A 281,774-nucleotide genomic window follows, 5' to 3' on the forward strand; every position below is an offset into this window, starting at 1 on the left:
CACCAGCAATGGAGCTGGGAGTAGAACTCAGCTGTCCTGAGTCCTAATCTGTGCTCTGTTCACTAGGCCACATTGCCTCAATTAAAAAACCTAGGGACAAATCCTATGGTCTTTACTCAGACAGAACTCCCTTTGACTTCAGTGGGAGCGTGGGCCATCCCTCTGAACAAACCCCCAGCAATCCCTTTGGGTTTGGGGTTTATTCCCAGGATAACCACACTAAAATAGACTAGCAAAGGCTGTGGCCACATTTTCTTCTCAGACCAAACAAGGTAAACAGCATCAGCAATACGTTACCAACAGGGAAGCGTCATTTCTGCACTGCTCCCTGGCCTGCCCTCCATTCCCACTGCTGCTCCCCTCCCAGCCCCTCCCTGAGGCTTTGGGCCACAGTCACTAGTATGCTTCAGCTGGTTTGCCATGGGGTTTAGGGTGCCTTTGTGTTAGGGGGGCAATGTAAAGCAGCCAGAATCTGGGTTTATGAGACCAACTACATTTAGGTATAGAGAAGCCTGTGTTTCCACATACATGCCCCACAACTACCCTCAGATCCCCCATGGACTCTGTGCCTGGGGTTTAATTCTGAGATGTACCCCTAGGAGCCCAGGCAAAGGGAAGTGAAGGTGGCTGTAAGCCATCGTTGCGATGCCTGGATTCGAGGTGGACTAGAGGTTGCAAATTAGAGCAGCCCCGGTGGTTACCTATCGGGTGTGTGTCAGCCCAGAACCTCCATAGATGCATGTGCTTTGGAGAATCCCCCTCCATCTCCTGCCTCCATCTGGGGGCACGAGTAAGGTGGGCTATGTCATGGCTGCAAGGGAGTTGTGCTAGAAAATGGATTGAAGGTTTCAAGATGTGGGGTGGAATCCTGCCATGCCCTGTTCACATTAGGGCCTGGGATGAGGCAGGGTGTGGCTCTTGTCCATAAAAATTGTTTTGCTGAGAGGTACTGTTGCTGCAGGAACCTCCATCGTCTCTGGGATTGAATGTGAGTGCCCCTTTCCATTAACATACCTGGCAGTGTGAGTGAATCACAAAACCAAAGACAAAAGGGGGTTGTGAACCCTCCCAGGTGTTTGGACTGAACGGGTGCTTTTGCTGAGTTGTGTGTGTGAGAGAGAGAGAGAGAGAGAGAAAAAAGATGACAGAAAATGGGGAAAGACTCAGACCCTGGAAGAAATCATGGGAGAGGTTTTTGGGTCGGTGGTGCAAGCTGAAAAGTGTGTTCTTCCCCTGAGAAGTGTTTCCTGCCATTTGGTTCTTTCTGTGTTCACAGACACCAGACTTTGCGCATTCTTTGTAAATAAACACAATTTCAACAAAGAAATACTTATCACCCATTTCTACTCCTAGCTGGAACAACCCCAGGGCCCCAGAATTTGCCTAGCCACCTGGGTCAAAAAGTGGCAACACTATTTAATAAAACTTAAAACAAAACAAACCCTCTCTACATTTGAGGACTTACGTTCCCTGTAATTAGAGGAGGGCAAATAACTCAAATACTTCCATAGCTCTTCTCTCAAATCACAACCAGAATTTGCTTCCCCCGTGATTGTGCCTGCTTGTGTTCATATTCTAGCACACGGATTTCCTGGCAGGAAGGGACATACAAACCATGAATAGGGGAGAATATTTGAAAATGCTGAACTCGGGAATATTTGATTCTAAAAGCAATGCGGATCCAACTAGGGAAGCGATACAGTGCCATGTGATCAAAACATCTACTCCAAACTAACCAGCGCAGTTTGCATATGGAATGATTACAGTGGACCAGTTGATAAGTCCTACAAACAATTCTTGGCCTATCTGCTGAACAATTTTGAACAACAAAAGGAATTGGGGAGAACTGTGAGCTCCCCTCAGACAATTCACAAAGGGAAGATGAGGTAAAAATCAAGGTGTTCTCATGACAGTCAATTAATCATGACAATCCTGGGTTCTCAACCAGAGGTCATGATCAGGTGTTGAGGGCTTATGTCCACCATGCCCATCTTATATTACTAAAGGGGAGTGCATTCCCTGCTAGCAGGGAGGGGGGCTATTGGGTCCCAGTCTAGAAAAGGGAGTCCCAATTTGGAAAAGGCTGAGAAGCAAACTGATCTATTACAAATAGTTTGCCCTGCACAGCTGGAGCGATGGAATCCAAAATGATCACATGAAAAAATAAACAAAGCATGTACAAAAATTCTCTCCAGGGTCTCAGGTGGATGGCTTGTTGGCGGTAAATGTTGCTTTATGGGCCTTGACTCTCTGTTCAGGGTTGAGTGTATGTACAGAGCACTGCCAAGCCAAATCACACCTCTGTGGCCATCAAACCCCAGGAGTTAAATGGATTCCAGTCTGTTGGAAAATAATTACCTTTCTAGAGTTTTTCAACTAGTCCCTCTTGAAAATCATGCTCCAATTAGAGGGTGTTGAATATAAATGCTTTGGATGTCCTTCTGGCCTGCAGATTAGCCCCAGATGTGCACCAGCAACAGGTGTTATTACATTAAACATCACAGCAATCAGTCCTGAGTCATGGTTTTTAAGATGTCAAAACTTTTTCTTCAGCAAAAAAGCTGATAGTGATTTGTGCTAAATTAACTACAGGGGTTCAATTCATTTTAACAGCATGAGAGCTCAGACTTGCACTTGGGGGTTGCAAAAACAGAGGGTTAGGCCCTATAGTTACCTGGTTTAACTAATCCCAAATTGTTACCGGAGTGTGGATGCTGCTATATGGGTATAAAAGTGCTTATACTATTATAGATTATTCCTGTATGGGAAGGGGAATAAGGTGTCCCAGTGTAAGGCATATTTTTACCAATAAAACTGCGTCCAGACTAGGGGTTGTGTTGGTATAACTATTTCAGTTACCCCCCCCCAAACTGAAACAGTTATATTGGTACAAAGGCCTTAGTTTTTTTGGCAATGACGATTGTCATATCGAGCTGCAATCATCCAGGGAATTGATGTACTTACTAGCTGATAAATGCAGAATTCAGACAATCGAAGTGCCAATGTTTGGAAGGTGGGCCACATGCAGAATAGCTTCCAAATCCCACTTGCTCCCACCTCTCACCCATTAATCTAATCAGCCAAGGTACCTGGAGCAGGGGGGCTTCCCACCCCTAAACCCACTGTCTGTGTGCATAAATGCATGCTTGCACTCTCTCTCTATTTGGTAGAATGTGTGAGCCTGCACATGAGCTCCTCCTCTGTTGGTTAGTAGAGCTGCATCTCTGGCTTATAGGGTGAATACAGTATCTGGGTTTTTAAAAGGAGAGGGTTCTGAGCTGTGGCCCCGATAGTAATGAGCTAACAGCACATGCACTGTCTGGGATTTACTCCTACAGATTATTAGGCCCGTGATTCTCATTAAACCTGCCCCCAAAGGTCCTTTCTGCAGCTCAGTAAAAATACTGAGCCAAATTCATCACTGAGGATGTTCTATTGAGTTCACTGCAGTAAGAGCAGGGATGGATTTATCCCTGCGTGGGGGATCCTTTCTCCAAGCACTTGTGATGACAGAAGGTTTCCACCATTATTCATAAGCCTGAATCCTAGAGATCTGCAATCAGGAGCATTTTCCTCTTCTCCAAAATTTGGTGTAACATTTGGTGCTTTCAGAGGCAGAGAAGGTCCAAAGGCGCCCAGCCCTTCCAGGAGTCATGAGATCCCCACTAGCTCTTCCAGTGCCCCCCAAAACCTCCCTCCATCACAGCCTTGAGCCACCACATCCTGACAACCTCCATCATACCCCAGCACCTCTCAAAGCCACCATCTCAATACACAGCCAACCCCACTCACCCCCAATAACCTCAAAGCTGCCCCACTATTTGCCCCAATGCACCTCCACAGAGAATAGACCACGTTCTTTCTACTCTTATGATTGTATTGTCAGTCTCGTGATTTTTTTCTTAAAGCCCCAGCTCCTGGACTCAAGTGACTATATAAGAACTTTTATTTTTAAAAATGGAAGTTTCTAGTTGTAGGGGTTTGTGAAGAAAAGTGAGACCTAAAGGTTCAAAATCCAGAAGGTAATTAAAAGGGACCCCAAATGTGTGGCTTTTTGAAAGTCTTGATTTTAAATGTATGGGGGTTGGCAACATTGTTAACCCCCACTGATTGCACCCCAAACCCTCCCCATACAGAGCCTCTGCACCAATTGCACCCCAAACCCATCCAATACAGAGTCACACCATCCCCAACCATTGCACCCCAAACCCACCATATTCAGAGTCACCCCACCACACCTCAGACTCATCCCAGAGCCACCCAACCCCCACCCATTGCACCCCAAACCCAACCCATACAGAGCCACCCCACCACCCATTGCACCCCAACCCAACCCATACAGAACCACCCCACCCATTGCATCCAAAACATACCCCATACAGAGTCACCCCACCCAAACTCCACCCCAAACGCACCCCCACCCACTGCACCTCAAACCTACCCCATACAGAGCTGCCTAGCCAACCCACTGCACATCAAACCCACCCCATGCAGAGCCACCCACCCCCACACCTTGCGTCCCAAACCCACCCCATAGTCACCCCCATCCCCCCACGCTAAAACCCACCCCATACAGAGCCAGTCAACCCCTGCATCCCAAACCCACCCCATACAGAGCCACCCCACGCCCACCCATTGCATCCCAAACCCACCCCATTCACAGCCACCCCACCCCCACACATTGAACACCTAGCCCACCCCATACAGCGCCACCCCAAACCCACCCCACACAGAGCCACCCCATCCCCGCCCATGGCACTACCCCATACAGAGCCACCCACCCCCACCCATTGCATCCCAAACCCAACCCATATAGATTCACTGCACCCCACCCACTGCAACCCATACCCTCCCTACCCAGAGTCACCCCACACCCAACCATTGCACCTGAAACCCAACCCCAGACAGCCACCCACCCCACCGATTACATCCAAAACCCACCCCACCCACTGCACCCCAAAACCACCCTATTCAGAGCCACCCCATCCCCACCCATTACACCCCAAGCCCACCCGATACAGAGCCACCCAACCTCCACTGCACCACAAACCCACCCCGTTCAGTGCCACCCCACCCACTACCCCCGAACCCACCACATACAGAGCTAATTAACCCCACCCATTGCACCCCAAACCCACTCTCTACAGAGCCACTCCACCCTACCAATTACATCCCAAACACACCCCATACGCAGCCTCCCAATCCGCACCCATTTCATTCCAAACCCACCCCATACAGAGCCAGATGACCCCCACCCCCTGCAACCGAAACACACCACATACAGAGCCACCACACCCCACCTACTGCATACAAAACCCACCCCATAAAAAGTCACCCACCCCTACCCATTGCCCCCCAAACCCACCCCATACAGAGCCACCCCATCCCCCCACTGCACCCTAACCCCCCCATACAGAGCACCCAACCTCTGCATCCCAAACCCACCCAATAGAGCCACCCCACCCATTCCACTCCAAACCCACACCATACAGAGCCATCCCACCCCTACCCACTGCACCCCACCCATTCCACCCCAAACCCACCCCATTTAGAGCTACCCCACCCCCACCCATTGAACCCCAAACCCATCCCACACAGAGCCACCCCACCCATGGCAATACCCCATAAAAAGCCACCCACACTCACCCATTGCATCCAAAACCCAACCCATATAGAGCCACTGCACCCCACCCACTGCACCCCAAATTCATCCCCACCCATTTTACCCCAAACCCATCCCATACAGTCTCCCTATACCTACTACACCCCAAACCCACCCCATACAGAACTACCCAATTCCCACCCACTGCACCCCAAACCCACCTCATACAGAGCCACACCATCCCAGCTTGTGCCACACGCTCTCAAAGAAACTGCGGAATCACCTGATCAACATCCTCTATAGCAAACAGGGAAAGATTAAGAATGAGCTCTCAAAAATGGATACTTTCATAAAAAACCAACCTTCCACACAAACTTCCTCGTGGCTGGACTTTACTAAAACTAGACAAGCCATTTACAACACACACTTTGCTTCTCTACAAAAGAAAAAGGACACTAAACTTTCTAAACTACTACATGCCACAAGGGGCCACAGCAATGGTTCCCTCAACCCACCCAGCAATATTGTTAACCTATCCAACTATACTCTCAGCCCAGCAGAAGCAGCTGTCCTATCTCGGGGCCTCTCCTTCTGCCCCTCCACCCCCACGAACATGATACAGTTCTGTGGTGACCTGGAATCCTATTTTCGACGTCTCCGACGCAAGGAATATTTCCAACACACCTCTGAACAACATACTAATCCACAGAGACCTCCCTACCAACACTACAAAAAGAAGGATTCTAGGTGGACTCCTCCTGAAGGTCGAAACAGCAGACTGGACTTCTACATAGAGCGCTTCCGCCGACGTGCACGGGCTGAAATTGCGGAAAAGCAGCATCACTTGCCCCATAACCTCAGCCGTGCGGAACACAATGCCATCCACAGCCTCAGAAACAACTCTGACATCATAATCACAAAGGCTGACAAAGGAGGTGCTGTTGTCATCATGAATAGGTTGGAATATGAACAAGAGGCTGCTTGGCAGCTCTCCAACACCACTTTCTACAAGCCATTACCCTCTGATCCCACTGAGAGTTACCAAAAGCAACTACAGCATTTGCTCAAGAAACTCCCTGAAAAAGCACAAGATCAAATCCGCACAGACACACCCCTGGAACCCCGACCTGGGATATTCTATCTACTACCCAAGATCCATAAACTTGGAAATCCTGGGCACCCCATCATCTCAGGCATTGGCACCCTGACAGCAGGATTGTCTGGCTATGTAGACTCCCTCCTCAGGCCCTACGCTACCAGCACTCCCAGCTACCTTCGAGACACCACTGACTTCCTGAGGAAACTACAATCCATTGGTGATCTTCCTCATAACACCATCCTGGCCACTATGAATGCAGAAGCCCTCTACACCAACATTCCACACAAAGATGGACTACAAGCCGTAAAGAACACTATACCCGATAATGTCACGGCTAACCTGGTGGCTGAACTTTGTGACTTTGTCCTTACCCATAACTATTTTACATTTGGGGACAATGTATACCTTCAGATCAGCGGCACTGCTATGGGTACCCGCATGGCCCCACAGTATGCCAACATTTTTATGGCTGATTTAGAACAACGCTTCCTCAGCTCTCGTCCCCTAACGCCCCTACTCTACTTGCGCTATATTGATGACATCTTCATCATCTGGACCAATGGAAAAGAAGCCCTTGAGGAATTCCACCATGATTTCAACAATTTCCATCCCACCATCAACCTCAGCCTGGTCCAGTCCACACAAGAGATCCACTTCCTGGACACTACAGTGCTAATAAACGATGGTCACATAAACACCACCCTATACCGGAAACCTACTGACCGCTATTCCTACCTACATGCCTCCAGCTTTCACCCTCACCACACCACACGATCCATCGTCTACAGCCAAGCTCTGCGATACAACCGCATTTGCTCCAACCCCTCAGAAGGAGACAAACACCTACAAGATCTCTATCAAGCATTCTTACAACTACAATACCCACCTGTGGAAGTGAAGAAACAGACTGATAGAGCCAGAAGAGTTCCCAGAAGTCACCTACTACAGGACAGGCCTAACAAAGAAAATAACAGAACGCCACTAGCCGTCACCTTCAGCCCCCAACTAAAACCCCTCCAACGCATTATTAAGGATCTACAACCTATCCTGAAGGATGACCCAACACTCTCACAAATCTTGGGAGACAGGCCAGTCCTTGCCTACAGACAGCCCCCCAACCTGAAGCAAATACTCACCAGCAACCACATACCACACAACAGAACCACTAACCCAGGAACCTATCCTTGCAACAAAGCCCGTTGCCAACTGTGCCCACATATCTATTCAGGGGACACCATCACAGGGCCTAATAACATCAGCCACACTATCAGAGGCTCGTTCACCTGCACATCCACCAACGTGATATATGCCATCATGTGCCAGCAATGCCCCTCTGCCATGTACATTGGTCAAACTGGACAGTCTCTACATAAAAGAGTAAATGGACACAAATCAGATGTCAAGAATTATAACATTCATAAACCAGTCAGAGAACACTTCAATCTCTCTGGTCACGCGATTACAGACATGAAAGTCGCTATTTTACAACAAAAAAACTTCAAATCCAGACTCCAGCGAGAAACTGCTGAATTGGAATTCATTTGCAAATTGGATACAATTAACTTAGGCTTGAATAGAGACTGGGAGTGGCGTAGTCATTATGCAAGGTAGCCTATTTCCCCTTGTTTTTTCCTACCCCCCTCCCCCTCAGACGTTCTTGTTAAACCCTGGATTTGTGCTGGAAATGGCCCACCTTGATTATCATACACAATGTAAGGAGAGTGGTCACTTTGGATAAGCTATTACCAGCAGGAGAGTGAGTTTGTGTGTGTGTGTGTGGGGGGGGGGGTGAGAAAACCTGGATTTGTGCTGGAAATGGCCCAACTTGATTATCATACACATTGTAAGGAGAGTGATCACTTTAGATAAGCTATTACCAGCAGGAGAGTGGGGTGGGAGGAGGTATTTTTTCATGCTTTTTGTGTGTATATAATAAGATCTTCTATACTTTCCACAGTATGCATCCGATGAAGTGAGCTGTAGCTCACGAAAGCTTATGCTCAAATAAATTGGTTAGTCTCTAAGGTGCCACAGGTCCTCCTTTTCTTTTTGCGAATACAGACTAACACGACTGTTACTCTGAAACTAGTCAGGAAGACTCGATTTAATCCTGGATTTCTCCATAAAAGTGCATTCTTGTTGGTTGTTATAATACGTATTCTTCACAACTCAGAGATAGATGAGACCCAAACTGGGTCTCTTTTATGGCCTGCTGCCATTATAGGTTTTCTGTTCTCGTGAGAGAATGATATGGTAGATCTCAAATCAATGAAGGCTACACTCAGAAAGACCTCAAGACTTCTGGAATATGCTGCTCAAACAGTTTCACTTTTGTTTCTACTGCCTGTCCCTCCCTTCTCACATTTATCTCCTGACTTCTCCTTGTCCAGATCTATTCCAACCCCAACAATCTTCTATTCATTGAACTTTTTGAAACTTTGCACTTTTAGAGAGAGGTAAGGGACTGACTCTGTGCACACAAATTTGCAGAGAGACAATAGGGTTGAGGTCTGTTATTTCTCACCTCTGTATATTTTCAAGTTTGCAGATGACACTAAACTGGGAGGAGAGGTAGATACGGTGGAAGGTAAGGCTAGGATACAAAGGGACCTAGACAAATTAGAGGACTGGGCCAAAAGAAATCTGATGAGATTCAACAAGGACAAGTGCAGAGTTCTGCACTTAGCACGGAAGAATCTCATGCACTGCTACAGACCAGGGCATGAGTGGCTAGGCACCAGTTCTGCAGAAAAGGACCTAGGGGTTATAGTGGACAAGAAGCTGGATATGAGTCAACAGTGTGTCGTTGTTGCCAAGAAGGGCAATGACATTTTGGGATGTATAAGTAGGGGCATTGCCAGTAGATCGAGGGACATGATTGTTCCCCTCCATTCGAGATTGGTGAGGCCTCATCTGGAGTACTGTGTCCAGTTTTGGGCCCCACACTACAAGAAGGATGTGGAAAAATTGGAAAGAGCCCAGTGAAGGGCAACAACAATGATTAGGGGGCTGGAGCACAGGATTTATGAGGAGAGGCTGAGGGAGCCGGGATTATTTAGTCTGCAGAAGAGAAGAATGAGGGGGGATTTGATAGCTGCTTTCAACTACCTGAAAGGGGGTTCCAAAGAGGATGGATCTAGACTGTTCTCAGTGGTAGCAGATGAGAGAACAAGGAGTAATGGTCTCAAGTTGCAGTGGGGGAGGTTTAGGTTGGATATTAGGAAAATCTTTTTCATTAGGAGGGTGGTGAAGCACTGGAATGCATTATCTAGGGAGGTGGTGGAATCTCCTTCCTTAGAGGTTTTTAAGGTCAGGCTTGACACAGCCCTGGCTGGGATCATTTAGTTGGGGATCGGTCCTGCTTTGAGCAGGGGGTTGGACTAGATGACTTCCTGAGGTCCCTTCCAACCCTGATATTCTATATTATGTATTTAAAAACATTTTTGCTGTTAACAAGCATGTTATCTCTGGAGAGACAAATCCACAGTTTGAGAACTGCAAAACTAAGTATCTCTGATGTCTTCTAGACTGAGCACTGAGTCCCGTTGAGAGGATAGAAAGATTAACCTAAATAATTTACGCAGAAGCCCCTGGAACCCCATAAGATTGGGTCCCTAATCCATGAACTATTGGAACTCACTTACAAAACTTTTCTTAAACATTACATGAATCTATTGTCTCATACTATTGAATTAGAATTTATAGTCACTATTTCATGATGAGATATCTTTGAGCTATAATGTATCTTAATTAAAATGATCTCTAGATCAGATTTTTTTGGTAAAATGCTTTTTTAGGAAAAACCTATTTAAATAAAAAAAACCCCAATTTTTAATTATTTTAAAAATCATTGGATTTTTATCCACCCTGCCCCAAACAGAGCCACCCACCCCACCCATTGCACCCCGAACAGAGACACCCAACCCCCACCAACTGCACCACAAACCCACCCCATACTGAGCCACCCCACCCTCAGTACACCCCAAAGTTACCCTATACAGACCCACTCCACCCCCACCCATTGCACCCTAAACCCACTCTATACACAGCCACCCAATGTACTCCAAGCCCATCCCATACAGTCACCTTACACACACTGCACCCCAACCCCACCCCATAAAGAGCCACTGCACCCTAAACCCACCTCCTACAGAACCACCCACCCGACCCATTGCACCCGAAACCCACTCCCTACAGAGCCACCCCTTATACCCCAAATCCACCCCAGGCAGAGCCACCCCACCCCCACTCCACGGCCCCGCCCCGCTACCGGAGGCCCCGCCCCGCCGCGCCCCGCCCCCGCGCCGGGCGGCCCCGGGCTCAGAGCGGCGGCGGCAGGCTGAGGGGACGCATCGGAGCGCGGCGCGCGACTAGCCCGACTCGGCCGGGATCCGCCTCAGCCCGGCCCCGCAATGGGCTGCACTGTGAGCGCCGAGGACAAGGCGGCGGCCGAGCGCTCTAAGATGATCGACAAGAACCTGCGCGAGGACGGCGAGAAGGCGGCGCGGGAGGTCAAGCTGCTGCTGCTGGGTGAGCCCCGGCCCGCCCGGTCCCGTCCAGTGCCCCGGTCCCCCCGCCAGCCCCCCTCCCCGGCCCGCCTCACCCCCGCCGGTACCGCCCGCCCCGCGCTGCGGCTCCCCGGTCCGCCCTGTACCACCTCGGCAGCCCCCGCCCCTCCTGGTCCCGCCGGCCGGCCCTGCCCAGCGACACCCTCGCCCTCCGCTACCACCCCGCCAGCGCCCTTCTCCGCCCGTCTGGCTCCCGCGGTGCCACTGCCCCGCTTTCCGGTACCACCCTGTCAGCCGCCTGCCTCGCTCCGGCGGTACCGCCCTGCCCTTTATCCCCCCCCCCCCCCCCCAGTACCTGGATCCCTCCTGGTGACACCCCCACCCCCTGGTACCATCCCGCCAGGCTCCTGTCCACCTTGCCCCTGCGGTATTGCCCTGTCCTTGACCCCCGGTACTGCCTGGTACCACCCTGCCCTGTGACACCCCCCTCCCCCCCCCCCGTGCCCAGTACCACCCGCCAGCCCCTTGTCCGGCCTGCCCTGCAACCCCCCGGTCCCGTGGTGCTGCTCTATATCCCCCCAGTCCCTCCTGGTACCACCCTGCCCAACGACACCCTGCCTTTGTACTGTCTGCCCCACTGCCTGGGCCCACCCCCCTGGTCCCGCCCAGCGACACCCTTGCCATCTTCCCCCTGCCCAGCTTGCCTCTGTGATACCACCCAGCCCTGCGTCCGCCCAGTACCCTGGTACCGCCTGGCCCAGCGACCCTCCTCTGGCCCTGCCCTGCGACACTCTCCTGTCCTGGTACCACCTGGCCCAGCCTCCTGGGCCCACCGAGAACCCTCGGTTACACTCCTGGGATTCTCCAGCATCTGAGAGCCTCCCCAGCCTGCTACCTCCCACAGAACACCCCCCTCTGTGGTTCTCAAGGGCCTTTTGAGACCCTGCATACTTTTAGCCTGTCCTATCCAGTGACCTGCTTAGCAGACCCCAAGGTACAGCCCAGTCCATTCTACCAAAGAGCCCCCTACTGGCTTCCTGCACTCCCCTATGTTGCACCTCAGAGACACTCCAAGCCCTCCAGACTGCATTCCCAGGCTGCCTACGTACACCCCAGCAACCCTATGATATACTCCCCTAGGTACAGCCTACACCCCATACATCTCCCCTAATATACACCCTCAGTAAATCCCACCCACCCAGACTCTCTCAATACACCATTGCACAGACCATTGAGCCCACGACCCCCTTACATACACTGACACCCCTTATGTCACAGTCCACACATCTTTTATATCACAGACTCCCTAGTAACATCCCCATATAACTCCAGCCTCCACCCCCATACATGACAGTCCTCCCAGATACCTCTACTTTCTTCTAGATACCATAAGCCCCACCGTAGATGAAAACCCTCTGTTTCAATCCTCAGATACCACAGGCCCCCACCTCTTTCTCAGCCCCATATACCATGGGCGCCTATGTATGGCATATGGAGGCATGTACCTCAGCCCTACATGTACCCCAACTGCCAAGTTTCTCTCACAGCTTTCTTCACTATCCCTCAATTAAGCTCCCCACCCTCATTAAATACAAACTCCTATCCTTCCCTACAAATTCCTGTACAACCCTCTGTGAACACCCTCTCCCCATCTTCCCCCAGAGATCCCCCGAATGAAACCCTTCCATTCCTCCCCCAACTGCCTATTACCCCACTCCCTCCCTTCAGCTACCCTTTTCCTCTGGAAAGGCCAACCCCTCATCTCCACATCCCCAGCTGTCCATGTATCCGCAAAGAATCCCCATTCCTCTGTCAGCCCAACATTTCCACATTGTGAAATACCCCATCCCGTCCAAACCCACCACCCTCCCTGAAGCCTTGTCCACACTCCAGCTACCACATCCCCTCCAAACATGTTCTTCAGCTGCACCCATTCGCATGCACCTCCCCAAATACCCCCTGCCAGTTACAGAACTCCACCCTTGTACAGCTATACACCCTGCCTTGTGTTTTCCAGCCACTCTGCAGAGTAAATGTGTGGAGGGGAGAGCTTTGAGGGTGCCCATGCCCCCCTCCCACATCCATGCAGATGATGATGGAGAAGAGTTAGGATCCCTGTCAACTGTGGCTGGGGATGGATTGCTTGGGAGGAGAGTTGGAGACAGCTGCTGCTCAGAGTGATGGAACTTGGGGGGGGGGGGAATTGAAAACACTTTCATCCTGCTTGATTTGGGGGGCACTGTGGTCTGTGAAGTGAACCCCCCTTGCACTGAGCAGTGCTGCTCAGGGGGCGGAACTGCTTTTTGTTGATTCTTAGTCTCCCCTTTTTGAAACCCTTTGCAATCTGACTGAGACCAGATGGTGTGCTCATCCCCTTCCACGAGATGCCCAGAGTGAGCTGGGTGGGTAGCTTTGTGTCTGCAGTCCCAGGTTACTGGTCAAAGGGCTCTGTCAGCTGCTTTATGCCTTTAGCATTCAGCAGTGTTCCGCACTATTTCTCTCTTCCCTCCTTTCTCTGAGCTCATCATGGGGCCCCGTAAGCTAGGAAAGTAAACATCTATTTCAAATCCTCAGATTTTCTTGCTTTTCTTTTTCCCAAATACCCCCACTTTTTTTTTGAGGGGGGAGAGGAAGTAAATTGATCTTCAGTGCCAAGGTAGCAGGGTATTGAAAGAAAGTGTTTTCTGCAGCCCTTAGTATGACTTGAATGGTGGAAAGCATACCCTGACAAGAAGCAGCAATGTGGATTCAGTATGTGTGGATACTGGATGCTCTTATTTGCTTAGTTCAGTAGCAAACTTTGCACCAGTCCAGCCTGTGTTTACTGCTCCTCAAATATTTTTCCACTTGTTCTGCCCGTCTTTTAATGAAGCTCTAATCCAAATTGAAGATTTGTGCCTTATGGGCATCTGATGATGATGAGAATGATAATGTGTTTGCATACCACTTGCTGTGTTCAAAGTACTTTACAGACATAAAACTCGGACATCTCTGCTCTCTGTCCTTTGGCTTTGGGGAAGAAAGCAGACTTTTAAAAAATTTTTAAATGACCTCCTAACTGGATTTTATTCTGCTTCCTGAAATTCCCAGGAAGAGCAATTCCTCATTTAGCCTTTTAAATGCCATATTATGTGATACTCCCACACAGTGTGGGGAAGCCCAGATGGGGTGGTAAACTGGAAGATGTGGGGTGGGTTGGGACAAGAGGTAATTAGGAGACATAGGATGGAAGGAGAGAAGCATGTGATGGCACAGCAGTTGAGAAAATGTCTGTCTTGTGGATTTTTTAAATAGAGGAAACAGTGGCAGGAAACAATGATGAAATCAGGCAGGCTCATTTCTTTAAACACAACCTTGCATTAGTAACTACATAGTTAACATCTGAGCAGCTCTAGTCAATACAGCATTGTGTTGATAAAATAACAACAGTGACTTCTTGACTTATTTAATATTGGTTAAGTGCCAACAACGTATGTACTCTTGCTAGGAAAGTCCGTGGGCTTATTTGAAGACAGTGCAGATACACTGATGCTTTTTAGAAGGATTTCAGTAAACAAATTAGATCAGATTCCTGTGTTGGTGTGATGTGCTGATGATATCAGGACTGACCAACTGGAATGCAAGATTTCTTAATACCATTAATATTTTAGGCCCTGATCCTGCAATCAGGATCTATGTGGGTGGACACCAGAGTAGCTCCATTGACTTAAATGGGGCTCTGTGCAGGTATGGGGATCTGTTTACAGGATTGGGGACTTAGGTGGGGAGAAGTCCTACACGTATTGATGTAACCTTATTTTTGGGTGTGAAGGATCCAGGCCTAGTCTTGCATCTTTTTTTCCCCTTTAGAAATAAATGGGTCAAGTAAAGCAGCAGCACTAAAACATTGTTTCTTGTAGCCTCTTCAAACCCCCTGCTCCCCATAACTCCTAAATATTTAATAATAAAGCTGCAGAATGAGGTGCCTGTAGTACTTTTATTAGCAAAACAAAAACCCATGCTTGACTCTCCCCCCCCCCCCCCCATGAATTTTCTTTTGTATGAGTCTAGCATCTGTTGGCCTGCATAATTTGTAACATAAACATGCTTGTGATAGCCTGTGGATTTACAGCTGGCTAGGTGAATTCACTGGATAAATAAGGCAGAGGGCAGCAGCTTCACCCATAAACTAAAAATAACTTACAAGGTCGCAGACACCTTTTGGATTTGGATTTCCACCTGTGTTAGAGTAAAGACAACAGGAAACCTGTTTGTAGATCGCTACTGTAGCATTTTTGCTAGCTTTGGTAAAATTCTCTAGCTGAAATGGATACTCGCAGCAAATGGTTTTTTTGGATAATCACTTTTGCACTGAATATTAAATGTGAAACAAGGGCATGAGATTTTCAAAATGCAAATGATGCACATGGTTAATTTACAGGTAATAATATTCCGTATGCTTCACTACTGTATGTTTTCTCAGTTTAGGTGGGGCTGTAGCCATGTCCTTTGCTGTGGCTGTTTAAAGTAACTCATTTAGTAAAAAAGGCCTCCATCCTGCAAGCACTTATTCATGTGCTTCACTTTATTCACACAATGACTGCTGTTGGAGTTAGTAGAACTACTGATATGTAAAGTTAAGCATCGGGGCACGCATTGGTGTAAGGGCTAGTCCAGTATGTGTGTTACAGGTCGTGTCCCATGCCCCCCTTACCCCCTCCATGCCTGTCACTGAGGATCTGAGCTGTTGCAGCCCCCAGCTAGGTAGCCTTGGCTCTGTAGCTCAAGCTGTAAAATCTCCTGTTTTTATCCCTGGAGGTACCCAGTTCAGTCCCTGGTGTGTTGGCCAAGATGTTGGCTGTCACATTTGCAGGATTGCTGCCAAAATGACCATATGTTTTTGAGTGCTACCTGTTGGCTACAAAATTAAAGGGAAGAAAATGTCTTGGCAGCTTTGAGTGGAGGATGAATGTGTGTATTCTGCCCTCTGTCATGCTGTATGTACAGTGCTTGGTTTTGGATGTCCAGTGTGGAATGAATTTTTATTCCCAAATTGTATCTTTATGTTGGAAAGGATGGGAGGTGGGAGGAAGGGAAGCATCCAAATGATACTCTCCACTTCAGAAGTCAAGGATTTACAAAATACAATTCTGATCTTGGTGTGGGGCTCTAAATTCAAAAGTAGAGCAAGACAATTTTTCTTTCTAGCAGCTGTTCAAGTGTAAATAGTGCTGAAGACTTGAGTCATTATTGCCCTATATTTAAGCTGAGACATGTCTGCAAAATACTTTCAAATTAACTTGAAGGCATTGCACAAACAGATTGCTCTTTACTGAGAACAGCAGTAAGACGCCTTACTTCGTAGATTGTGACTAATTGTAATGTTAACTTCGTAATTTCTGAGCACAGTTGTCAATTTTGGGTCAGTTACAACAGGGTGAATCTCATCAGTAAATTCTTATAACAAGCACAAATTTTAATAGACTTTTGAAGAGTGACTGTATAACTGAGGAGTCCCTGGGACTTAGCAAGCACTTTCAGGATGAAAACTGGCTTGACCTTGATGAAATGAGTGGTGAAGAGAATCTGATGTTTGGTCTGTTAGTTGTACGCTAGAAGATGTTCCTCATTGCAAGGCTGAAAGTATGCATGTCTAAGTGATGCTTGCAGATGGACTGTCCCAGGCAGGCTGGTAATGGCAGATGTATTGTATGTACATTAAAGATAAGTCAAGGAAAACTCCTGTGGTATGAGATTATTGTTGTTTGTTTGAGGGGAAAATGGATGTAAGCCTTCTAATCCCAATAGCTCTGAAGTCTGGATTTGTTTTTTCACCAGGTCTGCTGTCTTTACAAAGTGATACCGGTATGCTTCTAATACTCAATTTACATACTTACTCCTTAACGTTCCACTGTAGATGGATTCCCTCCCCCCGCCCCCCCCCAAAAAAAACCAAAAAAACCCCCGCAACAACAAGCTGTGCTCTGATGAAAGTTCTTACTCTATCAAGCTGCTGTGAGCTATTGCTTTGTGAGCCTCTGGAGCAGAGGGTAGTACCACGTTTTATCAGGACATTTGTCTGCTTTGGGGAGAGCAGCTGCAGTCTTCAGAGAACCAACTTCTTGTACAAGCTCAAATTAGTACTTTTCAGCAAACACGGTGGCTTTTGTCTGTTGTGGCTAAAGACTGGACTGAGGTCTCAACAAATCCTCTGTCAAATCAGAACTCTGTCTCTTCCTGCTCTTTATGTGCATTCAAACAGGCTTAAAAGGCTTCTCTTGTCTCGAATCTTTTGCACCAGAGCGTTGGCAAACTAGAATAGTCGTGTAGCTAAGGGCTCGTCTACACTGGCAATTTACAGCGCTGCAACTTTCTTGCTTAGGGTGAAAAAACCCCCCCTGAGCGCAGCAAGTTTCACCACTGTAAAGCGTCAGTGTGAACACTGCACCAGCGCTGGGAGCCGCATCCCCCTTGTGCTCTCCCAGAGCTCTGCCGTGACCACACAAGCCACGTTAAAGCGCTGCCAGTGTAGACTAGCCCTAAATCTCAGTGTGCACCACTTGCCTGGAAAATTTAATCTGCCATTTCAGCTCCAACAAACATGTTAGGGAGGCAGTAGGTAATGTTTTCTGTTGGCTTGATTTTAAATGGTGCCCTGTGATCTCCGTCCTTCTTTCCTCTCTGAATCATGGATGTTTGCTTAGATTTTTCACACAAACATTCATTAGAAGTAGGGCTGTTGGTTGATCGCAGTTTAACTCATGGGATTAACTCAAAATTAATTATGATTAAAAAAATTAATCACGATTAATAGCAGTTTAAATCACTGTTAAACAATAGAATACCAATTGAAATTTATTAAATATTTTGATGTTTTTGTACATATTCAAATATATTGATTTCAGTTACAACACAGTATACAAAGTGTACAGTGCTCACTTTATATTTTTGATTACAAATATTTTCACTGTAAAAATGATAAAATAGTATTTTTCAGTTCACTTCATACAAGTACTGCAGTGCAGTCTCTTTATTGTGAAAGTGTAAGTTACAACCGTAGATTGTTTTGTTTTTAAGTGCAGTTATGTAACAAAAACAATGTAAAATTTTAGAGCCTACAAATCCATTCAGTCCTACTTCTTGTTCAGCCACTTGCTAAGACAGACAAGTTTGTTTACATTTATGGGAGATAATGCTGCCCACTTCTTATTCGGTATGTTTCCTGAAAGTGAGAACAGGTATTTACATGACACTTTTGTAGCTAGCATTTTAAGGTATTTACATGCCAGATATGCTAAACATTTGTATGCTGCTTCAGCCACCCATTCCAGAGGATATGCTTCCATGCTGATGACACGCATTAAAAATAATGCGTTAATTACATTTGTGACTGAAGTCCTTGGGCGAAGAATTGTATGCTCTGTTCTATCCACATTCTGCCGTATATTTCATGTTATAGCAGTCTCGGATAATGACTCAGCAATGGTGTTTGTTTTAAGAACACTTTCACTGTAGATTTGACAAAACACAAAGAAGGTACCAATGTGAGATTTCTAAAGATAGCTTAGCACTCGACCCAAGATTTAAGAATCTGAAGTTCTATCCAAAATCTGATGGGGACAGGGTGTGGAGCATGCTTTCAGAAGTCTTAAAAGAGCAACACTCTGATGTGGAACCTACAGAACCCGAACCACCAAAAAAGAAAATCAACCTTCTGCTGGTGGCATCTGACTTGGGTGATGAAAATGAACATGTGCTGGTCTGCACTGCTTTGGATCGTTATCGAGCAGAACCCATCATCAGCATGGATGCGTGTCCTCTGGAGTGGTGGTTGAAGCATGAAGGGACATCTGAATTTTTAGCGCATCTGGCGCATAAATATTGTGCGACACCAGCTACAATGGTGCCATGAGAATGCCTGTTCTCACTTTTAGGTGACATTGTAAACAAGAATCAGGCAGCATTATCTTCTGCAAATGTAAACAAACTTGTTTGTCTGAGCGATTTGCTGACCAAGAAGTAGGACTGAGTGGACTTGTAGACTCTAAAGTTTACATTGTTTTGTTTTTGAATGCAGTTATTTTTTGTACATAATTCTACATTTGTAAGTTCAACTTTCATGATAAAAAGAAAAGGAGTACTTGTGGCACCTTAGAGACCAACAAATTTATTTGAGCATAAGCATCCGATGAAGTGAGCTGTAGCTCACGAAAGCTTATGCTCCAGTTAATTTGTTAGTCTCTAAACAAATTAATTGGAGCATAAGCTTTCGTAAGCTACAGCTCACTTCATCGGATGCTTATGCTCAAATAAATTTGTTGGTCTCTAAGGTGCCACAAGTACTCCTTTTCTTTTTGCGGATACAGACTAACATGGCTGCTACTCTGAAACCTTTCATGATAAAGAGATGGCACTACAGTACTTGTATTCGGTGAACTGAAAAATACTATTATTTTTTACAGTGCAAATATTTGTAAAAAAAAAAATAAAGTGAGCACTGTACACTTTGTATTCTGTGTTGTAATTGAAATCAAATACAAGTACTGCAGTGCAATCTCTTTATCATGAAAGTGCAAGTTGAAAATGTAGAAAACATCAAAAATTTAAGTGGTATTACATTATTTTTTTAAAAGTGCGATTAATCACAATTTTTTTAATCGTTTGAGAGCCCTAATTAGACGTTTTAGTGTTTGAATGGCTTATTCCAGTGGGCCATAAATTACCAAAACAAAACTTGTGGCCGCTTTGAATCAAGCGCGCTCCGTCCCAGAAGCTTCCTTTGGTGGGATTCACCCTTGAATTTGCCCATCATTTAGTGTCAAAAATAAACTGCTGCACAAGGGGAAAAATGTTTTTTTAAAAAAGACAGACTTTGGTTAGTAATTCTAAATTATTGTAAGACTTTCCATCTCTCTCCTTAAGGAATGTTAGCATTAGAAAAAAAATGGCTATGCAGCTTTGTTCCAAGGTTGAGTCTTTAGCTAAAAATAAATACAACTAAAGACTGTTCAGCTGGCTTGGAAACTATTTCCAAAGCCAATGAGAAATACCCTCCTGTTACCAAAGAGAAAAGTGTTGCCGAATTTTGCTGACCCGAAAGTAGGGTGGAGAGTTTCACTTGTGCTATTGCTGCAGATCTAGATGCATTCTCTTGTTAAATTTCCATTCTCAGAAAACCAGCCCTTGACTCTCTGACACGCAGCTCTCCCTGTAGGGTAGTCCCTTTTGTGTCTGAGCAGTATGAGCTATTTTAATTTAGATCTAAGCTCTGCCTCTGGGGAGGAGTGATGGAAATAATTTCATTCTCTTAATGGCTTCTTTATAATTAGTTTAGTAACTCTGATTGTGCCCAGAAGTTTTTGATATCTCTGTGGACCAAGGGTTTTTTTTTTTATCAGTTCAGATGTGAAAGTTGGCTTCATTTACCAGAGAAACTTAAAAAAAACAAAAACTTATCTTGCTGACGAGGAGTTGAAGAAAGCAAAGGCCCTAGCTATTCATCTCAGCCCAAGTATGCTCTCCAGAAGCATGGGAGACATAGTTTCTCCAGCAACTGTGAAGGTAGTGGAATATTGTAGCAGAATTAACATTTTGGAGCAGCGATAGTAATTGTTGTCTTATAACACTGGGAGAAAACTGGAACCACCAGGACCTCTGGAATTTAACAGTTCATCAAGGCTAATTTCAGTGGCAGTGCAAACCAAACTGTGTGCCAAACAGTTTTTCAAATTTTACTGTAAGGGTAACTAAATTTTTTGGCGCATTTACCCAGTAGGAGAACATAACTACTTATAGCAGAGCAGCATCAAACATACAGTGCTACTCATGGACTTAATCACGTCAAAGAACATATGCTTCTGTTCTAGAACATTGTTATCAGATAGTAGATTTTTGTCACTGCTTATTTTGGAAAAAAAATCTTTGGTCTGTAGACAGAGTTAATGAGAGTGGGTGTGTGTATACAATATATATACTTTCTACAGCTGAGTAAGGCATGAACATATGCAAAATAGTTAAATAATATTGTCTCTATTAGATGGTCTGAGATCTACAGTTCCACAAATGGAGAATGATGAATAGATTGGAAAACATGCCTTATAATATGCAGTGCTGATAGCCGTGTTGGTCCCAGGATATTAGAGAGACAGTGTGGGTGACGTAATATCTTTTATTGGACCAAGCTTTCAAGCCACACAGAGCTGCTCTTCAGGTCTCTTCCTGAGGAAGAGCTCTGTGTGGCTTGAAAGCTTGTCTCTCACCAACAGAAGTTGGTCCAATAAAAGATACTCCCTCGCCCGCCATGCCTTAAAGTGTTGGACTCCCAGAGCTCAATCTATTTAGCTTAACAAAGAGATGTGACTTGATCACAGTCTGCAAGTACCTACACGGGGAACTAAACTTTCATAATGGGCTCTTCAGTCTAGCGTACAAAGATATAACAAGATCCACTGGCTGGAAGATGAAGCTAGACAAATTCAGACTGGAAATAAAGTGTAAATTTTTATCAGGGAGAGTAATTAACCCCTGGCACAAGTTATCCTGAGCTGTGGTGGATTCTCCATCACTGGAAATTTGTAAATCAAGGGCAGGAGTACATTTAAAACACTGCAGCAGCACAGCTCTTCAGTGAAGACACTCCAACACTGATGGGAGCTCTGCCATCAACATAATTAATTCACCTCCATGAGAGGAGGTAGCTATGTCAAGGGGAGGAGCTATTCTGTCAACATAGTGCTGTCTACAAAGAGGGTTAGGTCGGTATAACTGCATCACTCAGGGATTTTGCACACCCCTGAGTGATGGATAGTGATACCAATGTAAGTGTATAGTGTAGATCTGGCCCAAGATTGGATATTTTTCTAAAAGATCTGCTTTAGTTCTAACAGGAATTATTTGGGGGCAGGTTTCAGTTCTCTGGCCTGTGTCACACAGGAGGTCAGACTGGATGATCACAGTGGTCCCTTCTGGCCTTAGAATGTAAATCTGATTGTCGTTAAGGTTACTGGATGGCTGACAGCCACTAGTAAGTTTTAATTTTTCTTGCCATTCAGAAATTTGCCTGTTCAAAAAGTATAGTGTACTTAAAGGTTTTGTTTAATGGCTAAGCTGTCTTTGTTTAGTCACACATCCAGCCATGTCTAAACCAATCTCAGTGTAACTATTCCATAATGATACAGTAGGAAAAACCTCGCTTCACTGTTCCAGCGTCCATCCGGCAAATAATTGTATCTTCATCAATCATTTGAAATAATAGAATTCAAGTAATTGAAACTGAACGTATTAGTGCAGCATATCTGTCTCCTGCTTGTAAAAATAAACATCTTGGCTGTGCCTCAACCTTTCGCTCAAATAAATGAATCACCCTTTGTCTAGCAGTAGCAGACCACTGTCCTGTGACATTTGTTCTGTTTTGTTAACATTGTCTTTAGTGATTTAAAAAAAAAATGAACAAGTGATTTAATTTCTGGTTGATCCCTGACTGAAGAGTTCTTGGTGGTTTTTTAAATTATTACCTTTTAAATGGTCTCCATCCAGTATAGTTCTTGTAGTCAAGTGATTTATTTAGATGTCATACCTCCTAGGCATAATTGGGGCTCAGAGCAATTGTCTCAGGCTCTTTGCAACCTCAGGCATGTGTTGCTGCGCTGGTTACGCCCAGGGCAGCTTCCTCCCTTTAAGGGTTTGCCTTTACTGCATAGTGAACTCAAGTGTTGCCCCTAATTTGCAAGCATGCTGAATTATGTGGCTGGCCTGAGCGGGGATATAGGCCAAAATTGAGTGAGTACATCTAGTCAGCTGCTGATTGACCACTTTGTAGTATGGATGCAGGCTAGTGCCAGCTGAGCACTTCTAATGCTGCCGTGCCTTGCCACAATTTTCCCAGTGTGCCCAGAAAGGACAGACAGGTTCTCCCACACATACTTCCATGCAAAGAACCATGGGATGTGCTCCTAGAAGTCGTAACGCCACCCATGAGTGAGTGCAGTGCCTGTGTGGACACAGCAAGTCACTGCTTAGTTTGCAGGGTTGCTGCTTTCACTTGAACTCAGTTAACTTGGGTGTAGGTAATTGGAGTTAACTCTGCAGTGAAGACATAAGCAATTGAGAGCTGTTGTTTCAGGCTCTCTGCAGACACAGGCAAACACCACTGCATCCGTTACACCCTCTGAGTTATTGTTTCTCATGTTAAATTTTATCATCAGTGTCTGAAAAATCCCCTTTTTAATAGGAAACGTTTCTGTGTGTGTGTGTTGCTTTCCTCAGTCTGCAGACAGCTCCAGTACTTTTGCTATTGCTCAGAGCTTTGCCAAGCTGCATCAGGCTGAAGTTAATTCAGGACCGTTTAGATGCTTCAGCTCAGAACCCTGTGGGCAGAAGTGAAACTATTGGTCACATCAGTTTCATGCAGCTGCTTGGGAAGGTCATGAGTAGCAGTGGAGGAAGGGATTGGAATTTCTTCTTATGGGGAAGAGGACCCAGAAAAGAGTCTGAGGGAGGGGTGGGGCAATGGACAGCCCCCATTCTCCTCTGTGGCAGCCGGGATCCTCTCTGGGACAGAAGAGTTGGCTGGCACATGCTTCTGTCCAGCTGCATGTAGAGAGTGGAGCTACTGTTATAACAACACCTAAGATTCTGGAACTGATGAGCTGTTCTCTCCCTTTCCAGTTTTCAGATTTATTTTTTTTAAGGTAGTGAAACAGACTAGATGCAAACTGTTGTCAAGTGCAGAGCTGTATAGTCTGTTTGTGTGGCTTTTTTCCACAGCAACAGGGAGAGGAAAAATATTTTTAAAAATAGGAAAATATGCTTGTAAATCCCAAAAAACTGGCAAGGGACTTCTGGGGTAAAGTGCGGTACCTGAAACTACGTTAGTCTTTTTTTTTTTTCTTTTTTTTCCTTCAGTTGACTAAATCTCAAATTGGTGGTGTCCCTCTAATCTTCCTGGCAGCTTCATTCCCCAAGCTACTGTAGCCTTCTTAAACTTCCCACTTAGGATTTTAAGTAGATTTTTCTCTTATCACTCTCCCTCCGCCAAGTATAACTCTTTATGATTGTAAAGCAGCAGGTATATTTTTCCAGGAACAGATTTTAGGACTCAGCAAATGCTGCAGAGAACTTTTCTAGTTATTTTAATTAAAACTAGTCCTTCTGGGGTCTCCCAGTAATACAATACTTCCTCTCTACCCCCCGCACCCCACATGAAGCTCCATCATTTAAAACAAAACATCATATTGAGTTGAGAGGAGGAAAAATCCAGCCCAGCTGCTAAAGTTCAGTTTACTCTGGAGTTCTGAGTTGTCTTTGGTCCATTTTCTTTACAGATGACAGTGACCATAAGTAAGTGGATATTGGCTTTCTCCCAGACACCCAAGTTATTTTTAGATTGTGAAGGTTTTCTGCTGTAGCATGTGGTGAGGCAAGTGGTTCTATGTTTGGGTGGGGGAAAAAATATTGTGCAGTAATACGTTACTTAGGTTAATTTCACACCCACCCTACGTTTTTCTGTAGAATTTTGCCTGTTACAATTTTTATTTGCTTCCTGATGTTGTATTGGACTTGATTGTTTGAATGCATGCCAAAATAACTTTTTTTTAAAAAAAACAATCCTGTTCTTAGGATGTTATCACTCTGATAACTTGGCTGAGATGTCGTGTCCTGCCAAGAATAAGAATGAACTCTTAGGCAGTTAGTTGCATAACTTTTCGGGGGGAGGTGAAAGTGAGAGATGGGAGAAATTGACATAGTTGATGCATTAGATGTACAAGTAAATAGTCTTCAGTATATGGAGTTTGATCTTTTAACAAGTAATAAAATCATACTTAAAAATAAGAGTCTGAAATGTCAGCTATCTGGTTACTTCAGAACATTTTTTGGAATTGTATTCAGTGGCTGCTTTTGTTTTGTTGTCTACATGAACAGTTACAAGCTCTCTGTGGGTGTGTCTTTAAAAAACAGACCCCTTGCCAATAATCTCACTGGGTCTCAGTAAATGATATGTAACAGTTCCTTCCTGGTGCCTGGATCAAGGGGGCTATGATTGGGTTGTGTGTGTGGCTTTTATTTTTGTTTGTAACTGACCTTTTTGGAGGCCCCTCCCCCACCTCTTGTGAACTGGCCTCTTGCAGGAAAAATTTACTCAGCAACCTTTTCTTCTGTTTTCGAGGCTTGCATAAAAATAGAGGAAGGGAGGGGCTGGCTGCAACTCTGAGGCTTCGTTTTCCCAGTGCAGTAGGTGGAGCTAGGGTGGGGTGTGTGTGTGTGTGTGTGTGTGTTACTGCCCATTTTGTTGCATTTCACTTGAGTGACTTTCCGCTATGGTTAACGGACTGTGGTGCCCCCTCCCCTGCTCTGAACTTCATCAGTAGTAGTACTGAAATGTTTCCAAATTTAGGTGTTTGCCCTGAAGCACCTAAATCCATAAGGAGGCACATAATTGGTCCTAACTCTCCCACCCCGCCTCAGAGTGCTGAGCACTCCCAGCTGCCCTATTTTCCACTGGGGTTTGGAAGCCCTCAACTGCTCTGAAAAGCAGGTCACCTACTCTGGTTGCTTAACCTGAGGCCACTGAGGTTTGCAATCTTTGACTGAAGTTTCGTCTCTCTCCCCCCCGCCCCCCTTCCACCCAGTCAAGCACCCTACTATACTTCTTTTAAACACAGATTTTGTTGCAATGTTAAAGTCTTCTTGCCAGACTCTGAGATCAGGGCCTAAGTGAGGGCTCCAGGCACCCCTCCCATCCTGTTGCCAGTCCCCTCGCAGTAGCTGTTAGCAAAGGAGGAAATTCTGAGGCATTGAGGGTTGCACTCACAACATTACCCAGGATACTTCTCCAGCTTACAGTTATGTTGTATCACTGGGAGTCTGATCCCTGGGAACACACTGAAAGGTTTAACCTATGCTTTTATTTTGTGTTGAATCCAGATGTTACAGGGACATCTGTCAGGTCAGTTTTGGCTCCACAGTTAGGTTCCCTAGGTCTAAGCATGTATAGAACCTTAAAAACCAACAGAAATGTTTCCATTAGAAACTTCTGGAAAGTTTCCTTTCTCCCCCCTCCAATGTTTGTAAACTAACCTTGGCTGCTTTATGCTGGTGACCCAGGAAGTGAAATTGACAAACTCACTAGTCTGTTTTCAGTGTAGTGAGCTGATAAAAATGCCTAACTGTCAAAAATACAGCAAAAATACATGCATCCGATGAAGTGAGCTGTAGCTCACGAAAGCTTATGCTCAGATAAATTGGTTAGTCTCTACGGTGCCACAAGTACTCCTTTTCTTTTTGCGGATACAGACTAAACACTGCTGCTACTCTGAAGCTAGTGAAAAGTAAATGAGAACATATAACATTAATAAGCTGTGGTGTTTGACAGTGGTAAACGAACTGCTTTCTTAATGGGATTTTTAACCATGTGGTGTCCCTTTAAAAGTAAACTTGGTCATGATCAGTGGGGGTTTTCAACTCCAGGACAAAGGTGGATTTGGAAGAAATGGGAGGCAGCCTAAAAAGACCTTTAGGATTTAGAACCTGAAGGAATCCTTGGTATGAAATTCACAGCAAACTGAGGGGCTTATAAAATAGCAACCATTGAGTTTTTCTGTGCTTACCTTGCAAGAGCTGAGAGCCTCACTAATGCTTATAGCGGTGCAGAGAGCTGTATGCCTAGCAGGGCTTTGGAACCTAGCAATGCAGGAAAGAGCTGTGAACTTGGATCTTGGCAAGGGGAGGTGACTTTCAAGTATATCAAAACGGATTAGTAAATGTTAAGTCTAAATAGACAACTTTAGGTTCTATGTGTTTTCTCTATTTTAAAAAAATAAATGTCTGCTGGCTCACTTTTGTTTCCTGCTAGAAGCTCAGCTGGAGGAGCTCTGCTCATCATGGATACTTTTTTTTTTTTTTTTTTTTTTAAATAAAAAGGTACATCTTTGACACTCCTGAGCCTAAGGACTTGCCTACACTAGAAAGATGGGCCTTTTAAATATACTGATATGGGTCTGGTCTACATGAGAAAATTAGTTTGGCTTAACTATGTCAGTCAGGGGTGTGAAAAATCCACACCACTAGGTAATCCACCTCCCCAGGAGGCAGTAGTAGTCTTCTGTTGACCTAGTGCTGTCTACACAGAGACTTAACAGTAAAATCTTCCCCTAGTATGGGGGCAGTTACATCACTGGAAAGGTGCTTTCTGCTGGTGTAGTTATTGGGAAGGGGACTATGCTATACTGGTATAAAGAAACTTCATATTGGTGCATCCACAACTGGGATTGTCCCAGTATTGGTATTTGTTACCCCATACAAAATGTGTATGTGGAGCGGGCTGAAGATGGAATGCGCCACCTTGAAAAGTGATATTGTCCCACCCTTACTTGGCAACTTGTAAACCCACCTCAACATAGCTTTCATGTATTAAACAAAGGGTTAAAATGTCTGGACCCTGAGGCATTCAGCAAGGACAAGTGCAGAGTCCTGCACTTAGGAATCCCATGCACCGCTACAGACTAGGGACAAAATGGCTAGGCAACAGTTCTGCAGAAAAGGACCTAGGGGTTACAGTGGACAAGAAGGTGGATATCAGTCAACAGTGTGCCCTTGTAGCCAAGAAGGCTAACGGCATTTTGGGCTGTATAAATAGGGGCATTGTCAGCAGATCGAGGGACGTGATCATTCCCCTCTTTTTGGCATTGGTGAGGCCTCATCTGGAGTACTGTGTCCAGTTTTGGGCCCCACACTACAAGAAGGATGTGGAAAAATTGGAAAGAGTTCAGTGGAGGGCAACAAAAATGATTAGGGGGCTGGAGCACATGACTTATGAGGAGAGGCTGAGGGAACTGGGATTATTAAGTCTGCAGAAGAGAAGAACGAGTGGGGATTTGATAGCGACTTTCAACTACCTGAAATGGGGGTTCCAAAGAGGATGGATCTAGACTGTTCTCAGTGGTAGCAGATGAGAGAACAAGGAGTAATGGTCTCAAATTGCAGTGGGGGAGGTTGGATGCTAGGAAAAACTTTTCCTCTAGGAGGGTGGTGAAGCACTAGAATGGGTTACCTAGGGAGGTGGTGGATTCTCCTTCCTTAGAGGTTTTTAAGGTCAGGCTTGACAAAGCCCTGGCTGGGATGATTTAATTGGGGATTGAATCATAGACTCATAGAATCTCAGGGTTGGAAGGGACCTCAGGAGGTCATCTAGTCCAACCCCCTGCTCAAAGCAGGACCAATCCCCAATTAAATCATAGGATTGGTCCTACTTTGAGCAGGGGGTTGGACTAGATGACTTCCTGAGGTCCCTTCCAATCCTGAGATTCTATGATTCGGGAGACTGGAAGGCCTGGCAGCCTCCTCACTGCTAGGTTATGATGGGGCATAGTGAAATTAGCACCCCATTCTAGTGGGGTCTTTTAGAGTTCTCAGGACAGTGTAAAGCTGCCTTCCTCTGGTGAGAAATCCCAATGGATTGGGAGTGGGGGGACTGCTGACTGCCCTCCCCACAGTTTGGGGAGTCGGCCGGTGCAGGTGGAGTGTGTGTGTTTAATGCCTCTGCGCCAGCTGGGGTAAATCAGGTCCATTGTGTTTAATTTTTAAGCAGTTGTTAACCCTGACTTGGAAGAGGATGCATTTGTGTACAAGGGGAAATATAGAGCAGGCCCAGGCTGCTCATTAGAGAGGAGAATCACCTGTCAAGTGCTCAGTTGCTTCCCTCAGTGCTTCTCTAGTGACTCGGTTTACTGCAGCCTGGCTCTGGAGTGCAGGGCTGGTGACGTTTCCTAACTTCAAATACCCTATGCAGTTTGTCCTTGCTACCAGAGTTCCTCCTTTCCTGGCGAACGTTCAGGTCTTGCACAGAGCAAGACCTGTGCCTGTCTGTCTTCTCCAGCTTCAAGAACATTGTCCTCTGGTGGCCCATCTTGTGATGTCAGCTTGAGAGGGAGGAGCTACTTTGCTTGTGAAAATACTGAGGAGCCATTGACCCTGCTTTTTGTGAATGGCTAGAGCTTTATCTGAGGAATGGCATTTTAAACATTGAATTACTGAATATAATTGTGCGCTAACCACACAGTGAACGTTCTCCTCTGACTCCAGTTTAGTTCTTTCCCCAGGATGTTAAATTCCATTTTTCCCTATGTATGAAAACAGGCCTGCCAATGCCTGCTCTCCAAGACTTCCCCGTGCCATGGGGAGGGCTGGGTAGACATTGCCATTCCAGATTCTGTTGTAGCAGAGATGGGGATTTGCCCTCTGTGCTTGGCCCAGAGGGGTGGACTCTAGAGCTAGGAGGATGTGGGTTCTACTCCTGGCTCTGCTACAGGCTTGCTCCATGTCCTTGTGCCTCAGTTTCTCCATTTGTAAAATAGAGATGATGTTGACCCATCTCTAAAATGCTTTGAGATCTATTAAGGAAGAGCTGTTCTCTACAAAAATCATTTATTCCTCGTATTGAACTCCAGGAGTCCTGCTTGAGAGCGCTCTATGGCTGGGATCTAGCGAGCAGGTCCATCTGAATGCTCTGTACCATGCTCAGTTGCGCTTGGGGGAGTTCTCTGGAACCCTTTTATGCTTGTACTGCCTGGTGTTTTAGCTAGATCTCCAATTCTTTAGTTCAGGGGTTTTGTATTGGTGACTCCTTTCACACAGCAAGCCTCCGAGTGCAACTGCCCTTATAAATTTCAATGCACAATTTTTTATATTAAACGCTATTATGAATGCTGGAGGCGAAGTGGGATTTGGGGGTGAAGGCTGAGTGCTCAAGACCCCCAGTTTGAGAATACCTGCTTTAGTTACTCTCCCTGTGGGTTGCTCTGAACCCACCTCAGAGCTGCAGCTGGAAAGCACCCAGAGTTTCCAGTGCTGTGATTGTCTGGTCTGAATCATTGTGGCTGTGCTTAGTGAGAAGGTGACTAAGCTACTGCCCTAGCAGTGTAATGTCATGAGCCGCCTCCTTGTTCCCAAAGCTGTGTGTCAAGTTCCTTTCATTTGCGCTGTATCCCAGAGCATGCTACAGATGGAGAACTGGGTGCTGACAAATGCTGACTCCAGCAAGTTTTGACAGTGGTTCAGTGTCGAGTGATGGTGCTTGCACAGCCTTCAGTGTGAGAACATGCGCTCTGTCTAGTGTAAGATGTTGGCTGGGACGTGGGTTATCCTTGTCTCCTTTGGGGAAAAGCACTGTGGGATCTGTAACATGCACCAGTGATGGGCAGGAAGGATCTCTGGTTTATTACCTGCTCATCTGATAGTCGGCACCTTTTCTCTGCGAGCTCTGTGGGGCTTGCAGCCATGTACTTCTGGCCTTGAGACAGGAGTCATAGTTGTAATATGCAACTGCAATTAAATGACCACACTGCCCTAACTTCCTTTCAGGGCGCTGATGGACCAATATAGTGCAACAGAGCTACTGTCATTTTAGTTTAGTCCTTCAGATTAGTGGTGGGTTGGGGGAAGTAGAAGCTAGTCGGGTACCTTTTGAACTGTAAAAATGGAACCTCACCAGCCTGGCTGAATGCTTCTCACTGACTTCACGTAATCAGCCGTTTCTTAGCTCTGTCCAGCCATCAAAAGATCTCAAAGCCCTGGGTAGACATAATGAATGTAGATCCTGTCAGAATGCCTGTCCTGAACCGCTGAGTATTGGGGGAGCTTCTCTGGCTACAGTCTTTATGTGCCATGGAGGTTCTTCAAACTGCATTCAGTACTTTGGGGAGGGAACATGCTGCCTTCAGTCTTCCAGGATGCGGTTTGTGAAGCAAAATGATATCTGTAGTGGGGTCTGTTAAACCATTTACATGGAAAAGAGAGGGGTTGCTAATTAAGGATAATACATAATTAACGTTGAAAGCTAGGTCTGTCATAAATTGCAACCTGGAAGTGCTCAGTCTCCCCAAGGGGGGCTGGGAGAGTTACTTCCCTGTAACACTTTCACTCCCTTGATTGAATTTCCTCTTGAGGAAAAGTTTGTTCTGCCACAGGGATTGCAAATGCAGTTTCCCTCTAGATTCCCTATAGAGTCTTCACCAAGGTTTTTATTTCAGCCTGAGAAGAGTCATTTGCTAAAGTGTTGAAGCATCAGGGAGCTAATTTCATATCAAGTGAAGAAAATACATTTTTTTTCCTGGCTATTCCTCAGGCAATGCCATCCCAGAGGAAATACTTCTGCCATTGCAAACAGGGTTTGTTTCTTTAGGGGTTGAGGCTTGCCTTTTGTTTTCTGCTAAATCTCATTTGGTCATTCGCAAACTAGGAGAATTAGTGAGTTATGACACTGCTAGGCTTTTACTGGGGCAATCTAAATGCCAAGACCAGGAAAAGAGACCCTTGCACATGACACAGATGAAGACTTAGTATAACTCTATTGTTGCTGATTCTAATCAGGAGCTAGCACTAATTTGTCTGCATCTGGATTTGGCTGGCAAGCGTTTTTCTGAATTGGAATATATGACTGTGCGTTGTATGTAGAATCCCCGGGCAACAGCTTTTCTTGTGCTTGCTCTGAATTATGAGCAGGATCAATTCTGCCTCTTGAGAGTCCAATTCATCTTCCTCATTAATTCCCCTCTTCCCCCATTTTTGGTTCAGCTTCTTGTGTGATGAGGCTTCTCTGGAAGGTGGAGTTTCTAGTTAAATTTGTGCTGTTTGTGTTTTCCTGTTTCCATGTTGCAGTGGCTGTTGAATTAACATACCTGACAAGGTTATTTTTCTTCCATTAATTTCTTCCATTAATTAAACGGGCCAAGCTCCCGTTTACTAGCTCTTGTTAGCGGTTGCTCTAGCTGATTGTTTGTTCAGGCATGAGAGATGGAAGGGGAAGCATTAGTATCAAGCTGTGCTGTTGTGACAAAGCCCACTTCCTCCATTTGAGTGAAGTGATGGGGGAGGGGGTGAATGGTTCATTTCACCTCTTACCATCCATCTCTTTAGTCTCCTTTGTTTGTTTCTGCTTCTTTGTCAAATGGCCACTGAATGTGGAGGATTTTCAGATCAGAAGAGCAGGCTGGTTGGCACATAGGACTGGACTGCGAGCCCTGGGTTCTATTCCTAAACTTGCCGTGTGAGGCTTAATTCAGGCACGATTGCAAGACACTCAAATGCTACTGTGACTAATGCCAGTTAATAAGGAATTGTGGGGACAGTACTGCTGGGGTGCGACATGAGAAACAAGGGCTGTGCTGTCGGAGGTGTCCAAGGGAACGCATGGGTTAAAGCACCTGTTTCAGGACAGCTGTAGGGGTCACTAAGGACTGGCCCCTGACATGTATTTAGGTACCTAATCCCCATTGATTTCAGGTGCCTGAAAACTTTTCGGGATCTGGGCCCAGGCTAGCAAGCTGAATGCATGTGGCCTTTAGCCCCACAGAAGAATTGGGGTTGGGCGGCAGCACCAATGAGCGCTACTGCTCTCAAGAGAAGGAAGCACTTGGTCTGCCCTGTCCATCCCACTGTAAGGTGCTCATTACCATTGTATCTGAGCCCAGCCAAAATGAAGGTTCTTCTGGAAATAAATAGAACTTGTTTGTGTGTAACTTTTTATTCCCAGTTTGTCAGCTGCCTCAGGCTGTGTCTGTGTGCTCTATCAGGATCCCACCCATAGCAATCTTATGTTCCCTTCCAAATGGAAAGTAATATTTTACCACAACTGGGAGCCTTGAAATGCCATGAATATGATAAAGGCCATTAGTGGTGACCAGAGGCAGAGCCTGCTGTAAAATCACTGCTTGTGCTTTGAATGTGACAGTGCTGCTCTCATACAAAGCTGTTGAGACTTGAGCCTGCCATGCAAGTCTGAATGGATTCCTTCCATCACTTAGCTCGTTATAACCTCTTGTTATAACCCTGGTAGGCTGAATTGGCCTACCAGGGCAGTAGGCGTTCAAATGATTAGTAATTTTGCACCTTAAAAAACAAATGGAACTGTTCTTCAATGCAGCTAGTTCGTTCTTTAACATTTTGTGTGGTTCAGCCGGATACCAACGTTCCTTGTAAGTGTCTGCACTGAATTTTTACTGCCATGTATCATTTACCAAATCAGTTTCACTTAATTCCTAAGATTCAGTCTATTTTTATGTCTCAGATCAGTCACCTGCACTTAATGTACAATTAATCTGCTCTGAAAGTGAGAGTTGCATCATCGCATCGCAATTCAGATCTGCTCAGTTGAGATCAGCCTCTTCTGTAGTGTAGCTTTGACTGTGTCTCAGAGAAGGCACAAGTCCTCTTCCTTTGTGACATGGACACCAAATTGGTCCCCAAACCCTCCTTGATCTGCTTTAATGATCATCTCTGGGGAGGTCTCTGAACTCCACTCTTCCACTCCACTGAGTCTCTGCTATTCAGTGCTATTAGTGATGGAGTGCTATTACAGGAGGGTCAGTGGTGACCTTTCTTCTTTTGTAGAGAATACAAGCTGTCACTGTGTGCTCTACAGTAAGAGTGGTGACCAGCTTTAACAGGAGGAAGGACGGTCCAGTGGTTAGAGCACTAGCCTAGGATTTGGGAGACCTGGGTGCAAGCCCCAGCTCTGTCACACATTTTCTTTATGACCTTGACCAGTCACTGCCTCAGCTCCTGGCATTTCCCTTCCTGTGCAAGAACCAATACATTAGATTATGATGTGCTCAGGTACTGCAGTGATGGGAGAGCCTGATAAAGATCTCTAAAAGAGGTCAACTGCATGATGTACCATAATAACCCTAGAGGTCACCTGGTGTGAGGTAAGGTGTGGTTCTGGAGCCAGCCTAAGGGTATGTCTACACTACGGAATAAGGTCGAATTTATAGAAGTCGGTTTTTTAGAAATCGGTTTTATATATTCGAGTGTGTGTGTCCCCACAGAAGTGCATTAAGTGCATTAACTCGGCGGAGTGCTTCCACAGTACCAAGGCTAGAGTCGACTTCCGGAGCGTTGCACTGTGGGTAGCTATCCCACAGTTCCCGCAGTCTCCGCTGCCCATTGGAATTCTGGGTTGAGATCCCAATGCCTGATGGGGCTGAAACATTGTCGCGGGTGGTTCTGGGTACATATCGTCAGTCCCCCCCTTCCCTCCCTCCCTCCGTGAAAGCAAGGGCAGACAATTGTTTCGCGCCTTTTTTCCTGAGTTACCTGTGCGGACGCCATACCACCGCAAGCATGGAGCCCGCTCAGGTAACCGTCACCGTATGTCTCCTGGGTGCTGGCAGACGTGGCACGGCATTGCTACACAGTAGCAGCAACCCATTGCCTTGTGGCAGCAGACGGTACAATACGACTGGTAGCCGTCCTCGTCATGTCCGAGGTACTCCTGGTCGCCTGTGTGATCAGGAGCGCCTGGGCAGACATGGGCGCAGGGACTAAATTTTTAGTGACTTGACCAGGTCATTTTTTTTAGTCCGGCAGTCAGTCCTATTGAACCGTCTTATGGTGAGCAGGCAGGCAATATGTCCTTCTGCACCGTCTGCTGCCAGCCAAAGATGTAAAAGATAGATGGAGTGGATCAAAACAAGAAATAGACCAGATTTGTTTGTACTCATTTGCCTCCTCCCCTGTCTAGGGGAATCATTCCTCTAGGTCACACTGCAGTCACTCACAGAGAAGGTGCAGCGAGGTAGATCTAGCCATGTATCGATCAGAGGCCAGGCTAACCTCCTTGTTCCAATAAGAACAATAACTTAGGTGCACCATTTCTTATTGGAACCCTCCGTGAAGTCAACCCTGTAAGCCGTGTCCTCAGTCGCCCCTCCCTGCGTCAGAGCAACGGCAAACAATCGTGCATCTGAGTTGAGAGTGCTGTCCAGAGCAGTGACAATGGAGCACTCTGATTGGGCTAAAGCATTGTCGCGGGTGGTTCTGGGTACATATTGTCCGGCCCCCGTTCCCTCCCTCCCTCCATGAAGGCAAGGGCAGACAATTGTTTCGCGCCTTTTTTCCTGAGTTACCTGTGCGGACGCCATACCACCGCAAGCATGGAGCCCGCTCAGGAAACCGTCACCATATGTCTCCTGGGTGCTGGCAGACGCGGTACGGCATTGCTACACAGTAGCAGCAACCCATTGCCTTCTGGCAGCAGACGGTGCAGTATGACTGGTACCCGTCCTCGTCATGTCCGAGGTGCTCCTGGCCACGTCGGCTGGGAGCGCCTGGGCAGACATGGGCGCAGGGACTAAATTTTTGGTGACTTGACCAGGTCATTCTCTTTAGTCCTGCAGTCAGTCGTATTGAACTGTCTAATGGTGAGCAGACAGGCAATACGGATTGCTAGCAGTCGTATTGTACCATCTTCTGCCGGGCAGGCAAGAGATGACGATGGCTAGCAGTCGTATTGTACCATCTTCTGCCGGGCAGGCAAGAGATGACGATGGCTAGCAATCGTATTGTACCATCTTCTGCCGGGCAGGCAAGAGATGACGATGGCTAGCAATCGTACTGTACCATCTTCTGCCGGGCAGGCAAGAGATGTGGATGGCTTGCAGTCCTTCTGCACCGTCTGCTGCCAGCCAAAGATGTAAAAGATAGATGGAGTGGATCAAAACAAGAAATAGACCAGATTTGTTTTGTACTCATTTGCCTCCTGCCCTGTCTAGGGGACTCATTCCTCTAGGTCACACTGCAGTCACTCACAGAGAAGGTGCTGCGAGGTAGATCTAGCCATGTATCAATCAGAGGCCAGGCTAACCTCCTTGTTCCAATAAGAACAATAACTTAGGTGCACCATTTCTTATTGGAACCCTCCGTGAAGTCCTGCCTGAACTACTCCTTGATGTAAAGCCACCCCCTTTGTGGATTTTAGCCTCCTGAAGCCAACCCTGTAAGCTGTGTCGTCAGTCGCCCCTCCCTCCGTCAGAGCAACGGCAGACAATCATTCCGCGCCTTTTTTCTGTGCGGACGCCATACCAAGGCAAGCATGGAGTCCACTCAGCTCACTTTGGCAATTAGGAGCACATTAAACACCACACGCATTATCCAGCAGTATATGCAGCACCAGAACCTGGCAAAGCGCTACCGGGCGAGGAGGCGACGTCAGCGCGGTCACGTGAGTGATCAGGACATGGACACAGATTTCTCTGAAAGCATGGGCCCTGCCAATGCATGCATAATGGTGCTAATGGGGCAGGTTCATGCTGTGGAACGCCGATTCTGGGCTCGGGAAACAAGCACAGACTGGTGGGACCGCATAGTGTTGCAGGTCTGGGACGATTCCCAGTGGCTGCGAAACTTTCGCATGCGTAAGGGCACTTTCATGGAACTTTGTGACTTGCTTTCCCCTGCCCTGAAGCGCATGAATACCAAGATGAGAGCAGCCCTCACAGTTGAGAAACGAGTGGCAATAGCCCTGTGGAAGCTTGCAACGCCAGACAGCTACCGGTCAGTTGGGAATCAATTTGGAGTGGGCAAATCTACTGTGGGGGCTGCTGTGATGCAAGTAGCCCACGCAATCAAAGATCTGCTGATATCAAGGGTAGTGACCTTGGGAAATGTGCAGGTCATAGTGGATGGCTTTGCTGCAATGGGATTCCCTAACTGTGGTGGGGCCATAGACGGAACCCATATCCCTATCTTGGCACCGGAGCACCAAGCCGGCGAGTACATAAACCGCAAGGGGTACTTTTCAATAGTGCTGCAAGCTCTGGTGGATCACAAGGGATGTTTCACCAACATCAACGTGGGATGGCCGGGAAAGGTACATGACGCTCGCATCTTCAGGAACTCTGGTCCGTTTCAAAAGCTTCAAGAAGGGACTTTATTCCCAGACCAGAAAATAACTGTTGGTGATGTTGAAATGCCTATATGTATCCTTGGGGACCCAGCCTACCCCTTAATGCCATGGCTCATGAAGCCGTACACAGGCAGCCTGGACAGCAGTCAGGAGCTGTTCAACTACAGGCTGAGCAAGTGCAGAATGGTGGTAGAATGTGCATTTGGACGTTTAAAGGCGCGCTGGCGCAGTTTACTGACTCGGTTAGACCTCAGCGAAACCAATATTCCCACTGTTATTACTGCTTGCTGTGTGCTCCACAATATCTGTGAGAGTAAGGGGGAGACGTTTATGGCGGGGTGGGAGGTTGAGGCAAATCGCCTGGCTGCTGGTTATGCGCAGCCAGACACCAGGGCGGTTAGAAGAGCACAGGAGGGTGCGGTACGCATCAGAGAAGCTTTGAAAACCAGTTTCATGACTGGCCAGGCTACGGTGTGAAAGTTCTGTTTGTTTCTCCTTGATGAAACCCCCTGCCCCTTGGTTCACTCTACTTCCTTGTAAGCTAACCACCCTCCCCTCCTCCCTTTGATCACCTCTTGCAGAGGCAATAAAGTCATTGTTGCTTCACATTCATGCATTCTTTATTCATTCATCACACAAATAGGGGGATGACTACCAAGGTAGCCCAGGAGGGGTGGTGGAGGAGGGAAGGAAAATGCCACACAGCACTTTTAAAGTTTACAACTTTAAAATTTATTGAATGACAGCCTTCTTTTTTTGGGGCAATCCTCTGTGGTGGAGTGGCTGGTTGGCCGGTGGCCCCCCCACCGCGTTCTTGGGCGTCTGGGTGTGGAGGCTATGGAACTTGGGGAGGAGGGCGGTTGGTTACACAGGGGCTGTAGTGGCAGTCTGTGCTCCAGCTGCCTTTGCTGCAGCTCAACCGTACACTGGAGCATACTGGTTTGGTCCTCCAGCAGCCTCAGCATTGAATCCTGCCTCCTCTCATCACGCTGTCGCCACATTCGAGCTTCAGCCCTCTCTTCAGCCCGCCACTTACTCTCTTCAGCCCGCCACCTCTCCTCCTGGTCATTTTGTGCTTTCCTGCAGTCTGACATTATTTGCCTCCACGCATTCGTCTGTGCTCTGTCAGTGTGGGAGGACAGCATGAGCTCGGAGAACATTTCATCTCGAGTGCGTTTTTTTTTCTTTCTAATCTTCACTAGCCTCTGGGAAGGAGAAGATCCTGTGATCATTGAAACACATGCAGCTGGTGGAGAAAAAAGGGACAGCGGTATTTAAAAAGACACATTTTATAAAACACTGGCTACACTCTTTCAGGGTAAACCTTGCTGTTAACATTACATACATAGCACATGTGCTTTCGTTACAAGGTCGCATTTTGCCTCCCCCCACCGCGTGGCTACCCCCTCAACCCTCCCCCCTCCCTGTGGCTAACAGCGGGGAACATTTCTGTTCAGCCGCAGGCAAACAGCCCAGCAGGAATGGGCTCCTCTGAGTGTCCCCTGAAGAAAAGCACCCTATTTCAACCAGGTGACCATGGATTATATCTCACTCTCCTGAGGATAACACATGAACGGATGTTGCTTGAACGCCAGCAAACATACACTGCAATGCTTTGTTGTACAATGATTCCCGAGTACGTGTTACTGGCCTGGAGTGGTATAGTGTCCTACCATGAAGGACGCAATAAGTCTGCCCTCCCCAGAAACCTTTTGCAAAGGCTTTGGGAGTATATCCAGGAGAGCCGCGAATGCCAGGGCAGAGTAATCCTTTCACATGCTTGCTTTTAAACCATGTATAGTATTTTAAAAGGTACACTCACCGGAGGTCCCTTCTCCGCCTGCTGGGTCCAGAAGGCAGCCTTGGGTGGGTTCAGGGGGTACTGGCTCCAGGTCCAGGGTGAGAAACAGTTCCTGGCTGTCGGGAAAACCGGTTTCTCCGCTTGCTTGCTGTGAGCTATCTACAACCTCCTCCTCATCATCATCTTCTTCGTCCCCAAAACCTGCTTCCGTATTGCCTCCATCTCCATTGAAGGAGTCAAACAACACGGCTGGGGTAGTGGTGGCTGAACCCCCTAAAATGGCATGCAGCTCATCATAGAAGCGGCATGTTTGGGGCTCTGACCCGGAGCGGCCGTTCGCCTCTCTGGTTTTCTGGTAGGCTTGCCTCAGCTCCTTCAGTTTCACGCGGCATTGCTTTGGGTCCCTGTTATGGCCTCTGTCCTTCATGCCCTGGGAGATCTTGACAAAGGTTTTGGCATTTCGAAAACTGGAACGGAGTTCTGATAGCACGGATTCCTCTCCCCATACAGCGATCAGATCCCGTACCTCCCGTTCGGTCCATGCTGGAGCTCTTTTGCGATTCTGAGACTCCATCATGGTCACCTCTGCTGATGAGCTCTGCATGGTCACCTGCAGCTTGCCACGCTGGCCAAACAGGAAATGAGATTCAAAAGTTCGCGGTTCTTTTCCTGTCTACCTGGCCAGTGCATCTGAGTTGAGAGTGCTGTCCAGAGCGGTCAAAATGGAGCACTCTGGGATAGCTCCCGGAGGCCAATACCGTCGAATTGTGTCCACAGTACCCCAAATTCGACCCGGCAAGGCCGATTTAAGCGCTAATCCGCTTGTCAGGGGTGGAGTAAGGAAATCGATTTTAAGAGCCCTTTAAGTCGAAATAAAGGGCTTCATCGTGTGGACGGGTGCAGGTTTACATCGATTTAATGCTGCTAAATTCGACCTAAAGTCCTAGTGTAGACCAGGGCTGACTGTGTCTAGTCGTGGTGGCCAACAACAGAATCTAAAATATGTGGCTGGACTAATCTGCTTGCATGAGATTGTGTGTGCGGTGTGAGGCCCCGGGCCTCCTTTTGTGCCTTGATAAAGTTGGCCATTAATTGGTACATATGTCAGGGTGACATACTGAAATGTACACAAGGCACTGCAGTAGATAATTTTTGTTTAAAAACTAATCTGATCTTCTGTAGCCAGCATAAATGCAAGCTCTTCAAGCTGTAAACCCTGCTTGTTGCATATGCTTTATTCATGGTATTAAGTGCTGAGAAATCTGTAACAGCTGGAACCAAGCATTGGCAAATTGCTGCTAACAGATGCAATTTTAATACCTAATTATGCAGGGTAAATGGAGGCATGATCTAAAGTGCACTGGATTGGTAACACAAGGTATACCCAGTCTACAGATCCCCTTGATTGATTCTGCTGATTACCTATTCACCTATTTCTAGCAACTGCCTGAAAATCTCAGTACAAAGCTCATAAAAAATGGGAAAACAGACTGTGGCCTTGGTGCCTCTAACCTGCATGCTTAGCAAAATAGTAAGGTCCTGATTTGGGCTTCAGAGCATGGTCGGTCATGTGTGGTTGGTCTACCTTCCCCCTGCTCCTTTACTACAGGAGGCTGGGAATGTCCTGGTTACTGAATATGCAAAAACCTTTGTTTCCAGCAGAGCAGTACAATTTATGTATGCTGAGCCACCAGCAGAACTGCCTTCCTCTTCTGTATGGATGTAAGGAGTCTAGGGGCTGGGATTGGCATGTGGCATGTTGAGTTTGCTTCCATGCTTAGTTTGTTCTGTGGGCTTTTTGTCTGACTTTCCAGTTATTTCCCATGTTGTAAAAGTATATGGTGGAGATGTAAGTCAAATCTGCCATGTCTCAGGCCATTAACATGCCATACTCATGGTGGAAGAGAATCTATTACTTAAGAATCCATGTCTTGGGGAATGAATTCAGGGGTCTCAACAAACCTCTCCTGCTTTGAAGGTGGAGGTACACTGGGCCCGATTACTGCTCTGGAATGCCCCTTTTGGTCAGAAATGTCTGACCTCTGCAGCTGGCTGATCAGGCACAGCCTGATGGGCCATTAAAACACTTGCTCATATACTTGTGCTGCTCAGAAGACACACAGTGATTTTTAATACAGGGCAGAATCTCTTCTGTTCTGAATTTAAAGCCAATACATTGGTTGGTTTCACTTATGAAGCCCTGACCCCAGGACTTTTGGAGCCATATTAGCATTTGCCAGTGATGTCTGTTCAGGCTTTGTCATCCATTGAAGTAGGGAGACCTTTTTTAGCCTTGTGTTTTTTTGAGGCTGTCTTTAACATGTAGCTAAGGCTGGCAGGGGGAATCTGATTCTCAGTGAGTCGGCCTCGAGTCACTTTGGTGTGAGTGTCTGACCTTGTAGCAACAGATCAGCGGGCGGTGGTCTACCCCTTTTTTCCCCCTTGAGATCTTGGAAATGGGTTGCTGCATCAGCCTGTCTGCTGAAAGCTCTGTTTAGGAATGTCTAACTCTTACAACCCTTTACACTAGAGGATTGCAATAAATTTAGCGGGAATGACAATAATTGGAATATTTTGTCCAAACATTAAAATGGTGCTATTAACAATAGTCTCCTAAAAGACAGTGCCGTATAATTTCAGTGCCAGCTAATACCTTTGAAGGACTGAGTGTTGGATGGCTCAGCTAATGCAGGAGAGAGCCTTTTGCCTCAAGGCGGCTGGTTCAAATTCTGTCCTGGCTGGTAACGACCAAAATTTGTTCCTATGGGAAGGCTGTTAAGTGGCCTCTGTGAAGTGAGTTGATGATCTCTGTCTCGTTCTGGGTGTCCCAAGTCTCAATTTGCCTTCTGTGTAGTTGCTGTTGCAGATATTTGTTGTTTGTATCGTAGCAGTGGCTAGAGGCCCCATGAAAAAAAGGCCCTGCCCTCAAGAGCTTACAGTCAAGGCAGACTGAGGGTGGGAGGGAAAGTGACTGGCCCAATATAGGATAGCACGTCAGTTGCAGAGCCATGGAAGAACACAGGTCTTCTGATTCCCACTGGACCACATTCCCCCCCTCTCCCCCTTTCTGCTCTGAAGACCTAAGTCTTCTGCTTATAGGGCCTCCCTTGCCATGGATGACACATCCCACTTGGATTTCACTGCAGGGTCAATCAATAAGAAAAACTGAGAGAAGTCTTTTATTTAAAGGTGACCTGTAAAAGGTGAATAGGTATGTGCTCTCTTGATGCTTTGGGGTGTATGAAGGGGGGCCTGGACGGTGTTGGAAAACCCAGCAGAATGGTACAGCTGCATTTAGATTTAGGCTTTTGGAGGTTTATGGCACTGGGAGTGTTAACTGCAGGGGTCCTGGGTGAAGCAAGGTGTCACTTTCTGACCCAGGAAGAGCTGGTTCAGAGCAGTACAGTTTCAAATATTAAATCATCAGTCTGGTGCCAAAAGATCATCAGATTGAAGCAATTGTATATTTGGGGTTTTTTATTTGCTCTCTGGGTTCTGAGCCCTTGGAGCACACTCGGGTCCTTTTCTCCAAGCACAAGGGCTGGGACTTTTTTTTTTTTTTTCAGTGCAAGCTGAGAGTCTCAAGTAATTACCTGGCTCCTGGAACTGGGGCTTTAAAACGCTAAATGCTGCAAGACTTTGTGATAAAATTACAGGAGTTGGCAACATGGAATCAAGCTGCTTCTGCTAGTGATTGCTGCTGCATAGGAGGAGGTGAGGAAATAGAAGCTTCCCTTATGAGCCAGCACTACTAGAAGAGAATACTTACCCAGTATGACTTTTCCATATAACCTCTCAGTAAATTGCCACAGGGAGATTGTGTAAATGGAAGGGGAGGTGGCTTCTGATCGCAAGTTTGTTGGGGAGCTGTGGTTGAGACAAGCTCTCTGAAACCTTGCTTGCAATAGAAAGGGTTTGGTGGTATAGCCCTACCGGCAAACCCTCCTAGTGGGGACACAGCTCATACCAGCAAAAGAGTGCGTAGGGCCTAGTAGATAGAGCACTGGACTGGGACTCAGGAGATCTGGGTTCTATTGCTGGCTCTGCCACTTATTACTATTGAACTTGGGCAACTCACTTCAGCTCCCTGTGCCTCAGTTTCCCCATATGCAAAATGGGGATGATACTTGCCTCTTTATAAAGTGCATTGAGATCTACTGATGAAAAGTGCTAGATAAGAGATGGGGGTAGAATGTTATATTGGCAAAGGCCCTTTTTTTGCTGGCATAATTGCATCTACACTTTAGGATGTACATTTTTTGCATCCCACGCTCCCATTCAGCAGGCCAGGTTTTGCTGCTCTAAAAATGTAATTATTAAAAAACACCTCCCGCCCAGCTATTAATACTTTACCAGCCCTTTACCAACCACAGTTCCTTGTGTAGACCAGACACTATGGACCCATGTTTGAGGACCCACCTGAGCTGGAGTTTAGTGCAGCTCTTTCAGGATAGTCTTGGATCATTACTTTGCAAGTTCAAAATTGTTCCCTTCCTTTGTGATACTTGCTTCCTGTTGCTGTTTTTTAAAAGAGACAAAGGAAGAGATATGAACAAAAATACCTTGAACCGGGGGAGGAAGCACTCAACAACTGTGCGACAAACAATGATCTGGCTGAGTTGGGTTTTCTTTTAGTGGTAATTTATAGACTTCCTTTTTTTGTGGGGGAAGCAGAATTTTTCTTCTCTTCACACTCGTTCCTAGAATTGGGCATATGCAACACTCCTAAAACAGTGTTAATTTGTGCCCCTACTCTGCCTGACTGGGAGTCCCTCGAGCAGCCTGTCATGCAGGTTACTCCTGTCAGTCCACGAGTGACCTGAATGAAAGAGGCTGCCCAGTGACTTCAGGGATGAGGGACTCTGGGTTAAAACAAATGAGTCTGTCTCTTTGGATTTTCCAGCCACACCTCAGAGTGCCTGTCAGCAGCTCAGTGTCCACGTCTGTTGGAAATGAGCTAGAACTGTGGTGCGCTCTGCAGCAATTCAGGCCTCCATGGAAGCCAAAACCTGGATTTGGTCCTCTGCACTCAACACAGAGAGAGTACAGAATATTTCCTTCAGCACTCAAAATTCACCTTGATGTTGTTGAAAGGACTCCATAGGCAATCCCAGGAGGCCAGTGTTACCTTTCCCAGGGTAGGTGCAGCACAAGGTTCTCCCATGCTGCCGTGCCAGTGTGGACAAACTGTCCCTGGAGGCAACAGGGGAGTTCAGTCACCATGGGCTTTCGGCTGAGAGCACCAGCAGGATGGCTAAAGATGGGAGAGAGGCTTCCGTTCCTAGTGGGCAGGTGTCTGCTTTATACACACATGCAGTCATTTCACAGAAGCAGCCTCACAGCCATCTGATGCAGGGCTTGAGCCATGTGTCAGCAGTGGAAATAAAGGGGTTAGTGCATGGGGATGTGGCCCCCTCTGAAATCCAGGCAGAGTGTTCTGAGCTGCTGGGCTTTGTGTCTACAACAGTGCAGTTGAATAACAGTTTGCATCAAATCCAAGGACACGAGTTGTGGCCCTTAACTGTGCCCTCTTGACTCCCTGTGGTGGCACCTGATGTGCACACATCCATGTGCAAAATCCCAGACCTACTCAATCCTTTCCCATTTAGTCAGAATCTAAGCCTGCGCTCTCAAAGTGAGAGACTCCAGTTCCTGAGGCAAGCCTGTCAGTGTTCCAGTGCTTTCGTGTATCTGTTCCTTCTCCCTGCTGCTACTGGGACTGTAAGTATCTTTCAGCTTTAATGGACTATGCTTTATTGAACAAAACTAGTCTCTTTCTGGGGCCACGTCATGTCCTGTGCTGCAGGAGTGAGGAGGTTAAACTGAGACAGCCTCTCTACCTTTTTCAAGCAGCAGAGCTATTAGTTCAGTTCTGGGATTATGAAAAAAGGCAATGACTGACCTTTTAATTGATTTATTTTTAATTTATTTTATTTTCTTTTTCTTTGTTAAAGTCCTGATTGCATCCCTCGCTCCCACTTAGCAGGTCAGTAAACACACGGCCTCTCTAACTGTTTCTTTGAGATAGAAATGTCTTGGGAAATTAATTCTTGTCTGCTCTCTGCCAAGCATGTCTGGTGTCTGCTCACTTAGAGGAAGGCACATACCATTCTTCCTTACAGTAAAGTACAGTAGGATGGATTGCCACACTGTGGGTGGGAATCATGCCAAGGGGTATGCCATGGTGGGCAAGGAACTACATATCGGCCACTGAGTCTTGCTTGTCACCAGGGAAGGGGCTCATGCTTGCTGAGGTGATGAGCAGGGAGGCTTGATGCAATGAGGCTGCCAGTTCTAATTGCACTGGTGGTTTCTCCTAACTTAATCCATTGGCAGAAGCAGGGTGACTGCAGCTTTGTCTGCAGCACTGTGAAATCAGTGCCTCTTCTGTTAGCATGCTGCCTAGTGCTCAGCACCACAGCAAGGGGCTTGGGAATGCTGAAGTTTAGGCACCACAGGGCTTGTGGGCTGCACTCTGACCAGCTCTGTTCTCTCTGTGGCCAGCTGACGAGGGGAGAGACTAACCTGTGGTACAGGAGTGAGTGGATTTAAATTGGCAAGAGGAGCCTGTTTGATGCTTGTGTTTCATCTGTGCATCCTGGTCTAGTACAAGGCTTGAGGAAAATCCTGGCTGCTTCTCTGGGGTGGAGGGTGGGGACAGGGCCTGCTTTTCTACATCTCTCTTGAAAGGCATGGGCTCTTTTTTTCTCTCTCTCTCCCCCTTCTCTATTCTTTGGGTTCCCTCAGCTCTCTGAATAGCCCCAGTACCTTCTGAAGCTGCTGTTCTGAGCTTTCCCAAACAGCAGCAGCTGCGGAGTGAAGTTGACATGATTCTTGTCAGTTTCACTGCTTCTGTTCAGAATCTTGTGGGCAGCGATGAAATTGACATGAATCCTTGTCAACTTTTCTTATTTGTATGGAAGAAGGTGCTAGAGACATTTATTGAAATGAATGTTTATATGTCCAGCAGCTCTTGGATTTGCTTAAATAAGGTTGTAGGAGCCAAAGATCCCCAGCAATATTCCCAAGTCAAAAGTTAACTGAAATGGTCTTTATGATCACAGTTTGGTTCCGTGCCATAGATCTGTGTTTGGAGTCCAGGAAGCTAACCTTAATTTCTCTCTTGCTTTGTGTGTGCACACGTGTTAGGCAGATCATGCTAAAAAGTACCCTACAGAGTTATTTTTTGAAACCTGGTGGCCACTCTATTTTTGGGATGTCCTAATTCAAGAAACCCTTATCCATCTCACTTCAGATTTTATTGAAAAATTCTACCTCAGCATCCAGATCTAGGATGCTAATTTGAGGTCAATCTGACTTTAATTTTAGATCTGGAGTTCCAAATCAGGGCTGTTATGGAAACATAGGTGGAAACCTTAACTATAAAAAGAACAGGAGTGCTTGTGGCACCTTAGAGCATAAGCTTTCGTGGGCTACAGCCCACTTTATCGGATGCATAGAATGGAACATATCGTATATGTGTGTGTATCTTCTTACTCTAAGTTGGAAGTTGCCATACAAACTGTAAAAAGAAAAGGAGTTCTTGTGGCACCTTAGAGACTAACAAATGTATTTGTGCATAAGCATCTGTGAGCTACAACTCACGAAAGCTTATGCTCAGATAAATTGGTTAGTCTCTAAGGTGTCACAAGTACTCATTTTCTTTTTGCAAATACAGACTAACACGGCTGTTACTCTGATGTCAGATTTGTGTCCATTTATTCTTTTGCGTAGAGGCTGTCTAGTTTGGCCAATGTACATGGCAGAGGGGCATTGCTGGCACATGATGGCATATATCACATTGGTAGATGTGCAGGTGAACGAGTCCCTGATGGCATGGCTCATGTGATTAGGTCCTATGATGGTGTCACTTGAATAAATATGTGGACAGAGTTGGCATCAGGCTTTGTTGCAAGGATAGGTTCCTGGGTTAGTGTTTTTGTTGTGTGGTTGCTGGTGAGTATTTGCTTCAGGTTGGGGGGCTGTCTGTAAGCAAGGACTGGTTTGTCTCCCAAGATCTGTGAGAGTGAGAGATCATTTTTCAGGATAGGTTGTAAATCTTTGTGCTGGAGAGGTTTTAGTTGGGGGTTGAAGGTGACAGCTAGTGGTTCTGTTATTTTCTTTGGGCCTGTCCCGTAATAGGTGACTTCTGGGTACTCTTCTGGCTCTGTCAATCTGTTTTTTCACTTCAGCAGGTGGGTATTGTAGTTTTAAGAATACTTGATAGAGATCTTGTAGGTATTTTGTCTCTGTCTGAGGGATTGGAGCAAATGCGGTTGTATCTTAGAGCTTGGCTGTAGACAATGGATCGTGTGGTGTGTCCTGGATGGAAGCTGGAGGCATGTAGGTAAGTATAGTGGTCAGTAGGTTTCCGGTACAGGATGGTGTTTGTGACCATCGCTTATTAGCAAGGTAGTAGGAAATGGGTAGGTAGGAAATGGACCGCTTGTGTGGATTGGTCTAGGTTGAGGTTGATGGTGGGATGGAAATTGTTGAAATCATGGTGGAATTCCTCAAGGGCTTCTTTCCCATGGGTCCATATGATGATATCATGTAGCGCAAGTAGAGTAGGGGCATTAGGGGACGAGAGCTGAGGAAGCGTTGTTCTAACTCAGCCATAAAAATGTTAGCATACTGTGGGGCCATGCGGGTACCCATAGCAGTGCCGCTGACTTGAACTATAAAGTGGCTGCTGTCTGTAATATTTCACTCCAAGGTGCATAACCTATTTGCTTTAAAAACAACATATATCTGTTTTCATATCAGTAGATTTTGCAGTTAAAGTTTGTTTGCACTGTGGTAGCACCTCAAGACCTCCAAACAAGGATCGGGGCCCACTGTTCTATACAAACTGTATGGATGACCAAAATGGACAGTCCTTGTAACAGATTTACAGTCTGAGATTAGGACAATAACAGGTGGATAAACAGGCAAGCAGTGGTGGGCTCCAAGTTACAGTAAAGATCGGTGTGTTTATATACGTAAGTCATCTTGATGGTGATGGGACTTGGAGATGGTCACCAGCTGAGCCGGTGTCAGATGGTTGTGATTTTTAGACCTTGCGGCAGAGTTAGGTTTCAATGGTGGAAAGATCTGAATCCTGATTATAGCCCAGACTTCACTGACAGTTGTGGCTTGTATTCCCCTCCCCCCCCCCCCCCCCCATATATTAGCAAAGCATGTTTTCTGTCTGTGGCATAGAGCTATCCACAGTGAATCACTGAGTACCATTCGTAGGGAGTTAAGTAGTGTTTCGACAGAGGATGCAAAATCTATGGTGCAATTAGTCAGTTTTTCAATCCGTTGGCTGTAGCAGAGTTTGGTGTTCGCATTTGAAGTGGGTGACCCAATAAATATTGAGCAAGAAAATTGGAGTCTCCAGAGCATTTTAATAGATTTTCATCCTTATGCTATTTACTATCATTAATATATTGTTATCATAGCTTCTAGGAGCCCCAGTCATAGAGCATTGCACCATTGTGCGAGGTCATACACAAACTCAGAGCAAAGGGTGTCCCTTCCCAGAGAGCTTACAATCTAAGTCATGACATTGGCTTTTTTTTGTCTTATCTACTTTTTGCTTGGGGATGGATTTCAGAATGCGGGGGTGGTGGTGGAAATATCATTACTCCCCCTTCCCCCTCTCCTTCCCCCCCCAACTCACTGCCTGACTCTCAAGCATACTGGGACAGCTGATTAGCTTGTAGGAGCAAGCAATACATTTGTTTTTGCTAGAACTTGTAAGCAGTGATTTTATTCTAGTTTTAAGTTGCATTATACATAATTATGAAAACTCCTACTTATATACACTGCAAGCTTAAAAAAAAAAAGACGAAGAAACTTCCGAGATCTGCTTTGCTGCATTGGAAGTTAGGACAGAGGATGTGATGCAACATATTCTAGATCATCCCCTTTTCCAGTAGGAAAAAAGCATTTCTGGGAGGGTGTAGCTTCTCGTGGCAGTAAAGAGAAGCATTCGGTATTGACTTGGTTAGTCCTCCCTTTCTAGACAGTTGTGACAGCTATGTTTGTGGCTGGGTCCTCTGTAGACTGCTTAAAACTTCTTTATCTAAAGGGCCTGATGATTGCATGTTGCATAATAGCTTGTGACTTTGCTGAGTGTCTCAGTTGAGACAGATGTTTGAGGCATGTATACAATAAAATAATATGGTGCATAAGCTGTAAAACAGGGAACTTGTGCACTTAAACATTCTTCTCATCAAAATTACCCCATGTTGCTCTGAATAATAATTTGGCAAACATAAAGCATGTGTCTAAAGATAGTGGGGTGATTCACTGCAAGCTTCCTGGAGGGACTGCCATGAATGCAGGCAGCTCCTGCTTTTCTACTTCTTCGTTTCAGCTAGAAGGTCAATAAGGGACAGATCTGGCTAGTGGGGCAGCTGGCTGTTTCCTGATGATGCCCCATCCTGGTATTCTGCCCATTTCTTGAACACTCTTCATACAGGCTTTAGAGGAGTTTTCTGGGTCACTGTCCTGCTTACTGATGAAATCCAGATGAATAGATGCTATCCAGATGGATACAGAATGCTGCAGTGTGTCAGTTCAAGAACAAAAAACCTTGGCTGTCTGAGCCTGAGTCGTATTCGGCTTGTGACAGATATGAATAGCAAAAATCTAGGAACGGAATTAAAGAACAACGAGTAGTGCCTTCATTTCCTGTGGGTGGGAGGGAGGAGCGTCTGGGGCCAAGTCATTCGGAGTGTTGCTGGAGTTACATTTCCCATCATTCTGAGTTTAGGTTGAAAGTGGTGTTTACAGCTGTTGGACATGGAGGTGGGGGAGGGACAGAGATTTGCTGGTTTTATATGGAAAGTTACCATGAAAAGTTTAGCACTGATGTCAGCACAGCATTGGCACTCGTACATTTCGCTCTCTTTTCTAGTAGGCACCAGAGGGGGTGTGTGCATGCCACTGCAAGCACACAGGAGCAGTCGAGAAACTGCTGCAGATTCTTCCAAGCCCTTATGCTGACCTGCTTTAATTAAAAATGTATATAATTACTCCTCCCCTTCAGAAAAGGAATGGCAAAAGCTCTAACCTATATGTTTGCTTTGCTGGAGATTGTATATACAGTGGGAGAACCATCACCCCACTAATCCCCCCCCCAAAAAAAACCCCAAAAAACCACACCACCCTCCTATATGTTGGACAAAAGGGTTCTAGTGGCATAAAGGGCACTAAGGGTCTTTGGTCTGCCCATGTCAAGGTTCCTTCCCCACTCTGAACTCGTGAACAGATGCACGAAACCCCCCTAAGCTTATTTTTACCAGCTTAGGTTAAAACTTCCCCAAGGTACCTTTTGCCCTTGGACTTTTTATTGCTGCCACCACCAAGCGTCTAACAAATATATAACAGGGAAAGAGCCCGCTTGGAAACGTCTTTCCCCCCAAAATCCTCCCCGAACCCTACACCCCCTTTCCTGGGGAAGGCTTGATTAAAAAATCCTCACCAATTTGCATCAGTGAATACAGACCCAAACCCTTGGATCTTAAGAACAATGAAAAAGCAATCAGGTTCTTAAAAAAAGAATTTTAATTGAAGAAAAAGTAAGTCACCTCTGTAAAATCAGGACGGTAAATACCTTAAAGGGTAATCAGATTCAAAACATAGAGAATCCCTCTAGGCAAAACCTTAAGTTACAAAAAGACACAAACAGGAATATACATTCCATTCAGCACAGCTTATTTCCTCAGCCATTTAAACAAAACAGAATCTGCCATAAGCCTGCCTTCTGAGACTCCCCATGGTATAGGGACTGGGACAAGGCCCAGCGCCCACTGATGCAAAGATTCCATGCAGCACTGCCATAGTTTAGACAGGTCCCTGGAGCAGGCCAGGATCAGGAGGGCCCAAAGGTGGCTGAAAGCTGCTGTAGCTCCATCCCCCTGGCTGCCAGTTCTGTGCTGCCTCTCTAGGAAGTGCAGTGCAGAATGTCATCCAGTGAGCCCCAGCCTGAGCTCCTTAGTCAAACACTTGTAATCAGTGGGAGATCTGCTGGAGCAGGGATCTCAAGGATTTGGCTCAGTAGAACTGGGTTAATAGATGCACTTCTGTGAGCTGAGAAGTGTAATAGAATGTCCTTAATACCAACTGTTGAGGGTTTCATGTAGCAAATCCCCAAGGATGCATATATAAGGAAGAATCTCCATAAATCATGTATCTTGCTAAATTTTTCTGGGTGCCTTCCCATACCTGGACTCTGATTACCATTAAGGAGAATTCCTTCAATCCTTGGGCAGTAATATTGTGCCATCAGAGGGTAAAGGGATACAATTGACTTAAAAAACAAACAAAAACCAAACATTTCTATGACAGGGCCTTGTCTCTCTTGCAAGAAACACCTAAATTACTGCGTGCATGAAAGTGTATTTCATAAGTTGTTTCACAGGCAAGCTCACAACTTGCTCCCTAGTAAATTCATCACCTGTTCCAGTTAACTTGATGCACTGCCAGAGGTATGTGAGGCATATGCCTTTGGAGATCCACCCACAAGCAAAATGTGGTGAGAAAAAACTAAGAACCACACTGATTTTTTTTCTTATTTGTACACTATCTATTAAAATGATCCAGAACTCTTTGGTGCAATAATTTATTACAGAAAGATTTCTCCTCCTCCCTCATTTTCAGTGTGTTTACTTTGTGCTTTTGCAGGCATTTGCCATGTAGAGTCAATTTCAGTGCCCCCTTCCCACTCAGTCAGTTTCCTCATATTCTTTGTGTGGGTCTTTCCTTCAGCAACAAGGAAGAGGAAAAAGTATTTCTTGAGTTGGAAAACTTAATTGTAAAGTCATTAAAAAATTGTCAAACGTTGAGGGCAGTTTTACTGCTTGAAACGAAATTAAATCAACTTCAAGAAGTGAGTTCAGTTAAAGTTGAATTCAAGTTAATGGTCTCTCTTTTTTAAAATCAGGTTTCAGAGTAACAGCCGTGTTAGTCTGTATTCGCAAAAAGAAAAGGAGTACTTGTGGCACCTCAGAGACTAACCAATTTATTTGAGCATAAGCTTTCGTGAGCTACAGGTCACTTCATCGGATGCACCCGATGAAGTGAGCTGTAGCTCACGAAAGCTTATGCTCAAATAAATTGATTAGTCTCTGAGGTGCCACAAGTACTCCTTTTCTTTTAAAATCCTTCCTCAAATCCTTTGCAGGCTGTGCTGTGGTGAAATGAGCTTGCTGGGTACTGTGGGCAGAAAGATACAGGAAGACCGTTTCCTTGGAGGCCACTAATTAGCTTAAAGCACCCAGTCCTCATTGCAGGTCAGTCATCCATGGCACCATCTACCTTAAAATTGATGCAGGAAAAGTGGAGCCTTAGGGTTGAGGGAGATTAATTAGTTCACATATCCAGATAGATTTGGGCAGATCAGCATGCAGATGTTTCTCTGTGCTTTATTTGCATCTGATTGCATGCATCTGAATTTGTGCATGGAGACTTAAAAGTTAACGTTCAGGCAAGTACGTTTTCAGCATGGATTGCCCTTGGTCTTTAATTCTACTTGAGTTGTACATGGAATTGAAAAAATCCACAACCATCTACCCCTGTTATTCAGCATGGGATCTCAGAAGCATCCCAATAAATCAGTTTTTAAAGCTTATTTAAATATATTGCAGGAAGTCTGTTCTCAGCCATTTGTCTATTAAATGACTTGCGTTTGTTAAACTTCTGATGAAGTGTAATTTTTGACCCAGGCCAACAGAACCTGACTTTTCTCAATCAAAGACTCAGTTTGGGACTCTACTTTACTTTAAAGTAGACACCATCTACTTTAAAAATAAAAACAAAAACCTTTCTCTTCAGTGACCATGCCATGTGGCCCAGTTTCTGGGCTGGAGGGCACAAATGCATAATAACTCTGAGGAAGAGGTTTCCCAGTACAGCTTATGGGGTTACAAAGATGATGCATTCTTGGGTACTGGTAAGTAGCTCTCCGAGCTTTTCAGACTGGTGTCTTCGCGATGGTTTTGCTTTTTTTTAAATTTCCTTGCTGCTGTGATCCTCCCCAAAGCAGGAGTCACTAGTTGAGATTAAGGCTCCGAACCATCAAGGTACTTTCTAGCTGTTATCTGACTCTAGAGACTTGCAAAATCCAGTTTTCATATAAGCCTTACAGAAATTCCTTGAAAACAAACAGGGACAGGTGGAGAAAGAACAGTAGCCAGGACATTTACATTGCCATTTTAAACTTAGTCTCCTGGATTTAGTAGGAATGACTGAAAACTGGGACAAAATAATCCTTGGTTACACAACATCCTCGCACTAAGAAAACATAAGGCATTACCCTGCTGGACCAGGCCTGTGATCCTGCTAGTGCATTATCTTGCCTCTGACACTGACCAATACTAGTTGCTTCAGAGGATGATACAAGAAGCCCCACAGTAAGCAGCTCTGGGATAATCAGCCCCCAGGGAAAAATTTTTTCTAACCCCCAATAGTTATGTCCTAAAGCGGCAGGATTTTTAGTCCTTCCTGCAGGCCTCTGACTTGAGCAACACTAGGCTTGGTCCCTTTTTTACTGCTTCCTGATGTACAAAGGTTGCCTGAAAGGTGTGTGAGTTCCCACTCCAGATTTTTTTGTTTTGTTTTGCCAGTTTATTTCCATTAGGAATTCAATTGTTGGCTGCACTGGAAGACTGTATGGTGACTGTAAAAACCTGTGAAAATATACCCTCACGAGACTCAAGAGAGCAAAGGCTGTGCAGCTGAGAAGGAAGAGATCTTTTTTTAGACTGTTTAAAACTTTGAAGGCCACCTTTAAGAATTGTTTTGTTGCTTAGATTCTTGCCACAGATCCTTCATGTGGCGCAGCAGAGAGGTAGGCCTGGTAAACAGTAACCCATTTGCAGTGTCTACATATCAATTCCACCTCCCTCTCCCCCAAAGGTTTATTGAATCACTGAAATCTTGGGGCTACCAGAGGTCACCTTGTCCTAAAGGAGGTTTAGTACAGTTGAAAGCATCACTTGGCTGCGTAGTTGCAATAATGCATGTTACCAGAATATCCAATTCCTGCCTGTAAGGTTATATCAGGGGGTATGTTTCCCCGCCAGTCAATATTTGAGAACAAGGAGCCTTGTGTGCTGCATTATAATGACAACTGAGTTGCCTTGCTTTGTTGCTGTTCCAGAGGGGGAATGTAGTAAAATAACAAAAGGCTTTTTAATTTCCTGTTTGGTGGGGTTTTTAAAAGCTCCCCCCCACCCCCCAACTGAATTTAGTACCGATGAAAGGTATTAGAGTGAAGCTCTCCATCTAAAGAACAAGGATGGTGATGGCAGCAGCACTGGCTAGCTTCCCTTCAACACGTCTCAACCCTGACCTATGTAGGAAGCCCTGATGTATGTTGGGGAGTTATTCAAGGCCCATTCAGTCCTTGGCTTCTCAACAAGGCTGCTGTTTGTAAGGTAGCTCCTCTGACATGGAAACTCTTTAGCTAGTGGCTAAAACTAGCTAGTTACTAAAACTAGATGGAAACTAGGAACTTGCTTCCTGTGGACCATTGCCTTCGGTCGCAGCTGATTAGAATGGATGATGTAAAGTTTCTGGATTTGTTAACCACTCAATCACCCAGCCCTTAGACCTTGTACAGGATTGCAGCCTTTCCTGGTAGTTACTACAGTGGAAGAATGGTTTGGTATTGAAGTCTCTGCCTAACTCAGGGCAGGTTCTAATCTGACTACAATGGTGGGCAGGTTTTAAATTCAAAGGAATTCTTTGTGGTGTGTTCTAGTGGAAACCTGACTGCTACAAAGAAATGCATGCTTTCTTTGGAGACCCACCATTTAGCTGGGGATAATACAGCTGCTTGATTTATACAAGAAAGCATTCAAGCGATTGCTTTACTACTTCTAATTCAGTGCAGAGGATGTGAACTAGATGGTGTCACTCTTCAGGAGGATTTTAAATGCTGCTTTTAAATGGGTGACAGAGATGGTAGCTTGTCATGGCTTTCATTTGAAGATGATAGCATCTGCCCGCAAGTCTGTGATTTTGAGAGGAGGCGAGAGAAGTATGGGGAGCCTTGCCTGCCAATCGTTTTCTCTTAGTCATTTTAGAAACACAGAATCCTGTTGAAAGGCTGCCAGCTCTGTATGGGAATCAGATGGCCACTTGTGAAAATATTCCTTTTTTAAATGCAATTATTTTTAAAAGTAATTTTCCATTTATTGTTGCTACAACGGGTAGTCCAAAGGAATGTTTATTTTGCAAGTTGTTTTCCCCCAGTTCAGTAGCTATCTTCCTAAGGTGGGGCTTGAAAAATCCATTTGGCATGCTGGAAACTTTTCCATGTCAAATGAAGATCCCTAGCAATTCCTGCAGAAACAAAGCTTTAATTGAGGTGGGGGAAAAAAGGGTTTGTAGCCTTCATGGTTGTGAAGAGACTCTTCCAAATATAAACTGAAACAGTGTTTTCTTCCTGAGTTTGCAAGCAGGCAACTCCAGGGCTTTTACTGCTGTTCAAGTTTTCCCCTGGGGCAATAGAGTGAAATTGAGACCACACTAATCAGTTTCACTCTGCTGTGAAACAGACATGGCTTTTTATCAGTTTCACCCTGCTTGGGCAGTCAGGTCTCTGGCTGCATAACCCTATTATTCTATCCTCTCCCCTATTTTTAAGGTCTACCTCTGGCTAGTGGGTTTCTGGTATGTTTTTGAAAACCTGATCCAAAGGGGTAGGTGGGTATTATGTTACTGAGCTCCTGTGGATGGATACACAGGTTGTTTTTTAAATGTGTACCTTTTTAGTATTTCCTAAATATACAGGAAGTAAAGTTGTCAATAAATCAATTTACAGTAACGAATAAATATATCTACCCTGTTCAGTTAACAGTAGTCAATAAGCTACAGTTGAGCTAAGAATTAATTATGGGAAAAATATCTGGCTGATTGCTAAAACAAAATAATACTATGTCAATAATTTTCCTGTCCAGGGATTTCCAAACTGTGATCTATGGCGAGCTGGCTGGGCATATGGTACTGGCTCTCCTTGTTTCCAATTGCTTAATCTCCTAAAAAGACACTACTTTTCCCTATGTAAGCAATTGCTCTGACGCAGGGATGGATATCTGATCACCATGGAAGTGATGAAGGTGGTCCATGAGACACTATCTTCCAGTCACCTAGAGGTGGTACTAAATCTACTGTCTAGAGCTTTGCTATTCATTGGCGTGAAATAGATAACAGGGCCTTAAAATTCTCCCAGTGTCTGGTCAAATGTTTCCTCCAAATATTATATTTTTAAACCAGCTGCATCTAATAAATCTGAATAATTAAGCCCAGATTGTCCTAGTGCTCCAAACTGCATGATGGACATAAACCCTGCTTCCATATAGCATTCTGTAGCTATTTCTGATCTAGAATGAAAAGTTCTGCTCAGGGGATATTTATGATATGGTAAAAATTTAAGAGTAATTTTATGCGGTGCATTAAGACAGGATCCTAAATCATTGGCAGATTAAATTCCAGTCCTTTTCCAGAGAAATTCAAATCTAAAGATTTATGTCTAAGAATTAAAGGAAACATTGAATGATTTAAAATATGCATTAGTAATTTCTTTTCCCATAAATGGAAGCAGATGACTTGCTAAGTGTTTAATTCTGGTTCTTTCAGCTCATCCCTGATATTAGAAATCCAAAAACTAATCTTGGAGAAGTATTGATAAAAACATGCAAAGGCATGATCATATCTGAAAATGTTAATTCATTATCTACTATATCTCCCCCTTCTCCCCCGCCACATGCTCCACAGTCTAACCTGAACTTGTAGCTGATAAATAAGAAATATTTTTCAGTTTTGCATTGCAACCAGTGCCATCTGTGCTTGGATTTTGTAGTAGTATCATGCCAGGGAAAACATTAATGCACCATAAGGCAATCCAGAAAATAGTCTTTTCTCATCCACTAGCAGCTGCTGCTTCCTTTCTTTTATTGCCATGAATTTGTTCTGTGACTCCTGTTACCTAAGACAACTGCTTTGCCGTCCAACTTTCAGGAGGACCTGGCTGGCCTGTGTGAGGCCCTGTGTGTATGGGGAGCCCAGGTGGATATGGGGGCAGGATGCTAGCTAGCAGTTCGTACACTTGTAATGTCATAAGACCATTATGACCAACCTTCTTATAATGTCTGCGGGGAGCAATGTGGAGGGCCATTTTGGCAATAGTCTCTTCCAGCTTGCATAGCTGGCTCCTCTCTCTTTCTATCTTGGGTATGTATATGGCCCCTGTTACTGTAGTATCTGAGCACCATGCAGTCGTTAGCATATTTCTCCTCTTGCACCCCTGTGAGACAGGGCATGGCTATTATCCCCATTGTATAGAAGAGGAGCTAAGGCCCAGTGGCACTCAGTGACTTTGTCCAAGGTCTTACAGGGCGTCTCTGGTGGAGCAGGGGTTTGAACCCAGGTCTCCCAAGTCCTAGGCTAGTGCCCTGCTCCGGCCTTTGTCCAGCCTTGCTTGCGGCACTTGTTTAATATGGCCAAGATGAGCAGACTCTTTACTTCCTCCATTACAAAATCTTAGTTTGTGTGTTGTATCCGGACTACACCTCTAGCATAGTCTTCCTGCTGGTCTCCCTGCATGTGTTGCCTCCAGCTTGTACAGAGCTGCACTGCCAGGTTCATTTCTCAACATCCTCTCTAGTCCTGAGTCCTTCTATTATTATCCCCTTTGCTTATCTGCTAATGCATTCCCAGGTCAAGTTTAAAATCATGTTGGTCGTTACAGCATGTCACCCTTCCACTCAGTCTTGGGAGTGAATGAATGGAGATCAGTCCCTCAGCCAGGCATTTGTTCTATCAAAGCAATGAACTGAGATTGATTTCCCATAATTCCCCTCTCCTGCTCTGCCAATCATATTACCTGCCTCCCAGCTGGCTTCCTCTCTTCCTAAAATCCCTTTATCCAGTTCCACACCAAGCTCCTCATCTTTCAAAGCTCTCAACGATTCTGACCCATCTCATCTGTTCTCATTTTGTCCAACCCTCCATCCCATTATGCTCCTTTGTATCCTCTCTCAGTCACTCCCTTTGATTCCTCTCCAGGCTGCCTTCTTGGAACAGCCACTTTTACAGTAGGTTCCTGCTCCTTTCCTAGTTTTCCTCACATTGCTCCCTTTAGCTGTGGTGTCTCCACCCTTTGCCATGTCTGGACTGTTGTCCTGGGCCGTGTGCCTTAGCCTTCTGATGGTAAACAGGACAGGGACCTTGGAATGCTGTGTGAATGTATGTGACTGTTCATTTCCAAATTTCAGTCATTTGCCATGGAACAGTTGGTTTCGTTAACGCTTTTCATTGCTTCTGGTAGAAGTTCCACTTGTTTTACAGACATACAGCTTGTCTTGCTCTGCAGAGCTAAAGCCTGGACTCCTGGGTGAATGTAAGATCTGTAGGAGTCCCAGCCCAGTGAAGTACTGAAGTGCTCCATGCTTCCTGGCCCAGATGGAGCTCTTTGGTCCTTTCCAGACCCTACAGGCCACTAGATCCCAGAAGCTTGTAGCTCTTGTAAAGGTCTAGGCACTAGGGGTTCTCTGGTCCTGTAGAAGTTAAAAAGCCTCATTTCAGAAGCTGTTGGAGGGTCCTTGGATCCTAAAGTAATTAGGAACTCCAAGTGAGTCCCAGCCAGGGACATTGCAGCACTGTTTATATACCAAGAGAATATCCCATGTATTTGAGAGGCAAATGCAACATTGCACCAACTAAACTTTCCAGAGGCTTATCTTTACTGCAACAGCTGGCTGGATTTACTCCACTTGAGCTTGCCTAGCTCGTGTGAGAGCAACCACACTGCAAAACCGCTCTGAGTGTAGCTGCAGTGCTATGTGATTAGCAGTTGAGGAGTTCTAACGCGATCTGAGGCACCCCTTCTGCATTACTAGTAGCTCCAACATCAGCAGTAGTCAAGCTCCAATCCCTCTTCCCGTTACCTCTGCAGTTCAGCTGAAAAGTCACACATGAGAAACTCCAGGCAGATTGGTCTAGATTTGGCACACTTAGAGTGGGAGGGTCAGTCTACCTTATAACCAAGATTGTGTCTAGCTTTGACGGTGCAGACTTTCCATGATCCAGGTGCTGCTTAACTTACCACACGTGGTTTGGTTACAGGCAGGAAAGGGTTAAGGGCACATGTACGCCAAGTGCCAAGTTATGGGAAAGGGTGGGGGGGAATGAATTGGCAGTAACTTCTGTGGAGGTTTTATGGAAACTTCACCCTGCATCTCTCACTAAATAGGTAAGTCCCAATTCTTTGAGGGGCGAACGCTCACTGATGCACTGAGTTGCTAATTAGGTAGCAAGATAAGGTCTTCGGAGGAGCTCCACTCCAACCAGATCTTGGCATCAGGCCGTTGGAAGTGTGAGTATATAAATATTGCATTAGATGTCATGACTGTATTGAAAGAAGCTTTAAAAGCTTAAATCACAGTGTTCAAAATATATTGGAACTAAATAATTTATCTTGCTGACAAAATGTTGTTAAAAGATAAACGTTGCCTTTCGGATCCAGCCATCTGCTTCCTCAATGTTTTTTAAAAAATACCCCCCTTCCCCCCCCCCCCCCCAAAAAAAAAAAAAACCCCACAAAAAAACAATTCCTTGTACTTCAGAGAGAGGTCGATCTGGGTGGTGAAAACTGTGGAGTGCCAGCTGGTGGAAATGGTGAAGGCCCTAATCCTGGGGAATGATCTATGTGGGTGGACCCGTGCACACACAGAGGAGTGCAGCGGTCCCTCCTGGGCAGATTTCACTGCAGGATCAGGGCAAAATATGCCCTGAGAGAGTCTTTTCTAGAGGACTTAAAGCTGCCATCTTAGTTCTCTGACTACCTTATGGACAGATTCTCGTTCATAAACTTGGGCCTTTTACCTCTAGTAGCCATTTTGAATCCAGAGCTCTTTTTGTTCCTTGGTGAGATATGAGCCGGTGTTGGCAGCACCGTTGTCGTCTTGGCTCCTGAGACTGTCAGCAAGGTGGCCTGTAGATCCTGAACTCCTTCGTGCTAGCCTGTGGAGGTGATCTCTCCATCTGTGGGAGACAGGTTTGAGAGGAACTCTTGCACAACCACTGTTTTATCTGTTCTGTGCCAAGTATTTTGCTTCTAATCATGTTGACCTGGCACTTTCGCCAGCTTCAAATTAATTTTAAGGAACAGCTATTCACTGACCTCTCATGCGCTGGTTCAAAGTGAAATCAGTGGAAGGAGACTGGTGTAAAGCAGTGTAAGAAATGAATCGGGACCTGGGACCTCCAGCGCAGTCTTCACTGGGATCATAGATGTGATCTTCATTGTAAGTACATGAGAATGGAAGAGGACTTAGAGTACATCTTCACGGCAGAGGTAGCTTGCACATTGAGCACCCACATTAGCTGAGCCTGGGTACAGGTATCCCCACAGCAAAGCTTTGCCTGTTTTACTGTGTCCTCACTGTTTCTGTATTTCTGTGTATGTGCCTGGGGGCATATCTCATGGTTTTGTGTGCAGAGAGGCTCTAGGATTCTTTCCCAGTCTGTTGTGGGAGAATTTTCTGCCCTTGGGAGGGAATTGTGGGAAGGCATTGGAAGACTATTAACACTTCAGTGATTTAGCCTGAGTCCTCACTGAAAAGAGGGTGGGGTTGCTGCCCAAGTTCAAGTGGAGCCTGGGCTCTAACCTGCATCCCCAGCCAGGCCAGCTAGCCTGAGCCTATAATATCTCCAAGCCTGGGTCAGAGGTTTTTCTGTGAAAGCGGTAGGGAGTGCTGGGCTAAAACCCATGGAAGAGCCCTGGTTAACTGTGCAGTGAACACAGACCCTGGAAGCCTGGCCGTCCTTACCCATACGCAAAGCATGCAGCTGCATAGGGCACCAGGAAATTGTGACCTGCAAAGCTGCATGCTGCTCCAGCCCCTGCTCTGCCTCTTCCCCTGGGCCCCGCCCCTTCCCTCCCCCCCAGCACTCACCAGTGGCGCGGCTGAGGCTGGGTCAATGCACTCCTGCTGCTGGAGAGTGCAGGCCCAGGCCCAGCCCCAGCCCTGCCCCCACTCCCCTAAGCTCTGCAGCCGGGCTGGGCCTGCACTCACTGGCAGTGGGAGTGCAGTGACCCGGCCTCAGCTGCACCGCTGGTGAGTGCTGGGGGGTGGTTCCCCCTGCCCCCCAAGCCAGCTGCGTGCCCCCCCATGCAGAGGCCTCCCCCGGTGGGGGGGGGGGGGGCTGCGTAGGGCCCCAGAATTGTTAGGGACGGCCTTGCCTGGAAGACTTGTTCCTGCTTTGGCACTTGATCAATTCTTACCTTTCAGACTGCAGGTTCACACTGCAATATCCTTCCTGCCTAAGTTTCTCTGTGCGCTGGGGTAGTTGGGGCGTGAAGCTCAACGGAAGGGAAATAGCTTTCTTTCCTACTGGTCTTGGCTGAATGCTTTGGTCCTAAAAAGGCCCCACACCTGTGACTGAGGAAGAATAGCAGGAAAAGGAAAAACCAGCAAAATGGGTTTCTACACTTCTGCTTGCTTGAGGGCTTTTCTCTGAGTTGGAAATGCCTTTTTCTTCTGAGACAGGGCTGCTTAAAATCCGGGAAATACTGCCTCTTCCTCCACTCCCAGGCAGCCATCCAGGCAATTGTTCCCTTTAGTGAATGGATGTCATTTACTGTGTTCTGGGGATCTGGGCAGTGCTTTGAGCGTGTCTCAGTTCTCTTGCACTCCCATGTGAAAGAGGAGAGGCTATGGAAGTTCCAGTGATACCAGGAAGTGCAGCTGAGTGAGTGGAGGGTGGAAAGGTTCACATGGGCTAGAGCGGGCAGAGACAGAAACTCACCTGGCAAGGTCCTGGGATTCAACCCCCAGCATTAGTCACTTTGCAGGCATCTGTTTTTTTTCATCGGAAATAATACATCTTATGTGGATGCTGTGTCCTGCTTTTTAAACATGAGCAAACAAGTGGTAGAACTTGCAATGCAGAGAGATGGGTTTTGATTTTTATTAATACATCTTTATTAAATGTTGTGATGCAGACATTATAAAATTTGTGAATACCCCTAGAACTTGCAAACCTCTTACATAAGGAAATAAAATTTGAAACATGCTGGCTGTTGGGGTTTGCTTGTCAGGGAATCCAATACATGCTACTGTAGGAACTAAACATGTAGCAATAAGTTATGGAGACAGGCACAAATGGTGGAACTGTTATGTGCTTTTCTGCCCTCACGTCAGAAGCTTTATTGTTCACTAATACAAGTACGGGACTGAATCAGGGAAAAGATGCATTAACAATACCCACCTCTTGTCTGGTGCTTTTCATTAATAGAACTCAAAGAAGCTCAGTATCATTATTCCTATTTTACAGATGGGGAAACTGAGGCACAGAGGTGGCTTGCCCAAGGTCATCCAGCAGGCCAGTGGCTGAGCTGGGAATAGAACCCAGGTCCCACGAGTCCTAGCCCAGTCAACGTAATTAGATTGAGGAGAATTTATTGCTCTTATTCCCTTTTTAGGGACAGAGCCCTAGATGACTTTTTACTGAAATAGCTACACTTAGTGAGGGTGCAGTTGTATCGTTACGTTTACGTAGCTTTATTTCCCTTCCCGTAGAGGAATAGTTGTCCTGCTATAAGCACCTTTATACTGGTACAAATGTGTCTGCGCTAGGGCAGTTGTATTGCTTTAATTATATTTAAAGCAGTACAACCTGTCTGCCTACGAGCCCTAAGGTCTCATGTAGGAGAGGGAAGTCCCTCACAGCCTCTGGAAGAGGACTACTCTAGTTTGCCAGCACCTTTGAGGCAGAAGGCTGCTGTGTGCTAGCTGACAGTTTCCTTTTTAACATCTGGCTGGCTAGAATCCGTGCAGGGTGAGGGCTCTGAGCTCTCCTCCACCAGTGACCATCTTCCCTAAAATTAGTGGTTGAAAAGGAATGTTCCATACTGTTGTGCAGTAGCAAAATGTGCCAAGCAAGTTTATTCCGTGCTTCACAGCTGATTTGCATTGATGCCTTTCTTGGGAGGGCGTGGGGACCATCACCAAAAACCTGGCAACTGAAGTCACTCATGAAAGATCTTGTACAGTGGGGTATCCCTCCTGCCTCCAGTTTGGTGACCACGGACAGAAAGCCAAAAAAGAATAATCCATTGCAGCCCTCTGAGCAGAGGAGCCTCTGAGTGTATTGTCTGGTGGGGATTTAGGATGACTTAATTCCCTTGGAATGCTGATCTTCTCCAGCCGCTGAGAGTGGAACCCATTCCGTTTCACAGTGCTGTAGGGAGGAGCCGTGGGCCAGAAAGGGGAGGAGAAGGAGGAGTGGTGAGCTTTGTTCTCCACAGGGAGTCGGGGCCTGACTGAGGAGGGAGAGCGGTGGGCATGGCAAAGCAGTCCCACTTGCAGGGAAGGCTGTTTCTTCAGCCAATCTCTGCCTTTAGCCATGACCTGCTCCTGGGTTCTGCAGTGCCACAGGCACCTTTTGCCACTTGGATTGCAAGCATCAGTTCAGACGGAGTGCTGGCATTAAGATCCACTGAAATGGAAATGATGTGCTTTTCATCCAGGAGTTTGGATGCCAAACCAGCGCCTTTCTGGTGACTTAATCAATAATGGCAGAGCTGTAGGCACTTTATTTCAGAGGTGGGGTGGTTCTGGAGGAAAAACCTTTGAGTGGCCGGGTTTCCCTTTTTTGGTCTTCCCAAGCCTGCAGGCATTTCCATATGGTACCTCCTTGAGAAAGGTGCGAACAGCCTCATTCAGCTCAATAGAGTGTTGACCCTGAAGCCTACTGATGCAAAATATCGGTGTTAACAGTATTTCTCTCTGGAGAGGATGGATGTGTCTAATGCACTAGACTGGGACTCAGGACACCTGGATTCAGTTTTAGCTCTTCCACAGACTCCCTATGCAACCTGGGGCAAGTCACTTAACGCATGATTTTGGGTCCTCACCTGTAAAATGGGAATTGACTGTCTTGTCTATTTAAACTGTAAGCTCAAGAAGGATCAGGGACCTGTCTCTCTTATTATGCATGAGTAGTACCTAGCACAATGGGGTCCTGCTCTCAGTAGGGGCAGCTAGATGCTAATATAATACAAATAAACTATTCCAATTTTATCAGAAATATTCAGCTAATGTACTCATCCAGCATGACTGGATAGCATACGACTGAGGGAAGGAAAGGGCCAGATCAGTCAGGTCTCGCCTGGTCCACCCCCCAGAAGGGTGAATGGTCAGCATATGTTTTCCTAATGCTCTGTTCTGTTAACTTTAAAATGTAGCAATCAGGGGTTTCTTCTGCTCCCCTGCAGAGACTTTCACCATCTAATAGATTCCCCCCCCACCCCCAGGTGTAAATGTTGCTCAGTTTCATCCCATTCTTTCCTACTTGTGCTCCCAGGACTCAATGTGAGCCCCAGAGAACCAGGAAAAGGAAGGGAGAAGATAGGTTAGTGAGGGATAAAGATGTTGGAGCCTGTGTAGAGTCAGTCCTGTCCCATTCCTGCCCCTCCCCCTCCCCCTGTGGCTCTCATTGCTTTCATCCTTGGAAGTAATGATTTTAGCCGCTGTGACCCTGATGCCCTCTGTGTGTGTGTGTGGTTTGCTGGGTCGGTAGAGGTGAGCTGAGTCGGGAAGGAGCTTTGATAAAACTTCAGCTAATGATGAAAATAGAGTCTACAGCTATTGAAACTGAGAGAAATGAAACCATTTGATTCTGGAGCCTGCACATGACTTCTAGGGCCGTGGCTGCTGCTGCTGCTGCTGATCTTCTAGTCAGGGCCTTTATTTCTGAGATAAGTGAGTCTTATCATCCCCATTATGTAGATAACTTCTCTGGGCCACAGTTTTCCTAAGTGACTTCCTCACATTCACCGGGTGAGTTAATGGCAGAGCTAAGAATAGACCCAGGCTTGCTGTTCCCAGCTCTGTGCTTGAACCAGTACAGCAGGGTGTGGTGGTATACTGGGAGTGCTGTTAGCACACTGGGAACAGAGCCCCTGAATTGCCTAAGGACACTGCTGTTGAGTATTCAGAAACCTTCTAAGGGGGCTATTTCTCCATTTTTCTCCTTGACCAGCTGATTTGTTCTATAATGCTAGATGTGCTGTTACAGTTGCTCTCAGATAACTCACAAACTTTGAGACCAGGCACCTTCAGCCAGCTGAGGACTGAAAGTAGCCAGCATTGCTTTAGAAAGTGGCTGGTTCTATTTGAGTAATGTTTGGCTGCTCACACTTGATGTGTCCTTTGTTATATCGAATACCTGCATTGGTAGAAACTTTGCCAGCCAGTCAAATCTCTCCTCTTCCTGGCATGTGCTGGCTGGGTATGAATGGATTGGGCAGAATGCTGCCTGTCAAATCAGGGGAAAATGGATTACAGTGTCATCTCCACGGTTGGAGAACTTGGTTGTGCAGGGGTTAAATGGGAGCCTTGAGCTCCAAGAGGCCAGGAGGTCACTATAGGTGGTAAACAGATGCTTATGCAGAAATGGAGGTCCTGTGGAAAAACTTACTTTCTGCTTTACCTTTGTGCTGCAATCAATCATATGCAGTCCCAGGCATGATACTGCTTCAGCTGAGCTAGAAGTGTAGTAAAGGAAGTATTGTGTCATAAAGCAGTGGATCAAAGCAACAGTAAAATAGCTTCTGCGGCAGCATAATTATCCAAGTAAATCTTCGAGGTGTGACAGTGCAGGGGCAGAGTCTAAACACTATAGCAGCTATTCCAGTAGTGATAGATCTTGTCTGTCTGGGATTGGCCAGACAGTAGCCATGTGAGATGCAGCAAGACAAGAATAACTCCAGTGTTCAGTGTAAAAAGAAAAGGAGTACTTGTGGCACCTTAGACACTAACAAATTTCTTTGAGCATATGCTCAAAGAAATTTGTTAGTGTCTAAGGTGCCACAAGTACTCCTTTTCTTTTTGCGAATACAGACTAACATGGCTGCTACTCTGAAAAGTGTTCGGTGTGATGAGGAGGAGCTGCATGTTTGTTGTTCCCATAATCCTAAGGCCATGGGTGGGGGCTTTGTCAGTTGCTGGCTTTCTACTGAGTTCGTCTTGGCCTCTCAGATTTCCTAATTCACATAACTGAGGCTCTGATTTTGGCCTGATGGGCCCAGTGCTCATGGTAATCATGAATTCAAATAAACTCCATGACCCCCGTAACAATGTCTCCTATTCTCTCTAGGCATTGCAGCCTGTCCCACGGAGTCGCAATGTCACTCAGGTTTGGTATGCTTGCTCCTCCACAGATGGAGATTGGGGGGTGGATGTGCCAAACTTGAGTGGCATCGTGACCTAGTGCACGCAGATGCAGTGCCAATGAATTTTGGCCCTTAACCCCTCCATCTACAAAGGAGCATATGGACCAAACCTGAGTGGCATTGTGGCTGGCTCTGTGGATATAGAGAAAGAGGTGGATGTGATATATCTTGACTTTAGCAAAGTTTTTGGTACAGTCTCCCACAGTATTCTTGCCAGCAAGTTAAAGAAGTATGGATTGGATGAATGGACTATAAGGTGGATAGAAAGCTGGCTAGATTGTCGGGCTCAACGGGTAGTGATCAATGGCTCGATGTCTAGTTGGCAGCCGGTATCAAGTGGTGCCCCAGGGGTTGGTTCTGGGGCCGGTTTTGTTCAACATCTTTATTGATCGTCTGAATGATGGGATTAATTGCACCCTCGGCAAGTTTGTAGATGACACTAAACTGTGGGGAGAGGTAGATACGCTGGAGGGTAGGGATAGGGTCCAGAGTGACCTAGACAAATTGGAGGATTGGGCCAAAAGAAATCTGATGAGGTTCAACAAGGACAAGTGCAGAGTCCTGCACTTAAGAAGGAAGAATCCCATGCACCGCTGCAGGCTGGGGACCGACTGGCTAAGCAACAGTTCCCCAGAAAAGGACCTGGGGACTGCAGTGGACAAGAAGATGGACATGAGTCAGCAGTGTGCCCTTGTTGCCAAGAAGGCCAATGGCATATTGGGCTGTATTAGTAGGAGCATTGCCAGCAGATTGAGGGGAGTGATTATTCTGTCTTTGCGTTAGAGGAAATGCAGGCGTAGGGCGTGTGCAGCAGCACAACTGTGTTGTGGTAGCTATGCTGTTGTGACCCTGTCATGCAGACACAGTCTACACTGACTCAAGGGTTTTTTCCAGTGCTGTAGTAATCCACCTCTACAAGTTGCAGGACTCATTCTTCTGTCACCCAGGCTGTGTCTACACTGGGGGTTAGGTCGGCCTAGCGACCATAAATCTACGTCCTGGAGCATCATAGCAGTGTTGACTTAAGTGTGAGGTATAGACCATTCTTGAGCCCTCATTCACTGGTCATTGTCCCTGAATCGGTGCCACCTCGTCAGACAAAGGCAAATCCTGCCTTGCCCTTAATCCTGATCGTTGTTGCAGGCCAGCCATTGCTGAAATGGGGCTATTGCTGAATGTGGACAAGGGGCATGGCTACACTTGCAGATGTAGAGCGCTATGAGTTAAACCAGCCCTTGGAGACTGCAGCAGGGAAAGCGCTGTAGTGTGTTCACACTGTCAGTTGCAAGCGCACTGGCATGGCCACATTTGCGGCACTTGCAGCAGCGTTGGGAGCGGTGGATTATGGGCAGCTATCCCACGGATCACCTCTTCCCATTCTGGCGCTGTGGCTTGTGGGAAGGGGGAGGGAGGGAGATGCGGGGCATTCTGGGTCCTGTCCCAACGCCCCGTGATGCATCGCTTCACGTCCCAGCAGTCCCTGTGCTTCTGTCCACATTTGGTGCCATCTTTCAACATTTTTTGTACTGCGCACTTGGTCTTCCCTTTCGGGCTGTGGGAATGGATCCCAGACTGCTGAGGAATATGCTGATGGGTCTTGCAAACATGTCACAAATTGCAGTCGAGTTACTCCTTAAGCTAAAAACTGACAGTGAGGAGTCCAACGATGTTGACGCGCATAACGCATACGACTGGAGATTGCTTGTGGCATTCACAGACATGCTGACCACAGTGGAACGCCGCTTTTGGGCTCAGGAAACAAGCACTAAGTGGTGGAATCACATCGCCATGCAAGTCTGGGATGACGAGCAGTGGCTGCAGAACTTTTGGATGAGAATAGCCACTTTCATGGGTCTGTGTGAGGAGCTCGCCCCCACCCTGCAGCGCAAGGACACGAGATTGAGAGCTGCCCTGATGGTGGAGAAGCGGGTGGCTATTGCAATCTGGAAGCTGGCAACTCCAGACAGCTACCGATCGGTCACTAACCAGTTTGGAGTGGGAAAGTCGACCGCTGGAATCGTGTTGATGCAAGTTTGCAGGACCGTTAATCGCATTTTGCTCAGAAGAACCGTGACTCCGGGTAACGTGCATGACATTGTGACTGGCTTTGCACAAGTGGGCTTCCCTAACTGCAGAGGGGCGGTAGATGGGATGCATATTCCAATTCTGGCACCAGCCCATCTAGCCTCCGAGTACATAAATTGGAAGGGGTATTTCTCTATGGTTCTCCAGGCGCTTGTGGATCACCATGGGCATTTCATTGACATTAACGCCAGCTGGCCTGGAAAGGTGCATGACGCATGCATCTTTCGGAACACAGGCCTGTTCATGAAGCTGCAAGCCAGGACTTTCTTCCCAGACCAGAAGATCACCGTAGGGGAAGTTGAAATGCCCATTGTGATCCTTGGAGACCCCACTTACCCTTTAATGCCTTGGCTCATGAAACCCTACGCAGGGAGCCTTGACAGCAGCAAGGAGCGGTTCAACAGGCTGAGTCAGTTGACTGTGGAGTGTGCTTTTGGCTGTTTAAAGGACTGCTGGCGCTCTCTCTATATGGGAAGCTGGACCTGGCCGATGACAGCATCCCTGCGGTTATATCTGCGTGCTGTACGCTCCATAACATTTGTGAAGGGAAGGGTGAAAGATTCATTCAGGTATGAAACTCGGAGGTTCAACACCTGGAGGCTGAATTTGAACAGCCAGAGAGCCAGGCTATTAGAGGGGCCCAGTGCGGGGCTGCAAGAATTAGGGATGCCTTGAGGGCGCAATTTGAGGCTGAAAGCCACCGGTAATGTTTGGTGCCCTGCACGGGAGTGAAGTGCAGTGCTTCCAATGTTAGTAGGAATCTGTGTTTGCTACATATGATGCACTGACTTGCAGTGTCTGTTGCTCTCCTGGGCTAAGGTATCTTTTACTTAATGCAATATTAAATGTTTTCAAAGCCAAAAAATTCATTTATTGAAAAGAAACACAACTGCTTGGGAAACAGAAAGGGCATGACACATCTGTGCTGTTTGGGACGAGGGAAGGGGGTGGGGAGGGGAACGGGACAATCAGATTTGCGTATGTCCTGTTATCAAACTCAGCCTTCCTGTCTGGAGTGCCGTGCAATGAGTGCTGCGCTTCAGGCTGGCTAAAATGCATGGTGATGGGGGTTGAGTGCAGTGGGTAAGGGTCGTAGTTTGCAAGGCTGGGTGGTGAAGCTACAAGTATTGGAGGCAGGTGGTGGCGATAAGAACCCGGATGTTGGGGAAAGTGGGTTGGCGGTGACATGGGGGCACAAGGGAAAGAGTTTTGGGACAAGGTCTGCAGGGGCGGGAGGCGGGCAGGCGTGGAAATGCTCCGCCTGCATTACTACGAGCGCCTATATCGAGTCTGCCTGGCACTCCATGATGCTTAGCAGCCGCTCTGTGCTTTGGTGCCAGCGATCCGCATTCTGCTGGCGGACCCTCCTTTCACTCTCCTGCCACTCCTGCACTTTTTGATTTTCATTAAGGGAGTGCTGCATGACTTCGTGCAGCGTGTTCTCTTTGCTTCTACGAGGCTGCTTCCTGATTCTTCGGAGTCTTTTGGGCGGTGATAACAAGGACGGCTGGGATCTCAAGGCTGCATCTGTAGAGCCAAAATGCGACGCTTGACAGAGGCAGCATTGTTCACATCAGACAGAGCAATGATTTGACTGTACTTAGACGAGCACAGTGTACACAGTCGCAGAAATTGCCCATCCCAAAGCGAGCGCACATAAGCCGCGGGAGCCCCACAATGGTGAGCACAGTGGCAAGGTGGACTAATTGTTTCTCGGCCGTACTGTCCTCTGGGGTTCTGTGCCTTGGGGAGAGCCAACAGCTGCAGGGGGTCGCTATACTGAACACTGTCCCCACATTTTCCACAGGATGAGTTCGTCCTGGAAAAGATCTTGATGCTGAGGGTGACCTTGGAAGCAAGTGAGGGTCTTCCACTGCAATGCGGCTTCCGCCCTGGCCCATATGCAGCTTGCCTGTGTGCAGCAATGGTCCCCCGGCCCGTCACTGCACAGTGGTGCAGACATGTTAGCCTGACTGGGACAAGGACCACAGTAGCTCTGCCAAGAAACCTGCGCAAGCAGATTGCCCAGCGTCTGCATGAGACCTTTGAAGAGATCACTGAGGCCGATTTCTGCGATGTGAGACAGCACATCAACGCCCTATTCCGCATGTAGGCATGCATGGAGCTCTAACCCTCCTCGCCCCAAGAGCCCACACCGAATAACTTCCTTCCCAAAATAAAAGCCGCTTACTGGGAACCTCTTCTGGTGTTTGTCCTTCTCCAAGCACTGGCCGCCGCGACTGGCTACCTTCCTCCTGGCTTGAGAACAGCTCTGGGCTGCATCCATCTAGGGATGCTGGGGCGTGTTCCTCCTCGTCCGCACCCTCGCTCCTGCTTTGCTGCTCCTCCTCCTGCCTTGTTGCGCTGGGCTCTGAAGGGTCCATGGTGGTATGGAGTGGAGGTGGGGTCGCCCCCAAGTATCACGTCCAGCTCTTTGTAGAAATGACAGGTCACAGGGGCAGCACCGGAGTGGCTGTTTTCCTCGCGGGCTTTGCGGTAGGCATTCCGCAGCTCCTTCACTTTAACCCTGCACAGCAGTGCGTCCCGGTCATGGCCCCTTTCCATCATGTCCCTTGGTATCTGCCGGAAGGTACTGTAATTCCTGCAGTTGGATTCCAGCTGGGACTGGACAGCTTTCTCCCCCCAAACACTGTTAGCCACCTCACCATTGCTTCATACTGGGGATCGCCTGGCGCTTGGAGGCATGGTCACCTGGAAAGGTTCGCTGAGAGCACTCCACGCCTGGCTGAGCAAACAGGAAGGGGATTTTCAAAATTCCCAGAGAATTTAAAGGGTGGGTCTGACGGCTGGTCACCTTAGGGCAGTAGAGTTCAAAGTGATGACCAGAGAGGCTAGAACAGGCATTGTGGGACACTTCTGGAGGCTGATAAGAGCGCATTAATAGATCAGGGCATCCACACTGGCGCTGCGGCGCTCCATGGAGGTGCATTAACTATAGCAATGAAAAACCCCTTCCACTAATGTAGGCTGTGTCCACACTACAGGGTTACAAGGGTGATGGAAGAATTCTTTTGTTAACCTAGCTATTGCCGCTCGGAGGGCTGGGTTACAGAAAAATCCCTTCCACTGCTGTATGAAGCATGTATGCCATGGTTCTGTGGCTGTGCCATGTAGTGCCCAGAGTGTAGGAATGGCCTTACTTTCGCATCCTTATTCTCTCCTCTCCTTCGCTGGTGTTCAGAGGGGGAGTCCAGAATCTATCCAGCATCTGTCTCTTAGGTACGTATGTATATGGCCCCTGTTGCTGTAACACCCGACTGCCTCACAATCCTTAATGCACTGATCCTGTGAGACAGGGCAGGGCTGTTAACCCCATTGTACAGATTCAGGAACAGAGGCACAGAAAGGCTAAGGGTCTTGCCAAAGGATAGTACAGGAAGTCTGTGTCAGAGCAGGTATTTGAACCTTGGTCTTTCGAGTAGTAGGCTAGCACCCGAACCACTGGGCCACCCTGGCCAGCACCTGGCAATTCGAGCCACTGGCAACCCCATACAAACTAAATTGGAGCCAGTATGTTTACTGGGCAAATGGGATGATTTGAAAGGCAAATCAAATGAAAAGTTTTCCATGCAAACTGTATTGTAGGTTTATTTTATAGAATTGTCTTGCAGCCTAGCTTCCAAATGTCGTTTTGTTTAAAACATTGCATGTTCTGTACTGGCACCATAAGTGTGCTTGGCATTTTAGGGATGATCAGGGCACTGCCCAGCCCTGGGGATTTCACAATATAGATAGGTATGGCATGGTTGATTCAGGGAGAGAAGGCAGTAGGCAAGGGGAGAGAAGGAACTGAGTCTTACTTACAGGCCAGGTCTACACTTAAAAATTAGATCGACCTAGCTGCGTTGCTCAGGACCGTGAACAATTTTGCGCCCTGGCCAATGCAGTTTAGGTCAAGCTAATCCCGGTGTAGAAACTGCTAGGTTGATGGAAGAACTCTTCCGCCCATCTAGCTGCCACCTCTTGGAGAGACGGATTAACTACTTTGACGGAAAAATCCCTTTTGTCAATGTGGGAAGTGCCTTCACTACAGTGTTTCAGCTGTGCCGATGTAGCATAGACACACCCTCAGTAGCATGCTGTTCTTTTTCCAGTTTTCTTAGGGCTTGTCTACACTGGCACGTTATAGCGCTGTAACTTTCTTGCTCAGGGGTGTGAAAAAACACCCCCCTGAGCGCAGCAAGTTTCAGCGCTCTAAAGTGCCGTTGTAGACAGTGCACCAGCGCTGGGAGCCACCCCTCATGGAGGTGGTATTAGGGTGCTGGGAGAGGCAGTGCTTTAACATTGCCAGTATAGACTAGCCCTTAATGTGCGTTTCCAGGGCTGGAGAGGAAAAGGAGTCATTGGAGGTGAATTGTGAATAGGGGCATCACATTTTGGGAAAAACAGGTGTGTGTGTGCTGTTTTAAACTTGCTATTTATGTGGCTATCCGATAGAGAACATCCAGAATGATTTACACTACATAACAAACCTTTGGCAAGATATTTATTGACCCTCCTGCTTCAGGGCTTAAGCCGATCTCTGACCATTAGAGACCAGGATGCAACCCAGTGTTGGGGCAAATTATCCCACATCCGCTAATGTGGGCTTCTGACACCTTGCTCTGAAGCATCTGGTTCTGACTGTCAGATACAGGATATGGGACTAGCTGCACGTCTTCTCTGATCCAGTTTGGCACAATTCCTGCGTAATCTTCCTCGCCCTGCCTGCTTATAATAATGAACTAAGATGCTACTCACTGTAGGTCATGTAGACTTTCTTAATATGATGCTCCTTAAAATAGTTTTCGGAGTGGTAGCCGTGTTAGTCTGTATCAGCAAAAACAACGAGGAGTCCTTTCGTGAGCTTATGCCCAGTTAAATTTGTTAGTCTCCAAGGTGTCACAAGGACTCTCGTTTTTCTTAAAATAGTTAGCAACAGTGACATTAAAATGATCATAATCAGCTTTCAGAGTTGACCCATAGACTTTAGATGATCATGATGGTTTCTCCTGGCCTTAGTCTGAACTCCTGCAGATTGCAGGTCACAAAGCCTTCACCACCCACTCCTCTAGTAGGCCCACAACCTCTGGCTGAGTTACTGAAGTCCTTAAATCTTGATTGAAAGACCAACTTACAGAGAATCCACCATTTACTGTAGTTGAAACCAGCAATTGACCCATGATGCAGGGGAAGGCAAAAAACAACCAGAGCTTTGCCAATCTGATCCTGGGGAAAATTCTTTCCCAACCCCAAACATTGTGATCAGTTAGACCATGAGCATGTGGGTGAGAGGGTTGTCTTCTGCTGAGACCAGCCAGACACCTGGGAAAGAATTCTGTAGTAACTCAAGCTCTCCCAGTCTAGTGTCCAATCTCTAGCCATTGGAGATATTTGCTAATAATGCCCCATGGAGAAGAACAGAAACTATTCGTGCTCCTCTCAGAGCTATTGTTTCAGGCTCTCTGCAGAGCCAGGCAGTCATCACTTCACTGGTTACCCCATTTTCACAGTGTGAATGTTGTCTTTGCAAGAGGGCATGAGGTGGACTTGGTTAAATTCTGGAGCATGAGATGGCAACCTGCTAGGGGAAAAAAGCACCAAATTCAGGTCCTGGTGTAGGGGAGGGTTTAGAAGAAAGGGAGAGAATTTGCATGACCTGCAGGATCAGGGAGGTTCTTTCAAGTACAGGGACTGCATGAGAGAAGGCCCCAAGTCTGGAGGGTCAGGGAGGTGGAAGGAAGTATGGTGAACATGTTAGAGTATGGATAGGGCCTAGGTGGGAGAGTTGTGATGGTAAAATATAGGTCAGGGGATACAGCATAGGCCTTGAGGGTAAGAATGAGGAGTTGTCACCATTTTCAAAACGGTGAAATGCTTTAATACTGGAAGCTGCTCTGTTGCTAGAGGCCAGATCCCACCACCTGTTTCATGTTAAGTGCTACTTTGTTGTGGCATGTGATGCTTCATGGGTAAGAATTGCAGGTTCTGGACTTGCTGCTGCTGAAATGAAATATCCATTTTCTGTGATCGCTCTGATTAACAAAGAGGCCTGATTTGAATTCTGCCCAACGGCTCCACAGAGGGTTGCCTTCTGCTGAGACACCATTTATTTACCCCCTACAGACAAGGCCTTAATGCCTGATGAGGTGCTAACTACATTCATATAACACATTTGAGGCCTGAGAATAAGTTTTTGCACTCTCTTAGTACTTGAAGATGGACACTTAACCTGGCTAATCAGGGTGGATTGTGCTCTCAAAATTAATGAGACACTAAAGCACTGTAATGAATAAAGGGAGATTTTAAAAAAACCCACCAACCCCTGTACAACTTGAAGGGCTAGATTGAAAACCGTTTCAGATTATGATGTAAACTCTGCTTTCTCTGAAAGGGTTTGAACACCATTAAGCTGTGACAAGTTCAGAATCTGTTCCCAATATGGTTTGTTCGTTGTCTGTGCTGGGCCATATTGTATTCAAAATTGGTGTAAAGAGCTTGATCTTCCCTTGTTCCACGGGCATGTATGTATGAAGATTTGGGACCAGATTCTGAACTTCATTACAGCTATCTAACTTCATTGGAGTTGCTTCTGACTTACACCAGTGTGGTGGGAGGGTTCTTGAAGAATGCATTAATTTTTTCTAAACCTTCTGTTTGTGGCTCAGTCCCTCCAATGCCTCATCTATGCTAGGGAAAAGCATTGGGTTAGAAAACGTGTTCACAATTTTGCCATTAGTATGAACCAGGATGTGACTGTCCTTGCCTGCACTAAGGGTGAAATAATGGTTAATTAACACATTTTTGAACTCTGTGTGCTCTATCCCAGTATAGAGGAAGCTAGGTTGGCTTGTGTGCTCCCTTGCTTTCTGGTTTGGGACCCTGCATTGCCAACTCTCAGCTGTGAAATGGATTTTTTTCAGTAAAGTTCCTCCTTTCCAAATGGATTTAAAGAGAACTGGTTGTTGAGTCACGCGACTGGACTAATTCAAGAGGGGCTGTTCGGGAAAGGAATATGTTTGGAAGTGAGGGTAATGGGGCCAGCACCATCTGGAGTCAGGGGGACAATCCTGGATTCCAGCCATTGCTGCCATATTATTCAAACGCCGTTCTCTTAATGATGGGAGCGTTTTAGAAATCCAGCTGCTACAGCAGATGAGTCATCGCCCATCTTGAATGTTGTCTACTTCAGGGAATTTTAGAGAGATTCCCACTGGTGTCTGCTGCTGTCTCAGCTGTACTGATGGGAGCTGTCATTAAGACAAGGCCGCAGAAGCTTTACACCATGTCCGCTCACCCTGGTTAATTGATGTGGTTCTAAAAACGTAGAAGCTGCAGGGTGCTTTTCTGCACTATGGATCCCACTGGTCCAATGGAGCAGATGGTAGGAAACAGTCTCTAAAATTTCTTAGAATAGACAATGCCTAAGTGGTTCATTCCTGGCTGGGAACAGCCTAGGTGTGAAAGACGCATGGAAAAAACGACAAGGAGTCCGGTGGCACCTTAAAGACTAACAGCTTTATTTGAGCATAAGCTTTCGTGGGTAAAAACCCTGCAATGGGATTTTTCACACCCGCGCTGCCCTCCTCCCCCCAAGGCCCCACCCCTTGCTTGCTCTTCTCCTCCCCCTTCCATGCCAATTGTTCCCCCTTGTGGCCAGTAAAAAGTTATGTTGTCCCCCCGTCCCCCAGTTCCAGCACTCCTGTAAGCAGCCACTGTACCACAAGTACTCCTTTTCTTTTTGCTGCTAAAAAGCCACTTCTCAACACTTCATCTCAATTCTTGCATCTTCCCCTTCTGCAAAGGATTCAGTTTTATTCTCTGCCTTTCCTCCCCTGTTCTCAAGGTGGCTCAGATCTGTTTGGTTTTCTCATCACATCTCAGTTTCAAAGGAAATCAATTCTATGTAAACTGGCTTATGCAAACCTGGGAATCCTAGTGTGAAGGCTTGCATGGCCTTGTAGAATTGCCATGGGTGGGGATGCTGGAGTGAAGAGCAATTGTTTTCTTTAATTGAGCCTAATATAGACAGGTAGAGGATGACACATAGCAGCATTAATGAAGAGCAGGTTTATTTTTTACAGAAGTGATTGCTGTAATTACTGCTCAAGTTAATGATTATAAACAGATGCTTCTGTTTTTACAGCTAGTGGGAGTGATCACCTCAGGCTGTTCGGGTTTCAGTTCTGTGAAAACAGGCTTGCTTCAAATTGGTACCTGGTGTCTGATTGGAGCTTTGCGGTCTATTTTCCCAGCATTGAAGGGACCATGTTTGCCTGGCTTATGTTCTTATTGATGAGAATCTTGTATGCCGTGGGAGCACATACCTGTTACTGAAGCTTTTAAGGGTAATATTGACTTTTCTTTTCCCTGTTCCAGTGCTCAAGAATAGCTCGCTAGATTTACTTTAGCAGCTGAAATGTTAACTGTCTTTAAATTGTGCTCTGTAACTTCTCTGAGACACTGATACCTCTGAGTTGGGATCCTTCTTTCCCGCTTCCTTCTAGACCCACTTTCTTCAGCCTGAAGGCAGTGATTGGGCCTAGTGATCTAGTTTTCCCTCAGCTGTACTTTGGAAATCAAGAGAGAATTGTTACATGGAATGAAGCTTATGCCTAGCCCGTCCTTGTGTCTTAAGACTGCAGTCTAATCTGCATAGCTTAATGCATGAAGAAATTCACATACAGCTGGAAGGAACCAGAGAAATTTCCTGCCCAGTATCGCTCTACTTCCTGGGGTCACTAGTCAGTCTCTGACACCCTGTAAGGTAGTGGGGGTATCTTGGTGCTTAACACCAAGTGGAAATTACCAATAACCAACTGTACTAGTATGTCGAAGCGGGACCCTGAAATAAATGGAGACAGATTGGGAAGTTCCCTGCAGCTTTCAAAGATTCTGTTTAAACATGGGATACTATAGCCTTCAGAGGTGGAAAAACTGTATATGGGACAGGCTAAATCTCCTAACTGTTCCCCTTTGGTAGAGAATCTAGGGGGTGGGGGGGTCATCCGTCTTTTCTTCAGCCTGTAGCGCAAGGGGCGGAGCTGAGTGACAGTGAAGGATCACTTAGAGAGGGTGCCCTTAAAACTCTTACAATTTTGAAATACTTTACTGGTCTGAGAGAAGCTCTCTATAGGCTTACTAAAGAGTGGTGCTAGATGCACTGAAAACATTCACAGTGCGTCTACTGGAGCTGGGAATTGCACCTCCCGGCGGATGGGGAGACATACCCTCAGACAGTTTTCTCTGTCCGCCCTTTAGAGCCTGTCCACTCTATAGCTGAAATACTGACAGGTGAGGGTGTTAGTACCATAATTGCACAAGGACTATACAATCTGTCATGTGTCCCCTAATACTGAGCAGCTGTCTGAACGTGCTTCAGGGACACACAACCTGGGCTTTGTGTCCCTAAGAATGTCTGTAGCACCTCAAGTTCAGCAGCCCTTGTAGCTAGAAAGTCTCCACTACAGCTCCGTGCCTCAGTTTCCCATCTCTAAAATGTGGATAATGGCACTTACTCTCCTTTGTAAAGCACTTTGAGATCTGCTGATTGGATGTGCTGTGTAAGAGGTAGGTGGTAACAATATTATGAAAATGAAAGCAATCCTTAGCGTGGTACTGTCAGTAGGTGATCCATCTGCCTACGTGGCCAAAGTATATCCCCAAAGTTTCCAGTCCAATTGTGTTGATCTTCTAGTAGCCACCTGGCTGTGTTGATGATCCCTGAGTGTTCACTAATGTCCTAACACTCTCTTCCCTGCCTGCCTTTCAGAATAGTCCAGTCCTCTTTCCATTTGATCTCAATGTAGGCTCGTATTCCAGGGTCCCTGTGGCCTCTGGATAGAATATAGCACTGCATAAAAGATTTGGGGTGGCTTCCCAGTGGACTGAGTTTCGCTTATTGGCTGCCTTTTGATCACCTTGGCCTCATTGGTTCCTGAAGGAAGAGACTCTGATATACAGTGTTCTTTCCATCAGTGTATGAGGCATATATTTGGTTCTGTGAAAAGGCTTTGTTAGTGACATGGCCTTTAAAAGTCCCATGGCGGTGCTGAGTGAAGGAAAGAAATCAGAATCATAGAATACCAGGGTTGGAAGGGACCTCAGGAGGTCATCTAGTCAACCCCCCTGCTCAAAGCAGGACCGATCCCCAGTTTTTGCCCAGATCCCAAATGGCCCCCTCAAGGATTTGAACTCACAACCCTGGGTTTAGCAGGCCAATGCTCAAACCACTGAGCTATCCCTCCTGCCTCCCTCCCGGTTCTTGTTTGCAACCCCAATGTGATTTTTCTTTCTTTCCGATCAATCACACACAACTTCAATCAAACAGTATATTTCAAGTTAAGTTAAAAACATGTGATCCAATTCACTGGAGCGAGTGCCATCATGGGGGTAAGGTGCTGCTTCCTTGGCCAATTCCTCCTAATGGTTCTCTCCTGGAAGGGCCTATAAGGAAAGCTAGCTTGGGAGGGAAGAAGATATTGAAAGGCTCCAGTCCATGTAGGTAGATGTAAGGGGACAGTGTGGTAATGTCTCAGTACATTTCCCAGGGTAGGTACAAACCAGAGCAGCTCCATCAGTTGCTGCAGCAGTGCTAGAGTAGCAGCATCACTGGCACTCTAACCAGCATGTTACCTCACCCTGCTCAGAGAAGGTTTAGACAATGTGATTACAAACTGGTTGTCCATTTGTAGTACCAGGGCTGCCACTGTTGCTGCAAATGGTGGAGTTGCTCAGGCTGGTGCAAACAGTGGGAAACATTGGGGGTTGAAATAAGAGGATGTGCTTTGGTAGGGCACAAAATAGGCAGCAGCTGAAGGAGTAGAGGGGAAGGAATGTTTAGCGGCCCACTTCCAAGAGCATTATTGATCACAGGGGAACCGGGAGTCCTCAGGAACAGTGTGTCACTGCGTTGCGAGTCAGGTGATTCAACACCCTACCTGAAGGATGCTGACTCCCCAATTCTCTAACTAGGTGCAGGAAGACTGTCCGAGATGGTGAACATTGTGTGGGAGAACGATCTACCTAGGGAGAAGGACAAAGCCCTGGTAACTCCATAAGGAATGGACTGGAGAAGTGGTGGAATGGTGCTCCCATCATCTGCTGTAATAAATACGCTCCCATCATGGGACATGTTGGGTGAAATCTTGGCCCCATTAAAGTTGATAGGAAGTCATCCATTGAAATCAATGGGGTCAAGATTTCATCCATGAAGGGTTCTGAGATCTATCAGGGAAGGATGTAAGGTACTGGATTCTGAGCTAGAGGTCACTAGAGATTTGAGAATATGGATAACCCATTCCTGAGTGTGCTTGAGAAGACAAGTTTTGGCCAGATTGATGTTTGAGGAATTGGGGCTTAAGGGGATGAGTTGAAGGTCTGGATAACCATTTAAAAAGAAGCACAATCAAGAGTTGAATGAGGGGGAGACTAGCAAGGAGAAGTGACACTCTCCAGCACGTAATGCAGCATGAAGACCTAAGACCCTTAAACAGACTTGGGGTAGAGTATTTTATGACTAAAGATTTTGTTTAAGATTGTTGACTTGCAGAGCTGCATATCTGACTATTGAGGCTTTTCTTGGTAACAATAGGAAGTAGGAGTGGAACGGATTACTGTAGACATATCATACAGTGAGTTGGCAGCAGTTTTGACTAAATGTAAGAGTAATCCTAGATTTGTAATTGCTGTGTAGATAACCTGTACTTTCTTTCTTACAGCATAGACACATTGTGCAAAATCAAACTTTAGAGCTCAGTAACCCTTCTGCGGAATGTCTGAACTCTGTGCTTGTTATCTTATTCATATCTGTCTTGTTTTATATGGGAACGGTCTACGGGAAATGCATTCACCACCTTGGCTGTGTTTTGGAGGCACCAGTAGAGAAAATCTTGGAACCTTTGGACCTCCAAGTTGAATCTGGGTCACTGAAATGGCAAATGTAGGTTCCTCAATTTTCTTAAGCTCCATATTCACCATTAAAAGTCACTGTCGTACCCAGGGTGGTATGATATAGCGTGTTATATACTTTCAGCATCTTGGGTATTGTGGGGTGTGGTAAATGTTCACTTGTAATAGTGACTACTGGCAGCACAGTGAGAAACCAAGAATTCTCACAGCCATGGTGGTTTCCTTCATCCACCTGCCCAGGATGAACTTCGTAGGTACGTGTCCTTCAAGCATTCTTCTGTGCATTATGTTTTGAGAGCCTGAGCTAGGAATCATAGAATATCAGGGTTGGAAGGGACCTCAGGAGGTCATCTAGTCCAACCCCCTGCTCAAAGCAGGACCAATCCCCAATTAAATCATCCCAGCCAGGGCTTTGTCAAGCCTGACCTTAAAAATCTCAAAGGAAGGAGAGTTCACCACCTCCCTAGGTAACGCATTCCAGTGCTTCACCACTCTCCTAGTGAACAAGTTTTTTCTAATATCCAACCTAAACCTTCCCCACTGTAACTTGAGACCATTACTCCTTGTTCTGTCATCTGCAACCACTGAGAACAGTCTAGATCCATCCTCTTTGGAACCCCCTTTCAGGTAGTTGAAAGCAGCTATTAAATCCCCCCTCATTCTTCTCTTCTGCAGACTAAATAATCCAACTTCCCTCGGCCTCTCCTCATAAGTCATGTGTTCCAGTCCCCTAATCATTTTTGTTGCCCTCCGCTGGACTCTTTCCAATTTTTCCATATCCTTCTTGTAGTGTGGGGCCCAAAACTGGAGACACTACTCCAGATGAGGCCTCACCAATGTCGAATAGAGGGGAACGATCACGTCCCTCGATCTGCTGGCAATGCTCCTACTAATGCAGCCCAATATGCTGTTAGTCTTCTTGGCAACAAGGGCACACTGCTGACTCATGTCCATCTTCTTGTCCACTGCAGTCCCCAGGTCCTTTTCTGGGGAACTGTTGCCTAGCCGTTCAGTCCCTAGTCTTTAGCGGTGTATGGGATTCTTCCGTCCTAAGTGCAGGACTCTGCACTTGTCCTTGTTGAACCTCATCAGATTTCTTTTGGCCCAATCCTCTAATTCGTCTAGGTCCCTCTGTATCCTATCCCTACCCTTCAGCATATCTACCATTCCTCCCAGTTTAGTGTCATCTGCAAACTTGCTGAGGGTGCAGTCCATGCCATCCTCCAGATCATTAATGAAGCTATTGAACAAAACCAGCCCCAGGACTGACCCCTGGGGCACTTTGCTTGACACTGGCTGCCAACTAGACATGGAGCCATTGATCACTACCCGTTAAGCCCGACAATCTAGCCAGCTTTCTAACCACCTTATACTCCATTCATCCAGCCCATATGTCTTTAACTTAGTGGCAAGAATACTGTGGGAGACCGTATCAAAAGCTTCATTGCTTTGCACTCATTGTTCCTTCCAGCTGTACATTACAAATCTAGAGGTACATATCAAAGCGCAGTTGGAAGGAATGATGATCCATGTTTCTAATGTGTGCTCTCAAAAAGCCATGCATGGAGACTTTGAGGTAAGTATCAGGAAAAATGCTGTCACCATTTGAATATTTGGTTGGAATAAGCTGCCAAGGCAGATTGAGCAGCTGACTGTCCCAGAGGTAACTCAGGCTGAGTCTGGAGACCCGTCTTGTGCAGTCAACGGAAAGCTTTAAAAGACACAATTGCCACATTAGACTCTTGAAAGAGGTGACTTGCTGCCCTTGTAAATATATGGAAAGCCATCAGTAAAACTCAGGGTATGTCTTCGGTAGCAATGTTTAAAGCGCTGCCATGGTAACGCTTTAATGTACAGAGAGGCTAAATGCCTTGCCGTGGCAGCGCTTTAATGTGGCTGTGTAGTTGCAGCACCAGCAACTACAGAGAGAGAGCTCTCCCAGTGCTGTAAAAACACCACCCCACGAGGGGAGTAGCTACCAGTGCTGGGAGCATGGCTTCCAGCGCTAGTGCACTGTCTACACTGCCACTTTACAGCGCTGAAACTTGCAGCGCTCGGTTGTGTTTTTTCACATCTCCTGAGTGAGAGAGTTGCAGTGCTGTAAAGTGGCAGTGTAGACAAGGCCTCAGTGCTGCTGCTTGACTCACAATATTTACAAAGGATGAGTTTGAGCAGCTTGAACCTGTGATGGAGTGACCGACCATGGGCCGGGCCTTTAGATAAGGACACTTGTGAACAGTTGTAATGAAATTGCTGACTGGGGAGAAGCTGCATAGCATCAGCCACTGCAGTTGTCTTCAGTGAGTGGACTATGGTACCACAATCGCAGTGCAGCATGCTCGTTCTGTAATTGGCAGGGAAACAATCTTTGAGATGAAGAGGGGACAGCCATGCCCTCGGGGGAGAGTGGAATACATTATTAGTTCTTATCAAACTGTAGGACCTTTCAGGTGATGCTGAGAGCCCTCAGATTATCAATTCGTTAGGTGTTTGCTGGCAGTGATTGTGAAGTGACTCCTTAGCACTGTGACTGCAGAGGGTACTCTCTGTGGTGTGCTATTACAATTCAGTGCCTCTTCAATAGGCCTAAAATGGAGCTGCTGGTATACTGCTGTGAAATAGCCTTGAATGGAATAGTTATGTCTTTTTTTCTTTTTTTTTATTTTCCATTTCAAAATAATTCTTCTAACAAAGCTGCTGAGCTGAACTGGTGAGGCCTGATTAAATAGAAGGACACTGGGATAACCTGGTTAGTGACAGTTCCTCATTAAGCTCATTAAGTCCATCTGCTCCATTACTTTGCTCGGCCTGGTTTATAGTACTGCTTTTCCTGGACTATTGCCTAGTCTAATCATTCCTGATGGTCTAAATTTCTCTTTGCTTGGTTGGGCATGACTAACTGTTCCTTTCTAAGCTGGTGCTCGCACCTTTCAAATACCAGTGGATCCTTCTCTCCTGCTTCGATCATCACCTTGTCAAGATATCTAGCTCTCTGGAAAGCTCCCTCCACATGAGTCAATTCTCCTGTCCCTTTATCACTTTTGTTGCACATCTGCATTTCCTCCAGTTCAGTATCTTTCTGGTATTGAGGTGCCCAGCACCATGCTCAGTGTTGCAGATGTGGTCTCTGCAGAGCATCCAGGGACCATCTGTGGTGTGAGATCTCCATGCGTGCAGCTGAGGATCAAACTTGGTGTTGCTGTCTGCATTGTGCTTTGCTGCTGGTTCTCTCTGCCTTGGAACAGGTTTGCGATTCCTACACCATTATAGCTTTACATCTGGGGCTTTCCCAAACTGAATCTAATTTTATTTCCTGTACCCTATTTCTGCCCTCTCAGTTTGGGCCTCTGTCCTCTCTGGCATTTGTGGCCCCTCAGTGAGGTTACTCAATTGTGTCTCAAGTATTTATCTGGCCCCCATTACCATGGTGTCTGAGTACCTCACAATCTTCCTACTCACAACACCCTGGGGGGCAGGGCTGTTGTCTCCATTGCACAGATGGGGAACTGAGGTGCAGAGAGGCTAAATGCCTTGCCCAGGGTCACAGGAAGGTTGTGGCAGAGCCAGGGACTTGCACCCTGGTCTCGTGGGTCCATGGGAGAACAAGGAAGAGCTTTAGCAAATGAGATATTTGAGGAAAAGTATTTTCTTATTTATTATTTCTGTAGATCTCAATCATCTAGGTGCTTTATAGCCTAATAATGTGGCCCCCAGCAGTTGGCCATCAAGAGATCTTGGCGTGTTCAGTGTGCAAGGAAAAATGACCTTGGGCGATCTAACAGTGGTCTTCTGTGTTGTTTGTTTGTATTGCCATAGGTCTTGATTCATCAAAGGGTTTTTTGATATTAGAGCTATAAACTTCCAGTTGTCCCTTGCCCTTGCCTGTTTGGTGAGCTTCTTGTGGTGGTGGAGATGGGTCTTGAGCAGGGCTTAAAGTGCGGACAGGGCCGTGCCTTTACAGATCAGCTCAGGAAGGACATGCCACGTGTCAAGGTTGGTACGGGAGAAAGCCCAGCGATGGCTGTGGGGGAGGTGGCTGAAAGAAGTATGAAGCCTGCCTAAAATACTGTACAAAGGACAGAGGTTGGTTATTCCCCTTAGGCCATGAGAAGAAATGAGCAGTCAGTGCAGCAGGGAGAATTTGAGGTAAGTATCTTGAAAAATGCTATCACCATTTAAATATTTGGTTGGAACAAACTGCCAAGGCAGATTAAGCAGCTGACTGTCCCAGAGGTAACCCAGGCTGAGTCTGGAGACCTGTCTTGTGCAGACCATTCAAGGGTAATGAAATCTGTTCTGGAGGAAGGGCTCAGTGACCTGGAGCCTCCCTCCAGCCCTAGCGGTTCTCCTCACTTGAAGTTGCTAAGATCTCTTTTCAGTGTCTGAGATGCTGTGGTTAAAGTTGTCTGCAAGACCAGAGGCTCAGGGCTCCATAACTTTCCTTCCAGGCTGAAACTTGTCGCCATTCTCCACCGCAGGGAGATTTTTTCCGAAAATGGGACCAGAATTGTTTCAGGTTCCTTGTGAGGAATGGAAGGTGGTGGGGACAGGGATGGAAGCTTTGGATTCCTTTGTTTGCCACCTTCAATCCAGAAAAGACTCTCCTTTAAAAATATAAATAACCTCACTCTCTTGTATGTCTGGTGAGTGCTTTAATCTTTTGAGAACAATGAAGTAGGTGGGGTCTGAACTTGACCTCCCTTTGCAATAGTAGACTTGTAATCTAGAGAACCATGTCTTTGAGTTCTCAATATTGAGGAGCATTTCCTCTCTTAATCCACTGCTGTGGGGCTGAGAAATACTGAAGACTTTTTTGTGGACCTAACGCAGTGGCAATATCTTGTGCTAGCCCTGCTGGCTGTGCAGTTACCGTGCCCTTGGTGGAGCTGGAGGGCGCATCCCAGATGGCTGCTGATGCCTACAAGTGCTGGTTTAGTTACTGTTTCGTCACCTGGGCACCTTTTCTTTGCTTTCAGTGTTCTTCTAGCACAATTTGTTGTGAAACTGCATCTGGGAGTAATTCAGGTCTGGGAGATAGGAGTGGGAAGAGAAATCTGCCTGAGACAGTATTCCTACCTTCTTCCACAGCAGCAGTGATCAGTTTGGCATCTGAACCTCCATGGTCACTTGGATCGCTAGGAGGTCTGAAATGCAGCTCCCACCCTGGGCGTGGCCAACAACCTGGTTTGTATGCTACACAACTCCACCCCATGAGGAGATGGAAGTGTAGTGGTAAGACCTATGAATCCACTGACTTCCATCACAGAGGCTTCCCACTTTGCTAACATAACTTTGGTAGCAGTTAATCCTGAACTGCCAGAGCTGATACTCAGATGGTGGCCGAGTACCTGGTGGCCTAGTTTAGTTTTTGGTATGTAGTGACTTCTGATGGGAAATCTGCTTGAGGAACAAAACCACCCATGAAGAATTTCCCCTCCTGTTTAGATGGCATTTTAGAAATATTACTCTTTGTTTCCAGTCCAGATTTGTTAGAGAAAATGCTTCAAGCTATTGGACTGACCTGGCCTTTCTCAGAATGTAACTAAATTAAATTAATGTGTTTTTGGAGGGCATTAACAGGAATTAACTTCGTATTAGTCATTCCTCAGTCTAAGACAGGGGTGGGCAAACTTTTTGGGCTGAGGGCCACATCTGGATGGGGAAATTGTATGTGGGCCCGGGCAGGGGGTTGGGGTATGGGAGGGAGTGTGGGGTGTGGGAAGGGGTGTGGTGTGCAGGAATGGGCTTGGGGTGGTGGGGTGTATGAGGGGGCTCAGGGAAGGGAGTTGGGGAGTAGGAGGGGGCTCAGGGCAGGGGTGCAGGAGGGGTGTGGACTGCAGGAGGGGGCTCAGGGCAGGGGGTTGGGGTGCAGGAGGGGTGCGGCTTGGCACCGCTTACCTAACGCAGCTCGGCACCGCTTACCTAACGTGGTTCCGGGGTGGCAGCGGCATGCACCGGAGCCAGGGCAGGCTCCCTGCCTGCCTGCCCTGGCCCCATGCTGTGCCGTTCCGGGAAGCGGCCGGCACTATGTCCCTGCCTGGCTGCTATCCTGAAGATGAGCAGAGGGTAATTTGCAAGGGAAATGGCTAGGGCTCTCGATTAATCGCAGTTAATTCATGGGATTAATGCAAAAAAAATTGTGATTAATTACGATTTTAATTGCACTGTTAAACATTAGAATATCAATTGAAATGTATTAAATATTTTAGATTTTCATATAATATTATATTCTGTGTTGCAATTGAAATCAAAGTGTATATTTTTTATTACAAATATTTGCACTGTAAAAATGATAAACAAAAGAAATGTTATTTTTCAATTCATCTCATACAAGTATTGTAGTGCAATCTCTTTATCCTGAAAGTGCAACTTACAAATGTAGATTTTTTTTGTTTGTTACATAACTGAACTCAAAAACAAAACCATGTAAAACTTCAGAGTTTACAAGTCCACTCAGTTCTACTTCTTGATCAGCCAATCGCTAAGACAGACAAGTTTGTTTACATTTACAGGAGATAATGCTGCCCTCTTCTTAGAATCATAGAATGTTCGGGTTGGAAGAGACCTCAGGAGGGCTGGACTTTGTTTATTTGACCTTCTTTTACACCCCTCTGTGCACTCATTGCCTAACTTTTAAGGGCCAAATCTGAGTGTCAGTAGAAGCAGAAACAGCACATTTCTCCTCTCAAACCTTCCAGGAGACAGGCGACTTCATGGAATAGGTGGTGTGGCTCTTGCTGCCTATGAGCGACTGGGGGATACTCTTGATCTGCTTCCTCAAACCTGCTTTGCCAAGGATACCAAGCACCTGTCACCTTGTGTTTCAGCAGTTTCTCAGCAGGCAGAGAGATGGACTCCAGCCTTTGTATGCCTACTAATTAGAAGCAGAAAAACATGGTGGCAACAGAATCAAAAGCTAGAAATGAAAAACTGGGTCCTGAAAATCCCTGCTAACCGTGTCAGCAGGTTTGGAAGGGTAGCCCAATAAACCCCATTCCATGCAGTTTGCTAGCTAATGATTTTATCTCCTTAATTGATCTTTAGTTCATCTATCCTCTATTTTTTGCCTCTTTATAGGGTTGTTTAAAAGTTGTTCCATTCTAGGCGTTATTTGCTTAATTCCGAACAGAGATGTATTTGGGCGGCTTATCACCTGATTGAAATGACTTAAGAAAGAGCACCAGCAGACACTCTGACATGCGCCTGTTTGAGACGCCCCTGGAAAGTCTCTACAAAGATCAGGGGAACTATGTGGGGTTGGGTGAGCTGTCAGCTTCTCAAAAGCCAATGGTAGTGGTGGCTGCTTGGTGAACTGTTGCTCCACCTTAGAGTCCTGTGCCCCACTGATCTCTGCAAATCTGTGGTCAGATACTGGTAAGCGAATGGGTTGAAGAGTTATTCTGGGATGTTAGAGACCAGATTGCTACTCTCAGAGGAGACACAAAGTGCAGCATGCACCCCAGTGACTGCTCCACAGTCTTAGCATGACCCCTCACATCTCTGTTATGGAAGTGGGACCTATAAAGATCAGTAAGCACTACGGGGTGGACCCTTCTTCTCTGTGGGGCTTGTTTCCATGTTGCAGATTAGGGCAGATAGTTTATCCAAGACACTGCTGAGCTTCGGGTTTCTGGGGAAATTGCCAATGTCATTCCCAGCTGGGCAGAGGATTCTGGGGCAGGTCAAGGGTTCAGAGGCTCCTGGGCAGCTTTGGAAGCTCTAGCAGAGACTGGATTCCTATTACGTTCCTGTTTGTTAGCACACCGGAGCAGACGTTCCTGGTGGTAGTGGAGGAAATGAGGCAGCACTGATGAATTGCCCTTAAACTCTTGGTTTAAACAGGCTGAGATCTGAGAGGCAGGGCAGGCTGTGGAGGAGACAGCTCCCTCTGGCAGATGGCCTCCTTACAGGGGCCTTGAGTGCATGAGGCCAAGGAGGACCTTTGAGCCGTAGAAGTATAGGCTGCCAGTCTATAGGAAAGCACTGTGGTCAGTTGTCTGTCCCTGGGGCTTCCCATGTACAAAAATGGGTGGAATCCCTCATGTGGCTTTGTGCGGCTCCCGAGAGAGAAGTCAGTGGGATGAATTGTCTCCTGCGTAACGATCATCTTCTGAGGCCATGGCACTTTACTTGGCATGCAGCCATGGAGGCGGTTCTAATCAAAGGAGTCTTGGGCTGGCTCCATCATGTCCCATCCGTGATGAGCTGGCCGTTACATTTTTCATTTAGAAGTTTCCTTTATTTCGTTGGGGGTTAGAGAAGCTTCTCTCTCCCCCCCCCCCCCCCACTGTGAATGTCATGGAAACTATGCCATGCCTGTAATAGTAGAGATCGGATGTAGAGATAAATATAGCTTTGGGGTTAGCGCTGACCTTGGCAAACTGCATTTCTGATTTGACACATGCTGGCCCGTCTCCTGCTGGCGGCAGTAAAACGTGAAAAAACAAAGCTGGATTATTCTCCCTCAATCTCTGCCTGGCTGGGGCTTTTGAAATCTCATCACTGTTTGGTTTGGATCTTGCCTTTGGACCAGGAATGAAACTAGCCTTCTGTCATTGCCACAGCAGCTCAAACGGTTTCCGTGTTCGTTTGAAGACGTGAGTATCTCGGATTCCAGAACTCTTAGGATTGGTGTGGCCTTTATTGTCTTTAAGATGAAAGCTGGTTTCTGTAAAGCTGCTGAGCAGTGTGTTCCCAGTGTGCGTGGAATATCATCCCCCTGCACCACAATAAGTGTACATATTCCTGATTTGCATTCTGGGGGGATAAGGGAATAACTTTGATTCCCTTTTCTGAGAACCAGCATCTGAGCAAAAGCTAGTGTTTTGGAGGTTGTGAGCCTTGTAATTGCAGTTTGCTTAAATTTTAAGAGCAACTTAAGGAATTGTGCTGGCCCTAAATGTTGAAAAACAAATCCTACTTCCAGCAGTGAGTATAGCCAGCACCCTACAGGTTTGGTGTGATCGCCTACCTGCCATGCTGTGATTTGAACCACCATGAAGACCTTTTAAGCCATGCTCTGTTTCTCAGAAGTAGAGTTTTAAATGCAGGTGGGGTGGACCAATGCAAGCCCTGGGTAGTTCTACAATGCTGCAGTTGTCATGTGAAGTGGAGTGACTGGGACCATTGCATGCTGGGTCCTTCTAGTTTCTGCAGGTTGTGGTTCCATTTAAAGAGGGTGGCCAATGGCTTTGGTTTGGGCATAGTGTGGGTGCCCAGGTCAAACATGATGTGCAGGCTCATCAGTCAACGGAGTGGCAGCTTGTTTGCATACCAGGCAAATAGCATCCTCCCCAAAGAGCATACGCATTGGGGTGATATTCCTGGTATACAAAGTAAGCTGAGACAACAACCGCCTGCTCTGGGGATTGACATGCTCAGATTAGCAAGTATATTTACAATATAAAACCCTGCTAGGAAAAGAGCCCCCAGAGAGGCCTTGTCATGCATGTGAGGTGTCCAGTGAGGCTACCCTGGCCACCTGTTCCCCCTACGCAGGGAAGGAATTAGAACCAGTTAAAAGTTCCCACAAACTGGGTGCCCAGTTCTGAGGTTGCCAAGTTGCAGAACAGGCTGGTAAGAAACCCTGTCTTGCTTAAGGGTGCCCCTTCTCCAGGCTTCATAAAGTCACCCAGACCAAGCAGACAAAGGAGTGTTTAATATAAGCCATGTCCAGTGAGACATTCTTGGCGCCTGTCTCTACTGCAGTCGGAGGTGTGATTGCAGGACTGTACATGCATGGGAGTTAGTGTTGATCTAGCTAGATCAGCGCTAGCTTGCGGGGATGTGCCCAGAGTCCTGGGTGGGTGGGGCTAGCATGTGCAGCTGTCCATGTTGCCAGACCTTCGCTGCTATGCTTTCTTGAGTTAGCTTTCATCTAGCTAGCTCAAGTGTGCCTGCATGTGTGTGGCTGTCATACCTCTGATTGCAGCGTAGATGAACCCTTAGTGTGATTGGCTCCCCTAGCTCTTCTGGCAGCAGCACTGGAGTGGAGCCTAATGACATGCCCCTTCCCCAAGCAGGAGGAAAGATCTAGTCGTTGTAGTGGCAAAGCCTGGCACATGGAGATGGCAGCAATAATCTCCAGCATCAGTCATTGTCAGCACTCTTGTAGCTGTCCTGCTGCTGTGTCAGCATCTGCCAGCCGTGGTGCATTTTTCCCAGCTGACATCTCTCAGCTGAATCACTCCCTGTGGTTTGAGAGGTTAATTTTAGCATAATCTTTATTTCCCCCCCCCCCCCCCCCCCGTAATCTCATCCCCACTGTGGCATGTGATGGGTCAACTCTGCCATCAGCCATTTAGAGTCCATTTTAAGTTCTGTGCAAGGCTTCTTTTAAACACAGGGTGCCACTTCTGTCTGACCTCAATCACAGTGCTGGGGGCTGTCATTTGGGATGGGCCGGCGCTCTGCGCTGCTGTCGGACTCTTTCTGAAGCGACCCACCTCGTGTGCCCCACAGGGACGCTTTTGTTCTAGCAAATCTCTTGGGTGCAAAATGCAATTTGAAAGGTCGGGAACACAACTGTGCAATAGCTAAACATAGGCACATTGGATTTAAAATAACTTCTCTTTCTTGGTGGTTAGCTTATGAGGTGGGCCCAGCCTATGTTGGGCTCTACTGATGTAGGTGCCCCATGGGGTTGGGGGGGCAGTTGTGGGTCAGGTTCAGTAACCAGTCCAAAGCCAGCAAGGACCAGTGTATGTGCATGAATTATAGATTACATGTTGCATTATGACATGAAGTAAATGAGATCGTGTTGTGGTAGAGCTTAAAATTCTCAGCTAAACGGCTGCTCCTGCCCTCTGCCAGACTTTTATTCAAGAAGATTGCCTTCTGATTGATGCCATCAGAACAGCTGGGGAGTGTCATGCTGCAATAGTTCTCCTGGCAGCCTGCTGTGCCCTGTCCCCAGCAGGTCACTCAGTGCCCTGGCATCAGTGCCATCTTCCTTCTCTCCTCTAGCTTCCTCACCCGCCCATCTGTGGCTTCTTTCATGAGCAGGCCTGTGGAGCTCTTCTGATCATTCCTTCTCCAGCCAGTACACCCTTGTCCAGCCCCACCTGTGGCACAGCTCCAGATCTCAGTCAACTGAAAGCCTTCCAAAGGAGATGAAACCCAGGGCCTAGCCTGTATGATGCTATGGCCTGCTGGAGCCTTCCTGAAAGCCTTATTCCCTCCATTCCCATCTCTATACTGGCCTAACTTCTCCGCAGTTATCCCCAGTTTGGGGGGACCTGAACTGAGCTTCATTCAGACCAGAGCTTTCTAACAAAGCTGACCGGTGTTCGGGTGATGATTAAGTACATGGAGCTGTTTTTCCAGAGAGATCTAAGTGCTGGATTGCCTTGCTGTTGTGAAGGAGTCTCCTCTTGCAAGTTACTAAACTACATTTCATGCTGCGGCTGCAGGAAATAAACCACTTCTGGAAAAAACAATGTGTTAAATTCACTCCTAGTAATGCAGGTTTGACACTAGAATTGCATAAGTGTAGAACTAATTGCTGTATGTGTATTAGTGGGCCAGCCTACATATATAAATGTATCATCACTCTAGTATCTGAGCGCATCACAAGCCCTAACGTATCAAACCTCAACCCCCCCCCCCCCCCCCAGGCGGTGGAGAAAGTAGTATAATCCCTGTTTTACAGATAGGAAAACTGAGGCCCCGGGGGTGAATTGCCCTGTCTGAAGTTGCACAGAGGCTTTCTAGAAGAGCCGTGAAGGCGCGCAATGTCTCCTGGCTCTCACTCCTGTGCCATGACCACTAGGCTATTCCTTCCTCTGCTTCAGTATTTAGCGATGGCATAACAAACAACCAACTTGTTTTTAAATTGAAATGCTGAAAACACTACAATACATTGCTGGCTCTAGGACCCCGTAGAACCCTCGATCTGCTCATCAGTTTTGCCTGTTGGCTATTCCATTCATCCCCATCTGAGGAGGCAGGCTGCTTGTTTGAACTTCACTGTGGTTCCCTCCCCCATCTCCAGGTCTCAGGGGTATACTGAAGCCATTTAAAAATCCATCTCCTCTCTGTGTTTGTAATGAGTGCAGATATGTACACAGTGTGACTGTAATGCCAAATAACGTCTTAGTCTAGCAAACTGGATTTTACTGTGCTCTAGTCTTTGATTTTTCTTACACTAGCGATCAGTTAATGGTCTGTCAATGGAGCCCTAATAGCTGAGGCTGTTAAAACCTACAAATACCCGATGCATTGTCGAGAGATTCAGTTAATCAAAATATAGACCTCAGAAGATTTTTTTAAAATAACTGTCAGGATATGTGATCCTTTTGCAATACTGCCTCTAACATGTAATGAATGTGTAGCAACATGAGGCTGTGAAAGGGAAGGGAAGGCTTTATTTCGAATTGGAAATGATATTTTTTTTGTGTGTTTCATGCCTCAGGCCCTGTGTTTGCTGACATATTGAAAGTGATGTATTGCTGTGGATGATGCGTTGTTTTCAACGGAAGCTGCCCTGCTGCTTAGAATATAAATGAATTCCGAAGTTATCCAGCTGTTGCCTTCTTTTCTTTGGAATCTTTGTGTTTTGAGTTGAAGTGATTTGTGCAAGGTGGAACCTGGGTTTCCTGACTCCTGGAGCAGTGTCCTCTCTCTTTAGACCAAGCTGCTTCTCAGAGTTATGGTTGTGCTGTTGCATCTCAATCCTTGATATGTTTGAGACTACTAGTGATTGAGCTTGAGATCTCTCCATGTCTGTCTGTCTGTCTCAGGGCTTGTCCACTCGGAGAAATTTCCTGGACTAGCTATACCAGAATGATTCCTCTAGTTCTACAAGTATAAATCAGTGGGTGTGGACACGTTCTTCTGGAATAAAAGTGTTTTTATTCCACAATAATTACCCACTTGGTCTTTGAACCACTTAATTCTTTTTACCAGTAGCAGATTTTCTCTAGGATGCATTATTCATGAGTGCAGCTTGTTTGGGAATGAGAAGGTGTTGATATTAAATGTGGTGGAATGTCGTGTCCAGAGCCTACCAGTTTAGGACCGTGTCATCCAGTTGTAACAATGATGGGAAGGGAGCCAGCTGGAGGAGGTAAGATCAGGATAAAATGTTAAGTGGGGTACATTCTTCTGAAAGAATGGAGTATCTTTCTCTAGCTTTCTGTCCAGAAGGATCTGAAAGTACTTCACAAACGATGGTAGCTTCCTCTGCCTCTGATCGGGCCTGTTCTCTGCACTGAATGATGTGATACTGAGTAAAAACAACAAGGAGTCCGGTGGCACCTTAAAAACTAACAGATTTATTTGGGCATAAGCTTTCGTGGGTAAAAAACCACTTTTTCAGACGCATGGAGTGGAGAAGAGGGAAAAAAACAAAACAAAAAAAAACCCCTTAGTGTGTCACAAATCATTGTGTTTCTTGGGAGGAAAGATGGGTCAGTGGGTAAAGGTACTAGTTTGAGAATGGGGTTCAATACCTTGCTCCCTCTGTGACCTTGGTAAAGTCATTTAATCTCTCCGTTCCCTATCTGTAAAATGGGGATGGTCCACTGTCCCTCTCTACTCTAATATCTGGTCTTCGGGAGGTGCCCGCAACAGATGTTTCAGTGGAAGGTCCAAGACCCCTGCAGTGGGCAGTGGTGGAATAACCTGCCCATAGAGAGATTTTTTTCTTAACCCCTTACTTCTCCCCATAGATAATGATTGGCTTATGCCCTGAATTGGGGGTGTCAATTTTCTTTCCAGAACTCTTGCCTTTCCTTACTGTTGTCACTCTGGATGGCCTCACATGTCCAGCCCTCTTCTGAATCCTGCTAGGCTTTTAGTCTCAGTGCTGGCTTGTGGTAATGAGTACCACGGACTTAAGTGCACCGTCAAAGGAAATACTTTTCTATGCCATAGGTTTAAAGTTGCTGCCTTATTGTGGTTAGAAACTGCTCTTCTGCAAATCTGTTTAATTATAGGTAGCTCTTAGTTCAGGGGAGAATGTATTGCAGGAGAGACCACCACAAGAGGTGGAAGAAACTCTGATACATTGCTGAAGGGACACGAATTATAAAAGAGCATTATAAAGATGAATGGTGGGTCTTTTAAACCATTTCAGCTTCTTTCCTTGTGTGCATACATAGGAGTGCAAAAACCCTCACTATATCATGTATACTCCTTTGTTTACAGCTAACCTTTGTTCTGAAGTCATTTATTTGCAATTGGTTAATTACAGAGACCTCCTGGAACTTTTAAGTAAAAACCCAGGCTCTTCAAGGAAACTGCTGGGGCTAGCAATGGTGGCTTAGGATGCTGTCTTGAGGGCATGCTGTTGGTCAGGAGCTGGCTGCACAGAGCCAGCCAGTGTGGTGAGTAGCTTAGGGAATGCGTGTGCATGTGTTTGATGCAAAATCAGTATCAGTTGGAGGAGGATGGATTTGTCTGCACGTCAACTATTTGCATTTCCAAGTAGTCTTCCCATGCTCCATGCCTGTTTGTTTTACTGTCGCTTCTAGTCACCTCAGTTCCTAGTTCTCTCTCCCCTTCCCTCAATGGGATTCCAACCATGTGCTCGCAAACTGGGGCAGCTGCTACCATGATGAAATACAGTGCAGGGCCTAAGAAGCCTTCGTGTATACTTTGCTTTTGGTGCATCTGCATTTGATGAACCCCGCTTTTTGCAGATCACTTACACATGTCTGCAGTAGCACAAGATATACAAGCACAGGGCAAAGTGCAAATATAAATACCCACACAGTGAACTCTATAAACAGGGCCCTGTGCAGTCCACAATTCCATGGTGCAGAATTGTGCTGTAGAATCTCAGCTTTCAGTTGTTTCTAGTCCTTTTTCGAGGTTCTCTCTGAAGCCACACATGGCCTGCATGTGAAGCCATGCAGCGTCACCTGCCTGAATCTGCAGACAGCATGAAAAGATGGCTTGAAGAGGTGTGAACTGTCTTATTCATCTCAGAGTCTGGGGCCCCTGGATTTGGCATTTCCCATGACACTCTGCAATTCAATGTTTCTGCCCCGGAATTTGGCATTTTACTGCAGGCAGGTGCTTGGCACTCATTTTGTCTCCCTGCCTGCTGGGACCTACCTGCTGCTGCCTCTTGCTCTCCAGCTTTCCCCATAATGGGGAGTTAATTGGATTTACAGTGCATGCTCCCTGCACTGTTCTGTGGAGCCAGGCAGCAGGGGTGTGAGCTAGTGAGGGTTTTCATCAGCCAGGAGAGGGGGTGGCGGAAGCATTAGTCTTTTAAGGCAGGGGCAGGCAAACTTTTTGGCCTGAGGGCCACATTGGGTTTCCAAAATTGCATGGAGGGCCGGTTAGGGGAGGCTGTGACTCCTCAAACAGCCAGACGTGGCCCATCCCCCCCACCTCCTATCCAAACCCCCACCCCTGCTTCTCGCCCCCAGACCCCCCACCCCTGACTGCGCCCCCCCCCGGGACCCCAGCCTCATCCAACCCCCCTGTTCCCTGCCCTCTGACCACCCCGACCCCTATCCACATCCCCGCCCCCTGACCACCACCCCCAACTCCTCTGCCCTCTATCCAACCCCCCCTGCCCCCTTACCACGCTGCCTGGAGCACCGGTGGCTGGCGGTGCTATAGCTGCGCTGGTCAGAGCACTAGGTCAGGCCGCGGCTCTGCAACTGCGCTGCCCAGCTGCCTACAGCGTTGCGCTGGCAGCACAATGCGCTGAGGCTGCAGGGGGGGGGGCTGCGGGGGAGGGGCCGAGGGGGCTAGCCTCCTGGGCCAGGAGTTCAGGGGCCAGGCAGGAGGGTCTCGTGGGCCGTAGTTTGCCCACTTTTCTGTTTTAAGGCCTTTTCCTCAGGGCTTGTTTTATGGTTGACAGAACAGGAAGCAAATCCATTGATCGAAACTGGGCATAATTCCCATAGGCGTTCCCTGCTGTGGACAGCCAGGAGAGCCGAGAACACTCCTCTGCACTTAGTTCCCCTTTGACCCAGCTTCCCTTCCCTGCGGCTAGGGGGCAAGCAGGGATGTGTTAATCCTTTACAGACTGCAGCTCCTGCTCCTTGTCACAAGGGAGTTGAGGAGCTAGAACCCAGCTTGCAGTCTGGAAGCAAAGGGAGCTGGAAGTGTATGCTGCCAAGCAAGGCAGTGGGGAGAACAGTGCAGGGACTGAAGTGTGGCGAGTCTGTCAGCCAGCTAGTCTTCCCCTTTCCCTGACACATGGTGGGGAAGGAGGTTCTGAGTTGGGTTACCTGGTCAACATCTCAGGCTTTCTCTATGCTTGCAGCAGTGCATAGGGTTCGTGTAGCCACACACCACAAGGAAAGGCAGGCTGCGTCCATGGTCACTGTGGTGTCTAACTGCATGTGTAGAGCCCTGCGTGGAAATAAAATTTGCATCTGATCTGCAAACATGGTTCATGGACATAAAGTGGATTCCACAGTTTTCAGGGCTCTAGATATATTTGGATCCGCATCCATCCGCTATCCACAAATGTGGTGCTCAGATATCCGCAGATATAAAGTGGATATCCACAGATTTGCAGGGCTCTATGCATATGGCAGTGAAAGGCTCCTGCGGGAGGAGGCAGTGGGGAAGGGCTCCAGCAGCAAGGAGCTGCTGGAGCCTTTTCCCGCTGCTGGAGTCTTTCACTGCAGCAGAGAGAGGCTCCTGCAGCAGGCAGGCAGGCAGTGGGACATTACATTGTTATTTTTAGCAGTGTAGGCTTGCGGGGCACTGCTTGGGTGTGTAGAGAGCTGTGTAGAGTATATACCATAAGGTTTAGGCATTTCTACTCGCCTAAGCAGTGCCTAACTGTCTATGTTGCTGTTATATCTATGCTAGTTGGGTGTGCAGTATCTGTATGCTGCCACAAGCGTAGACCCACCCTAAGGAGCAAAGATCTGCGAATGGATCAGGCTGCCTCCATAGCCTAACAAAAACCGCATCTTTAATGAATTTTAGCTGTGTTTTCTGACTGCCCCTGAGAGGGGGGGTGGAGTGTGGGGGCAGTGGTAGCAAAGAGTGAAGAATGTTACTTCGCAATAGAATAATTATTGCTGCCGAATTTAGAAGTTGCAGTGAAATGTGGTCCCATCCTGGCTTGTAGTATGTGTGGCCCTGTGTATATAACACCTATGCTATTGTGTTCAGCTCCAAGGGTATGGCTCAACTGGGGGTTTTTTAGGAAAGAGCAACACAAGTGCTGCAAAGCTTGAGTCATGAGGAGAGATTGGGGCCCCGATTCAGCAAAGGTCTGAAGCACATGCTTAAATTAACCCATTGATTTCAGTGGGACTAAAGCACTGTTTAAGTGCTTTGCTGGATTGGGGTCTTAAAGAGCTAAATGTGCATAGCCGGGCAAAGTGCTGCCTAGGGGGATTAGACACAGCTCTGCAAATGTTTTTTTAGGGTGTAAACACTGAAGAGGGAAAGGGATTTTTCAGGGTGTAATGGATAAATTATGACTTCATGGAGTGCACGGAAATCGTAAATATGCTCCCCCAAATCATGATCTTTTTTAAATATATTTTTTTTAAAAAGGAAAATGTCTACAACAAAGTCTTCAATACAGAAAATTACCTTAGCTAGTCGGTTTCCAGGACAGAATGAATTCTACAAGTCTGTGTTGAAGAATAGACTGTGTGCATGCAACAAAAATAGGTGAACACTTGGTGGACTGCATATGTTTGTTGATTAAATTTACTTGAATTTTCTAAACTAATATTAGTGATGATTTATCTAGGGTAATGGGATAATGCTAAGAACAAGAAAGAAAATGGGGGTTAAAGATCAGGGAGACCTGAGATCCGTTAGACTCTGGAATGGTCTCCCAAGGATTGGGATGGTAACCCCATGGCTCAGAGCACTTAAACTGGACTGGATGCTGCACTGGAAGATACACACCTGGAAATAACCCAGCCCTGAAAAATGGCATTGATGTGACCTAATAAATTTATTTCCTCTCTTCTCAGGATACTGGGGCGGGGAGCATTGGCACTATGGGCAGAAATTGTTCAGAACATTCAACACTAAAAGTAGTAACTGAGATAGTAAACTCTTCAGGGCAGGAAATGTGTGCACTCCTTGACTTGGAAAACGTTATTTGGATTGTGGCCGGGCCCACAGTTAGCTCAGCAAACAGTACCAAGCCAGTCAGTTGTTTGAATTAAACTTGTTGCTGCTTACGTTTAGCCTTTGTGCTTTTAAATTCTTGTTCCTGTGTTGGGTTTCATGTGTCCCTATGCTTCTCTTTACCCTGAGAATCTGTGCAGTTCATCCAGATTGTGTTTGGCTGGCTGCCTGATCCACGTACTCTAAAGGATCATCAGCTGTTTTCAGGGGGCTCCAAGGATTGCCTGAGTAATGTTGAAGCAATCTTGAGATTAATCTTTCAACTGTTATCCAAGCAAGCAAACAGTATTGAGCAAATGTGCTAGAGGTTTGAGCAAATCTACTAGGCCTTTAGGTGTTAGGATGTCTCTGTGTTGGCAGATGTGATTTGCTGGGCTGTGACAGCCACTTTTCACATTGGGCTTTCAAGCCATGATTACTCAGCATGGCAAGCCCCTGGAGAGAGACCTTTCCAAGGTGATACTTTTTGAAGCATGTACTGGCCTACTTAAGTCCTTTATGAACATACTGGTGCTAGTGTGCTCTCGGGGTGGGGTTAAAATGAAGTGAGCACTCCCCAAAACAGGTTTCAGAGTAACAGCCATGTTAGTCTGTATTCGCAAAAAGAAAAGGAGTGCTTGTGGCACCTTAGAGACTAACCAATTTATTTGAGCATAAGCTTTCGTGAGCTACAGCTCAAGTGAGCTGTAGCTCACGAAAGCTTATGCTCAAATAAATTGGTTAGTCTCTAAGGTGCCACAAGTACTCCTTTTCTTTTTACTCCCCAAAACATAGTCCTTAAACTGCAGATAGTCCTAGGAATTTGATTCTCCAGCTTTCACTGTGCTTCGTGAGTATTTCAGCTGAAAAGTCGTAAAGGCAGGACATGGCATAGACCAGTGACTGTTCATGAGGGAGTAATTCCACTGGAGACGTTGAGATGGTGCAGTCAGCCTTCAGAACCTTCTGACCTCACCAGAACCCAGAGGATCAATGCCAGGGAGCTTCCTGGGCTTTCTTTGTTCTGCATCTCCAGTGGGGTGTGTTGTGCATCATCTGCATTCTGGTGCCACCTGAATGCTCCATGGTGTCCCTGTCTGACTCCTCCCTCCTCATCCTGCATGGACACTGGCCCCTCCATCCTGCAGCATGCTACTCTCTGCGAGCAGGTTACACGCTCCACCTGAGTTCTCTGCCCTGTGGGCTATGAGTGTTGTAGTCATAGAGTTTACAGCCAGAAGGGCCCACCAGATGATCTAGTCTGACCTCCTATCTATCCCAGACCACCAGCACCACCCAGCCTTCGCACACTAAATCCAACCACCAAAATTAGACCCATGTATTACAGCCCACAGGAGACAAGACTGTTCTGTGCCACAGGCAGAGAATAAGAGGGACTGAGGTGCACCAGTGCCCGAGGCCCCTGCAACGACAGGGAATTGATTGTCAGAGATACCCAGATGATCCCATCAAGTGACCTGGACCCACAAGCAGCAGAGGAAGGTGACTCCCCCACCAGTCTGGTGTGGGGGGAAAATTCCTTTCCGACCCCACACGTGGTGATCAGTTAGACCCTGAGCATGTGGACAAGAACCTGCAAGCAAGCACCTGAGAAAGAGAAAGCTCAGTGCCACCTCACAGCACTGGCCTTGTGGTCCACTGCCTCATCCCCAGCCATGGCCAACTGATGCTTCAAGAACGAGGAGTACTTGTGGCACCTTAGAGAATAACAAATTTATTTGCGCATAAGCTTTCGTGGGCTAAAGCCCACTTCATCAGATGCATGCAGTGGAAAATACAATAGGAAGATATATAGTGAACATGAAAAAATGGGTGTTGCCATACCAACTCTAAAGAGACTAATCAATTAAGGTGGGCTATTATCAGCAAGAGAAAAAAAATTTTGTAGTGATAATCAGGATGGCCCATTTCAAACAGTTCACAAGAAGGTGTGAGTAACAGTAGGGGGAAAATTAGCATGGGGAAATAGTTTTTACTTTGTGTAATGACCTATCCACTCCCATTCCTTATTCAAGCCTAATTTAATGGTGTCCAGTTTGCAAATTAATTCCGGTTCTGCAGTTTCTCGTTGGAGTCTGTTTCTGAAGTTTTTTGTTGAATTGAGACTTTTAGGTCTGTAATTGAGTGACCAGGGAGGCTGAAGTGTTCTCCAAGTGGTTTTTGAATGTTTTATAATTCTTGATATCTGATTTGTGTCCATTTATTCTTTTGCATAGAGACTGTCCGGTTTGGCCAATGCAATGTACATGGCAGAGGGGCTTCATGCTTGAGAGGAAGGAGTCAAAAAGCCCAAGCAGATGGAATACATTGGGGAAGGAGAAATCCTTTCCCGACCCCTGCAGGTGACGGGGCAAGCCATCAAAGCCCTGACGCATGGGATTTTAGGAACATAAGACATAAACCAGAGGGGACCCCCAGGGCTGTAGACCCTCCCTCCACCCTCCTAAGCAATCCCCATCATTCAGTCTCACTCAGAAATTTTTCTCTCTCTCTCTGTCTCTCTCTCTCATTCTCTACGCTAACAAAGATATTTTCCCCCACAACTCCTGTTGGGAGACTGCTCCGGAACCTCACTTCTCTGCTGGTTGAAACCTTTGAATTTACAGCCTGAATTTGTGAATGGGAGGGGATGTGAGTTTAACTTTATACATTCAGAACATATGTCACAATACATGTTTGCACTGTGTAGTTTAGTGAACATCAAGATTTGTTGTCCCTTGACATTACTCTTGACCTTAGCTTAGGGTAACGTTTTCCCTCTGGTTTATTAAATCTGATTTCACCTCAACAGAAGTCAATAACTTATTGTACAGTGGCCTATGAATTTAGGATTGTAAGGCAACTGTTAACGACTTTTCCTCTTCACATGATTGGTGTGAATGTATTGGTCTAAGAGCATTGCTGCTGGAAGAGAGGAAATTGACAACCAAGTGCCAATGAATACCTATTGACCCATGAAGGATGGCTGGTGCAAAGTCTGCTGCATGCTGTAGGAACAGTCAGTGTCTGTTTGTCAGAGCAACCTGAACTGCAGCTGGCTCTGTAGCGCTAACCGTTTCTGGGAAGGGTGAGCCAGCCAGCCATCTTGCAATGGAATGCTACAGGCACAAGCAAAGGAGAAAAGTCGGGTAGCTCTTGCTAGGGCTGGACCCTGGAGGAGATGACAGGCCTCTGAGGCACGGTTGTAAAGCACTCTGTTTAGCAGCAAGAGCGCCCGTTTGACCTGCATGGAGGATTTGGCCTATAAATGGGATTAAGGGATTTAATGTACAAGAGGAGGAAGTGAAAGCACAATCTCTCATTAACTGGGGAAAGGCTGGCAGTGCACATGTGTGTGGGGAAACGGCAGAGCCCAGGTCACCACCAATAGCAGTGTCAGGAGATCAGAAAGCTTTGTTTGCAGGTAGGATTGGAGGCTCCCTGCTAAGGGGCTGAGAGGAAGGGGTACCCTAACTGTGTCTCAGGGTCCAGAAGGTAGCTCTCGTCTCTGAGGCCAAAGCATGGTCCAGGGAGCCTACAAATCCCAGCATGTAATGCAATCCCCATTTGAGCAGTTGCATGCTGGGACCACTAGTCTCCAAGTGCTTGATCTCATGTTGCTAATGTGGCCTTTTGACACAATTTTGTCATGTTCCTTGGACTCTGATTCTAAATTCACAGGAATAAGCAAACTAGCATACAAGCCCATTCTGTCTGCTGGTTGGGCTGGAACAATGTCTTTGAGTTTGCTCAGAGTAGCTGTTTCCTTTGCAGAGGATGTGAAAACACTGGCTCCTCTCCGGTAGGGAAATGTTAAAACCTTATGATCCTCACATGGACTTTGTAAAGGATTTTGTCATTAGAGCAGCAGCTACAGCAGTGTTAAATACACTCCAGTAAAATGTCTTGTGCTCTGTTGGTTTCCATGCCTAATTAAGAGGCTTTTTAGTACGTTCTGTTTAGCAGAAAACCAATGGCTTCTCATCCCAGAGGGATCAATTAAAAGCCCATGTGTGACTGGCCTGGCTGAGTTGTGCCTTGCTGGGCGACCTGACTGTTCTGTGCTGTTACCACCATCTGTTACCAGCATCTCAGAACACACTACTTGCTATTCAGGTACCTACTCAGAGCATGTGCACAGACACACAGTGTGGTTTCAGTTCTTATTCCGTAGAAAATAGCAAAGTGCCCGTCCCTCCATGGGGTGTGATTGCTCTGATCTGTTCACTGCTCCTGGCAAATGGGAATCTGGTCTGAGGCACTGTGTAGCCGGCTGAAGGGCATCCATGAGGTTTGCAGCCCTGGCTCTTTTTAGATTGCTTTTGTAATGGTGGCACTTGGCCATCTGTGTCTCAATACCATGTGAGAATCCCTTCTCTCTAGGCCCTCTTGGCCACGCCTAACTTGACTGGAGTGGATGGAGCTGCAGAGAATTCAATTAGTATTCTAAGTTTTCCCTTCTTGCCTGCATTTAGACACCCGTGGCTGGCCCAGGCAAGCTAGCTGTTTAATTGTGGTGTGTGGACATTCAGGCTCGGAGGGTCCTAGAGCCTGGGCTCATGCACCAGCCAGAATGTCCACACCTCAATTAAAGTAAGCTGCGAGGGGGACATGGCTTGCACACAGCCGCTGTACTACACCTGGTTTGCCATCTGCTCGATCTTCCTGACAGCTGAAGTCTAGTGGGAAAGGGGAGTAAGGAGCCCCCTTTGTTGAGTGCTAATGAATCTTGTATTCGGGTCTGCTGCTGCCAAGCCCATGGCTCTATTTACCTAATGAATCTCAGCTGTGGGAAACATGCACAAATGGGGGTGGGAGGGCACTAAATGGGTGACTGTGTGCGCAGGTGGGGAGGCGGGGACGATGTGGGTGATTCTGGACACTGCTGAGTTACCCAGTTTTTCTGTATAGAGCTTAAAAATAAGCAAAGGCTAGACCAGAGAAGTGGTTGGGTGACTGTATACCTGGTGAAGGGGTGTGGTCTATTCAGAGAAGTAGAAACCCTTTTCTCTAGGTTCCAAGCCATTCTGTCTTGCTGTCAGGTCAGAGTGCTGAGAGTCTATTTAGATGTGTTGAGTGTATACCCCAGAGCCCTGGGGGAAGTGGACCATTGATAGCTACAAGTGTTGAAGAGCTCTGTGGGGTCTCGGAAGAGGATGCCTCCAGCAGCCCAGCGCTCCCTCAATTTGCACTGGGCCACAGGTGCAGTACGGACTAATGGAGGTGGCACTTCTGTCTTTAGAATCGCTGCTTCCTGCAGAGCCCCCCACCGAAATAATGGCCAGACCTGACCAAGCTCAGTCTGAGATCACAGGCTATGGAGGGGGCAGCTGCTCCTCAACCCCAGAGCTTCTGCAGAGGCATGGGATCTAAGGACCCTCCTCACACCCATAACTCACTGTCTGAGCACCCTACTGCAATTCCCTGCCACTGCCAAGGCCTCAGCCATGGGTGCACCTCGGTTCTCTGCCTGTGGTGCCCAGTAGTTGTCTCCTGATCACTGTAATGCTTGAGCCCAGTGATCCAGATTGGACTAAATACAAGGGTATCTGGGTGGGGTTTAGTGGCCTGTGAAGTGCAGGAGGTCAGACTAGATGGTTTGACCTTTAAACTTTGTGTCTTTGCTGCAGTACTGGTCCCCATTGAGGACACGGGTGATCCGTGTTGTGCGCGGCTGCAGCAGGATAGTTGCTAGAAGTTTGTCTGCCATCACCTCGGCAGATGTTTGCGTGTCAGGGAGGCAAAGTTTAATCCACGCATTGTTCAGGAACCAGCTCTGCTGTTAGTTTGCTAATTACAATACTGACATAATTATACATCCGGTTTTATACATAACAAATACAGCACTGCTCGGGCAAGAGCAGCCCGGTAATTGAATCACCCCTACACAAGATCTTCCATTTGACAACAAACATTCATGTAAGCACAGCCCATCTATTGAGAGGCTTCAGCTCTTTCTGCACTGATTTATTGGAGGTGTAAGTATTTCTCATTTGCTGTTGGATTTGTTGTGGTGTCCCGGGTAGCTAAGTTAAAAGGCAGAGGCTCTTAGCTTGAAAACAGGGCATTGTCGTTAACTAGATGACACCTGCTAAGCTGAGCCCTTGGCCTTGTAGAAACCTTCAATAAATTAAATGCAGGAAGCCCAGTGTTGCAAAGGCCTGGCTGGAGTCCCGGCATGGCAGGGTAGTCCTTTGGCATTGAGTGATAAGCTTTTTTTGTCTTCACCAGAGGAGGTACCCACGGTCCTGTGCATGGGGCCTGAAATCCAGTTCTTCCTGGTGTTTTGAAATAAACAGTCAGAGGGAGTCCTCACACCTTAACATCAAAGAAGCTGCTGCACTGGAGTTTGACCTTCCATCTGTTTTCCATGATGCACTTTGGTGACACCCACTGAACCCAAGTATTGCTGAGAAGGGGGGAGGGCTTTGATCTGGGTTGAATTCCCACACCTCGTGGCTTTCCTTTCTGTATGAGCCCAGTCTTTGGCTCCCACCTTCACTATCCCAATTACCCTGTCTGCCAGCGCAGCCTCTGTACGGAGACCAGATCGTCGTTCCATCACTCAGGTTCGGCTGACCCCAGGGCTGGGCATGTTCCGTGTGTGAAATGCTGTGAGGCCAAGCAGCTGCAGCCATGCTTGAGATGTAACCGTTAATTACATTTTAGTTTTATGAAGTCAGACCCTTTTATTTCATTGATCTCACACTGAAGGCACTGCAGACACAGTAGGCTTTTATTTATAGCTGCTGCTGCTCCTTGGAACAGGCCTTTCCTCCTCTTGCATTTCAAACTGTCTTTGTTCCTTTCCTCTCCGCTTGCAGTCTGAAGTGGCTGGCTAGGCACCTCTTTCCCATGCCCGCAGCATTTTATGTCAATGGCTTTTTAGCTTTCAGCCTTGTCCATTCTGGTTTGCAACCAGTTATGGCCCGGTTGGCTGTAAACATGATTTGTGTCTGCACATCATGTACTAAAATGAAGCTGTAGCAGCGAAGCATGTGGTCCCTGCCAGAGGCCTAGCTCAGCACATGACTCATAGAACTGGATCGGCACACTGGATTCATTTGCAGTTTGGACATGATTTCCTACTGGGCTCTGTGTAACGAGTTAGGGCAGTCCTCCTCCTTCCCAGCTGTCTGGGCAGTAGGATGTCTCAGAATTCATTTCCTCATGTTCTGCTGGGGTCCAAGGCACCAAGTGATTGCTGCCTGGATTTTCCTGGAATGCAGGCAGATGCATGGTAGGTTCAGATGCACAACCCCAGCTGTGGTGGCTATGATATGAACACTCACCAAATTGGGTTCTTTATACCTGGCTAAGGTGACCGGGTGTCTCACCAGATGGAGCATCACAATTAAAGGCTGTAGAGCAGGCAGGGGAGTCGTACAGTGGAGTTTGTAGGCAGGACCCTACCTAGCATCTTTTATCCACGTGGATTTCAAAGTGCATTAGCCACTTCTCTGAACTGTGGAGGACAGACTGCTAAGCAATGGCACCAATTTACATGATAAAACATACTCCAGACTGTCTGGAAAAGGCCCTTTTTGTCTAGCACTTCTCCTGCCTTATCCCTGGCCAGCGGGGGAAATTTTTTTTTTTAAACTGGACAAGTCATTTTAGAGCCTGATGGATTTATCTGTTTTGGAAACTTCTCTTTTCTGGTCACTCGCCCATAAACAGCTCGTTTGTTTTGCTCACTAGTCTTTGGGCCCTGTTTTTGCAAAGGGACAGTTTCTCCCCTCTTGAAGTCTCCAGCTCTTAAATTTATTAGGATTTTGAAAAGAGGCCAGTTTGTCTCAGGTAACCAATGCCAGAGTCTCATCTCGGTCATAACAGTGTGAACTAGGAGTAACTCCTTTGAAGCCAGTGAAATTACTCTGGACATACACCAGTGTAACTGAGCTGATAAGCCTGCTCTTGGAAATCTTGGGTAAATCAGTGGGATACATTTCCTTTGCCCAGACTGGCTTTCGGTTGTCACAGGCTTCTGGAAAACCAGATTTGTTTTTTCCTGACTGTCGTTTGACTGCTAAAAATGGGCTTTTAAAACAGCTTGGCAGTTGTGCTTGTTGTCTGGGCTCCGTGGGTGCTAGAGTCAAGGCTGGTGTTTTTCGACGAAGAGATCAGAATTCGGTTTTGATGTTGGCTGCTTCGGTTGCTGCTTTGTCCTGGGACTAAAATTATGTGCTTGCTGAGTTTGAGGGTTGTTCTAGTTTTCTGTAGGAAAACGGGAGAAAGAGAGACACACAGATTTGGGGGTGGGACGAGGTGGGGTTTGCCTGTCTGTGTAAGGAAAAAATGTGGGTTCTCTTGAAATCCGTGCTCCTTGCACCTCGGAGGGTGTGTGTATTTAGAGCAGCTGTGGTAGTTTTAAAACATTTACAGTATCTGTCAAAATAATGGGCTTCTGCCACAACTGAAAATGCGACTGCCTCTAGGGTAGAGTGCAGCTGGCCTTCAACATGCTGCAGCACTTGAGAACAGTTCAGGGCAGCCTGGTGGGTAATATTTAAGGCAAGCTCTTCCATCACTTTGCCCCTTTTTTTATTAAATGTTTTAAGGTATCAATTTCCCAAGCACCTAGCCAAAAGGAAAAAAAAAAATGCAGTGCAGGGAAGCAGGGAGCTGCCTCCACAGTGAAAGCGGTACATCTGTAGATGTGGAATCTGTTTCCTTCGAGCCTTGGGTGTACGCGTTCTTGGGTCACATTGACTCTGAGCTCATCTGGCTTGCATTAAAAGGCTGCTCTGCTTTCTCATAGGAAACCTTCTGGCTGGAAACCTCCTCCAGCAGACCAGGTGTCTTGTGGTTCCACGCCTATTGGGAAACAGATGGCAGGTTTGCTGTTTGGTTGTATTAACAACTGGGCCTTCATGTTCTTTCCTTCTGATCTTTTCCTGATTAGCCCCCCGAATGAGCGAGTGTCTCCTAGCATCTCGGTGTGGATATGTCAGCTAGCCCTGGCCAGATAGGCTCTGATCCTGCCATCTGCATGGAGCTGTGGTCAGCCAAAGTCAAATTACCATTTCAGGAATGTTGTCACTTGAAAACTCCCCTGGCTTATGCCATCCTCCATGTCCATTCTTCCTTCTCCAGTGCTGTTTTGGGGAGCGTCTGCACAGAGCTAGGGCTTGTGTTCAACTTGCCAGGTTAAATATAGGGCAGAACTGGAATGTTCTTGAGGAGTAGATGCTAGGACGTCACCTACTGGTAGTTATAAAGCCCTGCTCTACCTCACTGCGCACACAGTGATACCATTGCTAGGTGGTACACATGGAAACCAAAGGTTAGAGGTTCCAAAACCTAGCGCTAGCATCTTCCCAGTTAAGTTCTGATTGAATTCGAGGTTGTTCAGGGAGTGATCCCTAGGATAAAACACCAAGAGACTCCTAGTGCAGATGCCCCTTTCCGGTGTACGGTTGGATACTTTGAGACTTGCTTTTATTATTTCTGTCCTCCTTACAGGCCTCTTTTCATAGCAAAATCATACTGAGCTCTGTCCCCAGTAGTCCTTACCTTGTTAGTGGTGTCTGTTCTAAAACCAGCACACAATGTGTCCATGCAGCTAGTTTTGGTAAATCACTGTGAAAATTTACCAGCCTAGGCACAATCTACCTGCCTACATTGATGATGGCAAAATAGATGTGTTGTTTACCCCTTCACATAACACAAGAACCACGAGTCGGCCTCTGAAATTAATAGGTAGCAGGTTTAAAACAAACAAAGGGAAGGACTTCTTCATGCAACCCACAGCCAACCTATAGAACTCATTGCCAGGGATGTTATGAAGGCCAAAAGTATAACTGGGTTTAAAAAAACCAAAAAAAAAACTAGATAAGTTCCTGGAGGATGAGTCCATCAATGACTGTTAGCCAAGATGGTCAGGGACCCAGCCCCATGCTCTGGGTGTCCCTAAACCCTCAACAGCCAGAAGCTGGGACTGGACGATTGGGTGGATAACTCAAAATTGCCCTATTCTGTTCATTCCATCTGAAGCACCTGGCACTTGCCACTGTCAGAGACAGGACTTTGGGCTAGATGGACCATTGGTCTGACCCAGTGTGGCCGTTCTTATGTTTGCTTGCCTGTGAGCAGAATTTTTTTCAGCCTGACACTACCTCAGCCACAGTTGTCTAGTGCTGCCTGGAGGGGTAATGAGCTGTGGTAGACAGAATCAGGATAATTGTAATAATATACAGCATTTATTTTGTGTCGGTTATTTGGAGAGCTTTTGGAGATGGGTGGGATTCTCCCCATATTAATAGATGGGGAAACGGAGGCAAAGAGCGGGGAAGTGACTTGCCCAGAATCTGAGTGTCCCTTACTGAACTGAGCATAGAACACAGGTCTCGTGACCTGCTGTGTAAGGCTCCAACCACTAGACTTGTTGCCTAGTATCTAATCTTGGTAGAGGGTTGTCTTGTGAGTGCTTCTGACTAGTGGGAGGCAGTGTGGCCTAGTAGATAGAGCACTGGATTGGGACTCAGTTTCTGCCACTGGCCTGCTGCATGACCTTGGGCAAGTCACTTCCCCTCTCTGTGTCTCAGTTTCCCCATATGTAGATTGGGGATAATGATATTGACCTCTCTTGTAAAGTGCTTTGAGATCTACTGATGAGACATGCTAGAGAGGAGCGTGGGAATATTATAGTGCTTGTAGTACAGGTTGAAAAATGGCCACTTGGGCCACAGACTGAGCGATCTGTTCTTTATGGGGTTAAGTTCCTGAGTCTCTGCCAGGCCTTCCAGAGAGGGCACAGTGCTGTCTGATGCTAGGGAGCAGTCTTCAGGAGGCGGCCGGGTGACTTAGCTCTTCTCCAGCAGGAGAAGAACTTCGCCCCTGCTGCTTTGAGATACCAGTGGTTAGTCCCCTCCCAGCACTAGGATCCCAGGTGACAGGGCCTGACCTTGGTTAAAAAGCAGAGGGTTAGCATGAAGAACCTGCTCTAAGGAGTGGCAAGCCCTTACACAATGGTGTGCATGCTAACCCCTTGCAGCACCTGGCGAAGTCTGACACCCTGGGCTGGACCCCATCTGGCCTGCTCAGCGTGAACCTGATTGTGTCCTGGGGTGGAACTGACTCCGAGCTGTATGTTCCTGAAACACATGACTCTTTGCACCACATAGCAGGAGAATAAGGTGATCAGATTTCGTTTTATTTCCCTACTAGGGCAGCAAAGTAGGAGTGGAGACAGGAAACGCTTCCCAAGTTCCACTCGCTGAGCTTAGCGGCTCCTTTGAAGAGCCAAGATACCAGTCAGGCCTTTCAAGAAAAAGCCAACTCCCAGGCGGGAGCGCTCCTCCGTTTTAGAGGCCAACCTCCTTATTAGTTGGCTGCTCTCCATGCTATGTTCTGTAAGCCCAGACACTGTGACAGAATAATACCTAGAAGAGCATCTGCAGACCCTTGTCCTTCAGCAGGTGTCCCCGCTGGGTACCTAGCCATGATTAGAGACAATTGCTGTCTGTGAAAGGGATGGTACAGCTGTAGCTCAGCACTGGCACCAGCAAGCCAGCTGGCTTGCTCTGCCGAGTTGACACGGTGGCCTGGAGAGTGTCTGCACCATCTCACCGGCTTATTAAAATATCTTCTGACAGGCGCCAGCCTTGCTCGTAGAGGCTCATTGCAGGGAGAGCTTGGAGGCTCTGGATGTCTTCCTGTTTGTGCACGGTGGCTCTCCCTTTAACTTACTTTTGCAAAGCTGTTGGCTAGCTGAGAGCTCTCTCAGCTTTTGACTGGCAGGGGCGGGAAGAGGGAGCCCTGGAACTCTCTGATCCAGGGCCCTTGCATTGCTTTTATTTAGGATATTGAATTTCTTTGACTTCCACCTCTTAGCCTGTACTCTGAGGCAGGGAGTGGCTAGGCTATTTGCAGGGAAGAGGCCTTCTCTTAGGTAGCTGGTACAGTAAGTGCATTGGATATATTTGTCAGGGTGGTGGCTAGATATGCTGGGGACCTTCCAGAGTCCATCTCGGGCTGACAAGCTATTGCTCCCAAGCTCACCTCCCCAGGGCCATCTGGCTGTTGGGGTTACCAGAGATCTGAGGGGGACAGGGATCCTCTGTATGAACACGTGCACTTGTGCCGGGCACATGTTGGCAGGAGAGGCTCTTGCCAGTCTTTAAAAGAGAACATTGGGCATCCAGAGGTAAAGAGTTTGCCCTCTGGACAACGCATGTCCCATTGGGATGCAGCAGACTGCAACAGTATGTGTGGTGAGAGCTGCTTGGGGCTTCAGAAACTTAAATAGGCACAAATTCCATACCTCTTCCGCACTGAGAGACCATAACACACCTGCCCCTGGTTCTCCGAGGGAGCATGGAAAGTCAGTTGCTGCCTGCTAATTACCATCCTTAGTTATGGATTAGAGTGGGGTGGTGACAATCTCCATCCATGCAGTGGACTGGTCAGATGCAATGCTTTGCACACAGCTGTGACTCTGGGTGTTTCTCTCCTCTTAGAGGCTGGGGAGGGGGAACAACAATGGCAGTGTTATTGGAGGAGGTGCACCTCAGTATTGATGTCCTTTCAGTCTACAGTGCACATATAATAAAGCCTTAATAATGTCCCTTGTGATGAGCGTCTGGGAAATGGTGAGTTTAAGAAGGGTTTTGAATAGACTCTCCCTAATCCACATACAGTAGCAACTTGCTACCACCTGGAAATCTGCCCCCAGCAATGGCCATCTCGGAGATGCTACTGGAGCATCCGGACTGCTGAGCCTTCGCTAAGGTTGTGAAGTGTGCTCCAGGGTGCTTCTGAAAACAAAGCCCTTAAATAAAACTCTGCTCCCGTTGATCAAATGAAGGAGCCGAGCTCATTCTGTGATGCATCATTTTGTGTATGTTCCTTTTTTCATTCATTTACACAACTGCTCGCAAGGGGTTGGTGAGACATAGCAGTAATCAGAGAGAACTTCAGGGTTTGGATATAAAATCAAACAAATCAGCCTTGTGGGATGTTAAATTGAGGGCAGTTTCAAATGGAAGTAGGTTGGTAAAACCCTATGTGGCAGTGGGTTGTTGCAGTAAAAGGAGGGAGATCCTAGTGGATGGGGTAATATGGTCTGAGCCAGTTATGCCACATGAGAACCAAAGTACTTGAATCTCCAGCGTCACAGATCAAAGCCCTGAACCTGATCTCTGCAGTTAGACAGCTGATCAGTGGGAGTCCGAGTGTGCAGCTGACTGCAGGATCGGAGCCTGAGCTCATCCTTTTGGAGGATATTTACTGCATGTGTGAACAAGCTTCCTTGTCTCTTACCAACCGGATGGGTCCATTTTCTAGGCTTGCCAAACTTCCTCTTCCAAATGGAAGCCTCCGATTGAGTTAGTGTTTGTGTACCTGGCTGCAGTGTGGTCCCTGCTGGTGGGAGCACGAACTCGCTCTGCTGTAACCAAGCCACACCAAATCAGTGCAGTCCCAGGAGATTCCCTGCATTCCAGGTCACCATGGGGCATACAAGCTCTGAGTGCTCAGTATCTTCTGTGTTTTTGTGACCTTTAAAATGGCTGAGTGGATGAGTTTTTGGCGCTCCCCAGAAGGCTGTGCTTGGGTTGAGACCTCATGTGCCAAGTTTCAGCCCTAGGCATATTTTCACAGCCGAACATTAAGGTGTCCCTGTCGTCCTCCCCCCCCCCCCCCCCTGCAATTCCCTGTGAACAGCATAGCTGAGCTCTGCCCTGAGCAGGGCAGGCGTTACTATCAGTGAGCTGTCTCTGCACAACCCAGTTGTGATCCGTTCAGCCCTGGGGCAACAGGGTTTGCTGCTGGTTGTAAATCACTGAGCAAGCCCCATGACTCACTCTTTCAGACCAAAGCTGAGCTGGGCTGCTGGGACTTGGGCGTCTTTCAGCATTACTGACTGGAAAGCCTGGTTCACACTCAGATCCCATTTCCAGACCTCCTGCTCTGTGCAGGGCGATACCCTAAAGCCAGAGACAAGCTGGACCCATGGTGATCTGAGAGCTCCTTTAGCCAGCAGTATACAATACAGCAGTGCACAGACAATCCAGGAAGTTTTTGGAGAGTGTTGGGGACAACTTCCTGGTACAAGTGACGGAGGAACCGACTAGGGGCCGTGCTCCTCTTGACCTGCTGCTTACAAACAGGGAAGAATTGGTAGGGGAAGTAGAAGTGGGTGGCAACCTAGGCAGCAGTGACCATGAGATGGTCAAGTTCAGGATCCTGACAAAAGGAAGAAAGGAGAGTAGCAAAATACGGACCCTGGACTTCAGAAAAGCAGATTTAGACTCCCTTAAGGAACTGATGGGAAGGATCCACTGGGAGGCTAATATGAGGGGGCAAGAAGTCCAGGAGAGCTGACTGTATTTTAAAGAAACCTTACTGAGTGCGCAGGAAGAAACCATCCCGAAGTGCAGAAAGAATAGCAAATATGGCAGGCGACGTGCTTGACTTAACAGTGAAATCTTCGGTGAGCTTAAACTCAAAAAGGAAGCTTAAGAGAAGTGGAAATTTGGACAGATGACTAGGGAGGAGTATAAAAACATTGCTAGAGCATGCAGGGGTGTAATCAGGATGGCCAAAGCAAAATGGAGTTGCAGCTAGCAAGGGATGTGAGGGGAACAAGAAGGGTTTCTACAGGCATGTTAGCAACAAGAAGGTGGTCAGGGAAAGTGTGGGCTCCTTACTGAATGGGGGAGGCAACATAGTGACAGATGATATGGAAAAAGCTGAAGTACTCAATGCTTTTTTGCCTCTGTCTTCACAGACAAAGGCAGCTCTCAGACTACTGCACTGGGCAACACAGCGTGGGGAGTAGGTGAGCAGCTGTCAGTGATGAAATAACAGGTTAAGGACTTTAGAAAAGCTGGACATGTACAAGTCCCTGGGGCTGGATCTAAGGCATCCAAGGGTGCTGAGGGAGTTGGCTGATGTGATTGCAGTGCCATTGGACATTATCTTTGAAAATTCGTGGCGATGTGGGGAGGTCCCAGACGATTGGAAAAAGGCAAATATAGTTCCCACACTTAAGGGAAGAAACAGAACCCGGGGACCTACAGTCCCCGGCAAAATCATGGAGCAGGTCCTCAAGGAATCCATTTTGAAGCACTTGGAGGAGAGGAAGGTGATCAGGAACAGTCAACATGGATTCACCAAGGGCAAGTCATCCCTGACCAACCTGATTGCCTTCTATGATTAGATAACTGGCTTTGTGGATATGGGGAGAGCGGTGGATGTGATATATCTTGACTTTAGAAAAACTTCTGATACGGTCTCCCACAATATTCTTGTCAGCAAGCTAAAGTATGGATTGGATGAATGGACTATAAGGTGGATAGAAAGCTGGCTAGATTGTCGGGCTCAATGGGTAGCGATCAATGGCTCGATGTCTAGTTGGCAGCTGGTATCAAGCAGAGTGCCCCAGGGGTCGGTCCTGGGGCTGGTTTTGTTCAACATCTTTATTAATGATCTGGATGATGGGATTAATTGAACCCTCAGCAAGTTCACAGATCAACAATCTGGGGGGAGCTGTAGATATGCTGGAGAGTAGGGATAGGGTCCAGAGCACTGTTCCCTCTAAGCTGTGCGCGGGCACACAGATCCTAAACCCCGCGCACACGGTGAAACACTGTGCGTACAATAATTTGCACAGAAGAAATTTTTTGCACACACGGCCTGTCAAAAATTAGACGGAACGTTGGTCCAGAGTGAGGTAGACAAATTGGAGGATTGGGCTAAAAGAAATCTGAGGTTCAACAAGGACAAGTGAAGAGTCCTGCACTTAGGATGGAAGAATCCCATGCACCGGTCAGGCTGGGGACCCACTGGCTAAGCGGCAGTTCTGCAGAAAAGGACCTGGGGATTACAGTGGACGAGAAGCTGGACATGCATCATCAGTGTGCCCTTGTTGCCAAGAAGGCCAATGGCATATTGGGCTGCATTAGTAGGAGCATTGCCAGCAGATCGAGGGAAGTGATTATTCCCCTCTATTTGGCACTGGTGAGGCCACATCTGGAGTATTGCGTCCAGTTTTGGTCCCCCCACTACAGAAGGGATGTGGACAAATTGGAGAGAGTCCAGCGGAGGGCAACGAAAATGATCAGGGGGCACATGACTTACGAGGAGAGGCTGAGGGAACTGGGGTTATTTAGTCTGCAGAGGAGAAGAGTGAGGGGGTATTTGATAGCGGCTTTCAGTTACCTGAAGGGGGGTTCCAAAGAGGATGGAGCTTGGCTGTTCTCAGTGGTGGCAGATGACAGAACAAGGAGCAATGGTCTCAAGTTGCAGTGGGGGAGGTCTCGGTTGGATATTAGGAAACACTTTCATCAGGAGGGTGATGAGGCACTGGAATGGGTTACCTAAGGAGGTGGTGGAATCTCCATCCTTAGAGGTTTTTAAGGTCTGGCTTGACAAAGCCCTGGCTGTGATGATTTAGTTGGTGTTGGTCCTGTGTTGAGCAGGGGTTTGGACTAGATGATCTCCTGAGGTCTCTTCCAACCTCATCTTCTCTGATTCTATGCCAGTCCCATTCAGAACCAGTCAGTCCTGCTGAGGCCAGCTGAACGGTAGGGGGTAGCTGAAGTAGGGGGGCTGGAGGGACCTGGAGAAGCTTCAGAGCAGCTGTGCCATTTGGAGACACTAGCTCCTGGGGGCAGACCTCATTAGCTGAAGGGCAAATGGCTTGCGCTGTATTTGGCAGCAGATGTTTCCATCTGCTGATAGGAGCCTTGGCTGTATGTAACCCTCTAAAGTGCATCTCCTTTTTACTAATTCTGCCTGATTAGCTCCTCTGTCTTAGACAGGAGCTCAGCCTCCCTTAGCTAGGCGGGGTCTGGGGGCAGCAATCTGAGCACACTCTGCCTCTTGTTGGTGAGGGGGAATTCCTAGATTCCAAGGGACCACTGTGATCACCTCGTCCGACCTGCTGTGTAACAGGCCACAGAACTGCCCCCGATTGTCTGTCTGTGTGTGACGTGTGCACACTCTGCTGGTCTTCCCCAAGGGGCTTTGAGTGGTTCCCATCTGGGCCTTGGGCCAGACCATGCTGCGAGGGAGCAGCCAAGGTCAGGGCTTGTGCCCCCTCCTGGCCATGCAGCAGGCCTGTCTGCTAGACTGACCTTTCCACACTCTCCATCCCAACTGCTGCCATCAGTGACCCAAATCCAGGGAGGGTTTTCACTGATGAGAGCTAGGGCAGAAAGACCAGCTCCAGCCTGTAGTGCTGTCCAATGGCCATGGCTGGGTGGGTGAAGGACCCCTGTCTCTGAAATCGTGGGCTAGTGGGCCAGCTGGAGGGCAGGGCGAGGTGACCGATCACTGCCCAACCTCTGTGACAGACAGCAGGCGGGTTTGTCACACGCTGTGCCGTGGGTACTGCTCAGATCCCATCCCGGCCAGCCCAGTTGCAGCCTGGGTGCAGGATAGGGTGTTCACTGTCGGGGGGGATACTGGTGTTGAACCGATATCTTGTGGGCACTCTGGAGGACAGTGTATAGAAACCTCTGTGTGGTGACAAGGAACGTGACTCCCTCTTGGGAGTGATGGCCCCTCCGCTCTGAGGAAAGGCAGCACGCTCCACCCCAGCCCCAAAAGCTTGGAGATGACAGGATCTGAGCTGGCAGCAAGTGGAAAGGAGAGTGGGGATGCTGGCATGGCGCTGGCACTCTGGCCAGCAGGAGGCCTTAAATTATAGGAGAGAGTGCCTCTGAATTCATTATGGGGCATTTATGTCCTAAAAGTCTTGTAATGTTTCACTTCCTATCCCTGTTATGTACTGCTGCAGCTTGCATCTGTCACTGCATCTCTGCTTCCTTTTCTCAGTTGGCTGGCCCCCAGGCAGCATGGCTCTAGGCCAAGCTGGCACCAAATCTCCCCAGGCTGCTGAAAGCCATGCAACCTAGCCTTCGCCTCCAGGGAGAGGAAAGGGAATCTGTGCAGCTTTCCTCTCAGGCTGCACAGAGCGAACTGGTGCTAGACAATGCAGATGAACCAGTGTTTGCAGGCGTGAGGACAGCCAGCTATAGGAATGAATCTGAGAGCAATGGGTAAGGAAACTGAGACACTCATCAGATCCAGCCGTGTCCTAGGGTGCAGATCATAGAATCATAGAATATCAGGGTTGGAAGGGACCTCAGGAGGTCATCTAGTCCAACCCCCTGCTCAAAGCAGGACCAATCCCCAATTAAATCATCCCAGCCAGGGCTTTGTCAAGCCTGACCTTAAAAACTTCTAAGGAAGGAGATTCTACCACCTCCCTAGGTAACGCATTCCAGTGTTTCACCACCCTCCTAGTGAAAAAGTTTTTCCTAATATCCAACCGAAATCTCCCCAACTGCAACTTGAGACCATTACTCCTTGTCCTGTCATCTTCTACCACTGAGAATAGTCTAGAACCATCCTCTTTGGAACCACCTCTCAGGTAGTTGAAAGCAGCTATCAAATCCCCCCTCATTCTTCTCTTCCGCAGACTAAACAATCCCAGATCCCTCAGCCTCTCCTCATAACTCATGTGTTCCAGACCCCTAATCATTTTTGTTGCCCTTCGCTGGACTCTCTCCAATTTATCCACATCCTTCTTGTAGTGTGGGGCCCAAAACTGGACACAGTACTCCAGATGAGGCCTCACCAATGTCGAATAGAGGAGAACGATCACGTCCCTCCATCTGCTGGCTATGCCCCTACTTATACGTCCCAAAATGCCATTGACCTTCTTGGCAACAAGGGCACACTGCTGACTCATATCCAGCTTCTCGTCCACTGTAACCCCTAGGTCCTTTTCCGCAGAACTGCTGCCTAGCCATTCGGTCCCTAGTCTGTAGCTGTGCATTGGGTTCTTCCGTCCTAAGTGCAGCACCCTGCATTTATCCTTATTGAACCTCATCAGGTTTCTTTTGGCCCAATCCTCCAATTTGTCCAGGTCCGTCTGTATCCTATCTCTGCCCTCCAACGTATCTACCACTCCTCCCAGTTTAGTATCATCCGCAAATTTGCTAAGAGTGCAATCCACACCATCCTCCAGATCATTTATGAAGATATTGAACAAAACCGGCCCCAGGACCGACCCCTGGGGCACTCCACTTGACACCGGCTGCCAACTAGACATGGAGCCATTGATCACTACCCGTTGAGCCCGACAATCTAGCCAACTTTCTACCCACCTTATAGTCCATTCATCCAGCCCATACTTCTTTAACTTGCTGACAAGAATACTGTGGGAGACCGTGTCAAAAGCTTTGCTAAAGTCAAGAAACAATACATCCACTGCTTTCCCTTCATCCACAGAATCAGTAATCTCATCATAAAAGGCGATTAGATTAGTCAGGCATGACCTTCCCTTGGTGAATCCATGCTGACTGTTCCTGATCACTTGACTCTCGTGTAAGTGCTTCAGGATTGATTCCTTGAGGACCTGCTCCATGATTTTTCCGGGGACTGAGGTGAGGCTGACCGGCCTGTAGTTCCCAGGATCCTCCTTCTTCCGTTTTTTAAAGATTGGCACTACATTAGCCTTTTTCCAGTCATCTGGGACTTCCCCCGTTCGCCACGAGTTTTCAAAGATAATGGCCAATGGCTCTGCAATCACATCCGCCAATTCCTTTAGCACTCTCGGATGCAACTCGTCCGGCCCCATGGACTTGTGCACGTCCAGCTTTTCTAAATAGTCCCTAACCACCTCTTTCTCCACAGAGGGCTGGCCATCTACTCCCCATGTTGCGATGCCCAGCGCAGCAGTCTGGGAGCTGTCCTTGTTAGTGAAGACAGAGGCAAAAAAAGCATTGAGCACATTAGCTTTTTCCACATCCTCTGTCACTAGGTTGCCTCCCTCATTCAGTAAGGGGCCCACACTTTCCTTGGCTTTCTTCTTGTTGCCAACATACCTGAAGAAACCCTTCTTGTTACTCTTGACATCTCTTGCTAGCTGCAGCTCCAGGTGCGATTTGGCCCTCCTGATTTCATTCCTACATGCCCGAGCAATATTTTTATACTCTTCCCTGGTCATATGTCCAACCTTCCACTTCTTGTAAGCTTCTTTTTTATGTTTAAGATCCGCTAGGATTTCACCATTAAGCCAAGCTGGTCGCCTGCCATATTTACTATTCTTTCGACTCATCGGGATGGTTTGTCCCTGTAACCTCAACAGGGATTCCTTGAAATACAGCCAGCTCTTCTGGACTCGTGTCCAGGATCCAGGCACTGCCCCCTGTTCAGAGATGTAGCAGGGGGCCTGCATCATCCTAGCATGGCTTCTCTGGCCAGTACTTGCTGTCATGCTGGTTAGAACGTGGTTGTAAGGTAGAATGCCCCGTCTGCATTGGTCAGGTCTATCCATGTACTTGCAGGCCCCCGTCACACTACTGTATCTGAGCACTTCAGAAATGTTGGTGAGTTCCTCCTCATAGCCCCCTCCTTTCTCTCCATGAGGTAGGGCAGCAGGATCACCACTTGACAGATGGGAAACTGAGGCTCAGAGCATGACTTGCCTTTGGTCACTTGAAGCCTTTGGCAGAGCTGGGAATTGGACCCATCTTGATAACAATAGCTGTGCTTAGAGTGGGGAGTGCAATGGCATGTATACTGCCTGGCTAGGATAGTATGCCGTGGTACCTACTTCCACTGCCAGCTTCCAGGAGGAAGAGGAGGTTTCCTGTGGGTGGGGGAGGAGAGAGCCCACTCACTCGACTCTTCCTCCCCCGTGATCATGGTAGTCCCTAAAAGAGTAACTGCTTCCAGCTGGCCTCTGCTGTCCAGGGGTTTGTGATGTCTGGAGCCACACGTGTGGGATGGGGAGAGGCATGATTGGCTTCCTGGAATGCCCCTCTTCCCCCCTAACATGATTCAGAGTTTGCACCACGCCAGGGACGTTCCACTTAGTCTCGCTGTTCATCACCGTCCTGGCCCTCGTTAAGTGTCAAGCAGGACACCGGTTCTTGCAGCCTGCGTGGGAAAGCTGGCTGTGCTGATGGGCTTGTCAATGAAGATCAGGCCTTGGTGGCTCACCTATCCAACCAAGGCCACGTCTAGTTCAAGGAATCGGTCCACGCTGCACCAGTTCACTTGGCCCAGCCGTGCACGTTCATGCAGGTTATGCTGCGCCATTGCAAAGCAGCCTGTGATTTTGCCCTGCAGCCACCCTCGTGCTGCGTAGCGCCTGTTGTGGCCTGTGGCCCTCTGAGCATGTAGCCTGTTGTCTGGGCGCTGCTCTCTGGCCTGGGGCATTCTCGATAATCTTTGCTCAGCACAAAGGGATATTTCTAGAGGGCTGAGAGGACTTGTGGGGAAAAAGTGGTGGCAAACCTCCCACCATCCTCTGGGGAACTCCCATAATACCTGAGTGGGAGCCCTGAACTTGCCTGCAGCTGTTGGTATAGTTTCAGGCTGTCCTTGCGAGATGAAGTAATGCTGTAGCTGCGGTGTTGTCTGGATGTGCACATTTCTATACCCCGATGCTTCCGTTAGACTTCTTGGCCGTCCCTATGAGGTGTCTTGTTTGCAGGGGCCTTTCAAGCGGCGGAAGGGGGCTGTTTTCCAGGGGCAGACAGCTTTTCTAGGAGCTCAGCCTCCTGAAAGAGCACTCTCTCCTCTCCCAAGGTGGAAGGATCCCTCCACCCCTTGTAACTTAGTCCTTGGGAGGGTCAGCATTTGTCAGCCAGTGGTGCATGAGAGAACTGGGTATGCTGTCTCTACTTCCCTGCCTTTGGACACACTGTGGCCTCTGCAAATTGGGCTCTGCTAAGGTGTGTCCAGCTGGATAGCCAATGTCTCTCGTCACTTTGACAGTGCGGGGCCTAGGTGCTTGTTGCTTTGAGTTTGCATTGCTCCAGGGTGGGGATGAGGGCCCCTTGTTCCCAGCTTCCCCCATCAGACTGGCCCAGAGGCCTTGTACTGCTCAGTATTCATACCCCCTGTTCATGTCCACAGGTGTGCTGGTACAGTCCAGCTAGCAGCTTCTGCCAGTGTGCAAGGCTTCCAAAGTCACCTAGGTGGGATCACTGGGGCATGTGAAGGGCTGAGGCATGCTGCACAGTGAGATTGAGGCCACTAAAGTGTGTGGTGCCAAAAGTCACCTTCCCTTTATCCCAGGAGAGCAGGGTCTACTCCAGTGCATCCCTTTGCAAGCTTCTGTACGTCTCTGGGCTAAAGTGTCTGATGACCAGAGAAGTGCTTGTAAGCCCAGAGGGCCAGACTCTCTGAGGCTCTGCTGCTGGGAGGCCTGTCTGGATGTTAATGCGGCAGCAGGTGGGTTACATCCTCTGTTGTTGTTGACCCTACTCACACCACAGTGTCCCGCTGCCGCACAGCAATGTCCAGTCAAACACTGCAGCTCATGGCTTTTCTCTCTCTCCTTTCTCTACAGGTGCAGGAGAGTCTGGGAAGAGCACAATTGTCAAGCAGATGAAGTAAGCAATGCCTCCCCTCCTTTGCTTTTGTTTCTGAATTTCAGCAATTGCCTCCCTATTTCACCCCACTGTAGAGAGTGGAGTGTGCGTTCTACAGCCAGGGACCGGGGTGCCACGTGGGTGCTGCATTCTGCAGCTAGGGGCCGGGGCGGTGGTGCCATGTTTTGTATGAACTCCTTTAATAATTAATAATAATTTTTAAAAATTGCGATCCGAAGCCTGTGATTTCAACAAAAGTTATCCATGCTTTATAGATGCTTTAGTTTCCATTAGCGAGACCTAGAAAAAGCACTTCCAGGGGATAGTTATGGCAGGCTTCTCTGCACTGCATTTGGGTGATACGATTTCCATGTTCTTAGGGCTCTTGTTTTAAAAACACCCTTTTTGTATTTGAGTTTTTCATCTGAACAGCCAGGGCAGCCCACGCTGTGGGGCCAGTGATCAGTTAGAATGGGTGCTCTGGCGTTGCACCATTGACCACATCCAGACCCTAGAGAGCTTGTTGTGTCGTAGCCTAACTGGCTGGCTGCTGACCCTGTTAGCTCTGTTGGGGAACTGTGTGGTTGCTGGTGTCTGCACTCTCTCTGCTAGTCTCCCGTTCAGCACACTGTTCCCCTGTTCAGTTCGCAGGGTGGCTTGTTTCAGCTTTGCCCAAAGCCAATGCTGAACTGCCTGGAGGTTGGGCTGGAACTTCCCCAGTGCGTTGGCCCTGACAGAACCGCTGGTTAGAGGGCTGTTCACGCTTGCCTCTAGCCAGCACCAGTTGCTTCCCCGTTGGAGGCAGGAGACTGGACTAGCTGGCCCACTGGTCTGATCCAGCCGGGCAGTTTGTATGTTCCTGCATCGCATCCATCTGCTCGCAGCAAAACGGTCCCACTCTGGGTCTTTCAAAGGGACATGCATTTCCCACGCTGCCATGAACTCGCTCGAATGTGATTACTTGTGCTGAAAAATGTCCATTTGTGTCTCTTGTCCATTATCTTGGAGGTATGGGTCTGTGCTATGGCCGTCGCTCCCTCTGAATGCCCGAGAGACCTTTCCTGTTCAGTTTTACTATAAGTCCTCCGTAGCGCATCTTGGGATAAAGCAGAGAGTTGCTTTCACTCCATGTGGTAGGACAATACCTGGGCAAGCTGCTCTGAGCAGCTGAGTTCTTCCCCATCCCATGCTCCCACTTGTGGGAGTGCCATGGGCTCACTGTATTCCTGGGACTGGGCCGCAGTCTAGCTTCGGTTGGGGTTAGCAGTGTCTGAGGAGAAGGGACTCTGTTTATATACTTGCTATTTTTGTCTTTTTAATAACACTGTTCAGTTTCAGCAATCCATCCACATAAAGCTAGCAGCACCTCTGCACAGCCTTACAGGACAGCATTCAGACTCCACATGCTTTATAGATTCCGCAAAAAGATTAGGGAGGCAGAGCAGATTAGAGGATTTAAAAAACAAACCCTTTTGATTAAAACCTCCTCTCATAGCCAGGCCCTCTAATTTTGGGCGCAATGTTCTCTCTGGCTGGCATGATGAACCCAGAACTTGCTTAATTTGAGCAAAACTTTACTCTTCTGGCAGCCTGGGGCAAATTGCCTTTTGAATATTTCAGTGACTTGCAATTAAACATGGGAAGTGACATCAAAAATGCATATGACAGTGATTACATAAATAGCAAAGAGCAATGCTGAAAGGTATCGCACAATGAGGATACACAAAAATGGTTTGTGTTGGGAGAGGCAGCCTAGAGACTCCTGCACAGCATCACAAACTAAAACCTCCTGACAGGAAACCACCCTGGTAGAAATCTGCTGCATAAGAATTGACAGACCCATTCTAGTGAGGAGGGAAAACGATGATTGGCTGAACAGGGCCCTATAGAAATAAACCTTCAGGGGAAGGTTCAAGGCATTCTCTAAAAGTAGAGGGAGCTGTTTGTCAAAGGGGAGTGACTTCCGAACTCTGAGGTTTACACTGCGCAGAGAGTTTTTATAATCATTCTGTTCAGACAGGCTGTATCTCCTTAACATCTGAGCATCCAGACCCAGAGCATGGCCAAGCTAAAGAACAGCCAAATCCCCAGTGGGCATAACTCAAGTGAGCATTCCACAAGAGAATTAGACCGGGGGTGGGGTGGGAGATTTCCTGCCTGGCCTGAAGAGAAGAAACTCTCTTGCAAAGACAGAGAGGAAGGTTGGTCCTGTGGTTAAGGCATTTGACTGGGTCTCAGAAGATTTTGGTTCAATTTCCAGTGCTACTACAGACTTCCTGAGTGGGCAAATAACTGAGACTCTGTGCCTCAATTCCCCTCTTCTGTTCTGTCTAGTCCCCGCCCCAAAGAGCTGACAATTCCATGCTATGTGACAGCTAGCACAGTGCGGCCCTGATTTTGGTTGGGGCTTCTAATGTTGCTACAATTCAAAAAGCTGCTATTCAGAATAATACTCAAATGTATTTAAAACCAGATCCTTTAATTACATTGTATGTGTCTGAACCTCTTGCTGAAATGTGTTTGTGATCCCCTGCGGTGTGGGAGCCCAAACGCAATAGATTGTTCTGCTAGATTAAGGTGGGGTGGAGACTGGTGTACAAGAAGAGCTGTTTTAATGAGTCAATAAAATGCTTAAGTTTTAAAGGGCTACGGAATCTGGTTATTTTGGGCATCTCTATGCTGTCGATCAACACAGCTTGCTGGAGCTGAACAGGTTGGCTGCGTTTGCTCCATTTATCCTGGCACATTCAGGCTTGAAAAATTAGTGGCAGGTAACAAACTCCCTGCCTGCTGGGTGGCTGGTGGGTGAGTGAGAGCTCTGCTGCTACAGGTGGAATTGATAAGCATCTGGCCAATTTCACCGTTGCTATGCTGGCTAGTCCTTTCAACTGCAGGGAACGCAAGCAGAGTCTAGTGGATTTCAGTATTGCTGTTGGGGACAGCAGCAGAGGCACAGCCTTGATCACAAACCAGCTGCTGCTGTGGGATGTCCCAGGTCGGGGGGTCCCAGCACAGCCAAGGGGTTGTGATCACCCTCCCTTTTTTATGGTGACTAGTTCTTTCTTGTTGTAACATGGCCTCCTGGTAGGGAAACAGTTCAGAAACACTGCCCTAGGTGGTGGTTAGGGGAGAAGAGTCTCTTCTTTAGTTCTGCATCTCCCCTCTTACTCTCCCCCCCCCCCCCAAAAAAAAAAATCTTCTTGCAGCAGCTGACTAAACCTGATTAGTTTCACGGCTGCTGAGCTCACTCCAGGCAGCGATTCTAGAACTGAGCTGCTGCTGTAGAAAGCTGTGAGAGGCTGAGGTCTCGGGATGACCAGCAGCAGAAAGGCAAGAACTTAAGACCCAAAATCCAGTGGGGTGAGGGGGGAAAGAGAAGGTGGGGGGGTCCCTTTTTTTGCAGTAGTTGAATCTTCAGACTTCTCACCTCCTCTCCTGGGAGGTGGGAAGGGGGGTGGGGGGACAACCCTCTTGGAGCCAGGATGGGATGGTTGGGGAGCTCTGGCTGGGGTGTCTGGAAGGAATGTTGGTGACAACCCTAGTAGGTTAATCTGAAAGCTGGGTCCAGGGACAGCATTCAGGTGGGAAGCATGCAGTGCCCTATGCTCGCTGCAGGCTGAGTGCCCTGCCCTGGTGCGGCTGAGGACCCCGTCTTTCATAGCAGCCGTTATCTAGCAAACATCTGGGTGATTGTCTTCTCCCCTCGGAGTTGGGCAGCACTGCCACAGTCCTTCTCATCCCCGGTGCTGGGCTCCCGTGATGGTAACATGGCCCTCTTTAACGGTGCTGCTCCCAGAGACCGTCTCCACTGGGAAGTGCATCTCGGGGGAATGCTTCCTGCCCTCCGGAGAGGGAGCTGCTGCATAGAGCTGAATGGGGGCAGCTCCCAGCGAGCAATGCGAATCCTAGTGAGGGAGCAGGGGGTGAGGGTGGGTTCTGCTGGGGAGCTCCGCTAGGACATGGTCAGCTCGGTGATGGTCTGACTTTGTTCCTGACCCCTCTTCAAGGATTATCCATGAGGATGGCTACTCAGAAGAGGAGTGCAGGCAATACAAAGCCGTGGTTTACAGCAACACCATTCAGTCCATTATGGCCATCATCAAAGCCATGGGCAACCTGCAGATTGACTTCGGAGACCTTGCAAGAGCGGTGAGTTACCCTCTCTGTGCCTGAAGATTGTCCTTGCTTTCACTGCTAGCCCTGGCGTGGGGAGTCAGAGCTCTTCTGCCTGCTGCTTGTCTGAATGCGGCATTCGAGGAGTCGTGACTCTTGCCAGAGGAGCAAGAATAGCTGAATCCTAGAACTGTTGGTGCCTAGAACCTCGCTGGCCGTTGGGAGGTTGAGGCTAACCATGCCCAGCAGCAGTTGCAGTCAATAGATTTTTAAGAGCTGTGCTTCTGAGTGGGTGAAGCCTGAGCAACATAACCCAGCCAGGCCCTAAGGCCTTGGGGGTTATGTTTAGCCTGAGGACTCCAGGCATGGGCATGTGCTGCTACACTGTGCACTGCAGACAGGCAAGTGCTTGTTCAGCTCCCACCTGAGCACTGTGTGTGACCTGTCCTCCATCCTGCTAGGTCCCAGCCTGAGGGATGGGGCAGTTGTGAGGGGAGGTGCCTCTGGGGCACAAGCTTTAATGAGGGTGAGCTTTCAGGTGCAGAGAATCAAAGCGACTCAGGCTTGGTCCAGGCATGTGCCCTGACCTACTCCACCATTCGCTGCCTCCCTGTAACCACCAAGAGCAAGCTAAGGGCCAGCATGAGCAAAGGGGATCTAGATAGGAGGCAACGTGGTCTAATGGCTACAGCAATGGCTGGCGATTCAGCAGAGCTGGGTTTTATTCCTGGCTCCCTAGGTTTCCTGTGTGACATCAGGCAAGTTGCCTCCCTGTGCCGCCTTCTGGGGATAATGCTGCACTCCCCATGTATGGCGCACCGAGATGCTGCGAGAGGGTGCTGTGGAAGGGCTAAGTAAGGTTTGGGGGGGGCTAACAATAGCAGCAGCAATCATGTTTTTTTTCCTCTGCCTGGGACCTCCCTCGTTCAGGGTTAGCTCACTTTGCAAAGCCGTGTGTCTGATTTGGTTGGTCATTACCTGGGGATCAGAAGTAGGACGCTGTTTGTTCAGCCCCCAGCAATGTCCCTCAATTGCTTAAACCATGTGTAGCAAGATCTGAGAGATTGCAGGTGTCCTTAATCTGCCTAATGACTACGCGTATGGTGATGTCCTACCATACCAGGCTCCTGAGGAATGCTTTGGTCTGAAGGCTAATGAACTAGCTTTGCGCTCTCAGAAGCTCCCCCTTGCTAATGAGGGCACAGGATAGATCTTCTAACACCACTTTTCGATCCCAGTCATCAACTGGTAATGCCCTGAAATCTTCTAGAGACTTCCATAAAGGTGCTTTAATAAGTGGGGTCCTTGCTACTGACCAGTGCTAATTACCTTGCTCTGGTCCTCTGAGGAGCTGGGAGTTCATGCTTGGGGAGAGTTCTATGATGATTACCCTGCGTAAGTGATTGTATGCTCTCTCTGCCAGCGAGAGCAGGCACTGCCACGGGGGACTGCTTTTAATGCATGGTTGGCCTAACAGCAGCCCTGCAGCCCACAGTCCGAGCAGGTTTGCTTGGTGCTAGGTAGTGTAAGTGGTGGCAGAATTAAACCACATGCACTAGATGTCTGAGCCTGATTTTCATTAACTTCCATTGTAATGAGTTACTGCTTGTAGTGTTGGATGGGGGGAGAGGAAATGTCTCAAGATAGCCATAAAATGCTGAATGTGTCTGTGCACGGAGTCTCTAACTTCGGACCTGCCTCGATGGTTCCCCCCATCCCAAAATACGGCTTCTAGAATCCCTCAGACAAGATGGCCAGACTTTTGATGCTCCAGCTATGTGCATGAAATAGAGCAGGTCACAGCCACTCTCCTCATGAATGAAGTGGAAGTGCTGTAATCAGTACAGCTCCCATCATGCAGTGCTTCACCGTGGCCTAGCTGCTAGCTTCCAGGTGACCTTAAAGCCGCTGAGGTTACTAGGGTCCTGTGGTAGCTGCAAATCTCCCAGGCTTAGTGTAGGCCAGGGAAAAGGGGCTGCTTTCCCAGCTTGGCTTGACTCGGCTCAGCTCAGGTTTATTAGTACGGCAAGAGCAGGCAAACCAAGCTTAGCATGACTCACTTCCTTATAAATGCATGCAGTGTGCAGGACAGACAAGTACTTGCTCTAGCATTCTTCCTTGTTTGCTGTGTACCGCTTTGTTGCCCTGCAGGTCGATGGAGAGAACCCTAGCAGCATGTAGCAAGTGCCCAGGTGGCCACTGGGCCATAGTGTGATGCTATGGTTTAAAACACAGGCTTACAAAGAGGCTTGTACAGCTGAGGAAGCTGGTCCTCCTGCCAAGCCAGCTATGAGTAGAGAATGTGACTGCAGCAGCAAAACTGTCCGTTCTCCTTAAACCCTGGAGGCGGTTGTACCTGTCAGAAGGGCTCCCAGCAGGAAAAGAGATGTTTAAGCCCTGCCTATGGCCTTCTGGCAGTGTGAAGCTGGCTGGCAGTGCTAGAGGCCGAACCCAGTTTACCTCCTTGGTGCTTTCCGTATTCCTGGGCCAAGGACAGGAGGTTGTACTTGGAACTGCCAACACAAAGGAGTCGACAAGGAAAGTTCTGCAATCCACACAGGGCTGATGTGGCAGAGGGTTCTCAGCGATTCAGATGAGCTGGGCTCTGCTGGAGACTTATTCCCTTGAGGGCTATCTTGAGTGAGTAGCTACAATTGCTGAGGCAAAGGAATTCTTGATGCTCCAGTCTCCATCCCTCCCATTTCCCAGCAGGGAATGCTGAAATTGTCTTAGCTTGGCCTTCCTGCTACCTCTCTGTTTGTCACTGGGGTCATAAAAGGCAGGGGAGACAAAGCTTCTGCCTTTTGTTTGCTTATGGGAGCATCAGCTGGTTGGGTGACTGCAAATGAGCACTGTATAGCAGGTGTATTTCTCCTCTCCCCAGTCCCCTCCATGGTTTAACAGAGGCCAGTTGAAATGAAATCTAGCTTATTGTTTAGAGGAGTCCTCAGCAAGGAGCATCCCTAATACCATGGCATGGCGGAGGACCTGGGCCTTTCCTTTCTGACCTCTATGTGTTCCTGAGAAGTAAATGTATGTGTAACTGTTGGGCAGTGTGTTTATGCATTCCCTTCCATGCCTGACCACAGAGGATGCAAGTCTGTTACAGCCCCCACTACGGAGCCAGGCTCTTTTAGTGCTGGAGGTCTCCCAGTGCAGACCTTGGGCATGCTCAAGCAGGTGGCCGTCACATGTGCTGTTGAGAAGAGCCCCTCTGATTAGAAGTGCAGGGTGTCTTGGGGGCCTGAAAATCTGGAGCTGCAGCAGCCCAGCTGTGTACCTGCCAGTAGCCGATCGGCTGGGGAGGCTGTCTGATTCTCCCCATTTGTGTGTTGCAACACGCTTTGATCCTGCTTTTAGAGTTCTGCTCAGCACTGGGAGACCCTGCAGAACAGTCACAGTGCGGCATCTATTCTGCTGCCCGAAATGCTCCCTCTCCTGCAAACAATGGATGGATCGAGCCATCTCGGTGACTGGCCATCTCTGTAGGGCTCCTGTTCATGTCTAACATTGTGCCTTAGTCACCAGAATGCCTTGAAGACACTTGACAATCGGTCACCAGTTTCCCCCTGTGTCATAAGTTCGGTGCGTGGGCAAGGGAACGAAAGGAGATCTCTGTGTAAATGCAATGGTTCCTGAACAATCCTGCCCGAGTTTCCTTGCTGTTGGGTCACAAGCTAATCCAAATGGTGTACTGCTGTTCCCAGGGCTAAGTAACAGATGATAAGCCATGACTGCATATTTTTTAAATTGACATCTAGTTTGTTTGCCTGCCATCAGCCCTGCAGGAAATCAGTGGAGTCCCAAAGTGTGGATTTTTCTGCTGGCTTTTTTGCAAAGATTTGAAGTGCTACTTGCCCCATTACTCAAAGAAGTGAACCTCCCTGGGGAGGGGTTTCTTGGGAGCCTTAGTGGCACGTGCATAGTACATGGTAGGTGCAAACCTCCTGGGTTTTGGAGCTCTATGTTCCTCTAGTACAAGGCTTGGCCATCAAACTTTAGTGTGATCAGCTTTCATACATAGCAGACGTGAGAAGCAGCTGTTGCTCAGGAACTTCATTGATGTTTGTGGTTTGCTGTTCCCTGCAGGATGATGCTCGTCAGTTATTTGCACTCTCTTGCACTGCAGAGGAGCAGGGAATCATGCCAGAGGACCTTGCCAATGTGATTCGGAGGCTGTGGGCTGATAACGGTGTCCAGGCCTGCTTTAACCGCTCCCGAGAGTACCAGCTGAATGACTCTGCTGCATAGTGAGTACCTCTCCTTTACTGTCCTCAGGCAGATTTAACCTGGGGCTGAAATGTGCCACAGCTTCAAGTGGCGTGTGCCAAAGGCCAGCCTGTACAGTGTGTGAAATCTGATGGGGAGCTGCACCCTGATGATGGTGTCTTGTTCATGGACAAAATGACCTATGTACATTGAGCTGGAGACATGCGCGTGCTGCTGTCATGAGTGTGGGCACTGCTGTAAGCACAAAGGGGGCAGGTGTAGGATAATGAAACATTGACCATCACTCTGCTAGATTTGCCATGTAACACAGCGGTCTCCATTGCTTCCTCTGGTGCTATCTTAAAATAATCTGAATTGTGGTTGCATGTCAATACTGGGCAAGATAAACTAGTCATTGGTGCTGGCTCTTTGGCTTCCTCACCAACCATTGTTCGCAGGGACTGTCCTGGGCCCCTTGGGACCAGAGGGAGTAGTCTGGCCAGGGGAGGGGGAGTTCAGGGAAGGGTATGCCACATCCTCTGAGAGTAATTCTAGTACAAGTTGAGCACAGTTTGGATGGGAACTGTCCAAGCATTGTGGGACGTTTTGGGTCTGGAATTTCTGGGCTGGGTTGCCCCTTCTTGCCCTCCCATGAGCCTTGCGAATGGGTTAGCTGGAAGCTGGGGAACTGTTCATCATTGCCACCTGGTTTGTGACACAGAGGCTACCTGGTTGCTAATGCAGCCCAAGGGTTGGATCCCAGCAGACTGCAGCCCAGGAGACACAGCCAGGTGGACACCCCCTGTTCCCCAGGGGATGTTCCTATGACCCCTTGCCCTTGTTTAACGTTTAGGTGATCCTGTGGAACCTGTGCAGAATGCTCCACTGTCCCAGGCCCAGGCCCTGCCCTGCCATGTGCGCTGCACAGACTCATCCTTTGTCCCCAGCCTGCTGCAGCACCTGGTGCACCTTCCCTCTCACAAGCTCACCCAGAAATTCCTGCCTGGCGTGGCTGGCCCTGAGGCATTGGCTGTAGGGGGCAGTGGTAACCTCTCCACCTCCTGGGAATTGCAGTTGTGACGGTGTCTGTCTCCCACCGCGTCCTCTCTGGGTTGTTTCCCGTCTGCTATCACAAAGTACAGCCCCATGTCCTCCTCCCACGTGCAGTAGTTTGGGTGTCTCTGTAAGCCACAGGCTGGGGGTGGCTAGAAGACGCTGCTCGAGTTCTTGGGGCCAGCCTCAGCAAGGAGAGCCAGGCTCCAGTTCTGGCTGTAACGCATTTTCCTGCATCTGAGTATGTGGGTGTTTTTGGCAAAAAAATATCCTGGCTCTGGCAGTGTGGGGTGGATGTGATGGGGGAAGGGGGTGGAAGAGATGAGTGCCTGTGGTCGTCTTCCCCTCCGCCCCCCAATGGGTTGCCAGGAGAACACATGCTGCGTGAGATCCATGTGGGACCTCGGTCCCTCTTCTCCCTGAGCACCAGAGAGGAACGGTCTGAATATTTACGGCACTATTTTTCCATGGCATATTGCGATGGCCTGCTTCATGGTGTCTTCTCCCCCTTTTCTCCCCCTCTCCTGCCCCCCAATCCTAGAGCCCTGATGGGCTGTAGGCTGGCAGGGTTTGATTAGTTGCTTGTTGCTGCGTTGCAGTGAAGGTTTCGAGCCTGCCTTGAAACAAGGGGCTCCACTAAGACAACCTGCCTCTGTATTGCTGCTCACCAGCATCCTGGTAAGTGGGCTGCTGTTGCCCTGCTCTTGTGGCTGTTCTTGGAACAGGAGTGCGTCACTGCATCATGCACTCCATTTCACAAACCCACTGCAAATGTGCTTAACGAGTTTACAATGAGCTTGTTGGCAGGGTAACCGGGGGAGAGGTAAACAGACTGCAGGCTCTCCTTTGGGTCAGCCTCTCCTTTCTAAGGGCTGTGGGGTTTTTAACACACTCCACTCACCACGTGAGGAGATGGAGCCATAGCTGTCCTTCCATGGTGGAGGCCCTCTGTGCATTACCCAGTGCTACCCCAGGGCAGCTCAACTGGCCAGCCCACTTAGTGCTCTGGGACTTCCAGGGTGCAAACAATTTGGGTGTGTTGGGGGGAGACGGGAAACAACTGAAATGAAATTGACTCTTTGGTCAGTCTTTTGCTGCAGCCAGCCCCAGCTCTTAGCCAGGTGTTGCCATTAACTCTCTTCCCCACCCCCCACCCCTGTGCGGAACTTTCATCTGCATTTAGTGGTGCTTTTAACCCTGGGCTGGCTGGGGCTGAACCTAGGTGCCACTTTCTTTGGGTCTGGTAATCTGTCCACTTTGCAGTGAGGACACAGGCTAAACCACTGCAGTGCTGCTAGTCCTCCAGTGCCTTCCCACAGTTCCCCCCCCACACCCAGAAGGACAGCCAGGTTTCCCCACTGTTGACTGGAAAACATCCTAGAGCGGTTTGGCTGAGTGTAGTGCAGAGCCCCCTGGGATGTGCCTCCGGGAGTTCCAGCCACATTCACAGGGGAGTGAAGCAGCATAGGCAGGGCTTTGCAGCGGGGTGCTGCACACCCAGGCTAGGCTGACTGGCTGGGTTAACTCTGCAGTGAAGATGTACCCTTTTGTCCCAGGCACTCTTTTGGAGAGGGCATATTTGCAAATCCAGAGCTGCAGTTGCTTCTCTTTAAGGTGCTGAAGCTATGCCCACAGCTCCTAGGAGCGTTTCTTCCCCCCCACCCCCGGGTGATAACAGAACTAGAAAGGAAGATGTTTCAAAACCATGTCCTCATATTGCAGCTCTTGTGCCCAACAGTCTCTTGACTGCAATGGTGAGGCCCAGCCGTCAGGCCAGAGGATGGGGTGTGCCTGAGTCCCACCCGACCTTCCCGGTTCCTTTTGCCTCCGGCACATCCAGATCTGTGGATTGCCCTCAGAGTCCCAGCTGGTCTTTCTGGACTGGGAGGGGTCTCTGAATTGCCCCCTCCCCTTCCTCTCCTCTGCCAGAGGAGTCAGTGTGTGAGAGGAGATTGTCCCTCTCACTTAGTGAGCAAATATTTCATTACAGTGATAGGGAGCCATGGCTGGCTGGGCTGACTAAGGAAACACCCTCAGTAGAGCCTCACACTGCATGTGTCCCTGGGCTCCGGCACAGAGACTGTAGGCAAATGCCCCAGTTTTGCCAAAGTTGTCAGGATGGCCAGGACAGTGTTTAAAAAAAGGACTGTCCTGGCCAAACGGGACATATGGCCACCCTAGTTGAATGAAATAGAATTTTAAAAGCTGATGTACTCTTGGTCCAAACATCAACACAGCTGCTGATAGGACAGCAGCACTTCTGCTCAGCCCTGTCTGTCAGCAGTTTAAATTACATATACTTTTGCTTTAAGACCTCGTTGCTTTTATATAAAAAAGGCTTTTGTCCGGCATAGTCACTTACAACTCCAGCTTCCCTTGCCCTGTCAGATAGGTGGAGAGGCTGGAGGGAATTCAGAGAGGCACAAAAAGTATCATGAAATTGACTGATGGGGAGAAATTATCAAGGCTGTACAGCTGGACTAAGCGATAGCTAATGATGGGAGAAATCTGTCTCCAAGTATTTGACACATGCAGATAAAAAAGATAGGGTGATCCAAGAAGGGGCATAAATGAGTGAAATAGAGGATAAGAAAACTTGCAGACAGTGAGATCTATTTTACTGTGGAATAGTCTCTCCATGGAAAGGGACAGAAAGCCCCATGGTACATTTAAACTTAGTTCAGTCTATCCTCCAGGGCTTCGTCTAGAGAGAACAAATTCTGCCTTGGCAGGCAGATGAGCCAAGCTCTTTTCCATCTCTAACTTACACAACCCTCATGGGACTTTGACAAAGGGCCGTCAAGGCAGTCACAGAAACAAATGTAACAGGCTTGTTCATCTGCTGTTCAGGAGAGGGAGAGTCAAGCTTTGGGGTGAGACACCAGATCCTGACTGATTAGTACAGTGAATAACCTCTGTTCAGCAGGCCTTACAGTTACAGCCACTCCCCAGGGCTTCTGCAACCAGTACAGCGTATTGCCTGCTGAAATAGCCTCTGTAAGTGGGACTGTAAGTCAGAGGGGAAATGTCATAGGCCTAGCATTTTCAGACCTGGGTGCCTAGAATTAAGCTCTCAAAATCCCTGTTTACACACTTCAATCAAAGTGGGGGGTGTTTCAGACACGCCAAGTATCCCTAAATCCCACTGAAGAGGGAGATGCATTTGCCCAGCACTCCTGGTAATTAAGCCACTTTCGTTTAGGTTCCTAAATGAGGATTTAACAGCCTAACTTGAAGCTCCAGGTTTGAGCCTGCTGGGCTGTATATGGTATAGAACAATCTGCAGCACTCGCTGTCTTTCTGAGTAACCAGGATGTGTTCGTGTCATGTAACTCCTTCAGCTCTGATCCACTGGAGTACGTCTGCAGCTACAGCTTGCAAAGCAAAGCATGCCCTTCCAAGTCACATGGCAAGTGTCTTTCTTCATGGCCTTTTTTCTGGCTGCCCGTGGAGCACCAAGAGCCACTGAGTGTTCACTTCATGTGATCCTCAGCTTTTACAGGGGAGTGTCCTGAGACCAACGATTCTCCTTGAGGATGGCTTTATTTCAGCCTTTTTCTTTCTCCTGCCCTGGGCAAGGGCTTTAGATAAAGGAAAATAGACTTTCTGTATCTCCTTACAAGATAAATTCTATCCCTTCTTGTTGCTGTTACATTTCGGTGCTTGAAAGACTAAACCCCCACAAATGAAAATGTCTGCTTTGAAGAGAAGAGCATGTTAAACACAAGAACAACAATTTTTTAGGTGAACTTGAATTCTCCAGAAGTCAGCAAGAGCCTGTAAGGGGCTGATTGAGTTCCATCATGGCATTATCTGGACCTATCCTCCGGTACACTCCATTAGTGCTAGTAGGTAGGCTTTCACGTTGGAAATAATGGAAGCTGCAGAATGAACGGTAAGAAAAGAATTAGGTGCTGTGATCGAGATCAACAGCTTGTGAGGACATCTTCAAGCAGAATGCGCATCCAGCTGCATTATGGTCCTACCCAAGACCAGCACAGTTTGGGCACAGCTTGGGCTGGGCATGAGTCACAAGACTACTAGCTTTAGAACTTCTGAGAGGAGGAACCACAAACAGCAGAGCAGCTGAACAAACTATTCTTATCCTAGAATATCAGGGTTGGAGGGGACCTCAGGAGGTCATCTAGTCCAACCCCCTGCTCAAAGCAGAATCAATCACCAATTTTTGCCCCAGATCCCTAAATGGCCCCCTCAAGGATTGAACTCACAACCCTGGGTTTAGCAGGCCAATGCTCAAACCACTGAGGTATTCCTCCTCTCCTCCTTTTGGAACTAACTCAGACGTGTTCCTTCCAGGGGAGGCAGTTGCTGATTCTGACACTGTCAGTATACGTCCCTCAAGCTTCCCGTTACTGATGCTTTTCAAATTATGCCAGATGTGGCTTTTTTGGAAACTCACACTTTACAGGAAGAGGTTTCAGTTGGTAACTGCCTCGGTGTCATCGTCAATTAGCCTGGGAAAGAAAATACTCCATTGTGGAGTGGCCTGGTGTAACCTTTGGAAATGGCCCCTGCCTGCGATGCCCCATGTGTTTTTTGTGTTGGAGCTCTGTGGTCACAAGGCTAGTCAGATTTTGTGCCATCCACGCACAGCAAAAGCAGATTGTGAAAGCTGGGCATTCTTTGCTTGCCTTGGCTCAAAGCAGCTGTTCCAAACCCACACTGACAGCTTTGAGAGTCCTGGCTCCCGTTTTACCATAACGAAGGGGATGCAAGAAATGCCGCTTGGAAAGCTGAGCACCTGGCGTAACCCACTGAGAAACCTTCAGAAGACCGAGCCAATTCCACTTAAATTCCCAGACTTGTCTTTTGGAGGTGTTGTACAGGTTTCCTCTGAGGATGAGGACTGACCTTGTCCTCGAAGAAAACATGTAACAAGGTCAGCTCCCAGACTGCTGCGCTGGGCATCACAGAATGGGGAAGAGATGGCCAGCCCTCTGTGGAGATAGAGGTGGTTAGGGACTATTTAGAAAAGCTGGACGTGCACAAGTCCATGGGGCCGGACGAGTTGCATCCGAGAGTGCTGAAGGAATTGGCGGCTGTGATTGCAGAGCCCTTGGCCATTATCTTTGAAAACTCGTGGCGAACGGGGGAAGTCCCGGATGACTGGAAAAAGGCTAATGTAGTGCCAATCTTTAAAAAAGGGAAGGAGGAGGATCCTGGGAACTACAGGCCAGTCAGCCTCACCTCAGTCCCTGGAAAAATCATGGAGCAGGTCCTCAAAGAATCAATCCTGAAGCACTTACATGAGAGGAAAGTGATCAGGAACAGTCAGCATGGATTCACAAGGGAAGGTCATGCCTGACTAATCTAATCGCCTTTTATGATGAGATTACTGGTTCTGTGGATGAAGGGAAAGCAGTGGATGTATTGTTTCTTGACTTTAGCAAAGCTTTTGACACGGTCTCCCACAGTATTCTTGTCAGCAAGTTAAGGAAGTATGGGCTGGATGAATGCACTATAAGGTGGGTAGAAAACTGGCTAGATTGTCGGGCTCAACGGGTAGTGATCAATGGCTCCATGTCTAGTTGGCAGCCGGTGTCAAGTGGTGTGCCCCAGGGGTCGGTCCTGGGGCCGGTTTTGTTCAATATCTTCATAAATGATCTGGAGGATGGTGTGGATTGCACTCTTAGCAAATTTGCGGATGATACTAAACTGGGAGGAGTGGTAGATACGCTAGAGGGGAGGGATAGGATACAGAAGGACCTAGACAAATTGGAGGATTGGGCCGAAAGAAATCTGATGAGGTTCAATAAGGATAAGTGCAGGGTCCTGCACTTAGGATGGAAGAATCCAATGCACCGCTACAGACTAGGGACCGAATGGCTAGGCAGCAGTTCTGCAGAAAAGGACCTAGGGGTGACAGTGGACGAGAAGCTGGATATGAGTCAACAGTGTGCCCTTGTTGCCAAGAAGGCCAATGGCATTTTGGGATGTATAAGTAGGGGCATAGCGAGCAGATCGAGGGACGTGATCGTTCCCCTCTATTCGACACTGGTGAGGCCTCATCTGGAGTACTGTGTCCAGTTTTGGGCCCCACACTACAAGAAGGATGTGGATAAATTGGAGAGAGTCCAGCGAAGGGCAACAAAAATGATTAGGGGTCTAGAGCACATGACTTATGAAGAGAGGCTGAGGGAGCTGGGATTGTTTAGTCTGCAGAAGAGAAGAATGAGGGGGGATTTGATAGCTGCTTTCAACTACCTGAAAGGGGGTTCCAAAGAGGATGGCTCTAGACTGTTCTCAATGGTAGCAGATGACAGAACGAGGAGTAATGGTCTCAAGTTGCAATGGGGGAGGTTTAGATTGGATATTAGGAAAAACTTTTTCACTAAGAGGGTGGTGAAACACTGGAATGCGTTACCTAGGGAGGTGGTAGAATCTCCTTCCTTAGAGGTTTTTAAGGCCAGGCTTGACAAAGCCCTGGCTGGGATGATTTAACTGGGAATTGGTCCTGCTTCGAGCAGGGGGTTGGACTAGATGACCTTCTGGGGTCCCTTCCAACCCTGATATTCTATGATTCTATGTACAACCACCTTCAAAAGTTGAGCCTGGGAATTGAAATATAGAGCAGTCTGGATCACTAGGAAAGCTGGATGCAAGCAAACCGTGTGTTTTTAATTTAGCCAAATATAGTTACACATCCAGGAACAAAGAATTTGGTCCATACTTATAAGATGGAGGACTCTGTCCTGGGAAGCAGTGACTCTGAAAAAGACTTGGAGGTTGTGGTGGATAATCAGGTGAACCATGAGCTCCCAGTGCAACCATGTGGCCAAAAGAGCTAATGTGATCCTAGGGTGTATAAACAGGGGAATCTCCAGTAGGAGCAGAGAAGATTTTTGCCTCTGTATTTGGCACTGGTGCAACCGCTGCTGGAATCCTGTGTCCAGTTGTGGTGTCCACAACTCAAAAAGGATGTTGGTAAATTGGAGAGGGTTCAGAGAAGAGCCAGGAGAACGATTAAAGGATTGGAAAACCTGCCTGAGAATGGTAGCCTCAAGGAGTTCCATCTACTTAGCTTAACAAAGAGCAGGTTCAGGGGGTGACTTGTTCAGTTTGTAAGTACCTAGCTGGGGAACAAATATTTGCTAATTAGCTCTTCAACCACCCCCCCCCCCCCCCGACCCAAGCCTCACTGAGACTCCAGGAGAAACCCCATTGCATTAATTCCAGCAGTGCAGACTGGATGTAGTGGATTTGTCTGTAATCAGTACCATGTGGCTGAGTGCATATTCTTGCCCTGACTCTCATTTGCACTAAGACTCTTTGACACTGCTCCGGTGAGTCTAATTGACACCTCCTTGATGAACCAGAGCAGCAGAAAGGGCCCACCATGCATGTGAGAATCGGGCGTTCCGTTCCTTGGCAGGACCACTCCAGAACCTGGCAGTGATGTACCAGAGACCTCCGACAGTTTATCTAGTTTTCCCCAAGAAATTTTGTATTAAAATGCTGTTTTAAAGTTTCTTTTGGGGGAACCTCCATGGTCTGTCTTCACTGTAACTCTGTGGTGCATGAACATGGCCATCTAGGGGGGCCGGACGTGGCTCCAGCTGCTCTCTCAGGCCAGCAAGGGGTCACTAGCAGGTGGCATGATGTGCTGCTGTCTCTCATTCCTGGGACTGAGCATCCTTTGATAGCAAGGGTCTGATAGAGCCTGACAGCCTCAGCCTCTGATTGCCTGAGATGATGGTGTGTTGCACTGGAGCTATATCACCAGACCAGCATTTAAGTACAAGGGATTTCCCAGAGGGCTTTTAGATGGAGAGGAGAATAAGGGGCTGGCAATATGGGGTATCTTCCCAGTTATCCTGGCAAAGTTAAACCGCTGTAATTATACCAGTATAACACCCCATGTTGACACTCTTGGTATAAGTTCTTTTTTTCAGTTTAGCTTAAATCCCTTCCAACATGGTATAAACTAAACTGAAAAAGGGCCCTTAATAAAAAGGCCATGAGTGAAAGTGTCCAAATGCAGAGTTATATATAATATAAACTCTAGCAGTTTAAATTTTGGCTCTAGACTGTTCTCAGTGGTACCAGATGACAGAACAAGGAGTAATGGTCTCAAGTTGCAGTGGGGGAGGTTTAGGTTGGATATTAGGAAAAACTTTTTCACTAGGAGGGTGGTGAAGCACTGGAATGGGTTACCCAGGGAGGTGGTGGAATCTCCTTCCTTAGAGGTTTTTAAGGTCAGGCTTGACAAAGCCCTGGCTGGGATGATTTAGTTGGGGATTGGTTCTGCTTTGAGCAGGGGGTTGGACTAGATGGCCTCCTGAGGTCCCTTCCAACCCTGATATTCTATGATTCTATGAAATTCACACCTATCTTCTACCAGTACGACTCCCCCATGTAGACAAGTCCTGAGAGGACAATATCCAGAATATTCTGTGTTGCTTTCATCGTCCCAAATTTTGTTGTATGGAGACCAGATTGTCTGACACAGGTTTATGCTGATGTCTAACCAGACAAGAATGTGTGCTGTGCTGGTGGCAGGCATCGTTCTTTGATTGCTCTTATCGATGAGCTCATGCTTGTTCATATCTATTCCAATTAGGTGTGTGCGTGCCGGTTGCACAGTTCGTCGGAAGGTTTTTCCCCTAGCAGCACCCGTCGGGTTGGCTCTGGAGCCCCCTGGAGTCGCGCCTTTATGGCGCCGCATATAGGGCCCTGCCAACCCACCGCCTCTCCAGTTCCTTCTTACCATCAGTTGCAGTTGTCGGAGCATTTCATCTCTAGTCTTCAATGAGTGATCCTCCTAGCATATTTTCTGTAAATAGTTACAGATCGTTTAAAAAATTGTTGTGGGTAGTTAGACATCTGGACCTGGGGTACTGGGGAGTGTTTCCCTCCCCCACTTCCCTGTCCCTCTCCCAGGCCCAGGGCATGCCTCGGACCCAGGGGTTTAAGCCGTGCGGGGTTTGCTAGAAGCCTGTGCCCAAGGGTGACTCGTCTTGTCTAAAGTGCTTGGGGGAGTCCCATCAAGCAGACAGGTGCAAGATCTGTAGGAGCTTTCGCACCCACACGAAGTAAGAGAGGGTTCACAGACTAAAGTTGCTGTTAATGGAAGCAGATCTCCACCCTGAGTCTGAGTCGAGCCCCATGGATATGGTGTTGGGCTCCTCCACGGCGGTGCACAGCGCGCTGGCTTCAGTCCAGGAGGTGCTGAGGAGGGACTCTGGGGTTAGAGACCCTCGGCACTGGCACTCCCTAGCTCAGAGCACGGCATGGGATAAATATCGGCATCACTCAGTCTTCTGTGCCGAAGTAGTAGTACAGGAACATTGACAGAGGGCGCTCCCCTTCCCGTGCCCAGGAACATGAACCCCACCTCCACTCCAGTCAGCAGCCAGCACTGTTGACTCCGGGCCCACGGGAGGGACCGTTGAGTCCGGTGCCACCGGAGGAGACCTAGGTGGAGGATCTGGACCTCCCATCCACACCCAAGACTTATGAGGCGGCGCGGGACCTGATAACATTGACCGTGGCAGAGCACCGGTCCAGAGGCCACTGGTGAAGTCCAGGGGCAAGCCAGCTATGGCTCGGCAATGATCTACATCGCCCCAGCACCGACAGCACCCCAGCAATGACAGGCATGGCACCGTCATGGTCCCCTCATGCGGACTCATCAGAATCTGCATCGGACACTGATTCATGTGTCCCGGAGAAGCCGACACTGTAGCCACTGGCGCTCCCAGTCAGCAGGAATGACCCAAACTTTCCCCTCAGTACCATGGCCATCACAATGGCAGGTACCAGCTCAGATGCCAATCCAGTGGCCCTTCTGGACCCTGTGGGCTTACCACCAGTCCCACGGGTCTGCCTCAGTACGCTCCTTTTCAGGCACGTTTGAGAGAAGGACTGCATTTGGTGCCAGGGATTTCTTCTGGGCATCAGCCACCGCTACTGCTGCCAGCGCCATGATTGGTACCATGCCCGGCACCAATATCAGGCCCGGCACCACGGCTACACTCAGTACCATGGACGATGCTGCCATTGCAACCGGTACCAGGGCCGGCACCGAAGTGGACTCAGACTTGGGGACAGAGTTGCAGCGTTTTGAGGAACTTGATGGGCAGGCGGGGCATTCCCATATTCCAGGCTCCTCCTCCTCATCTCCAGATGAGGCAGTGGCAGGAACATCCTTGGGGCCTCCCCTTCCCGACAGCAGAGCCCACCTTGAACTTCTGAGGTGGGTCGTTCAGAACCTTGGGGTGCAGATAGAGGGGGTCACCAAGGTGTCAGACCCAATGGTAGACATTTTATCCTGGCAATACCCACCGGGGTGGCCCTTCCCCGGATAAAGACCATTCAGGAGAACATACAAACCTTGTGACAACCACCATCCTCTCTGGCTCCTACAGCTAAGAGAATTGAGAAAAAGTACTTTGTGCCCTCCAAGGACTATAAATACTTGTTTACCCACCCTCCGCTGGACTCACTGGTAATGTCAGCTGTTAACGGGCGGGAAAGGCAAGGGCCTACCCCTCAAGCTAAGGATGCAAAGAAGCTGGACCTCTTCGGGAGGAAAACCACGAGTTTTCAAAGATAATGGCCAATGGCTCTGCAATCAGATCAGCCAATTCCCTCAGCACCCTTGGATGCATTAGATCTGGACTCATGGACTTGTGCATGTCCAGCTTTTCTAAATAGTCCTTAACCTGTTCTTTCACCACTGAAGGCTGCTCACCTCCTCCTCATACTGTGTTGCTCAGAACAGCAGTCTGGGAGCTGACCTTGTCTGTGAAGACTGAGGCAAAAAAAGCCTTAGTACTTCAGCTTTTTCCACATCATCTGTCACTAGGTTGCCTCCCCCATTCAGTAAGGGACCCACACTTTCCCTGATCACTTTCTTGTTGCTAACATACCTGTAGAAACCCTTCTTGTTACCCTTCACATCCCTTGCTAGCTGCAACTCCAGTTATGTTTTGGCCTTCCTGATTACACCCCTGCATGCTTGAGCAATATTTTTATATAGTGTCTAGTCCCACTGGAATCGGGAATTTGAGAGGATAATTCCTTAGGACGGAGATATGTAGAGTTCATGGGGAGAGCTTGCAGATGGGCTGCATTTTTCTGTTTTAGCCTGTTGCCACCTCTGAGTCTGTTGAATCTGCAGTGAAGGCTGTGATGTTAGGCAGAGCTGCAATCTCTTCCCTGCACTGTTCATCAGTCTGTACTTCCTGTTCTCAGTCAGCGTGACTAATCGCTCCCCTTTGGTTCCAGGCAAAGGCTCTGTCTTCACCAACCCAGCAAGCTCTCAGATTGTTTGCTCCCTGAATTAGCTTAATAGGTGTCCTTCTGCTCTGGGATTTCTCAGGTGAAAGACTACAAAGGGAAGAAGAAATGTTTACATAAAGGACTGGACAAAAAGTTCCCAATCCATGCAGCTCCCGGGTCTTGGATGAAGACCTGGGAATATTTTCCAAAGACATTCTTTTTTCTTCTCTGAACAAATCTAGATTGGGTCAGGAGGAAATTAACACACAACAAGAGCACCTCAAATTTGTGCTGGATGCATCTTCACCTGGCAGTCTGTGCTAAGGACGCTTTGTGCACAGTAAAAACGAGTCGTCCTTGTGGCACATTAGAGACTAAAATTTATTTGGGCATAAGCTTTCGTGGGCCAAAACCCACTTCATCAGATGCATGGAGTGGAAAATACAGTAGGGAGGTATAAATACACAGCATATGAAAAGATGGGAGTTGCCTTACCAAGTGGTGGTGGCGGGGAGGTCAGTGCTAACGAGCCAATTCAATTAAGGTGGAAGTGGGCTATTCTCAACAGTTGACAAGAAGGGGTGGAAATCACTTTTGTAGTGCTAATGAGGCCAATATAATCAAGGTGGCCCATTTCAAACAGTTGACAAGAAGGTGTGAGTATCAGCAGGGGGAAATTACTTTTTGTAGTGATCCATCCACTCCCAGTCTTTATTCAGACCTAATTTGATGGTGTCCAGTTTGCAAATTAATTCCAGTTCTGCAGTTTGTCGTTGGAGTCTGTTTTTGAAGTTTTTTTGTTGAAGAATTGCCACTTTTAAGTCTGTTATTGAGTGTCCAGGGAGATTGAATTGCTCTCCTACTGGTTTTTGAATGTTCTAATTCTTGATGTCAGATTTGTGTCCATTTATTCTTTCACGTAGAGACTGTCTGGTTTGGCCAATGTATATAGCAGAGGAGCATTGCTGGCACATGATGGCATATATCACATTGGTAAATGTGCACGTGAACGAGCCCCTGATGGTGTGGCTGAGGTGGTTAGGTCCTATGATGGTGTCCCTTGAATAGATATGTGGACAGAGTTGGCACCAGGGTTTGTTGCAGGGTTTGATGCCTGGGTTAGTTTTTTTGTTGTGTGGTGTGTAGTTGCTGGTGACTACTTGCTTCAGGTTGGGGGGCTGTCTATAAGCGAGGACTGGCCTGTCTCCCAAGGTCTGTGAGAGTGAGGGATCGTCCTTCAGGATAGGTTGTAGATCCTTGATGATGTGCTGGAGAGGTTTTAGTTGGGGGCTGTAGGCGATGGTTAGTGGCATTCTGTTACTTTGTTGGGCCTGTCCTATAGTAGGTGACTTCTGGGTACCCTTCTGGCTCTGTCAGTATTTCTCTTCACTTCCCCAGGTGGGTATTGTAGTTTTAAGAACGCTTGATAGAGATCTTGTAGGTGTAGGTGTTTGTCTCTGTTTGAGAGATTGGAGCAAATGCGGTTGTATCTTAAAGCTTGGTTGTAGACAATGGATCGTGTGATGTGGTCTGGATGAAAGCTAGAGGCATGTAGGTAAGTATAGTGGTCAGTACGTTTCTGGTATAGGGTGGTGTTTATGTGACCATTGCTTATTTGCACTATAGTGTCTAGGAAGTGGATCTCTTGTGTGGACTGGTCCAGGCTGAGGTTGATGGTGGGGTGGAAATTGTTAAAATTGTGCACAGTGTTTTATTTACAGCAGCTCCATCTGGGCTTTCACTTTAAAGCTGACGCTGTCAAGTTGTGTACATGGAAGCGACAATGACAAATGAAAATCCCAACTGGTGGAACCAAATTAGGTAGGGTTGACCGACTCTCCTCCCAGACGCAGCACACTCCAGAGACCCAGGGAAAGCCGCAATACAATACCAGGCACAGCCTTGCAGCTGGGAATAGTAGGTCTTCAAAAAGTTTGCAAATTTCTTTGAGTCCATTTCCTTCTGTCTGAGCAGTGAAATGGAGTTCATGTGCAAGCACGGTATGTCCTGCAAAGAATTTCTCTCTTGGGTCTTTGGAAAGTACATGCTAATGGGAGCAGACACATGCTCCCTTTTTTCTCAATTGTTAGCAGATGCTGGTGTGTAAGTACCTAAGAGGAAAGATGAGCTAGAGGTTAGGGCAGTGAGAACCAGATTCAATTTGTCCCTTAATCTTCCCTGGGGAAAACAGCACAGGAACAAATACCTTCAAGGTTCTGAGGTGCTCAGATACTACAGTGATAGGGTCCAGACAAGAACCTAGTGTTGATTTGAATGTAATTTTGATACTAGAAACACTGAGCTCTAATTTCAGCCTGTGATAAGAGATGGATGAGAACTAACAGGGCTCTTCCCTCTTCAGCATTAGGGTCTGAACCTAGGATTGGGTTTAACTCACAGTCAGGATATATGGAGAGATGGTTTCTATGCTTGAGGGTCTATGCACAGATCTTCAGAAGTAGCACCTATATACCCTGCCACTTCATTCTTCAAAACGAACACTGCTACAAATTTGACCAAGCAGCAGTAACAAACGAGTTCGAGCATACTCCACTGCTGGCAAGGGAGAGCTCAGAGGGAGTTCTGAGAATAAAGTTGGCTCTGTTGCAAAACCTGCTTTTTCCAAATATCTGCAGTTTGGTTGTCTGAACTAGCACTTCTGCGTTAGAACCAGGAACGGACCCTATTTAAAAACCCTGCATTGAGAATCTGAATAAGAGGAAAGAATAAGGGTTATTGACCTGGCTTCCTATGCAGCCATCTTGGAATCTAGCAAACTGAAGGCGGCCTTTTGCCAACAACATTGGCCAAGAGCACTTCCTTCTGTTGGTAGATTGTCCCCTTCTTACATAGCGCTAGAGAGCTCCTGCTGTCTGTACAGACTCTGGGACCCTAGGGCATTGCCTTTGGAAGAAAGCAGACTCCCAAAGAGATTCTTCTTGCTATTGTGGGAAATTAACCACCAATATTCCTTGGGTTTTCTAGCCCAGTACCTCAGAGCTTGTTGCTATAGGAAAGACTGCATCCCACACATGCTATCCATACCCGGGAGGATCAGCCCCGCTTGGAGTCAAAATTGGAAGGAAGCATGGCAGGTGTAGCAAGGTAGTATTTGATGCTTCCAGTATTTGATTTAAGAAGGGAAATGGCTCCAACTCGCTATCTGGAGGATTAGGCCAAAAGAAATCTGATGAGGTTCAACAAGGACAAGTGCAGAGTCCTGCACTTAGGACAGAAGAATCCCATGCACCGCTACAGGCTGGGGACCGACTGGCTAATCAGCACTTCTGCAGAAAAGGACCTGGGGATTACAGTGGATGAGAAGCTGGATATGAGTCAGCTGTGTGCCCATGTTGCCAAGAAGGCTAACGGCATATTGGGCTGCATTAGTAGGAGCACAGCCAGCAGATCGAGGGAAGTGATTATTCCCCTCTATTTGGCACTGGTGAGGCCACATCTGGAGTATTGCGTCCAGTTTTGGGCCCCCCGCTACAGAAAGGATGTCGACAAATTGGAGAGAGTCCAGTGGAGGGCAACGAAAATGATCGGGGGCTGGGGCACCTGACTTACAAGGAACTGGGCTTGTTAAATCTGCAGAAGAGAAGAGTAAGGGGGGATTTGAAAGCCACCTTCAACTACCTGAAGGGGGGTTCCAAAGAGGATGGAGCTCGGCTGTTCTCAGTGGTGTTTGATGACCGAACAAGGAGCAATGGTCTCAAGTTGCAGTGGGGGAGGTCTAGGTTGGATATTAGGAAACACTGTTTCACTAGGAGGGTGATGAGGCACTGGAATGGGTTACCTAAGGAGGTGGTGGAGTCTCCATCCTTAAAGGTTTTTAAGGCCCAGCTTGACAAAGCCCTGGCTGGGATGATTTAGTTGGGGTTGGTCCTGCTTTGAGCAGGGGGTTGGACTAGATGGCCTCCTGCGGTCTCTTCTAACCCTAATCTTCTATGATTCTGAGATTCCGTAGTACATTGCGGTGCCGACAGGGCTCTCATCCTAGCACATGGCAGGAGCATGGCAAACGGTGACTGCCTCCCAAGGACTGATCTGCTAGGTGGTGCCCAGCTGAGAGTCTGGAAACTTGCCAGGAGCCCATAGCTGCGTTTAGTGGGTATCATAGAATCATAGAATATCAGGGTTGGAAGGGACCTCAGGAGGCCATCTAGTCCAACCCCCTGCTCAAAGCAGGACCGATCCCCAACTAAATCATCCCAGCCAGGGCTTTGCCAAGCCGGGCCTTAAAAACTTATCTAATAGATAAGTATCTAATAGAGCAACTGCAGCTGCCTGGGTTTTCAGTGCAGAGATGCCTCCTGATGGTATTTCTGACCCCAGCACATAATGCAGCTGCCGATGCCTCAGATGATAATGGAGAGTTGCACTTGTCCGTAGACACAACCTCCGTATTCAGGCTGAGGATAGCTGAGGTAGTTGAGAGTTCTGGACTGTATGCGCTGTTCCTGTTCACTGTGTGGAGCTGTCATGTCACTGCTGGGATTCCTGGCTTAGTCTGATTTCAAAACCATAATATGGTGTGGGTGGGTGGGTGGGGGGAGAGTCAATTTACAGGTCAAATTATTCATCAACACTTGTATTAAGTGCCAGATTTGTGCATTTTGCTCCTGTATGGACACAGGGTGGGATCTAACAGTGTTAAGAGTGCAGGTCCCACTGGTTTCCAACAGGACTCGTGCTCCAAACTCCTGTGGACACTTTGAAGATCCCCCCACAGCCACTATCCCAGAGAAGTGACAGTCTTGGCTGTGAAGTCCAGGGGGAGAGACAGAAGGTATTATGCAGGACACGAGCCCATAACCATAGACTGAATTGGATAACAACACAGCCGCAAAGGCATTAACTAGCTGGGTGGTGGTAGCTCCTGGTGGGTATTAAGCTGGTAAGTAAGCTGCCGCCGCCGCCACCACCACCATCATCATTCTGCTCATGTGCTTTCATTTACTCTCCAGCCCTGTGTACCTGGTTCTCCTAATAGAGATCTAGAGCTGCTTTCCTTAACTGCTGGCTGAATAACCATTAACTTACTGATAAGAATCCTAGGCATGTTTGTATAGTACTGGGAAATCTCTATAGAAACAAGCTACTGCTACCAGGCTTCTGAGGCTCAGTCCATAGTAATTGGTTACTTTCCCCAGGATAGTCATTGTTCCTGCCTTGGATGGCTTCAGTGTCTTCACTTCGTGAAGGAACATCTTAAAGGATGATTTTCACCATGAAGAATGGCTTCTTTGTCAGGCTTGTATTTTTCTCCCACTCCTGCGTGCCCATATGGTGGATCATCTGCGTTGGCCAGGCTCTGAGAGAAGAGGGCTGGCTCTGACGTTATCTCTACCATTTAAGGCTGTGTGTATTTTTGTTTAAACAAGCAGGAAGTTGGTTATCATAAGATGTGCTTTTCCCTGAGGTGGCATTAGACTATATAATGACGAGCTGATGATGGTCTCATCGGGCTGGAGAAGTAGAGCTGTCTGTGTGTGTAATGCAAGCATGGCTTGGAAATCGGGGGAGAAGGAAAGAATCTGTCAGGAGCCTCACAGGTATTTTCAGAAAAGGTCCATTTACCATTAATTCATTTCCATGCCCTTTCCAGACAAGCCCTGCAGCTTCACAGCATCAGGTGTGTTCAGTGCAAAAATCAATGCTAATGCAGTATTTAGGGTGAGTTTTTAAACCCCCACAGGTCTGGAAAATTCAACAGCATCACATCTCTAAAATACAGCCTTTCTTACCCATCTGCACAGCTGCAACGCTCAGCCAAGCTCTCATCACGCATCTTGATTATTGCAACATCCCTCTCTCTGACTTTGATAAATGTAGGCTTTCCCCACTCATATTCAGCCAGAATGCTGCTGCAAAGATCATTTTCCCTCCTTGGTTGCTTTGACTATGGTCTCCTGCCCTTTGCATTCCTCCACTGGCCCCCTATCACGTCAAACAGAAGCTGTTTGTCTTCCCTTTGAAGGCCCTTCAGAGTCAGTCCCCACCCTGCTTATCTTCTCCCCTTTGCTGTCAGTCAGCTCTCACCTTGGATCAGCCCGTGATGCCGCCTCCACTGCCCACTGGTTGTTTTCAAACAAGGCCCTTTGTGCTCCTGCCATGCTTACCAATACTCTTATTGTTCACTTGTACGCCCCTGTCCGTCTCCATCTCTTGTCACACTTGGTCCCTGCCCCAAGGGGCTTGCAGACTATCTCTTTGTTCTGTGTTTGTGCAGCACCTGGCACAGTGGGGGCTGAGTTCATGGCACTATGCAATCCAAATAGCTGTTATGGTTCCCATAACATCTGTATCTCTCTCCAGTTGTGCATACGTGCTATTTTGTCTAGCTCATAACATGCCCATGGGACCTTAGTGCGTGGCAAGCTAGGGTGTGAATCTACAGCACGCTAACTTGCCACGCAGTCATATCCCGTGTGGACGCTGCTACAGAAGACAAGCCCTAAATATCTCTGTTCGCTTTGGCTGGGGTGCAGTGGCTTTTAAGACTTTCTCCAGTGGATATCTTGATTTCTGGGAGTGAAAATTCTCCAGCTGCTGTGCTGTGTCAGTGTCACTCACATTGGTCTTTCCTTAGCTTTTTAAAAAATGTGGGACTAAGAGGAGGCAAACTCTGCTCTATTATACTCTGAAATAAACCCTTTCTATTCCTGGCATTACTTCCCCCAGTCCCCGGCGGGGGGTGCGTGCTGGAGGTAGCTCCCCTAGCTGGAGTTTGTTTGTCTAGCGAGCTCACCCCAAGACTCTGCCTGTAACGGGAGGCTTGTGGACGTCGCCCCCTCAGTTCCTGTTGTTCTGCTTGTCACTGAGGCTTCACGCTCCCAATTTAGCTTCTTTGAAGTGAAGCAATTGTTGAGGGCGGTGATGCCACCTGTGGAGCTTGGTGGGAGCCGTGGAGAGGGCTGGGCCTGGCTTTGTATTCGCAGTCTGTTAACTTCACCCTAGAGGAGGAATTGGGCCATTTCTCTGTTAGTGATTTCTCATGAACAATTTGAGACCAAAAGAGACTGCAAAGCAAGGAATGTTTGTCCCATCCAGTCTGAGACCATCCAGTTGGCCCAAGGAGACTCAGCCAGTGCTGCTCGCTTCTGTGTAGGAGAATCAGCACTTTGAGTCTTGAGCTAGGCACAGCTCCGGGAGCTGCTTGGGGTCGGTAGCCTTGCCGAGATAGGTTCCTTCCTGCTGGAGTGGCATGTTGGGCACTGTGCCCACCACCACCGGGCAGAGAGAAGCACGTAAGAGGGAGTGTCTCCAGACAGAGAACATGATAGGGCTGGGGGGTGGTTGGTTGGGAAGGGTCTGTGATGTTCCAAGAGCCTGATGGTAAAGCAGATCCATTGCACTAATCCTCTTACTTTGTGACCTGATAAGAAGGGATTAGATCTGTGCTTCTGGTGAGCTCAAATGTGGTGGGTGTAGTTGAAAAGCATCAGCAGTTTGGATTTAACAGTGATCTACAAAAGGAGTAACGGGGTTTTTTTGGGGGGTGCTTTATGATGTATACAGAGAGCCTGAAAGGAATGTTTGTATTTATTAACTCTTCTCAACCTATGTCCCATTGTGGGCCGTATTTGCAGTTTGTGTTAGGTGGGCTGCATCCACACAATATATATATACTGCCTGTATGGCCCTGAAGATGTCACATGAGCCGCAGCTGTGCACTGATTGGGCCACAAGCAGACCGCGGGTTGAGTACCACTGTTCTAGCTTTTTTAGCTTATAAATATTAGGCTTATCAATGTGTTCCCAGGTTTTGCTGGAGGTATCCTTGGAGGTCAAGAGAACTGGAGAGGTAGCTTTCTTAAAGCTTGGACGAAGAGGTGGAGCTTGCTGTATCTTTAATCCAGATCTTCTGTACCAGATGTTGCTACTCAAAAGCTGGTTTTATACCATCTATTTCAAGCTAGAGTTATAAACAAAAATCCCTTCCCCTTTCATTTCCATAGGTGTGGCTTTCTTGGTTCTCATGACCGTATGAGTTCTCTAGGCATCCTAAAGGTATGTCTACACTGCAGTGTAAGCCCAGCATTTGAACTCAGGCTCAAGCCTAGCTCCGCTTCTGTCTACACAAATCACGGTAGCCCAGCATGCAGACCCAGGATCCCATGGGATGGAGGGGCCGAGCCAGAGTCAAGCCCGTACCCAGGGTTCAAACCTCTTTCAGTGTAGACAGAGCCCTACTAGACTCGCACTCTGGGAGTCTGCCAAAAGTATCGACAGGCTCACTTTCTTTGCCCTCTGGACAGTCAGGTTTTCCTACGCTGCATCATGAAGAAAGGTTTAGAGTGGCCACATTTTGGGAAAGCGTTGGGAAGTCTGGGATATGGGTGGTTGGACTCAGACTGCATAATGCAGTATAAATGTTGGAGCCGCAGGCTGTGACCCAGGGTTCAACAATTCCTAATTCCCAGGGTTACAGATGAATGTAGATGCTCAAGCCCTAGCTTAACAAATCCAGGGTCTGCTAACTCGAGTTCTACTGACCCTTGGCTTATGTTGCAGTGTAGACATACCACTAGAGTCCTCTAGGAGAAACAAGGGGGAGGACCTGAATTTCAAATGTGGGTAATAAAACAAGCTGAAACAGTTTTATCTGGGGAGGGAAACAACCTTCCTGGTCTCCTTTTGTGTTATCGAGAAACAAACAATGGCACAAGCCCAACTGTGTTTCCTTTGCAGATTGCGTTGAACTGGTTTCCCTTTAGCCCCGCCCTCGATTGCATCTGAGATGGCCTATGGAATGAGATTTTTTTTTTTGTCTGCCTCTTAGGCTTGAAACACTACTGTCATGAACCCAAACTTCTCCAGGGACTGGTTCCAGTGCCCCTGGGTGGGACTGTTCAGCCACATAGGAGAACAGAAGATAAACTACTGGGGAAGAATTTTGGTTAGCACATAAATACCTTGAGGCATTAGGAATGCAGGTCAAGTCCATGGGACTTGAACAAAGCCTTTGCGACTTGAGCTTTAGGTTTTCTGCAGTGGCTCTTTCTTCCTAGCCCCCTCAATGGCAAGAAATAAGGTTTCCCAGCAGTTACTACAAATGCGTGCTTCATGGTGAGAGCCACGGCTGTTCCAGGAAACAGGAAGTTGCAGCGTATTCTGTTACATGAAGAGCACTAACTATTGAAAGATTAATGATAAAATCACAAGAGCTGGTAACATTGTCTCTGTCTCTGCGCTTGTCTACACGCAGCATGACTCTGGCTGAACTGGTGGAGTGATCTAAAATCAGTTTAGCGAAACCAGTGAAAAAGGCTATGTGGACACTCTTAAATAGATATAAACCTGTCGAGTGTGTTAGGAGGCTTATTCCTTCACCCACTTACTTCCCTGGTTCTTCTCACATGAACAGAGAGCAACAATACCCGAAGTCCAAAGGTGCAAACAATTCGATGTTTGTTGGGGTGAACTTCCAGCAAGCATGATTCCAGTTTCCTTCCTTAGTATCCTCCTTCCCAACTCTGACACCACAGAGCCTTACACCTGTGTCCCTGTTCCCATTTCTCCCTTTAACCAAACAGGATTCCAGTTTCCTTACTCCCATTCCCTGTTCCCATTTCCCCCTTTAGCAAAACATGGTTCCAATTTCCTTACCCTCATTCCCTGTTCCCATTTCCCCCTTTACACACACCCACCCCCTCCCACCAAGGCCCCCCCACTTCCTCATTGACTACAGATTATATAGTAAAACTTGAGTTCGGCTTAGCTATACCTTAACCAATCATTTTCCTGAAATTTAACTAACCAATCCTAACATATTGTAACATGATTATGTAACCAATTATATCCCACCACCTTAATTAGTTTACACCCAGCAAAATTAATTATACAGCAGACAGGAACAATCACAGAACCAGACAGAGATTATACAGACAAACAATAGCAAAGTGGGAACTATAATGACAAAACAATACAGAAGTGAGGATTTCACATCCCAGTATTGATAAGTGAGTTCTTGCCAGACAGGATGCTGTTTCCTTTTTACATTTTCTAGGCACTTCCCTTTCTCTGGAGGTGATAGGCATTATCAGGACAGGATTGTATTCCTAACAGCCCAATAGCACCTTCTTTCAATGTGACTAGTTTGGAATGTGAGGATGTGACCGTTCGCTTCCTAGCTTATGGCTGCCTCTGCTGCTTAGCCAAAGGCCTTAGCCTAAGCACAGGGCCTCAGACTGTCACAGTAAGAGAAGGCCCTTACACCAGCAGACAGTGATTTTGATTCTCTCTTTTATACTTCTAGAACTAGCCAAGTGATAAGAATACCCCTAAATTCTTAAAGTACAGGCCTTTGCAGACAGGCCTGAATATCTATATCCTAACAGAGTGGTTTTAATAACACCACCTAGCTCTTATCTAGCACTTTTCATCCATAGATCTCAAAGTGCTTACAAAGGAGGTCAGTATCATTAGCCCCCCTTTAGAGATGGGGAAACTGAGGCACAGGGTGAGGTAGTGACTTGCCCAAGGTCACCCAGCAGGGGCCAGTGGCAGAATCAGGAATTGAACCAGGTCTCTATGCACTTAGGCTACTTAGGTTAAGTTGATTAGGAGCAGATTGGCTTATTTCAAGTTAGCTTCATTCTTACACTATAATAAGAGCATCTACACAGGGTTTGCACTGGTTTAACTAAATCCATTTAAAGAACAATTGAAATTAATCTGGTGCAATTTTTGTGCGTCACAATGGCCTGTCTTGCCCCCCATCACCAGGGTATCTGGCAGTCTCTCACACGTTGAATTTCTCCTCTCACCATCCTGAGGATCCGTGTGATCCCTGTTTTACAGATGGGGTGTTAAATTGCTCGGAGAATGAGGTGTTTGTCCAGTGTCTGTCTGTCTCTCTCTCTGGAATCCCAGTCCAGTGCCTTAGCTGCAAGTCCAGCCTTCCTGCTGTTGATTGGTCACAAGACTTTTTTAAAAAAAGTTTGCATGAGAGAAATTGGCATCGCGCTGGCCTGTCGGAGGGCAATTCAGTGCTGGTGTGTGTAGATCCATAAATCTAATGAATTTGTTTCAACTTATCCCTGAAGCGATTTACTGAGGGCAAGTTTACAGTACAGCACTACCTCAGCATAGCTGCACCCCGTCTGGTGACGCGCTAGGCCAATGGGAGAGCGCTCTCCTGTTGGCATAATTACTCCACCTCAGCGAGAAGTGGAAGCTATGTAGGCAGGTTAGAATCAGTGAGAGGGTTGTGTCACTGGACACAAAGTGAGCCTTCAGACATCTGATCTCTTGTGGTTTGGAGAGAACCTACCTTTTCTCAGTCCACCCACTTGGGACTTGTGGAGCAATTGCCTGTCGGTCTGTATCCATCTGTTGTCTCCTGTCTAACACTCAGGCTGCAAGTTTCTTGGGGCAGGGCCCATATTTTTGTTGTTTGTACAGCACCTGGCACAGTGGGTGTGGTTCCTAGGTGCTATGATAATACGAATAATAAATAGCAGCAGCAGCATACTGGGCAGAGCTGGGCCCAAAGGGGATAGTTAAGCTGAAAGCTTCAGTTTAAGGTAGGTTTGCAAAAGGCACTAAAAGGAAGAAATGTCCGTCATGCCTGTGAGGCACCAGGATAACCACAGGTGTTGGGAAATCCAACCGACAGCCTGGAACCTCAGTGCCTCAGTTCTGGCATGTGACATTTCAGACTCATCATGTATCTGTCAAGACACGCCCCGTGGCCAGCTCCTGCGTTGAAAAGTATTTGGGGCTTCACCTCCAGGACAAATGGCCAGAGGGCAAAAAAGTCATGGATCTGAAGGGGAAGAGGGGGTTATAGCAAGAACTTGCTTAGACCAGGAGACACTGGGAGTGTTGGAGAGGGAAATGTTTCAAAGTACAGCAACGGCTTATGAGTGGAAGTACCCACGGCCCGGTTCGAGGATTATTGTGCATTATACAAGTTCAGTTGCAGTGTCTATTCTGTAATTTCTTGGTTTATGTTACAGCTGTGTTCACTAGCAAAAACAGTGTGATATATTGGGGAGATCCGGAGTGGTAGGTTTTAGATGTGGTATAAGCTATGTCTTCAGTGACTTGGTGTAGCACTGTCTATGTACATTTATTTGGGGTAGTGCTGTACCACACTGCTAGAACCTCAGAGTTGTATCTCTAACTGTCTAGAGCAGGCAGGAACTTGGGGTCGGATCTTTTCCCCTGTTGCTAATGAGTTTAACGGGCACTTATACATGATGATGATGATGATGATAGGCAGCAGTATAAAACCCCAAGATGGAAGTATGCAGGTGGTGGTTATGCAGTGTATAAAACAAAAGCCCCCTTTGTTGATATGATAGAGTAGCTCTTGGTGGTCTGCCTGCTTTGTTCCGGGAGCTTTCAAATAGGTCACAGGCAAAGGCTCATCACACTGATGTGTCTAATCAGATTTGTTCCATATCCCTTATTACTTGCACATGTGGGGTTTTCCTTAGCAGCGTGTTGCATTTCTGTGCTGCTCTTGGGCCTGTTAGCACAGGGCCACGAATCCAGGGACTAGCTGTATTATCAAAGGGAAAGGGTTCAAACCAAAATGGATTCCGTTCCTCTAGACAGCCCTTGGAAGACCCAGTCGGGAATAGTGTGTGCAGTCAGAGGGGGAAGGTTGCACTGTCACTGTGTGCAAGATGCACGCTGGATGCCATCCAGGGTATTGGGTGCTGTACCGGTTGCTGTTGCATTGCCTAGGAGGTGGGAGCAAAGGCGATAACACCGCTGAAGGAGCTTAATAATGAGGCACAGTCTTATGAGCAAAGAGGAGAAGGAAAGCAGGTGTCCCAGGTGGTGAGGGGGAGGTAGAGACCAGCCATTTCTCTTTGGTGATGGGTTTGAGGACAGAATTTTCTAGCCTTTTCAATGGCCTCAATCCAAATGAATGCCTTGCTCTTCCCCGGGCCTGGTGAGGTAGGGCAGTATCAGCTCTGTTTTACACATGGGAAACGGAGGCACAGGGACTTTGTGGCTTGCCCAAGGTCCAGCAGAGACTCCTGTGGCAGAACCGGGAACTGATCCCACCCAGTGTTTTCACCATCAGATAATCTTTCCTTCCTAAACAGGGGCTTGCCCAGAACCACTTCCTGCCATGAGTAAAAGCCCTCTGGGGGATCTGTTCCCAGGGAGAGCAATGGGAGAAATGAGTTCCAGAAGCTCAGCTCCGATTTTGGCAGACAAGGGAAATAGAAGGGGTTGTCTAGGCAGGAAGGTTAAAACGGGGCCCCAGCTGCCAGCTTGTTGCGACATAGGGCAGCTTCCAATGCTGTCTGAACTGAACACACGTTTCGTAGCTGCTCTGATTATTAGTGTCACCAGGGCCTGTCTCTACACAGTTTGATTCATGATCTTGGGCTTGTTCTAAAATTGTTGTGAACGTGACTGTCAAATTTGGACTCCAACAAATAAGTACTGTGACAAAGTTCCTCCTCTGCCTTAGTGGGTCCTGCGCTTATTGGTGGATTTGCTTGCCTCAGAGGTTCACGGCAGCCCTCAGTTTGGACACTTTATGGCTCAGATCTGCCATTCACTCAGTTAGCCTCATCACTGGCCAGCCTGGGGAAAAGGAAGAGGAACAATCCTCGCAGTCTCTGCTGATCGGGGAACAGGCCAGAGACCTTCCCCTCTGGTGGAACCCACAGTCCAGGTCAACTCCTCCGGTATCAAGTCGGGAGTTGTGGGGGGTGGAGGGATGGGGGGAACCCGGGCCCACCCTCTACTCCGGGTTCCAGCCCAGGGCCCTGTGGATTGCAGCTGTCTACAGTGGCTCCTGTAACAGCTGCGTGACAGCTACAACTCCCTGGGCTAATTCCCCATGGCCTCCTCCCAACACCTTCTTTATTCTCACCACGGGCCCTTCCTCCTGATGTCTGGTAATGCTTGTACTTCTCAGTCTTCCAGTAGTACGCCTTCTCACTCTCAGCTTCTTGCTCCCAGCTCTTCACACGCACCACAAACTAAGTGAGCTCCTTTTTAAACCCAGGTGCCCTGATTAGCCTGCCTTAATTGATTCTAGCAGCTTCTTGATTGGCTGCAGGTGTCCTAATCAGCCTGTCTGCCTTAATTGTTTCCAGAAAGTTCGTGATTGTTCTGGAACCTTCCCTGTTAGGAGACGGAATCGTTTTTTCGCTCGCTCCTGAGCTATCTGCTTTCCTTTCTTTCCTGCAGCCCCCTGGCCCAGATTTTTCACACTTTTCCTTTTGCTTAGTTTCCCCCCCCGCGTTTGGGCCGGACGCTTTGTTTTTTTGGTTTCGTTTTCTCCCGCTTTTCTGAGCTGCGTCAGTGTGCTGGCCGGTTGCCAGCACCCCCCCCCAGACGCCTGCTTTTGGATTTTGCTTTTTGCTTAATTGAAACCCCCAGAAGAGGGGGGGAGGACTGCCGACCCGCTGTCCAGAGAGGGGAGTGGACGCCCCCAGACCCAGCCGTTTTGTTTTTTGCCTGGACTTTTTTCTTATCACTACAACATTCCTAGCTGCCGAGAGCCTTGGGACAGAGCCAACAGCTGCAACAGATGCCAGAGGCCGGAGAACTCGCCCGAGCAGTTATAAATCATCGTGGAGAGAAGCCGTAAGACTGAGGGATTTCCTTTGAATTATACCCTCGGGGGGGGGAGTTGACTGCGTTCCAGCTGCGTCTGTGGCGGCACAGGGGTGTAGCAGGGAGCTACCCCCAGATCCACCGGTGCCCCCAACCCCCCCACCACTACTACGACTATCACGGCCCCCGCTGCCTCGTCCCTGCTGGCGATCTGCCATCTGCCTTCGGATCCAGCTGTTTGCTTTGGACTTTGCCTTTCGGACCGGACATAACAACCAACCAAACGAGACTCTTTGGACAATTGTGGTGGGTCGTCCTCCCTCCAACCCCCACCCCCCGGATTGTTTATCCCATAGTTTACCCCTACTACCGGACCCCGATTTTCCCCCCCCCCCCCTTCTTCCGGTGTCTCCCTGTCTCTCCCTGCTTACAATGGCAGAGATGGAGAGACGCAAGGCCCCTCCAATGAAATTGGTTGTCCCTTCCCCATCTACCCCCCTGCCCACCCCTCAAGATTTTCCCACCGCCTCCATTGTTAGAACCCCTGCCCCCGCCCCCGCTGGGGCCTCGGCAGTGGGAGGCACCGGGGCAATTACTACTGCTGCTTTGGTTTTTGCCCCATTAGATTCTAGGAACCCCCCCCCAGTTCGACGGAAGGGTCGGGGCGGGCCGAAAGGAAAGGGCCCCGCTAAAGCCGCTGGGCCCTCCATGGCAGAGGCCGCCCCCACTACTGTGGCCTCATCATCGATCGTGGCACCCCTCCCAGCTGCTCCCTCCACCAGCTCTGCGACCGTCCCTCCCCCGGCCCCCAGGACGTATGCCCGGGCGGCGGCAGGCTTCCCCTCGCCTGCCGCCTCCTCATCTCGCCCACCCACTACCTCCGCTACCATCACTAGCGCCCGGGGCCCTCTTCCCGCCCTGACCAGGAAGCACGGTGTCCGTTGCCTCCTGGTGCCCGCCTCGCCCCACGTGGAAGCATACGTGCAGGCGTTGGCGAAGGTGGTAGGACCCATGGCCATTGTGGCGGCCTCCAAGATGTATGGGAAGGTCGTTTTCTTTCTGGCTTCGGAGACTGCCGCCCAGGAGGCGGTGGAGAAGGGCCTAGTGGTAGGAGGGGTGTTTATCCCCCTAGAACCGCTAGAAGATCTGGGCGTTCGCCTCGTCCTCACCTCCGTTCCTCCCTTTTTACCTAATGTTGCCCTGTTACCCGCTCTTTCTGCCCTGGGGAAACTTGTTTCTGCTATTAGCCCTCTCCCGTTAGGCTGCAAGGACCCCGCCCTCCGTCACGTCCTCTCGTTCCGCCGGCAAGTGCAGATTTCACTGCCGGCGGGGGTGCGTGACGGAGAGGCGCTTGAGGGGTCCTTCCTAGTTTCCTACCAGGGAGCCCGCTATAGGGTCTTTTATTCCACCGGAGAGGCCCGGTGCTACCTCTGCCGCTCGGCGGGGCATGTCCGTAGGGACTGCCCTTTGGCCCGGGGGAGAGGGGCACCTGAGACCCCCGAGACCCGGCAGGATATCGGCCCTGTCGTTGCCGACACCCCTGGTCACCCGGCACCTGAAACCACCCCTCCTCCCACCCGATCCAACGCTGCCCCCGTCCGGGCCCAAGAGGTATCTTTCCAACAACGCCCGGGCGACCACGGGAGTCCCGCTCTTGCTGCAACCACCTCGGCAGAGCCTCTGGAGGAGAGTGTGGCACAGCTATTACCGGGTGCAGGAGAGGGCTCGCCCCAAGGAGAACCCCCCGCCCCTCCTGCTGCCTCACCGCTATCCCCCCGAACCCCTGAACCTTTGCCTCCGCGCCCCGCTCCGCCCCCTGCTACTCAACCCCCAGATGATGCTATGGAGGGCTGGACTGTAGTCCAGGGGAAGCGAGGCAAGCGGAGGGCTCGAGCCCCGCTGCATCCATCTGACGCGGAAGCCCCCCGGAAGACCAGGAAGGGAGGTACTGACCTTGAGCCTCCCGCTTCGGCCACGAGTGAGATCCATTCGCTGGTGTTGGGAGGTGAAGATAGACTGGCATTGGAGGGAGGAATCCCCCCTCCGCGAGGGACCCTCCCCTCCGAAGCCCCGGAGGAAGCCCCTTCTAACCGGATACCACCTGAACTCCCTACGAACCCCGACGTGACCGTTGAGGCGGGCCCTAGCGGAGAGGCCCCCAGGGTAGTAGGAGTCGGCCTCTCCTCTGTGTATGCAGAGATTGAGGCCCTAGATTTGACCCCGGTCACCCAGGGAGGGGATGATTTACTGCCGGCCAGCCTCGTTTTAGGCAATCTCACCCCAGGCCCCCTTTCCCCATGTTCTCTCCCCCTGACTGCCTTTCCGGGTGAGCACCCCACGGAAAGTGGTTTACCACCTGATGCCATGGCTGCCACGACCACCCCGAAGCCAGCATCTAGCATTGCTCGGAGCCCCCTCCCTTGCCCCTTAACCCCCGACCCTGCTCAGGAGGCATCTTCTTTTTGCTGCTCGCCTCCTGAAGCCCAGGGCCTTACCTCTGCCCCTGTCCCCACCCCTGTCCCGGTTCAATTTCCCTCCTCCTGCAAGGCTACTGCCGCCCCTGGGGTTATTTCTTTTCCGCCTTTTGCAGACCCCCCCCAGGGAGCAGTCTTTACGTTTTCTAGTTGCGACTCATTAGGAGTTGCGCTTTTCCCCCTGCCATCCCCTTCCACTTCAAGGCACGAGATGGATTTACTAACCCCAGCCTGTCAGACGCCCCGTCGGCGGTCCGCACCCTGCCTACCCGCCTTAGCGGACCTCGAGGCTGTATTAAGAACCCCATCGGGGAGTACCCCGGAAACCGTAACCCCATCCCCCCATGAGCTGCGGCATGCACTACGGCAGTTCTTAGAGCATACCCGTGGTGCCCGCAATAGGGCACAGCTGGCTCTCCAGCGATGGGGGGACTTCGATCAACTTGTTCAGGCCGCAAGGGCCCTTATGAAGGAGGGCAGAGGGCAAGGGAGGCACGGTGCTGCGGCCTACGAGCGGGCCCGCGGCTTCCGGAAAGAGCTACTTACTTATGGGATGGGACACGGGTTGCTACGCGACCCGCCGGGGGCCATGAGCACCCCCACCAATGAGAACTCCCCACCCCCCCGGCCCTCCGCATGACACCTCTCATTATTGTAACCCTGAATACCAGGGGCTGTAGGATGGCTCTCCGCAGGTCCCAGGTGCTCTCCTACCTTCGGGAGGGGGGGTACTCTGTGGTTTTCCTGCAGGAGACCCACACGGACCCAACCGCCGAGGATAGGTGGCGGCTGGAGTGGGGGGACGGGGTGTACTTCAGCCATTGCACGACCTGGCAAGCTGGAGTGGCGACCCTGTTCTCCCCCGCCCTGCGGCCCGAGGTGCTAGGGGTCACTGAGGTCGTACCGGGCCACTTGTTGCACCTCCGAGTTCGTCTGGAGGGGCTCGTGGTCAATCTTGTTAATATCTATGCCCCGCAAGTGAGTTCACAGCGGCCACAATTCTACCAGCAGGTGTCCGATTTTCTCGGCACCCTAGACTCGCACGAGTGCCTGATCCTGGGAGGGGACTTTAACACTACCCTCGAGGAGCGGGACCGCTCGGGGGCCGAGCCGAGCCCGGCCGCCGCGACCATTCTCCGAGACATAGTCGATTATCACTCCCTAGTAGACGTCTGGCGTGACCATCACCCAGATGACACTTCCACGTTTACCTTTGTCCGGGTGGAGGCCCATCGGTCACACCGCTCTCGGTTAGACCGTATTTACCTATCCCGTTTCCATCTTTCACAGGCCCACTCCTCCACCGTGCGGCCGGCCCCTTTTTCCGACCATCATTTAGTTACCGTCACGGTCTCCCTCCGTGCGGAGGGACCGGGGCCGGCCTACTGGCACTTTAATAACAGCCTGCTGGAGGACGAGAGCTTTGTGATGTCCTTCCGGGAGTTTTGGCTGGCCTGGCGGGAGCAGTGGCGTGCCTTTCCCTCGGTGCGGCGCTGGTGGGATCTAGGGAAGGTGCGCGCCAAGCTCTTCTGCCGCAACTACACTCGGGGCGCCAGCCGACGGAGAAATGCGGCGATAGAGCAGTTGGAACGGGAGGTCTTAGAGCTGGAGAGGCGCCTGGCCGCCAGCCCCGGCGACCCGTCCCTCTGCGGAGCGTGCCGGGAGAAGCGGGAGGAACTTCGAGCCCTCGAGGACCACCGGGCCCGAGGTGCCTTTGTCCGGTCCCGCATCCGCCTCCTTCGGGAGATGGATCGCGGCTCCCGCTTCTTCTATGCCTTGGAGAAAACGAGGGGGGCCAAAAAACACGTCACCTGCCTTCTAGCGGAAGACGGCACCCCCCTCACGGATCCGGAGGAGATGTGTGGGAGGGCCCGTGACTTCTACGCAAGCCTTTTCTCCCCGGATCCGACCGATCCTGGCGCTCGCGGGGTGCTCTGGGAGGAACTCCCCACGGTCAGCGTGGGCGACCGAGACCGGCTAGAGCTGCCTCTCACCCTGGCCGAGTTCTCGGAAGCCCTCCGCCGCATGCCCACCAATAAATCTCCGGGCATGGACGGGCTGACCGTGGAGTTTTACCGCGCGTTCTGGGACATCCTCGGCCCAGACCTAGTCACTGTCTGGGCTGAGTCTTTGCAGGGCGGGGTCCTCCCTCTGTCGTGCAGGCGAGCGGTGCTTGCCTTGCTGCCGAAGAAGGGGGACCTCCGCGACTTACGAAATTGGCGTCCCCTCTCGCTCCTTAGCACGGATTACAAAATCGTAGCGAAAGCAATTTCGCTGCGGCTAGGGGCCGTGATGGCGGACGTGATCCACCCAGACCAGACCTATACTGTCCCGGGTCGCAGCATTTTTGACAACCTCTTTCTAGTCCGAGACCTTTTGGAACTCGGGCGGAGAGACGGTCTGTCGTTCGCCCTCCTGTCTCTCGATCAGGAGAAGGCGTTCGATAGAGTGGATCATGGGTACCTCCTGAGCACCCTGCGGGCGTTTGGATTCGGACCTCAGTTTGTGAGTTTTCTCCGGGTGCTGTACGCCTCCGCGGAGTGTTTGGTTAGGCTCAACTGGACCCTGACCGAACCGGTCAGCTTTGGGCGAGGGGTGCGGCAGGGGTGCCCCCTCTCAGGCCAGCTGTACGCTCTGGCGATCGAGCCTTTCCTCTGTCTCCTCCGCAGGAGGTTGACGGGGTTGGTGCTGCGGGAGCCGGAGCTGCGGCTGGTCCTGTCGGCGTACGCCGATGACGTCCTCCTCGTGGTCCAGGACCCGGGCGACTTGGCGCGAGTGGAGGCATGCCAAGCCATTTATTCAGCAGCCTCCTCCGCCCGAGTCAACTGGGTCAAGAGCTCTGGCTTGGCGGTGGGGGGCTGGCGGCAGGTAAGCTCCCTCCCACCTGCGCTCCAGACCATCCGGTGGAGTGCCGGCCCTCTGCTCTATCTCGGCGTTTACCTTTCTGCCACGCACCCTTCTCCGCCGGAGAACTGGCAAAATTTGGAAGGCGGCGTGATTGAGCGGATCAGGAAATGGACGAGGCTACTCCGATGTCTCTCCCTTCGGGGGAGAGCACTGGTGCTTAACCAACTAGTCCTGTCCACGCTCTGGTACCGGCTCAACACCCTAGCCCCGGCCCCGGGTTTCCTGTCCCACCTCCGGAGATTGATTCTGGAGTTCTTTTGGTCAGGATTGCACTGGGCCCCTGTTGGAGTTCTTCATTTGCCCCTGAAGGAAGGAGGGCAGGGCCTGAAGTGTCTGTACACTCAGGTCCGCGTTTTCCGCCTTCAGGCCCTGCAGAGGCTCCTTTATGGTGCAGGTAGTTCGACGTGGAGCATATTGGCGCACGCCTTCCTACGCCGCTTCCATGGGCTCCGATATGACCGGCAGCTCTTTTATCTTTCTCCGAGAGGTTTTCCGCGAGACCTCTCCGGGCTGCCGGATTTCTACCAGGACCTCCTCCGGACCTGGAAATTGTTTTCAACCACCAGGTCTGTGGCGGCCATCGTGGGGGCAGATCTCCTCACGGAGCCCCTGCTACACAACCCCCAACTTCGTGTGCAGGCGGCGGAGTCCCGCACGGTGCGCCAGAGGTTGGTCCTGGCGGGAGTTACGAGGGTCGGGGACCTCCTGGACTACGACCGGGGGGACTGGCTGGATCCCCTGACGCTCGCTCGACGCATGGGGCTCTCCAGCCTTCGCACCCCCCGGCGCGTGCTTCAGGAGGTGGAGGCCGCTTTGACCCCCGCTGCTCGGGCTTATGTCAGCCGAGCCTTGCGCGAGGGCGCACCCCGCCCATCCTTTACCCCAGGCCCACCGGACCTTTCCATCGGGCCCCTACCTTGCCGATCCCAACACACCCCTCATCCTTTCACTGCAAGCCGGCTGCATGAATTGCAACCGGTCGGTTTTCAAGTTGCATCGCGGCAATATCTATATACACTCACGCTCCATACCCTTCACGCCCGCACCCTGGTGTCCCGCCCCGACACAAAGTGGCGAGATCTCCTGCCACCCTTGGAGGGGGAGCAACCTCGGTGGGCCAGCCTGTACTCCACCTTGGTCCCGAGGCCCGTCGGGGACATCAGTTGGCGGCTCCTTCACGGGGCCGTGAGCACGGGCGTGTTTTTGACACGTTTTACCTCCGTTCCGGAGACTTGCCCCTTCTGTAATGTGAGGGAAACCCTGGCGCACGTCTATTTAGAGTGTGCCAGATTGCAGCCTCTTTTTCGGCTCCTCACAAACATTCTTTTGCGCTTTTGGCTTCATTTTTCCCCTCACCTCTTTATCTATACACTCCCCATCCGTGGCCCCACCAAGTCGCGGGATCTCCTGGTTAGCCTCCTCCTAGCCTTGGCTAAGACAGCCATTTATAAGACCAGAGAGCGGAGGTTGGCTCATGAGGCGTCCTGCGATTGTAGGGCCGTTTTCCGATCCTCAGTACATTCACGCATCCGGGCGGAGTTCCTCTGGGCGGCGTCCACCGACTCCCTTGACACCTTCGAGGAGCGGTGGGCGCTGTCCGGGGTTCTCTGCTCGGTGACCCCGTCCGGTTCCCTCCGTCTGACCCTCTGATTGAGGGACAGAGCGAGAGACGCCAGCCACAGCCGTTAGCTGCTGTGAATACCATCATTATTGTTATTTAGGAGGGGTCTTATAATACATGGATGTGCCCCCCTCCCTCCCAGCCACCCACCCCGCAGCCGTGCCCATCTTGTCGGGCACTCTCAGGAGAGGGAGGGTCGGTGACCCTGGGCGCGGCACTAGGTAACTCGAGGGGGTGGAAGACCACGAGTGTCGAGGAAGCCCCCCCGCTCTAGGCCACCAGGTAACTCAGGAGGGTGGAAGACCACGAGTGTCGAGGAAGCCCCCCCGCTCTGGGCCTGGGCTAGCCTGACCACCTCTCCCTCCTGAAAGCTGTTGTGTTATACCTTCTGATTGCGTTGTTTTGTTGCTAAGTTTTTCTTTATCTTTTTGTAATTTCTGTAACTGTTACAAATAAATTTCTTTTCTGTTTAAAAAAAAAAAAAAAAAAAAAAAAAAAAAAAAAAAAAAACCTTCCCTGTTACCTTACCCAGGGAAAAGGGACCTGCTTAACCGGGGGTTAATATATCTGTCTTCTGTCACTCTCCTGTAGCTGCCCGCCCACTTCCCAGATCCCAGTAGGATCACTCTCCTGTAGCCCTCTGGCCTGGAGAGAGAAGGAGGGAGAGGACTGCTGGTCCTGCTGCTGCTAGGCCCTGGGCTCTCCCTGCTGCTACTGCTGTTGCTACTCCAGCTGCTGCCCTGGCTGGGCCAGATACCATCCCCCTTCTCTGCTACCTGGTTGCTGGCCAGCTGCTGGACCCCCCACCCTCAGGTTCTGCTACTGCTCCAACTGGAGCCCCTTGGGGGGGGCCTGCTGGCCTGCTCCCCAGAAGGGGGGAGTGAGGGACCCAAGCCCCAGCAGTTGCTGCTGTGGACACGACCATCACCACCACCAGTGAGGGGTCCTGTCTGCCTGCCTGGCCACCGGGCTGCTGCCTGGGAGCTGCTGGACCCCGAAGGAGGAGGGGAAGAGGCCATCTGCTGCTGGGGGAGCACACAGGGACTCTGCAGACCACTGTGGAGGGGGCCTTAAGGCTGAGTAACTTTTGAACTGTGCTCTTGTGGTTGGGGTTTTGACTGTGTTTGTGGGGACACAGGGGGTGTGGCGTGGAGCCTGCCCCCCAGTCCATCTGTGTTGTCCCCCCCCCCCCCCAACCCCCACCACCACTGTCGTCGCTGCCCCCTCCACCACCCCCAGTGGACACTTACCATCTGCCTCAAGCTCCTGCCTCTGGGACTCTGCTGCTTGCTTGGCTGGCCGCGCCCTTTCTCCACCTTTTTGGGCCTGAAGCAGCAGCCAGCCCATACCAACTCTCTTGTGCGAGCGCACATGAGTGCACGTGCCCCCCCTTAGACTGACCCCTTTCAGCAAGCCCCCCAGCTTTGTCTCTTGCTACCTGCCCCATTTTGCTTCTTGCAGCCTTTTGCCCCCCCTTTTACCCCAGCACATTGCTAGCTTGTTTGTTTGCTTGCCCCGCCCTTTTCCCTCTGCAGCTTTTGTTTGTTTGCCCTGCCCAAGCCTCTGCCGCTAGCCCCTTGGTTCCCTATCTTACCTCCAGCCTGGTTCTCCCCCCCACCCCCACCCCACATGGTTCCCCTGCCCTGATTGGCCCCTTACTCAGTGCGCCCATGCCCCCTCCCATGCGCTTGTGCTCTTCCCCTGTTTGAGTTTGCCCCTATCTCACTGCACCCCCCTAAAGTTATGACCCCCCTCCCCTAGTGCAGCTAGGGGAGCCGGATTCCCATCCTGAGTCGGTGACTGCCCCCCATGAGCCCTTGATAGCCCCCCTGTCCAGCCCACCCCTTTTGGCGCCTTCCTCCCCTGCCTGCAGCCTAGGGGGGACGAATGGTCGACCTGCCTTCCCCTTCCCCTCCTCTCTGGTGTTTTTCCCCTTCCTCTCTGCTCATTATGGCGGGGGACGCGGCGGGTGGGGCCCCTCCAGCAGACCCGGCTGCCTCTCCCCCGTCTGCCCCCCCATCACCCCCCCAAGCCTCTCCTCAACTGCCGCTGCCAAACCATCTGCCACCGCCCCCGCTGGGGCGCCAGCCCCAGTGGGCACCGGGGTGACCTCCGCTGCTGCCACGTCCCTCGTCCCCTCAGATTCTGGGGGAGCACCCCCAGCTGGCGGGAAGGGCCAGGGTAAGAAGAAGGGGAAGGGCCCTGCTAAAAAGACCAGGCCCTCCATGGCAGGGGCTGCCCCCACTGCCGCGGCCCCACCACCGGCTGCGGCGTCCCTCCCCGCTGTTCCCTCCACCAGCTCTGCGGGTGTCCCTCCCCCGACCCCCAGGGCCTACGCCCAGGTGGCGGCAGCCCCCCCGCCTGCCGCTACATCATCTCTCCTGCCCACTGCCTCCGCTACCATCTATAGCGGCCGGGGCCCGTTTCCCACCATGACCAGGAAGCACGGCGTCCGTTGCTTCCTGGTGCTCACCTCACCCCACGTGGAGACCTACGTGCGGGCATTGGCGAGGGTAGTGGGGCCCACGGCCATTGTGGCAGCCTCCAAAATGTATGGCAAGGTTGTCTTCTTCTTAGCATCGGAGGCTGCCACCCAGGAGGCGCTGGAGAAGGGCCTGGTAGTGGGGGGGTATTCGTCCCCCTGGAGCCGCAGGAGGACCTGGGCGTCCGCCTGGTCCTGACCTCTGTCCCTCCCTTCCTTCCCAATGCCACCCTGTTACCCGCCCACTCTACCCTGGGGAAACCCATCTCCGTTGTCAGTCCTCTCCCATTGGGCTGCAAAGACCTTGCCCTCCGTCACGTCCTCTTGTTTCGCTGGCAAGTGCAGCTTCAACTGCCGCCGCCTGCGCGTGACGGAGAGGCGCTCGAGGGGTCATTCCTGGTCCCCTACCAAGGGGCCCATTACCGGGTGCATTATTCCACAGGGGAGGCCCGGTGCTACCTCTGCCGGGCCATGGGGCACGTCCGGAGGGACTGCCCCCTGGCCTGGCAAGGGGGGACATCCGGGACCCCCGAGTCCCAGCAGGGCACCGGCCCTGTCATCGCCCAGAGCGCCCCTCCTCCTTCTCCTCAGTCCGCCAGTGCTCCCGCTCGGGCCCAAGGGGTACTTCCCCCAGCGCACCCAGACGAGCGGGAGAGCCCCGACTCTGCTGCCTGCAATCCGGTGGGGCTCCTAGAGGAGGGTGCGGCAGGGATACCGCCAAGCATGGGAGAGGGCCCGCCCCAGGGGGAATCTTCCCTCCCTCATGCCGGCCCATCGCTGCCTCCCACAGTCCCTGAGCCGTCGTCCCTGCCCCCTGACCTGACCCGACCCCTGTTAGCCGGCCCCCAGATGATGCCATGGAGGGCTGGGCCCTAGTCCAGGGGAAGTGGGACAAGCGGAAGGCTCGAGCTCCGCTCCTTTCCACCGATGCGGAAGCCCCCCGGAAGACCAGAAAGGGGGGCACCGATGCCGAGCCTTCTGCATTGCCCGTGGGTGCATTCCATCCACCGGTGCCGGCTGGGGAAGGCGTGGCAGCACAGGAGAGCCGTACCGCCCCTCCATTGGAGTCCCTCCCCTCCAAGGCCCCTGATGGAGCCCCTCCTGCCCCATTACCATCTGGAGCCCCTGTGAGCCCCGAGGCGAGCGTCGCTTTGTGCACTGGCGGGGAGATCTCCGGGGTGGTGGAAGGAGAGCTCCCTTCCATCTATGAGGGGATCAAGGCCCTGGGTCTGACCCCGGTCACCCAGGGGGAGGACGACCCTCTGCCAGCGGGCCTCGATCTGAGCGACCTCACCCTGGCCCCCCTTCTCCATGCTCCCTCCCCCAACCGCTGCTTCCGCTCCCACCTCCGAGGGTTCCCTGGGCTCCTCCATCTGCCCGGCCGTGGGTGGCACCCTGCTGACGGCTGTCGAGCCTACTGAGGCGATGGCTGGTGCTGTGCGGCTGGGACCCGAGCCCCATGGGATGTCCCTTGTGGGCGTGGGGCAACCGATCTCCTTCCTGGGCGGGGACCCCACTGAAGACTGTCCACGTTTCGATGCCATGGCTACTACGCCGGCCATGGAGCCAGAGCCCGGCATCACGGAGGGCCCCCTTCCCACCCCCCAGATCCCTGAGCTTGCCCGAGAGACGCCATTTTCCAGCGGCCTGGCTACTGGGGCCCAGGATCCTGCCTCTGCCCCTCTCCCTGATTCTGCTCCCGACCCCTGCCCTGCCCCTGATGCCAACCCCGTCCCTATCCCCTCCACCTCCCGTGATGCCATTGCCGCCCCTGGGGCCGTCATTTCCTCACTCCCAGAGGATAGCCCCCAGGGAGCGGCCTCTGTATTTCCCTGTCCCGATTCACCAGGGGCTGCTATCTTCCCTCTGCCACCCCCACTTTTGCCAGGGTTTGAGGGGGGCCACGTGGCGCCAGCCCATCAGGCGCCACGTCGGGGGTCCGCCCCTTGCCTGCCCGTTTCGGTGGGCCACAGGGCTGTCGGGGGTCCCTCCAGAGGATAGCCAGGGGCTAGTGACCCCGGCCCCCCATACGCTGCGAGAGGAGCTGCGGGAGTTCCTTGAGGACGTCCGTGGCTCCCATAACAAGGTGCAGCTCGCTCTCCAGCGATGGGGGGGGACTTCCATCAAATCCTCCGGGCCGCGAGGGCCCTCATGGGGGAGGATAAAAGAACCGGGAAGCAGGCCGCCGCAGCCTATCAGCAGGTCCGCCACTTCCATGACTCCTTACTCACCTACGGGGTAGGTCACGGATTCTTGCGCTGTCTGTTGGGAGCCGCAAGCGTCCCTGCTGGCGAGGATCCCCCCCAGCCCTCCTCATGGCACCTCTCACCATCGCAACGTTGAACACCCGGGGCTGTAGGATGGATCTCCGCAGGTGCCAGGTGCTCTCCTTCCTTCAGGAGTGGGGGTACTCTGTGGTTTTCCTGCAGGAGACCCATACGGATCCGGCCGCCGAAGACAGCTGGCGGCTGGACTGGGGGGACAGGGTCTACTTTAGCCATCTCACAGTTCGTACGGCTGGAGTGGTGACCCTGTTCTCCCCCGGCCTACGGCCCGAGGTGCTGGGGGTTGCCGAGGCTGTGCCAGGCCGCCTGCTGCACCTCCGGGTCCGTATGGAGGGGCTCGTGGTCAATCTTGTTAATGTCTATGCCCTGACATTGGGCCCGGAGTGGCTGCGTTTCTTTCAGCAGGCGTCTGCCTTCCTCGGCACCTTGGATCCTTGCGAGTGCCTGGCCTGGGCGGGGACTTCAATACTATTCTCGAGAAGCGGGACCGCTCGGGGACCGAGCAGTGCCCGGCTGCAGCGGATGTCCTCCGGGAGATAGTCTAACACCATTCCCTGGTGGACGTCTGGCGCGACCACCACCCGGATGACGTCTCGACGTTCACCTTTGTCCGGGTGGAGGCCCATCGGTCGCGCCACTCCCGGTTGGACCACATCTATTTATCACGTTTCCACATTTCACGGGCCCACTCCTCCAGCATCCGGCCGGCCCCGTTCTCCGATCATCATTTAGCCACCATGACGGCCTCTCTCTGTGCAGAGAGGCTGGGGCCAGCCTATTGGCATTTTAACAACAGCTTGTTGGAGGATGTGGGCTTCATGGCGTCCTTCTGGGAGTTCTGGCTGGCGTGGCGAGGGCAGCAGCCTGTCTTTCCCTCAGTGCAGCGGTGGTGGGACCTAGGGAAGGTGTGCGCCCTGCTCTTCTGCCGTGACTACACCCGGGGCGCCAGCCGACGGAGGGGTGTGGCGATAGGGCAGTTGGAACGGGAGGTCTTAGAGCTGGAGAGGCGTCTGGCCGCCAGCCCCGAGGATCCATCCCTCTGCGGGGCATGCCGGGAGAAGCGGGAGGAGCTCCGGGCCCTCGAGGACCATCGGGCCCGGTGTGCCTTTGTTCAATCCCAGATCCGCTTCCTTCGGGAGATGGATCGCGGCTCCCGCTTCTTCTACACCCTGCAGAAAAAGAGGGGGGCCAAGAAGCACGTCGCCTGCCTCCTAGCAGAGGACTGCACCCCCCTCAAGGATCCGGCGGAGATGTGTGGGAGGGCCAGCGCCTTCTATGGAGGGCTTTTCTCCCCGGATCCGACCGATCCTAACGCTTGCAGAGTGCTCTGGGATGAACTCCAGACAGTCAGCACGGGCGACCGAGACCGGCTAGAGCTGCCCCTCACTCTGGCCGAGTTCTCGGGGCATGGACGGGCTGACCGTGGAGTTCTACCGCGTGTTCTGGGACTTCCTCAGCCCAGACCTAGTCATCATCTGGGCAAAGTCTTTACAGAGCGGGGTTCTCCCTCTTTCGTGCAGGCGAGCCGTGCTTGCCTTATTGCCAAAGAAGGGGGACCTCCGCGATTTACAAAATTGGCGTCCCGTCTCGCTCCTCAGCACGGACTACAAGGTCGTAGCGAAAGCCATCTCGCTGCGGCTAGGGTCCGTGCTGGCGGACGTGGTCCACCCAGACCAGACCTACACCCTCCCGGGCCGCACCATCTTTGACAATCTGTACCTGGTCGAGGACCTCTTGGAACTTGGGTGCAGGGACGGTCTGTCATTTGCCCTCCTTTCCCTGGATCAGGAGAAGGTGTTTGACAGGGTGGACCACGGGCATCTTCTGAGCACTTTGCGAGCGTTTGGCTTCGGACCCCAGTTTATGGGTTTTCTCCGGGTGCTGTACGCCTCCGCAGAGTGTCTGGTCCAGCTCAACTGGACCCTGACCGAACTGGTCAGCTTCAGGTGAGGAGTACGACAGGGGTGCCCCCTCTCGGGCCAGCTGTACGCTCTGGTGATCGAGCCCTTCCTCTGTCTCCTCTGCAGGAGGTTGATGGGGTTGGTGCTGCAGGAGCCGGAGCTGCGGCTGGTCCTGTTGGCATACGCTGACTATGTGCTCCTCGTGGTCCAGGACCCGGGCGACGTGGCGCGGGTGGAGGCTTGCCAGGCCATCTACTCGGCAGCCTCCTCTGCCCAAGTCAACTGGATCAAGAGCTCTGGCTTGGTGGTAGGGGACTGGTGGCAGGTGAGCTCCCTCCCACCCGCGCTTCAGGCCATCCGGTGGAGTGCAGGTCCGCTGCTCTATCTCAGCGTTTACCTTTTTGCCACGCATCCCTCTCCGCCGGAGAACTGGCACAATTTAGAGGGCAGGGTGGTAGAGCGGCTCTGGAAATGGACAGGACTACTCTGGTGCCTCTCCCTTCGAGGGAGGGCACTGGTGCTTAATCAACTAGTCCTGTCCATGCTCTGGTACCGGCTCAACACCTTGGTCCCGGCCCCGGGTTTCCTGGCCAACCTCCGGACATCGATTCTGGAGTTCTTCTGGTCAGGACTGCACTGGGTCTCTGCAGGGGTTCTCCATCTACCCCTGGAGGAGGGAGGGCAGGGCCTGAAGTGTCTCCGCACTCAGGTCCATGTCTTCCGCCTCCAGGCCCTGTAGAGGCTCCTTTATGATGCAGGTAATCCGGCGCAGAGCATACTGGCGCACGCCTTCCTGCGCAGAGCGTACTGGCGCACACCTTCCTGCGCCACTTCCAAGGGCTCCGATATGACCGGCAGCTTCTTTACCTCCATCCAAGAGGTCTTCCGCGAGACCTCTCCGGGCTGCCGGTCTTCTACCAGGACCTCCAGGACCTACCAGACCTGGAAACTGTTTACAGCGACTAGGTCCATGGCGGCCTCCATGGGGGGAAGATCTCCTTGCGGAGCCCCTGCTACACAACCCCCAGCTCCATGTGCAGGTGGCGGAGTCCCCCTCGGTGCGCCAGAGGTTGGTCCTGGCAGAAGTCACAAGAGTCGGAGACCTCCTGGACTACTACCGGGGAGACTGGCTGGATCCCCTGACGCTTGGTCAGCGCATGGGGCTCTCCAGACCTCATACTCCCTGGCGCGTACTTCAGGAGGTGAAGGCCACTTTGCCACCCGCTGCTCGGGTTTACCTCGACTATGTCCTGCATGAGGGCGTGCCCCGCCCACCCTCCACCCCAGGCCCGCTGGACCTTTTCATTGGGCTCCTGCCCCGTGGACCCAACCGACCCTCCCCCACCCCTTCACCGTGAGCCGGCTGCACGAGCTGCAGCCGGTCTGCTCCCAGACCGTGCCAAGGAAATATCTATAAATGCTCATGCTCCACACCCTTCACGCCCTCACCCTCATGTCCCGCCCTGATGCAAAATGATGGGAACTCCTGCCACCTTTGGAGGGTGAGGAGCCCCAGTGGGCCAGCCTATATTCCACCTCGGTCCCAAGGCCCGCCGGGGATATCCGTTGGCGGCTCCTTCACGGAGCCTTGAGCAAGGGCGTGTACTTGGCACGGTTCACCCCTATCCCAGACACCTGCCCCTTTTGAGGCAGGTGAGGGAAACCCTGGCACGCACATTTGGAGTGTGCCAGGCTGCAGCCCCTATTCCGGCTCCTCACCAATATTTTATTACGTTTTTGGTTGCACTTTTCCCTTCACCTTCTTACTTATGCACTCCCTATCCGCGGCCCCACAAAGTCACGGGATCTCCTGGTCAACCTCCTCCTGGCCCTAGCTAAAATGGCCATCTATAAAACCAGAGTGAGGAGGTTGGCCGATGGAGTCTCCTGTGACTGTGGGGCCTATTTCCGATCCTCCGTCCATTCACGTATCCGGGCAGAGTTCCTCTGGGCGGCGTCCACTGACTCCCTTGACGCCTTTGAGGAGCAGTGGGCGCTGTCCGGGGTTCTCTGCTCGGTGTCCCCATATGGTTCCATTCGTTTGACCCTTTGACCACACTCCTGTCCCTGTTATTTCATTAGTTGTCCCCTGGATTTATTTGGTGTCCAGGTCCTGTGGATCCCCCTCTTAGTCTGTGGGGGAGCCTTTAGCAGTGGGTGGGCTTTGCCCGCCCACTTCCCGGATCCCAATAGGATCACTCTCCTGTAGCCATCTGGCCCGACCCTGTCACAGTACCCAATGCCGGAGGCTGTGGGTCGGGGGCTAGATAGAGTGATGACCAAGGCCAGGTCTACACTATGGTGTCTGCCTGCAGAGCTGGGCCAGGCAGGGTGTGAAGCAGTCCGACCATCGTAGCTGTGCCAGCGAAAGGCCCTAGTGGAGATGCAGCTTTGCTGTCAGGACTGTGCTTTCACCAGTGGAGCTTGATTCGCTCGTGGGGGTTGGTTTCACTATCCAGGGACAAAGTGCAGCTTTCCCCAGTGCCGCTGCGCCCACGCTAGGAGCGTTGCTAGTATAGTGGCTAGTGTGTGTATAGCCAAGACAGCCCAAGCTGTGGGGCACAGCAAGCGATTTACCTCTGCAAATAAGCCACCTTAATTGTCTTTGTTTTCCCAGGGCTTATTGTCTGCACACAGCTAATGGAACAGTGACAATAAGCCGGTATCTCTTTGCATCCAGCGATAAGCACAGGGCAAAGGCTGTGTTTCTTTGAATGATCTTGCATAAGCTTTTCTCAGCTGAGCAGGAGTCCAGGAGCCCTCCGCCCTTCCTTGCTTTGTTGTGCCGGTGTTACGTAGAAAGGCCGCCTGGCCCGCGGCAGGGAACTTGTAGCTGTGCGGGAAGGAACTCAGTAATGCTCGTGATAATGGAACCACTCCATGGGAGGGCTGCAATCAGAACAAAGTGGCAGGCACCGTGCGTGCTGGCCATACCCAGACAGTCCCGCATGGGTGTGGGATCCTGCAGACTCCTCCCCCAGTCACCAACATCACAGGAAAAACCTCAGTTCCTGCCAGGAGCAGCTAAGGGAAGCTAGAGATTCCCTTGGCGAGGGAACTGCATTGATCATCCCAGATAAACTCTTCAAATCTAGATGTGGCCCTAGCGTCAGGGTTGATTCATTTGTTATTGATTTGTATTGCCAGGGGTAGGAAGGATAGGCTAGTGGGTAGGGTGTGGCACTGAGACTATGGTTTGATTCCTCGCAGTGCCATAGGCTTCCTGGGTGACCATGGGCCTGTCTACCTTGGAAGGGTGACTGGTATAGCTTATCTTGGTTCCCCAAACAAAATAAGCCATAAGCCCTCTTTCACCAGTGTAACTGTCTGCACGAGGGCCTTTGTCAGTACTGAAATGTCACCCTCCCCACAAGCAACATAGCTCAATCGGCAAACATTTCTAGTGTAAACCTGGCCTAATTCTCCCCAGTCTCAGCTCCGCGTCTGTACAGTGGGGATAACGCCACTGCCTAGCCCACAGGTGTGCGGGGGTGGTAAAATCCATAGATGACTCTGAGATTAGGGCCATATAAGTAAGGCTGCGGGTAAGCACTGGCTGCTGCTGGGGCAGTCTCGGGCCACCCTCTCCCACCCCCCAGCAGCAGAGTTTGGGTGTGGGAGGGGGCAGGGGATTGGGGCACAGGACAGGGTGAGGTGGGCTCTGGTCAGGACTTACCTGTGAGGGCTCCCCGGAAGCGGCGACATCCCCCTTGCTCAGTTGCTAGGTGGGGGCGTGGCCAGGCAGCACTGCCTTGGCTCAGAGTGCTGGCTTCACAGCTCCCATTGGCTGGGAACCACGGCCAATGGGAGCTGCGGAGGCAGCACTCAGAGCTGCCTGGCCACACCTCTGCCTAGCGAGGGGGATGTCGCTGCTTCTGGGGAGTCCCCCAGGTAAGCACCGCCCAGAGCCCACCTCACCCTGTCCCGTTCCCCTACCGCACCCAAACTGTGCTGCTGCTGGTGGGGGAGGTGCGGAGCCAGGTAGGGAGCCTGCCAGCCGCGCCCCCCAGCACCAGCTGGGGTCCCAGGCTGCGCACTGCCACCCATGGCCCCCAGCTCCCTGCCCCCAAGTTTGTCGGGTATATAGTAAGAGTCATAGACAGGTCACGGGCCGTGAATTTTTGTTTATTGCCCGTGACCTGTCCGTGACTTTTACTAAAAATACCCAGGACTAAAACGTAGCCTTACATATAAGTAACTGGATGGTGTGTAATGTCCCAGTCAAGATCGGGACCCATGGTGCTAGGTACTGTATGTACACGAACTAGCTGGGATCAGTGGGCACTGTGTTCCTAACTCCCTTAGGTGCCTTTAACTTCCAGACAGCGAGAGGCTGTCCATGCCTCCAAGAGCTTACCAGTGAAATAGATGAGCCAAAGGATGGGAGACCAGGATGGGCTGTTTTCTCCCCCCGCCCCCCTTGCTCCCGGGTGGTCGTTGCTGCTCTGGTGAAACATTAGCCTGCCACTTGAGAGCTTCAGCCTTTGGGAGGGAGACTGGATCTCCCAGCGCCCATCCCCCTCGCTGGAGGGTTGCCCTAGCATAGGCACCGACTCTGTGGGTGCTCTGGGGCTCAAGCACTTGGAGCACAGCTGTTCGGCGGTTGAGGGAGGCACTTGGGGGAGAGCAGTGGCCGGAAGCCTCGGGGGAGGGGTTGGAGCAGGGTGGGAAGAGCCGGAGTGAGGGCGGGGCCTCGGGGGTGGAGTGGGGGCAGGGTCTTGAGGGAAAGGGCGGAGCAGTATGGGAAGTGGTGAAGCGAGGGCGGGGCCTCTGGAGGGGGCAGAGTGGGGTGGGACCTTGGGGCAGAATGAGGGTGGAGCATCCCCCAGGGGAAAAAAATAAAACTCGGTGCCTATGTTCCCTAGTCTTTAGGGTGGCGGTAGTGCTGCAAGACCTCTAATAAGCATCCCCTGGGGGTCTCCAGGAGGGGGTGGTGCAAACAGATCACAAGACCCTGCTCTCTGGAGCCGCCAGTGTGTCTAAGCCACGGCTGCCTTGGCAGCACTTCACTTCGTCTTGTTAAGTGGGGAAAGTGCAGCACCCTCCGCCCCCCTCCCCAGCAGGGCTCTTGGGTTGCATTGCCCCAGCACAGAGCTGCCTCCAGCGCTGCCCATGCAGCGGTTCGTTCCCCACTGGCTGAGCTGCAGCGTTCCTTGCCTCACTTTCCCCTTTGTCATGGTGTTGGGGCTCTAATGCAGGACAAACGGGGGTAACTCGCCTTGCCAAGGATGCTGGGACCCCCTGTGGCCCTGGAACTAGCGAATCTTTACTGCGAATGCAAAGCAGCAGCCGTCAGGAGAGACTTGAGCTGCCACAAGCTTTTCTCTGAGTTCAGGCCTTGTCATCTCAGCGGCCCCAGGGCTAATGCATTGTTTGTGTAGCACCAAGCCGCGAGTGCGGGAAACGGGGCTTATTGGCCCTCCAGCCAGCTAAGGAATCACTTCAGGGACTCAGTGGGTTAAGGACACTCAGCAGGTGGGAAAAGGGAGTTTCTGATCTCTAACCCAATGTGGCGCACCCTATGCCAGCGGAGCTAGGAATCCTCATGACAGCCTGGTCCCCAGTGGGAGAGGAGGGCGGGGAAGGGGGGAGGTGTACAAAAGGCCACAATAGCAGTTCAGCTTGTGCAGCCCAGCCCAGCCCCTGGCTTTTGCTTCCTGTTTTTGTACTGTGAGGCTGAAAGAGTTTCCGGCTGTTTTTGAGCAGCCAGCTCATTTGCATAATGCGGTCAGGCCTTTCTTTTTAAAGAAGAGTGAGCATGCTGGAGCCATGCCCTCGGAGTGGGTGAAGCTCCGGCTTTGGGCAGGGCAGGCATCCCCTCCTGCGGGGATCTCTGGGGCTAGGAGGGTGCAGAGAACACCCAGTGTCTTCCTGCAAGCGCACCTGCTCACTGGCCTGAAGATCAGAAAAAAATCTGGGGGCCAGATGCGCAGCTGGTGTAAATCAACATCACTTTATGGTCTTTGCTGCTGAGCCGCTGGCCAGAGCCACTGGCTCCCTGCCTGGCACTGGTATTTCAGGCTCCCCTTTGATCCCTTGGCTCTCCCTCTCACATTAAGTGTGTTCCCCTGGTGGCCCTGAGGCCAGTCCCTTACCATTCATACGCAGGTGCTTTATTCCACAATGACCATGGATGTGCTCACTGCCAGGAGCTCAGGGAGTAGAGCAGCTCATGTGGAGGCCAGATGGATGCACCACAAGGAGCTGGTGGCTATTGCATTGTCCAGCCAGCCTCAGGGTAGGGACCCGTGTTGAAGGTTAGCGTTCCAGTCTTCGGTCCCTACCAGAGGTCTAGCTTTAAATGTGGTTTTCAGCAGACTCCAGACTTGAGGCTTGGACATTTTGAGGTTTCTCTGAGATGAGTGTGCCCAGCACCTGCCAGCTTTCCCATGCGTCAGGTATTGACGTGTCCTGGAGCATGTGCCTCTGGCAGAGTGAGGGATGGACAACATGGCTGAGCTCTGGCTGAGATTCACCTATGCAAATCCCACTTGCCTGCAGTGCTCTCTTGGGAGCAGTGCCCGGAAAGCCTCATGTAGGCAGACTTGCGCTGCATGCAAATGTTTGCAGGTGGCAGGATCTCCTTGGGCCATGCTATGGCTGATCAGGAGGCAAGGCCTTTCATGTGCTCCTTGGTGTGGGCCCAAACTTGGGACTTGTCCCTGCTTCGCTGCAGGCTGATCTCTGCTGGGGGCACAAACCCATCTTGTGACGCAAGCTGCAACTTCCATTCCCCAGCTCTTGAAGAGCAGCCTTTAAAAACTCCCTTGGAAGGGAAATGGATGTTAATTAGCACAGTGGGAAAGTGAGGAGCTCTCCTGAGGGGTACGTGTTACTCTGTGATTTTTCCCATGTAATAACTGTGCTGCACCTGCTATTCCCCAGCCCAGTCCCCTTTGTTCTCTGTGATGGAGGGGAATCTGTCATCTCAAAGTTTAGCTCTCACCAGATTAGGGTGCTGCAAATCCCCTGATTAACCTGGTTCTAATTTGCTTAAAGGATGCCTGAGTGTAATAACCGAATTAAGCAACTGAGCTGGGGCAATTTAAACTCTCGCTGACCTCCCAGGCAGTGTCCTGGGCAGGATTCCTGAGCCTGCAACATCAAATGTTCAAAGGTGCTGCTGTGCTCGGATACTGCTTTTGTAGACTGCTTCCTAGACTGAGTCCACAGTAACTGCCAGTGCTACCCAGAGCTCAGACTTGTCCCCAACGGCTTTGAAGCAGAGAGAAAGGACTGGCCCTGAAGTTTGCTTGGCAGATGAAAGTTCTGTAGATACTTGATGCCAGGCTACTGGAGCTGGTGGTCACAGTAGAAGTACGTAAGGTTGGAGTACAGATGTGCAGGCTTGATCCTGCTGGGGGCTCTGATTTGTGCACCACACCCATCCAGAGCCTTTGCTTTAAAACCCCATGATGCCAGTCTGCTGAGCTGAGACAGCATACCTGCCTCTTCCTTGTCACCGCTTCTGGGACCACCAGGGCTTCCCGTGCGTTCGACAGGGCTACAGCTCCAGGTGTAATCTGCTGTCCTGTCTGTGAGATCTCTTGGATTAAGGCCATTTTCACCAGTCATTGTACAGGTCTCAGCTGAGGGAGAAAGCGTTGAGCTAGGTTTCTGTCACAGACTGCTCCCTCTGCTGGAAAGATCAGGACTCTAAAGAGTGACTTACACTAAATCTAGCAGCCAACACTTGATCGGGATCCCCAAAATGTCACCAGTGGAGCACTGAATTGCCCTTCCCTGTAATTCAGAAGGTCTGTCTGCACTGCAGTTGGGTGGTGAGATTGCAGCATGTGTAGACATGCTCACGCTAGCTTTGATCTAGCCAGCACAAGTAACAGTAGCAGTGAGGCTACAGCTGTATGGGCTCGCCTCGCCCACCCAGAACCCCTATACATCCTCGAGTGGCCCCTGCCTATCACTGCTATTGTTACTTGAGCTAGCTTTGCTCTAGCTCAGAGGTTCTCAAACTGTGGTCCGTTCTCCATTCAGGTGGGCCGTGGATAGTTCCGTCTAAGGTGCACACCTGGGCAGCTGCACATGAGAGAATAAAGGGCCACCCACCTAATTAGTGGAGCTGCGCAGGCGTGGCTCCACTAATTAGGTGCCTGGACCCTGGAGAAGATGCACGTGTAAGGTGGGGTGGTGGCCTTGGGGGGAATAGGTGGGAGGGGGCAGTGGGGTGAGAAGAGGGGGTGGGGGGAATTTGGGACGTGCAGGGCTGTGGTGGTTAGAAAGAGAGGCAACTTTCCCCAGCTCCAAGGCTGCAGCTGCGGGAGAGAGATGGCTCTGGTCTGGGGCTGCTGTGATGGGGGAGACACCCCCCTCCTTCCCAGCCCCAGCTTGGGGGCTGCTGCAGTAGGGAGGAGAGGGAGAGACCCCCCACTCCTTCCCAGCCTCAGAGGGCACATCCATTGCATTAGAAAGGTAAGACTACTGATATTAAAATATGAGTTGTGTGCTTTTATTTGTGGAACAAAAAAATGTTTAAGTTTTTTTATATAGTGCTTTTATCCAAAGTGCTTTAGTTAGCTAACGGTACAAACAACATTTGGTTAGATCATTAAGTGGTCTGCCGAGACCCTCAGCAATTTTCAACTGGTCCGCTTAAAAAAAAAAAAAAGTTTGAGAACCACTGCTCTAGCTAGATCAGAGCTAGTGTGGGTCTGTCTACATATGCTGCAGCCACACCTCCCATTGTGGTGTAGGTACCCCCAGAGGTGCAGCCTGGGTGGGCTGTAGGCCCCAGCATGAATGCTATGCCTTGATCTGAGCAGCCTGGACGCAGGGCATGCCAGGACCTGTGGATTCAGCACCCCACATCTCTATTGTTGTGGGGTGGGGATTATGCTTAGTTAAGGACTTAATCCGGGGGGGATCTTTGAATCGCACCAGGAGCAGTACAGGATCGTCACGCTCTTGGTGTTTTCGGGGAAGCCACTCTTTGCGTCTTGTCAGCCCTTCTCCCAACTCCTCCAACAGGACCCCGTGCAGCTGTGCTACATGCAGCGAGGGCCCTGTGAACTGTGCCGGGGCGGAAGGGGTAGGGAGTGTTTGCTGATCATCTCCAGCTGGCAACGGAGGCAGTTGCCCCATCAGGGTATTTCTGCCTGGGCTGCAGCACTGCCTCCCCATCTCCTCCCCTACGCCGGCACCTCCCTCTTCCTCCCAGGATGGAGGGGTTTGTGTTTTTGACTATAAATGGTGCACAACCATCAATTGTTTCCGCTCTTTGTGTGGTTTGTTGCCATAGTGATGAATACTTTCCTTTCTCCGTTTTTTCCTGAGAGCAGCACCGTATCAATGCAGCTCCGTAGCTGTGATTAGCTCAGAATGGGGTGGGGAAAAACAGCCCTGCCCTGAGCACCAGACAGGATCTACTCCCCCAGAAAAGCTCCAGTTATACCCAGGGACTGCACTCTACCCAGCCAGGAGCAAGGAAATCCACAAGGGTGGCAGATACATGCTGCAGAGCAGCATAACACAGTAATGGGGCACAAGACCCCCACCTTTGCAAATGGGGCTTGTTTTCAGAATGATGCAGCCATGGCCCTTGGTCTGACTGTATCAGCCTCACTATTTCAATAGCTCAGAAGGCCTCTGACAGGTTTCAATGGGGAGCAAAATCCTTTAGCTAGTGCAGATGACTCCCACTAGTGAAAGTACTGAGTAAAAATGCAGGAGGAGCCAAAGTTCAGCCTACATATTCAGCCCCCAGCCTGCCTGGACTACACATCCCACCATGCAGTGCTCCACCTTGATTGAGGAGCCTGCTGCACTGCATGCTGGGACATGCTACAGGTTGGGGACTGACTGGCTAAGCAGCAGTTCTTCAGAAAAGGACCTGGGGATTACAGTGGATGAGAAGCTGGATATGAGTCAGCAGTGTGCCCTTGTTGCCAAGAAGGCTAACGGCATGTTGGGCTGCATTAGTAGGAGCATTGCCAGCAGGGCGAGGGACGTGATTATTTCCCTCTATTCGGCACTGGTGAGGCCACATCTGGAGTATTGCATCCAGTTTTGGGTCCCCCACTACAGAAGGGATCTGGACAAATTGGAGAGAGTCCACCAGAGGGCAACGAAAATGATCGGGGGCTGGGGCACGTGACTTATGAGACGAGGCTGAGGGAACTGGGCTTGTTTAGTCTGCAGAAGAGAAGAGTGAGGGGGGATTTGATAGCAGCCTTCAACTACCTGAAGGGGGGTTCCAAAGAGGATGGAGCTCGGCTGTTCTCAGTGGTGGCACATGACAGAACAAGGAGCAACGGTCTCAAGTTGCAGTGGGGGAGGTCTAGGTAGGATATTAGGAAACACTATTTCACTAGGAGGGTGATGAGGCACTGGAATGGGTTACCTAAGGAGGTGGTGGAATCTCCATCCTTAGAAGTTTTTAAGGCCTGGCTTGACAAAGCCCTGGCTGGGATGATTTAGTTGGGGTTGGTCCTGCTTTGAGCAGGGGGTTGGACTAGATGACCTCCTGAGGTCTCTTCCAACCCTAATCTTCTATGAATCTGTGTAGTTTCCATGGGCCATGCCTCCGTATGGAGGATGAAGCGCAGCTGGGGTCCCTTTCTCACATGATTCCTCACCTGCAGTTTCTTTGGGCTGGGGCTGCATGCTCATTCTAGGGAACGGATCCAGCTTGCTGGAATCTCTGCCAGCCTCTTTCTCCTACTCGCTGGCCAGGAGGTAGGTGTGAAGGGGACTTTATTTAACAAACATGGAAATGTTCCCTGGGCAGCTATACTCCCATCATCCTGCCATACCGGTGGGTCTGAGTCCCCCTGGAACCAATGCTGCGATGTGGCCCACTTTCCTGTTTTCCCCCAAAGCACCCGGTCTGTGCAGTAGCTGAGAGAGCAGAGCCCTGAGACCGCACCAAGCCACGTCCTTTGGCTTGCCTTGCTGACGCAGCTTCCTTTGTGTTCTCTTGGCAGCTACCTGAATGACCTGGAGAGGATAGCCAGAGGGGACTACATTCCAACCCAGCAGGATGTGCTAAGGACCAGGGTGAAGACCACGGGCATTGTAGAGACTCACTTCACGTTTAAGGATCTGCATTTCAAGTAAGTGGGAGCTGCAAGACATGCCGGCCCCTTCATTTCACTTCTCCTGGTGTCACTTGGGCTCGTCCATTCAACCTTAGCTTTCCCTAGGGAGACGGGAACCTGTCCTGCCAGCAAAGCAATTCTCTCAGCGTGGTGCACCTGCAAATGCCTTAGCTTTTAACAAGGCAGTGCAGCCTCTGGGTCTGAGCATGCTCAGACCCAATCTTGAGCCTTGCAGACTTGGGCCAATGTGGGCTGTTGCATGCTGGGACTTGCAGCCCTTACGCGGGTCAGGCCTGAGAAGGCGTACAGCTTTAATTAGCTTCCTTATGTCAAAGGTGGGGCAACCCGCTTGCTCTGGCAGGCTGCCTGCAAGGATACGTCTTCACTGCACACTAAGCCCAGGTTCCAACTTGGGTTTGAGCCCAAGCCACCCTTCCAGCCACACACAAATCGGTCTGACTCAGGTCTGACCCTGCTAGAAGGTGGGTCAGAGCCCGAGTCCCGTCATTTTTGCAGTGTGGACGTGGCTCAAGCCACAGCCCTGAGTCAGAAGGCCACGTGGTGCAGCATGGATGCATTGGCACAATGCAGTGTGGACACTCGAGCATGGGCTTGGAAACACTGAGCGCACAAACCCGAGTCCCCCAGACCCAGGTTTAGTGTGCTGTTGTAGACACAACATAGGTGCTGACAGTTTGGGCCGCGCTGTCTAACGAGTCTGTAGCTGAATGCTTGCCCAGCCTAACAGCCGGCCTGCTGGGAGCTAGGCTTGACGCGGCAACGCTGACTCTCACTGAGGAGTTCAGCCGGCCTGTGAGAACGTCCCCTCCATTTGTGTCCCGCTGCAACTGGCAGCCAGGCTGGAAAGTGAGGAGACACGTTGATCCCTCTCCCAGGGAGGGAGCTTGTAATGTTGCCGTAGCCACAGTGGTGCAGTTAAGATCAGAACCAAGCCCTGTCCCCATTTCCAGCTCCTGCCGTGTACCCTGGGCACCTGTTGGATTAGCTAATCAATGCTCCTGCTGTGCTGGCTGGGGGGGAGGCCAGGCTCAGCATGGGGCTGTGACTCCGGTGACCCCCGGCCAAACTAATTCTTGAAATAAACAGCTGCACTCCACTGACCTCATCAGAGCTGGGCCTGGGCTGCAGCTGTTACCTGGCTTCTATCCTGGGTTCTGCCACTAGCCTACTAGGTGACCTTGCCAGGTCATTTCACCCCTCCATGCCTCAGTTTCCCCATGTGTAAATTGGGAATAATACCTGCTGGGCAGGGTCAAGAGTTAATTTTCTGTCTAGAGTGCTTTGAGATCCTCTGATTAATGGTGCTAAAGAAGGATAGCGTCAATATCAGTGTGTTAGTGTCACTGGCTTGTAGGAGAGGAATTAGCACAGTGGAAACACACTGAGCTACTCTGCCCTCCTAAATGTCTGTCTCCGTTCTCTCTAATGGAGGCTGAACGTGCTGTACCCTGGTGCGTGGTGCAGGGATCCCAGATCTGGAATAGCAGGGGGCTGCAGGTCAGGACAAAAGTGCATTGGCACAGGGGTGTGAGAGCTGCGGGCAGGAGTGGGGGAGCGTGTCTATCCAGTGCACTTACCCTCTTTACTTCACAAGCACCAGACTGACCCGCAGGATAGAGGTAGAAATAAGCATTGGCTTCACATCTGTTGATACTTTATCATTCAGTTTTTAAATTTGTGGCTCCCCTAGCCAAATTTCTTCCCATTCCAAGACGCTGCAGTGCAGCTAATCCCCCCCAGCACTGCCTGAGCATTAGCTGGGAGGGGGGGATGCAGCTGCCAGGATGGCAGCAGGGCTGAGGGTTAGCAGGGCTTAGCTCTTCACTAGCATTGCTGCGAGACTGGAAGGTTTTGGGACCAGATGGCAAAGCCCTGCCTCCTGTCGTTTGAAGTGGTCCAGCTTTACTTCAACGCACCAAAGAGGCACTCTCAGGTCTCTGAAACCTGCAGGAAAACTAAACTCGCCACTGGAATAAAACTCTCTGTAATCAGTCAAGAAGCTCCGGAGATGGATCCGTTGCTTCAGAGGGTGCCCTGTCCCTGTGATCTCGCCAGGCTGCAGCCCAGCCTCCCACTCCCTGAGCATAGTAAAATTGTGCTTTCCAAATGCCAGCCCCCAAATAGTACTGCACGTGGAGTGGGAAGAGAATATGCTGAATGCACATGTCGGCGCTAAGAATGTGACGCAACAGACCTACTGGCTGCTGAGTGTAGCAGATTTCCAGCTGATGCCAATGTACTCCTGGACTGTGCTGCTACAGAACCAGCTTGCTGCTATCTGGGCACACTCAGCCTGACAGTGTGATGCACCCCGAGAAGCCACCTTTGGCTGGGACTACTGTAATTCATCACATGAAAGTAGCTGGAAAGGATCAGGTACCCTCTTCATTCACATCACGCCCAGACTAGGCCTGCCATTTGGTATCTGGCTGTGGCTTATAGCTCCCCTCACCGTAGTGTCTGACTGCCTCACGCTCTGTAAAGTGTTTCTCCTCCTGAGTCACCTGTTGGCTGGGGAGGTGCCACCCCTGGTTCCACGGAGGTAGAGAGTCCAGATGACTTGCCTGAGGTCACCCAGGCAGTCTGTGGCAGAGCAGGAGATTGAACCCATGTCTCTGGTGTCCTAGGGAGGTGCCCTAGCCACTGGGCCGTTCTTCCTATCTGTGACCATAGAAATTAGAGAATGTAAAGAGTAATAAAATCAACTGATCTGTCCCTTTCACACAGGTCCTAGTCACCATCCCCTCCCCCGCACACCTGGGCTGCAGCTGTAGTCGGAACATGGCTGTTAAAGACGGAGCGTGTTTATATTCTGTTGTTTCACCCAGGATCTTCAGCCTGTCAGCAGGGTTGTGGCTTTGTAATGCACTTTATTTAGCTAAGCGCATCACATCTGAGCCCCTATGTTGGAATATGGATTATTTTGGTTGACTAGGTAAAGCTGCACATCCACCACATTTAGATCAGGGGTGGCCAGCCTGAGCCTGAGAAGGAGCCAGAATTTACCAATGTACATTGCCAAAGAGCTACAGTAATACGTCAGCAGCCCCATATCAGCTCCCCCTTCCCCCGCCCGCTCCCAGAGCCTCCCACCCACCAGCAGCCCCCCTGATCAGTGCCTCCCCCTCCCGATCAGCTGTTTCATGGCATTCATGGTTGCTGCTGGCGAAATCTCCTAGCAAATTTTATTGGGGTGACTTTAACAACAGATTAATGGGACGATCACTCTCAACAAATAGCAAAATCCTGAGCCGCCTGACATTGGGTTACTGTGTCCTCATGTTCCTACCATTCCAGGGGACGATGAAATTGAATTGAATGAGCTTACACTGGCTTGAAAAGGTGAGAGCCTGAATCGGCGTAAGCAAGTTTAGTGCCCCCCTTTGCTTCGCATCAGATGGAAGCAGCAGCGTCCCTTTCATTGTAGGCACCTGCATCATGGTGGTTACTGGAGACTGAGCCTGGACTTTGATCCCCAGCAGCAGAAACCTGTATCGGGTAATTGAACAGTCTGCTCTCCCCTTCCCTTTAGCTGGGAGTGTGGTGCAAGCTCGTATCTTCTCGGAGACCAAAGACGAGATGGAGGGTGAGCACCCCTGCTCAGCCAGTGGTATTACCAAAGGGATACCACGTGTCCCTCTCAATAGGATGGAATCGTCACCTCGGTGACTTAGGGCTGCATCTCCTGCATGTGAAAAATCCACACCTCGGAAAGAAACAGTGGAGCTGATGTAAGTCCTGGTGTAGACAGCGCTAGGTCTACAGAAGAATGCTTCCATCAATCTGGCTACCGCCTCTCAGGGAGGTGGATTAACCACAGCAATGGGAGAACCCCTCCCATCAGTGTAGTGCAGGGGCGGGCAAACTTTTTGGCCGGAGGGCCACATCGGGTTTCCAAAATTGTATGGAGGGCCAGTTAGGGAAGGCTGTGCCTCTCCAAACAGCCAGGTATGGCCTGGCCTCCGACCCCTATCCACCCAGCCCCGTTTCTCACCCCCTGATGGCCTCCCTGGGACTCCTAACCTTCCAACCCCCACTGTTCCCTGTCCCCTGACATCCCCCCCCGGACCCCCCGCCCCATCCAACCCCTCCTCTCATTCCTGACTGCCCCCCTCCAACCCCCCCGGACCCCTGTCCCATCCAACCACCTCTTCTCCCTGACCACCCCAGGAACCCCGACTGCCCCCCGCCGCCCCATCCAACCCCCCTCCTTCTTGACTGTGCCCCCCCGGGACCCCTACCCCTATTCAACCCCCCTGTTCCTCACCTTCTGACTGCCCCGACCCCTGTCCACACCCCCGCCTCCTGACCACCACCCCGAACTCCCTTGCCCGCTATCCAATCCCTCCTCCCCCTTACCGCGCTGCCTGGAGCACCGGTGGCTGGCGGTGCTACAACTGTGCTGCCCGGCTGGAGCCAGCCACGCCATCGCACAGCACAGAGCACCGGGTCGGGCCGGCAGCGCAGTGAGCTGAGGCTGCGGGGGAGAGGGGCCAGCCGGCCGGGCAGGAGGGTCCCGCAGGCTGTAGTTTGCCCACCTCTGGTGTAGTGTCTAGACTGACACTCTGCAGCAGTTTAAGTGTAGACATAGTCAAAATCCTCTGACGCTCCTTCTGTCTGAAGTGCCAGCTTGTCTGTGTCTCAGAGAGCTAGTTTACAAAGGTCTTGAGTCACTGATAGCAGTGCTAGTGTACCCAGTGCTCCAGTGGCCGTGGGCATTTTGTACACCTTCTCTGAGCAGAGTTCAACTATCCCATGCTTAAAATGCTAGTGGCTTTCTGGTGCCCTATGTCCCAGTGGGAGCACAGCAGGGAGATGGAGGTGTTGGGCGAGAGAGCTAGTGGAGTGGTGCTTGTGTATCACAGTCCTGTGGGATTTCCGCTCAGCTGTGGAAAAAGGGGCTTCAGCCTGTCCGGGAATCTGGTTCCTCCACCCCGAGTCACTTACCTATATACCTGTCTGTCTGGGAATGGATCTGGCCTTCATGGTTTTTAGTGGTGTATGACATTGCGCTAGAGAAAAGCTCTGGAGACTGTAGATTGGATTTTCAGTTGCCTTGTGCTTTCATGGACATCCTCCTCCAGAAAAGTCTGCGCAATAATTCTGTGGGTGATGTTCATGCACTTCAGCCACTTTCAGGCTTTCTTGCTTGATCAGGAGTAGTTTTTTGACCCAAAAATATAGGCCCTTCTTAAAATAAGAGGGGTTTCGTAGAAAATGTCATCAAGAATCTAAATGTCTGCTTCACTGTTTCTTAAATCCTCTGAGATCAGTATGTCAGATTTAAGGAAGATGCAGATTGTTGCAGAGAACCAGACAAAATACAGGGATGTTGTGGGGAAGGGCAAACTATCTGTTTGAGCTTGTCTGTAGCTGTGACACTGAGTACCCGTCTTACAGCTGAAGAGACAGTTCAGAAGCTTGTCTCTTTCACCAGCAAAATGCGGTTCAACTGAAGACATAACCTCACCTACCTTGTCTCACTAGTGGGAATTAGTCACCCAGCTTGAGTCCTATGTGCAAAGACATCAGTGCTGGTCATGGACCAGCCTTTGATGAGCAGGTGGAGTTCCCAGAGGGGAGACAGTGTACAGCCAAGAAAGTAAACCAGATGTTGCACCTCCAAAAAACAGCACGGGGCAGGTGAACTAAGGCAGGGGTGGGCTAACTTTTTGGCCTGAGGGGAAATTGGATGGGGAAATTGCATGCAGGGCCATGAATGTAGGGGTGGGGAAGGGGGTTGGGGTGCGGGAGGGAGTGCGGGGTGTGTGTGTGTGTGGGGGGGGGTGGTGTGCGGGAGGGGGCTCAGGGCAGGGGGTTGGGGTGCAAGAGGAATGCAGGCTCTGGCCCGGCGCTGCTTACCTTGAGCGGCTCCAGGGTGGCAGCGGTGTGCAGCGGGGCTAAGGCAGGCTCCCTGCCTGCCCTGGCCCCGCGTCACTCCCAGAAGCTGCAGGCACCACATCCCTGGGAAGAGGTGGAGGGGCAGAGGGCTCCGCGCACCGCCCTCTCCTGCGGGTACCTCCCCCGCAGATCCCATTGGCCGCGGTTTTCTGGTTCCAGCCAATGGGAGCTGCAGGGGGCGGTGCCTGCAAGTGAGGGCAGCGCACGGAGCCCTCTGCCCTCCCCTCCCCCAGGGGCCACAGGGACGTGGTGCCGGCTGCTTCCGGGAGCGGCACAGGGCCAGGGCAGGCAGGGAGCCTGCCTTGGCCCCACTGCACGACGGGGCTGGCAATCCCGCTGGCCGGATCCAAAGCCCTGATGGGCCAGATGCGGCCCACAGGCCATAGTTTGCCCACCCCTGAACTAAGGTTTGCCCAATATGAAGGAGCTCAGTCCAGGTGGCATGGTGGTGGCTTTGAGCTTTTATGGAGTTTAAGAACATTAAGTTAAAAAATACTTGGTTATAATTTCTTCCCAGCCTCCCCGCCCCCATGGAAATGTAGGGAAACATGACGAACGCTGCAAAATACTTACTTTTTGGCTAGGTAAAAAGAGCTGCTGGGGATTGCCAGGGCATGGCCCCAGTGCAGGGAGCTACCACAGCACCATACTGTAGACCCCCAGCAGGAGAGCTCTGGGAGGAATAGGAATATAACGCACACTGCAGGAGTGGTGTGTGCTGCCGAAGGTGGAGCAGCTTTTTAATGAGTGCGCTAGGGCACCCTAATTATTTCACACCCCGTCTTCTGGCCGGGCCCTGCATGTTTACACGTTCCTGGGATGCTGGGTTTCCTTTCTCTGTCTCTGAGCTGGAACTCCTGGGTCCGCTTCATCACACTGTTGAACAGATTGCTCAGCCTGTTGGAAAGGGCCCATCGCGGCAGGCCGTGCACCCCTGCTAGCGACATGGCAGTGGGCTAGGAGGAGGATCTAGATTTCAGTTGTAATGAAATTCTTGCTGGCTGATTAGAGAGAAGCCCATTAACTCCAGTGTCTCCCTTTCCATGCTCCTATCCCAGAGCTAGCCACTCATTGCCAGTGCTGCACCAGGAGACTTTTCACATGGGCTGGTTGGGGGCTCTTCCTTCTCAAGAGTTTGGGCTGGTAAGTTATAGACCTATTGGCCAGGAGGGACCATTCTGACCATCTGGTCTGACCTCCTGCTTCACACAGGCCAGAGCACACAAGGGAATCGAATGGGCTAAAGTGACTTTACCGCCCTGACTGTATCTAGGGGACAGAGCCAAACCGCCTGAGTGAACTCTGTCCAGGAGAACACGCAGCAAGAGCACCGTGCTCCTGGAGGGGGGTGACCTCTTCACAGTGACCATTCGAAACAGCAGTAAAGTCTAGCCCCAGCTGATCACAAAGAACCATGGTCCAGCAGCCAGGGTGTGGGGCTGGAAACTAGGTCTACTTCTGTCCCCAAATCTGCACCTCTGTTTCCCCATCCACACAGCATGGAAAATCATATTTACAGGGCCCATTGTTTGTAAAGTGCCCCGAGTTCTGTGGATGCAGGTGTAAATGTGAAGCATTATTTGTGACAGCAGCACACTTCTGGAATATCCCAGAGCTAGCTCTTCCTTCAGGGCCCTAGCATTGGCAGGTAGGGAGCGTTGTAAAACTGCAGCAGCTGAATGGCTTCACTCCTCCCCCACTTCCCCCTTCTCTTTCTCTCCCCCACACACCCCTAACTCTCTTTGTGCAAGTTTGGTACAGTACAATTATTTCCTGGCCAGTGTGCAAATCCACAGATTATGTGAGTAAATCCATTACAACAGCAAACTGTTAGTGCTCCACCACTTCCATACAGAAGGCCTAACCACGCCGCTCCATTTTTCCAGGGGCCCTGTACATGATCGCCTAGGTTAACAGCAGCCACGTCTGATCCTACCCAATAGCTGCTAGGTAGCTCCTGTGCAATAGCTTTGCAATGTGAATGTTCCTCTCTTTTATCACTTACATTCTTTTGCCATCAGTGGCTGTGTTGAAGAAGCTAGAAATGTTTGGGAGAGAAGCAAAGTCCTATTGATGGCTCGGTGTCTGTGATCAAGGGTAGCCTGTTTTCTGCAGGCAGATGTAGCCAGAAGGGATCCTGGCTCCTGTGCCCTCATAATTGCTACAGGTTTTGAACTTTCTTCTCTACAAACTCCTGTGTTTTTACAGGCCTTGGAGGCTCTAACGTGAAGCCATTGAGAGAGAGGCATAAAAGGGGTCAAACAAATTAAATCCCAGTTTTCTGACCTAAATGAAAATCACATGCTTTGCCTCAGTCCTCGCTAGGCTGGGGAGCCCTCCTGCCTTTGCTGAGCAGGGTCACGTCAGCTGATGTTGGCAAGGCAGAGCTCATCCTGAGCTGGTTCATGTCCTGCGCTGACAGCATACCACAGTAATGAGGAGCCCTGTGGAGTAGAGTGGGGACACGACCCCATCCTAGTGAGACTGATTTCATGTTTAATCCAGCGCCTGACAACTGTGCCAATTCCGTACTCTCCATGTCCTTGGCTGCAAGAAGGGGAGGGCGTGCCCTGGGCTAGGGAAGGGAGCTCAGTCGTGGCTCTGGTAGAGGGCACTGTCCCTTCTCCGTGTTTATACCCAAGTGCTGGCCCTTGCATGCATAGTAACTAGGCATCAGCTACTCAGTGCTGTGTGGGAACGCCGTGCTTTTCTGCGGGGTCACATGCGGCTGGGGTGCCAAAGCCATGGGTGGCTCCTGTTGAGTCAGGTGCCTCCAGCTAGAGAGGGTGGGGGAGTATCTTTGGGGCAGGGAAAACTGGGCCAGAGGGGGGCCTGGAGGAAAACCCGAGGGACAGCCACTCTCGGGGAGGAAGCTTGGGCAGAGGTGTCTGTGCTGTTGCTTAGAGTTACCATGAAATCCAAGCAGCAGGAAAAGGGCTGGGTTTGGAGCCTGCCTTGGCGCCTGCCCCGGACAGCGGAGGGAGCAATGTCTTTCCTGACCTATTGGTAGAGCCCTGCACACATACACAATTTATACCTGCGGGTGCAGATATCCACATCTGCGGATATAATTTGTGTATCCGTGCAGAGTTCTACCCATTGGAGGGTCTGCGATTGCGTAGGGAGGCTCAGGTCTTCTAAGTGGGCCTGGGAAGGAGGCGGCCTCCTGGGGTTCCTAATTCAGGTCTCACTTATTCCATAAGACAAATGGTGGGAGTAAGTGCTGGCCACCCTGGGGTCTGAGAGTCAAGCTGGGTTGCTCCCCTTCGTGCATGCTCACTACTAACTGAGTACATATGCCCCTGAAGACATGCCTTGGTCTGTTCAGTGACTCGGGCACACTGCACTTGAGCTCGGCTCACAATTCTCTTGCTGTGTGAGCTGGATTCCGCCTTACCCTGCTGTACCTGTGCTGACCCTGCAGGCCCCCAGGATAGAAAAAGGAGCAAGAACCTCATTCCTACAGAAACTAACTGTAACTCTGAACATGCCTGGAAAGTGGGTCTGTGGCAGCCCTAGCTAAAAAGAGCTGCTGGGGGTTGTCACAGCACCATACTGACTCATGGACTCTAAGTCCAGAAGGGACCATCATGATCATCTAGTCTGACCTCCTGCACATTACAGGCCATAGAATCTCACACACCTGCTCCTGTAATAGATCCCTAACCTCTGGTTGAGTTACTGATGTCTTCAAATTATGGTTTAAAGCAGGGGTGAGCAAACGACGGTCCGCGGGCTGGATCCGGCCTGCTAGCTGTTTTAAGCTGGCCTTCAAACTCCAGCTGGGAAGCAGGGTTGGGGGCCGCTCCATGTGGCTCCCAGAAGCAGCGGCATAGCCCTCCTCAGGCTCCTACGCATAGGGGTAGCCAGGGGGCTCTGCTTTGCATGCTGACCCTGCCCAAAAGCCCGCCCCGCCCCCAGCTCCCATTGGCCAGGAACTGCAGGGGCAGTGCCTGCGGACGGGGCAGTGTGCAGAGCTGCCTGGCCACGCCTCTGCGTAGGAGCCAGAGAATTGACATGCTGCTGCTTCTGGGAGCTGCTTGAGGTAAGCGTCGCCTGGAGCCTGAGCCCTTGCCCCAGCCCAGAGCACCCTCCTGCACCCCAAACCCCTCATCCAGAGCAAAATTGGGGTTGGGGTGCAGGAGAGGGTGAGGGTTCTGGTTGGGGGTGCAGGCTCCGAGGTGGGGCCAAAAATGAGGAGTTCAGGGTGCGGGAGGGGGGCTCCCAGCTGGAGCCTGCACTCCCTATGCACCCCACTGCCCCAGCCTGGAGCCCCCTCCTGCACCCTGAATTCCTCATTTTTGGCCCCACCTCGGAGCCTGCACCCCCAACCAGAACCCTCACCCTCTCCTGCACCCCAGCCCCAATTTTGTGAGCATTCATGGCCCACCATACAATTTCTATTCCCGGATGTGGCTCTCAGGCCAAAAAGTTTGTCCACCCTTGGTTTAAAGATTTCAAGTTAGAGAATCCACCATTTACACTAATTTAAACCTGCAAGTGACTCGTGCCTCATTCTGTAGAGAAAGGTGGAAAAAACCCCGGGGTCTCTGCCAATCTTACCTGGGGGAAAATAAGGCGATCAGTTAGATCCTAAGCATGTGGGCAAGATCCAGCAGCTAGACAGCTGGGAAAGAATACTCTGTAGCAACTCAGAGCCCTCCCACTCTAGTTGTCCCATCACTGGCCATAGGAGATATTTGCTGCTAGCAGTCGCAGATCAACTACATGCCATTGTAGGCAATCTCATCGTAACATCCCCTCCATTAACTTATCAAGCTCAGTCTTGAAGCCAATTAGGGTTTTTGCCCCCACTGCTCCTCTTGGGAGGCTGTTCCAGAACTTCACTCCTCTGACGGTTAGAAACCTTTGCCTAATTTCAAGCCTAAACTTGTTAATGGTCAGTTTACAACCATTTGTTCTTGTGTCCACGTTTGCACTTAATTTAACTAACTCCTCTCCCTCCCTGGTATTTATCCCTCTGATGTATTTATAGAGAGCAATCATATCTCCCCTCAGCCATCGTTTGGCTAGACTAAACAAGCCACGCTCTTTGACTCTCTTCTCATAAGATAGGTTTTCCGTTCCTCGAATCATCCTAATAGCCCTTCTCTGCTCCTGTTCCAGTTTCAATTCATCTTTCTTAAACATGAGAGACCAGAACTGCACAGAGTGTCCCAGATGAGGTCTCACCAGTGCCTTGTGTAATGGTACTAACACTTCCCTGTCTCTACTGGAAATATCTCACCCGATGAATCCTAGGACCGCATTAGCCTTTTTCATGGGCATACCATGTTGACTGCTTATAGTCACCCAGCTCTTTCTCCTCCTCTGCTGCTCCCACCTTATACATCCCCAGCTTACCGCAAAACTACTTGTTGTTTAGTCCTCAAGTGTGTGACTTTGCACTATTAAATTTCATCCCATTTCTATTACTCCAGTTTTCAAGGTTGTCCAGATCTTGTATGCTATTCGGGTCCTCCTTGGTATTGGCAAAACCTCCCAGCTTTGTGTCATTCACAAATTTTATTAGCACACTCCTGCTTTTTGTGCCAAGATCAGTAATAGAAATGTTAATAAAATTGGTCCCAAGACTGATCCCTGAGGAACTCCACTAGTAACCTCTTTGCGCCCTGTCAGTTCACCTTTCAGTAGGACTCTTTGTAGTCTCCCCATTAACCAGTTCCTTGCCCACCTCTCAATTCTCAGAGTAAGCCCCATCTTCTCCAATTTAACTGATGATTTCCCTGGTGGACTTGTATCAAGTGCCTTACTGAACTCCAGACAGGTGACTGGAGATCAAAAGGAGTAGAGCTCTAGAGTCCCACTGCACACAGCCAGGGCCGGTTCCTTCAGCCAGCAGCACTGAGAGTTAGCGTGGGGTCTGTCAAACCCCCTGGCGGTGGGCATGGCGCGCGCGCACACACACACACGGAAGAGAGGAGGATCTGGTTTGGATTTTTTTATCCATGTGGCAGCAAACACGCGGTAACATCCTAGTGTGTACTAGGCACTTCGTGGTTCTCGCGTGTGTCAGTGCGTTGAGGTGAACCATGCGCTCCCTCAGTGTTTACCCTGACCTGCTAACGGGTGCAAATTGCCTTGTTCGCACATTTTAGTCGCCACAGGTTAAAAACCCTCCTGTGTAGTGAAGACAAGGATTTAGGGAGAGGGTAATTGTTCCTTGGTGTACGTGGTGGTTCAGAGAGAGCTGACACATCCCTGCTTTAGTACGTTCATTCCAGCAGGAGCTGTGGGGAGACTAGACAGAGTTCTGGTCCTGTTATCTGTGTGGCTGAAACGATGATGTGAAATGCCGAACAGTCGCCAAGCAAAGAAAAACACATCTCCAGAGGATTTCAATAGCGAGCAGTTTGCAGGGGAAGTTGGAATGCAGTTCTGTGGGTTTTGCCAGTTTTCGTACTTTATTGCTCCATAGGTTCTGTGGGCAAGGAGAGAGAGCCAGCTGTGTGCGCCAAAAGAGACTGGGCCTAGGATTCACTGCAGAAGGAGCCTAGCAGTCAAAGGTGGCTCATGGAGTCCATGGAATATAGATTAGGACATCTTGGCTACTCCTCATCCTAGCTGGAAAGACAACAGCAGTGGTTCTCAACCTGTGGCCCACAGGCCACATACGATCATATTAGCGTACAGCTGCAGCCCGGCTCAGCTGTGTGCTAAAGGCCACGGGCTCTGGGCTGCCGGCTATCGCCGGCTCCATGCAGCGGGGTCCGGCCAGCCGGCTGCTGCCAGCTGCGGGCTGCCGCCCGGCCATGTACAGCAGGATCCAGGTTTGGGGTCTCTGCCCCCTGCCCTGCACACAGCTCTCCGCTGCTGGCCCCACTCTGTGGAGGAGTCTCTGGGCAGAGGGCGCTGGGCATAGGGGTTTGTGGGGGCCACAATGATAAATAGGTTGAGAACCACTGGACTACAGCATACTTAGTCCTCTGAAGAGGATCTAAGGCGAGCAATGCCCATGTAAGTGCTTCTCTCAGCACCTAGGGCCACTAACAGCAACACTGGAAATATTGTACATATCATAAATATCGACTCCACAAATCACAGCTCCCCCCTCCCCCATCTTCTACCTCTGTGTAGCTTGAAAGCTTGTCTCTTTCACCAGCAGAAGTTGGTCCAATAAAAGATATTACCTCACCCACCTCATTTGAAGCTAAGGTAATTTACAAGTGAAATGAGCAAGTGTTTGCTGAAGAGCAAAGCCACAGAGCATTCAGGATTGCAACTGCTGCAGTTACAGTGTGGTACAGCCATCACCATCAGATGATTGGTGTCTCTTTTTTCAATTGTGGGAGGAGCTTAGAAACATGGGAGAAGCTAAGCTATTTAAATATAATAACCTAGATAGAACAGATATAAGGAGAAGTAAATCTATAGCGAAGATTCCTCTCCTTGGCAATCCTTGCATTATCCTGCAGAGAGAGAGAGAGAGATCTTCAGATAAAGGCTGGGTTTCTAAAACGGATCATTGTGTAAGGCATTTTGCTTAGGGGATAAATTGAACTTCGGCCCTTTTGTGAGTGTGTTACAGACTCACAGGTCGTGCCCACTCTTGGCCCCGTATGGTCCTTGCGGGGAACCCTTTCAATGTGACAGCCCTGTCCTTTGTCTTCCCTCCCAGGTAAACAGGTTGCTGGGGCCCTCTCTCTTCTGTCCTTTGTTCCCCTCTGGCTGGAACTGGTTGGTCAGGTCACCAGGGTCCTCTCTTCTCAGTCCTTTGTCCTCCCGCTGGCCAGAACCGGCTGACTGCCAAGCAGGGGTGAGCCTCTTAGTCACCAGGTGTTAGGGTTCCCCATCTCCAGCCCATTGTCCGGTGGTCCCAGCTGCTAGGCGAGGTCACACCTGGTCCTTTGCAACAACAAACCCTCTCCCACCACCTTGTTAAACATGCAGTACACAGGGAAGCTGAGGAGCGCACACACTATTCATGTGAAAGACTACAAAGATCCGCAACTTTGTCACAGTATGTGCTTTAATGATGTATGAAAAAGGTCTGAAAGGGTTTTTAATAAGTGTTTTTGCTTGTTTCCTACCTCAGAAATGCAGGTTTTCTCTAGCCTATTTTCTGTTTTGAGGAGGCTTGGCAGGTGACTAGAGAGCAGGTAGATGCATGGCTGATCTGTCTCCGAAAGATGCACTGTTGTAACCAAACTGATCTGTGCCCATTAGGGACTCGGACCAGTGCAGCTGAATCCAGGGCACTGATCTAACCCCAGTGTGGCATGATTTTTTCTACACACAGCCTGTGCACTGATTTAGTGAATCTATGCAACCCGTGTCGTGTGGACACTCTTAAATTGGTTAAGTTTAAGGCCAGGTCTACATGTTCAGGTATGCGAAAAATCCACACCCCTGCGCCATGTAGTTAAGCTGACCTACCCTTCAGTGAAACAGCACTGGGAAGAATTCGTCCATCTCCCTAGCCGTGGCCTCTCAGGGAAGTGGTTAACTCTGGTGCTAGGAGAGCCCCTCACATCACTGCAGTGAGTGGCTACCGGAAACGCTTCAGCTGCACCACTCTTGCAGTTTAAGTGTAGACACAGCCAGAGTCAATTACAAACTGAAACCGATTTGGTTTCAGATCACACTTAATTACGCAAGTGCCACTCGGTGTGTCATCCAGGCCTAACATACCCAGAGTCCCTGAGTTTAATGTGAGCAGGTGCCTGCTGGACACACAGGAAGCGGTGCTGTCGTTATCTGATAATGTGCACCACTTGGCAAGCTTAATGATTTCTGCATCTTAACTACGGAAGCCATCCCACACCCAGTCATGAGTGAGTCTGATCATCCCCCTTTCACTCATGGGGAAACCGAGGCACAGAAAACAGAGGTGACTACCCCAGCGCCACCCAGCATCTCAGCAGCAGAGGCAGGAATAAAACTCCAGAGCTCCCAGCTCTTGATCCCCTGCCCAGTCTCCACTGATGCCCAGGGGAAGTGGTGCCTTTGCGTATGCCTGGCAAGTTACCGTTCAGAGCACTCACTCTAAACAAGCAAGATGCTGACCCCGTTGGCCCTCGCACGTTGTGCTGTAACACCATGTTCTTATCCTATTTAGCTCAGCAGCGCTACATGTGACGACTGTAATCCACTCCCGAGCCTTGCATTTCCTTTGCACTGCTAGGATAGCTGTCTGAATGTGTGCAAGGCTACTGAGGCCTCAGCCTCTGCTTCCCAGTGCTTGCCGACAGCGTCTTCCCAGAGATCCATCCTTGCTTGCCACAGCGCGCTTGCCACAGCGCACTTCCCACTTGCCTGCAAGCTGCAGAAATACCTCCCATGAGGCATGGATGCTGGAAGGGAAAAGGGAAGTTTACACTTCCCAGGAACGGAGGTGGCTGTTTAAATGGCTTGTCTGTGAGACCTTGTCTTCTCCAGGGAAAAAAAGTTTGTTCTTAACTCAGGTTAGCTGACATGAGATAAACCTGCAGTGAAGGCAAGGCATTTTCACATGAATTAGCAGGTTGAGATAAAGACTGGAGCAACCTAGGATTTAACCAAGTAGACCTGCTAACTTGTCTTCACTGGGATTTTAACCAGTTAAACTTGCTAACTCGTGTTAAGAACACACTTTTTTTTTTTTCCTAGTGAAGGTGCAGTTTTATCCCCAAGTTAACTATCCAGTGTTAGAATCCTATGTCTGCACTGCACAGCCAGCCTGGGTGATTGTACCTGGGTGTGCGTGTCCCACCACAGAGCCCTACCCCTGTTAGCATCCTCACGGTCTCTGCACTCGCCCATGTGTGCTGAGGGAACATCCCATGATTCTTTGTGCTAGAGACGCTCTAGGATTTCCCCCCAGTCAGTTGTGTCAGTTGCAGGAGAACTTATCTGTCCTTTGGAGGGAATTCCGGGAGGGCACAGAACTCAAACCCCAATTTTAGAGCCATCCCGGTCACCAGCTGGCTACAGACTTGCTTAGACATTGTAGTGTGGTCAGGGCCGAAATGCAGCTAAAATTCTCGTATCCGACCTGCTGCTGCGGTGCTGCTGTGCCCGGGAGCTGAGGCAGGAGTTTGCTGACTTAGCAGAGGGACCGGCACATCGGGCTGGCCAAGAGAACAGCAGCTAGTCATCTGGGCTGGTGCCCGCGCCACTTAATCCTTCCGAGATGGCAAAGGGGTTTCTAAATAATGTGAGCAAATGATTCTCAATAAGAATGATTTACTCTGCACTCCTGAGCATCTCCAGGCAGCCTGCGGACTCCTAGGCTCAGGTCCTCAGTGGTGTTTAATTGCTGTCAAGGCTGATTCCCCACTCTGGCACTTCGAGTGCAGAAGGTGGGGGCCCGCAAGGCTTCTAAAAATTAATACTGGCCACTTCAGGCTTGTATTAAACTTCCAAGGTTACAGCTTTTCTCTGACCTTGGATGGGTAAATGCTGCCACCATCCAAGTGCAAGATCCCTTTGAAAACCCAGGAAGGCACACTTAGGAATTCCTTCCTGTGGGGTAACCTCAAGCCCTTTCACCCCCCTCCGGGGAAGAGCTGAGAAAGAAAACCAAACGAAATCAGCTGTTGCCACCAGCTAATTAAACAACATGTGCACAAACCTCTTAGGACACAAAAATCCAATCCTATTCTTAAAAAAGGTAAATTTTATTAAAAACAAAAAGAAAGAAAATACATCTGGAAACTCAGGCTATTGCTAGATTTTAAAAAGAACCACTTACAAGGATTAAGCATCAAAATAACTTCCTTGAGGTCCAGCTTAAAGGTTACAAACAAAACAAAAGCATTTGGGGTTAGCACAGAGGAGTCCACAAGCCATAAAGAAATAAGAGATAAACCTAATCGCATCTTCCTAGACATTCCCTGATTTACTTACATAGCTGGGGTTTCAAATGAGTAGTTTGTAGGTATGATTAGATTTATTTTTCATACCTGGCTTAAACTTCTTACAGCATTGCTGCTCTGTGTCTCCTCTCTGAAAGAACAACCACAGACAGACAAAAGGTTCGATTTTAAAAAGTTCTAGCTTTCCCATTAGCTCTTTTGGCCAGGTGCCTACTCACTTTCTTTTACCTATGTATAGCTGTCAGACTTTTTAACCCGTCACAGGTAAAGCAAGTAGAGAACAGTTACCAAGAGGGATTTTATAGCTAACTGGCTTGCTGGGTGTCCATAAAAGGGAGCTACCCCCCTTCATTTATCACAGCTACCAAGCACCCTTTGAAGATCTGGGGCTAATTAATTAATTAATTGAGCCTCTCAGTTCTGGGAGGTTGGTCTTACAGGTGGGGAAACTGAGGCCCGTGTAGGCGACGAGACCTTCCAGGGTGTCCCAGCCAGTTGGTAGTAGGGCTAAGTGGCTCCCAGTCTCAGCTCTAGCCGGCTCTCCCTCTCTGGACTGGGGAGTCATAGATCACGCTGAGGCTCAGCAATGGGCGGAGTGTGGGAGGAGCTGCCCTGCTGTAACGCTGGCTGTTTGCTTGCAGGATGTTTGACGTGGGCGGCCAGAGGTCGGAAAGGAAGAAGTGGATCCATTGCTTCGAGGGCGTGACAGCCATTATCTTCTGCGTGGCTCTCAGCGCCTACGACCTGGTTCTGGCTGAGGACGAGGAGATGGTAAGGACAGGAGAGGGGCTAATCTGGCCCTGCGTCGGAGCTAATCTGAAATGCACGAGCATGAGGGACCATGGGCTGGGTGTCTCCAGCTCAATCCCCCGGATCCGTGCATGTTCAGCGGGGAGGGGGTTTGCTGCAAGAGGCTCCAGGCCTCTCTCTCTCCACCGCCCGCCCCCCCCCCCCCCCACTCTAATCTCCTTGCTCCCACTGGATGCTTCTATCCCTCTCTGGCATCCTCTCCTCACCTGCCCCCACCCTCATTGGCTACCATTGCATCACCTCTCTTACACAGGGGACAGAAACGAGGGGTGTCCGTAGGTTAGATGCGTGCAGGAACTGGGCATCTCAGCAGACTCATTAGCCCTCATCTGGGGCAGTAGAAAGCTGTGGGTTTGCCTCCTAGCCACCTGATCCTGCCAAAACTAGAAGGGACCATTGGGTATGTCTAGTCTGAGCAGGCCAAAGACCTGCCCCCAGACAATCCAAAGAGCAGCCAGTTTTGACAGATAAATTCCAGAGATGGAGAATCCACCACGCCCCCTGGTAAATTGCTCCAGTGGCTCATTACTCACTGCTAAACAATTCTGCCTTCTAGCCGTGGTTTGTTCTGTAGTTCCACGAGGTCTTTAGTGATTGCAGCGATACACTGGGCAGCTCATGAGTCCTGCAGGTATGCTGAGCGTAACTTGGTTAACACCATCTCTGTCCCAAAATTCCGGTACTCCACAGTGATGAGGCTGACGTTTTGGGAAGGGTGCTGTCTCAGTGCTCTGTAACGTTGGCAATTTGGCACCAGCAGTGCAGTGTTCCTGTGCCAGGCTGGGATATGATAATAGCCTAACAGCCAAATGGTCCTCCCTTTTCGTTCCAATGCCCCAGCACATTTATCTCTTCCCTTTCTTCCGCTTTCTGTGGCTCCACATGATGATGATGATTAAACCTGTGTGCAAGTGTCATAAACTTGCCCTCTGATGCTTTCATGTGGCTTCTAGGAATTCCAGCTGATCATGACCCTCCCCACATGCTTTCTACTCTGAAAACTGCTCTGCAATAAGATTTATGGCTTTAAAACATTTTAAAGCTTCTCAGAATTCTCTTAGAACTGAGTTAACCTGGGTGCCTAGGCCCCTAAACATAGGAGACATGAGCACCCCCGTCTAGCTAGACTCCAGTGGGAATGGTTGGAGGCAGTTCCATCCAGGAAACACCGGAAATGCATGAGGCTGTTGGTGCCCAAACTTTTCCAGAGTTGAGACACGGTGCCCCAAAATCCAGTGATCTCCTCTGTGTGAAAGACAGAGGTTCTGGCTGTGCTGGCTCCCGAGACCTTCCCCAACTCATGCTGGTCTGTCTGACGTCCTTGTATGGCCCACACTCACCCGTGAGCAGGGGAGTAGTATTAGCCCCATTGTACAGATGGGAAACTGAGGCCCAATACTCAAAGGTATTTAGGCACCAAACTTCCATTGATTTCGACTGAACTTGGCTACAGCATGAAGGAATTTGATTCCAGTGGAAGTGAGACCCCCTAAACTCCTCTGAGGATCTGGTCCAAAGTGATTTGCACAAAGTCACACAGGGAGTTTTGGGGGACAAGGGAATTGAATCTGGGTCTTTTGAATTCCAGTCGCATGCCCTAACCACTAGGCAGCCTTTCCCCCTGCCATTTCCCCAGCTCCTAACCCAGTTCTTGCTCTGTCTGGGTCCCGTCTGGCTCACTGAATGCCTGTGGTTGGTTGTCTTGACAGAACCGGATGCATGAGAGCATGAAGCTGTTCGACAGCATCTGTAACAACAAGTGGTTCACAGACACATCCATCATCCTTTTCCTGAATAAGAAGGACCTCTTTGAGGAGAAGATCATACACAGCCCCCTGACCATCTGCTTCCCCGAGTACACAGGTAATGTGCTGCTTCTCGCCAGGGTGAAACCCATCCTGGCTTCCAGCGGGTGGCGAATCAGCCACTTCCACATGGCTCTGGGATGTGGTCTGTCGCTCAGCACCTGCTCTGGGTGGAGGATAAACTTGTAGCTCCTAGAGTTTCCATCCCAGACCTTCCCCATTTGAAGATCATGTGGCCACACCCTGGTATTTTAGGCTGCACTCACAGGCCACGGGGAGGAGGTAGAAATGAAAACGCCAAGGGTTCGATTATCTTGTTTATACATAGACCTTACTAGGTCTGTTGCGCTGAGATCTCTGCCTGTTAGTACGGGTCATGGCTGGGAGGAGGTGACCTCAAATGGGCGGTCCTGTGTTGTCAGGAGCAATTGGGTGCCATTGCAGATCTCGCGAGAGGCATCCGCTTAGGAATGCGTGAAATGAGCATGTGGACGGTACAGAGATGAGTGTAGTATAAAGGCTCAGCTACTAGGTCAGATGCAATAGGTCTCATGCAAGATACATAGGGGTCTGAAGAGACTGAGAATAGCGCCAAGAGCTGAGAGGCTCCTGGCAGTGCCAGAGGAACTGAACCCAGAGGTCTGTGCAGCCGCAGCTAGACCAGGAAACTCCTGTGACTGACAGTGGGGCTGCCTCCCCCTGTGAATGGGACAGACAGTGGGAAAATCCAGCTCTGTCGCTGTTCCTGCTGATGTGAGAAGGGATGTAAGAGAGGGCAGCTCTGTTGAGATGTTGACCGGAGGGCGAGCCCCCTGGAAGGGGGTCTTACCTGAGTTAGGGTGGCTGTCTGCTATATTTAGCTGTGGGGCAGGGTTGGTTATAAAGCCCATACAGACCCTGTGGTTGTACATGGCAGCTGAGTTGAGTCAGGCCCTGGAGTTGGCTGCTGCTGTCTGGGAGCTTAGCTCCAGCAATAGTGACGTGGGTTCCATGCACAAGATGCCGAGGACTTATCTGATCATGGAGCTGTGTGCTAGAGCAGGCCTGAGGTGCTGGGGAGATCTCTGCTCAGCTCTCGCTTCCTCCAGGTACCTGGAATGGCCCTGTGAGCTGCTTCCTGCCAGGCCAGCTGTTAGCACAGCTCCTCCTGCATCACAGCCCAGGCGGTCACAACACCTGGGGCTCAGAGAGGATTCGGTTCAGGGACAGGATGAAGCCACTGCAAACTTCAAGGCAAACCCCATTGTCAGAGGGGATGATGGAGCTGCCCTGTTCAGTGCCGTCAGGCTGGGAGAATGCAGGCCAAGCCAGGCCTGCCAAAGTTACTTTAGGAGACGCTCTCTCTGGACTTATTGAGATCCTACCTATTTGAGGTGGTCATGTTAGTTGAACACTGGCCCCAATGTACTTCAAACGATCGGGGAGTTGCTTGAGCCCCAGCGCTTGATGTGCAAAGCCGGTCCCTTACTCGCACCTTGGAGTCCCAGCTTCCCTGGCATTCCATCAGGAGCTGCCCTCTCCCAGCCCTGGGGGGAAGCTGGGGCTCCCAAGGTGGAGACCAGCTGGCCTCTTCCACATAGTGGCTCTGCCTTGTCAAACTGGGGTGCCTGCCTATTGTGTACCACTTCAGTCCAGTGGCTGTGGCCGTGGTGGAGGAGAGGCGGGTTTGAAAATCCGTGTAAGTTGTAGCAAACCTGGGCCCAACGGGGAGTGATGGTCACTACACTGCTCTCCAGGGCCCCTGTGAGCTCAGAGTACAACCCACTGGCCAAGTTCCACGTCCTGCTCTGCCCAGCCCACAGAGGGTGAGTCTGTTCCAGCCACAGCTACGGAGCTTGACTCTTTAGCTCAAGCTATAGCAGCTCCTGCTTCTGGTTTAATCCCTGGCATAGCACTTGGATCCTCCTTGAGAGGCCTCGACCTCTCCAGCTACGGCCCTGTGCTGGGTTTAGCTCTGGGAGCATGTCTCATTCTGTCCATTGAAGGGCAGCAGTGCCAGCTCGTAGCACCTGGGACCTCTGTGCCAGACAGGACCGCACTGTGCCAGGTACTGTACAAACACAGACTGTCGTTAACTCTCCCTGGTCACTAATCCCTGTGAGCCCTTGAAATGGGGGTTTGATTCCAGGGCAGCCCCAGGGGCCCCAGAGAGGCAGGGAAGAGAAGGTGAGCACAGCAGCATGCAGGCTCCATTTAGTCTGCATTGTTTTGTCAGCACCTCCTGACAGCACTGGCAAATCCTCATCAGGCCCTTGCTGTGAGACTGAAAACCTGAGGGCGTCTCCTCTGTGACGCTTGTTCTGCACGGAGGAAGTGCCAGAGGCATGCAAGGTCAGGAGGACAGGAAACAGCAAGCTACAGACCTGCTCAGTCCCTGCTGATAAGCTACCAGGCCAGTAGCTTGTGTCTGGCTCCTTCTAGCGAGGCTCCCGTGCTGGGCTCAGAGGAGTCTCCAGCAGTGGGGGGCTCTGTACAGGGTAGCGGCACGTTGGGCTGGGGTTTAACTGCACAGCGGCTGAGCGGCTCTCTCCTGGGGTTACTGGCAGCTGTGCGCATCGTGACTGCCTTCCATACAGAAGGGAACCAGTGGACAGACCTGCTTCCGTCTGGGCTAGGGGGTGAAATACCTTTTGACCAGCCAGTTCAAGCCTTCGGACCTGCTCTGGCTGTGGGCAGAACGCTGTGTTCAGGCTCTGTATGGGGCTGTCTGGGTCTCCACCCCACCCGCCATGTGCCAGGCGCCCAGGCCTGGCTCGGGGGTAAGTAGCTTTGACCTAGAAGGGATACTGTCCCCTTGTCTTAGGGGTCTGGCTACACCAGTAGTTCTCAAACTTTTGTCCTGGTGACCCCTTTCACATAGCTGTGAAGGGGTCTGAGTGCAACCCCCCCTTATAAATGAGAAACACTTTTTTAAATATATTTAACACCATTATAAATTCAGGAGGCAAAGTGGGGTTTGGAGTGGAGGTTGACAGCTCGCAACCCCCCATGTAATAACCTTGCAACCCCCTGAGGGGTCCTGACCCCCAGTTTGAGAACCCCTGGTCTACACTGCAGCTCTGAGCGCACCTCCCAACCTGGGGAAACAGGCTCATGCCCTGCTAATGTGAGTCTGTCTGCCTGGGATCAGAGGCTCTTCCCACTGCAGAGTGGATGGACCCTGACTTGAGTGACCTAACTTAAGTTAAGAACCCATCTTTTTTCGCAGTGTTGACTTTCCCGTAGGCACTTACCTGGCTGTAGTATCTGGGCACCTCACTGTCTTCATTGTGATCCTCACACGCCGCCCGAGCGGCAGGGCAGGGCTGTCACTCTGTTGTACAGGTGAGGGCCTGAGTGGTGAGTGGCAGGATCAAGGTCGCACCCTGAGTCTGTGGGAGAGGAGGAGATTGAACCAGGTCTCCCCTTCTAGGCTGGTGCTCTAAGCTCTGGCCCAGCCTCCCCTCTCTCCGCTTGTGAGTTGGGCGGGCCTAAAATTCCACCTGCTTTTTCTTGAAAAAACCCAAACCCAAACTAAACCAAAGTTGTCCTCGGCAACCCTACAACAACCCCTTCCTCTGCCCCACGCCAGCAGAACAAACCCGCTGCTGTGCAGCTCCTCTCAAACCCAGCACCCAGCTGCATCCTGCCATAGCAAGCCAGCATGGGCACACCCTGCAGCCAGGGTTGGAGCAGCCTGCTGGTCTGTAGCAACCCTACAATAACAAACCGGGGCCTATGGCCTATCTACTCCTCTCAAATGATGCTGTGTGAACGATCAGGGCATAGAGCCTGGTGCCCCATCCCTCCTGGAACAGCAGTGCGTCGATCTGATGGAGAAGTGACGTTCAGGAGGATAATAGCTGTAAACGTCTAGCTCTGAGGCTTTCTGAAAAATTGGTACATGGGGGAGGGAAAATCATGTGATCGAGGGGAAAATATGTTGGATTTTAACCCCATGTGCACGTCTGCGTCTCTTTTGCAGCACAGCTGTTCTCAGTCCCAGCCCAAGGTAACTTTGGAACAGCCAGTTCTTCTTCAAGTGATTGCTGCTGTGCATTCCAGTAGGGGTGTGTGCACACGCCGCATGCACGATCACTGGAAGCTTTTCCTTTGCGGTACCCGTCGGGTTGGCAGTGGAGACCCCTAGAGTGGCGCCCTCATGGCGTCGTATATATGACCCTGCCACCCTGCTGCCCGTTCAGTTCCTTCTTACCGTCTGTGATGGTCGTTGGAACAGCTTAGTGCTTGCTCACAAGTTACTTAGCCTAGTGGTTTCCTTTGTCTTCAGTGTAGATAGTTATTCAAGTTATTAATAGTTGTAGTTATTATTCTTCCAAGGGGTTCCCCCCTCCCCCCTTCGTTCTACTTTCCCCGGCGCCAGGGCATGCCTCGGCCGCAGGGGTTTAAAGCGTGCGAGAGGTGTGGGAAGCCTATTCCCACAATTGTCTCAAGTGTCTTGGCAAGGGCCATCAAACAGATAAGTACCCTATTTGCAGGGGCTTTAAACCCAGAACAAAGAAAGAGTGGGACTACCGCCTGAAACTCCTTTTGATGGAGTCGGCCCTTCAGCTGCAGACGGAACCGGCGCCGGTCTCCTCGGTACGCAGTGCACTGGCCTCAGTGTGGGATGTCCCAGCACTGAGGAAGGACCCGGCAAGGAGCCACCAGCACTATTCTCCGGCACACAATGCCAGTGCCTCATGTCGGCACCGATCCCAGTCTCCGGTGCCACATAAGAAAAAGAAACTGGACAGAGGTCGTTCCCCTGTCAGGAAGCCGAAGGGCGATCACAGTGGGGTGCGTCCTCCAGTTGGACACCCCCGGCAAAGCCATCAAGAGCCAACGCTGTCAGCCTCGGCCCCGGCTGCAGAGCCCTTGAGTCCGGCGGGAACGGAGTCTCCTACACATGGGGAATTAGAGGAAGAGCTCGACCTCCCCTCCACTCTGGACACCTATGAGGCAGCCCGCGATCTCATTGATATGACGTCGCAGTACCTGGACCCGCATGTGCGAGATCCGGGCCTGCAGAATCAGCTACCGGCATCGGTACTGACGGCAGCAGTGTGCCCGGCACCGAGGGGCGCCACTATGCCACCAATGACTTCGGCACCGATGTCTGTACCGATGTCGGTGGCACCGATGATGGCAGTTCCAATGGCTACGGCACCATTGGGGACAGCGATGCCAGCACCAATGACGGCACCGCCACTAATCCAGCACCGTGGTAAACCCATGATGCTATGGCGCCGGTCTCTGTCCCCTCGCCACTGTTCTCCGGCACCATCAGGCTCTGCTCCACTGTGGTCGGCATCGGAGTACTCGTCGGAGTCAGAGGCCGAATCTTCACAGTCCCAACGCAGTCATTACCGATCTTGGTCCCGACATCGGTCCCGGCACCATCAGCCGGCGGAGCAAGCGGCGCCCGTGGCCACTTGGCCACCCCAGTGGCAGGGCCCAGTACAATGGCCCTTTTGGACCCCCGGTCCTATCATCAGGCCCAAGGCCAAGGGTCTAGACCTGTGTCGGTGGTAGAATCATAGAATATCAGGGTTGGAAGGGACCTCAGGAGGTCTAGTCCAACCCCCTGCTCAAAGCAGAACCAATCCCCAACTAAATCATCCCAGCCAGAGCTTTGTCAAGCCTGACCTTAAAAACTTTTAAAGAAGGAGATTCCACCACCTCCCTAGGTAACGCATTCCAGTGCTTCACCACCCTCCTAGTGAAAAAGTTTTTCCTAATATCCAATCTAAACCTCCCCCACTGCAACTTGAGACCATTACTCCTTGTTCTGTCATCAGCTACCACTGAGAACAGTCTAGATCCATCCTCTTTGGAACCCCCTTTCAGGTAGTTGAAAGCAGCTATCAAATCCCCCCTCATTCTTCTCTTCCACAGACTAAACAATCCCAGTTCCCTAAGCCTCTCCTCTTAAGTCATGTGTTCCAGTTCCCTAATCGTTTTTGTTGACCTCCGCTGGACGCTTTCCAATTTTTCCACATCCTTCTTGTAGTGTGGGGCCCAAAACTAGACACAGTACTCCAGATGAGGCCTCACCAATGTCGAATAGAGGGGAATGATCATGTCCCTCGATCTGCTGGTAATGCCCCTACTTATACATCCCAAAATGCCATTGACCTTCTTGGCAACAACGGCACACTGTTGACTCACATCCAGCTTCTTGTCCACTGTAACCCCTAGGTCCTTTTCTGCAGAACTGCTGCCGAGCCATTCAGTCCCTAGTCTGTAGCGGTGCATGGGATTCTTCCATCCTAAGTGCAGGACTCTGCACTTGTCCTTGTTGAACCTCATCAGATTTCTTTTGGCCCAATCCTCTAATTTGTCTAGGTCCCTCTGGATCCTATCCCTACCCTCCAGCATATCTACCTCTCCTCCCAGTTTAGTGTCATCTGCAGACTTGCTGAGGGTGCAATCCACACCATCCTCCAGATCATTTATGAAGATATTGAACAAAACCAGCCCAAGGACCGACCCTTGGGGCACTCCACTTGATACCGGCTGCCAACTAGACATGGAGCCATTGATCACTACCCGTTGAGCCCAACAATCTAGCCAACTTTCTATCCACCTTATAGTCCATTCATCCAGCCCATACTTCTTTAAGTTGCTATCAAGAATACTGTGGGAGACTGTGTCAAAAGCTTTGCTAAAGTCAAGGAACAACACGTCCACTGCTTTCCCCTCATCCACAGAGCCAGTTATGTCGTCATAGAAGGCAATTAGATTAGTCAGGCATGACTTGCCCTTGGTGAATCCATGCTGACTGTTCCTGATCACTTTCCTCTCCTCTAAGTGCTTCAGAATTGATTCCTTGAGGACCTGCTCCATGATTTTTCCAGGGACTGAGGTGAGGCTGACTGGCCTGTAGTTTCCAGGATCCTCCTGGAAAGATGGGCACTACATTAGCCTTTTTCCAGTCGTCCGGGACTTCCCCCGATCACCATGAGTTTTCAAAGATAATGGCCAATGGCTCTGCAATCACATCCGCCATCTCCTTTAGCACTCTCGGATGCAGCGCATCCGGCCCTATGGACTTGTGCTCGTTCAGCTTTTCTAAATAGTCCCGAACCACTTCTTTCTCCACAGAGGGCTGGTCGTCACCTCCCCATGCTGTGTTGGCCAGTGCAGTAGTCTGAGAGCTGACCTTGTTCGTGAAGACAGAGGCAAAAAAAGCATTGAGTACATTAGCTTTTTCCACATCCTCTGTCACTAGGTTGCCTCCCTCATTCAGTAAGGGGCCCACACTTTTCTTGACTTTCTTCTTGTTGCTAACATACCTGAAGAAACCCCTCTTATTACTCTTAACATTTTTTGCTATTACTCTTAACATCCCCATGCCCCTCCATCAGCATCATCGACGACACGCCGCTCCCCTAGGGCACCAGAGGACCCTACACGGGATGTGACTGTCGATCAGCCGCAGAGCCACAGCTCCCACTCCACTGACGGTAGAGGCCACTCAGCCAGTCGTTGTCAGGCCTCCTGAGTTACCATGTCCAGCCTCTAGACAACTGGAGGGGCAGGAGGACCCGGTTCCGGGAACGTCTTCCTCCTCTTCGCCTGATGAGGCTGTGGCGGGCACATCCACTGCTTTACCCCCAATGGATGTCAAGGGCCACCAGGACCTACTTAGGAGGGTGGCAAGTAACCTTTAACCTCCAGGTGGAGGAAGTTGCTGAGGACTTAGACCCCACAGTAGATATCCTCACCCCGGAGGGTCCCTCCAGGGTTACATTGTCCCTCAAAGTCTATCCAGACTACCACCAATGTGCTTTGGCAGACTGCAGCCTCTATACCACTGATGGCTAAGGGTGTGGAGACACGCTACTTTCTGCCACAAAAGGGCTGTGAGCACCTTTTTACACACCCCCAACCAGGTATGTTGGTCGTAGATGCGGTAAATCATAAGGAGTGGCAGGGTCAACCAGGTTCCGCTCCTAAGTCACATGACTCAAAGAAGCTGGACCTCTTCGGCCATAAAGTCTATTCAACTGGGGGGTCTCTAGCTTCGAATAGCTAACCAACAGACAGCGCTAGGCTGATATGCCTTTAATTCCTGGTAGGTGTTGGCCAAGTTCCAGGAGTTTATCCCGACTGACACATGTAGGGAGTTCGGAGCCCTCCTAGAGGAAGGCAGGGTGGTCTCTAGAACTGCTCTTCAAGCAGCCCTTGATGCGGTGGATTTGGGAGCTAGAACTATGGCCACCACCATCACTGTGAGACGTAGTGCATGGCTCCAGGTCTCGGGTATCTCTCCCGAGGTCCAAAATACCATACAGGACCTTCCCTTTGACCGTGAGGGCCTGTTTGCCCAAAATACGGACAAACGTTTACACAGCCTCAAGGACTCTCGGGCCACGCTGAGATCTCTGGGGCTGCACACCCCTGCCCTTCAGAGAAGACCTTTTAGGCCTCAGCCCCCATCTCGCTTCTACCAAGAACCCCCGAGATGGGACCCACCTAGAAGGAGGGGCATAAACAATAGGAGGTGCCCACAGTCCTGTTCGGGCCAAGGCCAGAGTTCGACTAAACAGCCCCCGGCCCTAAGCCTACCTTTTGAAGTTAAGCACGAGGACAGCGCACCAGTCGCCTTACCGGATCCTTCCCGTCCTTTTGTGAACCGACTCTCCCGCTTCTACCGGGCTTGAGCTCAGATCACGTCAGATCGCTGGGTCCTCAGCACGGTAGGGGCGGGATATTCTATCCAATTCTGCTCCCTACCGCCCTCCCACCCGCCTTCCCCGTCTCTCTCTTCAGCGACCCTTCTCACGAGCAACTTCTTTTACAGGAGGTTCAACCGCTCCTAGCACTAGGGGTGATAGAGGAGGTCCCTCAGGAATTCAGGGCAAGGGGTTCTGCTCCCGTTATTTCCTTATCCCCAAGGTCAAGGGGGGGCTTCTGCGTATCCTGGACCTGTGGGACCTCAACTCATACATTAAAAAAGATGAAGTTTTGCATGGTCTCTCTGGCCACCATCATTCCCTCAATGGATCCGGGAGACTGGTACGCTGCCCTCGACTTGAAGGACACGTATTTCCATATTTCAATTATCCCTTCCCACAGGCGTTTTCTCAGGTTTGTAGTCGGTGGTCATCACTACCAGTTCAGGGTGCTTCCGTTTGGTCTTCCCACCACCCCTCGGGTATTCACCAAGTGTATGGGGGTAGTGGCAACTTTCCTCTGCAGGCGCCAGGTCCAGGTTTTCCCATACCTGGACGACTGGCTTCTCAAGGCAGAATCCCAAACAAGGGTAGCGCAGCATGTATCCCTGGTCAGGGACACATTCCTCTGGCTGGGCCTTATATTGAACGAACCCAAGTCTATCCTGACCCCCACTCAAAGGATAGAGTTCATTAGAGCCCTCCTGGACTCTGCAGTCGCGAGGGTGTTCCTCCCAGAACTACGCTTCAAAGCAATCTCGGACATTATTCATACGCTCGTTCGTTTCCCAGCCACCACAGCCAGAAACTGTATAGGTCTTCTGGGACATATGGCCGCCTGCACATATGTGGTGCAACACGCCAGGCTCCGCCTTCGACCTCTGCAAGCGTGGCTTGCACAGGCAGGGCAGGGACCCATTGGACTCAATAGTGACCCTCCCTCCGCGAATACTCAGCTCCCTCCACTGGTGGCTCCAACCTCAGATGGTCTGTGCGGGAGTTTCTTTCACAAAGCCCCAACCGACGATTGTCCTGGTTAAGGATGCTTCGGCGCTCGGTTGGGGAGCTCATCTAGGCAGTGTCAGAACCCAAGGCCTCAGGTCCCAGGCAGAGCTGTCACTGTACATCAACGTCCGAGAGTTGAGAGCGGTTCGCCTGGCATGCCAGACATTCCAGAGCCGTCTCCAGGACAGGTGCGTATCAGTACTCACAGACAACACCACAGAGATGTTTTATATAAACAAACAGGGTGGTGCTCGCTCCTCTTCCCTCTGTCGGGAAGCCCTCGGGGATTTTTGCATCACGCACTCCATACACCTGCAGGCGTCATACCTTCCTGGGGTGCAGAACAAGCTGGCAGACCACCTCAGCCACTCGTTCCAGGGACACGAGTGGTCCCTCAATTTTCCAGAAGTGGGGCTTTCTCCATACAGACCTGTTCGCCACATGGGGCAACAGGAAATGCCAGAGGTTCTGCTCCTTCCTGAACCACAGCCCAGGCTCCATTGCAGACACCTGTCACCTATCTTGGGCGGGGCACCTGATGTATGCGTTTCCACCATTCCCCCTCATACACAGAGTGCTCCTCAAGGTTCACCAGGACAGGGCCTCGTTGATCCTGATAGCACCAGCGTGGCTCCGCCAGCACTGGTTCACCGTATTGCTGAACCTTTCAGTGGTCACACCAATAGTGTTCCCCATCTGCCCATTCCTAATTTCGCAGGACCACGGCCGGCTGCAGCACCCCAACCTGGAGTCCCTCCACCTCACAGCGTAGAAACTCCATGGTTGAACCCTTTGGAACTTCAGTGTTCGAACTCGGTCAGGGAAGTCCTGTTGGGAAGCAGAAGACCCTCCACTCGAGCCACGTACCTGGCCAAGTGGAAGTGTTTCTCCATTTGGTCCTGACAAAGAGGATCTGAACCACAATCAGCCCCAGTTCCCCTTGTCCTAGGCTACCTCTTGGACCTCAAGCACCAAGGGTTGGCGATATCCCTAAGGGTACATCTGGTGGCCATTTCGGCCTTCCACCCAGGAACGCTGGGGGGATCAGTATTCAGTAACCCTATGGTGGGTAGGTTCCTTAAGGGCTTTGACAGACTTTACCCACCTGTACATTGGCCTGTTCCCCCCGGACTTAAACCTGGTCCTATCCTCTCTCATGAGGCCCCCCTTTGAGCCTACGGCTACCTGCCCTCTCTCCTATCTGTCCTGAAAGGTGGCCTTCCTAGTAGCTATAACCTCTGCAAGGAGAGCGTCAGAGCCCAGACCTCCGAACCCCCGTACACAGTGTTTTATAAAAACAAAGTGCAGCTACGCCCCCACCATGCACTGTTGCCCAAAGTGGTCTCCCAGTTTCATGTGAACCAGGACATATTCTTGCCTGTGTTCTTCCTTAAACCCCATGCCACCAGCAGGGAGCGCATGTTTCACACCTTAGATGTTAGACGGGCCTTAGCCCTTTACATTGAACGCACAAAGCCGTTCTGTAAATCACCACAGCTCTTTACTGCAATTGCAGAAAGGATGAGGGGGTTTCCTGTCTCATCACAGAGAATGTCATCATGGATCACATCCTGCATTAGGGCATGCTATGACCTGGCTAAAATTCCAGCTCCACCCATTAGAGCGCATTCCACCAGAGCGCAAGCGACGTCTGCGGCTTTCCTGGCGCAGGTCCCTATCCTGGACATCTGCAAGGCAGCAACGTGGTCTTCAGTCCACACCTTCACTTCCCATTACGCCATGACCCAGCAGGCGAGGGATGCTGCTGCTTTTGGTTTGGCAGTCTTCCAGTCGACAGTCAGGTGAACTCCGACCACTCCTCCGGGGTAACCGCTTGGAAGTCACCTATTGGAATGCACATGAGCAATCACTTGAAGAAGAAAAAACGGTTACTCATCTCTCATAACTGTTGTTCTTCGAGATGTGTTGCTCCTGTCCATTCCAAATCCCGCCTGCCTCCCCTCTGTCGGAGTCTTCTGGCAAGAAAGAACTGAGCAGGCAGCGGGTCGGCAGGGTCATATATACATCGCCATGAGGGCGCCACTCTAGGGGTCTCCACTGCCGACCCGACGGGTACCTCTAGGGAAAAGCTTCCAGCGATCATGCATGCGGCACACGCACACACCTATTGGAATGAACAGGAGCAACACATTTCGAAGAACAACAGTTACGAGAGGTGAATAACCGTTTTTTTTCCCAGTCATTTTGTGTGCTCTGACGCAGCTCCACCAGCCCTGCAGAAAGTGACTGGATGTGGGAGTTAGTCCGGTTACTGCCGCCTTTCAGGTTGCAGGTTACCTCAGCGTGGCTTCTGAGGAAAATGGAAGAGCTGATGCAGCCAGTGCCCCTATTACAAACAAGCGCCGTGGGTGGGTCCAATGCACCACTGTGCCTTGCTGGGCGTAGCACCCTCAGATCTTATCCCCCAGCCATGCACCTGGCCTGCCAGTCCTTAGCCAATACTGGGCATTTCCCCCAACTGGCCACCAATCTAAGCTGCCACCTCAGTCTGCTACCTGTGAGTGCCACCTTCCTGCGCAGTGCGCTGAGGAATCGGGGAGTGCAGACCGGGAAGGGATTCTCAAGGTAGGGTGCATTCGGCAGGCTCTACCATGGCACTGCCCGGGCCAGAGCCAGCTAGAGTCGCCAGCAGTCAGGCACAAGCGGTCGTCTTTCAAGCCATGCTGCTCCCTCTCTCCCCTTCTTCAGTCTCTGTTTACAGTGCCAGGACCCAGTCAAATTGAATAGCAACATCTCCTGACAGCGGGCTAGGCTGGCTTGGTAGGGTGCTTTGGGTGACAGCCTGGGATCTGGAGAGGCCTTAGTGGGAGCAGTGTGCAGTTCTGGACTCCACACTTGGGGGGTGATATGGACAAATTGGAGAGAGTGCAGAATGGTCAAAGGTTTAGAAAACCTGACTGCTGGGGACAGGTCAAAAACCTGGGCATGTTTGGTCTTGAGCAAAGAAGACTGAGGTGGGGGTGGGCCTGATACCAGTGTTCAAATTTGTGAAGGGCTCTTCTAAAGAGGATGGGGATCAATTGTTCTCCACCTCCACTGAAGGGAGGACAAGCAGCAATGGGCGTAATCGGCAGCAAGGGAGATAGGTTAGATATTGGCAAACACTTTCTAACTCTCGGGAGTAAAGCTCTAGAACAGGCCTACAAGGGGGGTTGTGGGATCCCTGTCATTGGGGGGTTTTAAGACTGAGTCGCACAAACCCCTGTCAGGGCTGGTTTTGGGTGACTTGGTCCTGCCTTAGCGCAGGGGGCTGGAGTTGATGGTCTCTCTAGGGTCCTTCCAGCCTGGCATTTCTCTGATTCTCCAACCACAGACATGGATAAGACTTTCCCTGAGGACAGCAGGCAACAAGTTGTCTCCATGCACTGTTATTGTGGGCTTCCGACATCCTTTATCCCAGATCACTGGAGAGCCCCCAGAAGAGGATTTGGGGGTGTCCAGAGGTTTGTCAGTCAACTGCCGTCTTGGCCTACGCACCAGGGATAGAACTGGGCACTTCAGAGTTAAGAGTAGGAGCTGCTACGGCTTGAGCTAAATGACTGAGTCCTCAGGTGGGCCTGTACCAGGTGCCATCCTCTGGGGGCTAGGCAGAGGGGCCAGTAACACACCCGGCCCTGTGGTGTACATGTTGCAGTGTGTGTATACTGGCCAGCATGTTCTAGGCGGAGCTGATCGCATGGGTTTGTCACTTGTAAATGGGTGGACACCCGCACTGAAATGCGTCCAACTCGGAGCCCTGGTGCAGAGGGGCCCGAATGTGCATGACGAACAAGCACTTCCTTTGGACCCAGTTCGGCACGTGGCTCAACAGACCCGGTCAGTCCTCCAAGGTGGGTGGGGAAGGTTCTCCGTGCCAGATGCTGTCCCTCTCCACATTCCCTCACCCATGGCACTCACTGTATTGTCATGGAGTGAGATCCCGGGGCACAGCATCGGTGCCCAAAGACTCAAACATTGGGTCCGACCCCCAGAAATCACGAGTGCAACTTAAAACTCCTGAGCATTTAAAACCCAACAGCTGTTAAGTTCTGTTTCTTTGATTCTGATGTCTGAGCAGTCAGGCTCACTCGGGTCACACTGTCAAGCTTTCCTATGCGGCTGGGAGGGCAAGACACTTTTTTTAAGGAAGATGTGATCTCATACAATGGCACGACTCCTCGTGAGAGCTGGCGGTGCTGGGGATGAAAGGCTGACTCGCACTGTCCTATGTGTGTGAAATCTGCCTCCTCCAGTAGAGGGAGCTGCTCACTGAAGGCTGGGGATTAAAGTTGTTTTGTAAGCAACTGTGGCCACATGTGGGGTGAGAAATGAGCTGTGAGTGCAACAGCATCTCAGTGGTGACATGGCTGGGAGTCTCCTCAGATCAGCAATTACTGGAGGCGCCCGTTGTTCAGCCCCCTCCACGCCCCGGACTAGTCTTGATGCAGAACAGGTGTGATTGGTTAAGTTGCATTCAAATCCCCTAGTGACTGGGTGGCTTTTGGAGCCAGTGGAAGCGTCTCCTTTGCTTGGGACTTGTGGCCTGGCTCTGAACTTCGCCAGCCACTATCCAGCGTCTGGGCCAGGTGTCACATTGGGGCACTAACGCTGCATGGAGCCCGACTGGGAGCACTCTCCTCTGGGGCATCCCCCTCCCCTCAGCATAGCTGGCATTAATGCAGGAGCGGAGGGAGCCTGAGGGGTGGGGGGGAATGGAGGGTACAACTGCAGTCAACAGAGCCGCTCAAATTGGGTCATTTTAACTAAGGGGGAGACTACGTGAGGCTGGTCCAATGGTTAGGGCACGAACCTGGGACTCGGCAGACTCCGATTCAATTCCCTGGTCCCCCATCTGTTCCTCAGTTTGCCCATCTGTACACTGGGGATAATAGCACAGCCCTTCTGCACAGGGATGGGAGGTAAATACAACACGGTGTGAGGTACCCCTAAGACAGACTAATGGAGGAAATATTCCTGGTACACCAGGCCCAGCTCTCTTCACCCCGTTTCTACCATGGTGCACAGCAGACAAAGGGACTTCAGAGAAAGTGCCAGCAAGGAGGTGTGGAGAGATGGGGTCAGAGATGAGTAAGGGGGGACATGACTGACAAGGTGCACAAGCACATGGATGGTCGGTGGCGTGGTTCTGCTCACAGGGACAGTTGGGGACGTGCTGAATACTGTTGAGGGTGCTTTTTCACCTAGTGTATATTTAACCTGTGGAACTCATTGCCTCAAGATCTCCCTGAAGCAGAGAGGTTAACAGGATTCAACCAAGGTTGGGGGCGTGTGTATGGCTGAGAAGCTCCACATTTACACTGGCCAGGAGAGAAGCATGGACGAGGCTTAGTCTTGGGGGTCATGCTTTCTAGAAGGGGCCAGTGATGAAGGCTTAGTGAATGAAGACTGGGGTATGTGCTGGGATGGCTGTAAGCCAGGAGTGGGCAAACTTTTTGGCCTGAGGGCCACATCTGGGTGGGGAAATTGCTTGCAGGGGCTTGGAGTGCGGGAGGGAGTGCGGTGTGCAGGAAAGGGCTCAGGGCAAGGGGTTGGGGCAGAGGAGGGGTGCGGGGTGTACGAGGGGACTCGGCAGGGGGTTGGGGTGCAGGAGGGGGTGCACAGTGCAGGAGCGGGCTCTGGGCAGTGGTGCAGGGAGGGATGCGGAGTGCAGGAGGGGGCTCAGGGCAGGGGATTGGGGTGCAGGAGGGGTGCACAGTATGGGAGGGGGCTCAGGGCAGTGGTGCAGGGAGGGGTGTGGGGTGCATCAGGGGGTTCAGGGCTGGGGGTTGGGGTGCAGGAGGGATGTGGGGTGCAGGAAGGGGGCTAAGGGCAGGGAGTTGGGATGCAGGAGGGGTGTGGGGTGTGGCAGGGGGTTGGGGTGCAGGCAGGGGGCTCAGGGCAGGGAGTTGAGGTGCGGGGTGCAGGAGGGGTTCAGGCTCCGGTGTGGCAACAGCATGACCAGGGCCCTGGCCCTGGCCCTGGCCCTGGCCCTGGCCCTGGGAAGCTGCTGGCATCATGTCCCTGTGGCCCCTGGGGGAGGCGGGGCAGAGGGCTGAGCATGCTGCCCTTGACAGTAGGTACCTCCCCCAAAGCTCCCATTGGCTGCAGTTCCCCGTTCCCGGCCAATGGGAGCTTCGGGGGAGGTACCCACAGGCAAGCGCAGCGCAGGGAGCCCTCTGCCCCCAGGGGCCGCAGGGACGTGGTGCCAGCCGCTTCTGAGAGCACCGCGGGGCCCACTGCGCCACGGTGGTGACAATCCCGCAGGCTGGATCCAAAGCCCTAAGGGGTCGGATCCGGACCACGGGCCGTAGTTTGCCCACTCCTGTTGTAAGCCGTGGTCATAAGCAACCTATGCGCACTCTAGCAGTCGAATAGCCATTTATTAAAGCATCTGTTGTTCATTTATTAACCCTCTGTAGGCTGTAGGCTGCTTGCAAACATCCCTGTGGTGTAAAGTGTGACTGTATCCATGGCACAGACCCAGCTCGAGCACCAGGTCAGGATCTTGCTTTCTGCCTGGGGAAACCGAGGCACTGCCAGGGGAAGGGACCAACCCGGGATCACTGTTCAGGGGGGGCTGCCTCTTAACATTGTGCCCTGTACGCAAGTGGCTCATTCCCTCTCCTCCTCCTCCTCCTCAGGGGCCAATAAGTACGATGAGGCGGCCGGCTACATCCAGAGCAAGTTTGAGGACCTGAACAAGCGGAAGGACACCAAGGAGATCTACACGCACTTCACCTGTGCTACCGACACCAAGAACGTGCAGTTTGTCTTTGACGCCGTCACCGATGTCATCATCAAAAACAACCTGAAGGACTGCGGGCTCTTCTAATGGTGGAACGGCACCTGCTGCGGAATGGGGGAAGGTGAGGCTGACCCAGCAAGGGCTCAGGAATAGAGGCTGAGGAAAAGGGGTGGGGCTGGTGCCCAGAGACGGCCTGTGTAGGAGAGGCACTGATGCCGGGACTGGAGGAGGCCAGGCTGGGGAGCTCTGGGGCTGGCTGTGAAGCCAGGGTCCTTCTCTCGCCATGTTCCCGTGAGCCCCTCAGCCACGGGTGCGTGAGCAAACGGGCCCTTGCTTCTTCTCAAGCAGCCCTACTGAGCTGTGGGGTGGGGCAGCCCCACTGCATGCATCAGCCCAAGGGGGTGCCTCTCAGTAATGTACAAGGCAGGCAGAGTATAGGCCAGGGCGACATTTCCCAGAGATGGTAGAACCTCACTCTGTGGGCTGCTGCTGGGGGAAGGGAGCCGCAGGCTTATGAGGAAGCGGCTTGGGGGGCCTTCAGGCCTGTGGGGAGGGGAATGGGGGCCAGCAACCTCATGGGGTGGGGCCTGCAGGCCTCGGCGGGCTGGAGATTGCAGCCTCTCTACCTTGCATAGTGATTCTGTCCAATGTGGGGCAGATTAGAGCCCAGTTGTGGTGAAATCCAAGCCACCTGGCCCCCAGCCATCACCTCCTAATCATCAAGCTGTTGCCCTAATGCTTTATGGTGGGGAGCCCAGGGGTGGCCCATGGGTTGCAGGAGCAGAGGACTGGCTCTAGGTGGCACAGGTTGCAGCAGGCCCAGGTGTTGGGCCCTCCCTGGGGAGGCCAGTAGGTGTGAGGGGGCTCTTACCCTTGCAGCACCCATGGCCAGCGACGCTGATGTGCCTGAGGCCAGACACAGGGCCCAGTGTTGCCAGGCATGGGGCTTGTGCCCGTGTTCTCTGACCAGCCTGAGAGGCCATGGGAAGGGCGGCTCCAGCCAGCATCCAGCTAGCTCCCTTTCCCGGGGTGGCTCACACGCAGCTTACAAAGCCAGCTGTGCTGGGGGACGCTGGGCTCTGGGGAGCCTGGGACTCACCCATAGCTCCTGGGGGAGGGACTCCAGCAGCAACTCTGGGAAGCTGTGCCCTAGGTCTGGTAGCCCGTGCCTCTCAATGGCTGTGCCCTGTGCTCGCAGTCCCACTGCCCTCAGCCTCCGCTCTGAATGCAGCTCCCGGTGATGCCAGTTTCCCCTTGGTGGGGGGGATGTGCTCCCTTAAGGGCTGTGTTTGAAGGCATGTCCACGGCACTGTGAGCCAGGCACCCTGCATAAGGCCAGGCTGCTGCCATTCCTGATAGCCCTGGCAGGTAGGTGGAACCCGGGCCCTGCCCCCCTTGTGGCAGTGGGGCCACACACACACATTGCTGAGCTTGCTGTAGCCTTGACTGCCAGAGCTGCGGGTGTTCAGATCCAGAGGTCGCCGGTTCGATCCCCGTGGCTGATGACCCGGGGGCATGGCATTAAATTGGCACCAAAGGAACCTCCTTTTGTTTCCCCTTTCCCATCTCTCTGCCTCTCCCCCTACAGTCCCACTGGGGGCTGCAGCAGGGCTCAAGTGCTGCCCGTGGGCCAGATGGCAGTTGGGCCCCTTCCCCCCGCCCCCCCCGGTTTGCACGTGTCTATCCTGTCTGGTCTCTCCATACTCCAGAATCTCCCGTTAAGCCTGGAGAGTCCCACCAGCCTGATAACGTGGTGATCAGCTGTGGCCTGCGGGTCTCACCAGCCTGATAACGTGGTGATCAGCTGTGGCCTGCGGGTCTCACCAGCATAACTCCTGGGTGCGTCTCTCTTCTAGGACTACTTGAACTGCATATACCGGAGGAGAGGCTGTCGCCAGCGAAGGAAGGACTGCACCATTTAACAACTTCTGCTTCTTGGTTTTTTGTGTTTTTGTTTTGTTTTTTTTTCCTCTCCTAATAAAAGACTTTGGTTAATGATCATGACATGAAGGCAGCAAGCCGCCTGCTGCAGACCGTGTTTCTACCTGAACCTGCCTGGTATTTCTCCCCCCTGTCCACCCCCACAAGGACAGATCAGTGGCTGTAGATTGGGACATTTTCATCCCGTTAAACTAAAGCGCAGCAATTTCAAAACAAAAAAAATTATTTTGGGGGTGGGGGAAACCCACATTTGTCATTGTTTTTTTGAAACTGTGGTTGGAATTGCTCCCGGCCATCCTCGCTTAAGAAATCGCTTTCCAAATGTTTACATTTGAACCGTTGCTCTTTCATTTGGGGCGGGGGGGGGGGGGCTCCAGCAAGTCCCTCAGGCTTCTGTGATTTGCACAGACCAGCAAGAGAAAAAATCAACATTCCTTTTAAAAAAAAAATCCATTAAAAAAAAAAAGAAAAGAAAATTGTATTTTACATTGCTTTTTAAAGGAGATCTTTTTTTAAAACTATTTAACAAAGTCCAGTACTAAATGGTCAAGTTGTCCTCACAAAATCTTCTACACTTAAAAAAGAAATAAATTGTGCCTTGAGGGGTGTTAGTACGTTTACATCTGTTCCGTAGTTTGCTCCAACATGAGTTGTGTTTAGAATTGGGTTCAAATAAATTCTCCCCTCCAGATCTCCGGGCCAGACTCAGTCCCCAGCATGGGGAGAACACGGCCCAGAACCTCGAGCCGCATGTTTTCCCATCGGCAGAACTAGGTTTCTAAGGGCTAAGACGCCAGTGAAGGACTAAGTGGTGGTGATCACGTCCGTGTCTTTCCCGTTCCTTCTCCTCCCCTGCCCCAGTGGGCGGGGATTGCTCATGAGGTTGCTCTACTGTCAACTCTGTTTTAAACGTAGTTTCTTAGCTCTAACTGTAGCGTCGGTTGAGGAAACACTGCTGTACGTAAGCGGGCCCCGCTGGGCGAGCTCCTCGGGGCCCTTAGCCAGCGACGGACGCAGCCTAGCTTTTATCACAGGATGTTTTACCAAATTGTTCACATGGTTTGAAATAATAAAATGTAGAAAGAAACCCCCCTGTTTGTGCTGTTTTGATTGGCTCCGTCCCCAGCGAAAGGAAGTTTGGGGACCCGTTGGGAGAGGGAAACCCCATGGAAAGCAGCTGAGAGCTTTGCCCCAGCCCCGGGGAGCTGTGCTTGCAGGACCAATGCTCTCTGTTGAGAGGCCATGAGATTGGCTTGTTCGGTGCCAGGGATCCGGAACCCTCGGCCTGGGGCAATGAACAGAGAGGCTGAGGCTAGACTCTTTATTAATAAAAGAGGATGGGGATGTGGGACAGAGGGGGAGCAGCAGCTGTGGTACCAGGGGGCAATGGGGGGATTTGGATGGTGAGCTGCGGCTGTGATACCTAGGGGATGATGGGTTGCCACAGCCGTGGTACCGGGAGGAGGGATGTGGATGTGGTACAGATGGGGAGCTGCAGATGTGGCACTGGGGGCTGGTGATGGGGGGGGGCGGCTGTGGCTGGGAGGGGCGTGGTGATTTGTGGGGGCTGCGGCACTGGGGGGTGATGATGGGGGGGGGGGGCGGCACCAGGGGCTCAGAAGAGGCCACAGTCTTTGAGGTTCTCTTTGATGATGATGTCAGTGACGGCGTCAAAGACGAACTTGACGTTCTCAGTGTCGGTGGCACAGGTCAGGTGTGAGTAGATCTCCTTTACATCCCGGCGCATGTTGAGCTCCAGGAACTGGACCTTGATGTAGGTGCCTGCGTCCTCGAACGTGTTGGGTCCTGTGGAGGCACCAGGGTCAAGGGGCAGCTCAGCTGCTGAACTGGTTCTGAGCTCTGTGGGGAGGCGTGGACACCCTAGACCCTGCCAGCAGCTCCCTGCCCCCACCCCCAAATCTGCTGTGAGGGCCACTGGCCCAAGGAGCCAGACACCCCAGGCCATTACTGGGGCCCCGCTGCTGAGATCCCCCAAAGCTTCATTACCCCATTCACTCCATTTGCTCCCCTTTCTCCTCTCCAGTCTAGTCCAAATGCATGTCTCAGATCCTCCCTCTCCCCCCTGAAAATACCCTGGTCAGCTTAAACAGCAGGGCTGAGCTGCCCCGCAGGAGAGACAAAGGGGACTTTCTGCCACCTCTGTGCCCTCCCCAGTTGAGGCGCCACTGGGGCTGGCACCCCCTGTCCCCAGTGTAAATGCAAGGAGCCAGAACCACTGGTGGACAATGGTGCTCTGCTAGGACTAGCCTCCCAGCCACTGACTCCTCACTGAGGGCACCCCGTAGCTTTGCTCCTGCAGGGAGATGGCCATAGCCCCTCCTAGTGTGGGCAAAGAATCTCGCCAGCATGATCAGCTCCTGCAAACACCTGCCATGTGGGACTAGCAGAGATGCCCCAAGAGTTGGCAGCGGCAGGACATCCTGCTCCGCCTGGCACTGACGGGAGCCAGTCGACTGACTGGCTGTGTGGCAGGGGTATGGATGGCAGGGCCAGGACTGAGGGCAGAGTTAAGGCTCTTCTGGTGGGGCAGGGGCTTGGGAGTGTGATGGGCAATGCAGTGGGTGGCAGGGACCTGGGGGGCGGTCTCTAAGTTGGTGCCACGTGGCATGCTGGACCCAGCCACACGGCCGTGGGTGTCCCCAGGCTCGAGGATTGGACGCAAGCTGCCCTCCGCTGCCCACTGCAGAGTGTTCCCACGTAGGAGCCTGGCACTAACGGTGGGTCTGTGGATTGTGTGGGGCAGGAGGGAAGCACTGACCCTGCCCCAGCATAAGGGGGGATCCTGACAGAGGGCCTGGTCCCAGCTTCATAGCTCAGCTGAGCTGGCTTTGTGCCCAGGTTCCCCCTCTGCTGGGTGTGCAGAGCACTGGCCAGATTCACCCCTCCCCCGTGAGTTCTGTGGGAGTTTGGCATGTCATAGCATCTGTGAATCTGGGCCCCAGCGTCTCCTCCCCAGCAGTGCAGCACCTGCCTTTGGGAAACGCCTGCCCACATGCTCGTCCGAACAGGGTAGCTGGGGACCTGATGAGCCCTGTCCTGTGGTAGGGGTATCACGCTGCTAGCCAGGGCAGTGCTGTCCCAAGGCACTGGGCTCTGAGCTCTTCACTTGCTGGGTTGCTTGGCAAGAGAGAGACCCTGGAGTCCCCATCCCCAGCCTCCCTGCTCCCCCCTCCCCAATGCTTCCCTCAGGGGCTCTCCCAAAAGGGCTCCCCAGGCTGGGGAATTCAGGGCTGGCCCCCCAAGGGACTTAGAGCTGCAAGGTGTTCAGGTACCTGCATTCACAGGCCTGTGCTGGGACCACCTGGCCAGTGGGTGGAGCTGCTAACCAGTAGGAAATACTGGGGGTGGGGAGCTAACCCCGGACCCTCAGAGTGACTTGGTCCCCAACCCTGCCTCCCTGGGATCTTCAGCTGGGAGCCCTCTTCTGGAGTTATGGGGGTGTAACCTGGTCAGTTCTAGTGAGGCCCCCATAATTCAACCACTGGGCAACGGCCCCCACTGCACCCTAAAGCCTGGGCAGCTCCCCTTCTCTGTGGTGGCCTTGGTGTGAGTTAGGGTCACGGCCCGCCCCAGGTTGGATGCCGCAGGCTGAGCGATGTCTGGTTCAAGAATTCAGGGGAGGCCCCCGGTGTGAGATAGGGCTTCAGGCAGCTCAGGGACATCATGGAGGTGTGAGGACCTGCAGGTCGCCTGCTTAGCTGCTGGCTTCACCAGCCGGCTGTCTGAGGAGCATGGTGGGGCCTGCTCAGACGATCAGCTCAAGCCCAGCAGCAGGGCGCTGACTGCTCAAAGCATTCGTCCACAGCTGCCATGGCCCCTTCCCCACCTCGCCCCAGGGAACCTGGCTCTGGCCCTTGGCTTCATTTCCTGACCGCTGACTCCTGCTCCAACCACTAGGCAGGGCCTCCCAGAGGATTCAGGGGGCCTGGGGCAAAGCAATTTCGGGGGCCCCTTCCAGTGGCATAGCCAGGGGGAGCGGACATAAAAGGTGCCAGCCGCTTGTACTCACCCAGCGGCGCTCCGGGTCTTCGGCGGCGGGTCCTTCACTTGCTCCGGTTCTTTGGCGGCACTGAAGGACTCGCCACCGAAATGCCACCGAAGACCCAGAGCGAGTGAAGGACCTGCCGCCAAAGACCCGGGAGCGCCATCGGGTGAGTAAAAATTAAAAAGGCACCGCTTGTGCTCAGTGGGAGAGCAGCCGCTGCCCCGCTTCCCCCTAGCTATGCTACTGGCCCCTTCCCTGTCTCAGACTTCAGCCATTCTCATGGGGGCTCCTGCAGGGCCTGGGATAAATTACCCCACTTGCTCCCCCCCGTGGGTGGCTCTGCCACCAGGCCATCCCCCCGGCATCCCACTCCCTGCCACATCTGGACCGAGGAACCTCTGTGCATGCTCACTCCCAGAAACCACTAGGCACCATGGGGACTTTAACGGTGGAAACTCAGGCACCTGGAGAGTTGGCAGCAGCTGAGTGCGCCCAAATGTTGAACTTAAGCGGCACTGAATTTGTACTATAAGATGGGGATGTATCAATTAGAAGCGACAAAGGAGGGGAAAGACCTGAGTATATTGGTTGGTCATAGAATGACTCTGAGCCATTAATGTGATGCATCCGTGAAAGGGCTAATGCGGTCCTAGGCAGAGGTGAAAGTAAGCCAATACAGTACTGTACGGCGTACCGGCAAGAGCCGGTACACTGCCGACCATACCAGCAGGGCGCAGCTTCCCCAGGCCGGCGATTTAAAAGGTCCGGGGCTCCCCACAGCGGCCGGAGCCCCAGGCCCTTTAAATCATTGCCCAAGCACTCGGGCTCCAGCGGTGATTTAAACGGCCCAGAGCTCCCAGCCACCGCTTCCACAGCTCGAGCCCCCGGCCCTTTAAATCTCAATTTAAAGGGCCTGGGGATTTAAAGCCCCCCGCTCAGGACTCCGGTGTATCGGTAAGTCCTTTAAGTTACTTTCATCCCTGGTCCTAGGATGCATCAGGCGACGTATTTCCAGTAGAGACAGGGAAGTGTTAGTACCATTACACAAGACACTGGTGAGACCTCATCTGGAATAAATACTGTGTATAATTCTGGTTTCCCATGTTTAAGAAAGATGAACTGAAACTGGAACAGGTGCAGAGAAAGGCTACTAGGATGATCCGAGGAATGGAAAACCTGTCTTATGAGAAGAGACTCAAAGAGCTTGACTTGTTTAGTCTAACCAAAGGAAGGCCGAGGGGAGATATGATTGCTCTCTCTAAACATATCAGAGGGATAAATACCAAGGAAGGAGAGGAGTTATTTAAGTTAAGTGCAAATATGGACACAAGAACAAATGGATGTAAACTGGCCATCAGCAAGTTTAGTGTTGAAATTAGACAAAGGTTTCTAACCATCAGAGTGAAGTGCTGGAACAGCCTCCCAAGGGAAGCAGTGGGGGCAAAAACACTTAACTGATGTCCAGAACGGAGCATGAAAAGATTACGGAAGGGACGGTATGCTGAGGTTGCTGAGGGATGATGATGATGGTTTGATGAAGTACAATGGCATGTGGCTCATCCATGACAGCCCTTAGCAAATATTTCCAGTGGCTGGTGATGGGGTACTAGAGAGGAGGGCTCTGAGTTACTACAGAGAATTCTTTCCCAGGTGTCTGGCTGCTGCGTCTTGCCCACATGCTCAGGGTCTAACTGATCGCCATATCTGGGGTCGGGAAGGAATTTTCCTCTGGGTCACAGTGGCAGAGACCTCCTTCCTCTGCAGCACGGGGCAGAGGTCACTTGCAGGTTTAAACTAGTGTAAATGGTGAATTCTCTGTAACGTTAAGTCTTTAAATCATGATGTGAGGACATCAGTAACTCGGCCAGAGGTTAGGGGTCTGTTATAGGAGCGGGCAGGTGAGTTTCTGTGGTCTGCAATGTGCAGGAGGTCAGACTAGATGATCACAATGGCCCCTTCTGACCTTGATGGCAGTGAATCTAAAGTGGCAGCAAGGTGCCCAAATCCCTATATGGCTCTAGCCATTAGGGAACAACAGGGAGAGACTCCCCCACACCGGCATTGGGCCCCCTCCTTTCACACCCTAGTACAGCAGAGGAGGACTCTAACCTGCTTGAGCAGCTCCACCCGCTCCCAGCTGGCGTTGAGCACCAGGGAAGAGATGCTGAGTTCTGTGCAGGTTTGGCAGGGTTTGATTTGTATCGGTGAATGTCACTAAACGTCGATTTCACCTGCATGCCCAAACCCATGAAACCCTACTTCCATCGGCAAGGCTCGGCACGTCCAGATGGGCAAGGGATTAAAACTGCTGCATGAGACCTTCTCAGGGGCCCAGCCAATGCTGGGGATGGACGGAGGCTCTGGACCAACGGCCTAACGCCTGGACAGTAAAGCTGGGCCTGCTTTGTCCATTTAAGCAGCTCTGTTTTCGATGGCTGGCTGGGTGATGGTGACAATGGTGCGGTGATGGCTCATACAGCTTTAACTGAATCTCAGCATCTGCTGGCATTAAATAATTATTGTCTGCCCCCCCCCCAATCTCCCACGAGTACGAACATTTAAACTGAGAGAAAAGTTAAAACCGCTGAAAACTCCGAATTGTGCACAACTGCGAAAATGTAAGTTGATAAAAAAATCTTTAAAAATAAAAAAGCTCCATGAACATCAATCCTACTGTCAACAGCATAAAAATTAACCCCCAACTTCTGCCTGGCGGGGGGAGGGGTCACTGACCCTGCAGGGGTAGCAGCCTTTGCACGGAGCAATGGGGAGATCTGGTGGCCAGTGATGGAAGCACAGGTACATGCAGCCATAAAGCTAACGGGTGGGCATGTTTAGTGTAAGTAGCTGATCTGGTACTTAGCGGGCAGCTTGGCTTCTGAGATGTGCCCTGCAGCTGGTCCCCCCTCAGTCACCTTGTACATAACTAACCTGCACGCTGGTCGCTGGCGTTTGGATCCGGGCTCTTTTGGGCGTCTGTTTGTCCCTGAAAACCCATTTGACTTGTGAATCAAAACCCAGTTCCCCTGCACCCTCTTTACCCCACCCCACGCAAAACGTGCAGCAGAGGACCCACAGCAGGCTGGGCACTTACCGTCGTAATCAGGGAAGCAGATGCTGAGGTGGGCCTTCCTGATCTTCTCCAGGAAGACATCCTTCTTGTTGAGGAAGAGGACGATGGAGGTGATGGCGAAGTAGCGGTGGTTGCAGATGCTGTTGAAGAGATGCAGGCTCTCGTGCATCCGGTTCTGGGGAGGAGCAAGGGGCCAAATGGGGCTTTTAGTTGCATCTCAAGCATCAGTTTCCTGCCTCGTCTCCTGGAATGTTTGTGGTGTGAATGGGAGGTCGGCTGGGCCAGTGGAGGACAGATTACAGGGTCTCCTACCCTGTCTAGCTTGGTAACCCTTGTAGCCTTCGAGTGCGTGCTCTGCTGCTCCCCTGTGATCCCTAGCCCCTGCTGCCTGGTGGGTCCGAGCCCCACTAGCTCCTGTTAATAACACAGAGAGGTTTCTATCCAGAGATCGCAGCATGCTTTACAGAATCTAGGAGCATCATCCCCATTTTACTGCTGGGGAAACTGAGGCACAGAGCAGTGCAGTGACATGGCCAGGGTCACCCAGCAGGCCAGTGGCAGAACCAGGCACAGAGCCCCCACCTTGAGTCATGCTCCCTCCCACCCCACCCCACCCCAGGCCACGCTGCCTCCCAACGGGCTGTTGTCTCTGCTTACTCGCCAATTATTGGCATTCGGAGTGAGGCCAGGGAGGTGGCTGCTGTTGCTCCAGGTAGATTATTTCTAGCTGTATCAGCAGCTTTAAAACCCCTGTGAAACCTCCCCTCCCCCACATCCACCCCACGGTCTCCGCCATCAGCAGGACGGTTCGCCCAAGGTCACGGGCAGGGCAGGACCAGAACACAGGTCTGCTAAAGTCCCCACCCTGTGCTGTGACCACAGCCCCATGCGCCCTCCCCAGACTCCATGTCTGCACAGAGGATCCGATTGGCTAGCCAGTCTCAGGGGTGTGAGCTGATTGGCTGGATGTTTTTGGAAGCGCTTTGTGATAGGCTGGCCTTGGAGGAGTTCAGCATGTATCTGAGGCCTCTGGGGTTCTTCTAGTGCTTGGGTCGGTACTCTGCTTGCACTGGGCCTGACCGGCTCCCGCTGGCTAAGAGCCAAGGGTCTCGCGTCGCGCCCGCGGGCCCCCCCCCCGATAGCCAGGTTCCACTCACCACTTCGTCATCCTCCACCAGGACCATGTCGTAGGCACTGAGGGCGGCAATGAAGATGATGCAGGTGACCCCTTCGAAGCAGTGAATCCACTTCTTTCGCTCAGAGCGCTGGCCGCCTACGTCGAACATCCTGGGGCCGGGGAGAGGGTCCCTTGAGCAGCCAGGCTCCAAAGCGGGCATGGGCCGCATTGCTAGCGTGGGGGGAGAGACCTCCCGAGGGGACAGCTTTGTTCCGGACCCTGTGGCCTCTGCTACTGCTTGGGCTGGGGGCATCTCTGCAGGGGCGCCTGGCCATGGGCGGCTGACCACAGCTCGGGGCTGGCCACAGCTGGGGTGATGGCTGCCAAGTAAGGGACTGTTGGAGACCTGGGCACAGCCGGTGGCACGGACCCTGCGGTGGGGACCAGTGTGGTGGAGAACGGTGCTGGGTTAGCCACGGAGCAGGTCCGGCACTGGCAAGGGGTCTCAACACTCTTACCTGGAAGGACAACCCCCAAGGAGCTGTGGTCCATGCCCCCCAGTCCAGGCTTGGCTGGCACAGCCGCTGGCAGGGCTGGTTAGTGCCAGCTGTGTTGCCCACCCAAGGGGAAATGGGCTGAGAGTGTCATGCTGAGGATAGGTGTGTTCTGGGCTGCCCAGCTCCTGGGCAGTGTCCATGTGGCATCTCCGGCTGCAGCTGGCCAGGGCCACCCAGCTGGGACTGGGGAGAGGTGGCTGGAGCAGGGAAAGGAGCCTCTGCGGAATGAGACGGGAAAGCTCCCGTAATGGGGGAGTAAGAGCTAACTGGAGGTTCTCATTGGGGGGGAGTTAAACCCTCTGCTCTGCCCACAATGGAAAGGCCGCAGACTGCAGCCTGACCGGCACAGCAGGGCCCTGAGAGCCCCGGCTGGCACCGCGCCCAGCCTGGGTGCATCAGCACTAGATGGCGCCAGCCAATAACAAATGAAGACGAGGATAAGCCCTGGTGAGATTACGGTGCCAAGATTCAGCAGGTGGGAGAGGCCCCCTCCCAGGGCAGGGGCCTGGGCTGAGCGTGGGACTCAGCCAGTCCCCGGAGGGGGCTGGGGCCAGAGGCTGTTGGAGACTGTATCAGCTCAATGGGAAAACAGCCCTGGAAAGCAGAGGGCCCCAACCGCCCTGTTCTGTCATGTTGGTGCATTGCCACCCCAGGGCATGCACAGCGTTGGCCCAGCCAGCCCCAGGCCCTGTGCCCAGCTCTGCCCGCCTGCTCCCATCCCTCCCACTGCCCAAATCTCCTCCTTGCCTTAACCCTTTGAATCCCAGCCTCCCCCTGACTGGGTCTCCAGTGCTCCAGGCCCCAGAGTCCTGCCCAAGCCCAGCACCCCCTTCTCCTGTGCCCCACAGGTCTTGGGGCGGCTCTCCACACCCACATCTGGAGCTGGCTGCTGGGACCCTTGTTGACACCCCCCACACACCCCGCGGGCTGTCTGTGCTTAGCAGGGCCCCGTTCCCGCACCATGCCCTACCTGAAGTTGAGGTCCTTGAAGGAGAACTGGGTCTCGATGATGCCGGTGGTCTTGACCCTGGAGCGCAGCACATCCTGCTCTGTGGGGACGTAGCCAGGTGCCACCAGGCGCGCCACATCGCTCAGGTAGCTGCCCAGGCAGAAAGGAAGGGCCTGAAATACTCATCACCTCAGGGATGGCAAGGGATGGTTTCCATGCTTCCCAGGCCCAGAGCGGCTGGAGCCAAAGGCTGGGTGCCCTGGACAGCTCAAGCAGGCGCATGGGGGTCAGGGATCTAGCCCCATCGCTGCCTCATGCTTGCATCCCACTGACTGGGGTCTCTTTGGCTGCTGTGCTTGGTAGCTTCGAAGGAGCTCAGAGGGGGGCAGCGGCTTCACCAAAGCTGGCAAAGTTCAAGTGGGCACCACGAGAGGACTAGCTTCCAGCTCAGATGCCCATTCGCCCCAGGCTGTGGGCTCCCTGGGGCAGGGCCTGGCTTTCGCTGGGTGTCTGGGTAGTGCCCAGCACGAGGGGCCCCTTGGAGCTGGCTGGACCCCACCCACCCCACACGCTGCTATATTCTAGGGTGACCAGTGCCTAGAGCCACCTGCTGCTGCTGTTACTTCTTCGTCTTGCCGTGGTGCTGAGATCGGGTGCTGTGTGGACACAGCAAAGGGCTGGCACGCTATAGCTACAGACCTCCCCATGGGCACCCTGACGGCAACCCGCCTCCTACCTCCCACCCCCTCTCTGCATCTCCAGGAAAGGGGCCCCGGTCCCCTCTTCCCCCGGCCCCACACTGGCCTCTGGAGCTGCTCTGAGTCCCAGTAGTGCCATGCCTCCTCAGCCTGCACCCTCTTGGCCCTGTGCCCACCTCCCTGTGCCAGCGCCTGTGTGGGCTCAGCAGAGGGCTGCCTGTGCCAGAGGAATGGGACTAGGTGCTGGGGTGAGGTCGGGGTGGGCTGGGGAGAACCCCCCCCCACTCTCCCTTACATACTGGGGAACAGTCAAACCACTTGTTCTGATGTTCCCCAAACTCCTCCCAGCCTCCAGGTCAGTGCAAAGCCAGGGGGGTTCCTAGCCCATCTCCCATGGGACTGGCAGGCCATTCCCTTGCCAATGCCTCTGTGATGAGGTCTGTGGGGGCACCTGAGCCGGGGTACTGCCTGGGCGGCCTGTGCCCTAGGAGGTTACACAGGAAGGTTCATACTAGCCGGCCGAGTCGTTCAGCTGGTACTCCGAGGCGCGCTCGAAGCAGGCCTGGATGCCCGTGTCCTTCCAGAGGCGGGCAATGATGTCAGACATCTCCTTGGGCATGGTGCCCTCTTCAATGGTGTCAGCCAAGTGCAGCAGCTTACGGGCATCGTCCTGGGGAGACAGGGCGTAGCAGGATCAGTTGCTTTGGCTTGGCCCAGGCTCACCAGGAGGCACCGGATGCTCTGAAGTAAAGCCCTGTCAGCAGTGGGAATCGAACCTTCACCCGCTGGATCTAAACACATGAGCTAAACTACCCAGCTCTGCTGTCTGGGGCCATAGGGGACTCATCAACTGCTATATGTGGCCGAGAGGGTTGCAGAACCCCACCTATCCCCCTCCTGTGCCCAGCCGCTCACCTGCCGGGCTGAGTCCCCGTACTGGATGCTCAGCGTGCCCATGGCCCGCACGATGGCCAGCATGGACTGCAGGGTGTTGCTGTAGATGATGGAGATGAACTCCAGGCACTCTTCCAGGGAGTATCCATCCTGGTGGATGATCCTGGTGGAGACAGGAGCAGGTGGTGAGCCTGGGGGAGGCCGCGGGCTCCAAAGCTGGGCACTCCCTGGCAATGCCTGGCCAAGCACAGAGGGCACCCAATGGTCTGGAGGCGTTGCCACCAGCTCGCTCCCTTCCAGTGAGTTTCCCCAACATGAGCCTAGCAGTATGGCAGCCATGCCGCGATGGCATGTGCTGCCTGAGGGACAGTCTCAGCACACTGCAGTGGGCATGGTGGGTGGGCAGAATTCCCTGGGCGTGAGGACGGGTATTGGGGAGCCCCCAGAGGTTGCACCCTAGCGTATCGCAGCTGGGCATCACTTGGAAAGGCAGAAATCGGTGGGGGGTAGCATGCCACTGCCAGTAAAGGCTGCTGCGGGAGATCCTGTCTCAAAAACCAGGCGTCCAGGGTGGGGCAGGAGCTGGCTGTGGGGAGCTCCCAGCTACTCCAGCCCCAGCCTCTCCCAGCAAGGGGCACTGTGGATAGCAAGGTAGGCATCAGTGAGGTGTGAACCCACTTACTTCATTTGTTTTACAATTGTGCTCTTCCCGGATTCGCCAGCTCCTGGGGGACAGAAAGGAAAGTCATGGCAGGGAACATGCCCGGTGTGGAGCCCGACGCAGCCACCTGGGTCACCATGCCGTGGGGCGCTGGGTGGGTGCGACAGGGAGCCCGCTGCTAATCAGCTCCAATGGAGCGGGAGCGGAGGGGGCAAGGGAGATGGAGAGCCACCTTGGGTGGTCTGGGCATCACGTGGCCTGACATCCTCTGTGCCCATACAGTTCTGCTGCAAATCCCTCCCTGGCTCTGGTTGGATGGACCAACCCATTGGATGGGCTAGCAGGGCCCTGGGGTGGGACTGGAGCCCACTGGGCCACGTGTCACAGGCCCCCCTCTGTGCTAGAACCACGGAGGCAGGCACAGCCCCAGAACCTGCTTTTAGCGCCGGAGGGCCCCAGTTCAAGTGCTGGTGTGTTGGGCAAGATGGTGGCAGCCTCATGCAGCCGCCCCGGCCCACAGTCGCCTGGCTGCACTCAGTGCATGGCTGCGAAGCAAGCTGGAGAGTTGAGAACGGGGGCAGGGCAGGTACAGCCCTAATCGCTTCTCTGCAGACACAGGGCTCTGGCTAATGCGATCTGCACCACAGCTCGGCTTAAGCATCCACGCCCCAGGCAGAGCCGCCTGGGCCCAGGTGGAGGGCCCATGCAGATGCTAGCCACAGAAAAAGGGGACACTGATGCCCCAGCGATCTGTGGGCAGGGTGCGGACGCGAAGGCAGCTGGAGGCTCTGCCCCAACCTTGCCGTGTGCAACGGCACCTGTTATCAGATGGGGCAGCCACAGCAATGGGGTGGAGGGAAAGGTACCACCCAGCCCAGCGTACATGTGCGGGCTCCTGTGCATTGCCTGGGGCATCCTGCGAGCCCCCGAGACAGCGCAACAGAACCTCAGAGACCTTGTCCGCTGGGTCCCCCCCCGAGGGCTGTAAAGCCAGCGACAGCGGCCAGACCCTCCCCGGCGCAGCGCCATGGCATCAGCGAGGCAAGGGCCACAGCAGTCAACCAGCAAAGCTGAGTCCCATCAGCCGGGAGTCTGTCCCCATGGCGGTCGGAGGAGCTGCTGTGGATTTACCCCAGCTGGTCCCAGCCGTGTCTCTAAGGAACCAGCCCCATCTCTGTCAGTGTGGGGGAGTCAGGTGGGTTCAGATCCATTGGTCACACACAGTCCCCCCAGGTCCAGCCCCTGGGAGGGCAGAGTTGGGGGCGCTCAGGGACAGGGTGCTGGGCGTCTGTGCTTGTGTGTTTAATGCCAAGGGAGTCTGAACTGAAGCCCAGTGCCACCCGCCCTGCCTGCCTGGCACCACCCTGAGCTGAATCGCCCAGGGCCGCCCATGGGAGCTGCCAGCATTGGTGCAGAGCCCTCTGGGAAGGCCCAGTACCACAGGCTTGCTGGTCAGGAGCTGCAGGGGCTGGTCAGGATGTGGGGGACTGGCTGGCTCAGGATTGGGGGGACTGGTCAGGCTCTGGGGGAGCTGGCTCAGGATCTGGGGGGGCTGGTCAGGATGGAGGGCTGGCTCAGGATCTGGGGGGCAGGCTTAGGATGGGGGCGCTGGCTCCATAGCCCAACACATACCCAAAAGCAGCAGCTTGACCGTCCTGGCATCCTTCTCCGCATCTTCCTTGAGCTTCTTCTCCAGCTCGCGGGAGTGTTTCTCCTCTGCGCTGGCGCCAGCGCCCATGGTCCGGGTGCACCCGCTGAGCTGCTCTTTTGTGCTCAGCGACAGGGGGAACCCTAGACCAACCCCTAAATGTCCGGCACCCCCCGCCAGTCTCCCTCTTCGCCCACCAGGAGCGCGAAGCGGCACCGTTCCCCACCGCTCCCCAGGCACCGACTGCCCCCGCCCTGGCCCCAGTGCCAGCCACACGCCAGTTGGGGAGGATTTTGCGGGCTATGGCCGTCAGGTGCTCCCAGCCACCCAATCTCTGGCAAGGACAGGTGGCCAAGGATCAGGTGCAGACCCACTCCACCTCCCCCCACAGCCCAGCTTGGAGCTGACTTGCTGTGCTCAGCATGGCAAGCAGCCGGTGAGCCGCTGGCTTAAGCTAAAGCCCCTCAAATCTCCCCCTTGCTGAGCCCAGCGATTTCAAGCCTCATCTGATCCTGGCCAGCGATGGGGCAGCAGGTTATACAGGAAGGGCCTTCCCCACAGCCCTGCACCCCTTTCCCCTCCCCGGCATGGGGAGCAGCATGGGTGGGCTTGGGGTACAAAGGGACATGCTGCTGGGTCCTGTGCTGAGCCCAGCCCAGCTGGACCTGCAGCTCCAGCACCAGGACATTGAGTGTCCAGGGGCTCTGAGGACCGCCCTCGACATCAGCCAGTGCTGTGAGCATTGCGGGGCACCGCCGGCCGGGGCACCTAGCACCTAGCCTGGATCTCAGGCTGCCTGTGTGGCCATGTTCTAGATCCATGTGGGCAGCTGCCACCATGGCCTGGCACAGGAGCAAGGGGGAGCTTCAGGAGATGGCCCAGCTGGCTGGGGGAGGAGTTTGCCACATAGGCATGGAGCTGCTGGATGCCAGCTGGATTTCCTTGCCCCCTCCCAGCGCCACCATCCCTTGCTGCCCCATCCGGGCTCAGGGTGATGCCCCAGGGAAACCTTTGAGCTCATCTCATCGGGCCCCTCCTGCTCCCTGTCTCAGCCCTGCTCTCCGGCCCTCAGGGACTCAAGCCCCCCTACCCCTGGGAACTGCCCAGGGCTTGTAGATCCCCTGGGAACTGCCCAGGGCTTGTAGATCCCCTGACCTGATCCACTGCCCATCCATCCGTCTGAGGGTGCCCAACAGACCATACGCTGCTCTAACCCCACCACCACCCAACCAACATGCCTGCCCCTAGATATGGGGCTCTGGAGATCAGATATGATGGATACCACTGCACCAGCCTGGCCTATGGCCTCCAGCCCCAGCCAGCCAGCCCCATGAGAGGGGAAGCCTAGGCCCTGGGGAGAGCAGGCTGAAGGGAATCAGAGCTCGGGAGTGGGGGTGAGGGTGGGAGTAAGGGTGAGCAAAGGGAGTTATTGGGGAGGAGCATGTCTGGGGAAAATTGAAAAACGGGTGCAGGGGGGAATTGGGGGTTGGGCCATTGAAATGTTTCATTTCAACAAAGTCATTTCATTTTGCTTTTGACCATTTTTAACCATGTTTGAGTATTGTGTTGTGTTATTTATTATTTCAAGCACTTTACAATGAAAGGAACGTTGGAAAGTGATGATCCTGTTTGGAAAATATTCACGGTTTCAATTAGTTTTTTGGCTGAAAAACCTCTAAACAAAAATTTAGGAAAAAAATCAGAACATTTTGCTATTTGGGCATTGAAAGGACTCAGTGTATTGAAATTCCCTTTAATTTTACTTTTAAAAAGAAATCAAAACCATTTAGAAAAAAGCAATAACCGGCACTTTACTGCTTGAGATTCTGTTTTATGGTAAATGTGATTGAGCATGTGGGTTGTGTTGTGTGGGTCTGTGTGGGTGGCAGATGGCGGGTGGGGGGTGCTGCAGTCAGAAGCTACATGTGTTTGGGGCTTTGGTTGTGTTGTTATGTGGGTGGTTGTGTTGAATTCTGTGCAGGTTGTGTTGTGCTGGGAGAGTTGTGTGGATCTGGGCAGATGGCGAATGAGGGGTGCTGGTTGTGTTGTGTTGGTTTGCCTGTGGAGTGAGTTGTTTGGGTCTGTGCAGGCGGCGAATGAAGGTGTGTGCTGCAGCGAGGGGCTGTGCGTGTTTGGGGTTGTCATGTTGTTGTGTGAGTGGTTGTTGTGACTCTGGCAGACCAGATGCCAACTCTTACCCAGGCTGCAAGCATTAGCTCAGAACTGACAAACTCATAGCTGGAGACCAGAGCACTGCTGGAAGCTGGGAATGGGCGACAGGGGATGGATCACTAACTTGATGATTACCTGTTCTGTTCATTTCCTCTGGGGCACCTGGCATTGGCCACTGTTGGTAGTCAGGATACTGGGCTAGATGGACCTTTGGTCTGACCCAGTCTGGATGTTCTTATGTCACCTGTACGGTAGTTTTGCTCAAATAGGTATTAGTCTTATGAGAAACTATTTCGTGTTTAGACCTACGAACCTGCAAACTACGGCCTGCAGGCCGGATCTGGCCTGCCAGCCATTTTAAACCAGCCCTCGAGCTCTCACTGGGGAGCAAGGTCTGGGGCTTGCCCTGCTCCGGCACTCCAGCCAGGGAGCAGGGTCTGAGGCTGCTCCACGTGGCTCCTGGAAGCTGCGGCATTGCCCTGCTCCAGCTCCTATACGTAGGGGCAGCCAGGGGCTCCGCTCTGCATGCTGCCCCCTGCCCCAAGCACCACCCCCACAGCTCCTATTGGCCAGGAACTGCGGCTAATGGGAGCTGCAGGGGCAGTGTGGATGGGGCAGCATGCAGAGCCACCTGGCAGTGGCTCTGCATGGGAGCCAGAGGGGGAACATGGACGCTGCTTCCAGGAGCTGCTTGAGGTAAGCGCCGCCCAGAGCCTGAGCCCCTCCCCACAGCCTAAGCCCCTGCCCCAGCCCTGATCCCCCTCCCGCCCTCTGAACCACCCTCCTGCATCCCCAAACCCCTCATCCACAGCCCCAGCCGAGTCTGTACCACTTCCTGCACCCCAACCCCCTGCCCTAGCCCTGATCCCCCTCCCGTCTTCCAAACCCCTTGGTCCAAGCTGGGAGCACCATCCTACACCCCAAACTCTTCATCCCAGCCCCACCCCAGAGCCTGCACCACCAGCTGGAGCGCTCACACCCCCCGGCCCCCCGCACCCTACTCCCCCACCCCAGCCCAGAGCTCCCTCCCACACCCTGAACTCCTCATTTCTGGCCCCACCCTGGAGCCCACACCCCTAAACAGAGCCCTCACCATCTCCCACACTCTAACCCCAACTTTGTGCGCATTCATGGCCTGCCATACCATTTCTATTCCCAGATGTGGGCCAAAAAGTTTGCCCACACCTGGTTTAGACTCTACAAAATGCTTGTAAATTGCAGCCTGTGTTCATCTCACTTGTGATGCCTGTAAACCAGGCTATTAAGTAAGATTTAAGTGTTTGCTCTGAAATAGTAAAACCCCACAGGCAAGAGCAAACCAGCATGAAATGCTAGTTTGCCACAGGAGGTGCCATCTCCTATCCAACAGGAGAAGGGCCCTAGAACTCAGACAACCCTTGTGAAACAGCAAAGGACAAATTACTCCCTTGATAGCTCCCCATCCCCCATGAAGAGGAGACCTGCGTGTGAACACCTCCCTTTATCTTGGCAGAGGGGAATAAAAATACCTGACAGTAAGAAACTGCATCTGTTTGAACTCTGAGGGGCCAGAGACCCCAAACTGAAGCCAGAAACTCCCAGGGGCTGCCTCCCCGGGCCATCCTGAGAGACACTTTGAATCAACAGATCTCACTACAACTCTGTCACTCTTAGGCCAGGTCTGTGCTACACACAGAGCTTCTCCCACCAACATAGCTACTGCCTCTCCTGGAGGTGGAGTTATGAACCTGACAGGAGAGGTCTCTCCTGTCAGCATGCCATGTCTTCAGCAGATGCGCTACAGTGGCAGCTGCGCTGATGCACGTTTGTAGGGTAGACCTGTCCTTCGAGTTTAGATGGGAACTCATTGGTGTGGATATGTTTTGTAGCCAATAATTTGAGTTTATTATCCAGTTACTGTATGATGTTATGATTAATTAACATGTCATGAGATATAGAATCATTGTAAGTTAAATAGAATTAATGTGTAGGATTGTAGAAGTATAAGATTGATCAGTATTTAGAGGGAATCATGTATCAGATATCTAAGTAAGTGTAACCCTTCTGCCTGTCAGAGTTGGCAGCAACAAGGGCCGGGTTCAGTATCTAGGGGTTCCATTCCAATAACACAATGCAAAACTGGCTCGAGCCCCCACCCAGTGACCTGGGACAAATATACACCACCCCCACTGGGCGCCTCCAAGAGGCAATACTTCCCCTCTCGCAAGCACAGAGTCTGAGTGTAGCAAAAAGCCTTTTAATAACAGAGAGAAACAATGTGGCATTATGTTGGGGAAGCACCACCAACAGGATTTATAACACAACCCATGAGCAAAAAATCCACCCCAAGCAAATCGGGGCATGTCCTTTCCCTTTGGTTCTTGAGTCCAGCAACCCAAAATCACCCAAAGTCCAATGACCCAAAAGTCTCTGTCCCTGATCAGGGCAGCCCCAGAGTTCAAAAGTTTATCTGCAGAGTTTTACCTCCCAACCTGGGTGGAGATGGGGTGTGTGTGTTAAGGGGCACCTTACATGGTCCAAAGCTGATGGCCCCACCTCTCCATGGGGGCTCCGCTCTGCCAGCCGCCCCATGAGCTGCTCTAGGCATCCGACAAACTGCTCTGCTCTGCTCCACGAACCGCTCTGCTCCACAAGCTGCTCTGTTCACCATCCCGCAAACTGCTCCACCATATATCTTCAGGCTCCCCCACTACTTAACACAACACTCAGCGATTTCAGCTCTCAGTGATTTCAGCTCTTTTGCAATTTCAGCTTGTAGTAGGGGAGCCTCAGTGCTGGTGCACCATTAGCCCAAAGTGAATTCAGCTCAGCAGCCTGTAACTAGACTCCTAATGGAATCAAAATTAGCTCTGATATTCCACAGTGGAGAGAGGAGGAAGTGCAATTAGCATGTAAGGCCCTCACCGGAGCAGGGGGGCTACACCACCAAGTATTAACACCTATCCCCAGCCTCTCTCAATTCAGAGTTTTGGAACCCTTGCCTAGCGACTGCTACTTACTTGATGGCGAGTCCCTCCATCATAACAAAAGGCCAAGTGCAGTTCCACTGTCCTTGATTCCCATAATCAGGGTAATAACATTTTATTCTTCCTGCCCCAATAACAGAGACACTGGGGATCCCACAGCAGCCAAAGTGACCATTTGGGCAGCTATGGTCTCATTCTAGGCGGGGTGGGTGTGCCTATGCAAATGAGATCACCCCTGAAGTTCTTTTCCACAACTTGCCACACCTCACCACCAGATGTCAGGGTGGAGCTCATCCTGACTCTGCTTACAATAAGAAAGGCAGAAACACAAGACCTGTAGGCTGAGGCCTGCAAGATTTTAGCTTAGCTATTTTAGACCTTGCCAATAAGAAATGTTGACATAAGTAAGTGAGCAAAGAATAACCTGATGCCCTACAATTATGGGAAAAGAGGTACCAAGGGGTAATATTGCGAAAAATTAGCCAGAAGATTAATTTTAAAGCACAAAAATACTGTAAAGGCATATCTGTTTCTCACATGTGTCTTAACCACAGTATACAAGTTATGTGTCAGTGTTAATGAGCATAAAGAGAACCTACACAACCTGTAGGAATTGGAGTCCCTCAAGTTTCTAGGGGACACAGACCAATAAGGGAAAAGAGGGGTGACAATTTCATGTACATGCACAGAATGTAGGTATAGGCAGAATCACATTATAAAAAGGGGGTGCCTGCAGTGCGAAAATTGAGCTTCCTATGGGAAACTCCAGCAAGAGCCATCCTATTACTGGTGCCAAGTATCAGGGGGTAGCCGTGTTAGTCTGTATCAACAAAAACAACGAGGCGTCTGGTGGCACCTTAAAGACTAACAGATTTTCTTGGGCATAAGCTTTCGTGGGTAAAAAACCCCACTTGTATGCATCTGAAGAAGTGGGGTTTTTACCCATGAAAGCTTATGCCCAAATAAATCTGTTAGTCTTTAAGGTGCCACCGGACTCCTCGTTGTTTTTGTTGATACAGACTAACACGGCTACCGCTCGGATACTAACATGGCTATCCCTCTGCTGATGATCAATACATCAGAGACCCATGAGACCCTAACACAACCTAGAGAGGATGTGAGTGGCTGTAGTTAGAACTGGTGCATGGATAGATCTAGGAGTTGTATATACTATGACATTCATGACTTTGTTGGTAACTGTAACAAAGTGGGGATTTTCCCTTGTTATGTTGTATGTGAGCCTATGTGAGTTTTACTGTTTTGCATGAATGCTGTGTGTGCCTCAGTTTCCCTGTGTATTGCACCAATGTCTAGGTGGTGGGAATAAGGGTGTGTGACTTTTGTGGAGGTTGCTCCAGCTGCCTGCACAGATGCTATGGCCGCCCCTTCATAACCTGAGACCCAGGAGGGGGACCAGGTGACTCTTGGCCTGGGAAGTAAGACAAAGGCTGGAGGAGGAGCAATGGGCAAGGCAGGGGCCAGGCAACTAGAAGTGAATCAGCCTCGGCTGGCTTGGGGAAGGACCAGAGCCCTGGCGCTGGGCTCCCCTCCCCCCAAGATGGACTTGACTGAAAGTCACTGATTTCTGTGCTAACAAGCTCTGTTCTACGCTGTGTTCCTGTCAACTAATAAACCTTCTGTTTTACCGGCTGGCTGAGAGTCACATCTGACTGTGGAGTTGGGGTGCAGGGCCCTCTGGCTTCCCCCCATTTCCCACTCGCTGCGGGAAGCACACAGTGTGGAAGGGGAGGCTGAATGCTCCGAGGTCAGACCCAGGACAGTCAAAGCTGGGTAAGCTTCTTTCCCTGGAGACAGTATGCTCAGGGAGGAGGCATGCTCCCCTGGAGTCCTGACTCACTTTGTATGGAGTAGTTCCAGAGCATCGCCCCGGTGACTCCGTGACAGTAACTTTAATACAATTGATAAAAGAGAGTGGCCCTTGTTCTTGTGATTGTCTGTGTTACTTGCCTGTCGTTTCCTGTGTTCCTATGAGCTCTAGTTCTAAAACAGTCAGAGCTAACTCTGATGAATGTGAGACCGTAGCCACCAGAGCCGAACCCTCCATGGTGTAATAGAACATCACAAAAATTAACTTTAAATTAAAATAAAGGCTACAGGTCGCTTGCTTTAACCTGTGAATAATTCTCATTCCTTTTTCCTAGTTAATAACCCTTTAGCTCCCCTTTTACAGGACTGGCTACAGGCGTTGTCTTTGGTGTAAGATCTAGGGGACCAACTGATCCGGGGTAAATGACAGGTCTCTTGGGACTGGAGGCAACCTGAATGTGGTGTGATTTTTGGTATAAGTGACCATTTAGCATGAAGTCCAGTTTGTCTGGATTGCAAGATAGACTGGAGAGTCTAAGGGGACTGTCTGTGACTCCATGGTGAGACTGTGAGAGTGATCCAGGAGTTCACATTTGTTACTGGCTTGGTGAAATCCAGTTATGACCAGACCACCAGCTTGGGGTGTCTGCCCAGAGGAGGGCACGCATGGCTGTGATCCACTCCAGAGAGCATGGCAGTTGGCTTGATTTGTGTCTGCAGGGTTGTGCTAGGGGAGTCTGTGTTGATTTGTTTGGGCATGGGGATTGCATTGAGGATTTTGGGTTGAGTTGTACAGAATCAGCCACTGAAGAACTGTGGCAGTTAGTGAATCTCACCATGCAAATTAGCTGTGAAGTATTAAGGGTGGTGACTGGTGAGTTCCCTCTGCAGTCACAGAGAGCTGGGGCCGCTGGCATAGATGGCTGTGTGCTTTCTGGTGTAGTTTATACAGAGGGTTGATATTGGAACAAAATGGTTTTGTTTGAGCAAAAATGAGTATTTTTTTTGAGTTGCCATGAATTTAGAAAAAACGTCATTGTCAGTGCAGTCAGGAACTAATCCTCCCCCGCACTTTTTTTCAGAATGGTCAGGGAACCAAACAATCCATTATTTGCACAGCTCTAAGTATCCCCTCCCCCTGGCATGGGCAGGTGAGTCACGTGAGCGTGTTTTTCACAATAAAAACGGTTTGTAAATTGTTTGTTACAATTTTTGAAAATGAAAAAATTTCAATTAAAAATAATTTAGTGGGAAATGTTTTAGAAGAGACAAGAGGGCTGTCCCTTCCCCACACCCCATTCCCATGCCCCATTCACTCCTTTTCCATGTCTCTTTCACATGTTTTTTGCGTGTTTTGAAAGGAAACGAGTGTTCTGGGCTTGTGCTGATGGACTCGCTTGTATCCCACCAGGGAAGTGTAGCTCTCCCACCCTGGCTGCCCAGCCAGCAGCGATAGGGGGCAGCCAGATGCAGTCACAGCCCGGGGCAGTGGTGCTTAGGGTACCCACATGAACCATTGGCCGATGGGGTTTGCCTTGTGGGGAACTGAATGCCAACACGACACCAGCCCCTCCCCACTGGGGAAGGAGGGAGCCAGGAACCAGATAGAGAGTGGATGTAGGGGATCCAGAGGACAGGGCATACCCTTCTATTCCAGCCTGTTTAGGGAACTCTTTGTTCCCCATCGCTGGTGTCAGTTCCCTGGGGTGGCTTCCAACTGAAAACAGCAGAGCCCTCCATGCCACATGGTTAGGCAGATACTGCGGCAGTTCTGCAGAAAAGGATGTGGGGATTACAGTGGATGAGAACCTAGATATGAGTCAGCAGTGTACCCTTGTTGCCAAGAAGACCAATGGCATATTGGGCTGCATTAGAATCTCAGGGTTGGAAGGGACCTCAGGAGGTCATCTAGTCCAAGCCCCTGCTCAAAGCAGGACCAATCCCTGATTTTTGCCCCAGATCCCTAAATAGCCCCCTCAAGGACTGAACTCACAACCCTAGGTTTAGCAGGCCAATGCTCAAACCACTGAGCTATCCCTCCCCCCACCTCCCTAGGTAACTAATTCCAGTACTTCACCACCCTCCTTGTGGAAAAGTTTTTCCTAATATCCAACCTAAACCTCCCCCACTGCAACTTGAGACCATTACTCCTCATTCTGTCATCTGCTATCACTGAGAACAGTCTAGATCCATCCTTTTTGGAACCCCCTTTCAGGTAGTTGAAAGCAGCTATCAAATCCCCCATCATTCTTCTCTTCTGCAGACTTAATAATCCCAGTTCCCTCAGCCTCTCCTCATAAATCGTGTGCTCCAGCCCCCTAATAATTTTTGTTGCCCTGCATTGGACTCTTTCCAATTTTTTCACATCCTTCTTGTTGTATGGGGCCCAAAACTGGACACAGTACTCCAGATGAGGCCTCACCAATACTGAATAGAGGGGAATGATCAAGTCCCTCCATCTGCTGGCAATGCTCCTTCTTATACAGCCCAAAATGCTGTTAGCCTTCTTGGCAACAAGGGCACACTGTTGACTCATATCTAGCGTCTTGTCCGTTGTAACTCCTAGGTCCTTTGTTGCAGAACTGCTGCCTAGCCACTCGGTCCCTAGTCTGTAGCAGTCCATGGGATTCTTCCATCCTAAGTGCAGGACTCTGCATTTGTCCTTGTTGAACCTCATCAGATTTCTTTTGGCCCAATCTTCCAATTTGTCTAGGTCACTCTGGACCCTATCACTACCCTTCAGCATATCTACCATTCCTCCCAACTGAATGTCATCTGCAAACTTGCTTAGGGTGCAATCCACGATATCCTCCAGATCCTTAATGAAGATATTGAACAAAACCGGCCCCATGACTGACCCTTGGAGCACTCCATTTGATACCAGATGCCAACTAGACATGGAGCCATTGATCACTGCCCGATTATCTAGCCAGCTTTCTATCCACTTTATAGTCCATTCATCTAGCCCATACTTCTTTAACTTGATACAGCTGATGGAAGAAAAGACCCAAGAATTGGAGATTCAGGTGGAAACTTTGGTTGAGTTTAGAAGGGGGTTCAAGCAGATGATGGAGCACAGACATGAGGAGGCTGAAGGGAAAAGCTCAGACTTGCAGACAGAAGCAGGACCAAAGAACTCTGAGGGGAGACTGCTGGGTGAGGAAAGTGGACAGTGGAAGCATGTGACTAAGAGAACTAGGCAGAGGAAAAGACGGGCCAGTGAAGGAGAAATAGAGCTCAGGAACAGGTTTGCGGAGTTGGGAAACGAAGAAGGGGCACAGCAGGTGGTCACTGAAGGTGAGAGGGCAAGGAAGAAGAGAAGAGAAGCTAGTTCTCTAGGAAGAGGGCAAGAGTCGATGGAGATAATACCACCAAATATGAGCCCCAGGAGGATACAGAATGTGTTGCAGAGGATTGCAAGGGAGAATAGGAATCAAGAGGACTTGCAGCCAGAGGGAACAGACCAGAGAATCGCACCATCACCAGGAAAAGGCAGGTCTACATTATTGGGGACTCCTTACTGAGAAGAATAGACAGGCCTGTAACCAGAGCTGATCCAGAGAACAGAAGGGGGTGCTGTCTGCTGGGTGCTAAGATACCTGAGGCTGAAGAGGATCCTAATGGGAGCGGAAAGAATCCACTGATTGTCCTTCATATGGGAATAAATGATATGGCTAGATTCTCACTGGAACATATCAAGGGAGACTATGCCAGGCTGGGGAAGACGCTTAAGGAAATTGAGGCTCAGGTGATCTTCAGTGGGATTCTGCCTGTTCCTAGAGAAGGGCAACAAAGGTGTGACAAGATTATGATGCTCAACAGATGGCTCAGGCAGTGGTGCTATAAGGAGGGCTTTGGGATTTATGGCCACTGGGAAACATTCATGGAGAGAGGACTGTTCTCTCTGGATGAACTTCACCTGAGTAGGGAGGGAAATAGACTTCTAGGATGGAGGCTGGCACAACTGATTAAGAGAGCTTTCAACTAGGAATCTGGGGGAGATGGCTGAGAGATGTCCAAGTAATCTCCACGCCGGATTTTAGCATTGAGAGGGAAGAAAATGAAGTAAGAAAGGATACAGCCGTGGGTAGGAGAATGGACATAAGGAGGAAGGGTAGTGTACATACCAATCTAATAGGTGATACTGGTGGTAGACTGTCTGGGCCTAATCGGGTAAAGAATAGTTTCAGAGTAGCAGCCGTGTTAGTCTGTATTCGCAAAAAGAAAAGGAGAACTTGTGGCACCTTAGAGACTAACAAATTTATTTGAGCATAAGCTTTTGTGAGCTACAGCTCACTTCATCGGATGCATGCAGTGCATCCGATGAAGTGAGCTGTAGCTCACAAAAGCTCATGCTCAAATAAATTTGTTAGTCTCTAAGGTGCCACAAGTTCTCCTTCTCTTTTTTCAGGTAAAGAATGTGAACGAAGCCAAAACAGCAAAAATTAAGATGTTTGTACACTAATGCGAGGAGCCTAGGTAACAAAATGGAGGAACTAGAGCTACTGGTGCAGGAAGTGAAACCAGATATCATAGGGATAATAGAAACATGGTGGAATAGTAGTCATGACTGGACTACAGGTATTGAAGGGTATGTGCTGTTTAGGAAAGATAGAAATAAAGGCAAAGGTGGTGGAGCAGCATTGTATGCCAATGATGAGGTAGACGGTAAAGAAATAAGAAGTGATGGAATGGATAAGACAGAGTCTGTCTGGGCAAAAATCACATTGGGGAAGAAAGCGACTAGAGCCTCCCCTGGGATAGTGCTTGGGGTGTGCTATAGACCGCCGGGATCCGACCTGGATATGGATAGAGACCTCTTTAATGTTTTTAATGAAGTAAATACTAATGGGAATTGTGTGATCATGGGAGACTTTAACTTCCCAGATATAGACTGGAGGACAAGTGCTAGTAATAATAATAGGGCTCCGATTTTCCTGGATGCGATAGCTGATGGATTCCTTCACCAAGTACTTGGTGCACCAACAAGAGGGGATGCCATTTTAGATTTGGATTTGGTGAGTAGTGAGGACCCCATAGAAGAAATGGTTGTAGGGGACAACCTTGGTTCAAGCGATCTTGACCTAATTCAGTTCAAACTAAATGGAAAGATAAACAAAAATAGATCTGTGACTAGGGTTTTTGATTTCAAAAGAGCTAACTTTAAAAAAATTAAGGAAGTTAGTTAGGGAAGTGGATTGGACTGAAGAACTTGTGGATCTAAAGGCAGAGGAGGCCTGGAATTACTTCAAGTCAAAGTTGCAGAAGCTATTGGAAGCCTGCATCCCAAGAAAGGGGAAAAAATTCATAGGCAGGAGTTGTAGACCAAGCTGGATGAGCAAGCATTTCAGAGAGGTGATTAAGAAAAAGCAAAAAGCCTACAAGGAGTGGAAGATGGGAGGGATTAGCAAGGAAAGCTACCTTACTGAGGTCAGAACGTGTAGGGATAAAGTGAGAAAGGCCAAAAGCCATGTAGAGTTGAACCTTTTACTATTGCTTTTAATTCCCTTTACAAGGTCCTATAGCCGTATAAATAAGAAGAAAATAAAGAAAGAAGAAGTGGGACCGCTAAACACTGAGGATGGAGTGGAGGTTAAGGATAATCTAGGCATGGCCCAATATCTAAACAAATACTTTTCCTCAGTCTTTAATGAGGCTAATGAGGAGCTGAGCAATAATGGCAGGATGACAAATGGGAATGAAGATATGGAGGTAGATATTACCACATCCGAGGTAGAAGCCAAACTCGAACAGCTTAATGGGACTAAATTGGGGGGCCCAGATAATCTTCATCCAAGAATATTAAAGGAACTGGCACATGAAATTGCAAGCTCATTAGCAAGAATTTTTAATGAATCTGTAAACTCAGGGGTTGTACCGTATGACTGGAGAATTGCTAACATAGTTCCTATTTTTAAGAAAGGGGAAAAAAAAAGTGATCTGGGTAACTACAGGCCTGTTAGTTTGACATCTGTAGTATGCAAGGTCTTGGAAAAATGTTGGAGGAGAAAGTGTTAAGGACATTAAGTTCAGTAGTAATTGGGACAAAATAGAACATGGTTTTACAAAAGGTAGATCGTGTCAAACCAACCTGATCTCCTTCTTTGAGAAGGTAACAGATTTTTTAGACAAAGCAAATGCAGTGGATCTACTTTACCTCGATTTCAGTAAGGCATGTGATACAGTTCCACATGGGGAATTATTAGTTTAATTGGAAAAGATGGGGATCAATATGAAAACTGAAAGGTGGATAAGGAATTGGTTAAAGGGGAGATTACAACAGGTCATACTGAAAGGTGAACTGTCAGGCTGGAAGAAGGTTACTAGTGGAGTTGCTCAGGGATCAATTTTGGGACTAATCTAATTTAATCTTATTACTGACCTTGGCACAAAAAGTGGGAGTGCGCTAATAAAGTTTGCAGATGATACAAAGCTGGGAGGTATTGCCAATTTAGAGAAGGACTGGGATATCATACAGAAAGATCTGGATGACCTTATAAACTGGAGTAATAGTAATAGGATGAAATTTAATAGTGAAAAGTGCAAGGTCATGCATTTAGGGATTAATAACAAGAATTTTAGTTATAAACTGGGGACGCATCACTTGGAAGTAACAGAAGAGGAGAAGGACCTTGGAGTATTGGTTGATCACAGGATGACTATGAGCCGCCAATGTGATATGGCCATGAAAAAAGCTAATGCGGTCTTGGGATGTATCAGGCGAGGTATTTCCAGTAGAGATAAGGAGGTGTTAGTACCGTTATACAAGGCACTGGTGAGACTTCATCTGGAATATTGTGTGCAGTTCTGGTCTCCCATGTTTAAGAAGGATGAATTCAAACTGGAACAGGTACAGAGAAGGGCTACTAGGATGTTCCGAGGAATTCAAAACCTGTCTTATGAAAGAAGACTCAAAGAGCTTGGCTTGTTTAGCCTAACCAAAAGAAGGCTAAGGGGAGATAGGATTGCTCTCTATAAACATATCAGAGGGATAAATATCAGGGAGGGAGAAGAATTATTTAAGCTCAGTACCAATGCGGACACAAGAACAAATGGATATAAACTGGCCATCAGGAAGTTTAGGGCTTGAAATTAGACAAAGGTTTCTAACCATTAGAGGAGTGAAGTTCTGGAACAGCCTTCCAAGGGGAGCAGTGGGGGCAAAAGACATATCTGGCTTCAAGAATAAGCTTGATAAGTTTATGGAGGGGATGGTATGATGGGATAGCCTAATTCTGGCAATTAAGTGATCTTTGACTATTAGCGGTAAATATGCCCAATGGCCTGTGATGGGATGTTAGGTAGGGTGGGATCTGAGACACTACAGAGAATTCTTTCCTGGGTGTCTGGCTGGTGAGTCTTGCCCACATGCTCAGGGTTTAGCTGATCGCCATATTTGGGGTTGGGAAGGAATTTTCCTCCAGGGCAGATTGGCAGAGGCCCTCGGGGGTTTTCGCCTTCTCTGCAGCGTGGGGCACGGGTCACTTGTTGGAGGATTCTCTGCACCTTGAAGTCTTTAAATCACGATTTGAGGACTTCAATAGCTCAGACATAGGTTAGGGGTTTTTTACAGGAGTGGGTGGGTGAGATTCTGTGGCCTGCATTGTGCAGGAGGTCGGACTAGATGATCATAATGGTCCCTTCTGACCTTAAAGTCCATGACTCTATGACTAACTTGCTGGCAAGAATACTGTGGGAGACTGTATCAAAAGCTTTGCCAGAGTCAAGGAATAACATGTCCACTGCTTTCCTCTCATCCACAGAGCCAGTTATCTCATCATAGAAGGCAATTAGGTTAGTCAGACATGACTTGCCCTTGGTGAATCCATGCTGACTATTCCTGATCACTTTCCTCTCCTCTAAGTGCTTCAAAATTGATTTCTTGAGGACCTGCTCCATGATTTTTCCAGGGACTGAGATGAGGCTGACTGGCCTGTAGTTCCCCGGATCCTCCTCCTTCCCTTTTTTAAAGATGGGCACTACATTAACCTTTTTCCAGTCATCCGGGACCTCCGCCGATCGCTGTGAGTTTTCAAAGATAATGGACAATGGCTCTGCAATCACATCCACCAACTCCTTTAGTACCTTTGGATGCAGTGCATCCGGCCCAATGGACTTGTGCTCATCCAGCTTTTCTAAATAGTCCCGAACCACTTCTTTCTCCACAGAGAGCTGGTCGCCTCCTCCCCATGCTGTGCTGCCCAGTGCAGTTGTCTGGGAGCTGACCTTGTTCGTGAAGACAGAAGCAATAAAAGCATTGAGTACATTAGCTTTTTCCACATCCTCTGTCACTAGGTTGCCTCCCTCATTCAGTAAGGGGCCCACACTTTCCTTGACCTTCTTCTTGTTGCTAACATACCTGTAGAAACCCTTCTTGTTACTCTTAACATCTCTTGCTAGCTGCAACTCCAAGTGTGATTTGGCCTTCCTGATTTCACTCCTGCATGCCTGAGCAATATTTTTTTGGAGCATTGCCAGCAGATCAATGGAAGTGATTATTCCCCTCTATACGGAATCTGGAGTATTGCGTCCAGTTTTGGTCCCCACACTACAGAAGGGATGTGGATAAATTGGAGAGACTCCAGCAGAGGGCAATGAAAATTATTAGGGGGCTGGGGCACATGGCTTACTAGGAGAGGCTGAGGGAACTGGGGTTATTTAGACTGCAGAAGAGAAGAGTAAGGGGGGATTTGATAGCAGCCTTCAACTACCTGGAGTGGGGTTCCAAGGAGGATGGAGCTCGGCTGTTCTCAGTGGTGGCAGATGACAGAACAAGGAGTAATGGTCTCACATTGCAGTGGGGGAAGTCTAGGTTGGATATTAGGAAACACTATTTCACTAGGAGGGTGGTGAAGCACTGGAATGGGTTACCTAGGGAGGTGGTGGAATCAGAGTTGTTAAATACACTGAAGGAGTCCGTGTAATGCAAGCTGGACATGAGCTCTCACCTGTCAGCTTATAGCGTCTTCACCAGATGCGTTACTGCAGCGCACCTGCCCAGGTGTACATTTGTAGTGCAGACCTGCCCTAAGACAGGAAGTGCTTAACCATTCCCATGAGTCAAATCAAGGCATTCAGAGAACTGAAGCAAGAGCTAGGCAGATAATGGTATGACCCAACATACAGGACAACTTATAGAAGGATGTCAGGAACGTAGGCCAAGGAACCAAAAAGAATCATTATAATCTCATGAGATTCCTGATCTACCGTGGCAGGAGATAGCTGCAGGTGGTTTTGACTTCGGCAGATATGTCTACTCTAAGTGGCTAAAAGAACAGGAGTACTTGTGGCACCTTAGAGACTAACCAATTTATTTGAGCATAAGCTTTCGTGAGCTACAGCTCACTTCATCGGATGAGCATCCGATGAAGCATCCAAATCCAAAGTTTGTTATGTCGGGTGTCTTCAGAAGGCTCATGATGCACTGAGCATTGTTGTTATAATAATGTTATAGGTTGTAATTTCATGTATATAGCTATGAGGCTGAAAATGTATCCTCATGGCTTGAAACAAAACCAGGCAAAAACTCCAAGAGCAGAGGGGAAGTTTACACCTCAACAGGGCATGTATGGGACAAACCCAGCCCAGCCTCACAGAAACAAAGGACACTGGCCTAGGCAGCAATAAAAAGGATCTGTTGGACTCTCGAATGAGTCACCCCCCTTCCCTTGGTCAGTTAGGGACTGCGATGAGGTAATGCTCACCTGACTCTGAAGGGACGGGGGGCAAAGCCAAGAGGGAAGAAAGAACATGATAAAAGGAAGAGACGTTTGCCATGCCCTTCCTCTCTCTTCCACCCCCATCTACAGACACCACCACCAAGCGACTGAAGCGCTGATCAAAGGGGAGAGTCTTGCTGAAGGGCAACCAGCCAGCCTGTGGTGAGAAGCATCAAAGTTTGTAAGGACACAGAAAGTGTTAAGATCAGCTTAGAACGTGTTTTGCTTTTATTTCATTTGACCAAATCCAGCTTGTTATGCTTTGACTTATAATCACTTAAAATCTGTGTAGTTAATAAATCTGTTTATTCTACCTGAAGCAGTGTGTTTGCTTTGAAGCATGTCAGAGACTCCCCTTGGGATACCAAGCCTGGTACATATCAATTTCTTTGTTAAATTGACAAACTCATATAAGCTTGCAGTGTCCAGTGGGCATAACTGGACACTGCAAGACGGAGGTTCCTAGGGTTGCGTCTGGGACCAGAAATATTGGTTAGTGTCATTCTGTTGCACAATCCAAGGAGCAGCTTACATGCCAGAGGCTGTGCATGAACAGCCCAGGAGTGGAGGTTCTCACAGCAGAGCAGTGTAAGGCTGGCTCCCACAGTCAAGGATTGGAATGACCTAGCAGATCACCCGTCTGGATAACACCAGAGGGGAATGTCACAGTGGTGCAGTGAGCAGGGTGTCTGTACAGTTTATTACTCCAAGTGGGGTTCACACTTTAAGCATTAATATTTATGATTTTAAGTGAGTCTTAAGTGCAGTGGCTAACAGTCAGGAGGGGGTCACAGTTTTGTTATTTTCTGTTTGCTTATTTCAGGAAAGGTAAGTCAGAACAGAAAAGCAGGAAAATGAGTGAAAGCAGTGAAGCAATTGCAAAGTTGGAGCTTTTTAGGCTGCAGGTTGCAGAAAAGGAAGCTGCACCCAAAAGGGGTAGGGAATAAAAAGAAAAAGAGAGAAGAAAGAGAGAGTGGGGAGAAAGAGAGAGAGTGAAAACACCAACTGGACCTGCTAGAGAAGCAGAACCAGAACCCCCTGACCCCAACGACTTCCATCACTCCAAAAATCCACAAATGGGAACACTTATGTCCTGCATACAGTGAAGAGGAAGACATTGCTGAATATCTGACTACCTTTGAAAGGCTGTAATACATGAAATCCCTGATGATAAGAGAGTTCCTACCCTGATTGTGAAATTAACTGGTAAAGCTCAAAATGTATTCAATGGAATGCCTATTGGAGATGCTTTAGACTATTGTAAATTTAAAGATACTGTTTTGCGAAGTTTTCAGACTAGCCCCGGAAACATACAGAGTTAAATTTAGGAATCTTAAGAGGGTTATTGGGATGAGTAATGGGGAATATGTAAACAAAATGAAAGATTTGTTAGGAAAATGGGTGAGGGGTAAAGAGGTGACAAGTTTTGAGGGAATGTTGGATCTTGTTGCTCAAGAGCATTTCCTAAGCATGTGTAAGGCTGATGTAAAGCAGTGTCTGTGGTACAAAGATGTAAATCTGTGGATGAGATGGCTGTTTTAGCTGATGCCTTTGAACAGACTCAAGTGTCTATTGAGAGCAGGCCACAGAAGAGGGGCTTAGAACTGGTGGGAAGAGAGGATCCCATTTTGCCCCTGGGAGCCTAAACATTCATAGAATATCAGGGTTGGAAGGGACCTGAGGAGGTCATCTAGTCCAACCCCCTGCTCAAAGCAGGACCAATCCCCAATCAAATCATCCCAGCCAGGGCTTTGTCAAGCCTGACCTTAAAAACTTCTAAGGAAGGAGATTCTACCACCTCCCTAGGTAACGCATTCCAGTGTTTCACCACCCTCCTAGTGAAAAAGTTTTTCCTAATATCCAACCTAAACCTCCCCCACTGCAACTTGAGACCATTACTCCTTGTCCTGTCCTCTTCTACCACTGAGAATAGTCTAGAACCATCCTCTCTGGAACCACCTCTCAGGTAGTTGAAAGCAGCTATCAAATCCCCCCTCATTCTTCTCTTCTGCAGACTAAACAATCCCAGTTCCCTCAGCCTCTCCTCATAAGTCATGTGTTCCACACCCCTAATCATTTTTGTTGCCCTTCGCTGGACTCTCTCCAATTTATCCACGTCCTTCTTGTAGTGTGGGGCCCAAAACTGGACACAGTACTCCAGATGAGGCCTCACCAATGTCGAATAGAGGGGGAACGATCACGTCCCTCGATCTGCTCGCTATGCCCCTACTTATACATCCCAAAATGCCATTGGCCTTCTTGGCAACAAGGGCACACTGCTGACTCATATCCAGCTTCTCATCCACTGTAACCCCTAGGTCCTTTTCTGCGGAACTGCTGCCTAGCCATTCGGTCCCTAGTCTGTAGCTGTGCATTGGGTTCTTCTGTCCTAAGTGCAGGACCCTGCACTTATCCTTATTGAACCTCATCAGGTTTCTTTTGGCCCAATCCTCCAATTTGTCTAGGTCCCTCTGTATCCTATCCCTGCCCTCCAGCGTATCTACCACTCCTCCCAGTTTAGTATCATCCGCAAATTTGCTGAGAGTGCAATCCACACCATCCTCCAGATCATTTATGAAGATATTGAACAAAACCGGCTCCAGGACCGACCCCTGGGGCACTCCACTTGACACCGGCTGCCAACTAGACATGGAGCCATTGATCACTCTCTTACCCAAAAACATCCCTCTACTGGTAATTCCTATCCCAAATCTCCTGTAAAAGCAGAAGAGCCCAAAAGGTGCCATCAGTGTAATTCCACTGATCACCTGAGGAATAAATGCCCTGTGCTAGGAGGAAGCAGACAACCAATAGCTCATGTTAGTTCTGCTGTCCTCAACACAGAAACCCCCCAAGCAATTGAAACCTATCATATTGGTTTTGTGAGGCCTCTGCAGAACCAGATATTGAGCATGTTAAGGTTGTCCAAATTCATGGCGGGGAGCACTTGGGGCAGAGGGATACAGGGGCCCAGATATCTCTGGGTAAGTAGAGTGGGGTCCCAAAGGCCAGTATGTTGCCTGGCCAAATGGCAGAGATTGTGGGAGTGGGCGAAAGCAAATTCCTCATACCACTAGCTAAAATCCATGTGGTGTGGGAAGGTTTGGAAAGTGTTTTGACTGTGGGGGTAATGGAACACCTCCTAGTTGACCTGCTTCTTGGTAATGATTTTTTCCGTGTAGCTCAGGTTAAAGCATTTGCCTGCAGCAGGAGGGAGTGTTATGCTGGGACCCCTGAGGGAAAGGGTAATGCCTGCCAGGGAGAGACCAGTCCAGGTTGTTAGCTGCCAGGAGGTCACAGCTGAACCAGAGATAAACCTGGCTCTAGGGAGCAGAGACAAATGTGTCCCAGAGGAGAGCCCAGAGAAGGGACAGGGAATCTCAGAAACCACTGAGATTGGTGAGGATTCCTGTGACTCTGTAACGCAGGGAAGCAGGGGGCTTCCAAGCATGGGAGGGGCTGATACTAGCATCTTTCCAGCAGAAGGCAACATGCCCTCAGGCGCAGGGGCAGGAGAGGTGTTGTCAGTGATTAAGGAAACTGTCCCAGTTGTTAGCTGGCAGAGTTTTGCCAAGAGACAGAACCCTTCCTAGGGAGCACAGAGGAATGTGTCTTAGAGGGGGGCCCAGAGGAGAAAGCTGGGGAAGGAATCCATGCTCCTCAATCCCAACCCGCAGCTACCCCCTGCCATCCCACCCTGGCACCTCCACCCCCATCATGCTTCTCAATCCAACCCACAGCCCCTCCCCCTGCCATCCCAGCCCTGGGCCTCTAGCCACCGCCTCTTCACCTGCCTCCTGGCCCGTGGCAACCTGCTCTCTCAGAGAGGGCCTGCCCATTTTCATAGAATCATATAAGATTAGGGTTGGAAGAGACCTCAGGAGATCATCTAGTTCAATCCCCTGCTCAAAGCAGGACCAGCACCAACTAAATCATCCCAGCCAAGGCTTTGTCAAGCCGGGCCTTAAAAACCTTTAAGAATGGAGATTCCACCACCTCCCTAGGTAACCCATTCTAGTGCTTCACCACCCTCCTAGTGAAATAGTGTTTCTTAATATCCAACCTAGACCTCCCACACTGCAACTTGAGACCATTGCTCCTTGTTCTGTCATCTGCCACCATTGAGAACAGCTGAGCTTCATCCCCTTTGGAACCCCCTTCAGGTAATTGAAGGCTGCTATCAAATCCCCCCCTCACTCTTCTGCAGGCTAAACAAGCCCAGTTCCCTCAGCCTCTTCTCATAAGTCACGGCTTTGTCATCTGCCCCAAAACCTTCCAGTCTCACTGCAGTGCTAGTGAAGAGCTAAGGCAGCCACCCTCAGCCCTGCTGTCATCCTGGCAGCTGCATCCCCCCCTCCCAGCTAATGCTCAGGCAGTGCTGGGGGGGGATTAGCTGCATTGCAGCCTCTTGGAATGGGAAGAAATTTGGCTAGGGGAGCCACAAATTTAAAAGCTGAATGATAAAGTATCAACAGATGGGAAGCCAATGCTTATTTCTACCTCTATCCTGCGGGTCAGTCTGGTGCTTGTGAAGTAAAGAGGGTAAGTGCACTGGATAGACACGCTCCCCCACTCCTGCCCGCAGCTCTCACACCCCTGTGCCAATGCACTTTTGTCCTGACCTGCAGCCCCCTGCTATTCCAGATCTGAGATCCCCGCTCTGACAAAGCTCCCCACTCCTGACCTGCAGCCCCCCAGCTATTCCAGCCCTGAAAAGACAGCTGTCCTAACTTCTAGAAAGATTCTGCAATGTGTGGCCTCGGCTGAGACCAAACAGATTTCCACTCATTTGCCTGCAAGACACCATGCACCAGGGTACAGCAAGTTCAGCCTCCATTAGAGCAAACGGAGACAGACATTTAGGAGGGCAGAGTAGCTCAGTGTGTTTCCACTGTGCTAATTCCTCTCCTACAAGCCAGTGACACTAAGACACGGCTATCGACACTATCCTTCTCTAGCACCATTAATCAGAGGATCTCAAAGCACTCTAGACAGGAAATTAACTCTTGACCCTGCCCAGCAGGCATTATTCCCAATTTACACATGTTACAGCTGTTTATTTCAAGAATTAGTTTGGCCGGGGGTCACCGGAGCCACAGCCCCATGCTGAGCCTGGCCTCCCCTCCCCTCCCCCTGAGCCAGCACAGCAGGAGCATTGATTAGCTAATCCAACAGGTGCCCAGGGTACACGGCAGGAGCTGGAAATGGGGACAGGGCTTGGTTCTGATCTTAATTGCACCACTGTGGCCACGGCAACATTACAAGCTCCCTCCCTGGGAGAGCGGCAAAGAGTCCTGTGGCACCTTATAGACTAACAGACGTATTGGAGCATAAGCTTTCATTGGTGAATACCCACTTCATCGGACGTGCATCTGACGAAGCGGGTATTCACCCACAAAAGCTCATGCTCCAATACGTCTGTTAGTCTAGAAGGTGCTACAGGACTCTTTGCCGCTTTTACAGATCCAGACTAACATGACTACCCCTCTGATACTTGACTCCCTGGGAGAGGGATCAACGTGTCTCCTCACTTTCCAGCCTGGCTGCCAGCTGCAGCGGGACACAAATGGAGGGGACGTTCTCACAGGCCGGCTGAACTCCTCAGTGAGAGTCAGCGTTGCCGCGTCAAGCCTAGCTCCCAGCAGGCCGGCTGTTAGGCTGGGCAAGCATTCAGCTACAGACACGTTTAGACAGTGCGGCCCAAACTGTCAGCACCTATGTTGTTTCTACAACAGCACACTAAACCTGGGTCTGGGGGACTCGGGTTTGTGCGCTCAGTGTTTCCAAGCCCATGCTCGAGTGTCCACACTGCATTGTGCTAATGCATCCACGCTGCACCACGTGGCCTTCTGACTCAGGGCTGCAGCTTAAGCCGCGTCCACACTGCAAAAATGACGGGACTCGGGCTCTGACCCACCTCCTAGCAGGGTCAGACCGATTTGTGTGTGGCTGGAAGGGTGGCTTGGGCTCAAACCCAAGTTGGAACCTGGGCTTAGTGTGCAGTGAAGACGTATCCTTGCAGGCAGCCTGCCAGAGCAAGCGGGTTGCCCCACCTTTGACATAAGGAAGCTAATTAAAGCTGTACGCCTTCTCAGGCCTGACCCGCGTAAGGGCTGCAAGTCCCAGCATACAACAGCCCACATTGGCCCAAGTCTGCAAGGCTCAAGATTGGGTCTGAGCATGCTCAGACCCAGAGGCTGCACTGCCTTGTTAAAAGCTAAGGCATTTGCAGGTGCACCACGCTGAGAGAATTGCTTTGCTGGCAGGACAGGTTCCCGTCTCCCTAGGGAAAGCTAAGGTTGAATGGGATGAGCCCAAGTGACACCAGGAGAGGTGAAATGAAGGGGCTGGCATATCTTGCAGCTCCAACTTACTTGAAATGCAGATCCTTAAACATGAAGTGAGTCTCTACAATGCCCGTGGTCTTCACCCTGGTCCTTAGCACATCCTGCTGGGTTGGAATGTAGTCCCCTCTGGCTATCCTCTCCAGGTCATTCAGGTAGCTGCAGCGAGAACACAAAGGAAGCTGCGTCAGCAAGGCAAGCCAAAGGACGTGGTTTGGTGCAGTCTCAGGGCTCTGGTGGAGTAAAGGGGCATCTTATGTACTCCAAGGGCCAACTGCCCCGCCTCTCCGTGGGTTTCTGCTGCAGCCTTCACTGCGAGCCGCTCCTCCCCAATAGCCATCCTGCAAGCCACTCCCCAATATATCTTCAGACCCCCTACTACTTAACACAGTACTCAGTGATCTCAACTCATAGTAGGGGAGCCCCAGTGGCCCAAGGTAAACTCAGCTCTGCAACCTGTAACAGACTCTTAGAATAATCAAAATTAGCTCTATTATTGAGGAAAGGAAGAACAGTTGGCATTTAGGACCCCCAAAAGACACCCATGCCAAGGAGGAAGGAAAGATCCCAATCCCTGTCTTTAGTCAGAGTTTTGGAACCCATGTCCCTTGCCTAGCAAGTGCTACTTAGTTGGTGGCGAGTCCCTCCATCATAACAAAAGGCCAAGTACAGTTCTATTGTACTTGATTCACATAATCAGGATAATAACACTTTATTCTTCCTGCCCAAATAACAGAGAAACTGGGGGATCCCACAGCCCCCAAAGTGACCATCTAGGCGGGGTGGGTGTGCCTATGCAAATAAGATCAGCCCCTGAAGTTCTTTTCCACAACCCACCACAGCTCACCACCAGATGTCACAGTAGATCTCATCCTGACCTTGCTTACATTTGTTAAGTAAAGTCCCCTTTACACCTATCTGCTGGCCAGCAAGTAGGGGAAAGAAGCTGGCAGAAACTCCAGCAAGCTCGATCTGTTCCCTAGTGTGAGCATGCAGCCCCAGCCCAAACAGACAAACACAGTGCAGGTGGGGAATCATGTGAGAAAGGGACCCCAGCTGCACTTCATCCTCCATATGGAGCCATGGCCCATGGAAACTACATAGAATCATAGATGATTAGGGTAGGAAGGGACCTCAGGAGGTCATCTAGTCCCACCCCCTTCTCAAAGCAGGACTAATCCCCAACTAAATCATCCCAGCCAGGGCTTTGTCAAGCTGGGCCTTAAAAACCTCTAAGGATGATGAGCCTCCTCATCATTTTTGTTGCCCTCCACTGGACGCTTTCCAATTTTTCCACATCCTTCTTGTAGGGTGGGACCCCAAACTGGACACAGTACTCCAGATGAGGCCTCACCAATGCCGAATAGAGGGGAACGATCCCATCCCTCAATCTGCTGGCAATGCCCCTACTTATACAGCCCAAAATGCTGTTAGCCTTCTTGGCAACAAGGGCACACTGTTGACTCATATCCAGCTTCTCGTCCACTGTAACCCCTAGGTCCTTTTCTGCAGAACTGCTGCTTAGCCAGTCAGTCCCCAGCCTGTAGCAGTGCATGGGATTCTTCCGTCCTAAGTGCAGAGTTCCTATGTGCAGGACTCTGCACTTTCCTTGTTGAACCTCATCAGATTTCTTTTGGCCCAATCCTCCAATTTGTCTAGGTCACTCTGGACCCTCTCCCTACCCTCCAGCATATCTACCTCTCCCCACAGCTGAGCGTAATCCACGAACATGCTGAGGGTGCAATCCATCCCATCATCCAGATCATTAATAAAGATGGCAAACAAAACCGGCCCCTGGACCGACCCTTGGGGCACTCTGCTTGATACCGGCTGCCAACTAAACATCGAACCGTTGACCACTACCCGTTGAGCCTGACAATCTAGCCAGCTTTCTATCCACCTTATAGTCCATTCATCCAGCCCATATTTCTTTAACTTGCTGGCAAGAATATTGTGGGAGACCGTATCAAAAGCTTTGCTAAAGTCAAGATATATCACATTCACCTCTTTCTCCATATCTACAGAGCCAGTTATCTCATCATAGAAGTCAATCAGGCTGATCAGGCATGACTTGCCCTTGGTGAATCAATGTTGACTGTTCCTGATCACCTTCCTCTCCTCCAAGTGCTTCAAAATGGTTTCTTTGAGGACCTGCTCCATGATTTTTCCAGGGACTGAGGGTGAGGCATATGGTTGTGCTCCAAGGACAAACAAGCAAGTGCACTGGGTCCCCCAAGCTGATTGCCAGTGTGAGCCCCAGAAGATGGAGCCCGAGTCTCTGTTGGCAAAAGGGTTAATTGCCCACCACGACCACCGCTGGAAAGCACAGCCCTGAGAATGGCTGGGGGGGGGAGAGGGGGAGGAATGGTGGCAGGTGCATGGTGGGTCTGTGGAGCTGGGACTGAGAAGGGCAGCAACTCCAGAGCCATGGCGTGAGCCTGCGTCACGTCTGAGACACGCTTGGGCTCACCACCACCTGGGGGGAAGCACAGTTCTGCAGCTCTACCAGCAGGGTGCACATGGGGGTGATGAATGTTCTCCTGGCTTGCGTGGGCTGCTGAGATCTCCTGGGCCGGGACTGTTTAAGGTGATGGGATGGGTGTGGGGGATACATGAGAGGCCAGACTGGGCTGTGTGCAGGGCTGGATGGATGCTGAGAGAGGGACTCCTGCTTCATGTGGGTAGAGCATGTGGGTCCTGGGAGCTAGATCAGCACCAGCAGCCTCTCTGTGGGTAAGGCTGGAGCATTCGCTTGGGCTGCCCCACATGCCAGGCCTGGCTGGGGCATCCTCCGCTCAGTGGAACATAGGGGTGCCTAGCAGGGGCTGCTGAACTCTGTTCACTTGCGATCAAAGGCAGATCGGAAGGCTGGGCAGCTGGTGGGTGCCCGGGGACTCGCTGTAATGAGGCAGGGCCTCTGCCCAGCCTGCTAACGACTCACCCACTGGGTCTCTAAGCCCAGGTGCCCCTTGGGTGAGCTGGCAAGTCACAGGGGCATGGCCCCTACTCCCTCTGAAAGGGCCAGTGTCGCCCCCCAGGAAGATGCATGGCCAAGTGAAACTTCACAAACAGCCGTTTGATCTGTACCTGCTCCATGACGGGGCAGACCCACAGAGTGCGTCTTAGGAGGCAGCAGGTGTCCTGGCTGGGAGCTCAGTTCTCTGCCTGGCAGTGCCACATCCAGCCACCAGAGGGAGCAAGGTGGCCACAAATCTCCTCCTCTGGCAGGCCAGCGTTGCCCAGTGGGGTCAGGGGGGCAGCCTCCGCAGAGCCAGGCTAATGTGAGACAGAGCCACAGCCTCCAGCCAACTGCATGTATCCACAGGGCTGGTGCCTGAGGGGCAGGCGGCCTGCAAGGCCTAGCTTGCTGGCAGCCCCACACCATGGAAAACCTCGTGTTGTTCCAGGCCCAACCCAAAGGGATTTTTTAAAAAAAATTTTAACAAATTGAAAAAAAGAGAAAAGGTGATGGTCAAACAAGCAATATTTCCTTCCAGCAGCTGGCAGCCCTAGCACAAGGTCTGGCCCTTTGTTACACACCCTGGTTCCTCTTTTTCACACAACGAAAGGATGGTTTGAAATGAAACGTGGTTTCTAAACCAGAAAACTGAAACATTTTGATTTTTCTTAAAAAAATTATTTTCCACCAGGACAAAATGGTCAGAATTGACAGGAATTTGCTAAATATTCCAGTCTGGCCACATTTGTGTTTTTGGCTCAAAAGAAATTTGGCCAAAAATGTTGCCCGCTTCTACTCAGTCCCCCTTCCCCCCCTGCCCCCCCCAATGAGCCCCAGGGACCCCAGCGCTCTGGGAGTCCTTTTCAAAGGGATCCAAACACCCAATCCCCATTAGTTTTGAAAATCAGTCTTTTGGGTGCCTCAACCAACCTTAACTCTGAGTTTTCTGGATTGTAATGCCTGCTTTTGGGGAATATTTGCAACATCCCTGCAATGGTTTTTTTGACCCTTTTGTTACTCATACATGCTAGCAACCTGCACATGCCCCCCCAACTCCTCCGTCAGCCGTGACTCTCAGCCAGAGCGTAAAACAGAAGGTTTATTAGTCAACAGGAACACAGTGTAGACCAAAACTTGTAAGCAGGAAGTTACAGCAAAGGCCATCTTGGGGGAGGGGTGGTGGGATCCAGAGCCCAGAGCCCTGGGCTCTCCCCCTGCGTCCCAACCAGGAGACTGACTGGCTTCTAGCAGCCCATCCTCAGTCACGCCCAGAGGCCCCTCCTTCATTCTTTGTCTCTTTCCCAGACAAGCAGGTCACCTGGCCTCCACTTCTCACTTTGTTCTCCAGCGCCTCTGGCTGGCTCCTAGAGAGAACAGGCCCTGGCCATCAGGTGCCAGGATACAGGGTGTTGGCCATTCTCTGTGCCCAGGCAGCCAGCTGGCAGTCACACCTGACTCGAGGGGTCTCTGCAATGATCACAGACCCTCATCCCACCTCCTAGATACTTGAGTAACACATAGGGGAAACTGAGGCACACACAGTATTCAGCCGAAACATTAAGCACATTCCCACTTTGTCACAATGGCCTTCTTCCAAGGGCCTCACTTGTAACCCACCAGGGAAATGTAGCTGTCCCTGCCAGATCCCGTGTCACAACCCCTGCAAAGCCATGCTGTGGGGCTGTCCACATTTACCTCTTGGTGGTTTGCCAGTACAGCACCCAGTAATCACCCCCTCTGCAGCTGCCTGGAGCTCCCAGCACACACAGAGCCCTGGGGGATGAGGTTGTGCTGGTCTCAATCTGTGCCCAGCAGGCCCAGACCCATGCTGTGGTGCATCTATTGGAGGCCGGTGTCTCAGTCATGGGCAGTCACCAGCATGCCTGGTGGAGCAGGACAGTGTGCCCATAGGTGGGACCAGCATACCAGGTGCTGGGCTGAGTCATTGAACCCCAAGAGTAAAGCACAGGCTGAGCTGGAGGAGCCTGTCGGTTAACTCAGCCTGTAGGGGCCTCTTAAAACCTTGATGGGTGTGGCCACACTGGCTGGCACGTGCCAGCTGACTTGGGCTCACCAGGCTCAGGTTAAGGGGCTGTTTAATTGTAGTGCAGACATTCGAGCTTTGGGATCCTCCCACCTCATAGGGTTCTAGTGCCCTGGCTCCCGCCTGAGCCCAGATGTCTACATTGCAGTTCAACGACCCTTTAGCCCAGCTCAGCTGGCACGGGCTAGCCATGGGGTTTTAATTGCAGTGTAGGCATCCCCCAGTGCCCCAGCCATTACTTGAGGAGGACAGAGGGGTGCTGGGGTGAGCATGGGGTTTGGGAGGTGCAGTTCTGTCCCATACAAAGCTGGTGAGATGCACTAGTGAGCCTTCACTGGCACTTTGCACTAGGCAGGGAGATGCCTTGTCCCATGAATGGCCCTCGGGGAATGCAGTTAATAATAAACAGCTGCTGATGGAATGACTCGGCGCCATACCTTGGACTGGAGGGGGCTCAGCATCTTGCCTGGAGAGCCAGAGTCAATATTGCACTGTGGGCTGTGGGGACAGAGTAACACAGGAGGTATGTCGGGGTGGCTGGCTGGGGAGGGAAATGGGGGGTTGGTTGCATTGTGTGAACTAGGCTGGGATCAAGTCCCTGCAAACCATGGCTCAGTTCTAGTGTCTGGCCAAGCTTTGCTCAGTGCACCATGGTGGCTTTCTGCTCTCTTGGCATTTCCCTTCCCCCGTGTGCCCCCCAGCAGCCTCTGGGCTGTGTGAGATTGTGCTGGGCTGCCTGTGACCCCACAGGGCTGTCCTGCTGGGTAGGGATGGATGGAGCACAGCAGCACCCCAACCCTTCCCTGCATATCTGCTGCCCATTGGCACAGCTGGTGCCAGAGACGCCACCGAGAGATTTCCCCACAGCCCTCCTCCCTTCAGTCAGGAATGTGTCCAGGAATGAGGAGTAGCTGCTGGCTGCTCTGCGCTCCCATCGTAACCACACCTGGCAGCAGTGGGGGCTCAGTGATATCATTTCCCAAGGGAAAATAACCAAAGCATTTGTGCTCCCTGTGAAGGGTTATGCCCCTTGGGAAGCCACCTGATGTGCTGAGATACTACTGAGTCGACCTGTTCTGCCAGCATGGGCCCCCTTTAACCTGGCTTGCTGAGCCAGGCTTTTAAAACCTCCTCTAACACACACACAGGCAGGGCCACACCCAGCTGCAGATCAGCTCTGGGAAGACTCAGTTAAGGGACTTGCTCCAGCACTCAGATGTCCACCTCCCTTGCAGTGCAGACCCAAAGGTATATTATGAAAGTCGCCCCCTCCCTCAATGTGGAGAGAGGTGTGCACAACTTCTCACCCCCCAGGTTAGAAATTACAGAAACTGGATTTAATAATAAACAAAACAAATTTTATTAACTGTAAAAGACAGATATTAAGTGGTAAAAGGGGTAACAAACAGAACAAAGCAGATTACTAAACAAATGAAATCAAACACACAAACTAAGCTAGTTTCACGAAAGAAATTGGTTACAAATAGATATTGTCGCAGGCAGTTTGCAAAGTTTCTGTGGTTCAGAGTTCCAGTTATACTCCTTTTCAGACTGGACCCCTGTCTCAGTCTGGACTCCCCCCTTGTCTTCCCTTTTGCAGTCTTTCTTCTTGGGCAGACAGCCCATGAAGAGGAGGAGTCCTGTTTGCCTTCCTCCCCACCCTTAAATAGGATTTACATAAGGAGGGAATCCTTTGTTTCCCAAACATGACCCCCCGCCCTTCCCTTACAGTGGAAAGTTACAAGAAGTCCAAGGTAACGGTTTAGTATCAGGGGAAAAGATCAGCCGACTTTGTAGGGTTACAGCATCCATGAGTCATTGGCAGTATGGAGCTTCCTGTTGGGATCCAGGAAAGCTTCACGGTGTATTGTCCTTGAATCATAGAATCATAGAATATCAGGGTTGGAAGGGACCTCAGGAGGTCATCTAGTCCAACCCCCTGGTCAAAGCAGGACCAATCCCCAACTAAATCATCCCAGCCAGGGCTTTGTCAAGCCTGACCTTAAAAACTTCTAAGTGTTCCACCACCCTCCTAGTGAAAAAGGTTTTCCTAATATCCAACCTAAACCTCCCCCACTGCAACTTGAGACCATTACTCCTTGTTCTGTCATCAGCTACCACTGAGAACAGTCTAGAGCCATCCTCTTTGGAACCCCCTTTCAGGTAGTTGAAAGCAGCTATCAAATCCCCCCTCATTCTTCTCTTCCACAGACTAAACAATCCCAGTTCCTTCAGCCTCTCCTCATAAATCATGTGTTCCAGTCCCCTAATCATTTTTGTTGCCCTCCGCTGGACTCCTTCCAATTTTTCCACATCCTTCTTGAAGTGTGGGGCCCAAAACTGGACACAGTACTCCAGATTAGGCCTCACCAATGCCGAATAGAGGGGAACGATCAAGTCCCTCCATCTGCTGGCAATGCCCCTACTTATACATCCCAAAATGCCATTGGCCTTCTTGGCAACAAGGGCACACTGTTGACTGATATCCAGCTTCTCGTCCACTGTAACCTCTAGGTCCTTTTCTGATCCTTGCTGATGGGCCACCAGCCCAGTCTGGCTTTTCCATTGTTGTATCTGAAGTGTTAGCAGAGGGCGTCACCCAAAGTAGCATAGTTGAAATACAGATACATAGTCAATATTCCTAACTTCAGGTACAGAAATGATACAGGCTTACAAACTGGATAATCATATTCAATAAATCATAATCTTTCCAATATCTCACATGAGCCATCTGGCATAAAGCATATCTCAGTTATGTCATATTCATATCATAAGCATATTTTCATAAGGAATATGGAATGCAATGTCACACTCCCGACACCTCGCTCTCCCGGGCATGTTAGCTCCTCTGGGTCCCCCCCTCACCCAAGAGTTACAGGGGAAATGGGCAGCTCCCTACAGAGGCAGTGTTAAACTGAGATGCCCCACCTCCCCAGTGCTGCCCAGGTCCAGAGCCAGTGGGATGCAGTAGTGCAGGGCTCTGCACCCTAAGGGGAAATTGCGCCCCACCAGGCAGGCTCCATACCATGGGTGCTGGAGCGTGAATGCCCATGGCTTCTTACAGTATACACTGCTAGGAGAGGCTGTGGCCGGAGTAGCCTGGAGCTCCCCCACAGCCAGCACCCCCTGCCCGTCTCAGTACAGGCAGAGAAGGTTGTGGGTCAGGCCTGTCCTGGCGCAGGCAGAGGGAGTTGTGGGTCAGACCCATCCCAGCACCTGCAGAGAGAGTTCGGGGTCAGGCCCATCCCGAGATGGTCAGAGAGGGTTCTACGTCAGGCTTGTCCCGGCGCCAGCGGAGAGGGATCTAGGTCAGGCCAGTCCCGGCGCCGGCAGAGAGGGCTCTGTGTCAGGCCTGTCCCAGCGTGGAGCAGAGAGGGCTCTGTGTCAGGCCTGTCCCAGCGTGGAGCAGAGAAGGTTCTCTAGATCAGGCCTGTTCTGTGGCAGGGAGAGAGCATTCTGGGTCAGGCCCATCCTGGCGCAGCAGAGATGATTTAGGGTCAGGTCCGTCCCAACGCTGGCAGAGAGGGTTCTGGGTCACGCCTGTCCCGGCACAGGGCAGAGATGGTTTGGGGTCAAGCCTATCCAGGTGCTGGCAGAGATGGTTTGGAGTCAGGTCCCCCCAGGTGAGAGCAGTGCACCGTTGGGCCCTGTTCCCCACTCCCCCTGGTGCCCCCCTCCAGGGCCGGCTGGCCTGGCCTTCCGTCGCACAGTCTGAGCTCAGGCAGGAGGGGCTCCATGGCCTGAGACTCACCCTTTCCTGCCTGCGCCTCTATCGGCTCCCCTCCCGCACCTCAGGAACCCTGCAGGACCAGGTGCTGGCCTGGGCGATGCTGGGCTCTGCCCTATCTTGGACGGGCCTGGGGCTGGCACTCCCTATCTAGCCCCATGCTCCCCGGGGCTTCGTGGGCGCAAAGGGGTCTCTTTTCTCCCACAGAAACCGGCCCCACACATCCAGCTGATCACTGAAGGGGGGCAGGGGTGTCTGGGGGGGGGTCTTGCACTGCCCCAGGGGAGGGGATCCCAGCCCGACTGGGGATTCACCCATTGTCATCCAGAGCCCTGGAAAGCATCACTCCCACCCCCAGCAGGGAGGCACACACTAGTTCACAGATGGGGAAACTGAGGCACAGAGAGGGTAGTGACTGGCTCAGGGTCACAGTGCTGTCCTGTGGCAGAGCCTGGCATGGAACCCAGGTATCCTGGCCTCCAGACCAGTGCAGTAAGCACCCAGGCAGCCTTGCTGTGTGCTAGCAGGCATCACTAAGTCAGTCCCAGTGGGAGAAGCCAGGCCAGGCATCCGCTGAGGACCTTGATCCCTCCGGATCTGCCTCTGCAGAGATCCAGGATCACAGGCAAAGCAGCTGTGTGGGGCCGTTCCCTGGACATATCCAGGCATAGCTGTGCCATCACCTTCACGGCCAGTGGTGCCCTGAGACCCCCGTGCCAGGCTGAGATCCTGGCACCCTGGGCACAGGCCCCTCACACACGTTGGGGATGAACGTTTCTGGACCCCACATGAGCAGAAAGCTCAAGATGCTGTCCCAGTCTGACTGAGTGGGGTCCCTGCCATGTTGTCCCCGAGCAGGTCAGGGAGCAGGGTGTGTTCAGGGTGGATTTGACAGAGGTGCCCCCTAGAGATAACATGATGTCTCCCCCCCAGGTCCATGTTCAAAGGCTCCACCTAGAGCAAATCCGCCAGCCAGGCCTGGCACATGGCTCAAGGAGAACCCGGGGGTGGCAGACAGGCTGTGGCCATGGGAGGATGCACTGGGGGGGCTGAGGGAAGGGCCATGAGATTGTGCACTCAGTGCCAACACCTCTGTCAGCCTAGCACTTTGTGGGCTGGGGTCCCCTGCCTGGACCTCCCCTGCCTTGGGCAGCCTCAAGCCCCTCTTCCCAGCAGGGCCAGGGGCAACACGGCCATGTGGCTGCCTGGCCTCCTGCTGCATGGAGAGTGGGCATCAGTGTGTGGGGCGCTCGGCCCAGCACTGCCCCATGCTGGCATCATGCCAGGGCTCTGCCAGCCCCTGCACCAAGGGCACCCAGCCTGCTCTGCCAGGGGAGAGACTCCCCCTATACCACAACCTCCGGCCTGGGCAGAGGCAGGGGCAGGGCACAGGGGTAGCGCGGTGGGGAACAGAGGCGTCCGAGGGTCCCCACGAAGTGGGCACACGTGAGATGGTTGCCATGGGTTAGGGGTCTCGTGGCACCTGATGCTGGCTTTAGGATGGGTGTGCCGATGCCTTCAGGAATGGAAAGTGGGCACATTGTTCTGCCAGCGTGTCCAGGGCATGAGCTGTCCTACGGATGGGTGGGGTGGGGGCCATGCCATGCGATGGGGTGGGGGGGCTGTGCCTCAGGGGAGAGGGTGGAGGCCATACTATGGGTGGAGTTGGGGAAGACCGTGACCCAGAGTGGGGAGGGGGGAAGCTGGGCCACAAGGTGGGGAGGGGGTGCCATGCCTTGGAGGGGGAGCGGGGGAGTGTGAGGCCGGGCCGCAGGGTGGGGCTGGCGTCTCATCTGTATGCTCTGTGTTTCAATGCCTCGGAGGCACCTTCACCCACTCCATGAAGTCGACCAAGGATTACCCAGACGAGGTGATCAACTTCATGTGCACGCACTTGCTGATGTACCATGCCGTGTACCCCGTGGCACCCCAGTGGCTGGCGGTGCACAGCAACGTGCACTACAAGTTCACCACCGTGGCCGTGGACCAGGTGGACACAGCTGTGATGTTATTGACAGAATCTGTAACCATATAGATCATTGTTGCAACCAAAGTCCTATAGTGGCACCAAATCTTGTATAAAGGGGGTCAAACAAGGTGTCTAAGACAAGGTTATGGTTTGCTGGTTATGATTACGCTGTCTATATGTGTCTATCATTTTTGTAGTTAAAGTTATGAATATTGGCTCTATACTGTCTGTATTTCAAACTCGTGCTATGCTTCTGGGTGACACCCCAGACAAGTTGGTGTCATCTCTGCCTAGCCTGCTTGATGGCCCATTAAGGACCATCAGCTATACAACTGACCCATTGAGAGAAGGCAGATACACCTTGTGATTCAGCAAGGTATGCAGGGACTTGCCCATGTGACTCCAAACTCCATTTTGCTGTAATTTTCCACAGTAAGAACACAGAGGTGTTCTTACACCTGGAAAACACTATAAAAGGCTGATGTCTCATCTCCATCTTGTCTTCAGTCCTGCTTCTTACCTCTGGAGGGACTTTGCTACACTGAAGCTTTGAACCAAGGACTGAATGACTCATCTCAGCTGTGGATGTGCTCCAGAGACGTGATTTGAACCTGCAGTTTATTCCATCACTGCTATAAGCCTGAACCAAGAACTTTGCCATTACTGTATGTAATTGATTCTAGCCAATTCTAGCTCTCATCTCTATCTTTTTCCTTTTATGAATAAACTTTTAGATTTTAGATTCTAAAGGATTGGCAACAGTGTGATTTGTGGGTAAGATCTGATTTGTGTATTGACCTGGGTCTGGGACTTGATCCTTTGGGATCAGGAGAACCTTTTTTCTTATACTGGGGTATTCGTTTTCATAACCATTTGTCCCCATAACAAGTGGCACTGGTGGTGATACTGGGAAACTGGAGTGTCTAAGGGAATTGCTTGTGTGACTTGTGGTTAGCCAGTGAAGTGAGACCGAAGTCCTCTCTGGCTGGCTGGTTTGGTTTGCCTTAGTGGTGGAAAAACCCCAGCCTCGGGCTGTAACTGCCCTGCTTGAAGAAATTGGTCCCGAATTGGCACTCTCAGTTGAGTCCTGCCAGAACCAGCATCTTCACACTTGTATCTCAATGTGTTTTGATTCTGAAGTAGCCTTAAGGCATGGCTACTTGCGAGTTACAGCGCATTAAAGCAGCCCAGTGCACTCTAACTCACGACGCATCCACATGGGCAAGGCACGTAGAGCGCTCTGACTCCGCGGCTAGAGCGCTGCTGGTACTCCACCTCGGCGAGTGGAATAACGTTTGATGCGCCCCCGCTGGAGCGCCACGGCACCTGTGTGGACACCCTGGTCCTATAGTGCGCTCTGATCGGCCTCCAGAAGTGTCCCACAATGCCTGTTCTAGCCACTCTGGTCATCACTTTGAACTCTACTGCCCCGCCCTCAGGTGACCAACTGTCAGACCCGCCCCTTAAATTCTCTGAGAATTTTGAAAATCCTCTTCCTGTTTGGTCAGCCGGGCGTGGAGTGCTCTCAGCAAATCTTTCCAGTGACCATGCCGCCACACGCCAGGCAATCCCCAGTATGGAGCAATGGCGAGGTGCTGGACCTCATCAGTGTTTGGGGGGAGGAAGCTGTCCAGTCCCAGCTGCGCTCCAGCCGTAGGAATTACGATACCTTCAGGCAGATATCAAGGGCCATGCTGGAAAGGGGCCATGACCAGGACACACTGCATTGCAGGGTTAAAGTGAAGGACCTGCAGAATGCCTACCGCAAAGCCTGCGAGGCAAACTGCCACTCCGGTGCTGCCCCCGTGACCTGCGGTTTTTACAAAGAGCTGGACATGATACTTGGGGGCGACCCCACCTCCACTCTGAGTACCACCATGGACACTTCAGAGCCCAGTGCAACAAGGCAGGAGGAGGAGGAGCAAAGAGGGAGTGAGGGTGCTGAGGAGGAGGAAGACACCCCAGCATTCCTAGATGCATGCAGCCAGGAGGAAGGTAGCCAGTTGCAGCGGCTGGTGCTTGGGGAAGGACAAACACCAGAGGAGATTCCCGATAAGTGGCTTTTATTTTGGGAAGGAAGTTATTCGGTGCAGGCTCTTGGGGCAAGGAGGGTTAGGGCTGCATGCATGCCTAGATGCAGAATAGGGCGTTGATATGCTCTCTCACATCACGGTAATCAGCCTCAGTAATCTCTTTAAAGGTCTCATCCAGAACTTGGGCAATGCACTTGCGCAGGTTTCATGGGAGAGCCACTGTGGTCCTTGTCCCAGTAAGGCTAACATGTCTGTGCCACTGTGCCGTGAGGGGCGGGGGGACCATTGCTGCACACAGGCAAGCTGCATATGGGCCAGGGTGGAAGCCGCATTGCAGTAGAAGACCCTCCCTTGCTTCCCAGGTCACTCTCAGCAGCGAGATATCTTCCAGGACGAACTCCTGTGGAAAATGTGGGGACAGTGTTCAGTATAGGGGCCCCCTGCAGCTGTTGGCTCTCCCCAAGGCACAGAGACCCAGAGGACAGTACAGCCGTGAAACAATCACCATTTTGGAAAAAAGAAAAGGAGTACTTGTGGCATCTTAAGAGACTAACAAATTTATTTGGGCATAAGCTTTGGTCCAAATAAATTTGTTAGTCTCTAAGGTGCCACAAGTACGCCTCATTCTTTTTGCTGATACAGACTAACACGGCTACCACTCTGAAACCTGTCACCATTTTGGGGCTCCCGGGTGTTATGTGCGCTTGCTTTGGGACAGGCAAAATATGCGATTGTGTAGACTGTGCTTGCCCTCCTTAAGTACGGGGGGGATCATTGCTCTGTCTGGTGTGAACAATGCTGCCTCTGTTAAGTGTTGCATTTTTCCTTTACAGATGCAACCTTGAGATCTCAGCCATCCGTGTTATCACTGGCCGAGAGGCTGCAAAGAATCAGGAAGAGGCCACGTAGAAGCAAAGAGGACATGCTGCATGAAGGCATGCAGCACTCCCTTAATGAAAATCAAAAAGTGCAGGAGTGGTGGGAGAGTGAAAGGAGGGTCCACCAGCAGAATGCGGATCGCTGGCACCAAAGCACAGAGTGGCTGATAAGCATCATGGTGCGCCAAGCGGACTCGATCCAGGCTGTTATAAATATAAAGAGAAGGGTAACCACCTTTCTGTATACAGTGCTATAAAATCCTTCCTGGCCAGAGTCAACATCCTGTTACCTGTAAAGGGTTAAGAAGCTCAGATAACCTGACTGGCACCTGCCTCAAAGGACCAATAAGGGGACAAGATACTTTCAAATCTTGCGGGGCAGGAAGGCTTTTGTTTGTGCTCTTTTTTTACATGGTTGTTCTCTCTTGGGACTGAGAGAGGCCAGACAGAAATCCATCTTCTCCAACCCATCCTAATCCAAGTCTCCAATATTGCAACCAGTGTAGGTAAGCCAGGCAAGGTGGATTAGTTTATCTTTTGTTTTATGTGAATTCTCTCTGTGTTAATAGGGGGGTTTATTCCTGTTTTCTGTAACTTCAAGGTTTTGCCCAGAGGGGGATCCTCTGTGTTTTGAATCTGAATACCCTGTAAAGTATTTTCCATCCTGATTTTACAGAGATGATTTTTACCTTTCTTTTTTTTAAATAAAAGCCTTCTTTTAAGAACTTGGCTGATTTTTCCATTGTTCCAAGATCCAGGGGTTTGGGTCTTTGATGATCTTGTAACCAATTGGTTAGGATATTATTCTCAAGCCTCCCCAGGAAAGCAGGTGTGTAGGGCTTGGGGGGATATTTTGGGGAAAGGCATCTCCAAGTGGGCTCCTTCCCTGTTCTTTGTTTAAAACGCTTGGTGGTGGCAACATACTGTTCAAGGACAAGGCAAAGTTTGTACCTGGGGGAAGTTTTTAACCTAAGCTGGTAAGAATAAGCTTAGGGGGTCTTTCATGCGGGTCCCCACATCTGTACCTTAGAGTTCAGAGTGCGGAAGGAACCCTGACACAGGCGCTCATAGCCATGCAGGTGGAGCACTACCACGCCTTCCCCCGCCCCCCCATCCCCGCAGCCCTTGTCCCAAAACTCTTTCCCTTGTGCCCCAATTTCACCTCCAACTCACTTTCCCCAAGCTCCGGGTTCTTATTGCCACTAGCTGCCTCCAGAACCTGTAGCTTCACCACTCAGCCCTGAAAACTACAACCCTTACCCACTGCAGTCAACCCCCATCACCATGCAGTATAGCCATCCTGAAGTGCAGCACTCATTGCACAGCACGCCAAACAGGAAGGCTGAGTATGATAACAGGACACATGCAAACCTGTGATTGTACCATTCCCCACCCCAACCCCTTGCCCTTTGTGTTTCCCAAGCAGTTGTGTTTCTTTTCAATAAATGCATTTTCTTTTCATTAAATGGATTTTTTTGCTTTGAAAACATTCTTTATTATTGCATAACATAAAAGATACCTTAGCCCAGGAAAGCAACAGGCACTGCAAGTCAGTGTATCATACATAGCAAACACAGATTCCTAACGTTGGAACCACTGCACTTCACTCCCGTGCAGGGTGCCAGACATTACTGGTGGCTTTCAGCCTCAAATTGCTCCCTCAAGGCATCCCTAATCCTTGCAGCCCCGCACTGGGCCCCTCTAATAGCCCTGCTCTCTGGCTGTTCAAATTCAGCCTCCAGGTGTTGAACCTCCGAGTTCCATGCCTGAGTGAATCTTTCACCCTTCCCTTCACAAATTTTATGGAAGGTACAGCACACGGATATAACCACGGGGATGTTGTCATTGGCCAGGTCCAGCTTCCCATACAGGATGCGCCAGCGGCCCTTTAAACAGCCAAAAGCACACTCCACAGTCATTCTGCACTGGCTCAGCCTGTTGTTGAACCACTCCTTGCTGCTGTCAAGGCCCCTGTGTAGGGTTTCATGAGCCATGGCATTAAAGGGTAAGCGGGTCTCCACATCTGTAAATAGTTCCAAGGATCACAATGGGTATTTCGACTTCCCCATGGTGATCTTCTGGTCTGGGAAGAAAGTCCCAGCTTGCAGCTTCCTGAACAGGCCAGTGTTCCGAAAGATGCATGCGTCATGCACCTTTCCAGGCCAGCCTGCGTTAATGTCAATGAAATGCCCACGGTGATCCACAAGCGCCTGGAGAACCATAGAGTAATAGCCCTTCTGATTAACATACTCTGAGGCTAGGTGGGCTGGTGCCAGAATTAGAATATGTGTCCCATCTATCGCCCCTCTGCAGTTAGGGAAACCCATTTGTGCAAAGCCAGCCACAATGTCATGCACGTTACCCAGAGTCACGGTTCTTCTGAGCAGGATGCGATTAATGGCCCTGCAAACTTGCATCACCACGATTCCAATGGTCGACTTCCCCACTCCAAACTGGTTAGCGACCGATTGGTCGCTGTCTGGAGTTGCCAGCTTCCAAATTGCAATAGTCACTGGCTTCTCCAACGTCAGGGCAGCTCTCAATCTTGTGTCCTTGCGCTGCAGGGTGGGGGCGAGCTCCTCACACAGATCCATGAAAGTGGCTTTTCTCATCCAAAAGTTCTGCAGCCACTGCTCATCATCCCAGACCTGCATGACGATGTGATCCCACCACTCAGTGCTTGTTTCCTAAGCCCAAAAGCACTGTTCCACGGTGGTGAGCATGTCCGCGAATGCCATAAGCAAACTCGTGTTGTATGTGTTACCCGCGTTGATATCATCATCGGAGTCCATGCTGTCACTTTGGATCATAAGGAGTAACTCGACTGCCAAACGTGATGTGCTGGTGAGACTCGTCAGCATATTCCTCAGCAGTTGGGGCTCCGTTCCCGCAGACCAAAAGGGAAGACAGAGTGCGCAGTACAAAAAAGGATTGAAAGATGGCACCAATTGTGGATGGAAGCAGAGAGATTGCTGGGATGCGAACCGATGCATCACGGGGCGTTGGGACAGGACCTAGAATGCCCCGCACCTCTCACCCCCTTCCCACAAGCCACAGAATGGGAAGAGGTGCTCTGCAGGATAGCTGCCCACAATGCACCTCTCCCAGTGCCGCTGCAAGTGCTGCAACTGTGGCCACGCCAGTGGGCTTGCAGCTGTCAGTGTGGACAGACTGCAGCGCTTTCCCTACTGCACTCTACGAAAGTTGGTTTAACTCAAAGCGCTCCACATTTGCAAGTGTAGCCCTGCCCTTAGTAAAGCATTTGGTCAGCTTCTTGAGAAAGGAATTTGCAAGTTAGTGCCCAATCAAGAAACAGTTACTTGACAATGGATTTTGGGATATGCCAATCCACATCTGAGCTTTCCTGGGAATGTTCAAACTAAGATGTAAACGATGGCATTGGCCTGCAAACTGAGTCATGCATGGACATGTAACTTGCCCATGTGACTGCAAACTCCATCATGCTTAGGAGGTTTTCATGCAGATCCCCACATCTGTACCCTAGAGTTCAGAGTGGGGAAGGAACCCTGACATGAAAACCTCCTAAGCTTACTTTTACCAGATTAGGTTAAAACTTCCCCAAGGTACAAACTATTTTACCTTTTGCCCTTGGACTTTCGCTGCCACCGCCAAACATTTATCTGGGTTTATTGGGAAAACGTTGTTTGGAAACGTCTTTCCCCCCAAAATCCTCCCAACCCTTGCACCCCACTTCCTGGGGAAGGTTTGGTAAAAATCCTCACCAATTTGCATAGGTGACCACAGACCCAAACCCTTGGATCTTAAGAACAATGAAAAAAGCATTCAGTTCTTGAAAAGAAACATTGTAATAGAAGAAACAGTAAAAAGAATCACCTCTATAAAATCAGGCTGCTAATACCTTACAGGGTAATTAGATTCAAAACATAGAGAATCCCTCTAGGCAAAACCTTAAGTTACAAAAAGACAGAAAAACAGGAATATCCATTCCATTCAGCACAGCTTAATTTCTCAGCCATTTCAAGAAACCATAATCTAACGCATATCTAGCTAGATTACTTACTAAGTTCTAAGACTCCATTCCTGTTCTGTCCCCGGCAAAACCATCACACAGACAGACACAGACCCTTTGTTTTTCTCCCTCCTCCCAGCTTTTGAAAGTATCTTGTCTCCTCATTGGTCATTTTGGTCAGGTGCCAGCGAGGGTATCCTAGCTTCTTAACGCTTTACAGGTGAAAGGATTTTTCCTCTGGCCAGGAGGGATTTTAAAGGTGTTTACCCTTCACTTTATATTTATGACAGGGGGATATGCGGAGACCCAAGTGTGGGAGGCCCCACACTTCTCCCACAAGCACTGGAGCAGGGTTGACATGAAGTTGGACCCCTGGTCTGTAAGGACCTCCTTGGGGAACCTCACTCTGCTGAAAATGGTCAGCAGCGCGTTTGCCAAGGTGTCTGCCTTGATCGAGGACGGAGCACCGCCTCGTGTAGTGAAATATACCATCACCAGTTTTCTTTCCAGCCCGGGCTGCCTTGCTGAGGGGCCCCACTATGTCCCTAGCCACTGTCAGGGTTCCCTCCCCACTCTGAACTCTGGGGTACAGATGTGGAGACCCACATGAAAGACACCCTAAGCTTATATTCCATCAGCTTAGGTTAAAAACTTCCCCAAGGCACAAATTCCTTTCCTTGTCTTTGGATGGTATTGCTGCCACCACCAAGTGATTTAAACAAACATTCAGGGAGGGGCCACTTGGAGCCCTATCCCTCTCAAAATATCCCCCCAAACCCCTTCACCCCCTTTCCTGGGGAGGCTTGAGAATAATATACCAACCAAATAGGTAAACAAGGTGAGCACAGACCAGACCCTTGGGTTTTTAGGACACTAAAAACCAATTAGGTTCTTAAAAGCAGAACTTTATTATAAAGAAAAAAAGTAAAAGAAGCACCCCTGTAAAATCAGGATGGAAGGTAATTTTACAGGGTAATAAAAAGATTTAAAACACAGAGGATTCCCCTCTAGACTCAACTTTAAAGTTACAAAACAGGAATAAACCTCCTTCTTAGCACAGGGAAAATTCACAAGCTAAAACAAAAGATAATCTAACACATTTCCTTGCTACTACTTACAATTTCTGTAATTTTAGATATTCCATTTCAGTAGGAGCTGGATTACCAGCTTGGTCTCTCTCTTTGTCTCAAGAGAGAACACACAGAGAGCACAAACAAAACCTTCTCCCCATCCCCCCCACCCCAGATTTGAAAGTATCTTCTTTGCCCATTGGTCCTTCTGGTCAGGTGCCAACTAGTTATTTGAGCTTCTTAAACCCTTACAGGTAAAGGAGGGATTTTATGCTACCTGTAGCTGTATGTTTATGACAGCTACCTTCTGAAAATGCTCCTCTACGATGGGCAAAGGTCTCAGAGATGCTTTACACTTATCCCAGGCCTTCCCCATCCTCTGGGAGGAATCACAGGACCTGCAATACTGTTGGACTGCGTCCAAGACCCGGGGCCAGTAAAAGTTCTGCAGCAGCCTCTGCCTGGTGCGCCGGATGCCCTGATGCCCCGAAAGGGGAATATCATGGGCCAAATACAACAACCTGCAGTGGTAGCTCTGGTGAACCACCAACTGCTTCCTGGCTTTCCAAGGTTCAGTTTGCCCTGGGCCAGCCCATTCCCAGTACAGGAATCCCTTCTCCCACAGGAACGTCTCCCGGTGGTGCTCCCTCAGGGGTCTTGCACCGCTGTGGCCAGCAAGGGCCCTCAGTTTCTTTAAGGATGGATCCTCCTGCAGCTCCATCTGGAATTCTGCTGCTGGGTTTGGGGCCACAGTCCTGGCTGGCTGTTCCTTGGTTTCCCCACCGTGGGACAGAGGCTCAGGCCCAGCCCTGTCAAGCCCTACCCTCAGTGCTTCACTCTCCCACATTGGGAGGTCCCACACTGCTGGATTGGGACAGGATGTCCCTCAACGGCTCTGGCTCTGGGTAAGGACCAGGGTGCTCTGAGTGCCATCCGGCCAATCCCCCAAGTCATTACCCATTAGCATCTCCGAGGGTAGCTGATCATGCACCCCAACCTCTTTAGGGCCTTCCTTAGCCCCCCATTTCAGATGTATCCTCACTACAGGCACCTTGACGGGGGGCCCAAACACCCCTCTAAGGGTCAGGTATGCATTGGGCACTAGCAGGTCTGGGTCTACCACCTCAGGCCACGCCAGTGTCACCTCTGTGCCCGTGTCCCAGAACCCCTGGACGCTCCTTCCCCCCATCTCAATGGGGATGTTGTGGCGATTGTGACCCGGGCTCTGTCCCACACTCACCCAGTGAATTGAGTGTGTACGCTGCAGGGCTGGAGCCCCGCCTTCCCCTACTGGCCTGGCCTGGTGGTCCCCTCCCCCTGGCACAGCCCTACTGACTGTGGCCCCCTAGACCAGCAGTGCCCCCTCTCAGTTCTTTTTGGCTGCCATTTCCTTCATCTTCAGGCATTGCGCCACTGTGTGTCCTTTTTGGCCACAGTAATTACATTTTAGGTTGCTCAAGTCCCAGGAGAGGGGTCAGCCCACCCCGGCCTTCACAGGAATCCTTGAGTTGGCTTCCTGGAGTCCCACCTTTGAGAGGTCTCTGGGTGACTCTACTTCTGAGTCCCTGACGTGGCTCTCCCTCCTCCCCCCGATCTGCTGTCCACAAACTCATCTGCCAGTGCCCCCGCACTGCACAGATCTTTAGGCTTCGGGTCCACTAACCACACCTTAAGGTCTGGAGGGCAGATGTCATACAGCTGCTCCAACCCCACCAGGTTACACACGGCCTTGGTGCTAGTGGCCCCTGTGCCCTTCCCCCACTTACAGAGATAGTCTCCCAGCAGGTTGGTGACCTCCTTGTAAGTGACACCTGAGGTCTTGCGTACACCCCGGAATCGTTTTCTGTACGCCTCGGGGGTCAGTTCAAACTTCATCAGCAAAACCTGTTTGAACAGGTCATAGTCCCCCCTCTAAATACCACCCATTTGGTTGCATGTCTCTTAGGCCTTGGGACCCAGCCGGGGTGGGTAGACAGCGGAGCCTGTCTGTGAGGTCAGTCTAGTTCAGATCACAAGGCTTCTCAAAGGATGTGAGGTAGGCATCAATAGCCCCCCCTCCCCCCCCCTTAAACTGGGGCAACAATTTGGTGTCCAGATTCCCCGTAGAACTGGCTCTCAGGATCCTTCTCCACTCACCCCCTGGCAGGCCTTCTAGGCCCGCCTCTCCTCCAACTCCAGTTCATGCTTTCGCTGTTCTGCATGGTCCGCCAGCCTCCATTCCTCCAGCTCCAGCTCCTTCGCTTTCAGCTCCAGTCTCTGCAGCTTCTCCGGGGAGAAACCTGATGTGGGATCCCAGCTGCTGACCAGGGAGTCAGGTCTGATAGACTCCCGGCTGCTACACCGATAGCTCCCCTGGCTACTCCCAGGCTCTCCGGGCATCCCGGGAGCCCTGCTGGGATCTGGAACTTGCTCCTTGCACTGGTCACCCTCTACCAGCTGGGAAATCAGCTGCTCCTTGGTGAGCCTTCCAACGCTCAGCCCTCTCTCCCTGCGCAGACGTGCAAGGTCCCTTTTAGGGAGCTGGTTATAGGCTAGGGGTGGGTAAATTATGGCCCTGCTCCAGCTCCTATGTGCTCCAATGGGAGCTGCAGGGGCCATGCCTGCATTGGATGGGGCAGTGTGCAGAGCCACCTGGCCGTGCCTCTGCATTGGAGCTGAAGAAGGGACATGCCCCACGCCCCAACCCCCTGCCCCAGCCCTGATCCCTCTCCTACTCTCCAAACCCCTCAATCCCAGCTCGGAGCATCCTCCTGCACCCCAAACCTCTCATACCTAGGCCCACCCCAGATTCCACACCCCCAGGCCGGAACCTGAACCCCCTTCCCAAGCCCTGATCCCCCTCCTGCCCTCCAAACCCCTCGGTCCCAGCCCAGAGCACGCTCCTACACCCCAAACGCCTCATCCCCAGCTCGCACGCCTTCCCGCACTCCAACCCCAATTATATGAGCATTCATGGCCGGCCAAACAATTTCTCAAAAAGAAAAGGAGTACTAGTGGCACCTTAGAGACTAACCAATTTATTTGAGCATAAGCTTTCGTGAGCTACAGCTCACTTCATCAGATGCATTCAGTGGAAAATACAGTGAGGAGATTTAAATAAATAGTTTTCCCCATGTTTATTCCTCCCCCCCCCCCCCCACTGCTCCTCGGACGTTCCTGTTAACTGCTGGAAATGGCCCACCTTGATTATCACTACAAAAGGTTTTCTCTCTCCCCCCTTCCTGCTGGTAATAGCTCATCTTAAGTGATCACTCTCCTTACAGTGTGTATGATAACACCCATTTTTTCATGTTCTGTGTGTATATAAATCTCCTCACTGTATTTTCCACTGAATGCATCCGATGAAGTGAGCTGTAGCTCATGAAAGCTTATGCTCAAATAAATTGGTTAGTCTCTAAGGTGCCACAAGTACTCCTTTTCTTTTTGCGAATACAGACTAACACGGCTGCTACTCTGAAATCAAACAATTTCTATTCCCCGATGTGGCCTCAGGCCAAAAAGTTTGCCCACCCCCGCTATAGGCCATTTCCTCCCTGGTTCCTTCAATTCCCTCGTTTTATCGCTGGCAGCCACTCACTGCAAAGTGCCTGCGCCTGCAGCCAACCGTCTGCATCCACAAACCAGCCTCTGCTTCCATATTGTCATGGACTCACAGGAGTCATGCTCTCTCTAGGCTCCGTACGGTCCCTGGGAGGAACCCCCTTCAGTGTGACAGCTCTTCTCGGGGGTCCACTCTCTCCGTAGCCCATTGTCCTTCCACTGGCCAGAACCGGCTGTGACTCCTGAGCTGGGCCTCCCAGTCACCAGGTCAACAGTCGCTGGGGTATCCATTTTCCAGGCTGGTCATCAGGTCACTTGTCATTGGGGTATCCATTCTCCATTCGCTGGCCCTCTGTAACAACAAACACACCTCTCCCACCACCTTGTTAAACCAATAACACACAGGGAAACTGAGTCCCATGTCCTCCACATGCAAACCACTGCAAACAACAAGAAAACCCCCTGCTTTGTCACACCACCTTGGGGAGGGGCTGGGAGGTGGTGTATGAAGCTGGGGGAACAAGGAGAGTTTGTTTGTGGGTGGTGGAGCTGGAAGGGGGCAACTAGACCTGAGAAACATGAACACTCCCCCACACAGTGACTCAGACATGTGTAAGTGGGGGAATGGTCTCGCTATTGTGGGGAACTTTCCTGACTTATACACGGTGAAATGGGCTAGCGAAAGAATCTGAGTCCTCACTCCCACTTCCTTTACTCAGAGGCCCCTCTGACCCCCAGGGCTCCCCTTCCACTCTCCTGTGTGGCAGAGTCCTCGTAACCCCAACAAGACTGGGCCCAGGATTCCTGAGGGGTTCGACCCCCAACCTTGTTGTGGTCACTTAGGGCAGGAGCTAGGGTGTCCCCACTCCGGGGTGCTCTCTCTGCGCTGGATGCTTCCCTGACCCACTGATCATTACATACAGTTCAAAGAAATACAATTTATTAAACAGCAATCAATTTAAAAAAATAAGGAAAAAATGGGAAAGGTTAAAGGAAAACCCGTCACCCTACTCTATGGCATGGGGACATCACAACCAGCGTCTCTGGAAAGTAAGGGCAGTTCAGTCTATTCCTCACAAGTCCCAGGCCTCCTTCTCAGCCCTGGATGTTCTGCAGGGATGCTGCGGGTTGGACACTTGCTCTGATGGTGGCCACACGCTCTCAGGCTCTAGGTGTGTGACGTTATTGACTTGAACTGGGACCGTATAGAACATTGTTGTAACCAAGGTCCTGTAGTGGCACCAAATCTTCTATAAAGGGGGTCAAACAAGGTGTCTAAGATGAGGTTATGGTATGCTGGTTAGGATTATGCTATCTGTTTGCATGTATCATTTTTGTATTTAAAGTTGTAAGTATTGGTTCTATACTGTCTGTATTCCAAACTTATGCTGTGCTTCTGGGTGACACCCCAGACAAGTTGGTGTCAGCTCTGCCTAGCCTGCTTGATGGCCCATTAAGGACCAACAGCTATACAACTGACCCATTGAGAGAAAGCAGCTACAGCTTGGCACTCAGCAAGGCACGCAGGGACCTGCCTATGGACAGAACTCTGAGGTTTTTCCAGGCCATGTGATGGACGGCTTGTCTTTGGGACACAGAAAGAAAGACCACCTGGTGAGAGAATATAAAAAGCTGGTGCAGCTCCTCCATCTTGTCTTCAATCCTGCTTCTTACCTCTGGAGGAACTTTGCTACACTGAAGCTTTGAACCAAGGACTGAAAGACCCATCCCAGCAGTGGATGTGCTCCAGAGACTTGATTTGAACCTGCAGTTTATTCCACCACTGCTACAATCCTGAATCAAGAACTTTGCCATTACTGTATGTAATTGATTCCATTTAACCAATTCTAGCTCTCATCTCTATCTTTTTCCTTTTATGAATAAACCTTTAGAGTTTAGATTCTAAAGGATTGGCAACAGCGTGATTTGCGGGTAAGATCTGATTTGTATATTGACCTGGGTCTGGGGCTTGATCCTTTGGGATCGAGAGATTCTTTTTTCTTTTACTGGGGTATTGGTTTTCATAACCATTCATGTACATAACGAGTGGCACTGGTGGTGATACTGGGAAATTGGGGTGTCTAAGGGAATTGCTTGTGTGACTTGTGGTTAGCCAGTGGGGTAAAACCAAAGTCTTCTCTGTTTGGCTGGTTTGGTTTGCCTTGGTGTGCACAGAAACCCCAGCCTTGGGCTATAACTGCCCTGCTTTAAGCAATTTTGTCTTGAATTGGCACTCTCAGTTGGGTCCCGCCAGAACCAGCCTCATTACAGGCACATTTCCTTCACTGTCACACTTCTCCACATGGGTAAGTTATAGGGATACTCATCTTCCACTATCCTTGCCTTCCCAAACTCCTGACTAGACAAAGCCATCAGCTCACAAGGCTGCCTAGGCTCATCCAAACTTTCCTTCCCAGGCACATTGCCACTCCCCACAGATAAACTGCTGCTCTTCTCACTACCCTGAGCTACTGCCAGCAAATCACAGTTACGCTTTTCAGGTTCACTTTTATAAGTTGTACTAGCCAACAATCCATCACCCATCAAAAATCTACCCTTTCCTTCCTCAGTTAGGGCTTCAACTTGACCATCCACTTTAATCTGCTCCTGAGAAACATTTTCCTGACCAATGAGATCTTTCTGTGCTTGACCTAATTCCAGATTCACTTCTGAGACATTAGACAGACAGTCAGAAACTTCATTCACAGACAAACAGCTACTTTCCAAAGATAAATTTTTGGAAAAACCATCCATAGATACAACTTCAGGATTAATCCTCTCCTGTGCCTGGTTTGTGTTAACTTGACTGAACATAGCTTTAATATAATTTCCAATTATAAGATCCTTAGGGATTGTGTTCTTCACTCCCACAACCATGGTGCCCTCAAATCCCTTCCATTTAAGGTGGATTTTAGCCAAAGGCACCCTGACAAAATACTCAGATAGGGCTACAATAGTTACACTTTCATCTGGCCAGTAATCTTCCTCCCTGACAAGACTTGCTTTAACCAAAGTAATATCTGCTGCAGTGTCCCTCCATGCCATACGCCTTACTCCATTCACTTCTGCGCTGCTAATAAACTCTGCATTATTTTTCCCATATTTAGCTTTAATATGAGTTTTAAGGTCAAATTCTTCAGAGACCACAGAAACAGCATTTACACACAGGTCACCAGCTCTGGGCTCTGTGTGGCTTGCCTGTGAGTTTATAATAACAGGATTAGCATTTGCCATGGCATTTGGGGTTGCTGGTTTTGGGCTGCCCTTCAGGGTTGGGCAATCTGGTCTCATGTGGCCCAGCACACCACAGTGATGGCATTCAACCTTGTTTATTCTTGTAGTGAGAGTTCCTACCCTCTGGGCCCCCTTTATAAGAGTCAGGGCCAGGTTTACAGGTTACTTCCCTCCTCTTGAACTGGGGAGAATGGTGATTAAACCCCCTGGGGTTTATACCCTTCCCGAGCCCTGTTTTGGGTATGGGCATCTGCAATCTCTGCAGCCCGTAGGACTGACTCAGGGTCCCTATCACACACACCTGCTCTCACATGCTCAGGAACAATGTCCAAGAACTGTTCCAAAGTTATTAACTCCAGCAGTTTTTCAAAACTCCCATGCGCCTTTGCTCCCACAAGTCACTTTTTAACAAAACCCATCAGCTTGTGAGCACATTCTACAAAAGTACAATCATTGGACATTTTAAACTTTCTAAACTTAACTCTGTAAGAATTGGGAGTAACCTTGAACCGCCTCAACACAGAATCTTTAAACCGCTCATAATCCGAGGCTTCTTGTTCCCCCAGTTCATTAAATACCTCCCTGGCTTTTCCAGTCAGTCTGGTCAGCAGGACAGGCATTCGCTCACCATCGGGGATCTAGTACAGATTGCAGAGGCGTTCAAAGGTAGACAAAAACTCCTCTATATCCTCAGTATCATTGTAAATGGGACACATCCTCTCCCAGTTTTTCTCGTGGTGGTGGGGAAGTGGAGTACCAGGTGGCGATGACTTTCTCTGCTCTTCCATGACTTGGAGCTAAAGTTTGACTGTCTCCTGTTCCATCTTGTGAGTCTTCGCTTGCCTCTGTTGAGCTTTCTCCTCAGCCGCCAGCAGCTCCAGACGCCCCTTATGAGCTTTTTCTTCTCTCTCAGCCGCTTCTCTTTCGAACTCAGCATTCTTTTGCTTTTCCAGCAATTGAAGATCTGCTAGATTCCGTTCATGCTCAAGTTGCAGTTTATTTGCTGCCTTTTGCACTCTAATTTTTTCTGCAGCTTCTGTAGCCTCAAGTAAGGACTGTGCTCCTGCCTCCTGATCACTGGCCACTAACAGATTTCTCAGTTCTTGATTTGTAGCTTTCTTTCTAAAGCTTATCCCCTTTTCTGAACACAATCTTCCAGGGCCTTTTTGTCAAGGCCCTCATTATGCTCTTTGCTCACCCATTGCAACTGCTCTTTAACCAACCAAACTCTCAATACTAAAATGCAAATTTGGATAGTGTGGGGTTCTGTCCCAAAGTTTAATTGACCTGGTTCTGTGGATCCAAGCATGACTATGCCACTGTAATGAGACTGGTTCTGGCGGGACCCAACTGAGAGTGCCAATTCAGGACAAATTGCTTAAAGCAGGGCAGTTACAGCCCAAGGCTGGGGTTTCTATGCACACCAAGGCAAACCAAACCAGCCAAACAGAGAAGACTTTGGTTTTACCCCACTGGCTAACCACAAGTCACACAAGCAATTCCCTTAGACACCCCAATTTCCCAGTATCACCACCAGTGCCACTCGTTATGTACATGAATGGTTATGAAAACCAATACCCCAGTAAAAGAAAAAAGAATCTCTCGATCCCAAAGGATCAAGCCCCAGACCCAGGTCAATATACAAATCAGATCTTACCCGCAAATCACGCTGTTGCCAATCCTTTAGAATCTAAACTCTAAAGGTTTATTCATAAAAGGAAAAAGATAGAGATGAGAGCTAGAATTGGTTAAATGGAATCAATTACATACAGTAATGGCAAAGTTCTTGATTCAGGATTGTAGCAGTGGTGGAAT

At 50.4% G+C, this 281,774-nt stretch overlaps 2 protein-coding genes across 2 annotated transcripts; one reads left to right on the forward strand and one right to left on the reverse strand.

Moving 5' to 3' along the window:
- The first annotated feature begins 11,002 nt into the window (after nucleotides 1–11,002).
- On the forward strand, nucleotides 11,003–218,108 carry GNAI2 (G protein subunit alpha i2). The gene is made up of 9 exons (XM_074958354.1): nucleotides 11,003–11,231; nucleotides 120,270–120,312; nucleotides 124,299–124,440; nucleotides 128,494–128,654; nucleotides 180,065–180,193; nucleotides 197,559–197,688; nucleotides 199,437–199,590; nucleotides 215,839–216,063; nucleotides 217,799–218,108. The coding sequence occupies exons 1-8, from the start codon at nucleotides 11,114–11,116 to the stop codon at nucleotides 216,027–216,029; spliced, it is 1,068 nt and encodes a 355-aa protein (XP_074814455.1). The 5' UTR covers nucleotides 11,003–11,113; the 3' UTR covers nucleotides 216,030–216,063; nucleotides 217,799–218,108.
- A 1,373-nt stretch (nucleotides 218,109–219,481) lies between these two features.
- Nucleotides 219,482–231,707, reverse strand: GNAT1 (G protein subunit alpha transducin 1). Its single transcript, XM_074959867.1, has 8 exons — nucleotides 231,471–231,707; nucleotides 229,860–229,902; nucleotides 229,199–229,340; nucleotides 228,796–228,953; nucleotides 227,607–227,735; nucleotides 226,120–226,249; nucleotides 224,984–225,137; nucleotides 219,482–219,689 (listed from the first exon to the last, which is right to left on the reverse strand). Exons 1-8 carry the CDS (start codon nucleotides 231,574–231,576, stop codon nucleotides 219,499–219,501), a joined length of 1,053 nt encoding a protein of 350 aa, XP_074815968.1. The 5' UTR covers nucleotides 231,577–231,707; the 3' UTR covers nucleotides 219,482–219,498.
- Between the last annotated feature and the right edge of the window lie 50,067 nt (nucleotides 231,708–281,774).

Source organism: Natator depressus, chromosome 7 (assembly GCF_965152275.1).
Source record: "Natator depressus isolate rNatDep1 chromosome 7, rNatDep2.hap1, whole genome shotgun sequence".
Lineage (NCBI taxonomy): Eukaryota > Metazoa > Chordata > Testudines > Cheloniidae > Natator > Natator depressus.

Bases quoted from the DNA above. Each gene is read 5' to 3' on its own strand.
- GNAI2 (XM_074958354.1), top strand. From the start codon at position 11,114: ATGGGCTGCACTGTGAGCGCCGAGGACAAGGCGGCGGCCGAGCGCTCT. The intron at 124,441-128,493 runs GTGAGTTACCCT...TGTTCCCTGCAG, and splicing joins TCGGAGACCTTGCAAGAGCG to GATGATGCTCGTCAGTTATT. The intron at 197,689-199,436 runs GTAAGGACAGGA...TTGTCTTGACAG, and splicing joins TGGCTGAGGACGAGGAGATG to AACCGGATGCATGAGAGCAT.
- GNAT1 (XM_074959867.1), bottom strand. From the start codon at position 231,576: ATGGGCGCTGGCGCCAGCGCAGAGGAGAAACACTCCCGCGAGCTGGAG. The intron at 229,341-229,859 runs GTAAGTGGGTTC...TGTCTCCACCAG, and splicing joins ACAATTGTAAAACAAATGAA to GATCATCCACCAGGATGGAT. The intron at 226,250-227,606 runs GTAGGGCATGGT...CCCCGGCCCCAG, and splicing joins TTCAAGGACCTCAACTTCAG to GATGTTCGACGTAGGCGGCC.